This window comes from Neovison vison, chromosome 1, assembly GCF_020171115.1.
Source record: "Neovison vison isolate M4711 chromosome 1, ASM_NN_V1, whole genome shotgun sequence".
Classification (NCBI taxonomy): Eukaryota; Metazoa; Chordata; class Mammalia; order Carnivora; family Mustelidae; genus Neogale; species Neogale vison.
This window is the reverse complement of record NC_058091.1, coordinates 255574808-255829008: the sequence shown is the minus strand read 5'-3', so window position 1 is coordinate 255829008 and position 254201 is coordinate 255574808. Positions and strand designations below refer to the sequence as shown.

The window sequence follows — 254201 nt, the reverse complement described above, 5'->3', positions numbered from 1 at the left end:
GCTCCGGCAAGGGAAAGGCTGTGAGAGCTTGGGCATCACAGAAGTGAGGGGTTTGGAAATTTCGTTGGGGAAAGTGGGTTTCTGGAGGTGAGTTAACTATAGTGCTGTCTGTACGCACCACGAACTGTGAGGAGCTGAGAGACGAATGGGAACCTGTGTATATTGGATATTGAGCCCCTCGTATTCATTCGTTCAGGAAATACTTGTTTTTTAAACTTCCAGCCTCTGCCAGCCTAAGCACTAGGAATCAGCTCCGAGCATTACAAGGAAGGACTCTGTTATCATAGTGCTTAATTCTAGTGGTGGGAAAACAGATACTAGCCAAAAGAGTAGACGCTAAGAAGTACCGCAGCTGGAGACCTGCAGACTCCTAGTGAAGTCTGCCTTCAGCTCTGTGTGAATTTTGTCAGGTCTGTTAGCGCCCGCTAACCCAAAACCACCAGGTACATACTGATTGAACAAGTTGAGTTTATTATCGGTTGCAGTGAGAGGGAATACGCACCAAGAGAAATTAATCATAGGCGTCTCGGTAAGAGTTGTTAGGTGATTTAAGAGAGGGTTTAAGGAAATGAGGCTTTACTCTGGATTAGATACTGTCAGGAAGTGGGGGTAGTCCTATGATTGGGCATCTTAATCATGCCTGGAACAAGGGAACAGTAGATCGAGGCAGAAGCTGTAATTGCTAAAGAAGCAGGAACCCCTCGTCAGCCAGAGTGGGGATGTTTGGTCATTTTTTTATGGTTTGGACAAAGTTCATGTTTTATCTGCGTCCAAATATAATTAAGGAATGACCTTGTTTCTGTCTTGATCTATCCACTGTCAGCGAATGGCCCTATCTGATGTTTATGTCCTGTGAAATTCTGTTCAACAGGAGAGCGCAAGGCCTACCTAACAGGGCCATCTATCATCTAGTAACATTAGAGCCAGGGTAATTGTAACAGACCAGCTTCCAAATATCAGAGGCTGTTTTTCTCCTTCTCTAGTGTTTTGAATTCTCTGCACCTGTAAAGTGAGGGGACTCAGTGACCTAGAAATCTTTCCATTTCTAAGGATCAAGTAATTACAGTAATTTATATGCATGCAGGGCACAGTGTAAGTTCCACACTGGTACAGTTTGAAGTTTCATTGTCTTGATCTGGTACTTTCTACCAAAAGAATTAAAAGAAAAGCAATAGGAAGGAAGAGCACAGAATTGGAAGGTTATTACCACTAACTTGCTGTCTGCATTTCACTAGGCCCCTTCCCCTGTCTGGACCTTAGTTAATAAAACAGGAGTAATACAGGAGTTAGAATAAATGACCTCTGTTTCAGTTATGTGGTGTATCATAATAAGCCACACCCAAGAAATAGTAGCTTAAAATAACAGTGGTTTATTTTTACAATTGTGTGGGTCGACTGAACACAGCTGGGCCCACATAGTTTACGGAGGTTACTCATGAGACTGCAGTCAGCTGGGAGCTCGTCAAAATGGCTTCTCATCCTCTAGGGCCTCTCTTCTTCATTTGGTGTCTTATCATTCATTCAAGCTTCTGCATGGTAACTAGCTTCCAGGAAGACAAGCCCCAATGAGCAAATGATCATCAAGCCTTTGGTCGCACCATACTTGCTAATGTCCCATTGATCAAAGCAAGTTGTACAGCCAAGCCCAGAATCCATGTAGAAAGGGACTATTATGCAGTACAGAGAGTCAAGGTTCATTGAGGACTATTAATGTAACAGCCACCCAAGACTCCTAATGTACCAGGATTTGCCACGGGACCTACCACGTAGGGTTAGGGTAAGAGTCACAAGCTGAATTCCCCGATATGTGTGTTTATCCTACATCATTTTTATTGTTTTAAAATTTGACATTTTTGCATTTTAAAGTTTGAATTTCCATCTTCTCTTGAAAAATTGGACTATCTAGCTTTTTGGCTATGTGTGGTAACAATATGCAGGGGTTAAGTAGCAATGACCTTCTTTCCTTGAAGCATGGCACTATAGAGTTCTGCTGTCACCATTGCTCCCTGTTGTCTTATATCTGCCCGCTCCACTCACTTAATTTTTGTGCCTAACCCACAGAGAGATTTGAGTGTGCAACACTTCGTGTTAGAACTGTAATGGAGATAACTCAAGGCTTTTGTCCTTTTATTAAACTCATATCCCACCGTAAGAGGAAAAAATACTATTGGGTCAAATTCCATGAGCTCAGTGAGATTAAAAAATCATGTATTGATAGAAGCTTTACCCAAGCTATATGAGAGGCAAGCTGAGCCACGGCTTATTACTTATGTTAAACAAGAACTCAGGTTCTCAGGTATTTTAACTGTTTTGGGCTAGAAGCCCGCTGCTGATTAGATTTGGTCATCAGTAAAGGCAGAAGACTTTGAGTCATATTTCCCCCTGGTTTTTCAGATAGCAAGACCTGCTGACAACAAAGTGGTCAGGTCCACAATCCCTTAACTGAAACCCCGGGGTCTGAAACGTATTTAGAATTCAGAATTGCTTAGTTTGTGCAGACAGTATGGTACACAAACTGTATGTATAATGTAACACACTTAATGGAGTCTAGGAGAGCACTTCATAATCAAGTACATTAACTTCTGTGCCTCAGACCATGTGTGTGCCTGTTATCAATTTATAGCGTCTTAGTTCCAAAATCCATTCTTCTTTTACATACTTTGGAATACTGGAGTCCAACTAGGACCCTGTGAACGTTTCTCCTCTGCCAACTGGCACAACATTTAATTTTGTCAGTAGAGAGCCCTAGAACAACACAGGCAAATGAAGGATCTTCTCTTCCTAGTTCTAGTATACTTTTTAGTATACTTACCTTCTTGCTTTTGTGGTATACAGAACCAAATGGTTTGCAGAACCATACCTTCCCTGCAACACACACACACACATGCGCATGCGCACACACACGGGTGGCCAGGACATTCAGAGGGTGGCTTCCCAGTGAATTCAGTGACCCTTCAGTGGGTAGTTTCCTACCTGCCAGCCATAACCTGTAGCACCTTAGCAAATTTCAATCATCCAGTGGCCCATAACTAACCTCTCCCCAGTGAGGTCTGAATCTCAGCCTAGCAGTGGGGGTGGGAGGGCTCTTCCAAGTTTGTTTCTTCCTTGGGTACTCAGTCTCAGTCCTACAGTTAGTGGTTGATCCCAATAATTGCTCTTTCTGTAATTAGCATTATTTTTGCCCCTTAATACTTAATACCCTGTTACTAGTTAATAGTTCTTTCTGCTTTTTGTTTATTTTGTTTTTTAGATTCCACATTTAAATGAAATCGTATGTATTTGTCTTTCTCTGACTTATTTCACTTAGCATAATACCCTCTAAGTCCATCCATGTTGTTCCAAATGGCAAGATCTCATTCTTTGTCATGACTGAGTAATATTCCATTGTATGTGTATACCACATCTTTATCCATTCCTCTATCAATGGAATTGTAAGTTGCTTCCATATTTTGGCTTTTGTTAATGCTACAATGAACACAGCAATTCATGTATCTTTTCAGAAGTACTCTTCCATTTTCTCTGGGTAACTATCCAATAGTGGAGTATTGGATCATATGGTATTTCTATTTTTACTTTTTTGAGGAAACTTGATACTGTTTTCCACAGTGGCTACATCAATTTACATTCCCATCAAGAGTGGAAATAGGTTCCTTTTTCTTAAATCCCCACCAACACTTGTCATTTCTTCTCTTTTTGATACTAGTCATCATTCTGACAAGTATAAGATGACATGTCATTGTGGTTTTGACTTGCATTTCCTTGATGATTAATGATGTTGAGCATCTCTTCATGGATCTCTTAGCCATCTGTATGTCTTCTGTGGAAAAAATGTCTATTCAAATCCTCCACCCATTTTTAATCAATCTTTCTTTTTTTTTGAGTTGCTTATTTCTTTACTTTGGATATTAGCCCCTCGTTGGACATATCATTCGCAAACATCTTCCGCCATTCAGTAGGTTGCCTTTTCATCTTGTTGATGGTTTCCTTTTGATATGCAAAAGCTTTTTATTTTCGTATAGTCCTAATATTGTATTTTTGCTTTTGTTTCCTTTGCCTGAGGAGACATAATCTAGAAAAATGTTGCTAAGGTTGATGTCAAAGAAGGTACTGCCTATATATACTTTCTTCTAGGAGTTTTATGGCTTCAGGGCTCACATTTAGGTCTTTAATCCATTTTGAGTTTATTTTTGTGTATGGTCCAGTTTCATTATTTTGCATGTTGCTGTCCAGTTTTCCTAACACCACTTTTTGGAGACTGTCTTTTCCCCATTGTATAGTCTTGCCTCCTTTGTCATAGATTAATTGACCATGTACGTATGGGCTTTTATCTTGTCTCTCTATTCTGATTCATTGACCTATGTGTCTGTCTTTGTGTCAGTATCATACTGTTTTATTAAAGCTTTGTAATATAAACAACAATTCTTTATATTAAATTTTCCCAAAAGAGTATGGCAGATGTGAGGGTATGTGACTTTAAACTAGATCATGAGGTGTTGTGGCATCTTTCTAGCTTTCTCTTGGATTACTTACTCTGGGGGAAGCAAGCTGCCAAGTCATGAGGACACTCAAGCAGCCCTGTGGAGCTGTCCAGCTGGTAAGGAACTAAGTAAGGCCACCTACCAACAATCAACACTGTCTTGCCAGGCCTGTGAGAGGGCCACCTTAGAAGTGGCCCTCTTGCCCCATTCAGTCCTTCAGATGACAGCAGCCCCATTTGACATCTTGATCCCATGAGAGACCCTAAGCCAGAACCAAAGGTCTATGTTGTTTGTGGATCCCTGACCCATAGAGAGTTAGGAGATAATGGGTATTTGTTATTTTAAGCTGCAACATTTTGAGTTAATTTATTACAGAGCAATAGGTAACCAACAGAGATGCAAAAAGAGAGAGCAAGTGAGCTACTTCAAAGTACTGAACTCAGTGAACTCTCTCTTAACCAAAGCACCATAAACCCTTGGTAGGGCTTTGTGTCTGTCCCTTTCTTATGAATACTATTGAAGGTAAAAAGTAACATTTTGAAATGGTATATTTTGAATGGTTGTGGGTTTTTTTTATTTGACAGAGAGAGATCACAAGTAGGCAGAGAGGCAGGCAGAGAGAGAGAGAGGAGGAAGCAGGCTCCCTGCTGAGCAGAGAGCCCGATACGGGACTCGATCCCAGGACCCTGAGATCATGACTTGAGCCGAAGGCAGCAGCTTAACCCACGGAGCCACCCAGGCGCCTGAATGGGTTTTTTAAATTCAGATACATTATAGAGTGGGGTGGTGCACTGAAACTTTTTTAAGTTTATTTTTTTTTAATTAAGTAATCTCTGCACAGCAGGGGGCACAGACTCAAAACCCCACGATCAAAAGTTGCATGCTCCACCAACTGAGCCACCCAGGCGGCCCCCCCTCCTTATTTTAAAGATTTTTTCTTTTCTTTTCTTTTCTTTTTTTTAATTTTAAGTAATTTCTACATCCAATGTGGGACTGAACTCATGATCCCAAGATGAGAGTCATATGCTCTACTAACTGAGCCAGCCAGGTGCCCTGCTCATTGCCAATAGACATCAAAGAATGCAGTTCTCTTAGAAGAAAATCTTGTGGAACTCTAGAAAAAAGAATGGTGGTAAGAAATATTAAAGGGGTAGGGCGCCTGCGTGGCTCAGTCAGTTAAGCATCTGCCTTCAGCACAGGTTATGATCCTAGGATTCTGGGATCCAGCCCCACATCAAGTTCTCTGCTCAGCGGGAGCCTGCTTCTCCCTCTCCCTGCCACTCCCCCTGCTTGTACTCTTTCTCTCTTTGTCAAATAAAGAAATAATTTTTTTTTTTTTTAAGTATTAAAGGGGTGCCTGGGTAGCACAGTTGGTTAAGCATCTGACTCTTGGTTTTTTCTTAGGTTGTGAGCGCATGATCATGTAATCAAGCCCCACATCATGCTTTACGTTCAGTGTGGAGTCTGCTAAGGATTCTCTCACCCACTCCTCCCTCTGCCTCTCCAGTTCATGCTCTTGCTCGCTCGCTCTCTTTCTAAAATAAATTCAAGAAAAAGAAGTATTAAAAATAGTACCCTGTTTATCCATATGACTGGGCTCCATGTTTTATCCATCTATAGAATCAGAAGCAAGGTAGTTATCATAAAGTACATATTGGCACATTTATTTAAACTGAAAAACATAGCCAACTTTTTCTAACAGTCTTTCTGGATTACTGGTTTGATAGTGTAGACTGGCTTTGTCAATAGATATTAGACAAGTTATATCTTTAGTTTCACAATTTTTAGGAAGAGACACTTAAAGCACATAAACAGAAACATTTCACCAATTAATTTATTGGCAAACATGTATTGGAATTAATATTTGTGTTTTCCCAAGTTTGAAACTTATCAGGTGAAAGAAGATATCCACCTGAGAGAGTTATATTAGTCAAAAGAGAAGAGACTATGCTACAGTAGCAAATTAATCCTTTGCAACCCTGTGTACCGGTCCAAACTCAGTCAGAAAAGCAGAACCACTGAATATATTAAGGGATTTCTTACAAGGAGTTGACCTTATATAATTGTTAAATCTAATTAGGCAATCTCTGTAAGCCTGTTGTCTTCACAGCTGACACTGGATCTGAAGACCTTGGAGCAGGCAGTCAGGAAGGGAAGATGAAAATAAGATGTAGGAAAACAAGCGTAAGCCAAACTGGAGTCCATGAGGGCGGACTGAAACCTGTTAGTTTTTTTGTTTTTTTGTTTTTTTAAGATGTTATTTATTTATTTCACAGACAGAGATCACAAGTCAGACAGAGATCACAAGTAGGCAGAGAGGCAGGCAGAGAGAGAGAGGTGGAGAGGCAGGCTCCCTGCCCAGCAGAGAATCCGATGCGGGGCTTGATCCCAGGACTCTGGGATCATGACCTGAGCCAAAGGCAGGGGCTTTAACCCTCTGAGCCACCCAGGTACCCTGAAACCTGTTAGTTCTTATTGCCTCTAACCTTGGTGATGTCGCTCTCCTGCAGAGGCTAGAGCCGAACCACAGCCCTGGCCCAAGAATCAGAGAAGCTAAAGGAGGCTGTAAGGGAACCTGGGGTGATTGCAGACCCAACCACTCTTCACACCAAGGAGGTAAGAGAGAAGAACAATGACAATGTATATGGGCTATAAAATGACTTCGGTTTTACTTCTTCTACTCTTCAAAGCCCACACAGGAGTCTGTCCTGTGGCCCACTCTAGTCAGAAACACAAAGGAACAAAATTCAAGGAAATGTGGCTCAGCCTAGCCAAGCTGACACATTACTGAGTTTCCCCCCTGGGGACATAATGTCTTAACACACATATTTTATTCATGCAAAGTCCAAAGAGGTCAGCTAACCTTCTATCTTTTAGTTACACCACCTGGAATTCATGGCCTCCCATACTGCTGGGCAGGGGGACAGAAGGGAAGGTCACCAGCTATTAACTGCCTTATCTCAGACGCACATCATTCCTGCTCACTGTTCAGTGGTCAGTACCTAATCACACAGCGCTGAGAAGTTGCAAGGGAGGCCAAACAGTATACTCTTTTCTGTCTGCGTAGAGAAAAGGAAATGAAGTAGTATGTGTAAGTACATAGGATCATTTCTGCTACATGAGTTTAATGAATAATTATTTCATAATTCGTGATAAAGACTTTTAGGTATGCTTTCCCCAAATTGATAAAGTTAATTTCTCCAGGAATGATGTAAAAAATGCTTTGATTAGTCAGGTGATTTCCAGTACTTTGCTCTCAACAAAATTGAATGATGATTGAATTAAGTTTTAATGATAATTTAAAATAATTTTGCTAGGGGCCCCTGGGTGGCTCAGTCATTAAGCATCTGCTTTCAGCTTAGGTCATGATCCCGGGGTCCTAGGATCGCGCCCCTGCATTGGGCTCCCTGCTCAGCAGGAAACCTGCTTCTCCCTCTCCCACTTCCCCTGCTTGTGTTCCTTCTCTCGCTGTTTCTCTCTCTGTCAAATAAATAAAATCTTTAAAAACAAAAAAGAAAAAGAAAAAATATTTAAAAATTAAATAAAATAATTTTGGTAACTGATCACTATGTAAATTTTGACATAATAACTTTGAAGGAATCCAGAGTTGTATAACATTGCTTTTATTCTTCTACAAACAACATTTATTCTTCTACAAACAAGTCTTTTAAGTACTAACATCTATAAATATGTAACCTAAAAATAAATTTGATGCCAAATCATCTTATTCTAGCAATAAGTAATGCTCATGCATGGATGTGCAAACGATTTTTTTAGTTATTGGTTGGTTTAAAGATGTAGTTGTAATACTATTTTGTTTAATCATTATAAAAATGTTCATGTACTTATTGTTTGGCCAACTGCATTTAATAACAATTCCAATGATAATTTAAATGCAGAAAGCTTTTTTGCTAACATTCCAAGCCTGGGATCACCAAAAATAAAAATTATAACACAACATGCAGAAGAGAAGTAGGATAAGGTGAGCAATAAGACTTTCAAGCATAAAATTTTGGGGGGAAATGGACTGGAGATATGAATTCAAGGAGAAAAAAAGGATATAAAATTTCCTCCTATGAGAGAACAGCTTGCTCATGTATATTTAAAAGGTAGTATGAAATGACTATATATTTAAATGTCATTAAGAAAAGTAACAAAGCTTTGTTTTTTTAATTTTTTTTAAAGATTTTATCTATTTATTTGACAGAGAGATCACAAGTAGACAGACAGGCAGAAAGGGGGAAGCAGGCTCCTCGCCAAGCAGAGAGCCTGACATGGGGCTCGATCCCAGGACCCTTAGATCATGACCCAAGCTAAAGGCAGAGGCTTAACCCACTGAGCGACCCAGATGCCCCCAAAGCTTTATTTTTAAAGGTCAGTATTTATTGGGGCGCCTGGATGTCTCAGTCAGTTAACCTGACAGCTTTTGATTTGGCTCAGGTCATAACCTTGGGGTCCTAGAATCAAGCCCCACATTGGGCTCCATACTCAGCAGGGGTCTGCTTGAGGATTCTTTCTCTTTCTCCTCCTTCCTCTGCCCAGGTGAGCTCATTCTCTCTCTAAATAAGTAAATCTTCAAAAACAAATGTCAATATTTATAATACACTGGAAATTATATTCTCAGCTATTTAAATTTATACTGAAAAGTTTTAGACATTTTAAGAAATGAGTAATTACATAGTGTTTCAAAATTCTTTTGGGGTTACAAGAGGAGAAAAAAGTCAACGATCATTGCTCTAGATAACTATGGTGACTGCAGAAAGGGCCTTGGTATCCTCAGTGCCAGACTCTCAAGTCTAGGATCTTGAACAAAACTAGACATTGGCCAAGAAGTCTCTGACATAGGTGTAAAAGAATTGGAATTAGAAAAGATTTCCCTTCAAAAAAAAAAAAAAGATTTCCCTTCAATAATAACGAAGGACATACTGGTTAAAATAACCATCAGGTAGCCAGTCTCTCTGTCCCACCCCCAACTCCTGAGTAGCTCCATGGTGAGCTACCTACTACAGCACTGAAGGCTGTTCACAGTCTAACTCCAGTACAGTTTTCCAGCTTTCTCACTTTTCTTTCTCTCACCTCCTATTTTGGCTCCTCACATTAAAAAAAAAAAAAAAAAAAACAGCTACATTCCTTCATGCTTGCATGTCCCTCTCTCTGGCAGTTCTCGCATCCTAGAGGATGAGATGGGTGCTTGCTAGCAGGGTACAAAACAAGAGGCAATGAGAGACAGGGCAGTGCATAATTCAACTCTAGTGTGAACTTTTTTGCTGGACCCTAACTCGGGCCCTTCTGTAAGGCCCTAAGCAGCTTGGAGGTTCCAAGTATTGAGAAATTTATCCCGAGGAGTATCCTAAATTCTGAGGAAACAGGCCAGCAGAAAACAGGTAAAGAGAGAAGTTATATAGTGATTTCCTGATGAACTAGATTCTAGCTGCTGGAACACAGAATTTATAGGACCGAGATTGCCAGCATTAATCCCAATGAGTTGTGCTTGTGAAAGCAGGTACAGCCTCTCCTGTTGATGGCCTTATCCTATTCCCTCCCACCTGAATGGGAATGTTGTGTGCCTGCTTCTCCCTTTCTTCTCTCTACTGGAGGATCTTTGTAGCCAGTAGTGGCTCAGAATTACCAAACTTGGAGCAAAGTATATGCAACAGGAGCCTTATCTATGTAACCCGATGTAAAAAGGGACTATTTTAGTCTGGAGTTTCTGCTGTGGCCTCAAACCTGAAAACAATAGGTGCCATTTTTTTTTTTTTTTAAGATTTTATTTATTTATTTTACAGAGAGAGGTCACAAGTAGGCAGAGAGGCAGGCAGAGAGAGAGAGGGAAGCAGGCTCCCTGCTAAGCAGAGAGCCCAACGTGGGGCTTGATCCCAGGACACTGGGATCATGACCTGAGCTGAAGACACATGCCCAACAAACTGAGCCACCCAGGCGCCCCAGTAGGTGCCATTTTAATGGAAAGTACTATATGAAGTTTGACAGGCCTGTGAAGAAGGTTGTCCAAAAACCAGTTTTGCCAGCTCCTCAGCCCATCCCCCACTTCGAAGGTGTACCTGTGAGGCTTGTAGACTGATCTGCCAAAATGGAAGAACATTTAGAGAATTAGTCCCTCCAAGTACTCCCCAGATGCACTTCAGGGTGCCTCAGGGACCACTCAGATACCAAAGCATGTCCCTTTGTGTTTGGAGACATGGGCACTAGTTCCTCATTCATGTCTGCAAATGTGAATATGCAGGTAGGCCAAAGGCTGAGTAGGCCTAGCCTGTGGCCACAGAGAGAAAATACCTGTCTCCAGAAACACCTGCTCTTCCAAAATTCCAAGGGGCAAACATGCATGTTTGTGTAGGCCAGCTCCCCCCACCCGCCAACACACACACAAAAACATTGTCTTGAAATTGTCTCTGACCAAGAGGCCATCTGTAGGAGAAAGTGATTCCTACAGGGCTCCCCTGTGAGGTGTACAGCATGGGGGGTAGGAAATTAAGAGGGGAGGAAGGTATCAGGGAGCTAGTCAGAGGAGGTAACTCTCATCTAGAAATAATAGGAAACCCAAAAAGTGCCCCCATGAGAAAAGATAACAGCCTTTGACATGAAACATTTAGGAGATACAGGTACCAGATTATAATGGGACAAGTCAGGACATTTCTCCCCTGCCTTAGGTTGGGTTCCCCAGAAGCAAACCCTGAGATGAGGATACTACATAAGGGGATTTTTAAGAAGTACTCCCAGGAGAAACCCATTAGGGAGTGGGGAACCAAGAAAGGGAAGATAGACTGTCAGGCAGAATCCCATAGAGTGGAGTTTCAGCTTCAGGCTGATCCTGCATGATGTTCTGGGATGTAATTCACTCCCCAGAGTTGGTCCTAACCTGAGCATGGACTCCTGGTCCTACTCCTGGAGGAGTCATTCAGCTTCCAGATACTTGCGCACTGTGTTTCAGGCAAAGCCACATCAATAGGAGTGCGGGGCTTGAGAAAGAGTACATTTGACCCTTGAGCAACAGGGGTTAGGGATGCCAACCCCTTCTGCAGTTAAAAATCCACATATAGCTTTAGACTCTCCAGAAACTGTACTTATAGCCTACTGTTGACCGGAAGCCTTACCAAAAGCAAAAACAGTCAGTGCAGATTTTACATATGTACTGTATACTAGTTCTTAAAAAACAGTCAATGCAGATTTTACATATGTATTGTATACTAGTTCTTAAAAACTTACTCTAACAGTAAGTTAGAGAAAAAATATTCAGAAAATCATAAGGAAGAGAAAATACATTTACAGTACTATACTGTATTGGGAAAAAAATCCATGTATAAGTTAAGTAAACCCATGTAGTTTAAACCTGTGTTGTTCAAGGGTCCGCTGTAATTAATATGCGCCATTAGAAAAGAAAGCGCACAGAATCTGTGGGAGGAGGTTACAGGGATCTGGGTAGAGCACTAACAGTGTCTGCCATAGATCATTCCAAGCACTGCTCAGATCCACTTGTATTTTATAAGGTCCGTCACAGCCTCTGTAAGATAGGATTCATCATAATTTCTAGGGGAAGACTTAGAAGAGGAAGGTTTGAGAGAGCTGCAGCCCCCAAAGCTGCAGTTGGTCCAAGACTGTAGATAATTTGTCATCTTCCTTTCTACATGTTCTAGATCCCCTTTGCCCTTGCTGTAACATATCTGCTGTTTTAGAGGGCTTACCTTTGGGGGTGTCCTAGACCTTCATCCTGAGGGGTCTGAGGCCATGGATACCTATACTTCTATCAAGCTGGCCATTCATGCCTACAACTGGCCTGGGAGTACAAGAGTTCATGAGCTAGTACCACAAACAGAGTATGCATGATCCCCCGTTCCCAGCTGCACTCAGAGGGGATGTGTACAAAGTGCTGCCCTAGCTCTTCATCATAATGATGGATTGCATGGTCTCTTCTACCTGAGTCTTCTGTTTCCATTTTGGTCTTACTTCCCTTCTGCAGTCTCAGTGTATCTATATTAGCTTCCTGTGGCTTTCACAACAAATTGCCACAAACCTGATGGCTTTAAACAGAAATGTATGCCCTCCCAGTTCCAGAGGCCAGAAGTCTGAAATCAGGCTATGAGCAGGACCATACTCCCTCAAAGGCTCTAAGAGCGATTCCTTCCTTTTGTCTTTTTTTCTTGTTCTTTCATGTTTTAATTCTGGTAAAATATGCATAACATAAATTCATCATTTGATGCATTTTTAAGTGTACAGGACAGTGGCATTAAGTACATCATGTTATGTAACCTTCACCACCAACCATCTCAGGAAGTTCTTACGTTTTCCCATACTAAAACTCCATACACATTAAACACTAACTCCTCATTCCCCCTCCCCTAGCCCCTGTCAAGCACCATTCTATTTTCTAGCCCCATGAATTTGACTGCTCAAGATACTTCATGAAGTGGAATCACGAAGGATTTGTTCTTTTGCAAAGGGGTCATTTTACTTAGCCTACTATCTTCGGGTTCATCCATGTTGTAACATGTATCAGAAATCCTTCCTGTTTAAGGCTGAGTTAGCTCTGTTGTGTGTATAGGCCACATGTGGTGTATCCATGCTTCCATTGATTGACACTTGGATTGCTTCTTCCGTCTGGCTCTCATGAATAGTGTGGCTATGAACATAGCTGTACAAAGAACTCTTCAAATCCTTGCTTTCAATTCTTTGGGGCATATACTCAGAAGTGGAATTTCGGGATCATATGGGAATTTATTTTTAATTCTTTTAAGGAACTGCTATACTATTTTCCACAACAGTTGTATCATTTTACATTCCCACCAGCAACTGCACAAGGTTCTAATTTCTCCACATCCTTGCCAACACTTGGAATTTTGTGGGTTTTTTCATTTTTGTTGTTTTGTTATTATTGTTGTTTGTTTTGTTTTTGATAAGAGCTATCCTACCAGGCGTGAAGTGGTAGTCATGGTGGTTTTGATTTGCATTTCCCTTATAATTAGTGATGTTGGACATCACTTCATGTACTCATCAGCTATTGTACATCTTCTTTGCAGGAATGTCTATTCAAGTCCTTTACCCATTTTTTAATCCACTTTTTTTTTTCCTGGCTTTTTGTTGTTGTTATGTTATAGGAATTCTTTATATATTCTAGATTTTAATTTCGTAAAAAACATAATTTGCAGATATTTTCTTCCATTCTGTGGTTACCTTTTCACCCTATTGATAGTTTCCTTTGAGGCATAAAAGATAAAATTTGACATCTTTTTATTGTTGCTGACTATGCTTTTTGGGTCGTATCTAAGAATTATTGCCAAATCCAATGTCATGAAGCTTTCTCCTGTTTTCTTCTAAGAGTTTTATAGTTTTAACTCTTACATTTAAGTCTTTGATCCATTTTGAGTTCGTGTGTGTGTGTGTGTGTGTGTGTGTGTTATAAGGTAAGGCTCCACCTTCATTCTTTTGCCTTTCTTACCTCTTCCAACTTCTCGTACTTCCTGGTATTCCTTGTCTTATGGCCTCATAACCCCAATTTCTGTCTCGATCTTCACATGGCCTTTTTCTCTTTTCTTCTGTGTCTCTCCTCTGTGTCTGTATCTTATAGGGAACCCGTCATTGGCCCGCCCTAACCCATGATGATCTTACCTTGATCTTTAACTTAATTACAGCTACAAAAAGCCTCATTCCAAATAAGATCACATGCGGACATTCTGGGTAGAAATATTGGTGGGGAGCGGTGGGGACTATTCAACCCACTACAGTGTTCACTCTAATTTCCTTTGCCACAAGCAATTTTATTACCAGTTCTTTTGTTTCTCTTCCTTAAAACAATCTTTATCATCCTCTGCCACATCCTACTTAAAGCACTCCACTCAACCCAGCTAGCTAGAACTTTTTACCTATGCCTCTTTTTTATTTTCTTAGCAGTTGCTCTAAGGTCTGCAATATACATCCTTAGCCCTTTACAGTCTACTTAGAATTAATATTTAGCAATTCATCTAAAATGTAGAAAACTTGCAACTATATGGATCTATTTATTCCTTCCAATCTTTTATACCATAAATGTTCTATGTATTATACATGTTACATTATAAATCTTACAAGGCAAAATTTTGCATTAAGTTTTAAATGTTATTATGATTTCAAAGTCAGAGGGAAAAATAGTTTTATATTTACCCAGTTACTTACCATTTATGATGCTCTTTATTCTTTCCTGAATATCCAGTTTTTTTATCTGGTATCATTTCCTTTCTGTCTGAAGAACTTCCTTTAACATTTCTTATAGTGCATCTCTGCTGGCAACAATTTTTCTTTCTTTTTCTTTTTTTCTAAAAATGTCTTCATTTCTGTTTTTCTCCAAGGATATTTTAGTTGGACCTGAAATTCTGGATTGAAAAATTTTTCCTTGCACACTTAATGATGCTCGTTTTCTATCACGTTAGTGTTCTGCGGCTCCTGTAACAAATTATCACAAACTTAGTGGTTTAGGACAACAGAAAGTCATCCTCTCTTTTCCTGTCACAGTTCTTAAGGGCAGAAATCCAAAATCCAGATGTAAGCAGGCCACACTCCCCATAGATGCTCTAGACAAGCATCCTTCCTTGGCTCTTCTGGCTTCTGGTGGCTCCAGGCATTCCTTGGCTTATAGCTAGTAACTCTAGTCTCTGCATCCCTCTTTTTTTTTTTTTTTTAAGATTTTTATTTATTTATTTATTTGACAGACAGATCACAAGTAGGCAGAGAGGCAGGCAGAGAGAAGGCAGCAGGCTCCCCGCTGAGCAGAGAGCCCGATGCAGGACTCGATCCCAAGACCCTGAGATCATGACTTGAGCCGAAGGCAGAGGCTTTAACCCACTGAGCCACCCAGGCACCCTCTGCATCCCTCTTTATGTGCCTTTCTGTTCTTTCTTTTGCCTTCTCCCCCATGCCCTGGTGTTTTTCCTCTAGTCATAAGGACACTTGTCATTGGATTGAGGGCCTACCTGGTTAATCTAGAATGATCTGATCCCCATATCCTTAACTTAATTACTCTGCAAGCACCCTTTTTCCAAATAAATTCATATTCATGAGTTCCAGGGATAAGTATTAGACATATCCTTTTATATAGATATAGATATAGATATATAGACATAGATATAATTGACATGTTAACATATTAGTTTTAAGGATACGACATAATGATTTGGTATTTGCATATATTGCAAAATGATCATCACAAGTCTAGTTAATATCCATCAACCTACATAGTTAATAAAAACTTTTTCTTCTGTTAAGATCTCCCTTAACAACTTTCAGCTATGAAATACTACTAACTATAGCCACCATTCTAAAGACTTTCATTCAAGTACATTATATCCCATGACTTATTTCCTTTTGTAAAAAGATTTATTTATTGCGGGGGAGGGGCAAAGGGCGAGGGAAAGAATTTCAAGCAGACGCCCCGCTGAGCATGGAGCCCATTTATGCAGGGCTCTATTTCATAACCCTGAGACTATGACCCAAGCCGAAAACAAGAGTGGGACCCTTAAACAGCTGAGCCACCCAGGCGCCCCAACTCATTTCTTTTATAATTGTGGGTTTATACTTTTCAACCACCTATACACATTTTGCCTACCCTCATCCCATGCCTCTGGCAACCACCAATCTATTTTCTCTGTATCTATGAGTTTGATTTTTGTTTTTCTGTCTCTATGTTTTTAGATTTCACATACAAGGGAGATGTATGGTATTGGTCTTTGTGTAACTTACTTCATTTAGCTAATACCCTCAAGGTCCATCCATGTTGTTGCAAATGGCATGATTTCCCTCATTTTGATGACTAAATAATATTCTATTGTATTTATACACTACTGAAGGACACTTAGGTTGCTTCCATGTCTTGGTTATTGTAAATAATGCTGCAGTGAACATGGGGTGAATATATCATTTTAAGTTAGTGTTTTCATTTCCTTCAGGCAATGCTGCAGTGAACATGGGGTGAATATATCATTTTAAGTTAGTGTTTTCATTTCCTTCTTATCCAGAAGTGGAATTGCTGGGTCATATAGTAATTCTACTTTAAATTTTTTGAGGATTTTTATACTGTTTGCCATAATGGTTGCAATTTAAACTTCTACCAACAGTGCTTAAGGATTTTTTCTTCATATCCTCACTGACATTTGTTATTTGTTATTTTTTTATAATAGCCAGTCTAACAGGTGAGAAGTGATCTAATTATGGTTTTGATTCACATTCTCCTGATGATTATTGATGTTGACCACCTTTTCATGTTCCTGTTGGCCTTCTGTATGTTGCCTTTGGGAAGATTTCTATTCAAATCCTCTGCCTGTTCTAAACTGAATTTTTTGTTTGTTTGTTTGCTATTGAGTTGTATTAGTTCGTTATATATTTTTGGGTATTAACTTCTTATACGATACATAATTTGCAAATATTTTTTCCCATTTAGTAGGTTACCTTTTCGTTTTATTAATGGTTTCCTTTAGTATGCAAAACCTTTTAGTTTGATGTAGTCCCCCTTGTTTATTTTTGCTTTTATTGCTTTTATTTTTGGAGTCAAATCCAAAAGAAATCATCACAAGACTACTATTAAGGAACTTACCACCTATGTTTTCTTCTAGGAGTTTGATGGTTTCAGGTCATATATTCAAGTCTTTAATTCATTTTGAGTTTTGGGGGGTTTTTTGGATGGTATAAGATAGTGGTTCAGTGTCATTGTTTTGCATGTGGCTGTACCATTTTCCCAGCACAATCTGTTGAAGAGACTGTACTTTTTCCTTTGCATATTCTTATCTCCTTTGTCGAAAGTTAATTGACCGTGTATGTGTGGGTTTATTTCTGGCCTCTGTTCTGTTCCACTGATCTGCAAGTCTGTTTTTATGTCAGTATCATACTGTTTTGATTTCTGTATATATGGTTTGAAATCAGAAAGCATGATGCCTCCAGCTTTGTTCTTTCTCAAGATTGCCTTGGTTATTTGGTATCTTTGGGGTTCCATACAAATTCTGGGATTGTTTTATTTCTATGAAAAGTGCCATTTGAATTTTAATGGAGATTGCATTGAAACTGTAGATTGCTTTGGCTAGGATCGGCATTTTAGCAATATAAATTTTTCCAATCCCTGACCACAGAATAGCTTCCCATTTATTTGTGTCTTCTTCAGTTTCTTTCATCAATGTCTTATAGTTTGCAATGTACAGGCCTTTCGCCAACTTGGTCTAATGTATTCCTAGGTATTTTATTCTTTTTTATACAATTGTAAAGGCAGTTGTGTTCTTAGTTTCTCTGATAGTTCATTATTAGAGTATAGAAATGCAACAAATTTTTGTATATTGATATTGTATTCTCCAACTTCACTTAATTTATTTTTTTTAAGATTTTATTTGTCAGAGACAGAGAGAGAGTATGTGAGGACACGCAGGGGGATTAGCAGGCAGAGGGCAAAGCAAGCTCCCTGCTGAGCAAGGAGCCCAATGTGGGACTCAGGCCCAGGTCCCTGAGATCATGACCAGACCCAAAGGCAGATGCTTAACCAACAGAGCTGCCCAGGCATCCCTACTAAATTTATTACTTCTCAGATTTTGGAGGGGTAGAGCCTTTAGGGTTTTCTATATATGATATCATGTTATCAGCAAATAGTGACTGTTTTATTCTTCCTTGCCAATTTGTATTCCATTTATTTATTTATTTATGCAAGCATGCATGCCTAATTGCTTTAGCTAAAACTTCCAATACTGTGTTGAATGAAACTGGCAATAGTATGCATCTTTGTCTTGTTTCTGATCTTAAAGGAAAAGCTTCAGTTTTTCACCAATGAGTATGATGTTAGCTGTGGCCTTGTCACAAATAAGCTTGATTATGTTGAGGTACATTCCCTCTATATCCACCTTGTTTGGCATTTTTATCATAAAATGTTGAATTTTGTCTCGTGCTTTTTTTGTAGTAGAGATGATCAGATGATTTTTGACCTTCATTTTGTTAATTTAGTATCAAGTTGATTAATTTGCATGTGTTGAAACACCCTTGTAGTCCTGGAATGAATCCCACTTATCATGGTATATGGTTTTTTTAATGGATTTTTGAATTCAGTTTGCTAATATTTTGTTGAGGATTTTGCATCTATATTCATCAGTCATATTGGCATATTATTTTATTTTCTTGTGGCATCTTTGTCTGGTTTTGTTATCAGGTAATGCTAGCCTTATAAAGTAAGTATTCCCTTTTCTTCTCTTTTTTGGAAGAGTTTGAGAAGATTTGGTATTGATTCTTCTTAGAATGTTTGTTAGAATTCACCAATGAAGCCATCTGGTCCTATACTTTTGTTTATTGGAAAGTTTTTGATTACTAATTCCATCACCTTACTCATGATCGGTCTACTTGGATTTTTTATTTCTTCATGATTCAGTCTTATAAAATTGTATGTTTCTAGGAATTTCTCTATTTCTTCTATATTGTCCTGTTTGTTGGCATATAATTGTTCATAAGAGGCTCTTAAGAATCTTTCTATTTCTGTGTTATCAGTAACATCTCCTCTTTCATTTCTGATTTTATTTATTTGACTCTCTTTCTTGGTGTCTAGCTAATGGTTTGTTTTGTTTATCTTTTCCAAGAACTAGCTCATTGTTTCATTGATCTTTTCTGTTGTCTTTTTAGTTTCTATTTCATTTATTACCATTCTATTTGTTGTTATGTTTTTCCTTGCCCTAAGTTTGGGCATCATTTTTTCTTCTTTTTCTAGCTCTTTGAGGTGTAAAGTTGATCATTTATTTGAGATTGTTCTTGTTTCTTGATGTGGGCACTTATCAATATGAACTTCCTTCTTAGAACTGCTTTTGCTGCATCCTGTAAATTTTGGGATGTTGTATTTCCCTATTCATTTGTCTTGAGGTTTTTTGTTTGTTTGTTTAAGATTTGCTTATTTGAGAGTGAGAGAGTACACTTAAGTGGGGAAAGGGGCAGAGGGAGAGAATATCCAGGCAAACTATGCTGAGTATGGAGCCCAATTTGGTGCTCTATCTTACACTCCATGAGGACCTAAGCCAAACCAAGAGTCAGACACTTAACCAACTGAGCCACCGAGGCACCCTATTTTTTTTATTTTCCTTTTGATTTCTTCTTTGATCCATTGGGTTTTTTTAGTAGCATGTTGTTTAATCTCCACATAGTTGTGAATTTTCCAGTTTTATTCTTGTAATTAATTTCTAGTTCTCTACCATTGTGGTTACAAAAGATGCCTGATATGAGTTAGGCCTTCTTAAATTTAATAAGACTTTTTTGTGGACTAACCTGTGATCCGTCCTGGTGAATCTTCCATATGTGCATCAGAAGAACCTGTATTCTGTTGCTTTTGGATCAAACGTTCTATTTATAGTCTGTTAACTCCCTCTAGTCGAAATGTTTTTTTTCAAGGGCAATCATGTTTCCTTACTTATTGATTTTCTTTGTGGATGATCTATCCATTGAGGAAAGTGGGGTGTTATCCCATACCATTATTGTACTCTATCTATTTCTCCCTTCAGGCCTGTTAATATTTCATTTATATATTTAGGTGTTCCTATCCTGGGTGCATAAATATTTATAGTTGTTATATCTTCTTGCTGGATTGACCCATTTATCATTGTGCAGTATATTTGTCTCTTATTGCAGTCTTTGTCTTAAAGTCTTTTTTGTCAGGTATTTGTATAGTTACCCCAGCTGTCTTTTGGTTTCTATTTGCATGGACTATCTTTTTCCATCCTTTCACTTTTAGTCTGTGTCTTTACATCTGAAATTACTCTCTTATAGGCAGCACATTGTTAGGTCTTGTTTTTTTATACATTATACACTTACACATTTTTTTATACATTGATTAGAGAAGTTAATCCTTTTACATTTAAAGTAATTATTGATGGGTATGTACTTATTTTTTTTTTAAGATTTTATTTATTTATTTATTTGACAGAGAGAGATCACAAGTAGGCAGAGAGGCAGGCAGAGAGAGAGAGAGAGAGGAGGAAGCAGGCTCCCTGCTGAGCAGAGAGCCTGATGCGGGACTCAATCCCAGGACGCTGAGATCATGACCTGAGCCGAAGGCAGCGGCTTAACCCACTGAGCCACCCAGGTGCCCTATGTACTTATTTTAATTTTGTTCATTGTTTTTTGGTTATTTTGTAATCCTTCTGTTCCTCTCTTCTCTTACTCTTTTCTTTAGGATTTGGTTTTTTGTTTTGTTTTGGTTTGGTTTTTTTTTTTTTAGATTTTATTTATTTGACAGAGATCACAAGTAGGCAGAGAGGCAGGCAGGGGTGGGGGGGGAAGCAGACTCCCTGCTGAGCAGAGAGCCCTATGTTGAACTCGATCCCAGGACTCTGAGACCGTGATCTGAGCCAAAAGCAGAGGCTTAACCCACTGAGCCACCCAGGCACCCCTATGATTTGGTATTTCTGTAGTGGTACGCATAGATTCCTTTATCTTTTATGTATCTACTTTTCAGTTTTGCTTTGTGGTTATCATGAGGCTTACATAAAACAACTTGTATTTGTAAGAGTCTGGTTTTTTTTGTGTTTTTTTTTTAAAGATTTTATTTATCCATTTGACAGAGAGAGAGATCACAAGTAGGCAGAGAGGCAGGCAGAGAGAGAGGGAAGCAGGCTCCCCACGGAGCAGACAGCCCGATGCGGGGCTTGATCCCAGGACCCTGAGATCATGACCCGAGCCGGAGGCAGAGGCTTTAACCCACTGAGCCATCCAAGCGCTCCTATGATTTGGTATTTCTGTAGTGGTACGCATAGATTCCTTTATCTTTTATGTATCTACTTTTCAGTTTTGCTTCGTGGTTATCATGAGGCTTACATAGAACAACTTGTATTTGTAACAGTCTGTTTTAATTTGATAACAACTTAAGTTTGAACACATTCTAAATCTGCATTTTTACCCCCCTCACCCACCATGTTTTAGCTTTTTTTCCTTTTTAAAAACATTTTTATTTATTTATTTGAGAGAAAGAGACAGATAGCGAGAGGAGAGCAGGAGCTGGGAGGAGTGGAAGAAGCAGGCTCCCCACAGAGCAGGAAGCACAATGCAGGGCTCAGTCCCAGGACCCTGGGATCAAGACCCTTGCTGAAGGTAGATGCTCAACCAACTGAGCGAGCCAGGTGCCCCCATGTTTTAGATTTTTGATGTCACAATGTACATCTTTTTGTCTTGTGTATTTCTTAGGTTATTGTATAGTTATTTTTACTACTTCTGTCTTTTAATTTTCATACTAGCTTTTTTTTTAAGATTTTATTTATTTGTCAAGGAGAGAGAGGGAGAGTGCACATAAGCAGGGAGAGAAGCAGGCAGAGAGAGAAGCAGGCTCCCCACTGAGCAAGGAGCCTGATGTGGGATTTGATCCCAGGACTCTGGGATCATGACCTGAGGCAAAGGCAGACGCTTAACTGAGCTACAGATTGCCAGTATCTACAGGATGCCAAGCATCCCTTATTCTAGCTTTATAAGTGCACAACATACTGCCTTTCAAGATTAGATTTTTCTGAATTTTAATGTATATTTACCTTTACCAGTTAGATTTCTACTTTCATGTTTTCCGATTACCAATTAGTACCCTTTCATTTCAGCTTAAAGAAGTCCCTTTAACATTTCTAGTAAGAGTAAACTCCTTAACTTTTGCTTGTGTTGAAAACTCTCTCTCTCTCTTTAATTCTAAATGATAACATTGCCAGGTAGAGTATTCTTAGCTGGTGTTGTTTTTGTTTTGTTTTGTTTTGTTTTGTTTTTCACATTTTGAATATATCATGCCACTCCCTTCTGGCCTACAAAGTTTCCATTGAAAAATCTTCTGATAACTTTAACAAGTTATTTTTCTCCTGCTGCTTTAAAGACTTCTTCTTGTCTTTAACTTTTGATACTGTAATCATAATGGGTCTTGGTATGGGCCCCTTTGGGTTCATCTTCTTTGAAACATCTTGGGCTTCCTTAACTTTGATGTCTGTTTCATTCCCCAGGTTAGGGAAATTTTCTGTCATTATTTCTTTAAATAAGTTTTCTGCCTCTTTTTCTCTTCTTCTGAAACATCTAAATGTGGATGTTGGGCACTTGGTGTTGTCCTACAAGTCCCTTAGGCTCTCTTTACTTTTTTCCTTTTTTCATTTTTGCTACTTTGGTTGAGTGAGTTCCAGGACCCTATCTTTAAGTTCACTGATCCTTTCTTCTGCTTCATCTAGGCTGTTGTTGAACTTCTCTATTGTATTTTTCATTTCAGTTACTCTATTCTTCAGCTCTTTGACTTTTTTGGTACCTTCTTATTTGTTCATCTGTTCTTCTCGTGAGACTGGTGAACATCTTTATGGCCATGACTTTGAGCTCTTTATCAGGTAAAGCACTTAACCTCTCTTTTATTAACATTTTTTTGAACTTTTATCTTTGTTCATTTGTTTGGAACATATTCATCTCTGTGCCTTTATTTTCCTTGATTCTCTGTATTGGTTTGTATGTATTATATAAAACAGCCACATTTCCCAATCTTCAAGGAAGGGCATCATGTAGGAGATGAAGCTTAACGTTGCCCTAGCTCTTTGTTGTTTCTCAAACTTTTATGATCGTCCTAGCAGCTTACTTTATTTTTAGTGGCTCTCAGTAAGACCTCAGGGAGGATCTCAGTCAGCACCTAGATTCAGACTAATTGAAAGTGAGACCTGTGGGCAGCAGCTTTTAAATATGCAAATAATATAGTTCTGTGGGACTGCCAGCATTAGCCTCACTAGCCATCAGAGCCATATGACCTATAGGTGTTCCCTGGGCAGCAGCTACAAGACTCAGTCCACCAGATGAGTATACAAACTCTTTTCTGGGAGATACTGGCAACCTGTAGCAAAGCAGAAGCAGAGTGCAAAGATGGCATCCACCAGCCTCCATCCCTGGAAAGCATCTCAGTAGGCCCCTAGATGTATGCCAAACCTGAAGCCTGCCTCTCAGCCTGAAACTTCAGGAAAGCAAACAGGCCTTGTTCAGAGAGACTGCTGATGTGTTTCACTCTGCTGTCTGTGCTGTGCCCTGGGGATAGTAGCCAGCCAAGAACTGTCTCTGATTTTTGTAGTCACCTTTCTGGGACCCAAGGAACACAAGCCCTGTTGCCCACCAGATCTAGGGAAACAGGGGACATTAGGGAGTAGCCTCAAATATCAGGCACTGGGCATAAAAACCAGGGTACCAGATATGAGTACAAACTTCTCTCTGCAACATACTGACCTCTTCATAGTGGTAGAAGGAAAGCACAATGATAGTACCTGCCCTCCAAGGTCTCTAGAGAGGATGACATTGAGCTGTTAGTTTGTGTGTTTAATTAGAAGCTTGCCCCACAGGCCACAGCTCTGTGAATATAAGATAATAGGCCTCTTTCACAGAAAGATTGAGCATCTTAGTCTGTTGCCTCTTTACCATGTCTTTGGAGTGGTAAGAACTTTTTTTTTTCCCCCGCTCTATTTTAAAATAGGCTCTACACCCAACATGGGGCTTGAACTCACAACCCTGAGATCAGAGGTCCTGTATTGTACCAACTGAGCCAGCCAGGCACCCCTAGGACCTCTGTTTTTATTTGTTACAGACCTGTACACAAGTATAGCCTGTACACAAGGCTAGTCCCACTAGCCACCAGGGCCAAGTGACCTAGGGATGCCCCCTGAGCAGGAGCTGCAAAAATCAGGGGGCCAAATGAGGGTGCAAACCCTTGTCTGGGAGATACCAGTACATTTGAGCAAGGCAGAGAGCACAAGAATGGTGCCTAGCGGCCTCCATCTTGGGACAGTATTTTAGTAGACTAGATGTGTGTCACATTGGGCTAATGCTTTAAGATAAGCAAATAAGCTTCTTTCACAAAAAGTCCTGGGCACTTTTCAGTTGACTGCCTCTGTGCTGGTCATTAGGGGTGAGTGATTCTGTACACACAGCCCTTAAAGAATTGTTCCTTGTGCCTTACAGTTGTGCCTTGTATTTCTCGTGGACTGAAGCCTTATTAGGTTTCAAAGACAGATGTTTTGGGGCTCCCCGCTCAGGTACAGGTCTTAAAAGTTGGTGTGCCAGAGGTGGAATTCAGACCATTTGCTCCTCAGTGAGAAGCTTGGAGTTTGAGTTCCCTTCTGATTGTGGGGCACCACACAAAGGGTGGGTTTCATGGGTATGTGGTGTCTCAGTCTCTCCTACCTGCTTCTGTGTGAGTTTTCTCTATTTCACCCAATGCACAGGCATTATTCAGCTGGAATGGGTGTTTTTGTTTTCTTTTTGTTTGTTTCTTATTTGTTTTTAAGAGGTAATTGTTCCCATCTGTAGCTGTAGATTCAGTGTGTCTATGGATGGAGGTGAGTTCAGGATCCTTGTACATAATCGACTTGGACTGGAACAGATAGATTTTGAGGGGATTCACAATTCAGCCCTCTCCATCTATCTTCTGGCCTCCATTCTAAGTCAGCAGTCATTCAAGTTGTTCTGCAGTATGTAATTTATCATTTTACTTTGGTGCTTTCAAGGTTTTCTTTTTATTTTTGGTTTCAGCAGTTCGATTATGATGTGCCGGAGTATAGCTTTGTTCCTATTTTTCCTGCTTAAGATCTGCTGACCTTAAATCTATAAATTTGTATTTTTCACCAGATTTGGGGCATTGTCAGTCATTTCTGCAAATAGTTTTTTGGTTCTGTCTTTATCTTCTCCTTCTAGATATTATCCAATAGGTCTCTTGAGTCTCTGTTCATTTTTCCCCCCTTCTTTTTTCTATCTTCTTTAGATGGGGTAATTTCTTTTAGTAACTCGGTCCTCTATCATGTCTGCTTCACTGTTAATCCCATATGGTGAATTTTTTTATTTGGGGTACTGTTTTTTTCAATTCTAGAATTTTTGGGGTTTTTTTGTTTGTTTTTGTTTTTTAATATACATAGCTTCTGTTTTTCTGCTGTGACCTCCTAACTTTTCATTCATTGTGAATCTATTTTCCTGATTCCACTGAGTAAATAGTTATAGTTATTATTATTATATATAATATATAGTTATTATAGTTATTATATATATATAGTTATATAATAAACTCTTTATAAATCCTTATCTGTAAATTTCAAAATCTGGGTCTTCTGAAAATTGGTTCCATAAACTGTCTTCTCTCTGGAAAGCAGGTTACATTTTTTCTGTTTCTTTGTAAGATAATTTTGTACAATATCCTGGGTGTTCAGAAGGTCATGCTGTAGAGACTGGATTCTGTTGTATTTCTCTGAAGAATGGTTTTGGTTTTGTTGTTTTTAAAGAGGCAGATAATTTGGCTTTATTCAAACTGTAAATGTTTATTTCTTGGGCATCAACTCAAATCTCAGTTTAGCTATTTTATTCTTAGCTGGGCTGCTTGTAGTCAGTCCTGTGTGTGCATAGTTCATGAATGAACTTGAGTTTAGGCAATGTTTATACACACAGTCTGGGGTTTCTCCTCTCTCTCTCTCCTTTCTGGAATATCATCCCTTTTCACTTTGCTGCAGCACAGTTGTCCTGAAGTTTGTTTTCTCATTTTTAAGACCAGAGAGACTGAAAATTTTCTTTCCGATTTAGCTGTCTTGCACAGCACCAACTGCACTGTACCCTTGGGCTAAACGCCACAGAAATTAGAAAGTCATTTCCTGCTATTCTCTTCTTTCAAGTTTTAGCTCCCCTCCAGGATATACTTGCCTTTATTTACTCTCTAGTATGTTCTGGTGGCTTTGTTTTTGTTGTCTTTTTGTTTTTGTTTTGCATTCAGTCTCAAGTTTATGGTTGTTACCTGTGGAAATATCAGGTTTACTCATTACTCAGCCATATCACAAGATACCCTAGTTTTATCCTTCTCCATCAGCTCAGTGTACAGAACCTCCTCCAGTGAAGCCATAGGTATCAGCTAAAGTTGAGGCATTAACTCCAAAACCAGAAGACTGTTAAGTCACCCAGTAAATAGTTTGGAGCCAAATTTTCCAAATGCAGACAGTGCTGTCTCTAAAGGCAAAAGAGGACTGCCAAACATGATGCTTCTTTCTTAGTGTTAGAAGTCTCAAGGTGCAGTAGTAATTCCTGGACTCTAATAGGGATGTCATGGCACAACATGCCCCAGATCATTGGGCACTTCAAATGTACCCCAGCAAGATTCTTATCTCCGAACCTCTGGAACACATAGTCTTACCAGGGCATGTAGAGTAGTTGCCACTTCTTACTCATCAGGTCCAGTTAATATTGTATGTCCACATAATAGACCAATGTAATGTTACATGGAAGGTCCATAAAATCAGAGTCCATTGGGCTATGTTTTGACAAAGATCAGGAGAGTTAGTGGGAGAGCCCGGAAGCAAGGCAATGAGTGTATACTATTGACCATCCTGGGTAATGCAAATCGCTTCTGATCTTCCTTTCTGATGCACATTGAAAGAAATCCATTCATTAGATCAACAGCTGCATGCTATATAAGAGAAGCTATGTTGCTTCATTCTAGATTCATGCAGGGCAGTTGCAGTGTGACTTGCTCAGGTAAGTTTGCTATACTCCACTGTCATCTGTGGCTTTCTTACAGACCAGGCTGATAAACTAAGGTGGGATAGAATGGGGGACTATTACCCTCGTATCCCTTATGTTTTTAGGGCTATCACATCATTCCGCCCAGGAGGCGGTATTGTTTGTGAATTATTATCTCAACCAGACTTGGGGTGGAGGGGTGTAGTTCATGAGCTTTCATTTGGCCTTTCGTACTACAGTAGTTCTTATTACATATGTCAAGGAAGTAATGTCAGGGCTCTCCCAGATGCTGAGTATACTCAATCTCAGTATGCATTTGGATACCAAGGAAATGATCACTAGCTGTATGTGTGAAGTTTTGGACCCACTGTAAGAAAGACCTGGGTCAGAACTGCATATATTACCAGGCCTCCAGAATCCCTACTCTAATGATAGGTCTTTGATGTGCTTTAGTTTGGGAACTTTTAATACCCTCCTCAGTACCCTGTCATGATAGTTCCAACATAGTATCTCATTTAATGTGGGCGTCATTTTTTCCAAGTATTGAAATACTATCCCACTATTAGAATCAGCTGCAAGGCCCCTTGTCAGGGTGTTAAATATTGAGTCCTGGAAGAGTATTCCCATATCAACAAACACACCTCTAACCAGACTAATATTCCATTCTACCACCCCAAACCCTATGTCAGCATCATCAAAGGACATTTATAAGCAAGTACTCCTGGTTCTTGCTGATACATAATAGCCTGGTCTTGTAGCTCCTTTGTTGAATAATCCTTTTCCACCCTTAACAGGGGCAGCACTTCCCCCAGACTGGTCATGCTGAGACTTGATCCTAGTTATTGGCCTCGTGCCCAGGTGGGGATGGGGGCTGATCTTGAGGAAGGCAGGTGTTGTACAGGACATCTGCCTTAATTGAGGCCTCTGTGTGGTTTCTGCAGGGAGGGGGCTGCTGTTGTCCTCTAGCACGAAGTGATTCTGGGTACTCTTGCATGCCCACATGTTCAGAGGAATCTAAAGGTTTTATGTTGTCAAGTGCGTCTTCCCAGATATCCTCACCCAAAGTCTGTGGGTCCCACTCACTCCGCATCAAGGGCCTGACTTTAGTGTGGGAGACTTACTAAGGCTGCAAAGTTAGCTACTGCTGGAATTCTGTTCTTAGAATACAGTCCTGTGCGTGGTCTTCCAACATTTTCTTTCCAGATAGAGTAAATGACAGTCTAAAGACTATGTAAAGGAGAAGCTTAAAAAAAAAAAAAAAAAAACTTTCACTTCTTGCCTTAAATTAGTAACTGTCTTGAGTCCATCATTTTCTCTCTTCCATGCATCAGTAGCATCCAGCAGCAAAATACTAATTCCACAGCCCTTTAAATTTTGGTTTTCTCTCTATTACACAAGCTCATGCAACCCCTTTTAGCTCTAGCTGGTTCCAGGTTAACAAAGGTACATATTTTGTTTTTAAGTGATGAAAAAAATTTTTTAAGAAAATTTCCTAAATCCTAGTAATGATGTAGGAAAAGATGTTAGGGTTCAAAGCTGATGGCCAAGAAAGTATTCTTTGGACATCTTTGGTGCAAAAAGGTGGTTTTATTAAAGACAGGGACAATACCTGTGGGCAGAAAGAGCTGCTCAAAGGTACTTACTTTGGTAATAACAGTGCTGTGGCATCCCATGTGCTAACAACATGCATTTCCATCAGTAAAAATGTCCTTACTGCCACCTGGCCAGCAAGTGATCAGATTCCAAAATCTCATCCTTAGAGTCTATTCCCCAGGACCACGACCAGTTTCTGACGTCTTTGGTAGGTTTCTTCAAAAGCAGACTATGAAATGGGAATTTGGGACCAAGAAATCTATTAAGGAAATGCTCCCAGGAAGAACTGGAAGGTGACTAGAAGAAGCAGGATAGGGGAGGAGAAAAGCAAAGCAAGGGGGAGATCTCAAACAAAGTCCATGGAGGGTGGCTTCAGCCTGATCCCATAGGGGAACTTTGGAATATAAATGACACCTCAGAGTTTGTCCTGACTTGTTACAAGGATCCTGGCTTCCATACTCCTGCTCGGATACGCCAGGCAATCTGTAGATATGACCCACCCACCTTACAATGGGTGGGTAGACATAAATTCCCGGGTTCTTCTGACTCTGTGCCTGTAGACACTGTGGTTCCTGAAGTCCCAGAGCAGGCCTCGAAGAGAGTCCCCAGTGTGGATGCTTGGAAGCAAAAGGCACAAAAGCTGGGGGACATGGGGGTAGTAAGTCAAGATCGTAAAGGCGACTTGGGTGGAACAACTGTGTCCATTACAAACTTATTACCTTTCCTTCCCTCCCTAACTCTGTTTTCACTTCTTCAACCCTGGGATAGCTAGATGCAGCCTAGGGTAGGAAGTGGAGAAGAAGAAGAGAGCAAAGTGGCACGAATGACGAAGATGTGGACTATATTGGCATAGTCTCCATTATACTGGGGTAACAAGTAGCCCTGAACTCTCGTCAGCTCGTACAGTAAAGTTCATGTTTTGCCCATGCCTCATGTCCTATGTGAAATGGCAGAGGACTGCACCCCACGTGGTCACCAGGGACTCAGGTTGTTAGAGCATCCACCATCTTCTTCCATCCACCACATCTTGAACACACAGCTCCCCCATTTGTTTTCCTGGGAAGACTGCATTGGCTTTTCAGTGTGCTTTAGCACAGGTGTGACAGTCACATGTCACCACGAAGCACAAGTCACAAAGCCCTGCCTGACTGCATGGGGCCAGGGAGTGGGTGGGATCAAACGGTACAGTTGGTGACTTTCATCCCAGCCATGCCTGTCTTTTTTACTACAAGCTTCTAAGTCTAATTCAAACTTGAGCTGAGTGAGAAAAAGAAATCCAATGAAAAGGTAAAACTGGGTAACTAGTACTAATCAAATAAATTTGGAAAACCTATGAGGTTTTGCCAGAGATTTTTATCACTGAGGCAGAGGGGAAAGGAATAGGTAAATTATGAACGAATAAGGTTCCTAAAAGAAAAAAAAAAAAAAAAAAAACTAAAAATAGCCAAAACGCCTGATTGTTTTATACTGGTTAAGGAGCTTATGTACATTCACAGGCAGGTAAGTTAGTCATTTAAAACTATGTTTCCAAAGAGCTTTTAGTAACATTATTAAATGCTCATGTTATAAGTGAAAAAAAGTCAGGATATAAAACTGTATATGAGAATTCCCATCTCTTACCTGGATTACTGTAAAGACAGTAATTGTTACCCTCCGTAATGTCTCTGGTTCTCCAGTATGTTCCTTACACTGCTAGTCATCTGTCTGCCATATAAAGCTGATATCCTATGTGGCCTTCAGGATAAAATCCAAATTTCTTTTTATGGTGTATATTATATCCGTTTGGTCATGCCTACATCTTCTGCTTGATTTTTCTCAAATACCTACTTCATATCCTATTCTTAAATTTATATTTCCACCCCAGATATTTCCTGAGCTCCAGATGTATAGAGACAAGTGACATCCCTCTTTGGTTGTCTCATAGTCCTCTCAAATTTAATATACGCACAATTAAGCCTTTTTTTTTAAGAACTCTTTAAAATTGAACTTCCGATTCTCTCTCTTCACCACACCAAATCTTGTCCTGTGCCAGTCTTTTCCAACTCAGTAAGCGATACCTCTACTGACTCAGCCAGCAAAGCCAGAAATTCAGGAGCCATCCTTGAGTGTCAACTCCAGCTCATACTTGGTCCCTCCTGGCCTGTGATTCTTCACTGTGACATCATAATTCCGCCTCTCAACTTCTGTTTCTCACTGGCTTGTTCTCTGACTCTACCCCAGTTTACATTACTAAGAGATTCTGATTCAACTTTGCCTCCGCTGGGTTTTCTTCATGTCCTGAAGGAAGTCAACCCATCTTGTTGGTTCTGTTTCACGAGTTTTTTAGCATGTCCCTGCTGTCATGGAATTGGTAAAGAAATGTTTTGCAGAGGTGCCTGGGTGGCTCAGTGGGTTAAGCCTCTGTCTTCAGCTCAGGTCATGATCTCAGGGTCCTGGGATTGAGCCCCACATTGGACTCTTTGCTTGGTGGGGTGCCCGCTTCCCCCTCTCTCTCTGCCTGCCTCTCTGCCTACTTGTGATCTCTCTCCCTGTCAAATTAAAAAAAAAAAGTTTTGCAAACTCTTTCAAAAACTTATTATCCCAAAGTGACAGCTAGAGGTAGGAAAAAAAAGAGCAGCAGACTGATTCGGTGATTGATGGAGGCCTCTGAAATTGTCCACTTTGTGTCTACACACTATTTTACTTCATTTTTTTGTTTTGTCATCTAGACATTGTATTTGTTTCTTTTTCTTTAATAACTGCTTTTTTGAAATACAACTCACCATAAAATTCACCCTTTAAAAGTGTACAAAGAGTGGAGTTTTTTACTATATTAATAGTTGTACAACCATTATCGCTACCTCATTTTGGAATACCTGATTCCTCTTTAAACTTTTGTTTTCACCTCTCTGATGAAAAATTTCAAATTATAGCAGTTTTATACTTGGGGTTAGATTACTCCAGTATCGGGTGTGCTTGTTGGTGTTTCTAATGTCCATTGTTTCTGCTGGTTTCAGTTATAAAATTTGCCTTGTGTGCCCAGTTATTTTTTAGTTGCATGCTAGAGGTTTTATTTGTAAAAACTGTTTCCAGAAATTGTTGAAACCTAAGATGGTATACTCCTCAAGAGAGGATTCACTTTTCCTTCTGCCAGGTGCTTGTGAGCACTAGCAGTCCTGGATTACCCCAGGTCTTTTCAGAGGTTTTGATTATCAGAAGGAGAACTACAAACCCCATGATGCTTGTCAATATCACCTTTACTCTTGTTCATGGGTACCCCTTTGGGGTTCCTACAAAGGGACTAGTTTCACTTGGGTTCCCTCCACTCTGCTTCTATCTGGCTCTGGGCTCTAATCTTCATGCTCTTAGCCATGGAAGGTTGTCAGTTGCTCAGTGTCACATTTCTTTTGCAACTGAAATATATTTGACGTACAACATAATGATTTCATATTTTTTTTAAAGATTTTATTTATTTATAGAGGCAGGCAGAGAGAGGGAGGGAAGCAGGCTCCCTGCTGAGCAGAGAGCCTGCTGCGGGGCTCGATCCCAGGACCCCAGGATCATAATCTCAGCCGAAGGCAGAGGCTTTAACCCACTGAGCCACCCAGGCACCCCTGATTTCATATTTTTATCTATTGTGAAATGATCTCCACATTAAGTCTAGTTAATATCCGGGGTGCCTAGGTGGCTCAGTGGGTTAAAGCCTCTGCCTTCGGCTCAGGTTGTGATCTCAGGGTCCTCGGATCGAGTCCCGCATCAGGCTCTCTGCTCAGCAGGGAGCCTGTTTCCTCCTCTCTCTCTGCCTGCCTCTCTGCCTACTTGTGATCTCTGTCTGTCAAATAAATAAATAAATAATCTTAAAAAAAAAGTCTAGTTAATATCCATCACCATACATAGTGTCAAAAGTTGAGGAAAAATACAGAAGTAAAACGATGAATCACGGAAGTAGTAATGGTTAAAAGCGTACTGTGCAGACACTAGAAAGACAGTTTGCAAGCCAGGAGCACTCAAATCAAAACATGGAATGAGGCTTACAGGTTTATTATTATAAACTAGCTTATGTAGTATAGAAATAGTGACTTTATTCTTCACAGTGATTGGTTATAATATTAGAATTTTCCTAAAGGGAATTATTGGTTACCTCATGGGGGAACAATTTAAGTTTCACTTATGATTTCCAGAGACATAAACTAGAAGAGACCCAGGCCAAGTTTGCCTCCCTTGCCTTGCAAAATAATCTCCAAGACAAGGTCTGGTCTTCATTTATGTGTTTGATTCTAACAATTCCTTTTTAGTTATTTTCTTAGCAAGGTGAGTGTAGCCAACTAGGACAGTGTTACTCTTGATTTACCACTGTTTATGAAGCCGGGCTTAAGAATCACACATTCGTTGTTTCCGATAGTTGAGTTCTCAGGATGGAAGGTCGTGTAGTCACTGTTGCCAGCAGTCAAATCATCATCATACATGTGGGAGGTCAGATCACTTGAGTTCCACAAGTTATCTAATCCTCATGGACATAATTTGAGGGGTGAGTGGCTACCCAAAGACATTCAAAACCCTTGAGAGGATATAGCACACTAGAGAAATTCATATGACTGATAAAGAGATATGATTCTCTAAGGAGAATAATAGCCAAGGATTGAAAAATTCCCCAGTGCAGAGATTCCCAGAAGCCAAGATTTAACCAACTAATCAACTTAAATGGGTTCTAATCAGATTCAGGTTTTACCTTTCTAATTCAATCTACATTTTTTTAGTTATTTTATGTAGGCACAGTAGATGTATTAACTATCATGTATCCTCATGATTGTTTTGGACAGCATGAACATGAGGATGTTTTATTTCAGGGAGCAGAATTACAGATGACGTTACACCTTCACTAGACCTCTATGATGTGAGCAATCAAATAATTTAATAAGAGGCATTTATATGTAAATAAAAGAAAAACAAAGATTAATAGCTCAAATAAATTATAAATTCATTTTTGAGTTTAGACAGCAGCCAGTTGAGAAAATTTCTAGATTTGAGTTTGAAGCTTTTTTTGAAGATAAAATGAGGATGACACTTTAAGGCACATGGATTTTCCTGTTTGCAGTTTGTCTTTGATGATGTCACTGGTCATTGAACTTTCTTGAATGGTGGTCCATACAGCAACAGGAATGAAGATTACCCATACATGATCTACTATGGTGATTTATCTGAGGTTTACCAAACTGAAGTTTACACTACAGTTTTCTAACAAAATACAATTTTTTGTAGTTATCCCATTTTTATCAAAGAGAGCCCGACGCGGGGCTCGATCCCAGGATTCTGGGATCCCAGGATTCTTCGGCCCAAGCCGAAGGCAGAGGCTTTAACCCACTAACCACCCAGGTGCCCCTCTCTGATATATTTTGCTTAGCACTATACTTTCTGCTTCCATCCATGTCATTGCAGATGGCAAGGATTCATCCTTTTTGTGGCTGAATAATATTCCACTGTATATATATAAGATACTTCCTCTTTATCCATTCATCTATTGATGTACATTTGGGCTGCTTCCATAATTTGGCTATTGTAAATAATGCTGCTATAAACATAAGGGTGCATGTATCACTTTCAATTGTGTTTTTGTATTTTGGAAGTAGATACCCAGTGGTACGATTTCTGGATCATAGGGTAGTCCTATTTTTAACTTTTTGACGAACTTCCATACTGTTTTCCATAGTGACTGTATCAGTTTGCATTCCCAGCAAGAGTGCAAGAGGGTTCCTTTTCTCCACATCCTTACTAACACTTGTTGTTCTTATGGGTTTTTTTAAAGTTTTGATTTATTTTCTCATTTAAGTAATCTCTACACCCAACCTGGGGCTCAAACTCAAAACCCCAAGGTCAAGAGTTGCACCCTCTACCGACTGAGCCAGCCAAGTGCCCCATTCTTATGTTGTTTTTCTTAGCCATTCTGACAAGTGTGAGGTGATACATCATTGTAGTTTTGATTTGCACATTTTGATTTGCATTTATAATCAGTTTATTCAGAGACCTATACTTTTGTTTCGTTTCATCTTGGCTTAAGCAGCTTTATGAATGAATCTGCTTTGCACTAGATTTTTAGAAATTCTTATCTAGTTCAGTGTTATGATTTAAAGTTATTAGAAACCTGTATTCTAGAATACTGGTGAGAGTCTTTTCCATGAATCTTTTTGAAGATGAACATCTTTGTCTGTAGTTCATTGTAAATGCTTCCAGAGAAAAATCAAGAGTAAAACAAGATCTATGAATGACAAGACTTCAAAATAGCTTTGGTTAAAGAGCTGGTAAGAGTTTGCCCCCCCGCCAAAAAAGACACAAATGAGAAGCAGATTGTTATCTTCATGATCGATAGTACTGTAAAATAATAACTGGAATTATAACTGATAACATCATACCAGGACATACTACAATTTTAGGAACTTTGTATAATTTCTGGAACAGTTACATTAATAACAGAATCCAGGGACACCTGGGTGGCTTAGTTGGTTAAACATCTGCCTTCAGCTCAGGTCATGATCCCAGGGTCCTGGGATCAAATCCTGTGGAGGGTTCCCTGCTCAGCCAGGAGTCTGCTTCTCTCTCTCCCTCTGCCCCTACCCCCAGCTTGTGCTCTCTCACATGCATACTCCCTCTCTTGTGCTCTCCCCTGCTCTCTATCAAATAAATGCATAAAATTAAAAAAAATACACAAGATCCTTGTTCATAGCAGCTATACATGTAAGAGGGAGGAGTCTTTATAGGACGTACAGGGAGAGTTTTAGACCAGGTAGAAGCCATCTTTGCCTTTAGAGTCCCTAACACAAATCATCTATGGGGACCCCAGTAATTCTACCATGGTGTAAAATCAAGAATCATGGGTTTTTCCCTTTACATACAGCAGGGCAATTTACCAAATAGCTTCAACAAACAAAAACAGAAAGCAAATGTGCACTGTGAACTGGAGAGCCCAGAAACAGATAATGGAGTTCTGATCAAGAGAGATGTATCCTCAAACTCCAGAGTCAGTGAGAAATCATTGAGCCCAACATGGTGTGTGGGTACAACCTGGTTGCTCACCAGACTTGGAGTGATTAGGTAGCTTCTTTGGATTCCACTTCTGACCCCACATAGTGCCAAAAGTTCGGGGAGTGGGGGGAACAGACCTAAAACCAATGAATCCCTGAAGTACCAGTAACAAAAATATATTGTGCTTACACCAAAAAAACAGTTTGCGGGCCAGAGGCTCTCCAGTCAAAGCATGGAAGGAGACTTGGATGTATATTATTACAAAGCAGCTTGTGTAGTGTAGAGGTAGTGACTGGTTGCAATATTAGAATTTTTTTAAATGAAAGGGAATTGATTAGTGATTATCTCATATTAGTTTGGGGATCATTTTAAGTTTCATTTATCATTTTCAGAGGCATAAGCAAGAATTGTCCCATTCAATTTAGCCTCACTTGCCTTCCAAAATAAATTAAACTTTGCCTGTATAACTAAACTAGTTTTGTCTGTCCAGAGAATTTTCAAGTCTGGACTTCATTTGTGTTTGACTTTAACAATAGTTAGGAAAAAAAATATTTCTTATAATAAGGACTTTTAAAAGCTACTCCCTTCACAACTTTCAAATATGCAGTATGGTATTTTTTTTTTTTTTTTAAGATTTCATTTATTTGTCAGAGCAAGAGCGAAATAGAGAGCACAAGCAGGGGAAGTGGCAGGCAGAGGGAGAAGCAGGCTCTCTGCTGAGTAAGGAGGCTGATGTGGGACTCAATCCCAGGACCCTGGGAGCATGACTTGAGCCAAAGGCAAATGCTTAACTGACTGAGCCACCCAGCCATCCTGCAATACAGCATTATTAACTATAGTCTTTGTGCTCTACATTATATCCCCATGACTTTACTTATTTTATAATGGGAAGTTTGTGATTTTCACCACCTTCATCCATTTCACCTACCCGCCCCCATCCCCACCACTGGCAACCACCAATCTGTTCTCTGTATTTATGAGCTTTGGGTTTTGTTTTGTTGTTTTTCTTTTGTATTGTTTAGACTCCACATATAAGTGAGATCATACATTTGTCTTTCCTTTGACTTATTTCACTTAGCATGATGTTCTCAAGGTCTGCCTCATTGCAAACAGCAAGATTTTATTTTGTTATGAATGGGTAGTATTTCATTATGCATATATACACACTCACATACCACATATTCTTTATCCATTCATTCATCCATTGATAGACCCTTAGGTTGTTTTCATATCTTGATTATTGTAAATAATGCTGTAGTGAACATAGTGAGGTATATCTTTTTAAGTTAGTGTTTTCTTTTCCTTTGGATAAATACCTATAAGTGGAATTCCTGAATCGTATGGTAGTATATTTTTAATTTTTAAAGGAACCTCCATATTGTTTTCTACAGTGGCTGTACCAATTTACATTCCCACCAACAGTGCATGAGGGTTCCTTTTTCTCCACATCTTCACCAACACTTGCTGTTTCTTTTCTTTTGATAATAGCCATTCTAACAGTTGTGAGGTGATAACTCATTGTAAGTTTGATTTGCATTTCCCTAATAATTAGTGATATTCATCATATTTTCATATACCTGTTGGCCATCTGGATGTCTTTGAAAAAAATGTCTATTCAGGTCCCCATTTTTTAACCAGATTGTTTTTTGCTGTTGAGTTGTATGAGTTTTTTTTATATATTTTGGATTTTTAACTCTTTATCATATATGATTTGCTAATATTTTTTTCATTCAATAGGTTGCCTTTCATTTTGTTGGTAATTTCCTTTGCTCTACAGAAGGTTTATAGTTTGATGTAATTCCGCGGGTTTATTTTTGCTTTTGTTGCCTTTGCTTTTGGTGTCAGGTCCAAAAAATTGTCACCAAGACCAATGTCAAGAGTTGACTGCCTATGTTTTCCTCTAAAAGTTTAATGGTTTCTGGTCTTACATTCAAGCCTTCTTAACGATTTTGAGTTAATTTCATGTATAAAGTAAGAGAGTGATTCAGTGTCATTCTTCTCCTTGTGACTGTTCAGTTTTTCCAGCATCATTTACTTCAAAGACTGTCCTTTTCCCATTGTTATTCTTGGGTCCTTTGTCATAACTCAATTGACAATGTATGTGTGGGCTCTCTGTTCTGTTCTATTGATCTATATGTCTGTTTTTATGCCAATACCATACTGTTTTGATTGTTTTAGCCTTGTAGTATGGTTAGAAATCAGGAACTGTGATGCCTCCAGCGTTGTTCTTTTTTCTCAAGACTGCTATTGCTATTCAGTCTTTTGTGGTTCCATACAAATTTTAAGGTTCTTGGTTATAGTCCTATAAAAACGGATATTGGAATTTTGATAGGGATTATACTAAATCTGTAGATTGCTTTGGGTAGTGTGGATGTTTTAAAAAATATTCTTCCAGTCCATGAGCATGGAATATCTTTTCCACGTATTTGTGTTATCTTTATTTTCTTTCATCAGTGTCTTATACACTTCAGTGTATGGGTCTTTTACCTCCTTGGTTAAATGTATTCCTAGGTATTTTATTCTTTTTCATACAATTGTAGATAGAATTGTGTTTCTAATTTCTCTTTCAGATAGTTTGTTATTATTGTGTAGAAACGTTTTTATATATTAATTTTTTATCCTGTAACTTCACTGAATTTATTAGGGTTTTTTTTTTTTTAAGATTAATTTATTGGGACACCTAGGTGGCTCAGTCGTTAAGCATCTGCCTTCAGCTTGGGTTGTGATCCCAGGATGCTGGGATCAAGCCCCACATCAGGCTTCTTGCACAGTGGGAGGCCTGCCTTTCCCTCTCCTACTCCCTCTGCTTGTGTTCCCTCTCTTGCTGTGTCTTTTTCTGTCAAATAAATAAAATCTTTTTTAAAAATAAGATTAATTTATTTATTCATTTTTGAGAGCGAGCAGGAGGAGAGGGAGAAGAATCTCAAGCAGACTTTCTGCAGAGCTCTGAGCCTGACACCAGGTTCAGTCTCACCATCCCACAATCATGACCTGAACCAAAATCAAGAATCAGAGGCTTAACCAACTGAGCAACCAGGTGCCCCTTGAATTTATTAGTTCTAATAAGTTTTTTTTTTTTTTGGTGTTATCTTTAGGCTCTTCTACATATAATATCATGTCATCTGCAAATAGTGATCATTTTATTCTTCTTGCCAGTTTGGATGCCTTTTATTGAAATAACTGGCAAGAATGAACATCCTTGTCTTATTCCTGATCTTAAAGGCACTATTAAGTGTGGTACTAGCTGTGGGCTTGTCATATTGTGACCTTTATATGTTGAGGTATGTTCCCTCTTTTTTGAGTTTTTAATCATAAATAATTGTTACATTTTTCTGCATCTACTCAGATGACCATATGATTTTTATCCTTCATTTTGTTAATGTTGTATATCGTGATTGATTTGTGGACATTGCACCATCTTTGCATCTCTAGGATATATTCCACTTGATGGTGGCATATGATCCTTTCCATGTATTGTTGAATTTGGTTTGCTAATGTTTTGTTGAGGATTTTTTCATCTATGTTCATTTGTGATATTGGCCTATAATTTCCTTTTATTGTGGACTCTTCATCTGGTTTTGGTATTAGGGTAATATTTGGCCTCACAACATGAGTTTGGAAGTTTTCCCTCCTCTTCTGTTTTTCAGAAGAGTTTGAGAAGGATTGCTATTAATTCTTAGGATGGGTAAAATTCACCAGTGAAGCCATCTGGTCCTGGACTTTGATTTGTTGGGAGGTTTTTTTTATTACTGTTCAATCTCCTTATTGATTTATTCAGGCTTTCTCTTTCTTCATGATTCAGTCTTCTAAGGTTGTATATTTCTAGGAATTTTTCCTTATAGGTTGTCCAGTTTGATGGTGTTTGTATTTCAAGGGTATCAGTAATGTCTCCTTTTTCATTTTTAATTTTATTTGAACCTTTCTTTTTTTTCTTGGAGTCCAAGCGTAGTTACTGGTTTGCCATTTTTCCCTTTTGAAGCTCTTAGTTTCATTGATCTTTTTTATTCTTTTTTTTAGTTTCTCTTTCGTTTGTTTTTATTCTGATCTTTGTTATATTCTACCCTCTACTAACTGGGCTCTTCTTTTTCTAGTTCCTTGAAATGTCAATTTAGGTCATTTATTTGAGATCTTGTTTCTTGACAGAGGTCTTTATTAGTATGAGCTACCCTCTTTTTTTTTTTTTTCAATTTATTTATTTTCAGAAAAACAGTATTCATTATTTTTTAACCACACCCAGTGCTCCATGCAATCCGTGATGAGCTACCCTCTTTTTTTTTTTTTTTTTTTTTTTTTTGAGCTACCCTCTTAAAACTACTTTTATTACATGCCATAAATTGGGAATGTTGTATTTTCATTAGTGTCAAGGTATTTTTTTTTATTTCTCTTTTGATTTTTTTCTTTGACCCATTGGTTATTCAGTAGCATGTGGTATAATCTCTACCTAGTTGTGGATTTTTAAGTTTTTTAATATATATATTTTTAAATCTTATTTATTTATTTGACAGAGAGAGACACAGAAAGAAGGGGAACACAAGCAGGGGGAGTGGGAGAGGGAGAAGCAGACTTACTGCTAAGCAGGGAGTCCAATGCAGGGCTGGATCCCAGGACTCCGGGATCATGACCTGAGCTGAAGGCAGATACCCAACTACTTGGGGCCCTGTCCAGTTTTCTTCTTGTAATTGATTTCTAGTTCCATACTATTACAGTTGTAAAAGATACTTGATATGATTTCAGTCTCCTTAATTTATTGACTTGTTTTGTGGACTAAACTATGATCTGTCCTGGGGAATGTTCCATGTGTGCTTCAGAAGAATGCAGAGTCTTTTGCTTTTGGATGGAATATTGTGTATATATCAATTAAATCTGTGGTCTAACATGTTATTTAAGGCTGTTTCTTTATTGAGTTTCTCTCTGGATGATCTATCCATTGATGTAAGTGGCACATTAACATCTCCTACTGTTGTTTTGCTATTTCTCTCTTTGGTGTGTTTTTTTTTTTGTTTTTAATTTTGTTTTGTTTCCTTTCTTTTTTTTTTTTTTCTGTTTATTTATGTATAAGGGCAGAGGGAGTGAGAGAGGGAAAGAGAATCTTAAACAGACTCCACGCCCAGTGCAGAGCCCAGTGTGGGGCTCAGTCTCAAAACCTTGAGATCATGGCCTAAGCCAAAATCAAGACTCAGACACTTGACCAGCTGAGTCACCCAGATGTCCCTCCCTTTAGGTATGTTAATATTTACTTTATATGTTTTAGTGCTCCTGTGTTAGGTGCATAAATATTTACAAAAGTTATATCTTTCTGTTGAATTGAGTCCTTTACCGTTATGTAATATCCTTGTCTCTTATTATAATCTTTGTTTTAAAGGATTTTTTTCTTTAAGATTTTATTTATTTGAAAGAGAAAGAGTGAACACAAGCAGGGGGAGGGGCAGAGGGAGAAGCTGACTGCCCACTGAACAGAGAGCCCAACTTGGGGCTTGATCCCAGGATCCTGAGATCATGACCTGAGCTGAAGGCAGGCACTTAACTGACTGAGCTACCCAGGTGCCTCTAAAGTGTGTCTGTATGTGTATGTGTATAAAAGTGTAGCTACCCAATTTTATTTTGGTTTTCATTTGTATGGAACATCTTTTTTTATCCATTTCCTTTCGGTCTATGTCCTTACATATGAAGTGAGTCTTTTCTAGGCACCATGTGGATGGGTTTTATTGTTTTTATCTATTCAGCTACTCTGTCTTTTGATTGGAGAATTTAGTCCTTTTGTACTTAAAGTAGTTATTTATAGGTATGTATCTATTGTCATTTTGTTCATTGTTTCCTGGTTGTTTTACAATTTCTGTCTCTTTCTTTTTCTCTTGGTGTTTCCTTTTGGCTTAATGACTCTATTTAGTGGTATGCTTAGGTTCCTTACTATTTTCTGTGTATCTACTATAGGTATTTGCTTTGTGGTTGCCATGAGACTTACATATTCACATATTCATAACAGTCTGTTTTAAATTGATAACAACTTAAGTTTAAATGCATTTTAAAGCAGTGTGTTTTTACTCTCCCCAGCCTATTTTTTATGTTTTTGTTGTCACAATTTACAGTTATCTTGTGTATCACTTGACTAATTATTGTAGTTATGGTTATTTTTATTGCTTATTCTTTAAACTTCATACTAGTTTTACAATTAATTAATCTACTACCTTTACTATATATTTACTTTTCCAGTGAGATCTATGATTTCATGTTTTCGTGTTACTGATTGGCACCCTTTCTTTTCAGCCTAAAGAGTACATTTAGCATTTCTTCTAGTGTTAGCTTAATGACGATGAATTCCTTTAGCATTGCTCATCTAAAAAAACTAGCTCTCTTTCCATTCTAGATAATAAGTAGAGTGTTTTTGGTTGGAAGTGTTTTAGGTTTGGGGGTTTTTTTTCCCTACACTTTGAATATATCATGCCACTCCCTCTAGTCTACAATGTTTCTGTTGAAAAATCTGCTGATAATCTATTGGGGGTTCCTTTGTGCCTAACAAGTTTTTTTTCTCTTGCTGCTTCTGAGATTCCTCTCCTTATCTTAAACTTCTGACATTTTAATTATAATGTGTCTTGGTGTGGGTCATTTTGAGTTTATCTTTTTTTTTTTTAATTAACACATAATGTATTATTTGCCCCAGGAGTACAGGTCTGTGAATCATCAGGCTTATATATTTCATAGTACTCACCATAGCACATACCCTCCCCAGTGTCCATAACCCAGCCACCCTATCCCTACCTTCTCACCCCCCAGCATCCCTGTTTGTTTCATGAGATTAAGAGTCTCTTATGGTTTATTTCCCTCCCGATCCCATCTTGTTTCATTTTTCCCCTCCCTAACCCCCAAGACCCCCCGCCCTGCCTCTCAAATTCCTCATATCAGAGAGATCGTATGATAATTGTCTTTCTCTGATTGACTTATTTCTCTTAGCATAATACCCTCTAGTTCCATCCATGTCATTGCAAATGGCAAGATTTGGGGGGGATTTTGATGGCTGCCTTGTATTCCATTGTGTGTGTGTATATATATATATACCATATCTTCTTTATCCACTCATCTGTTGATGGATAGCTAGGTTCTGTCCATAGTTTGGCTATTGTGGATATATATGGCAATATAGCCATAGTTTGGCTATATTGGTGCTATAAACATTTGGGTGCACATGCCCCTTCAGATCACTACATTTGTATCTTTCGGGTAAATACCCTGTAGTGCAATTTCTGGGTCATAGGGTAGCTCTATTTTCAACTTTTTGAGGAACCTCCATACAGTTTTGCAGAGTGGCTGCACCAGCTTGCATTCCCACCAACAGTGTAGGGTTCTCCTTTCCCTGCATCCTCACCAACATCTGTCATTTCCTGACTAGTTAATTTTAGCCATTCTGACAGGTGTGAGGTGGTATCTCACTGTGGTTTTGATTTGTATTTCCCTGATGCTGAGTGATGCTGAGCACTTTTTCATGTGTCTCTTGGCCATTTGGATGTCTTCTTTGCAGAAATGTCTGTTCATGTCTTCTGCCAATTTCTTAATTGGATTATTTGTTCTTTGGGTGTTGAGTTTGGTAAGTTCTTTATAGATTTTGGATACTAGCCCTTTATCTGATATATCATTTGCAAATATCTTCTCCCATTCTGTCAGTTATCTTTTGATTTTGTTGACTCTTTCCTTTGCTGTGCAAAAGCTTTTATCTTGATGAAGTCACAGTAGTTCATTTTGGCCTTGCTTCCCTTGCCTTTGGTGAGGTTTCTAGGAAGAAGTTTTTGCAGCTGAGGTCGAAGAGGTTGCTACCTATGTTTTCCTCAAGGATTTTGATGAATTCCTGTCTCACATTGAGGTCTTTCATCCATTTTGAGTCTATTTTTGTGTGTGGTGTAAAGAAATGGTCCAGTTTCATTTTTCTGCATGTGGCTGTCCAATTTTCCCAACACCATTGTTGAAGAGACTGTCTTTTTTCCATTGGACATTCTTTCCTGCTTTGTCAAAGATTAGTTGACCATGGAGTTGAGGGTCTATTTCAGGCTCTCTATTCTGTTCCATTGACCTATGTGCCTGTTTTTGTGCCAGTACCATACTGTCTTGATGATTATAGCTTTGTAATAGAGCTTGAGGTCTGGAATTGTGATGCCACCAACTTTGGTTTTCTTTTTCAACATTCCTCTGGCTATTTGGGGTCTTTTCTGGTTCCATATAAATTTTAGGATTATTTATTCCATTTCTTTAAAAAATTGATGATATTTTGATAGGGATTGCATTAAATGTGTAGATTGCTGTAGGCAGCATAGACATTTTCACAATATTGTTCTTCCAATCCATGAGCATGGAACAGTTTTCCATTTTGTGTCTTCCTCAGTTTCTTTCATGAGTACTTTATAGTTTTCTGAGTACAGATTCTTTGCTTCTTTGGTTAGTGTATTCCTATGTATCTTATGGGTTTTGGTGCAGTTATAAATGGGGTAGACTTCTTAATTTCTCTTTCTTCTGTCTTGCTGTTGGTGTATAGAAATGCAGCTGATTTCCGTGCACTGATTTTATATGCTGACACTTTACTGAATTCCTGTATGAGTTCTAGCAGTTTTGGAGTGGAGTCTTTTGGATTTTCCACATCAAGTATCATATCTTCTACAAAGAGTGAGAGTTTGACTTCTCCTTTGCCGATTCGGATGCCTTTTATTTCTTGTCTGATCGCTGAGGCTAGGACTTTAGTACTATGTTGAATAGTAGTGATGATAGTGGACATCCCTTCCGTGTTCCTGACCCTAGGGGAAAAGCTTCAGTTTTTCCCCACTGAGAATGATATTTGCTGTGGGTTTTTCATAGATGGCTTTGATGATATTCAGGTATGTATTCTCTATCCCCACACTTGAAGAGTTTTGATCGAGAAAAGATGCTGTACTTTGCCAAAAGCTTTTTCAGTATCTACTGAGAGTATCATATGGTTCTTGTTCTTTCTTATATTAATGTATTGTATCACATTCATTGATTTGTGGATGTTGAACCAACCTTGCAGCCCAGGAATAAAGCCCACTTGGTCATGGTGAATAATCCTTTTAATGTACTGTTGGGTCCTGTTGGCTAGTATTTTGGTGAGAATTTTTGCATCTGTGTTCATTTCTAATTCTCCTTTTTGATGGGGCCTTTGTCTGGTTTTGGGATCAAGGTAGTGCTGGCCTCATAAAATGAGACTGGAAGTTTTCCTTCCATTTCTATTTCTTGGAACAGTTTCAGGAGAATAGGTCTTAATTCTTCTTTAAATGTTTGGTAGAATTCCCCTGGCAAGCCATCTGGCCCTGGACTCTTGTTTGTTGGGAGATTTTTTGATGACTGCTTCAATCTCATTACTTTTTATGGGCCTGTTAAGGTTTTCTATTTCTTCCTAGTTCAGTTTTGGTAGTTCCTCTGTCTCTAGGAATGCATCCATTTCTTCCAGATTGTAAAATTTGCTGGTGTATAGTTGCTCATAATATGTTCTTATAATTGTATTTCTATGGTGTCGGTTGTGATCTCTCCTCTTTCATTCATGATTTTATTAACTTGGGTCCTTACTCTTGTCTTTTTGTTAAGTCTGACCAGGGGTTTATCAATCTTTTTTTTTTAAGATTTTATTTATTTATTTGACAGAGAGATCACAAGTAGGCAGAGAACAGACAGTGAGATAGGGGAAAGCAGGCTCCCTGCTGAGCAGAGAGCCCAATGTGGGGCTTAATCCCAGGACCCTGAGACCGTGACCTGAGCCAAAGGCAGAGGCTTAACCCACTGAGCCACCCAGGCACCCCGATAATCATCATTTTGAACTCCAGTTTTGATACCTTACTAATGTCCATATGATTAGGTCCCTAGCCGTCGGTACTGCCTCTTGTTCTTTTTTCTGTGGTGAGTTTTTCCACCTTGTCATTTTATCCAGGTAGGAGTAGATGAATGAGAGAACAAAATACTAAAAGGGTAGCAACAACCCCAGAAAAATATACACTAACCAAATCAGAAGAGACCCTGGATCTAGATGTCTAAAACTGTGGGGAGAAGAAAGGTGGGGAAAAAAAAAAAAAATATATATATATATACACACACACACACACACACACACACACACACACACACACTTGACTTGGGGTGTATTTTGATCTCTTAGAAGAAACTGCCTCCCAAAATTTTAAAGAAAGAAAAATTTATATATATACAAAAATAAGGGTAAACATGATGAAGGCATAGAATATGACTTAAAGATGAAAATTAAGGAAGATTCTAAAAAGGAAATTGATAAGAAGTTGAAAAAAGAAGAAAAAGAGGAAAGAATGTGACAAGTTGGAGACTAGAGCAAAGCCATGTGCTAGATTTAAGGTATATTTTGATCTATTAGGAGAAAGTGTATCCCAAAATTTTAAAGAAAAAAAAACTGCACGTACACAAAAAACAAGATTAAATGCAATGAAGGGATAAAATATGATTATAACAATGAAAATTTAAAAAGATTTCTAAAAAGTATTGGTAAGATAAAATAGTTTAAAAATGTTAAAATAGGAAAGAGGAAAGATTTCTAAAAATAGAATAAGAAAATAAAATTTAAGAAATTAAACTTTGAAAGACTAAAGGATCATGGGGAAAAAGCCATGAATTCTATTTGCTGCAGTCCTCTAGCTCTGGAGTTCCACCGTTCTCATTGATTGTTGACTTGGTCTTGGCTGGATGTTCTTGCTTATCTTCTTGGGGAGGGGCCCGTTGCAGTGAATCTCAAATGTCTTTGCCTGGGGCAGAATTGCACTACCCTTGACATGGGCCAGGCTAAGTAATCTGCTTGGTTTTGTGCTCAGTAGCTTTTGTTCCCTGAATGCTTTCCGTAGAGCTTTGGAGGACGAGGATGAAAATGGCGGCCTCCCAGTCTCCAACTGGGGGAGCCGAGAGCTCCTTCCCTCTCCTCAGTGTGCCCTCAGAGAAAAGCAGTCAATCCCTTCCATCTCCCTGGTCTCAGGTCGCACTCCTAGCTCACCCAGCCTGTGACTGAGCGTTTCTATATCTGGTGCACAGCCCTGTTCGGAGTCTCCAAATCCAGCAGATTCCTGCAGCACGCTCCCATGCTGCTCCTCCCAGAGGAAGAAAGAGGGGGTCTCTCCAGATCTGCCACTTGTGGGGCCCCTGCTTGAAGAGCAGTGGTCCGACTGTGCCTCGGATCACAGTTTGAGGTAATCTCGAATTGAGCACCCATGCCTCGGGTCCTCCTCTGCAGCTGGCATAACTGCTCCGATACCTGGGAGCTCTGCCGCACTCAGACACCCCTGGTCTTTTTGTGACCCCGCGGGTCCTGAGACCACACTGTCCCTGCAAGGGCTCCACCCCAGGCTTAGCCTCTGGTGCAATGTCCCTCAGTGGAGCAGACTTCTAAAAGTTGCAATTTTGTGCTCCCCTGCTCTATCACTTGCCGGTAGCCAGCCCTTCCCCTTGCGATCTGTCTTCCCGTATAGCGCCTGGGATTCACTTCTCCGCACATCCTACCTTCCAGAAAGCAGTCGTTTTTCTGTTCCTAGAATTGCTGCTTTGATATCCTGTTCTCTTTGATATCCTGTTGAGTTTGTAAGTGTTCACAATGGTTTGATAACTACCTAGCTGAACTCCTGGGACCTGATGATATTCAGGTCTCCTCTGCCATCTTGCTCCTCCCTCTTGAGTTTATCTTCTTTGGAACTCTGTGGGCTTCCTGGATCTAGATGTCCATTTCTTTCCCAATATTAGGGAAGTTTTCAGCCTTTATTTCTTCAAGAAAAATCCCTGCCTCTTTTTCTCTTCTCTTTTTGGGAACTCTATAATACAATTCTTAGTCCATATGATATTGTCCTATAAAGCCCTTAAGCTATCTTCACTCCTTAAAATCCTTTTTTCCTTTTTGCTGTTCTGACTGGAGAGTTCCACTGCTCTGTGTTTGAGTTCATTGATCTTTTTTATGCTCCATCTAGTCTGCTGTTGAGCCCCTGTAGTGTATTTTTGAGTTTAATTATTGTATTCTTAAGCTCTGTGACTTCTTATTTGGTACTTTCTTGTATTTTCTTCCCTTTTGTTAAAGTTCTCACTGTGTTTATCCATTCTTCTCCCAAGTTGGGTGAACATCATTCTTCTCCCACATTGAGTGAGCATCTTTATTTCCATTACTTTGGACTCTTCATCAGGTAAATTACTTACACATTTCATTAAGGTTTTTTTTTCTGTTTTATTTTATTCTTTTGTTTAGAACATATTCCTCTGTTTCCTGATTTTGATAGACTCTATGTTAGTTTCTATGTATTAAAGCGAAACAGCCATCTCTTCCAGTCTTAAAGGAGTTGCCTTGTTTAAGAGATGAATATTATTGCTCAGCCTTGTCTAGCCCTTGGTAGTCTGTTGAACTTTTATGATTTTCTAAGCCACCTATCTTATTTTTAAAATAAATCTCCCATTGTTGGGGGTGTGCCAAGTTCTGTCTGCCCTAAAGTAGGGGATCTCAGCACCTAGATTCAGATTGATTGGAAGCCAGACCTTCAGGTAGCAGCTTTTGAGTATGAAAATACATATAATACTGTGAGGCCACAAGTATGAACCCTGCTGGCCACCAGATCAAGTGACCTGGAGGTGTTCCATAGATGGCATTAGCAAAAATCAGGGCTTCAGACAAGTACATATTTTCCTTTCTGGGAGATACTGGAGAACTGGAGCAAGGCAGAGGAGGAGCATAAAGGTGGTGTCCCCAACCTACACTCTTTGAGAGCACCTCCATAGGCTTCTAGATGTGTGTCTCAGGCCAAAGCTCCTGGACAAACATATATACCTCTTTCACAGAAAGACTAAGGGGTGTTTCAGTCTGCTGTCTGTGCAGTAGTGTTCTGGGGGTGGTAGCCTGCCAAGAACTGATTGTTATAGTTCTGAGGGATGCTGGAACACAATCCTCCCTCAGCCCCCAGATTCAGGCAATCAAGAGGCATCCTGTGGGAAGCAGCCCCCAAAACTGGGACACCAGACATGACCAGTCCACTGACTGCATGTGCAAGCTCCCCTTGCAGAGATCCTGGGATTTTGGTCAGCTCCACATCTGTATGCTTTCTAGGATCAGCAAATGCTCTCAGGGTAAAATACCAGAATCATCTCTTTGGCCTTGTGTAATTGCTTCAGTCCTGACTTTGTTAAGTCTTCACTCTCTCATAGATCTCTTGTGCCTTCAAGTAGACATCTTTAATATTTTTGTCCAGTTTCCTTTCCAGTTTGTCCTCGGTTTTAGAGGACTGTTCTGAATTACCTCATCTGCCGTCACTGGAAGTGGAAGTTCTGTTTTGTTTTTATCAACACATGGTTAATCTGACCTAGTCAACACCTCTGATACCACAGTGGGTTAATATACATCTAGTCTGCAGCCTCCAGACTGCCACTGCTCCCCTTTCAGACCCTTGATGGCACAAGGACTCCAGACTGAGTATTTCAGTGTTGCAACATGCTGGGTCCTGGGTGTTTAGGGATCAGCTAAAGTCTTATTCCCTGCCCTTATGGAGCCTGCAGTCTGTCCATTCCTTTCTAAAGCCTCCAAGGTGTATGGGCCATTATTGCCTTCAATGTCAACATTATCTCTGTCCCCAGCTGCTCTGTTGAATCACTGTCATGATTTCAACTGTCCTTCCCCTGAGTAAACTCTTTCCCAGACTTATTACTGTGCTTGGGTTGGAAAGGGTAGGTCTGAGCCCAGGCATGCACGTCTGGCCCTACTCTCTCCAGTCTCATGGCTATAAACCATTCATATGGCAGTCCCTAAATGTGTTTTGGCACATAGCATTTTGTCCTCCTAGACTCAGCGTCACTGCCTCTAGGAGCTCTTGCCTGATTCTCTGAGGTCTATTTCCTCAGCCAGGCAAGTATTTTGAAGGAAATGTCAGTGTTTCATGCATTTCAGCATCTCTAGCTCTTAGTGCATAAGAGATACCAGTTCAGGTGAAATGATCTCATTTCTCAAGTTCCAGGTACCCCTTGAGGCATTATCTTCTTCGCCTATCTCTCCTTTTTCCTGGGAACCCCAGCCACTTTTCTGTCCCTTAATGGAGGCATGGCATTGCACCCCTGCCTCCCAACACACCGAGTTCACAGACCTATGGGATACCCTGACAGTTGACCACCACCTGTTGGTCATTAGGTTTCTAGTACAGTGACAGCTCAGGGCTGCAGAGTAGGGGTTCTTAATTTTAAGGTATTCCATAAAGAATGTAAAACCCTCCTTAGAATATTTTATGATGTACAATATAAAGCACATAGTTTACAAGTGAAAGCAATCATAATGAAATACAGGTATCAAAGTGTTAGAAAACATATATATATTGCTTATAGATGTGATATGTATGTATATATGTGATACACACACCTCAGTCTTAAACAACAGGATCTAGTGATTGGTTTAATAACTACTATTATTCCAAAGTGATAAACAAAATTTTGAGATGTCTCCCCAGCTGTCTGGTGAGATGAAAACCCTGATTTCTCTTGCTGACACTGTCACAGGGACTGCTTATACTACTAGAGTTGGTTGCCTACATCCATACAGATGGGAAGTACGGAGTTTCAGTTGGAGATCAGTCAAACTGAAAAACAAATCTTGTCCCACCTAAGTACAAAGACACTCAATTCTACCCTCTGATTCCTGTTTGATGATAGGAGGTCTCCCTCAGTGGGGTTTCAGAGGCATGGCAGAAAATTGCTTTTTAAATACAGTGCCTCTTACTCAGTGTAACGGGCAGCTGAGAGTAGGAGAGGAGGTATGGTGGAAATAGCACCTCTAGGTCTAAGTTTGAATTTCATAGGCATCATTTACAGTATTGTGAAGTTTGGCCCAGCCTTCCCTTGCTCCGTGTCCATTTCCTCACCTAGAAAATAGGAATGACAAGTTTTTCCTCAGAAGCTGTTAAAAGGATTTAATAAGTTAACGTGAAAAATCCTCAGGGTCAAATGTTTGATGTTACATGAAAGTGTTAATGTTAAAATCTGTAGAACGCCCACATGCACACGACATACGCGTGTGCGCGTGCACACACACACGCATAACTTCTTACAAAACAGAAACCCACCCCAAAGTCTGACTGGCTGTGTGACTCACAGAAGATAGTAAAACCCTTCTCACCTAGCAAATGTGGCTAAGTCTGCCTTGCTGTTTCCACCCCACTCTAAGAGAACAACCACAAATGTAAATAGTCTCTCATCTTGTTATTTTATTAGAAGCATATTTACATTCTTGCAGTTAAACTTTGCAGAGAACATTTTACAAAAGTTTTGTATAAAGTTTTGAAATGACATAAAAATAACTTCTATCCTTTATAAAGGGAAAATATAAGTTAGTTATATTTACTCTGCCAAAAATGGACTGAAAACAAGAAACACTTCCATCTGTCCCTTACAGAGGAAACATTAGCACAGGGCATGAGAAATACTGTGTGGGCATTTTCACTGATGGGCATGCACGCTGGCTCCGTCATGAGGCTGGAGAACCTAACCAGCCCCCGTCCAGAAAGGACAGGGGAGCTATCAGGCCATGGGCAGCACTGAACAGGGAAGCAGCAACTCCCTGAACAAGATTCAAGGAGTCATGTGAATGATAAGCCAGATAAGGGCATGATCAACGACTTCCATCTGAACTATGAAACTGGCATTTCACCTAAATACTCATTCTCACACCCCAGCCTGCAAAAGGCAACACTGTAAACAAAGCCAAAGTCAGCCCTGCCTGACCATTTGCCAGTGCTGACCTTGTGTGGTGGAACTTGGTCAGTGTTCTGTAATTACACTGCTGCTAGTTCATATTTTCCCAGCACCTGTGCACCAAAAGGAATAAAAGGGGACAATGGTTTCCCTTATCTCATATGTGTGAGACCAGAAAACTATCCCATCTGGGTCAAATACTGAAGCAGGCAAGCTGAATGTCCATTAATTTAAGAGGACCCCACCTTCCCACAGCCCCCAGAGCCTCTCCACTGTGTACATAAGCCTTAGGAACCCCGAGTCCCTTCTTGTTGAATGGCTACCCTCCCTCCCCAAGATCCAATTCTAACCGGTGCCAAGAACACTTCGAGAGAATTGCTTTAGAACCAAGCATCAAGCCTTAGACATTTAGGAGTGAAAGAAAAAGTCCTCCCTCGATGTTAGCCACTCCATCACCAGCAAAAAAGTACCCAGACTTAATATAGCATCCACATGATTCCTCAAAACCGCCTTCAGTTTTATTTAAAGCAGGTATAGAAGCCATTCATTTATATTTAAGTTAGAAATCAAAATGAATGAAGTTTTCTTTGTAGAGAAACTGAATGCCTATTTGAGCATTAGGGTTATCTACATCCTCCAGCCTTTGGGACTCAATCTGTAGGAAGCCAGCTGAGTAACCCAAAGGCCCAGGATTCAAATCTGAGGTACGGAAGCTCTGCATCCACTGTGCTGCTAGAGACAGAAAGCATTACACTTCTCCTTGAGGCTTTTTCTTCCTCAACCGAAATCCCGGTGACCACCAGCCTGTGTCTCAAGTGTAAGGCCAGACTCCTCCTGGGAGAGGCAAAGGGAAGCAGCCTCCCCATATCACCTGTAGACTGGATGGGCAGGTGTGAGATAGGAACAGTCTAGACATAGTCTTTTGTGGTGTAGAATTTATCCCTGAATACAGGAGCCTGTGCGGAGGCCAGAGGGAATCACAGACTGGCAGTTCAGCCTGTACCATTTATGCCAGCACCCAGCACACTTCATACCAGTGGCTCCACCTACACATGCTCAGGGGCACAGGCTCAGGCAGTGAATGTGTTTCAGCCCACCTGGCACAAGAGGCCTAGGGCAGAGAGGCAAGCCTAGGTAATGCCAGGGGGCCACATGTGTGTATGTGTGCACATAGGGTCGGGGGCACAAGATGGCACGAAATACCCAAGACCAGCAGAATGAACCGTTCAGGCTCTCCTCCATCCCACTGCTGTAGCTATGGCCTTATCCCAAGAGAAAAGCAAATCGGGGGTTACTGGAAGAATGAGGGCACCCCCTGAGGCAGCTGGCTGCAGGGTGGGCTTCACTAGGAACCGAAAGGGCTGCTTAGAGCCATGGTTCTTGTCTGATACTACAAGAAATGGCTGCAAAGCCAGCAAAAATCACAATATGAACAAACTCATCATAATCAGTGACAGCACTTTGTGTCCACAGAGAGCAAAACCGGTGTTCTGGCAAACAGCAGGGCCTCAAGGCTGCAGAACACCATTTCTCCTGGACTCTGACCCCACTCACTGAAAGCTTGAAGGGATGTAGGGCTCAAAAAGAATATACATTAAGATCATACAACACATAATAAAACCTCGCCCTCCATAAGTGAGCGAGAATTAAGGAGCACGGGGATGGGTCTGTTGGGCACAGCTGGGGTAGCACAGGGCAAGGGGCTGTATTCAAGTTGGCATGGAAGCAAGAGGGAAGGGGGGTCCTGAGTTACTTGTTCACAGAGAATGGGTGGGCCTTGGAGGCCCACCAGCCTGCCATCCACCACCCCAACTGGCTGTTAAGAAGTATCCACAGAGCTGTAGGGGAAGAACTTGGTGGCCTTATTTGGGGTGGTAGGGTTCAGGCATTCTGTCTCCTCATTCATTTTGAAGAACATCTCCTGTTCTCGCTTCTTCTGGTTCAGATCTTCTTCCAGTGCCTAGGACAAAGAGAGGGAAGACAGAGCTCAGTCATATCCCACAGGACACAGGTCTCCTAAATACAGGACCCCCACCAAAGTGGCCTTATCTGGAAATCCCCCATCCCATCCCAGGCCTTTAGTGCATGGTAACTCAGTCTTCCCTCTTTCCTCTCCCAGAGCTGGTCACCCAGCAGATAGCTACCACCTCTTGCTTCGTTCTGCCAGAACCATACAGGAGTTTGCTGTGGGCCAGTGGCTGTAGTTTGTGAAATGCCCTCTCACAAATGTGGTGGGGGAAGGGGGCAGATGCCAATCTTCTGGCAGGAAAGCAGCCAAATGAATGGAGAAAGACCCAAGGTAGAAAATGGACAGATTTTTTAACAGCAGACAGTAGGGAGGTAGGGATGGGGGTTGGTGGGGACAGAGATGCTCAAGTACATAGTGTTCCTAATGAGAGCACTGCCCCACAGAGATCATCCAGGGAGTTATTTTTAAAATACATGTGCCTAAAAAAAAAAATAAATAAATAAAATACATGTGCCTAGCGGTGCCTGGGTGGCTCAGTGGGTTAAAGCCTCTTCTTTCAGCTCAGGTCATGATCCCAGGGTCCTGGGATCGAGCCCCGCATCGGGCTCTCTGCTCAGCAGGGAGCCTGCTTCCTCCTCTCTCTCTCTGCCTGCTTCTCTGCCTACTTGTGATCTCTGTCAAATAAATAAATAAAATCTTTTTAAAAATTAAAAATGAATAAAAATAAAATACATGTGCCTTGGGCACCTGAGTGGCTCAGTCAGTTAAGTGTCTGTCTTCGGCTCAGGTCATGATTCCAGCGTCCTGGGATCGGGTCCCACGTGAGCAGAGAGCCTATTTCTCCCTCATCCACTATCTCTGCTTGTACTCTCTTTCTCCATCAAATCTTCTTTAAAATAAATACACAAGCCTTCACACACACACACCCTGAGATTCTGATTCTGAAAACTTGTGGTAGTTATGGCAGGAGAGAGGTTCTGTGTGTTGCTAAAACACATTAGGTAACTCCAAGCAGAGTGTCTAGCTGACCATTATTACTACAGGAGCGTCCCTGGGACACTTCCAAGTGTATCTAGATAAATTGGATCCTACCAAAAAATGTCTTGAGGGGTCTCCAATAAAAGGCATTCAATTAAAAAGGGAAGCAAAGTGTACTGGAAAGAACATGAGTTAAAGTCATACAAGAATTCAGCTTTCTTATTACCAGCTGTGTGGCCTTCACACGTCACCTTTCTTCCTGTGTAAAATGGCAATATCACTACCTAACTAGCAGGGCTGTTGTGAGAATTAAACTAAAAACTGATGAATCATAGAGTAGTTCTTACATGTCAGCTGCTATGCTAAGTGCATCACATCTTATTCAGTCTTCAGCCTATGAGACAGATACTATTATTTCCATCTTATAGATGGAGAAACTGAAGCTCAGGGAGCTTAGATCACTTTCCCAAGGTTACCCAGCTAGCTAGGGAGCATAGCCAAGACGGGAACCTACCTCTAACTTCAGAGTTAACGCTCTGAAACACTGTGGTCTACCATCTGCAAAGCCGGGCACACACCCGATGCTAAGTAAATGTGGCTTCATTATTAAGCATCTTGCCATCAGCTCAGTTTCCTTATTTTCACCATAGAAGTAACCATGTTCATAGGGTTTGACCAGCCTTCTATTTTGTGTCTTTTTTAAGATTTATTAAATTTGAGAGAAGGAGACAGAATGAGCAGGGGAGGAGGGAAAGGGAGACAAGCAGCAAGGGAACCCGACCTAGGGCTCGATCCCAGGACCCTATGACCAGAGCTGAAATCAAGAGTCAGACACATAACCAACTAAGTCACCCAGGCACCCCTATTATTATATGTCTCTTTTTAAGACTATTCTTTGGATGCCCTGAAATATTCTCAACAAATAATTACCAGATCCCCCCTTATGCTCTTATTCCTTCAATAGTACTAAATTCTAGTGAGTGCCCTGTACTTTTTTTTTTTTTTTTTTTTTTGACAGAGAGATCACAAGCAGGCAGAAAGGCAAGTGGGGGGGGGCGGGAACAGGCTCCCTACTGAGCAGAGAGTCCGATGCGGGGCTCCATCCCAGGACCCTGAGACCATGACCTGAGCTGAAGTCAGAGGCTTTAACCCACTGAGCCACCCAGGCACCCCATGAGTTCTCTGTACTTCTAGGCAAAGATGGACCCTGGATCACAATACCAATCTTTCCAGTCTGTTACAGGATGTCCATGTGAAGGCTGGCAAAGGTATTTAAAGTCACGCTGCATCTCAGACTTGACTGATTTGAAACTTCTGGTAATTCACATAGAATCTTAGCTCAAGTTCTCCTTTGCTGGATGTATTCATATTAAAGTGTTTGTGATAAGCAAACATTATAGATAAGCAAGATAAAAGTAGTACTGTTTAAGCTTTTATAACAAGTTATAAAATCCAGTGCCTGTGGGAGGCAGCCAAGTGAACTGAATGAGTGAAGAGAGCTGGATGTGAGGCATCCACATGTGGTGGGGACTGTGGTGAGGTGACGAGTACACACTCGTCTGAAGAGGGCCGTTTCTTCTTAGCTCCAGCTGATGGCTGTCATGTGGCATGACAAACCCAGTATTGCTAGAGTTGTTTTTTCAAAAAAACTGAAAACTCAGATTTTTATGTAAACTTTCCCTACACAGACATTCCTTGCAGCTATTGTGGGTTTGGTTCCAGACTACCACAATAAAGCAAATATCACAAAAGTAAATCGAATGATTTTTTTTTATTTCCTAGTGCATATAAAAATCATCTTTACCAAAACAAGTTATGTCAATGGCATATTATGGTCTTAAGTGTGCTACAGCGTGGTCTAAAAAAACAATGTATATACCATAATTAAAATGTGCTTTATTGCTAAAAAATGTACTTTATTGCTAAAAAATGCTGTCATCTGAGTTTTTAGCAATCTGTAATGTTTTGCTAGTAATGGCTCCTGACTGAACAAGATGGCTGCTGAAGGTTGGGGTGGCTGCGGCAATCTTTATTACTGAAGTATAATTGACATACGATGTATATATTCCTTCCAGGTGTACGACATGGTGATTTGACAATTCTGTACATCATGCTATGCTCACCATGGTAAGTGTAGTTATTTTTTTTTATTTTTATTATTGAAGTATAGCTCACATACAAGACAGTTTCTTAAAATAAGGCCAACAGTGAAGTCTGCCACAGTGACTGACTCTTCCCTTCCCAAACAATTTCTCCGTAGCATGTGATGCCGTTTGACAGCATTTTACCCACAACAGAATTTCTTTCAAGATTGGAGTTTGTTCTCTCAAACCCTGCCTCTGCCGTATCAACTAACCATGTGGTATTTCTAAATTCTTTCCTGTCATTTTAAGTCTTCACCAGGAGTAGAGTCTATCTTGGGAAACCACTTTCTTTGTTCATCCATAAGAAGTAACTTCTCATCCATTACGTTTTGTCACTAGAGTGCAGCAATTCAGCCACAGCTTCGGGCTCCACTTCTCACTTTTGTGCTGTTTCCACATCTGCAATTACTTCCTCCACTGAAGTCCTGGACCCCTCAAAGTCATCCATGAGGGTTGGAATCAGCTTCTTTCTGAACTCCTGTTCATCTTCATGTTTTCACCTATTCTAATGAATCATCAGTGTACCTAATGGCATCAAGAATGGTGAATCCTTTCCAGAAGGTTTTTGACTTACTTGCCTAGATCCATCAGAGGAATTACTGTCTACGGCAGCTATGACCTCACGAAATGTATTTCTTAAGTAAGGACACTTGAAAGTCAAATTTACTCTTGGCTGCAGAATGGATTTTATGTTAGCAAGCATGAAAACATTAATCTTTTATCATTTTTTTTTAAGATTTTATTTATTTATTTGACAGAGAGAGGGATCACAAGTAGGCAGAGAGGCAGGCAGAGAGAGAGAGGAGGAAGCAGGCTCCCTGCCGAGCAGAGAGCCCGATGCGGGACTCGATCCCAGGACCCCAAGATCATGACCCGAGCCGAAGGCAGCGGCCCAACCCACTGAGCCACCCAGGCGCCCTGAAAACATTAATCTTTAAAAAATAATAACAACAACATCATTAGGGACGCCTGGGTGGCTCAGTCAGTTAAGTGTCTGGACTCTTGGTTTCAGCTCAGGTCATGATCTCAGGGTCATGAGATTGAGCCCCATGTTGAGCTCGGTGCTGGGCATGAAGCCTGCTTAAGATTCTCTCTCTCTCTCCCTTTGCGCCCCCCACCCCTGCTCACATATACTCGTGTGCGCGCTCTCGCTCTCTAAAACAAAAACAAACAAACAAAAAAACCATGTTTACATCTCCATCAGGTGACCAGGTGCATGGCCAATGAGCAGCAGGTCTCAACAGTGAGCTTAAAATAGTAAACCATGTTGTGAACAGATGTGCTGTCATCAAGGCTTTGCTGTTCCATTTCAGGAACACAGAATAGATTAGCGTATTTTTTTTTAAGATTTTATTTATTTATTTGACAGAGAGAGATCACAAGTAGGCAGAGAGGCAGGCAGAGAGAGAGGAAAGGAAGCAGGCTCCCTGCTGAGCAGAGAGCCTGATGCGGGACTCGATCCCAGAACCCTGAGATCATGACCTGAGCCAAAGGCAGCGGCTTAACACACTGAGCCACCCAGGCGCCCCAGCTTAGCGTAATTCTTAAGGGCCCTAGGATCTTTGGAATGGTAAATGAACACTAGCTTCAACTTGAAGTCACCAGCTGCAGTAGCCCCTAACGAGAGTCAGCCTGAAGCTCTGAAGGCAGGCAGTGACTTCTCCTCTCTGGCTATAAACTCTTCTTCTAATAGAAGACTGTTTCATTTGTGTTGAAAATCTGTTACTCAGTGTAGCCACTCATGATGAATTATCTCAGCGACATCTTCTGGAGAACTGGCTGTAGCTTCTACATCGGCATGTGCTGCTTCCCCTTGCACTTTTCTGTTCTGGAGACAGCTCCCTCCATTAAGCCTCATGAACCAACCTCTGCTAAATTCAGACTTTTCTTCTGCAGCTTCTTCACCTCTCAGTCTTCACAGAATTGAATACAGTTAGTTAGGCCCCTGCACTGGATTAGGCCTTGGCTAAAGGGAATTTGTGGCTGGTTTAATCCATAAAAATTTTCTCCATTTCAGCAATAAGGCTGTTTAGCTTTCTTATCATTCATGTATTCACTAGAGTAGCACTTTTAATTTCCTTCAAAACTTTTCCTTTGCATTCACAACTTGACTATAACTGTTTGATGCAAGAGGCCAGATTTTGGCCTCAAATTTAAACACTGCCTTCCTCGTTACGCTTAATCATGTCTAGCTTTTGATTTAAAATGAGAGCCATGCAACTCTTCCTTTCACTTGAACACTGAAAGTCCACTCTATGTAGAGTCATTAATTGGTATAATTTTAGTATTACTGTGTCTCATGGAATGAGGCCTGAGGAGAAAGGGAGAGAGCCAAGGGAATGGGAAGTCAGTGGAGCAGTCTTAAGATATGCAATAGTTGGCCGTCTTTTTTTTTTTTTTAAGTGTATTTTATGATTTATTTTATTGAATAGTTGACACACAATGTTACATTAGTTTCAAGTGTACAACAGTGATTTGGCAAGTCTATACATTATGCTATGCTCAGCACAAGTGTAGCTACCATCTGTCATCATATAATGCTACTCTCATACTCTGACTATGTTCTCAGTGCTTTAACTTTTATCCCTCTGACCTACTCATTCTACAACTGGAAGCTTGTATCTCCCACTCTACCCATTTTTGTCCTTCCCCTCACCCCTCTCCTCTGTGGCAACTATCAGTTTGTTCCCTATACTTACAGGTTTGTTTCTGTTTTCTGTCTACTCTGTTTTGTTTCAATTCACATGTAATTTTATATATATATATATATATATATATATATATATATATATATATATACACACACACACACGTGTGTGTGTGTGTGTGTGTGTGTGTGAAATGTAACCGTATTTGTCTGTGTCTGACTTATTTCACTTAGCATAAGACCTTCACGTCTGAAATGGCAAAGATCTCATTTTCCACAGCTAAGTAATATTCCAGTGTGTGTGTACATCACATTTTCTTTATGCATTCATCTATTGATGAACACTTGGGTTACTTTCCCATCCTGTTGTAAATAATGCTGCAATAAATAGAGGTGCATATATCTTTTCAAATTACTTTTTTGTTTTCTAAATACCCAGTAGTGGAATTATTATATCATGTGGCATTTCTAATTTTTTGAGGAATTTCCATGCTATTTCCCACAATGGCTGCACCAATTTACATTTCCACCAACAGTGCACAAAATCTCCTTTTTCTCTGCAACCATGGCAACACTTGTTATTTCTTGTCTCTTTAATATGAGCCATTCTGACAGGTGCAAGGTGATACCTGCTTATGGTTTTGATTAGCATTTCCCTGATGATTAGTGACGTTGAACATCTTTTCATGTATCTGTTGGTGAAATGTCTATCTTTGGAAAAATGTCTATTCATGTCCTCTGCCCATTTACTATTTGGGGTTTTTGGTGTTTAGTTGTTTAAGCTCTTTATGTATTTTGATATTAACCCCTTATCAGACATATCATTCGCAAATATATTTTCCCATTCAGTAGGTTGCTTTTTCATTTTGTTGATGTTTTTCTTTGCTATGCAAAAAAGCTTTTCAGTTTGGGGTATTTCCGATAGTTTATTTTTGCTTTTGTTTCCCTTGCCTTAGGAGAGATACCTAAGGAAAAAAAAAATAATACTGCTACAGCCTGTGTTAGAGAAATTATTGCCTTTCTAGCTTCTAGGATTTTTATGATTTCAAGGTCTCACATTTAGGACTTTAATCCACTTTGAGTTTATTTTTATGTAAGAAAGTGGTTCATTTTCATTCTTTTGTATGGCTGTCCAGTTTTCCCAGTACCATTTATTGAAGAGAGTGTCTTTTCCCCATTGTATATTCTTGCCTCCTTTGTCATAGATTAATGACCATGTAAGTGTGGGGTTACTTCTGGGCTTTATTATGTTCCAGTAATCTGTGTGTGTGTTTTTATGTCAGTACCATACTGTTTTGGTTATTCCAGCTTTGTAGTGTATGTTGAAATGTGACATTCTGATACCTCCAGTTTTGTTGTTTTTCAAGATGTCTTTGGCTATTTGCGGTCTTTTGTGGTTCCATACAAATTTTAGTATTATTCTAGTTCTGTGAAGAATACTGTTGGTATTTTGATAGGACTGCACTGAATCTGTAGATTGCTTTGAGCAATATGGACATTTTAACAGTGTTAATTCTTCCAATCCATGTGCATGGAATATCTTTCCATTTGTTTTTGTTATCTTCAATTTCTTTCATTAATGTCTCATAGTTTGGTTCATCCCTAGGTATTTTATTCATTGTGGTTCAGTTATAAATGGAATTGCTTTCTTTTTTTTTTTAAGATTTTATTTATTTATTTGATAGAGATCACATGTAGGTAGAGAGGCAGGCAGAGAGAGAGGGGGAAGCAGGCTCCCTGCTGAGCAGAGAGCCCCATGCAGGACTTGATCCCAGGACTCTGGGACCATGACCTGAGCTGAAGGCAGAGACTTTAACCCACTGAGCCACCCAGGTGCCCTGGAATTGCTTTCTTAATTTATCTTTCTGCTACTGTGTTATTAGTATATAAAAGTACAACTGATTTCTGAGTATTAATTTTGTGTCCTGCAGCTTTACTGAATTGATTTAGTACTCCTAATATAGTTTTTTTGGTGGAGTCTTTAGGGTTTTCTATGGATAGTATTGTGTTTTTTGCAAATAGTAACAGTTAAAAAAAAAAAAAGATTAAATACTTCCTTACTAATTTGGATGCCTTTTAAGTCCATTGCTGTGGCTACGATTCTCACTACTATGCTGAATAAAAGTTGTGAAAGTGGGTACATTCTCCTTGTCTTATTCCTGATCTTAGGGGGGAAAATTCTCAGTTTTTTACCACTGAGGATGATGTTAAGCGGTGGCTTTTTCATATAGGACCTTTATTATGTTGAGGTATGTTCCCTCTAAACCCACTCTGTTGAGAGTTTTTATCACAAACAGATGCTGGATTTTGTCAAAGCTTTTTCTGCATCTGCTGAGATCATCATATGACTTTTATCCTTCAATTTGTTGATACGTATCATGTTGACTGATCTTTTTAATGTATTGTTGAGTGTGGTTTGCTAATACTTTGTTCAGAATTTTGTCATCTGTTATTCATCAGGAATATGGCCTGTGGTTTTCTTTTTTTGGATTGTCTTTGCTTTACTATCAGGATTAATTCTGGCCTCCTAGGGTATACTTGGAAGCTTTCTTTGCTCTTCCATTTTTTGGAATAGATTGAGGAAAATAATGTCTTCTTTAAATGTGTGGTAGAATTCACTGTGAATCCCTCTGGCCCTGGGTTTTTGTTGTTGTTGTTGTTGGTAGCTTTTTGCATACCAATTCAATTTCATTCCCAGTAATTGGTCTGTTCAGGTTTTCTAATTATTCCTGATTCAGTTTTAGAAGATTATTTCTAGGAATTTATCCACTTCTTCTAGTTGGCATATAATGTTTTGTACTATTCTCATGTAATCCTTTCTATTTCTGGGGTGCTGGATGTTCTCTTTGATTTCTGATTTTATTTATTTGGGTCCTTTCTCTTTTTTTCTTGCTGAGACTGGCTAAAAGTTTATCCATTCTGTTTAACTCTTCAAAGAAGTGGCTCTTAGTTTTCATTGATTTTTTTTTTCCTGTCGATCTGTTATTCTCAATTTCATTTAAAGCTCTTATGATTATTATTTCCTATCTTCTCTTAACCTTAGGCTTTGTTCTTTTTCTAGCTCTTTTAGATTGTTTATGTGAGATTTTTTTTTGTTTATTGAGATTAGCCAGTATCACTATAAATTTTCCTCTTAGAACTCCAAAGATTTTGAGCCAGTGTGTTTTCATTTTCATTTGTGTCCATTTTTTCCTCTTTCATTTCTTCGTTCACCTATTACTTATTCAGTAATATGGTGTCCAGTTTTCACAACTTCCTGTTTTTTCAATTTTTTTTTTCTTGTGATTAATTTCCAGTCTCATACTCTTGTGGTTGGAAAAGATAATGATATGATTTCAGTCTTCTTAAATTTATTGAGACTTGTTTTGAAGTTCACCATCTTTTGTGGTCAACTTTCATGGCACCCCAAAACAAGTATGATAATAAGATCACTGATCACCATAATAATAATGAAAAGTTCAAAATGTTGCAAGAATTATGAAAATGTGACACAGAGACATGAAGTAAGCAAATGCTATTGGAAAAATGACACTGGTGGATATACTCACCATGGGGTTGCCACAAACCATTAGTTTTGTAGGGGGGACACAATTGTTTGTGAAGTACAATGAAACAGGTTTGCCTGTACTTAATTTAAAGGTTGGCAACTTTCCTTTTTTTTCTTTATTTTATTTTATTTATTTGAGAGAGACCACACCAGCACAAGAGAGAGCAGCAGGTAGAGGAAGATGGACAAGTAGGCTCCTGCTGAGCAGGGAACCCAATGTCAGGGTCGATCCCAGGACCCTGGGATCATGAACCAAGCTGAAGGCAGACACTCAAGCAACTGAGCTACCCAGGCGCCCCAATGTTGGCAAGTTTCAAAAAATTTTTAAATTTCTATATATTGGCCAAACCTAATACCTGTAAGCCAGTTTCAGTTTGTGATCTGTGCTATAGGTATAACAGTTTAGTTATCAAAGCTACCACTTTCTGAGCAGAGAGGTTTAATAACTTGCTCAGGGTTTCACAGAGAGTAATAGGGGAGCCACGACTTTACTTCATGCCTGTCTTACTCCAAAGCCTGTGCTCTGAATCACTGCTCTCCTCTGCCTACCCCATACATTCATCTAAATAACCTGAGGCAGGAATCTGTAATCCTTTTGCTGTAAAGGGCCAGATTATAAATATTTTACACTTTACAGGCTGTGAGGTCTCTGTCACAAATACTCAGCTGCCGTTGTAGTACAAAATCAGCCAGAGACAATATGGAAAATAATGAGCTTGGCTGTGTTCCAATAAAACTTTATTTACAAATACAGATGGTAGGCCAGATTTGGCCCATGGACAATAGTTTACTAACACTCGCTTTAAGGGAAGCAATGTTATGTACATTTTATACCCTAAAAAGCAAGATTGGGAAGGGAAGACTTGTCTGAGGCCATATTCTGTGTTAACTGTCACCCAAGCAACACTTAAATTATTTATGCTACCAGATATTCTGTACTTATTTGAAAGAAGTAAGTCTGAATTTCTCTAAAATTATTGTATAGTGTACAGTCATCTCCCCTGCCCCTGTACAGCTCAAGACTATAAATTATAATGCAAGAGTATAAAAAAATCATATCACTCTGGTTCCGTGTTCCAACAGTAACCCAGGTAGCTAATGACAGACAGTTCTACAGAGAATTCTATAAAATAGGATGCCTGGGTGTCTCAGTTCGTTAAGCATCTGCCTTCAGCTGGGGTCATGATCCCAGAGTCCCAGGATCAAGTCCTGCATCGGGCTCTCTGCTAAGCAGGAAGCTCGCTCTTCCCTCTCCCTCTGCCCCTCCCCCCTGCTTGGGGTCTCCCCCACCTCTCTCTCTCTCAAATAAAATCTTAAAAAATAAAATTAAAAAAGAATTCTGCATAATAGCAGGCCCACAAGCAAAATCCAGTATGGCTGTCCAGACATACACTGTGGTGCCTCCCCTAAACCCAGGTGCCTTGGAAATATGTGGCAGTTGTCAGAGGCAACGTGATCGTTCATTTTCAAACTCTCTCCCAGGACGTGCCAAGGGTATAGAACACCCAGGTAAGAGAACCAAAATGAACATTTATTTCCTGATACCAGAGTCAATGTATGTTAGCAGAAGCATTATTGATTTGAGTTGTCAAGTATCAAAAGTCCCAACAGGCCGTGACTACAGAAAATGATGAACATGGGCCTGCTAAGAGGAAGGTCTGGGACTGTGGCCAGCTTCCAGACAGAAAGCTCCATTAGCACAGGTAGGGGAGCCTCACTTCAAGGATTTCCAGGGCCATCAGGCAGCTGAGGTGGGCAGCTGCCTCTTGTCCAGACCACAGTTAGAACAAGCAGAGCAGATGTGTGATGGCAGAACAAACCTCAGGGCCTCTGGAAACCTGACCAAGGGCAGTTAGGGCAGCTCTCTCCTCAGAGAGGTTGGGAGTGGAAGGAAGGAACTATGTCCTTGGCCTGTACTAGGGGCTGGCTGTGGACTTCATCACACTGTACAATATCCACATCCACTTTATAACTGACCACACCGAGGCCCTGTGATGGTTAATTTTATGTGTCAGCCTTGTATGGCATGGCACCCAGTTGTTTGGTCAAACCCCCAGGGAGATGTCATTGTTAAGGAACTTTTAGATGTGATTAATATTTAACTCTGTAGACTCTGAGTAAAGCAGATTACCCTCCCGAATGTGGGTGGGCCTCATCCAAACAGTCAAAGGCCTTACAACTGAGGTCCCCCTAAGGAAAAAGGAATTCTGCCTGCAGACTGTCCAAGGACTCGGAACTGCAACATCAACTCTTCCCTGAATCTCCAACCTGCCCTGCAGGTTTCAGACTTACCAGCCATCCACAAACCTAGGAGCCAATTTCTTCAAGTAAATCTATAAATCTATATCTTATTTATATCTGTATTCACACTGTAGGCAGACACCTGTGCCTCAGCATGGAGGAGAGCCTACCACCGAGCCCACAAGCCCAGACATGGTTACCTTTTTGCGTGGCCGAAGCTTGTCCCGCCATTCCTTCAGGTTCTGGTTATGGCTCTCATCTAGGGCCTTCAGCTTCTGAGTTTCATGTTCTACCAGGAGGTGACACTTTTCATTCTGGAACAAATTCCAGGCAGAACAGGTAAAAACTCAGAAGGCAGAGGTGCAGAGGGCTAAAACAGACTTCATGCTATAGACATGTTGACATCAGCATTATTCATTTCTTACTTCTTCTCCTTGATTATAATTTTATAGAAACTCTATACCTATTATACACAGATACCAAGAAACGCCTGGAGGAATATTTCAGAATATTCATGTTAATAGTTCTTATTATGTGGTGGGAGCTACAGTAATTTGCATCTTTCTTATTGGTGCTTTTTTGCACTGTTTGAATTCTTCAACATGAACATTTATGTCATTTTTATAAAACTATTAACAATAAATAAAAATAAGTCCCCAAATCCCACCACTAGAGGCACCCACTGCAAAAATTTAGATGTTACTCAGCTCACCCTTATTATACACTTCTGACACCTGCTTCCCCCAACCCTTAATGTTACAATGTAAATATTTCTACAAAGAATTAACATTTTTCTTAATCATTTTCAATGCCTACACAGTATCCCAGTGTGGATTCATCAAATTTAAACACTCCCCTACATCTGGTCACTTAGGTTGCTCTTAATCTTCACTCTTTTATTTATTTATTTTTTAAGGTTTTATTTATTCATTTGATAGAGATCACAAGTAGGCAGAGAGGCAGGTGGGGGGGGTGATGTGGAGCAGGCTCCCTGCTGAGCAGAGAACCCGATGTGGGGCTCCATCCCACAGAACCCTGGGATCATGACCTGAGGCGAAGGCAGAGGCTTTAACCCACTGAGCCACCCAGGCGCCCCTTAATTTTCACTCTTTTAAATAGCACTGTATTGTGTGCTTTGGACTGAATTGTGTCTCCCCAAAATTCATATGTTGAAGCCCAAATCCCCACTGTGATGCTATTTGGAGGTGGCCCTTTAGGGAAAAATTAAGTTTAGCTGAGATCCTAAGGGTGGGCCGTCATGATGGGATTAGTGTCTTAGAAGAGACTAGAGAGGTGGCTTTCTCCTTCTCTGTGCCCTGTAAGGACACAGCAAGAAGCAGGCCATTTGCAAGCCAGGAAGAGAGGCTGAACCCAACCACACCTGGAAGCTGATTTTAGCCTTCCAGGCTGTGAGAAAATAAACTTGTTTAAGCCACCCAGACTGGTATTTTGTTATGGCAGCCAGAGCTAAGATAACTATATATGTAATTTTCTATATCTTATGTCATTTCCTCAGAAGAAATTTTGTGGTAAGGATGAGGGAATGGACCTGACTGACGCATTCCCAACTTTACTGTTCTCTTAGGTAAGTTATCTGCTTCACAAAAGTTACTTAGAATTTCTCACAAGCAAAAGATACAAGTCCCTGTTGATTCCTCACAGAGAATCTAAAGCAAGGGGAAAGCACTTTCATCCAGATACACCAACCCTATTGAGTTGGAAGAGTGAAACCCATTGGGGATTTTTCGTTTTGGGTTTCATTCTCTGGCTTCTGAGGGTTTAAGAAATGTTTAGTTAGAAACAATAATCCTAGAAGTACAGAGTACCTTTGACCTGCCAGGAGCTGGCCCCTGGGATTCTGTATGGGTTCTCTCAGTTAATCCTCCCAGTAACTCCATGAGGCAGGGATGGGGAAAACAGATACAGAAGGTGAGGGGTTTGGCTAAATTTCACAGAGCAATACGTGGCAGGGTCCCTACCTGACAGTCTTCAATGCCTGTCATGTTTTCTCCACGCCTCTCTGCCTCTCCAGAAATTGCCAGATGGGTCTAACAGCCTGAGCAATTTCCTGAAATCAGAGGTTTGAACCTGCCTATTCCTCACGTATGGCAATGCCTGGCTCTACCACAAGGGGGCTCCCGGTACCAGCTCCTGGGGTGGTGCCCCTCAGGCAGGGGGCAAGCTCAGGAGTCCGGAATCTTGAAATGTTCAGGATCTCCCTGGGGAAAGGGGTCACCAGGAGGTTGGCAACACCAGGATCCCGTTCCCTGAGCCTCTTGCCATTAAGGATGATCTGAGCTGTAGGTTTTTGTGTGTGTTCTTTATCAAGTTGAGGAAGTTCTCCCTTTATTCCTAGTTTACTAAGAGTGTTACCATGAATGAGTGTTGGGTTTTGTCAGATGCTTTTTCTATATGATCATGTGACTTTCCTTTAGCCTGTTGATGTTATGGATTACGTTGATTTTTGAACGTTGAACCAGCCTGGGATAAAGCCCACTTACATTCTTTTTAGATTTGTCGCAGTCAATTTGCTAATATTTTGTTGAGGATTTGTGCATCTGTGTTTATGAGAGAGAGTGGTTTGCTGTTTTCTTTGTAATGCCTGGTTTTGGCTTAGGATAATCGGGACACCCAGCAGCATGCAACCGCCAGGCCCCAGGCAAAGCACTTTCAGTTCAGTCATCTCATTTACAAAGCCTCACCCCCATCCTACAAAATAGGAATTCTCTCCCCCAGCCCATACCCACTCTGTGGAGGCAGGAACTCGAGCCTGGGAGGTGATGGGATTTGGCCAACATTACACAGCAGGATGGAAATTGTTTTAGCCCCGGCTTCTCTCAGGAGACTCCTTCCCTGTTTGTAGTTTTTGGTCCCTGAGAGAGGACTTCTTTGAGGGAAACTGAGGCAGTCCAAGAAGAGGGGGCAGGGAGGGCAGTACCTGCAGCTGCTGCAGCTCGCTCATGTTGCTCTCACACTGTGCCATCATGTCCCGCATCTGGTTTTCATGTTTTTGCTGCTGCTGTAGCCGCTCTGACTTCTGCCTTTTCTCCTCTTGCTGGGAGAACTGCCACAGAGAGAGTGAGTGCCTCAGAGGGCCACAGGCCTGGCCGGGCCACTGGGGGTTGGGGGGTACCTCCACCATTTGTTCTAGAACACCCTGTCAGAGGGACTGCTTTGTGCATAACCCAAGTGCCCTACACCGTTCAGGCTCTATCCTCCTCCTGAGCGGAGACCCAGGCTGGTAGGGACACGACACGGTATTGTTGTGACATGGCCACTACACAGGAATCAGAGGAGCCCAGGGCCACCGACCCCATGTCCCCAAGTCACATGGATGATGCACAAGTGGGGTCTCGGTAGATGCTAGAGGAAGGGGTTTACCAGTGGAGGAAGCTGCGGGATCGAAGCACCAGCATCTCAGAGGGAACAGTCCAGCAGAGCAGCTGATGAGGGGGTGACTGGCACGCCTCCTCCACACCCCCACTCTGCAGCTCTCTCTTCCATCCCTCCCAGCCGCATAAGGTGCAGGCCCCCAGCTCCAGCACACCCGCGGAGCCCCACCTGCTTGATCTTCTCGCGCTGCTCCGAGGCGCTGCCCGCGCCGTTGATGTGGAGGCTCTTCTTGTACATGGCCATGCGCGTCTTGCCCTCGCTCCTCTGAATCTTGGGCAGCCGCGCTTTCTCCTGCTGCTGCCGCACCTTCAGCTGCTCCACCATGCGCTGATTGTAGCGCTGCATCTGCTCCCGCTCCTGAGGGGACAGCCGGCCAGGGCCAAGTTCATGGTCACATGTGCTTTGGGCCCTGGGGCAGGGGGCGAGGAGGGGGGCAGTGTGTGCAAGGAGAGGCCCAAGGCTGCCATGCGCTACTCCAGAATCCAGGATCCATGTGGTCCCAAGTACCCAGCAGAGCAAGGCTGGTATCGTTTTACTTCTACTGTTAAATTTCTTAAGTGAGAACAGAAAATGTTGCTTTTTGTAAATGTTTGGGATTTTTACCTTCTAAATGCCTTCTCATATGATCTGTGGTCACATGCCATTAAAGCTAATACCACAGAGCAAAATATACAGACAGGGATGGTTCATCATTCTTGATGGCAGGTGTCAATTAAAAGCACTATTAAATTTGAGTTTTTCCTGGCATTTTTTGGCATGGCTGTCACCTCCTCCAAGGAGCTTCCCCTGACTTCCTAGCCAGGTTGGGCACCCTTATTAGAGCTGCCATAGTCCTGTGCTGACCTCCATCATTGCATTTAGATTAGGAATTGTAATTACCCACTGGCTGTACACCCATAGCTTGGTTTGTCTGTCTCTGTTCCCACTAAGGGGATCAAACCAAGACAGACAATTACACAGAAGTAGAGGGCGCTCTGGCCTCCAGAGCAGGGGCCCTTGCCTGGTCTGAGGGGGTTAAGGAAGGCTTCCTGGCAGAAGTGGTTTAAGTTGATACTTAAAAGCATTCTGAGGGAATGTGTGCAAAAGAGAGTGATGAGGGGGAAATGGAAAAATGAGGGAGAAGGGGAAAAAGTGAAAGACACACCCTAAGGAGTCCGTGAGGGAGCCGCCATCTGCTTCCCTACATGGTTTTCCCTATTCCTAGCGCCTCCACCTGAGGCAGGACATCCCCCAAGAACCTCCTGGGGCCCCACTGCGACCAACACCTGGCTCTTCTTGGGAGCACAGATCATACTCAAGTGGCGCACTGTCACAGCGTGGCCTCACGGCCCTACCCAGTACTTTTGGTGGCAGCCTTGGTGGCCCGCCCATCCAGGGACCTCACCTTCTCATGCTTGCGCACCAGCTCATGCCGCTGGAGAAAGTACTGGTCTTTGAGCTGCTGCTTCACCAGTTGGTGCCTCTCCTGCAGGTGATGCTCCTCCATTTCCCATAGGGCGGCCTCCCGGTCTGTGAAGGAGGAGGCCTGATGAGACACTTATGGCCAGAGCCCCACTGGGCCAGGAGAGTAGTACACCAGGAAGTGACCAGAGTCAGAAGCCAGAGAAACCAGAGACCTAGGCTGGAGCCGCTCTCATTCACTAGGATTTGGGACAGGTAACAAACCTTCTGCAGGCCTCCACTCCTGCTTCTGCCAAATGCGTACAACCACACCACAGAGGGAGAAGTGTTCTCGGGAGACATATTTATGTTCAGTGTTTCTTAACGGGCAGGTGGGAAGGGCTCATGGAGCTTCATGAAGAAGCCAGGACAGCTCTCTGTCGCTATTTTGTCCTTTGGAAAACGTGGGACACCCTCCTTGGCCACTGCACGTCCCTTATATAAACATCATTGAGACAGCAGTATCTGGCATTTTATCACTGGAAGTCTATGATCGGATCCTCTGCTCAGCCACAGGCAGGGCACCGGTGTCAGAGGACCTCAGGCCCCGCGAGACACATAGCGGGCTGCGCTCAACCCATGAAGAATGGTCAGTTTACGTCACTGCATTCCTGTTCTGGGAACACTGGAGCTGCCCATGGTAATCGGAATGGTGATTTGGCTTCTTGACCAAAACCAGAACCACTGTCCCCTAAGGAGGGTGGGTCTTCTCAATATTGTGGGACAAAAAAACAAATGAGGGCAACATCTGTGGCTCCTCAGAACACCAGGGACCCCATTTCGCAGCCCCATCCCCAAGTACTGAGGGGGTCCACACTGCTCGGCTGCATGAGCCATCACAGCGCTTTGTTGTGTCAGTAAGCAAGAGACAGTGTGGGAACCTTGGCCCCATGTTGTTTACTTCTTCACAACAGGCTGCTCTGTTGGCTCAAAAGCCCACAGGCGCCACACTCAAATTTTCACCATCCAACTGTTATACATGCAGCTCAAACAACAGATTTTTGGCCACTGAGAGCCCACTTGCTTTGCACACCCCACAACACCAAACCAAACTAGATGAGATAAAGCTCGGGCAGTAGAAAGACCCTAAGCAGAGCTGCCCTTCAGAGCTCTATCCCAGGACCCCACCCTGCCAAGTGACCCCATCCAGATACAGAAGCCCTCCCTCTGGGAGTGGTCTACACTGGGGTCTCCAGAAGGTCCTGGGCTGTGAGGGATCTGCCGGCATGCAAACCTGTCAGGGTGTCAGGGTGGTTAGGAGCCTGGCTTCAAGAGGAGATCCGTGGTCAAGGCCTACTCTACCACGCATTAGCAGAGCAACCCCAGCCACAGCACAGTCGCTCCGCAAGCCTCCGTTTCCTCATCTACAAGAACACCTTGTTGCATAAGGTGAAGATTTAAGGAGACTGAGCCATGAGGACTGGTACACGGCCTGGCAAAGTAGTCACTCGATACATGATAGCTCTCATACGGGGCTCAATACTGTCCGACCCCCGGTACCCCCGTTCACCCAGTGGACCTATTACAATTTCTACCCGCTCTCCATCGCTTGCTTTCTTTCTTCCTTCCTCGACATCAGGAATAATGTCAAATAGTGTTGGTGACAACTGGTTTCTGTGCCTCAGCCCCAACTTCAGGCAGGCTGTCCCCACATTTCGCCCTGAAGGAATGTCTTTTCTTTTTAGGGTGGAGAAGCACCTTGCAGTTCCTAGCAGAGCCCACTCTCTGGCACCCACCTCGAAGGAGTTCCTGCTTCTTAGTGAGACACTCGCGCTCCTTGTCACAGATCTCCCGCCTGTTGTCAGCAGTGATCTTCTTCATCGCCAGCTCCAAGTCCTCCTTCTGCTTGGCCAGGAAGTCCCGGTCCTGTGTGGGAGAGAGAATAGACCTTTAGCACTGGCTTCGGCACCTCGTCCTCTACTGCTATTACAGAAGATAGGTCATCACAAGCAGCGAAGAAAACATGTGGAAATGTGAGACTTAGAGACACGTCAACCAGTTGTGGCATGTGCACTTTATGTGGACCCTGATTCAAACAAATTGTAAAACAGAAGAATTAATGAGACAATTGGAAATGGAAATAATGATTCAATGCAATAATTACTGAATTATTGTTAAATATTTAAAGTTTTAAGTACATTTATGGTATTGTGGATTTATTTTTTAAAGATACATACTGAGACATTTACAGGTAAAATGATAGGATATGTGGGGTTTGATTCAAATAACACAGAAGGGTGGGGGAGTAAGGGGACATGAGTTCCTAATTCCTGAGATCAGGCAATGAGGGGGTTCCTGTTGCACCTCTTTCTGCCTATGTTTTTAATTTGCCATCATAAAGAATTAAAAAATTAAAATTTAAAAAATTTAGGGAACACATAGGCAGAAACAAAAATGCCCGGGAATCATATCACCCAGGAGTAGTAGCTGGTTTGGGTTTATCTATATAAACATGTTTCTGCAAAAGGACTTAGAGATTTGTATACCCATGTTTGTAACAGCATTATTCACCATAGCTATGGGATGGAAACAATTATCCACAGACAGAAGGGCGCATTAATAAAATGTAGTATAGAAAGACTGGAATATTTCTTGGCCCTGAAAAAGGAGGGAGAGTCTTACGTGTGCTACAACACGGGTGACTCTCAAGGGCCTGCTAAACTGAAGTAAAGCAGGCACAAAAGAACAAATACCATATGTTCCCACATTTAGGAGGTGAGATTTGTGGAGGCAGAAAGAAGAACGGTGGTTGCCAGGGACTGGGGGAGGGTTATCATGGGGTGTTACTACTTCTTTGGTAGCTTCAGTTTCGCCAGATAAAGGGTTCTGGCAAGGGTTGGTGAGGATGGTTGGCACGATGGGGTGAAGGTACTTAATACCACTGAACTGGACGCTAAAAATGCTTTAGATGCTAAATTCTGTTATGTCTGTTTTACTGTAATTTTTTAAAAATGAAAAATACCGTTCCATGTCCTAATGTAATCCTCTATCAAATGAGTTTTAATGGCTGAAAATACTTCATGGCCCAGGTGTACCCTAGCTTATTCACCCAATACTTAATGGGTTGTTTCCTGGTTGTCTCTATTTTAGATGGTGCTGCTCTTCAGCCTCTGGGAGCTGTTTGTAAACCTCTGCGATGATTTATCCTCAGGATTAGTCTTTAGAAACAGAAAATCCAGGCCAACAATGTGCATATTTTTGAGGCTCTTGATACCACTACCAAAATGGCCTCCTTAAAGAGCCAGTCTACTTTCCCTGTGTGGGGATGGGGGCCATCTCCCCCACCCTCCCCAGCCCGGAATTCTTTTTCTGATGATAGCATCAAAGGACAGGCTGTAGGACAGAATGATGGTGTCCTGGAGAAAACACGAAGTCTGGAGACAGACTAAATTTGGGGCCGTGCCCCATATTGCTAATTCCAGAGAGTCACCCCCCTGAGCCTTTGTTTCTTCCTCTGCAAAGGGAAAACCAAACACCACCTGCCCTGGTAAGCCAAGAATGCTACACCAGATAGTATACAAAACATTTTTAAGTGTACGTTTGGGGGCAGAGGAAGGACAATATACAGACTCCATAGTGGGAGAAAAATGAGCACATGGTCTGACAACGGCTACAAAGGAGGCTAGTGAGGCTGGGGCAGAGGGGACTGAGTCAAGCTGGGAGAGGCTGGCCGGACGAGACCCACGGGGCTTTGTAAGCACATAAGGAGGTTGGCCTATCTTATGAACAAAGTGGGAGCCACAGAAGGTTTTCAGGACACAAGACTATAAGGGGAGGGTGACATTATCAGATTTGGAATCTGTGTTGATTGCATTGGCTGGTGGGAGAGAAAACTGTAGGAAAGCAAGAGAGGAAGCAGGGAGACTAGCTGGGAGGCTACTGCAGCAGTTAAGGCAAAAGATGACCCTGGCCAGAAGTCATAGAGATGCAGACAAAGTGGATAGACCCAGAGACAGTCTGGAGCTTTTTTTTTTTTTTAAATCCATGCTTTCAGGAAGTGATAAAGGTTGGAGGAAAAGGAGGTATCAGGAATGACAAGGTTTCTGGCCTGACAGCAGGATGGAAGGCGGTGCCCCCTCAGAATCCAAGAACAGGACCAGGTCCGGGAGATTGTGGGTTTGATGTATGAGACTCCAAAAGATGCTAAGTGGGCTGGTGGATGTACTGGGTTATTCAAGGAGGTAGGACATACACACAACCCTAAGACAAGGCAGGGGGCATGAAACACTTTGGAAGAGGGGGATGTAAAGAGCTGGAATGTCCAGAAATGGGAGCTTACTCCTAGCCGGAGTGAGAGCAGTCAAGGAAGGCTGCATGGGGGAGGTGTTAACAAGGATAGGCTGGATTTAAGCACTCAGAATGAGAGATGGGTATGCAAGGGGCAAGGCATGGGCATAGAGGGGAACTTCATCATTGAGGGTCTCAAACCTGGGACTCTCCAACCCGACTAAGGGGCAAGGACTCACGAGAAGCTGCTTCTTCTGCGCATGTTCCTCCATCTTCTGCTTCATGCTCTCCTTCCGCTGTTGCCTGGGGAGCTTCTCCACCTCGTTCTTCACCTGCATCAAAACAGCAGAGAGTGGCAGGGTCAGGCTCCCTCCTCACATTTCCTAGAAAATAAGTCTTCAACCCCTGAACTCCTGAGGCAGGAAGACCAAAGGTGAGGTTCAGCTTTCTAGACACCGGCCCCCAACCACACTCTCCACCAAGCCCCTCTGACAGGGGTCCCGACAGGCCTACTCCCGTCTGCTGCTGGCTCTGGCTTTAGACTCCCCCAGAGCGAGAGGTGCCGCTTTTGCTACTTGCCGTCCAGCCTCCTTCTGATGGCAGCGCCTCCCTTTCCCTCAGAGGGGTAGCCTTGCTTCACCTTCGTCCAGTACTGTCCCCTCAGAAGCCTTTTTAGACATTTTCTTCATTACCTGCCCCTATGAAATGCTAATCCCACAGATAAACTGTGAATCTGTTAAGCCATTATAATAACTGAAGCTATTTTTAACCCCTCAGGGGTGCGATCTCCCTGGAAAAGACAACACACACTTCAGATACTGGCTCCTCAGTGCCTGAGGTTCAGGGGGGGCTGACAGCGCCTGCCCGGCTCCATCTGGCTCTAGGCTGGACACAGGACGCAGGCTGTCAGTCACCGTACTCCATGCCCTGGCCTTGGGGACTGGTTCAGAGGTGAACACATGACTCTCGCTGGGCCGGTGAGAGCTTTAGGATGTGTGCTAGAACCATCGAAGAAAGCGGCTGTCTATCCTCTGGGGTTGCTAAGCTGGGAGGATGGAGGCCACAGTGGGTCACCCCAGAGGGGCCTGCCTGAGACTAAACTCCGTGCCAGGAAGCAATACCAAAACCTGAAAAGGAAGGATTCCTGGTGACACTTCTGCCCTCCTGGTCAGAAGTCAGTAAGTGTTTTCAAGTCAGCTGGAAATGGGCTTCTGTTTCTTATAACAGAAGAGGGAGAAGAGATTCATAATAGTTCTCTCTAAGGCACCCAGAGTTTTTCACAGAGTTCTGAGGAACCCACATCTTAACAAGTCCCTGACACCCCAAAACTTACTGACAAAGGGCTCTTAGGAGCCGCTGTTAGAAAAATACTGTCCAGGATCAAAAGTACATTCCAGGGGAGGTCTTCTGACCTGATGAGTGTAAGCCAAAGCAGCCTCTCTCTCCTGCTGACTACAATGAAAAACCCTGGGTAAAATACGAAAAACAACTACCCGAGGGCTCTGAAAAATAAACAAAAACAGGTGGCCATTGGAGGAGTCAAAACTTAGAGAAGAGGTTAGAACAGGGGCGAGTCTCCTAATTTTTTAGTTTCCTGGTTTTTTTTCCTTTTGCGCTCCTGGCTTTGCACCAGTCCCAAACCTGCACAGTGGTGTGGTGGGAACAGTGACTCAAACTCCATAAGAAACCTCACGTTCTGGCAGAGAACCGGGAAAAGAGGCTTGGGCAGGTCAGACAGCGTGTGGGAAGAACCCCAGAGAGAAGGCAGCAGAAGGAGGGAAACCCTAATTCTGTGCATGAGCGCACACACATCTCAAGCTCACCTGAGCTGAGCGGTACAAGGCAGACCCAAAGCAGTATAGGAGCCGCCACCCTCAAGGCAAGACAGACCCTGTGCTCTGAGCCTACCAGGATCTGACTGCTAAAACAAAATCATCAACATTATCCAGATTCTAATGAGACCCAGAGTATATAGACCGTAACATTCAAAATGTCAGTGATCAGTAAATGTCAGTAAATCCAAAATGACTCTACATACAAAGAATCAGGAAATTGGACAGAATTTCAAAGAAAAAAATCGTCAAATGCCAATTCCAAGATGACCCAGATATTAGAATTACCAGACAAAAACTTAAAGGCAGCTATTGTAACCGCACTCTGTCAGGTGAAGGTAAACATACCTGAGGTTAATGGAAAGAGAGAATGTTGCCACAGAGAAATACAAACCCTAAAAAAGAGACAAGAGACACCTGGATGGCTCGGTCAGTTAAGCATGTGATGCTTGGTTTCAGCTCGGGTCATGATCTCAGGGTCATGAGATCGAGCCCCACATCGGGCTCTGTGCTCAGTGCAGAGTCTGCTTCTCCATCTCCCTCTGCCCTTCCACCCCCGCACACAGGCACGTGCTCTCCCTTTCTCTGTCTCACATAAATAAAATCTTCAAAAAAGAGGCACACAAAAAACTTAGGACCAAACAATACAGCATCTGACATGAAACACGGAAAGCACTGGGCAGAGCTGGGGTGGAGTGGAGGTGACAGAGGGGCCAGTAAATTTGAAGAGTGAGTAATAAAAATTATACAGCATGAACAAGAGAAAGGATGACAAAGACTAAAGCTTTAGAGACTTACGGGAAAATACCAAAGGTATAACATTTGTGTTTTGGGGATTGCCAAAAGGAAAGGAGAAAAAGACGGGTATAGAAAACATCCATCTCTAATGGCTAAAACCTCCTGGCTTCTGTGACAGTGAACGACATCTTGAGAGCAGGGTTCCTATCTCTCTTGCTCGGTACACAGCACCTAGCACAGTGCCCCGTGTGTGGATAGACCATACAAGAGGTGCTGAGTAGCTCTCATTTGGATAGGAGGTAACTGGGACCCAGGAAAGTTGCTGTCCAAGGCTCAACACAGTTAGTGATCCAGAGCCAAGACTCAGAACCAGGCCAGACTCCCAAGCCTCTGCTCCCTGCACTGGAGCTGGGGGTGTGCTTCATACAGCATCATACCCCAGCCCATTGGCCTGGCTCTCAGCAGGAGGGCCGGGAGCAGGGTAAGGCCAATGAGGTGTCCCCACCGGGCATAAAAGGGAATACCATAACCTTCAGTAATCAAGATAAATTACATTTTAAAATCTCAAAATTCATGTCCCAAATCATGACTATTTTTTTTGAAGACTTCATTTATTTGACAGAGAGCACAAGCAGAGGGAGCAGTAGGCAGATGGACAAGGAAAAGCAGGCTCCCCGCAGAGTGGAAGGCCTGACACAGGACTCGATCCAGGACTCTGGGACCATGACTTGAGCTGAAGGCAGACATCTAACAGAATGAGCACCCCAGGAGCCCCATGAATATCAAAATTGTAAATACAGACAGGATCCTGCCCTATATTGCAGAACTCAAACTCATTACACTTACACTAATCTTGGTCCTATTGGAGGCTGACTTCAAGTAGCTGACATTCTGTTCACCGTGAATATTTTGCAGTTAGTTTTTATTTTAAAACACCACACTAGAATATTATTTGATGAGCAAGGTTTTTGGCGCTCCCTTAAGTTTTGTGCCCACATGTCTCACCCCAGCTGTGGCCCTGCAGTGGCCCGAGGCCTCCTGGATACAACAAATGTCACGCCCACACACTGCGGTCTGGGAGCCGGGCTCTGAGGTCGCCAGCCCCACAGACCACCCTTAGAGGCTGTCTGGACACTGGGAACGGCCCACCAAGTATGCCCCCGCCTGCCGGCGACAGGCTCCACAGAGGGAGGTGTGGGCTGTACTTTGGGACCCAGATGCCTTCCCCAGGGTAGGCTGGGAAATCTGCCTCTCTCCCTTTGTCTCCAGACCATCTGCCTCTTTGCCACCCTCCCCTTCCTCTTCCAGCTGGGAGAGGAAAGAGAAGAAGAGCCACATGGGTCCCAACTAGGGGACTGCCGTCTGGGGAGAAAGAAGGCAGGGCACAGAAGACACACTGTGTTTGCCCCCAGCACCCGCTCCCCCTTCTGCTGAAAGTATCTTAGATCCCCCTGGGCTGCCATGCCTTCCTTCTCCGCTGTTCTCTTTCAGCTGGGGTTGCTAGGCTGGAGGATGTCCAGAAAGCTGCCTGGGAGTCAAGTCAACGCAAGACAGCAAATGGCGGAGAAGTGGCTCTTCACGGGGCAGGTGGGCCCGTGAATCCAGACACATGGACACGAGCTCCCGGAAGCGGGGCTCAGCTGGGGTTCTGATCACTTGCAACCTAGACACCCCCAGCCTCTGCCCAACACATACTCACCTCCTTCTTCATCAGTTTGAGCTGCTCCTGGAACTTGGTATAGTCCCGGTCCTGCTCCAGCCGGATCCGCTTGGCCTCCTCCCGGCGGCGCACCGCATGGTCCTGCTCCATCTTCTCCACTTGCTGCTTCTGCTGACGCTCCAGGTTCTCCAGCTCCGTGTCGAAGAACTTCTTCTTGGCCTAGAAGAAGCAGAAGGAGAAATTTAGCAAAGCCGCTTTATACCCAGGAGAAAGATGGGAATCGAGATGGGGCGAGCCCAGGGCTGATCAGGCCTAGACTTGAATCCCAGCTCAACCACCTCTGCCACGTGACCTGGGACAAGCCACCTAGCCTCTGCGAGTCTCTGTTTCCTTGTGCAAAAGGGAGACCAGACTGTCTACCTTGCAAGGTTCTTGCATGGTGCTTGACAAAGGTCTGTCCCCTTCTGGAGACCCTCCCAAATGATTCAGAGAAGCACTGAGACTTTCATGAGATTCTGTGTTCACATGTCAAAGCCTTGTGAGATCAGGAAATCACATGAACTGGGCTCCCTACTGCCTGTAAGAAAACACGGGACAAGAAGCCCTCTGGGACCCGTCCTTTCTCGAACTCACATTGATCTCCTGTTCGAAACGTTTTTGCATCTGCTCCAGCTGCAGCTCGTGCTTGCTGCTCAACTGAGTCTGGTTCCGATGCTCTTCTTTCTGGAGCAGCCGAAGCTCACGGAGCTCCTGGCGCCTGAGGGGTGAAGAATGTGCAGCTCAGCGACCACAGAACTCACGGCTGGAGAAGCGGAAGGCTGGAGCATGGGACGGGGCAGAGGCATGACTAGAACTCGGGCTGAATTTGACATTTATGGACAGGCAAGACACTAATGATTAATGTATGAGACTACTTACAAATCTATAAGAGAAAAAGGAGGAGCCTACTTTTGTTTATTATTTTTTAAAGATTTTATTTATTTATTTGACAGACAGAGATCACAAGTAGGCAGAGGCAGGCTGAGAGAGAGGGGGAGGCAGGCTCCCCGCTGAGCAGAGAGCCTAATGCAGGGCTCAATCCCAAGACCCTTAGATCATGACCTGAGCCGAAGGCAGAGGCTTAACCCACTGAGCCACCCAGGCGCCCCAAGGAGGAGCCTACTTTTAAAAAGGAACACAAAATATGAATAGACATGAAAGAAAAAACAAAAAAGAATTTTTAAATTACCTAATATGGATATGAGGAGCAAAATGAAAATTCCATTTTCATTAAAAGGCTAGAGGATAGGGCAATTGATACTTTCATAACTTGCTGTATGGACTGATACATTCTGGAGGAGAACTGGTAATAAGTTCATGCCTTTTTCTAAGGTTTTAAGGTTTAAAATTTTTAAAATTTTAAGATTTCTTTTTTAAGATTTTGACAGAGAGAGAGAAAGCATACAAGCAGGGGGAGCAGCAGTGGGAGGGGGAGAAGCAGGCTGTCCACTGAGCGGGGAGCACGAAGCAGGACTCGATCCCAAGACCCTGGGACCATGACCTGAGCCAAAGGCAGATGCTTAACTGAGCCACCCAGGCGCCCCAACCCTCTGTACTCACTTCTATGCCCACAACTGGGGTCATTTTAGAGACCGCCACATGAACAAGGAAGCTCACACTGGGGCTCCGCTTCCTGCCTCTGTAAATGGCACAGATCGTGTCTACCTCTCAGGTTCTTTGAGGCTTAAATACGGGGATGCCTGTTGTGCCCCCTGACAGGCACAACATGGTAACTGGGTGCTAAAACTAAGCTAAGTTTTTACCAACTAAGTGGAAACTGCTGTAGTGATCATGAGAAAGAAGAGGCAAAGGCTGCTGCCCGTTCTCTGGGAAACCAGAGACACTCTCCACAGCCACGTAAAGAAGCTTCCATCTGAGTCTCTGCTCATTGGGCAGTGAGAGAGTTGAGTGTTAATGAAGACACAGAAATCCCGACTCTGAAGAAACTAAGACTCGTATAACCCCTGGCCAAAAAAACGAAGGACTACAAGAGAAGGTGGGCAGCCAAGTTCAAACACTACCTCCCTGCCCCACCTGGGTTCTCACAAGGGAAGGCCGGCCGAGACGGGCTGATGTCCTATAAGGAAGATACCACTGGCACCAGCAATTTTAGGGAAAAAGAGAAAGAACTCTGACCTAGAAGTCTCAGTCTGGGAGAGTGAGTATCTGGTCACACAGTTCGAAAGCCTGTGTGTGACCCAGTTCTCTGGACATCCTAGCATCCATGAAGGCCAGGGGTGGGATGGCGGTGGGGTGGGGGGTGACAGCCAGCCTGGGAACAAAGAGAGCCTGCCACATCCCTGCACAGCCCAGCAGCCTCGCTGGGTGTACAGGACGGTCGGCGCTCTGGACCGGGACCGAGGCCCTCAGACTCTGCAATGTCTCGCCTTTAAACCTGAGCAACACACAGCTCCTCTCCTTAGCAAAAGGGTGGGAGTCTCGGGCCAGGGCCAGCAGGCATCGATTCGGATGGGGTATAGTGGGTCTACAGTTTTATCCCAGGAACCTGAACCGCCCAGAGAGGAGACGATGGGATGGAAATGTAGCCCTTGAGGTCTGAGCCTTAGGAGCACAGGTTGCCTCCAGGTGACCAAGAAAATGGAAGGGGCGGTCATCCTCCAAGAGCAGCCATCCTCCCTCCCACCCTCTATTGTGAGCCTCCCCAGCCCCCATGATTAGAATGCCTGTGCCTGTGTGTGCGTGTGTGTGTGTGTGTGTGTACACATGTGTACATGCAGAAATGCAGAAACACCTTTGATGAAAAGTCAGCCTCTCCTCTCTGCGGTCCCTAGAGGGGAAAGTATCTCCAGAGCATCTAAAACTGCTTCCGAGTGGCTTTGGGACACTTGTTCTGTTTAAAAAGATAAATGTGTTCCATGTTCTAGAAATGTTCTCCAAACTAATGATAAATTTACCCTGCAAAGGCCAGGTCCCAGGGGAGTTCTATGGCTGCAAGGCCTCCCTGATTGCTAAGCCCCCTACCCCTGGCAGCCCCAGGAAGCTTCCGGTCCAGTGGAAGCCTAGTGGAATCGTCAACACACACAGATCTACTTAGAATCGCAGCTCTACCTTCTCACCTGGATGATCCAAGGCAAGTAACTTACCTGCCAAGAAACATTGTTTCCTCATTTACAAAATGGCGGATGGGCACCTGGGTGGCTTAGTTGGTTAAGCATCTGCCTTTGGCTCAGGTCATGATCTCAGGGGGGATCAAGCCCGCACTGGGCTCCCTCCTCAGTGGGGAGTCTTCCCCCTCTCCCTCTGCCCTCCCCACCGCCGCTCATTCTTCTTCTCTCTCTCTCAAGTAAATAAAAACAAACATCTAAAAAAAAAAACAAAAAAAAACCAACAAAATGGGGGAAATGGGGTCTCCCTGAGGAGGGCTTTACCTCCTTCAAAATGCAAAGGTGGCTCCCAGAAGACAGCTTTGCTTCACACTCTCCTCCCCTCACCAGTCTCACTGGTTTTGCCTCCAGGATGTATGCTGAACTGATCCCTTCTTCCCTCTTCCCGGCCCAGCTGGGCTGGACAGGGTCTCGCTGTCACCCTATGTCACTGTTGCCCTCTACAGCCCATACTCCTGCAGCTGCTAGAGCCGTCTTTCAGAAAAGAGACAAGAGCCAGTCACTCTCCAGCTTTTTTACTCTGGCTGTACCTGGGACAAAATCGCACTCCACCCTGGCCCGCAGCCCACATGACTTCTGCCGTCCCGCTCCACACTCCAGCCCTATCCTCTCAGCTTCTTTAGTCTGTGTGCTGCCGAAGCGAGCACTCCTCTCGGCTTCTTAAGCCGCGGTCAGTCCTCAGGCCTTAGCTTTGCAGCGCACTCCATGCTCCCGCCGCCACTCCACTCGGGGTCTCCCACACCCAGAGCAGCCTCCCCCAACCCAGGGGCTACCATATCACCCATTACTTCCTTCACAGCATGTACCACAACAGGGATGACTTTGCGTGTCATGTGTTGGCCCATTACATGTAAGTTCTACAACGGCAACAGCCTCATCTATCTGCATTGCTACCATGTCCCCCAACTTGGTAGATGGATCAATGGATCAGGGAGTGAGTGAGCAGATGAATAGATGGGTGAGTAGATGAACGGGTGGATAGGTGGGTGGGTGGGTGAGTGGATGGATGGGTGGGAGGATGTATGGCTGGGTGGGTGAGTGGATGAGTGAGTGAGTGGAAGGATGGGTGGGTGAGTAGATGGATGGGTGGGTGAGTAGATGGATGGGTGGGTGAGTAAATGGATGGGTGCATGGGTGAGTGGAGAAATGGGTGGGGTGGGTGTGTGGATGAGTGGATAGATGGGTGGATGGGTAGTGAGCAGGTGGATGGATGGGTAGGTGGGTGAGTAGATTGATGGATAGATGGGTGGTGGGTGGATGGATGGGTGGGTGGGTAGGTGGGTGAGTAGATGGATGGAGATGGGTGGGTAGATGAGTGGAGGGATAGGTGGCTGGTGAGTGGATGGATGGGTGGGTGAATGAATGGGTAGATGGGTAACTGGGAGGGTGGGTGGGTGAGTAGATGGATGGATGGATAGATGGGTGGGTAGGTAGGTGGGTGGTGAGTGGATGGATGGAGGGGTGGATGGGAGAGTGGGTGCGTGGTAGGTGAGTAGATGGATGATGGGTAGATGAGTGGGTGGATAGACAGGTAAATGGATGGGTAAGTGGATGAGTGGGTGGATAGACAGGTAAATGGATGGGTAAGTGGATGAGTGGATGGATATGTGGGTAGATGGATGGAGGAGTGGATGGATGTGTGGGTGGACAGATGGTGAGTAGATGAGTGGGTGGACAGAATGGTAAATGATGGGCAGGTGGATGAGTAAACAGATAGGTGAACGGGTAGATGAATGGATGGGGGGACTGGGAGGTGCAAGAGCAAAACCAGTTGCCTTTTGTGTCCTTGATCCCTCACTTCATGCTGCAGAGAGTTCTCTAACCAAAGGAGCCTACAACCCTCCCTTCACACCACACACCCCCATCACCGCCATCAGCGGCCCATCCCAGGCTTGCCTGAGAAACCGCATCTCCTCATCCTTCTTCTCATCCTCGCTGATGATCTTGGAGGTGGTGATGCTCACCTCGACACCGTCCACCACAAACTTGCGTGTCCTCTTGAGGGTTTTATTGTGCAGCCTTGAGTCCTGGAAGGGCCGAATCATTAGGCAAAGGTCAGGATTTCAGCTAAAAATCTGTGGGTGACACAGGGGTGTGGCCCACAGCCTTCTTGGTCCCGTAGCCTCGACATCCAGGTAGGACATAGCTGTCCATCATCCCCTTCTTGCCCCAAGCTTCTGAACTTGGGGTCCTGAATGTCTGAGCTTACCCCTTCGACTCCCCCTGATCTATGCCTTCAAACACTGCCCCCTGGCCCGACACCTGGCTGCCAGCGCTCTCACACAGAGGACGTGGCAACAGAAAGAACCAGGTTCTAATCCTCCCTCCACCGCGCACTGGCCCTGCGACCCTGAGCAAGGCCCTCGTCCTGCCCAAGCCTCAGTTTCCAAAACTTATCAGAGGAAGAAAACAGCAGTACTTACCTCCCAGGGTGGTTACAGAGATACAGTGAGAGAACGCGTGGGGGACATAGCACAGAGCCCAGCTCACGGCAACTGTTCAGTACTTAGTATTTATATCCGACAGTTACGACTGCCGACCACACTCTCTTACCCACAGTGCCAAATCCAAAAAGCCCAGGAAACTGAAGTTCATAACTGATTTGGAAGCCAAACCCAAGCTGACCTGAACTCCACAGGAGGCCACACCCGTCTGGAGCAGCCCCCATGGAATTATTCACCATCTTCACCTTTTCCTGTGACTAATCATGCATTTCAGACACAAGTATTCACAGAGAGCTGCCAGGACTCGGGGTGGGGGTGTCAAATACCCTCTGAAAACTGGTCCCGATTTGGCAGAGAGCCTGTGGGCCTGCCCTAGAGTCAGCACAGCATCTCCCCACTCTGACCTCAACAGGCTTCCAAAGGCCCTTCCTGGAGTAGCCCAGCCCTGGGTTCCCAACTCCGCCCCAAGGGCCGTCCAGCCAGAAAAGAGAGGGAGGCCAGGGCGGCGTACTGCACTCCTTCCCCCCAAGCGGGCTCTGAAGCCCCGCTCCTGCTCAGCAGGACCAGCGCCGGCCCTCGCTCCCTGAGGGCTCAGCTCCCCCCTTCCCCAGGCTTCCAGGGGCCCCAGACACCACGGGCACTGAGCAGCCATGCCCGACTCTGGTCCTCCTATGGTACCCAGCTTGGCGTCCCAGGGCTCAACTCAAGACTACCAGTGAGAGATGGGGAGTGGCGGGGAAGAAGGGAGTCCAGGGCTGCAGCCCTCACACCAGGACTACCGCTGGTCACGGCACCTCCTGCCCTCCCCTCACCCCGCCGAGGTGACAGGCTCCTCATCCCACTGCAGGGTGCTGACGCAGCCCGCGGACTCTTTTCAGAACCGCCGTGTTCCCTGACTCGGTGCCAGTCGGCCAGCAAAGGAATGTTCCTGACACCCTTGAGAACAGGCAGGGGAGACCCTTTTTTTTTTTTTTTTGGTTGGTATTTTTTAAGCAGAGGAGGGACAGGTTACCTGTCTTAAGGCAGGTGATGGGCCCCAATGCCACATGTACATAAGCTGTCTGTGCTCATCCTGGTGACATGTTCAAACTGGGCTTTCCTTCTCCTCCTGAAGCTAATTGTCGTGCTGGCTGCCTGCTCGTCCCTCTTTCACTTCCCTTCATTTAGCAAATATTTTTCAGTCTCTACCGTGTGGTTTCCACCAAGTAAACAATGGGAGAAAAAAACAAAATGCTATGGTATCATCCCTAAAATCACTTGATTGACCAGTGTGGCCTGGTCAAGTGGCCAAGGGTGAGTTCAAGGACCTCCTGAGATTTATCAGTGTGGGTGGGGGAGGGGTCAGCCCTTCCAGAGGGAAAGCAGAATGGCATGTGGGGTTCGGAGCCCATAGTCTTTGGGTCTGGGCAGCTCTCCGCCCCCCACCAAAGCCTCCGTCTGCTTGTCTGTACACGGAGATGATGAAGGGGACTCTGTTTTCTTTTAAGCACGTCACAGAGCTGGCCTCCACGCTGAGCCCTCAAGCTCAGGGGCTACTGTCGTTCACAATGTTACCCACCTCCAGAAAGGCCAACCGAGCCCCAAGAGTGCCTCCAGCCCACTCCCTATACATGACTCAGCCAGTCAGCTGCGGGACCGCATGGCAGACCCCCAAACAAGAAAACTTCCCTCCTTGACTTCTCCCACCCGGGCTTCACCAAACCTGATTTAAACGGACACACAATTTGAAATTTAAACCTGAGCCAACCGCCTGGTTTGACTAAACCCCAGACTGAACTCAGATACTCTGGAGATTACACTAGGAGTTGAGCTCAAAGCTCTTCACAGAAGCACAATCCCTCATGATCCACTTAAAATGGAAGGCAGCCGCTAACTACTTCTAAAACCAAAACTGGGCTGAAGCACATCCTACACACTCCGGCCCCAAACCTGTGGGAGAAGAGGTGGCATTACCTTGAGGGACAGAGAGCCTGTTTCTCTGTTCAGGGACAGGTCAGCTGAGAGAGAGGTGCTGTAGTCCATGCTCTCGGAGGTGGAGAGGCTCCCACAGTCTGAGTCCCTCTTGGATGGGCCAGGGGCGGCCTGGGTGGGGAGCTCCAGACTGCCGTTGGCTAACTTCTCAGTACCCAAGGTCTCCAGGGCACTGCTGTTGGGACGGCTCTGGCTTGCTTTTTGGGACTTGTTGGCTGTTGGACTGAGCTTCACTCCCTGGTCAGCGACTTGCTTCTCCTCAGATACCTGAATTCTGGCATCCATTGACACTGGCCGGGACTTCCGTAAGGGTGCTGGCACCGCCAGGCCATTCTCATTTCCAGGAGCTGCATCTGGGGGGTTGGTGGTTTGGAGGGATCTGTCCCCAGGGGGCTGGCTGGGCCCATTCACATTGTCCTGAGGCTGGCCAGGTGGCAGTGGGGTGAAGGATGATTCTTTGAGAACCTTGTCGGTATTGAGACTCAGCTGACTCACCTCAGAAGAGTCTCGAGTATGGTTCCCCAGAGGCTAGGAAGAAAAACAAGAGTTAAAACCATGCTATTGTATGTCTAAGACAAGAGTCAGAGATGCACCAGGGCAGGAGAGTCAGACACTCACAAGGTGAAGTAGGCCAGGACCAAGGAAGTATTGTTGTTATCCCTCTCCAGTGATCCACAGTCCTCACTAATCCCTACTTTCTACCAACAATAGAATTACTACTTGTTGCGAATTAACTGAATACCTGTTCTTCCTTCTAGAAGCAGAGGCAACTGTGGGCAGCTGGACAGTTCATCCCTTGTCTGAAGTTGGCAGTGGCCACTCTGCTCCAGCTAACTGTGACAATGTAAGATAGACCTTTCAATTTTTTGAGACAAGCTAGAATCTGGATTTTTACCTGACACCACCTGATTTTTAGACAGCAACTAATTCAAGTTTTGGGGTTGTTTGCCTTTTTTTTTTTTTTTAGTTGCATAAAAACCAAACCAAAACCATCCAGGAGCTAGATTCAATCCCTCATCCACGAAGTTTCTAAAGTTTTGCTTTGTTTTGTTTCTTAAACCTTCTGGGGGGGTGGTAAGTACTGGAAACATTGCCATTGTGAAATAGAACACCCACTTCTGTGGATAAAACATAAACACCCAGTGAATGAATATAGTGAGCACCCACACAGCCACCTTCCACGTCAGGGGTGGAACACTGCCCCCCTCAGAGACACCCTGCCTATGTCTGTCTCTACCCTTGACATAATAGTTGTCCTGACGTTGATCTCTAAATTTTATAGGTTAGTTTGCTTGTTTTCAAATAAGATATTGATGGAATCACACCGAAGCTTTCCCTTGGGTCCTAATAGCCACTGGTTTTAACCTTGGATATGGAAGCTTCCAGAAGGAACTCTAAGCCTCCTCCTTATTCAACACCCCTAGAATGATGGTTCAAAAATTCAGATCTGATCCTGTCATCACCACACCAAAGCCCAGCCCTTGTCTGAAACCCTCATTAGCCCCCACTGCCCTCATAACAGGATCAGCCTCCTGCCTGTGGAGAACCAGGCCAGTGTGACTGCTTTCCGTCTCCCTCCCCAACCTTGCTATCTGCTGCATTCTCCAGGAGCCAGGCTCTGGACACACCACCTCCCTCTCCCACCATGGTTTTTCTACACCTGGTGGCCCTACCGCCTATTAGCTCAACCAGACACATCATTCCTCAGACCTCACTTTGCCCATCTCTAAAATGGAGGCCTGGTTCTCCCCTCAGAGTTGCAGAGTGCCCAGCACCCAGTGAGGACTCCATAAAAGGCTACGGCTGCTGCGCAGATTCTGTCCCTCCTCCTCGGTGCTTCCCTTCCTCATCCTGGTAAGGATTCAGGCCAGCCTCTGGCTTCTCCCAGGATTCCATTCAACTCGAGACGGCATTATACTGTCCATTCCCTGACCGACGCGGCCGGCCCCTGCCTCACACACTTCATGGCACCATCTGGACAGCAAGTTTCCCTCCTGGAAGAGGCCCTTCCCAAGTGGCTCAGACCAGGGATCTGAAAGCAACAGCTCACGACAGAATCCAGCCTACAGAAATGTTTTGCTTGGCTTGAATGTTTTTTAAAAATTTAAATTAGCTTTAATTTAAATTTAAATTCAGCCAAGTGCTGAAGCTGCTGATAGGTTACAAATGTGCCAAGACCTGGGGCCCCTGGGCACTCGAGGCAGGGAGATAGGGTCTGGGGTGCCCAGAGCCCTGGCCTGTTGCCTCTGGTCATGCACAGCCTTTATCTGCATTTATCCCACAGGGTGCTGAGCTCACATCTGAGCCACAACAGGAAAAAGGCAGGGAAGCAATGAGTCAGCTACGAACAGTTAAAAATTGGAAGTTCCCATGTGAAAATCTAGATTACAGCTCTTTCTTGAAAACTTACAGAATCTGGCCAACACACCCCCACTGCCTCACTCTGGCCCATGTGCTGACTTACATAACCCGTGGCGTGGGGGGCTAAAATCCCTAAGCTGGGGAGAAACAGGAATCCTTCCTGCGCCCCCACCCAGATTCCCTCCTATACCACCCAAGGCTTGCCGGGATCCCATCCCTCCTCAGTACCCGCTTTCCCAGGGCTTACAGAAGTGGCATCCGTGGAGTCCTCCTCTTCCCCCTCCTCCCGGCCATCCTCGATCTCCTCCATCACTTCGGCCTTGGCCTCGGCCACCAGCTCCCGCAAAGCCTTGTTGCTGGTGACGCTGCTGACGAAGGGATGCTGAGGGGCAAGACACATCTGGATTAGAACCACCTGGGCTGGAGGGTGCAGGAAGGGCAGGCGAAGGCTCAGGGAAGGCCATCTCCCAAGCAGAGAAGGCCAGTGTCATCCCTGAGTGCAAGGTGAACGTGCACTTGGTAAGGGAGACTGGAGGTGGCTCACGAAGTCCTGTGTGTGGTGGAAGAGGCTGAACCCTGGCTCTGCCCCCAGCCGCTGTGCAACACTGAGCATGTCGCTTTCCTCTCTGAGCTGCAGGCTCATCTCCAAAGCGGAGACGATAGTGCCAAACCTACAGGGAGGTCATAAGGGTTAAGCGGGATAATGTATAAGGAAGTGTTAAGCCCAAAGCAGCAGCTCAAGCAATGTTTGGGGGGTTGTCTGTGCATTTGTTTTCTTTTTTAAAAGGTTTTAATATATGGTTTTAAAATATCTACTACAGGGGCACCTGGATGGCTCAGTGGGTTGAATGTCTGACTCTTGATTTCGGCTCAGGCCACAGTCCTGGGGTCCTGAGATCGAGCCCCACATCAGGCTCTGCACTCAGTACAGAGTCTGCTTGTCCCTCTCCCTCTGCTTGCTCCCATTCTCTCTCAAGTAAAGTCTTAAAATAATATATCAACTACATATACTTTATTGAAATGTTACTTATACCAAGTCAAGGTCACAATTTACTAAGTTCAATGACTTTTTCCACCCGTGGTATAACCATGCCCACCTGCAGACACTGAAGATTTCTGTCTCCTTGTCATCAAGCCCACTCCCCACAGCTGCTCAGCTCTGGGAACTAGTTCTGCCCGTTCCCTCATTCCATGTGAACACAATCATACAGTATGCAGCCCTCCGTGGCTGACATGGTAGTTGAGACCATGAAAGTTGCCTCCCTCATTGCATATATTGGTAAACTGGTCCTTTTTCATTCCTGTGCAGTATTCTACCACATGGAGAGGTCACGACCTGTTTATCCATTCTGCTCCTGACACACATTTGTGTCATTTCCTGTTTTGGGCGACTATGAATAAGGCTATGAATGTGTGCCTGTACGTAGGTTTTTAGGAACACATGTATTTGCAAATTCTTAAGGGAGCGTCATGTAAGTTCTACCCTAGGCATTTGCAGAAATGTCACATCTCTACAATAACGACGGCTCTTTCACACGGCTTGCAAAACACCAAAGTACTGAAGGCCTCAGCAGATGTTAAATCAGCACAAGCACCTTCCCTAGCAGAAGTCTGCTTTCGGGAATCTAATCCCCAGCCCCAGGGTGTGGACAAGGATATGAGATGACTAACTGATCACCCAGAGAAAGGGAGGTCATGTGTGTCTTAGGGGAGCAGGGGGCTGTCATTAAGCTGGAGTTTGCTTATTTGAAATTTAAAGGAAGGCTCTGATGACATCTACTGCTTTCACAGTTGGAAAATTAATCCGTGGAGAAACAGCGTCGACGAGATTGCAGGGAAGTACGTACATGATGAAGACGACATTTCCGGCACCTGGTAAACACCTTCACCACTGACAGGTCCATCACGAACCATTTTTATGTGTCTGCTCATTTAGAAGAGTTCATCTGTGGAAGGTCACGAGACCACATCCCCCTTCCCCTCGGGCACCTATCTCTTACCTGAAAGGAATAACCCTCACTCTTTCAAAGAGCCCTAAACCAGCCTGGCCTTCTCTAGTTAGTATGGACTAGTGCAGATTTTAAGAATTTCATTTCTTGGGGCAGCTGGGTGGCTCAGTCAGTTAAGGTCTGACTTTGGCTCAGGTCATGATCACAGAGTCCTGGGATCGAGCCCCATGTTGGGCTCCCTGCTCAGTGGGGAGTCTAGCTTCTCCCTCTGCCTACCGCTCCCCCTGTTGTGCTCTCTCGTTCTCTCTGTGTCAAATAAATAAATAAAATCTTTAAAAAAAAATTTTTTTTTTAATTTCCTTTTGCTCTGTCCCATGGCCCGTTCATTCACGATCTGGGCCCTGGCCACATGTTGAGGCCAGTAATGTGCCAAGCGCCGAGAGAAGGGTGAACAACAGTCTGGGCACGGTCCCTGCCCCTGGGGGCTTGCCGCTGAGTGGAAGAGAATAGGTATGCAACCAAATGACCCACAAGATCATGACAGATGGGGACGCCTGGGTGGCTCAGTCAGTTAAGCATCTGCCTTCGGCTTAGGTCATGATCCTTGGTCCCCTGCTTGGGCTCCCTACGCAGCAGGGAGTTTGCTTATCCCTTTCTCTCTGCCATTCCCCCCAGCTTGTATGCACTCCCTTGCTCTCTAAGAAAAAAATACATAAAATATTAAAAAAAAAAAAGAGAGAGAGATCATGTCAGATCAGGTAATGGGATAGCATGAGGCTGAAACCACATGGGCCTGTCCTGGGCGGTGGAGGCTGCTTCGTCTATGGTCACAGGAGTCTCCCTGAGGCGGCGACATTCGAGCTGGCTGGGAAAAGATCTGGGCACAGAGAGTTCCAGGCAGGGGAGCAGCAGGTGCAAGGGCCCTGAGACCAGACTGAGTCTGGCAGGCTGGAGGCACAGCTAGAAGGCCAGGGTGGCAGGGCTTGTGGGAGACAGAAGAGGGGCCAGAGGAGGAAGCTCAGAGTGGTGCATGCAGGGTCCTAGAGCCATAGTAAGAAGCTGAGACTTTCTTCTCAGAAGTTGCTGGAGGGTGCAGCTGAGAGGTGGTATTACCGGTTACTCTTTAAAGGTGTCCATCTGGGTGCTGTTTGGTTCCAAAAGGTCTTGAGTGGGAAAGCTAATAAGGGCTTACTCGTCATGGGAGGCAGGAGGGTGTCATGGTGAGAGTACTGGCTTTAGAGGAAATCTGTCTGGGATGAAATGCCACTTCCACCACCACCTTGGGCAAGTCACTCAATCTCTCTAAGCCTCAGTTAACCCATCTGTATACTGGGAATAATAGTACAGCTGTTGTAAGCACTACAGTAAGTGCTCCAAGTATGGCAGTCCTCATCACCACCTCCAACACCACCACCACCATCACAGCCACAGTCACCACCAGCAGCACAGTTAGACAAGCCTTCAAGGCACAGGTTGCCCCCCGAGCCATCCCTCCTCCCTCCTGCATGCCCACAGGGCACAGCTTTTTGGAACTGAGGGTGAGAATCAGATCCCGAAGTTTCCCGAGCCTCGCACTGCCCGACCTCACACATGAATCTGAGCAAGGAGCCATGGGACATATCACGGCAGTTGCTGAAGCAGAGGGGGCAGAACTAAAGAAGGCAGGCAGAGGCTTCTGGAAATACCAAGTTTTCACCATGGCATGCTACACATTGACCAACTCAGTGGCTTTCCAGCATGGCCAGGAATCTTGCTTTCTTGGGGCTAGACCATCTGCCCCACTGCCTCCCATGAGCACCCTGGGGTCCTTAGGAAGGGGACAACCCGGGGAAGAATGCCCTTTGCCAGAGGAAAAGGTGAGTGGTGCAGGAACAGTACTGTCTGTGTACACAGTTGAGGCAGAGGGGGCCATACTTGTCCATTCGTGGTGGACCCCCATTCCTAAACCCAGGTTTCCAGTGGGCAGCTGGCCTTTCAAGACCCACCCACTCTCCAAGACACCCTCACATCTGACCGCAGGAGAGCTTGGGCATCATTTCCTCACCCTTCTACTGTATGAGAGAGAAACTGAGACCCAGGCAGAACCTTTTCAGAATCTGACCTTGGGCAAAAAGGTCCGCACATGGATGCTGAAGCCACATGGACCTGCATTCAGCTCCCGGTCCTATTATCTACCTGCCGTGTGTCCTCAAGCAAGTGACTTCACCTCTCTGAGCATCAGTTTTCTTCTACGTAAAATGAGGCTCTTAATAATACCTCCTTGGTGTAAAAATTAATCCTCGGGATCAAACTGTGTCCTCTTGTGCCCTCTCAAGCCCTTGTTGCTTCGGCTAGTTTTGTTTTCAAGCTCTTTTTGCAAGCACATGTCCCCAAACCTCCAGGCCTGCTGCCTCAGTGTTGGAGGCTGGCACGAAGAGGGGTTTGGGGCAGCCTCAGCCGCCTCCACTACTGTTGTGAGCTTGCATCTCATTGGCTAATGTGGTCACATTCTTGTTCCAATTGACCAGGACGAGTCGCCCACCCACTTCAAGAGTTGGAAGTGGACTCTGCTCTATTGTATTTTGGGGACTGGGAAGATCGGCGGGTTGGCTCCACTGAAGAATAATCAGGAAGGGTGAATTATGTCATAGGAGGACAATAATTCCTACCACCAGTGCTGCCTCGTTCACTAGAAAAGTTTCTGCCCTATAACATGAGCTCAGTATATAATGGTTGAATGGATGAATGGAAAGGGGGAGAAGTTGATTCCTGGGAGTCTAGTGTAGTGAAGGGAACACTGGCCTGGGGGTTAGGAGACCACCACAGCTCACAATCTTGGGTTGGAATCCCCAGGCAGGCACGGCTGACAAGGCAGGCCCTCTAGGGGCTGATGAGGCCCAAAACACTGTTTTGTCCACTTCTCTGGAACAGAAAGCACAGACCACCTCCCTCACTGCCTCAGAACCACTAACTCCAGGGATGTGTCCAAAGGAGAGAAGTCCCCAACCCCAAGCCACCGAGGCCCAGGAGAGAGGCAGAACCCTGTTGCCAGGAGGGCCAGGGCCTTCCTGGGCAGGAAGTGTACAGTATGCCTGAGTGGGGACAGGCTGGTCGGGCACACGGGGCCCCAGAAAGATGCTCGGGCACCCCCACAGGAGGCCCAGATCAGAGGGGAACTTAGCTGTCAGCTCTTTCAGGAAGAGGCACAGCTATTCGGTGTCATCTCTGCAGGAAGCCCCAAAAGGCCACTAGACAGGACCCCTCCTGCCATCTACACATACTTCCTTTCCAAGAAGGAGCCTGATTTTCCTTGATGTGCTTAGAAAGCATCAGTCCTGTACTCCGAGGCTGGCTTTAGAAAATGCCTGAAGCCACTTTCAAGGTTCCAGTTGTCAGCATCTGTCCAATGCCCCACTCCCTCCCATCTAATCTTCACACTCTCATTCCTTCTTCCTCTCTTTAATTCATTCAGAGAGGAGGCTTACCAGAGTGGTCAAGACAACAGGCTTCGTAATGACACAACCAGGATGAGAATCCCAGCTCTGTCTCTTACAAGCTGTGTGATCTTGTACAGGCTACCTAACCTCTCTGTGCCTCAGTTTTATCACCTGTTTGATGGAAATGGGAACAGTACCTACATCACAGGGTTATTATACGGATTAAAGGGTTAACATTTGCTAAACATTTAGAATAGTACCTGGCATGGAGCAATGGTTACACTACAGTTATAAAAACATTAATATTTGTTGAGGGCCCTGTACATACCAGACACTGTTCTGGATGCTTGGGACACATCAGTGTACAAAACAAAGACTGCTGTCTTCAGGAAGCAGACATGCTAGAGATCAACAATAAACTTAACAAACAAGTACACCATGGAAAAATCAAAAGTAGGGAAGGGAAAGGAGAACTGAGAATATGTTGGGAGTAGAAGTGGCTGGTTTCCAATTTGAAATAGGGTGGTGGGGGAAGCCCACTGAGAAGAGCAAGGACTTAAAGAAGAGAGTCAACCATGGAGACGTCAGGAAAAAAACATTACAGTCAGTGTAAAGAGCTGTTCAAAGGCCCTGAGGCAGCTGCATGCCCAGAATGGCTGAAATACAGTAAGGAGGCCAGAGTGGCTGGCATTGAGTGAGGGGTTATTATGGGGTGGGCAGATCGTGTAGGACCCTGCAGGTCACCGAGACTCTGGAGTTTAGCTTGAGTGAGAGGGGAGCCATTAAGGGGCTTTGAACCAGGGAGGGACGAGAACTGACTTATGTGTTAAGGTTTCCCTTTGGCTGCTGTGCTGAGAACAGATAGAAGGAGAACAGGGACACCAGCGAGGAGGTAATAATCTAAGCGAAAGTAACGGGGGCAGCTCTGACCTATGGTTGCAATGGAAATGGTGCAAAGTGGTCGGACTCGGGGCACATTCTGAAGGTAGGGACTATAGGACTTCCTGACAGAATGGATATGGAGCACATAAGAAAGATCAGCACCAAGGATGCCTGCAAGGTTTGGGGCCCCAAGGGCCGGGTGGGTGGGTTGCCGCTCCCTGAGATGGGACAGACATCAGTGGAGCATATGTGGGGAAAGCAGAGGGCACTCGGGTGTGGATGTCCACACGGGGGCAGAGAGGAAGGGGCTGGCTGCGGACACCTGGGGCAGGTGGAGCAGTGTGGGCTACAGGGGAAATGTGGCCGTTGCTGCAAACCAGGTGGGACCCTCGAGGTGAGCAAAGACTTGTGGGGAGAGGTGCAGCTGGTGCACTTCCACGGTGATCAGTCGCAGGGAAGAGGAACAGAGGGAGGATGCTACAAAGGAGTGACCAGGGAGAAGGGAAGACACCAGGAATCTATGGGGGACCAAGCGTTGACCGTGGCAAGGGTGAGGATCAACTGTGGCTGCCATGGCTGGGTCCCCAGGAGCAGCCTGGAGCCAGCCGCCGGGTCCAGTGATGTGAGTCACACATGACCCTGACATGAACGGCTGGGACACCTCGTGATAGGCTTACAACCAATTCAACAAGTGTCCCCGGAGCCCCTGAGTGATAGCCACTGTGCTAAAAACACGGCACATACAGAACCTCATTTACCCAGACAATTACACCAAGGGAGCACAACCCACATCTCACAGATGAGGAAACTGAGACACAGAGTGAGAACGACTCCTAGTCCGGGTGGTCAAGCATGACCCCAGAGCCCGGGTCCCTGATCGCTATGTGACAAGGTCCCCCAAATCTCTGTGCAAATGAGGAGATGAATCAGAAACCAGTGTCAACTCACAGCATGAGGTGCTTGAGGAAGCTCCGGAAGCAGGCAGAAACAAGGGGCATGAACAGCTCTGCAGGGGCACTGGGAAGCCAAGATCTGGAGGCCCCAACCTGTCACTCAAAGCCAGATGATCTCAGGCAGGCCATGCTCCCCCTCCCCACCGCCCCCTCTGCCCAGAAATAAAGAGGCACAAAAACAAAGCTGGCAGCAGCCTAAGCCCTGAAAGGCATTTTTTTTGTATCTCAAGGGATCACTCCTTTTTCTGCAACCCTTTCTGTCTTGCACTAAGAATCCCCTGGCAGGACATTGTTTGCAACTATGTAACAAAAATTCCTGTCTCTGGCTGAGGCTCTAGGGCTGCCACGTGGGGACAGAGGACAGCTGGTCTCTTCCTGGTGGAATGTCCTGGATGGCCTAGAGGCCGGATGTAGCAGGCCAGGAGGCGCCTGCTTACAGGAAACAATTGGCCCCAAAAGGCTTGGAGCTCCAGCTTCTGACAGTGATGGCCCGCCCCCTCCTCTGGCTTCCCCACCAAACACTGCCATTCTCAGAATATAAGGCCTCTGATACTCCGGACGTTTGCAATTCAAAGCATCATTCGCTGAGCACAGCCCAGGGAGGTTAAGCTAAGCACTCTATGGTATCTTTGCACTTAACCCTCACAACGACCCTGTTAAAGGAGGGGCATGACCATTATCCCCATTTCAGAGTGAGATCTGAGTCACAGAGATGTGAAGCCAATCTCCCAGGGTCTCACAACCAATATGTGGCAAAGCCAGGATCTGAACCCAGGACTCTCCAGCCAAAGTCCACACCCACTCCATCACTGCGCTGCACATGCCAGAGGGGAGCTGGAACCTGGAATACCAACCAGGGCCCTGTGCCTGGCACACAGTAGGTACTCAGGAGAAGCAGCTGCACACAAACAAAGACTCTGTGCTTGGCGTGGCTGCTTCTTCCTTTCTTCCCAACACATATCAGACACCATGAATCACTGGCGTGGAAGGATCACAGTGGGCAAGGTGTGGAGGGGCAGCCCCTCCCCAGAACCCAGGCCCACTTTCTCCTGTTCTCCCATCAGTGTTGTGTTGACGGCATGGGGATAGCGACTAAAAGGCCTGAGGACAGGAGGACAGGTGGTGTGTGCCACTTTCAAAGCATGAGGCACCAGCCAGGGTAAAGGGCAACTCCCAGCTACCTCCAGTATTTCAAGAAGCTTCAAGGAAACCATCAACCCCTTCTCCACACAAGGGCCAGAGATTCCTCACACAGTAGCCAGAGGGGCCCTGAGAAGTACAGGTCGGATGCTGTGTCCCTTGTCCAACCCTCAGGGGCACCCCACCACACAGAGGGTACAGGGTACACCACACAGAGGGTATAGCTCAAGTCCTGGTCTGGGCTTTCGAGACCCTGCATGACCCCACATGACCCTACGCAGCCTGACCCTTTCTTGCAGAAAAGAGTGAGCACCGCAGCCTGCCTGTCCATCTTTGAAAGGCCAACTGCCCACTGGAAACCTGGGTTCAGGGAGGGGGTCCACCATGAATGGACAACTATGGCCCCCTCTGCCTCAACTGTGTACACAGACAATACTGTTCCCCCTGAGCATGCGCTCTCCTTCTGGAAGCCTGCATCCTGCTGCAAAGCATCTGAGTGAGTATATGGGGGTGGGGTGGGTATGCGTCCTCTTGGGGAGCACACACCCCGAACTTCTCTGATCTCTGCCCTCACCCTTGGCTCCGCGCCCTGACCTCCTCACTCCTCCCAATCATGCTTTGCCTCAGCTGCCCAGCCCCCCCTCGCCTCGCCCCTCAGCCCCCTCTGGGTGTCTGCTCACACAGAGGGCTTCCGTGCCCTCTTCTTATCAGAGAGCCACCCTCGCAGGCCCCACCCTTCTGAGTTGTTTCCTTTCTCCCCGGAGCCCTTGTCTCCCTGCCATGGGCGCTTATCTGCTGTCTGTGCCCCATCTCCCCCCGAAGAACGTAAGTGGTGTGAGGACAAGCTCTGGGGGAGCTGCCTTCATGACGGCCGTCTCAGTCCAAGAGCCCAGGGAATATCAGCTGATTAATGAATGACTCTTCTGGCCATCGCCTGGGTTGGGGAGCAACACACCCAGCTTCCAGGTCATGGGTGAGCTTGCCCATCTTCTGTGTGCAAAAGAAGGGCAGGGCAGAGGGGGCAGGCAGCCACCCCAAGGACAGGGCAGCCACGTACCTCCAGGAGCTGTGCAGCACTGGGCCGGGTCTCCGGGTTCTTATCGAGGGCCGTCTTCAGGAAGTCGCGGAACTCCACAGACCTGGGGGGGTGGGCACAGGTGGTGGCAGTCAGCTCAGAGTAGGGCAAAAACTGAGAAAATTCCCGAGTCACAGACTCTGCTCTCCTGGGAGTCATGTGCTTCCCCGACACAGCCCTCAAAAGACAAAGGGTGCCTTCATGAGCAAAAGCAGCGAAGGCGACAGGGCTTTCGAGATGACCTTCTCATCATAAACATCATTGTACAGATGGGGATATGGACATCAGCGGAGCAGGGATTTGCCCGAGGCCACAGAGCAAAACAGAGAAGCAAGGGGGTTTAAGTCTGAGCCCCCGTTCCCAGCCCAGGGCTTCCCCCAGGCCCGATTAGGCACTTCCTCCCATAGTGGCATCCGCCTTCCTGGCTCACACAGTCTGCGCTGACAGACAGCCCATGTCAGGAGCACAGAGGACAGGAAAAGGAATGGAGGACACAGGTGGCTTAGAAAGGCCAGGAGACCCCCAGGCCTAGCAGGACCAGGAGAACCCTGGCCCTCCACCTGCCCAACCCCACATGTCTCATGTCCCAGGCCCACTGGCCACGCAGCAAATACCCTCAGGCAGGCCTTGCTCCTTACCACTTGGAAGGTGAGAGCAGCGTGGGGGGATCCGACTTGGCAATCTTGAGCAGGACCCGCATGGGGTTGAGCTCATGGTGCGGGGGCTCAATCTGGGCCATCTCAATCAGAGTGATGCCCAGGGACCAGATGTCAGCTTTGTAGTCGTACGGGGTGTCCTTCATGGTCTCACACATCACCACCTCAGGGGCCATCCTGAACCAACCAAGGACAACAGAGGGCTAAGAACCTGGCCTCCCCAGGCACTTCTCAGAGATTCAGGGTCAGGGGCCACCACCAGCCAGTGTCAGAGAGTTGATGGCACTCCCAAATCACGATGTGCATTAGGGTCCATCCTACTGTCTTCCTTACGATGGTCTTCACTTGGAAAGATGCCTTCAGGAAGGGGTCCATGGCCATGTCCGGCTGCAGTTCCCGATGTCTGCCACGAGATGGCAGCAACAATCCAGAACACAGAGTCCTGGGGAAGGGGCGGGTGGAGGCAGAGGGGAGGGTGGCCCGAGACCAACTGGGGGCACAGGTGGGCTGAGAGAATACAACTGCACAGAGAGAAGGGATGGGAGAGAACAGGAGAAAGAGGAATAAAAGGGCAGAGAGAGAGAGAGAGAAAGGGTGAGTAATAAGCAAGCAAGAAAGGAGCTTAACTCCCAAGTGAGAATGCATGTGAAAAACAGAAAGTAATTAGGTATGAAACTGAAAGAGTTTTCATGGTTTTTTTGTGTGTTTGTTTGTTTTTTTAAGTAATAGTTTTGGAAAAGAAGGAAACACAATGGTCTAGAGAAGTCCAGAGAAACTTCACAGGAGGGTAGGAATTGTTCATCCTCACAGTCCCAGCCCAGGGCCTCCCATTCAGTCTGTACTTGTTGAATTAAACAGGAATTGAACCATTCAGGTGTTCTTAATGGAGCATTTTCTATATGTATCTTCCCACTTAATGCTCATAACAACCTGTGAACCCTGATTTCGTAGAGGAGGAAACTGAGGCACAGGGAAGCTAAGCAGCTTGGCCAAGATCACAGCACTCCTGAGGGCTGCCGCCAGGAGCCCTTGCTGCTGTCCTCTCTTCTCTACAGCAGTCCCAGGTCACCTCGGGGAGTCTGAGGTTCGACCTTCAGTCCACCATTCCCATTCCAGAAACTGCAAGACTCACCAGTAAGGCGTTCCTATGAAAGAATCTCGCTTCTGCAGAGTTTTCAGATTCTTGGCAGACACACCAAAGTCAGCTGCAAGACAAAAATCAGACAGAGTATTCATTGGACATTCCTCCACCCACAGCCCTGGGGTGTGAACTCGGAGACAGACGTTCCAAATCAATTAACAGGTACCATTTCCTACATAGCTAAGTTCTGATCATTAAAAACAGACCTACTGATATAAAGATATATAGAGACACGCACCTTCCTTCCTGCTAATGAGTATAAATTGAAGAGCCTTTCAGGAAAGCAGTTGGGCAATAAATCGCAAGAACCTTTCAAGTATCCACACTCTTCTGATCCCGCAATTCCAGATCTAGATAGTTACCCTAATGAAATCATCTTAAACATAAAAACAGTTTGCAGAGTGATGCTCATCGAAGAAGCACTATTGTAATAATGACCAATTTTTTTAAAAAACCTAATTGTTTGACTTTCAGGGAGTGATTTTAATCAGCAATAATTATGCCTTGGATGGTCACTGGCCATCAAAACGTTTCTGCAAAAAGCTGAGAGGGTGATTTTAAAACTTTATATTCAATATATAATATATTCTGTCTTTTCCAAAAGGGATCTAAGCTGGCATATCAAGCAAGTGCGCACGCACACCAAACACATACACACACAGGAAGATGAACCAAGAAATTGAGAGGTAAGAAAGATAAAGGGTAAACAACTGAACAGATTAAGAAAAATGGGATGTGTGGCCACATGGCCGTATTTTATTGGTATTATTGAAGTATTTTTATTCAGTATTTTAACACTGAATTATACGTATTTAATACATGTCAATATTAGGGGTGCTTGAGCAGCTCAGTCGCTTAAGTGTCCAACTCCTGATTTTGGCACAGGTCACGATCTCAGGGTCATGACATCAAGCTCCGTGCTGGGCATGGAGTCCACTTAAGATTCTCTCCCTCCCCTTTACCCCCGCCAAGGCAAAACAAAACAAAACAATCGATAGTAAGCATTTAGTACGTATTTAATATATCAAATTAATATTTAACATGTATTTAAATGTTATAATATTCAACACAATATTAAAATACTGTATTTATATACTTCTTAGGTTAAGTAGGAAAGGGGAGGATGCCAGTTGAACATATGGTATGGTCCCCATGATGCTCCCTCCTCAGAGAAAAGGGCAGAGATCTACGTGAACCAACTTGGAAGAAATATGCCAACTTGCTAAACTGGCTACATACGGATCATGAGACCAGACAAGGTTTCTTCTACTTTTCTCAATTTTTTAAATTTACCATGATGAACACGTACAACTTTCAGGAATGACATAAATAAAATGTATCTTCAAACACACCCAACACTACCAGTCTTCCTTCACATGCTCACTACTACGAGAAGAATCCAATGCCACGAAGAGTAATCTCCAATTCCTGTCTTCAAGGGTAAAGTTTCATTTTTTAAAAAATAGAAATAAGCATATTTAGTGTCATGTTTTCAAAAAACATTCCAACTAATAAGTTAAGATAAACTTTTACGTGGCAGAAAAACAGGTAAGTTTCATCTTGATTAAAAAATAAATTCAGGGGGAGCCAGGTGGCTCAGATGGTTAAGCATCTGCCTTTGGCTCAGGTCATGATCTCCAGTGTCCTGGAATCACACCCTACATGGGGCTACCTGCTCAGCAGGGAGTCTGCTTCTCCTTCTCTTTCTGCCCCCTTACCACACTCATGCATATGCTCTTTGTAATGAACAAATTTTTTAAAAAAATAATTTTAAAATAAATCAGTACAAAAAGTCAGGAGAAGGGCAGGGCACCTGGGTGACTCAGTGGGTTGAGCATCTGACTCTTGGTTTCAGCTCAGTTCATGATCTCAAGGTCATGAGACTGAGCCCATGTAGGGTTCCATGCTCAGCACAGAGTCTGCTTGGGATTCTCTCTCTCTCCCTCCCCCTCCTAGGGTGCTCTCTCTAAAATGAATAAAATCGGGCATCTGGGTGGCTCAGTGGGTTAAAGCCTCTGCCTTCGGCTCAGGTCATGATCCCAGAGTCCTGGGATTGAGCCCCACATCAGGCTCCCTGCGGAGCAGAGAGCCTGCTTCCTCCTCTCTCTCTGCCTGTCTCTCTGCCTACTTGTGATCTCTGTCTGTTAAATAAATAAAAATAAAAATCTTTTTAAAAAATGAATAAAATCTTTAAATAAATAAATAAGAATTCAGAAGGAAGCAACATCTTGAGCAGACTGGTGATGCTTAATGCAAAAAGTTGCCAAGCCACATAATTACCAGCCCCCCAGGAAGCCTCCATCTAGCTAGAAAGGAGCTGGCCGGAAGCACAGATCTAGGACACCGGCTGTTCTGGAGTGCTTGAATCAGACCAACTGGTTCAAACCAGGAAGGAGCACAATGCTAAGAGGGGGGCCTGAATACCAGAGAACCGGTTCGAGTCTTGGCTCTTCTATTTCACTGGTTCATTCACCTGTTCACTGGGGTGCCTTCCAGAGCCAGACATTAGCCAAGAGCGAACCAAGTGAACCAAGGCCTTGCCCTTGGGCAGCTCAAAGTTTAGTGGTGCAAGCAGATAGCCATCAAACACCAGTTAATCTCTATTCCTAACTGTGTAAGAGGGGAGCACAGGGACAGGAGAGTCCACAGTCAGGGAGGTGAGACAGTGCAGGGAGGGAGGGAGGGCTTGGAGGAAACACAACTGAGGGCCTCCACACTGTTCCTTCATTCAACATATATTAATTGAACATCTATTATGTCCAGGCACAGTTCTAAGCACAGAGCTGAACCCAAATCTCCACCCTCATGTGGCTTTTACTCTAGCAATGAAAACAGGCCCTCAACACACCCCCATGTGATTCATGGTGGGGGCAGGGGCAGATGGGTGGCTTTTTTAAACAGGAGGTCAGGATCTGGGGAAAGATATTTCCAGACAGGGATAACAATCTGGTGGAAGGGCCTGGAGGGGCAGGGCAACGTGACTGGAGGGAGGGGAGGCAGAAGCAGTTAAGTTGGAGACAGGCAGGGGTCAGGACAATTAGCAAACCTCCAACCTTCAATATCCCTGTGTGTGACACACGGGTGGTGATACTAGCAGAATTACTTTGCAGGGTCACCATGAGGATTAAAGGACACTCAGAAAGCACTTGGCCCCAAGCCCTGCTCCTGGTAAATGCTCTGGCCATGGGGCAGGTGAGCTGGGAGAATTTTAGGCTGGGGCATAGCTACGGCTCCTGGGAGCCGTCAGGAAAACTGGTCTCTAAGCCCAGTCCCAGCTAACTAGATAGCAGCAGATGACGGGCCCGGGAGGACCATCTGGCCCAGGGAGGGACCAACAGCTGCTATAGAGGGAGGTACAAAACCAGGAAACCCAGACGAGAAACTGGCTCTGTGGCTGACTACCTGGGAGGCCAGGACGAATCACGACCCCTCTGGGTTCCTGGAGAAGAATGGCGGTGCCTGGCTCACCTCCTTCCTACAGGGCCTGGGGCCCACCTTCCCTGCAAACACCAGTAAGCGCTGGCCCTGTCATCCCAGGAAATCTGGAAACAGCAGTGACTGCTTCTCAGACCCAGCATGAGGCTCCCAGGAGGGAGGCAGGAGCTGCCACTCCCCCATCAGGGTCTCCAATCCCTGCCTGAGAAGAAAGAGGAAAAGCAGAAACCACCAACTTTCACAATGACACACAGTTGGTCCCCCAGGCCCCTCCCAGCCAGCCTTTGGGATAGCTGCTACTTCTCCCTTCTGCCACACAAGATCGGGCCCACCCAGGCAGCTCCTCCCTGCAGCAATGGACCTCAGGCTCAGGGAATGCAGTTTGGACAATTCAAAAGGGGTTCCCCCAGGCAGTCTGTTCTAATAAAAATACTCCTCTCTCCTTCTCCCATTTTACAACAAGAATTAGAAACAAGGGCAGCAGGTGGGTGGGGGGTGTTTCGTAAATTATCACATCCATAAGGAAAGGGTCCATTTCTGCCTTGTCCACAGCCACTCCCTCCGCACCACATGGGGCCCATGGAACACTGTTCCCAAATGAACGACCAAATACATGAACTGCCAGACTTTTGCTAGACCACCTTTGAAGTCTAGAAGAAAAGAACACTGGCTTTTAAGAAATATGTTTGACAGAAATTCTCTCTCTAGAAATAGATCCTCCAAGCCAGATGATAACATACATGGAAACTTACAAAAGCATTATTTGAAAGAGTCAAAAAATTGGAAGCTGCCAAGTTGTTGCTAGAGCTCAGCTGGCAAATGGTTAAATGATGGCACAGTTCAGCCATGAGCCATCAGGCAGCCCTTAAAAAGAATGAGGTTGCATGCGTGTGTACTAATGTGGGATGCTATCCCTAGCATGTTGCCCGGAACATGCTGTTGACTAATCGATGCATATGATAGAAGGTAGAGTGTGATGACAGTTGTCTTTTGAAAGAACGACGTATGCACACCGTGCGAGCAGACCTGCACACACAGAAGAGGGGTTGTGAGATTACACGTCAAACTTAATATATTGTCACCAACTCCCCGGAAGGAGGATTTTGGTGAGCACACCAAGGGGGTCTTACATTTTTTTACCTTTAGACACTTTTATTCTTTTTTTTTTTTTTTTTTTTGACAGATAGAGATCACAAGTAGGACAAAGAGGCAGGTAGAGAGAGAGGAGGAAGCAGGCTCCCCGCTGAGCAGAGAGTCCAATGTGGAGCTCAGGATCGTGACCTGAGCCGAAGGCAGAGGCTTTAACCCACTGAGCCACCCAGGCGCCCCGAGACACTTTTATTCTTTAAAATATTTTTGATACGGATGCCTGGGTGGCTCTGTCGTTGAGCCTCTGCCTTCGGCTCGGGTCAAACCCCGCGTCGGGCTCCCTGCTCTTCGAAGAGCCTGCTTCTCCCTCTCTCACTCCTCCTGCTTGTGTTCCCTCTCTCGCTGTCTCTGTCAGACAACTAAATAAAATCTTTAAAAATATATACTTTTTTATAAAGAGTACTACTGCCTTTCTGGTTTAAGAAGATGAAATGCTTGTAGCAAAAGTTCTTCGGGTTTGTGGGTTTTTGTTCTTGCTTTTTGAGTAAAACCCAGTGGGAGCCAGGATGTGGTGAGAGCACCTCGCACTTGCCAGGGGGTGAGCTGCACACGCTGGATGGAAGGCACACTGGCCGCAGCGGAGAGAGGAAACCCTGAAACACGGCACACACCCAGCCAACACTTCTAACAAACACTGCTGTTTACTGAGAAGTGAGCAGGCATACAGTGCTGCACAGATGTCCGCCCGTCACTTCGATCCTCCCCTGCATATCATTTTGTATATCATCAGCCTGCATATCCCTATGCATGTCGTTTACAGCCGTGACCCTTTGGGAGTACATTATTACAGGGAAGATTATTACTCCACCCCCTTTTTTTTTAATAAAACATTTTATTTTATTTTTTTAAATCTTTTAATTTTTTAATAAACATATAATGTATTTTTATCTCCAGGGGTACTGGTCTGAATCACCAGGTTTACACACTGCACAGCACTCACCATAGCACATACCCTCCCCAATGTTTATAACCCCACCCCCCTCTCCCAGCCCCCCTCCCCACCCTTTTTTTTAAGGTAGTTTTGTTTTGTCTTTTTTCGGACACAGAATGAGAGAGAGAGAGAGAAACAGAGATCGAGAGAGCACAAGCAGCAGGCAGAAGAAGAGGGAGAAGCAGACTCCCTGCTAAGCTGGGACCCCCCCACCCACCCACCCAGATGGGGAATCAATCCCAAGACTTCAGGATCATGACCTGAGCAGAAGGCAGATGCTTAACCGACCAAGCCACCCAGGTGCCCTATTATTCCTCTTTGACAGATGAGAAGACTGAGGTTTAGAGACGTTAAGGAACTTGTGAACTGTCACCCAGCTCTAAGGACAGACAGGACGTTGAATCTGTGCTCTTTACCACTGCCTGGTCCTCCGTACACAGAAAAAAACACCGAAAGGGGGCCTACAGGGTGCATTCTCGCAACATCGGGAGTGACTTCTATTTCCTTCACTGTGGGTCTTATTGCAAACTGTCTGTATGACTGTATCTATCTATATACTCACTTATATATAGTTTCTTCCTGTTATCAAGGCAATGCTGCTTATAAAAAATTCAAACATTTACAGATGAGAAAGTCTCCATAATCCTGGTAGATTTAAACATTTATAAGTTTGCTGCATATAGCTCCAGATTTATATAAATAAAAGTGTATGTGTAAATAAAAATACTTTTTAAAAATGAAATCAGATTAAACCTGCTATTTTGCAGCTGTGTTTTGTCCCTTCATGTATACATATACATTTTTGTAAGAGATTACACATTTTCTACAATTTAATTTTCAATAGCTAAAGAAGATTCCATTGTACCATAACTTATTTAATTAATCCTCTACTGGAGTAAATTGGATCATTTCTCATTTCTTACTGTTACAAATATTGCTGCACTAAATATCTGCACATATTTTCCTATACATGTATAAATACCATATTTTACTTTCATAATTAAAAATTACATACATAAGAACAATTATATATTACACACATACACAAGGCTGTGAATTTAGAATATATGCAGATATGTAACAAAATCTCTCATCTGTCCCCTTAACTGTAGACCACCAAAAGAATCCAAGAGGAGCCTTTTCCCAGATAATGTCAAGCTAGTTAAGGGCAAACCACTGTCCAATAAGAGTTCTGTACCCCCCTGCCCTCCTGGACCCTCCACCCCAGGCCAGTGAGTCTGTAGGCCAGCGTGGGTAGGGAAACCCTGGAATTCTAAGTCTGAGAACCTTCTATATGGTCCCCAACCAGGGATGGTACCTATGATCCAAGACCTGTTTGAAAGGGAATTGGGGGGGGTGGTGTGCACCTGGGTGACTCAGTTAAGAGTCTGCCTTGGGCTCAGGTCATGGCTTCAGAGTCCCAGGATCAAGCCTCACATCAACTACCAGCTCAGCAGGGTGTCTGCTTCTCCCTCTCCCTGCCCCCTGCTCACACACATGCTCTCACATGTTCTCTCTCAAGTAAAAAAATAAAATTTAAAAAAAAAAAAAAAAAAGGAAAAGGAATGGGGGCCGTCTGGTCGTCACAATGAAGGGGAGTGCTGCTGCCATATAGTGGGACAGAGCCACCGACACTGCGCCTCCCAAGGCAAAACACTATCTCATCTAAAATGCCAGCAGTGGCCCTGCGGACCAACACAAGCCAGGGTCCTCAAGGGACCCACCGGGGAGCGAAGCGTAGAGAGGGTGTGGGGCCTACTGACACGGAGGTGGGGATGGGAGAAGGCAAAGGCTCCGCTCCCCAGCCCTGGAAGCCCATGGGCCCTCTTCCTCTGGATTACCACGCCAGCTCATTAAGAGGGAGGATGCACCAGGGCTCCCAAGGGACTTCTCTTAATTATCAGAACGGTCTGCCTTCCCAGGAGTGCCATGGAAACGGTCCGTGGCAAGGAGGCGAGAAGATTCTGAGACCAACTGCTTCCTATCTCTGAGCCTCAGTCTCCCCACCTACTAAAGACATCGCATCTCTGGCCAAATAGGAGACTGACCCAACTGCTCGACTTCTCCATTTCTGTGTTCATTTTCTCCTGTTGTTTAAACACTCGTGACCATTACAGAGGCCCCCGTTTTCCCGCTCACCCCTCAGCCCCTCAGCCCCCCAGCCCTCCTGCTTCACTCTCTCCCCTCTCCTACAGAACCCTGTCTTTTTCTGGTATGTTCTCCCTCAGTCACACATTCAGAACTCTGTTCTTGCTTCCAACAGGCCACGTCAATCTAAGTGGATAACAACTTGTTTTTCAGGCCAGTACAAATCTTCTCACCCTCTGGAGAACCATCGACCCACCCCAACCACGCTGCTCCACGGAGAGAAAGAGGGAGCAGCTGGGCAAGGCTTCCATCTTGCTACCCAACCCCGCCTTCCTTCTCAGGGAGCGCCACGAGCTGGGCCAATCAGAGAAGCCCTCCTTACTGGATCACGTTGATTGGTCCAGAGATCTTCACCTACGCCAGGCTAAGCCAATCAGAGTACTACACTGGGATTACGGACTCCAAGACCTAAAATGGTGAGGTTCAGTTGGTCCTGCAGGAGGTGATCCTGAGAAAACTTAAACTAGCCCCTGCCAGAAGCTCTGGAAGGCGGTCCGGTCTGAGAGCCTAACCGACATGCACGGAAGGGCAGACCAGAGAGTCTTTTGTGTTCCAGGGTCCAGCTGCCCTGGATGCCCAGCTGTATTGCTTCACCATCACAGTTCCGTGTATCATACATGCACATTTTCTTGTCTGCCTTAAATCACAGAAGACTGGTTCTTATCACTGGCACCAAGAATCTAAAATAGAGTAATGGTTAAGCACATGGGCTCTGAAGCCAGATGCACTGGTCTGAAGCCTAAATGTGCCTCTTACTGGCTGTATGATTTGGGTTTAAGCTAACATCTTTAAAAAAAAAAAAAAAATGCCAGATATCCCACATCTGTAAAATGTTACGAGTGGTCTTGAGGACTAAGTGAATCTCTATATTATCAAACACTGGCTCAGTTCATGGCAGCCAGAGTGAAAGAACCAGGACACCAGGACGCCGGCAACAACACACAGGAATTCTGGGGTGGGGGTCAAAGTGGGGGTGAAAGGCAGGTAACTGGTCGCTGCCAGGCCCACTTGCCAGGCCTCCTGTGCACCAAGGGGACTTTGGGAATTAGGAACCCTCCAGTAAATAAAACAAAAAGTAATGGCAATGCTGGAAGCTGCTACTGATCTGAGCACCTTCTATATGCCAGGCTCTGTGCAGGGCTTTGTGATTTTTCGGCCAGTCCAGACTTCTGCTGGGGACTTGGAAGACCCCTAAAGTAAAATTCACCTCCCATTTTCAGAGACGCACAGCTGGGGAGAGGAACACAGGTTCTCTGGAGAACAGGGAACATTCTCTCTCATGGCAGCTTCTCTGAGACATTCCTAGGCCCAACATCGCCCACCTCTCTGATGTGCTGGACACCCACAGACACTTTGCATACACTAACTTGTCACACCAACTCTGTGAGCCAGGAACGATTACCACACCCCTGAGTTTGAGAAGTCGAGGCTCCAAAGTCTTAAGTGACTGCCCAAGGTCCTCTAATGCGAAGTGGCAGATTCAGGACAAGAGTGCAGGTCTTCAGACTTCAAAATCCACCCTCCAACTTCATATCCCAACCGTCCCAGGGCAGCAGACTCTCTTCCCTGCTCTCCACACCAGTGCATTCCTACCAGTCATCAGGAACTGCTTCACGTCCACTCAGAGCTAGAACTTGAGCTTTACTTGGCAACTATCAAATGAATCTCAGGGAAGTCTGATACCCGTGCCAGTCCTGTGTACACTCTCCCTAGTGGTCACAGTAGCCCTGTGAGGCGAAACTGCTGTTACACCCATTGCACAGATGAAGAAACTGAGGCTTGGGTATTAAATATGTTTCTCCAGCTCAAAATGGCAGAGCCAGGATTTGAACCAGGCTTGTGTGTGTCTAGAACCCCCGCTTTGCTCAGCTCACCCTGCCGCTTCTTCATTCTATGTCCACTCCAGGGAGCAGCACAGCTACTGTCTCCAACGAGGTGACTCCCTTACTTGGGAGAAAGATCTGCTATCCCTGAGTTATATAAAGACATGGGGCAGGGGGGCTCAGGGGCCCAAGACGGTTCCAAGACACTAGGAAACTGTCACCCTTTCCCCCAGGCCTCCTCCACTGCTCCGTCAGGCTGCACATCCCAGGCCCAAGGGGGACGGGGGATTTTCCAAAACAGAACAACAGGCCTCAGCAGGCCTGCACCCCACCACTCCCAGAGCTCCGCAGAATTGTGTAAATACTCACACTCAACTCTCTCTGAACTTTTTTCCTTTCTGATTGGCTTCCTGGTTTTCTCAACTACATATGCCAAGTCATTTGGAAACCCGATGCACCCATCTGCTTCCATCCCACCCGCTGCTAAGCTCTGAGTGAGATTCTGGAGTCTGCTCAGCATGTCAGCGCCCTCCAGATTTAGGGGGTGTTTAAGGGGGGCATGGAAATGGGAAATGAGCACCCCCAGGGATATCTCAGCCCAAGGCTGCTGGGCCCCTCCCTCCATCCCTGTTCCTGCCAGGGCTTCCCTGCGCTGACTGGCTGCTCCTGACCGGGGTTTGCTGTGTTCTGCCTCCTCCAAGTGATAAGTTCTTGAAGGCTGAGCTGAAGGTTTCCTTTGAATCCTGCAGATTCGAAGGGATTCTCTTCTCTGCCCCCCCATATACTCCCTGAGCCTAAAGGCTAGGCAGTCCCCAACCGGGCCCCTCCCCGGCCACCCACACTCTACCCCTGAAGGAGCCTGTCCGTGGGGGCTGTGGAGTCAGGAAGACCTGAGGCCCAACCCTGCTACTGCTTCTCAGTGGCCTCTTCTGGGCTGGTAGAGTCCCTACCCTCCCCACACCCCTGCCCAATACCCCTGGAGTGCCGACTGAATGAGGTGCCTAGAAAGTGCCTCCTCTAATGGCTGGCACCTAGTGGGGGCTCCATAAACCCAATAAACATGCACTACTTGTATTATCAGTCCCCCAAAATACCCTGTTTCTCATCTCCGTGCCCCTGCCCACCAGGCTTCCTCTTCCTGGTCTCCCCTGTCCAATCTGGTTTACCTGGCAAATACTTATCCACCTTTCATAACTCAGCTCAAACTATCCTCCCCTCAAAGTCTCTTCCAAACCCAAACCTCCAAGCCCAGGTTCTTGGAAGAACAGATCAGCCCTCTCCCTACACTCCCTACCCCAGCACCATCTCCCTCCCCAGCCCTGAGGCTCCTGTCTACCTCCCCACTACCTGAGAACTCTGAAGGAGCAGAAGGACTAGGGTCTCATTCCCCTGCCTGCCCAGCACAGGGCTTGGCACACAGCAGACACTAAAGAAACAATAGTAAATTACAGCTGGGCTTTACAGAGGGCTTTACACATGTACTTTCTTGTAACTGGCCTCCTGACCCTGTGACAGACATTCTATCATCACTCTCATTTACAGATAAGAAAATGGAAAAACAGCATGGTTAAGTGACTTTTCCAAGGTCACAGACCTAGAGGCAGACTTGGGATTTGAACTCTGAACTCTGACTACAGAGTGCATGCTCTTAACCATTCCCGGTGAAAGAATGAACAAGGAGGGAGAACAGCCACATGGATGTGAGCTGAACCCCAGAAGGCACAGACCCTCCATGTATCAGGGTTTCCAGTCTTCGGGACACAGAACAGAGTGCGACCCTCTTATGCCCGAAATGAGAAACTTCTTCATACTGCTGGTTTCAAGACAGAACCAACCATACCCTCTGGACGACAGAGCATTTCTAACAAGCTCCCAGCTAATGCTGATGCTGCTCTTTGGATAGTGGGGGGTGAAAGCAGTGCTTATCAAAGTGTGTCCCCATTATCAGCTGCAAGTGGGAGCTTATTAGAATGCAAGTTCTGGGGTGTCTGGGTAGCTCAGCTGATTAAGCATCCAACTCCTAATGTTGGCTCAGGTCATGATCTCAGGGTCCTGGGGTCGAGCCCTGCATCAGCCTCCTTGAGATTCTTTCTTTCCTCTCCCTCTGCCCAGACTTTGGTCCCAGCTCATAAAGAAGGAAGGAAAGAAATGTTGAAAAAAAAATGCAAGTTCTGGGGTGCCTGGGGGGCTCAGTCAGTGCAGCATCCAACTCTTGGCTTCAGCTCAGGTCATGATCTCATGGGTGGTGGCATGGAGCCTACGACCGGCTCCACCCCCAGCAGGGAGTCTGCTTGAAGATTCTCTCCCTCTGTGTCTCCCCCAACATGTTTTTTTTTTTTTCTCTCTCAAATTGATAAATAAATCTTGAAAGAAGAGGAGAGGGGAGGAAAGGAAGGCAAGTTCTTGGGCCCCACCCCAGACAGAAACCCTGGGTTATACCCAGCAATGTGAGTGTTGGGGCCTCCAAAGCACTAAAATGTACTAAATCTGAGAACCTACCAGCCTTGCATACATTTTGTACGGCCCAGCCCTTCCCTAACCCATCCATCCGCTCCAAGTACACACGGAAGTGAGTGCACTGATGTGGGCCGTACCTGAGAAGTGAGCCAGTGGCCCTAGGAGCAGCCCTGGCTCTGTCCTTGCTTAGCTCTGTGACCCAAGGCAGGTCCCCACCCTATCTGAGCCTCAGAGCCCTCCAAGCAAGGGTGTTGGGAGCTGCCCTCTTGCAGGGGAAGATGTCCTTGATTGTACTGTACCATTCTGTGCCAACCCTCATGCCCATCCTTGTAGTCCTCCCTCACACAGATTCAACACTGGTGCAGTTTGTCATAATTCTTGACAGAATTCAAATGTTCCTCAAAGCCACAAAGGTTCCACTAGAGGAATGACAACAGTGACACTCCGATGTTGGAAGGACAGGGTTGAGGTGCGGGGGCGTGCAGATGAATGAATACTTTAGCTACCAGGAATTACTAGAAAATAGAGTGGAATGCAGTCCAACTGGTAAATAAGAGCGTATCCTCTTCTCTGCCATTAATACCACTGCCAACACCTCTCATACATCCTCCTCCCACTGGCAGAGACGCAGACCTTATCTGGTATGACCACCAGGGCCAACAACTAGATAATGAGATTGGAGGTACTTCCTGGTTTTCCCCTCTAAGCTTTCCTGTACTATGTAAATTTTATTTAATAAACCTTCATTATATCATGGGTCTGTTGCGGCTGCACAAATAAGAGAATTAAGGATGCCGAAAAAAAAAAAAAAATAAAATAAACCTTCATTATTTTTTCATCATACAATAAAAGTCATTACTTAAGGGGCTCCTGGGTGGCTCAGTGGGTTAAGCCGCTGCCTTCAGCTCAGGTCATGATCTCAGGGTCCTGGGATTGAGTCCCGCATCGGGCTCTCTGCTCAGCAGGGAGCCTGCTTCCTCCTCTCTCTCTCTCTACCTGCCTCTCTGCCTACTTGTGATCTCTCTCTGTCAAATAAATAAATAAAATCTTTTTAAAAAAATCATTACTTAAGAAAAAGCATGACAAGCACATTATTTATCAATGCAAGAGGAAACATGAAAAGAGTTAAAAGTGTCATCCCTGGAAATGGATGGGGAAAAGTGGTGGTGGGAGCAAGGAAGCATGTGTGTGTTATTTTGGTAAAAAAAAAAAAAAAAGTATAGGGACGCCTGGGTGGCTCAGTCGGTTAAGCGTCTGCCTTTGGCTTGGGTCATGATCTCAGGGTCCTGGGATGGAGCCCCACATCAGGCTCCCCACTTGGCAGCATGTCGGCTTCTCCCTCTCCCTCCATGACCTCTATCGTTCTCTCTCTCTCTAAGTAAATAAATAAAAATTTTTTTTAAAAAATTTTCTTAAAGTATGAGAAACACAAAACTTCTGACACCTGCTACAACACGGATAAACCCTGAGGAGAGGACGCTGAGTGAAATACACCAGACACCAAAGCACAAATGACTGCACTTACATGAGGTCCCCAGAGCGGTCAAAATCTGACAAAGAAAGCAGAATGAACGCTGCCAGGGGCTGGGGCTTGGGTGGGGCTGAGTGTTTAATGGGGACAGTGTTTCCGTTTAGGATGATGGAAAGTTTCTGGAGATAGATACTGGTGATGGTTCCCCAACAGCGTGAATGTATTTAATGCCCCTGACCTGTGTCCTTCAAAGCTAAGACGATACATTTTATATGTATTTTAAAAAGCTCAAGTCTGATGTACTATTTTCTATTTGTGAATGGAGGCGGGCTCATCCCTCTGTCCATTGCGCTCACTCAAATTCTCTTGATCATTAGCAGGACCAAAAGGGTCAGACCAGCACCTCCCACAGTGTAAGCCAGCCTTGCAAGCCAGCCTCACCAGCGGGATCCCTGTGTGGCAAGGGGCTGTCCTGTGCACTGCAGGACATCAAGTATCACTTGCCCCTACGCACCAGATGCCAAGAGTCTCCCCTGGCCCTAGCTGTAACAAACAAAGATGGCTCTAGACACTGCCAAACATCCCTGGGGGACAAAATCGCTCTCAGTTGAGAACCAGTGGGTTAGACTGAGCCAATGGGAACAGTCTGCGCTCTGTGGTCCAGGGCAGGTAAGACAGCCTGGGCCAGCATGGGAGTGAGGATCTCACACATACTCCCTCCTACCCGCAGAGACCGGGCTGATGACCCCCAGCAGGCACCGTGGGGTCTGCCTTCCCATCCTCACCCACAGACACCCCTTACCCAGCCTGATGTCTCCCTCGAGGGTCATCAGCACATTGCCAGCTTTCAGGTCCCGGTGGATGATCTTCTTGCTGTGCAGAAAGTTGAGGGCTTCTAGCATCTGGCGGCAAACCACCTGAATCTGGGGCTCCGTGAGGCCTCTGTCTAGCTCTGGAAAAAGAGGAGAACCACTGTCAACTCAGCACACACTGCAGGCAGGCTGCATGTCAGGCTCGTGCCAGGTCCAAGAAATACAAAAGCAGCAAGCATCACGGAGCACTGACCGTGTACCAAGTTCACTTCCAAACACTTCCCATGTTACCTATTTTGTCCTCATTGTCACCCTATGGAGCAGGCATGGTCATTACCTCGGTTGACAGATGAAGAAGCCAAGGTTCAGAGAGATCAACACACTTGCTCAAGGTCACATAGGTAGAAATTCACAGATCTCAGATTCAAGCCAGCCAGCCTGCTTCAGAGCTCAGGTTCATCAACGAAACCCTTCCAAGACGCAAGATCCCTTCTGCAACCGGGCAGTGAGGGGAAACTCACTCCGTGTCAGGCTCCATGCTTGGCGCAGGGACACTGAGAGGGGCATGGGAATGGTGAGCCAAGCTCAGAACAGAGTGGGATTTGGATGGGGGCTGGGGACAGGCAGGCTGGGCAGCAAGCCCTTCTGCCTGGGAATGAGCAGGCTCCCTAGAAGAAAGGGCATTCAAGCTGTGTCTTGTAGGAAGAACAGGAGTATGAGAGGCGGAAAGGTGGGGCTAGGGCATTCCAAGTCATTCCAGGCCATTCCAGGTCAAGGAAGCAGCAGAAGCAAAGGCCTGGAGGCTGACACGGGCTGGTATTGAAGAAATGTGTGCTGGCGGCTGGTGGAACTGGGAGGTGAAGGGCTGGTGGGAAGGCTGTCGTCAAGAGCCTCTGTGTGCTGGTCTGGGAGACACACGCACAGCGGCACATCCCAGTGTCCGCTTAGAGACCCTTAGGGCCCTTCTCTGAGTGGGTGGGGGGCACAAAGAGTTTTCCACACAAGGGGCACTGCATGTGCAAAGGATCCTTTTTGACTGAAGGGGAAGGTAAGGGGAAAGTGAATTGAGGTCAGAGGTCGGAAGGGCCTGTGTAGAACCTCAAAGGCTATCTCTGAAGGCTACGCTTTAATTGAAATGCAATGGGCAGTCTAGGGGAGGCTTTCTAAGCAGGCAGAGACAATCTGATCCTTGCAATTAAGAAATTCTCCTTAGCGGGGTTGAGGGAAGAGTTAGCAGTGGAGCAGGAGCAGGCGGGGAGCTCGGCCAAGGGCCGTTGGTCGTCCAGCCAAGGCTTCGGAGAGGAAGCATTCCCCACCCAACGGCTGAGGGAGGTGACAATGACAGAAGGGGCACTGAGTGGGTGGAGAGAGAGGGAGGGCATGAGAAGACTCAAGGTCCACACCCTGAGCTCACTGACCTGCTGGTCATCGTGATTACTTAGTGCTTGTTTCCATCAAGCTACCTGTGCTGAAGTGAGCCTCCACTGCTCTGCCGGTGGTGTCCTCGGGCTGCAGGCTCCAAGGCCAGCCAGCCAGGGCACTGTTGCCAGACCTCCCCCTGACTAAAAGAGCACTCCCCCTTCTGTCCCCTCCCACTACCACATCTGGCCAGAAATCCTCCAGGACAGATCCCGCAGGCTTGGGGAAAATACACCAGACAGGCTGGAGAAGCCAGCAGCATTGCCCTGGGAAGCCTGGCCCCACACCCTACCAAGGGTCCCTCTCTGGGGTCTACATAACCCCTGTCCCTCCCTGTGGCGTCATCCTTAACTCCCATGTCCCCACAAACCATGGACAGACTCAGACCCGTGGGGGGGCCGCATCAGGACCACCCAGTCTGAGCCTGAACAGAGGCGCTGCCCCTTATTAGCTATACGGTTTCTCGAAAGTGCTCCACACATCTGGGCCTTCATCTAATCCGTAAAATGGGATGCTGACAAGCGAGGTAGGCAGGGCTCTAGCCATAAAGCATGGTCACTGCTCAGTACAAAGGACCGTCAGTAAGAGGGAATTACTGTTACGCTGGTCCTGAGATTATGCTAGATTCTCTGCAATTCTTTTAGATGTCTAAATGTGACTTGCTCGTGGCTGATTTCTCTACATAAATGAAATCAGATAAGCACAGTGGTGGGGGGGGGGGTGCTGCTGATGGTGATGGCCCCAGGGTCACCATTCTCTGAGCCTTTAGCAACGGACCAGGCATGGAGCTAGAGACTCGATGCATTCTTTGATTTAATTTTCACAGTGACCCAATACAGTAGGGTAGTAGGCCTTTTTTAAGCCCAGTCTGCTGTGATATAATTCATTGACAGTAAAATTCATTTTTGTTTAGATGTACAATTTTACGAATTTAGACAAACATATCTAATCACGAAACTACCACCAGGATTCAGATACAGAATGTTTCCATCACTCGCCCAAATCTGTGTGTGATCAACACTTCACCCCCATCCCCAGCCCCTGAGCTGTCACTACTTTGATTTCTGTCCCCATTGTCTTGCCTTCTCTAGAATGTCTTATAATTGGAATCATACAGATAAGTTCTTCAGATTAATTTTTGATTACACAGCAATAAATGAATATTTTCTTTCTATTAAAAAAATCTGCAACACTGCAGATGAATCCTACGCCTGTTTGAAACCCCAGCCAGTCCCCCCGACAAACCCTGCTCCTCCAGAGGAGGGCTGAGAGCCAAATGTTTAAGAGCTGGCAAAGTAAGGCCAAGCAGATCAGAGCAAACACTGGGTATTAACTAACTACAGGGGCCATACAGTAACACACTATGCGTATTCTCCTCATCTAGCAAAGGGGCCAGCCCAGCGCCCCACAGCTACCCCGCAGAGGAACCTAGAATGAACCCCAGGTCTCTTGGACCCCAAGCCCAGGATCATCACTCTGTGTGACTCTGCAGTGATGGGGAGATACTAAGGGCAGAAGGTCCCTCTAAGCAGGGCAGGCATCTGTGGGTGAGTCCATTCCTCATCACATAGCTGCAACCAGGGCCGGGTCTCATCTTGTCAGGTCTCCCCATCCCACCTTCTCTTCTTCCACTTGACTTCTAGAATGCTGGTGGCGATGTTCCTTTAACCGCTGCCACCAATAAGGAGAAAACCACCTGGGGCTGGAGCAGTCAGATCTACCAGGAGAACTGAAACAGGGAGCAAGAGAGTAAAAGCGCCTGCAGGCTGAGCCACAGCTCATTCATAATTAGTGGGTCCTGCCCCACTTATGAATGAGGTCAAGGACTTGGTATGTATAAACGCCTCTTCCATCTCTGACATTCTCCCGCAGGCCTCACTGAGCTAAGCTGTACACTTGAAGAGGCCGAAGCTGCTACGCAGCTCCCACTCGCCCTTCTTTTTTAGTATCTGAACACATGGCCACCCAGCAAGAAGACCACATTTCCCAGCCTCTCTTCCAGCTATGTGCTGTTCAGATGTGCCAATGAGATGTAAATGGAAGTGTCATGTGGGGCTTCTGTAACAGCTCTTGTAAAAAGTGGAAATGGGGTGTGTGTTTGTCAAGTTGGCCCACCCTCCCTTCTTCTATCCTGCTGTTTAGAATCCAGATATGATTGCTGGAGCTCCTACAGCCACCTTGTCACCATGAACAGAAAGCTATCATGAGAATGGGACCAACACAGAGAAAAGTGGGGCCAAGAGTTGGAGAAAGAAACGAAGTTCTTCTGAGAACGTTAAACACCCCCCACAACAAAAACAAAATAAACAACAACAAAAGAACTCCTAGATCAACCTATGCCTGAAGCCAGAAACCCTTGAACTTTTTAGTTATATGTGCAAATAAATTCCCCCCCCCACATCTCCCACCTTTTTTCCCCACTAAACCAATTTAAACATTCTTTGATCACCTTATAACAAAGAGTCTCAACTCATACAAGACCACCATTTGTATTTTGTTAAATTCTACCTAGAACAATGAAAATCTTCAAAGGCAGTCTCTGCTGAGAGAAGGAACACCCAAAGGCCATATCATAATTACTCACATCCAGTCACCCACCATCACCACCTCCCCAAGACCCCTGGCAGTGGTAAGGGGCCCTGCAAGGAAGGCCAGCATTTCCATAGCTCTGGGAAGGGCTGCCACAAACCCAGGAGATTCCTGAGAGAACTCGGGGGAAATATAACAAAAGAGTGGCTGAATGGTTCTATGTTATACAGAAAACCTCCCCTCTCCAGAGCCGCCTCACAAGCCTGGGCCTGCCTCTCAATGTTCTGGGGCCCCAGAACCCTGGCCTCTCCTCACTCACTGCCCATCAGGCCAGCAAGACCCAGGCTCCCATCTCAGTCCTGCTATGGGACTCTCAGCCAGCCCCTTAACCCCTCTAAAGTGTCAATCTGGTCAGGAATAAAATAGAAACACTTGGATCCTGTAAACGAAAGGACCCACCAGTCTCTGTCACATGGGGACTATTCACAACTGTTCAAGCTTGTATGGGATATCAAAACCCAGTAACATCCCCATTAAGCTCTTATAATGGGTGGGGAGCCCCATTTTTCAAAGAACCTCCCTCAGGTGTCTCATTTTTACCTCCTAAGGGTGCTGTGGGGTGGGGCACACCCATCTTATGGCCAACAAGGCTTGAGGGGGTGAGTGACCAGCTCAAGGACACAAGGCCTTCTTTTCGAACAGGAAGAGCTGGTTTTCTAATGAGCACCTGCGTTCTCTCCAGGAACCAAGCCCCTGCTTCCAAAAGGGGACCGAGCATAAAGGTACTCAAACAGGCCATGTGACTTGCTGGGGAGAAGGAAATGAAAGACATCAGTCCCAGCCTAGGGCCCCAGAGCCCACCCCAGCACCACTGCACTGGATCAAGGAAGACTCACCCAGCATGATGGCGTCGACGGCTCCCCCAGGACAGAACTCGATCATGATCTGCAGAAGACACAACGCAAAGTAACAATGAGCGGGGCACACAGCCCAGGATCAACCCCAGTCCTGGCAGGATCAGGCAGCACCCAATGCCCTGGCTCGATGGCCTCTCCTCCTCCTGCCCCAGGGCCTGTCCAGTCTATACTCCCCTAATCTGACCCCAACCCACACAGGAGGCTCTATAATCCAGAGCTGTTGCTGAGCATTTTTCTGGAGGAAAAAAAAGTTGCCATGGAAACCCACAGCTACCACAAACAGCATTTGCCACCAGACCTGCCCCCTCCCTGCTCCTCCGTACCCCCCTCCTCCTGTGTCCCCACCTGCCAGCTCCCCACTTCCTAAGCTCCATAACCAGCAGTTTCAGAGGACCCCTCTGCCCACATCCAAGCCAGCTGAGCCCTCATGGAATGCAAGCACCCATCCCTTGCCTCTCCTCCATCTTCTAGAGGCAGGGCCCTCGCTGGCTTGGAACGGCACCTTGAAGACCAGCTCAGTGCAGAAATCCAGGCCCAGAAAGGGGATGGGATTGACCAAGGCCACAGATGATTTAGTGGCAAGTCCTGCACTAGAAAGGTTTCTTAACTCCCCCGGTCATTCATTTATACATGCGTTCCTTCACTCATCACACACCCAGTAGGTAGCAGGCCCCAGAGAACAACCAGACCTAGGCACTCAAGGGCTCCCAGCCCCGCACAGGGGCCACAGAAGGACAAGAAGACTGCAAAGTGCCATTGGTGCCAAGTCAGGGCCCCCTCTCTGGCTCTCTCCCATCCTCGCTCCTTCTCGCTTACCCTGAGCTCCTATCACATGTGCAAAGATGCTGTTTCTTCCTGAGATGATGGAAGCAAGCAGGCGGGGAAGGGCAAGAGCCTCACCAAATACAGCACACATTCCTGAAACCTTCTCCCACTTCCAGGCCCTGGCCCTGCTTGCTCGCAAAGTCCCTCCAAATTCACTTGGCAGAGGCAGGCACCGTGCAGTGGGGCCCGTCATTCTCGCAATGGGAAAAGAAAATCGCAGCCATACCCACTGGGCCAGAGCCGCTCTCCAGCCAGAGGAGGGAGGAGTGGCCTCAGTGTTTCCATAAGTCTCCATCTTGTGGCAGACCTTCCAGAGACTTCCCGGCAATGTAAAATAGGGAGGCAGTGATGGAGGGCTGGACCCAGGTCCCAGGCCACCGTTCGCTAGCTAGGGCTTTGGGCAAGTGACTTCAATGGAGCACATTTTCTCAGCCAGAAGATGCGGCCGCTGATAACATGGCTTTTAACCGGGCCCCACCACTGGGCTATATTTGGGGAATGGGCCACATCTGGATGCAAGAAACCATAGTAGGTCAAGAAGGGGGCCATGGATAGGGACATCTGGGTGGCTTAGTCAGTTAAGCAGCTGCCTTCGGCTCAGGTCATAGTACCAGCGTCCTGGGATCGGGTCTCACATGGGGCTCCTGGCTCAGCGGGGAGCCTGCTTCTCCCTGTGCCTGCCTTTCCCCCTGCTTGTGCTCTCCATAGCTCTCCCTCTCTGACAAATAAATAAAATCTTAAAAAAAAAAAAAAAGAGGGGGTCAGAGACTTTAGGGTACAAGATACTGGGGGTAGCAACATAGGGCGGGGCCTCCAGGAGACAGGCCTGCACTCTGTTGCAGGAGGCTCCACGCCAGGGGAGAGAGCCACGTACGGGACACTGCCAGCTCTCACACCACCTCCTGCCAGGAAGGAAGGATGTGGCCTCTGAGGCGCCCAGGGTGACTCCAGTCATGCCTGGCCAGTACTCCCCAGGAACTTCTAACACTGCAGTGACCCTGGAAAAAAGCCATCAGAGATGATTAATGTCCTACAACCCAGAGCAGTGAGATGAGGTATTTCTTTTTCCCACTCACTCATTCATTCATTCATTCATTCATTTACTGTTTCGTTTCACCAACCACCAACCAACTAGACATGTTCCCAGCGGTCAGGGAACAGACGTGACCCAGACAGAGGCACAGACCTCTTGCAGGACTGCCTCTTGTTCTGCCTTTCAACAATTCTCAGCTCCAGAGGGGGAAAAAAAAAAAAAATCCTACAAACTACTAGAAAAGTCCAGCCCCAGCCATGAAAGGCAATGTGGAAAAGAAGCAAAATGGTCATTAGGCAAAACCACTTACTATCCGAGCAGCCTGTATGATGGGGGGATATGCACCCAAACCCCACCAGAATGACAGGTCATCCAAGCCTTGCTGGGCAACAGGGACCCAGATGGGGTTCAGTCAGTACAAACTGACTTGAGTTAAAATGTCTGGGATTTTTCTGTTCTTTTGTTGGTTTTTGAAACTCCATGAAAGATATCCTCTCTCTTCTCACCCAGAAAAATGCAAACAGGAACATGTGTTTGCATGTAATTCTACTGAATTCTCCAACACTGAAGTTCCCCCGTGCCACCAGCCCAGGCTACCTCCAAACCCAGGTCGGGAGCTCCTACTCTGCCTCTCCAGCCCTTACTACGTGTGCCCTTGGGTAATGACCCCCATCTCTGCAGAATGGGAGGATACTCAGGATCACCCAAGTGACTGGCAAGGACTGGATGAGGTGGTGTTTAGGGCACAGGCCCAACTCCGCCCACACAGTGAACACACCCGCAGTCTCAGGCACTTCCCCTTCTCCAACAGCCTGAAGTTGAAAAGGACAAGATGAACTTGAATTCAAGTCCTGCCTCTTAATTGGCTCTGTGACCCTGATTAAGTGACTGAATCTCCCTGAGCCTCAATTTCATCTGTAAAATGGCACTAACTTCTACCTCCAATGTCAAGGCTGTTGAATGAAATTCTCGACACAAAAGCACAACAACCAAGCCACAGCAACCAACATGCTCTTTCCTGTTGAATCTCCTGCAAACAAAACTACCAGCCAGTGTCACACTCAGACTATGTTACTCAGGTTTCCCACAAATCTATGCCTTCCTAGAACTACAGCCCATCTGCACGCCCACTGTTATCATCAAGAGTCCGTGCAACCGGTGGTCAAACCCGGGCACTTCCTGCCTCTGTTAGTGAAACCTTCCCTTACACAACACCCTTGCACAAGGTCCCTCTGACCAGCCTCTCCAGGGTTCAGCACTAGGAGAGCTTGAGCGTCCTCCCAATCCTTCCTTCTTCCGCAGTTCAAGAGCTCCATGACCCCATGCACTTCCCTTTTGTAATTTTTAAAAATTTATTGACTGATTGACTGACAGATTGATTGACAGATGGCTTTGGCTTCTGAGAAGCTCTGAGCTTATCTTTGGTTTTATTCCCGAGAATAAAGGTATCAGCTTTTGGTTCCATGCCAGGATTAAACCCATGATATTTCACAACTTGCATATGGACCCCAATATAGTGTTTTGATGACCGTCCTGTCCAAGTCTGAAAGAACAGCATTCCTTGGTATTAATCACGTATGTGTTAGAGTGATAGCCCATTAACCTTCGTGTAAACACTGCCTATCCTCTCACATAGAGCAAAATATGGTCTGGGTTTTCTTCCACACACACCCCCCCACCTTTTTTTTTTCCCCATCCTTTTGGCTTGAAAAAATTTCACATCTTAGTGCCTTGATGGGATAAACAAACAAACAAACAAAAAGGTCCCGTTCATAACATAGTTCTTACTAGGTTCCATTATATGGATATTTTCTTTAAAAAAAAAAAAAAAAAGATTTTATTTTTGTTTCTTTGACAGAGAGAGACACAGTGAGGGCAGGAATACAAGCTGGGAGAGTGGGAGAGGGAGAAGCAGGCTTCCCGCCAAGCAAAGAGCCCAACGTAGGGCTCAATCCCAGGACCCAGGTATCATGACCCGACCCGCAGGCAGACATATCTAACAAATGAGCCACTCAGGAGCCCCCCCACCAATTGTATGGATCTTAATGCTCTAGCTTTCAGCTTGTCAGTGGCAAGGCTGCAGGGGACTTCTACAGAACTGCATGGGGTTTGGAGCACCTGGGTGGCTCAGTGGGTTGGGTGTCTGTTTTTGGCTCAGGTCATGATCTTGGGGTCCTGGGACTGAGCCCCACATCAGGATCCCTGCTCACCAGGGAATTTGCTTCTTCCTTCCCTTCTGCCTCTCCATCATGTTCCCCATCCCCCCCACCCTCCCACCCCCACTCATGCATACACACACTCTCTAATAAAATCTTTTTTAAAAAAGAAGAAAGGGGCACCTGGGTGGCTCAGTGAGTTAAAGCCTCTGCCTTCGGCTCAGGTCATGATCCCAGGGTCCTGGGATGGAGCCCCACATCAGGCCCTCTGCTCTGCAGAGAGACTGCTTCCCCCTCTAGCTCTCTCTGCCTTCCTCTCTGCCTACTTGTGATCTCTGCCTGTCAAATAAACAAATAAAATCTTTAAAAATAAATAAAAAGAAGAGGAGGAAGAAGGTGGCGGTGCCTGGGTGGCTCAGTCATTAAGCGCCTGCCTTCGGCTTAGGTTATGATCTGGGAGTCCTGGGATCAAGCCCCACACCGGTTTTCCTGCTCAGCAGGGAGTCTGCTTCTCCCTCTGTCCCTCACCCTGCTCATGTTCTCCCTCTCTCACTCTCTCTCAAATAAATAAAATCTTAATAAAAAAAAAAAAAAAGAAATGTTGGGGTATCTGGGTGGCTCAGGCATTATGCGTCTGCCTTCAGCTCTGGTCATGATCCCAGGGTGCTGGGATCGAGTCCCACATCGGGCTCCCTATCCAGAAGGAAGCCTGCTTCTTCCTCTCCCACTCCCCCTGCTTGTCTTCCCTCTCTCACTGTCTGTCTGTCTGTCTGTCTCTTTCTCTGTCAAATAAATTAATTAAAATCTTAAAAAAAAATACATGGGGTTTAGTTAACAAAATAATCCCAATTAATAAAATAATGACAAATAAAAATAACATAGGCATCTCATGACCTTAAGAAGTCACTAAATATGTGTGCCTAGAAAACAGAATGAAAGCACATATGTCAACACCCAGAGAAGGATTACAGGTGGTCTACACTTGTATGTATGTTCCACATTTTAATCAGCAAATAGGAGTTATAAAAATATTAGAAAGATATTTGTAAATGACATATCAGATAAGGGGCTAGTATCCAAAATCTATAAAGAACTTACCAAACTCAACACCAAAAGAACAAATAATCCAATCAAGAAATGGGCAGAAGACATGAACAGACATTTCTGCAAAGAAGACATCCAGATAGCCAACAGACACATGAAAAAGTGCTCCACATCACTCGGCATCAGGGAAACACAAATCAAAACCACAATGAGATACCACCTCATACCAGTCAGAACAGCTAAAATTAATGAGTCAGGAAATGACAGATGTTGGCGAGGATGTGGAGAAAGGAAAACCCTCCTACACTGTTGGTGGGAATGCAAGCTGGTGCAGGCACTCTGGAAAACAGCATGGAGGTTCCTCAAAAAGTTGAAAATAGAGCTACCCTATGACCCAACAATCACACTACTGGGTATTTACCCTAAAGATATAAATGTAGTGATCCAAAGGGACACGTGCACCCGAATGTTTATAGTGGCAATGTCCACAACAGCCAAACTACGGAAAGAACCTAGATGTCCATCAACAGATGAATGGATAGAGAAGATGTGGTACATATACACAATGGAATACTATGCAGCCATCAAAAGAAATGAAATCTTGCCATTTGCAATGACGTGGATGGAACTAGAGGGTATTCTGCTGAGTGAAATAAGTCAATTGGAGAAAGACAATTATCATATGATCTCCCTGATATGAGGAATTTGAGAGGCAGAGTGGGGGGTTTGGGGGGTAGGAAAGGAAAAAATGAAATAAGATGGGATCAGGAGGGAGATAAACCATAAGAGATTCTTAATCTCAGGAAACAAACTGAGGGTTGCTGAGAGGAGCGGGGTGTGGAGAGGGTGGTTGGATTATGGACATTGGGGAGGGTATATGCTATGGTGAGTGCTGTGAAGTGTGTAAGCCTGATGACTCACAGACCTGTATCCCTGGGGCAAATAATACAATATATGTTAATAAAAATAATTAATAAAAAATATTAGAAATAAACTTTTTTTTTTTTAATGGTAAGAACTGGCCTAAAATAGCCCTTGGCTACAGATGCATCTATTCCACTGCAGGGGGTGGGGGGATCTATGCCTGTCCACAATGAAAGCTCCAGCAGGCCTGTGCTCACTGTGTCAGGATGTAAAGAGGCTTCTCAGGATCAAGGGTTCCTGGGTGCAGAGCTGAAGGCCTCTAAGCCCTCCCCAAGCCCCAATTCCAAAAGCTGCAAGTACCAAGGACCAACTCTTTGAAACCATCAGAAACTCAACCTTCACACTCCCTTGAGAGCAGCAAGCCACTTGGGGCTCAGGGTTTTCTCAGGACCAGGATAAGTGAGGTTTGTGATCAGTTTAATCCATCAATAAGCACCAACCGAGGGTCTTCCAGGAGCTCCACAGTGCTAGGTACAGCAGGGCCATAAAAGTCATATTCAATCAACAAACACTATCTGAGCTCTGTGTATAACAAGCCGAAGGACGGGGGACCCAGGATAAACTAGACAGTTCCCTACCCCAAGACCACAGGCAGAGACAAGTACAGGCACATCGTGACTATGTCACCTAAAATCCTGTGGCCATCCTGGAGGGCCTCCCAGAGAAGAGCTGGTTTTGAAGGGCAAATCTGCCAAATGAAGAAGGACAAAGACATTGCAGGAAGCATACAGCAAGTGCAGAGGCAAAGCAGAGTGGAAGAGTATGAAGGGGGAATCATACAATGTTCCAAGGAGTTCAAATGGATGGGAAGAGAGTGGGTCACAAATGTTACCTGGAACTAGAATTCAAACATCTCCAAATATATGAACTTGACTCTGAAAGCTCTGTGTGTATGTCTGGAGAAAGGTACCAAAGGGTTTTAAAAAGTGGTGTTACAGATAGATTTCTGCTTTAGAGGATCCCCCTGGATACGGTATTTCTAAAGGTTAGAAAAGCAGAGGAACAGTGGATTTGGTGCAAATAGCCAAAAGGGTAAGGTATGAGGGCTTCCCTCCCCCTGCATATGCAGCATTGGTTCCTTCACTTTTGTGAAACAGTCGGGATAGCTGAGTAGGACTCACCCATCCTCAGTGGGGAGAGGAGGCCTAACTCATTCAAGGGAAATTCTTTGCCTCTTGCGCTAAGGGCTGGCCCAGGGCTGGTCTAAGCACAGCCAAGCTAGTGAGCTCTGCTTTGTGGTGTAGGATGCCATGGTATCTCCCTCTGGAGCCAATTAGGAAGCACAAAGCCTTGAAGGTTGTAGGCAGCCATCTTGCAATCATGAGGGAAGCCTATGTTGAAGACACAGCTGATACAAAGAAGAGGGCAGAGAGAATCACAGCACTACTGAGCTGCACTCGAAATCCCCCTCAAGCCTGACCTTCCCCTGTACTTTTGAAATAAAATATGTAAGCCAATTAATTTCTTCCATTGTTTAGGCTAGTTTGAGATTTTCTGTTACTTGTTACCAAAAGCATCTGATCTCACGTTTCACAAGAGATGATGAGGATGAATTAGAGCAAAGAGGAGGATGAGGATGCCATCTCACTGGGCAAGTAAGATTTTCCTAGTAATCTCTAGGTGCTACCAGCTAAAAACACTATGTCAGGAGTCTTCAAACTTTACTGTGCATCAGAATCACTTGGAGAACCTGCTAATACAACAAAAGTCACTGGACCCCACCCCTGGCTGGGGTAGGGTCCAAGAATTTGCATTTCTAACAAACACCCGGGCAAGGGTTGCTGGTCCCCTGACCATACTGTGAGAATCACTGCTCTATGGAAATTGCAAAAAAGAAAGAAGCCTGGACCCTGGGGCCATTTCTCGCCTCCCCCTAGCAGAAACTAATATAAAACGCTGGTAGAGATATCTGGGGAGCAAACTGGCAGGGTTATCATCTCTTTTATCCTCCTTAATAACCTGAACTTCCTCATCAGTGTTCCTTCTTTGTGCCTCTAACCAAAGAGCTAAGGGCTTGGGTAGGATGTAAGAGCATCTTGGTAAACCTTTACCAAATGATGGGTTGAGAAGCCCTGGGTATTTTCAGAGGCTTTAGGGATTTGCATTATTAAAGATCATCAGCAAGAAAAAGTGTTTTCCCGAAAAATAAGTGTATAAAAATATTATATTTGTATAATATATACACTTACATATTTATAAATTATATATTACTATATATAATATATATATTATATATGTACTATATATACTAATATATATATTACTATATATTATATATTATACCCCTAAGTGCACGTCAAGGAGTATATGGGGATTAGTAGAGATCAGGTAGGTAGAATTGACACCAAGATCACAAGCAACAGAAGAAAAAATAGACACAATGGACTTCACCAACAATAAAAGCTTTTGTACATCAGAAGACAGGATCAAGAAAGTGAAAAGACAACCCACAAAGTGGGAAAAATACCTGGAAATCATATATTTTGATTAAAAACCTAGTAACCAGAATATATAAAGAACTCTTACAACTCAACAATGAGAGGACAAATAACACAATTTAAAAATGGACAAAGGATTTGAATAAATGTTTCTCCAAAAAAGAGAAAGAATGGCCAATAAGGATATGAAAAGATGCTCACCATCATTGGTCATTAGGGAAATGCTAATCAAAACTACAATGAGATACCACTTCATAGCTGCTAGGATACCTAGAATTAAAAAGCTGGAGAACAGTAAGTGTTGGCAAGAACATGGACAAACTGGAACCCTCAAACAATGATGGGGAGAATGTAAAATGGGGCAGGTACTTTAGAAAATGGGGTAGCAGTTCCTCATAATGTTAAACACAGTATTACCATATGATCCAGCAATTCCGCTCCCAGATAATACATCCAAGATAATTAAAAACATATGTCCATTTGCCAGACTGACTAAGGAAAAAAAGAGGATTCATATTACTAATATCAGAAATGAGCAGGGACATTACTACTGATTTTATAGAAATAAAAAGGAGATTGTTAAGAGAGTAACTAAGAACAACTGTAGACCCAAGAAACTAGATAAATTGGACAAATTCCTAAAAACACAAAAAACACAAATTCCTGAATCACACAAAAAATAGAGAATCTTTTTTTTTTTAAGTTGTTTTTTTTTTTTTTTTTAAAGATTCTATTTGCTTGACAGACAGAGACCACAGGTAGGCAGAGAGGCAGCCAGAGAGAGGAAGGGAAGCAGGCTCCCCGCTGAGCAGAGAGCCCAATACGGGGCTCGATCCCAGCACCCTGGGATCATGACCCGAGCCGAAGGCAATCGCCTAATGGCCAAGCCACCCAGGTGCCCCCAAAATAGAAAATCTTAATGGGTACTACCTAACTCATTCCAGGAGGTCAGTATGACCCTCTCAAATATCAAAGCCAGACAAACACCTGCAAGAAAATAAAACTACAGATCAATATCCCTGATGAATACTGATGCAAAATCCTTAACAAAGTACTAGCAAATCAAATTCAACAGCATATTAAAGAGATTATACACCATTACACAGTGGGATTTATTCCTGAAAGGACGGTTTAACATACAAAGATCAGTCAATGTAATACACATTAATGGAATGAAAGAGGAAAAAAACATGATCATTTTAATTGACTCTGAAAAAGCATTTGGCAGGGTGCCTGGATGGCTCAGTGGGTTAAGCATCCAGTGCTTGATCTCAGCTGAGGCCTTGATCTCAAGGTCATGAGATCAAGCCCCACATTGGGTTCCATACTGCGCATGGAGCCTACTTTAAAAATAATAATAATAATAAAACAATTAAAATTAAAGAAAAGAAAAAAAAATTGACAAAATTCAACATTCCTTCATAAGAAAACCATTCAAGGGGCGCCTGGGTGGCTCAGTGGGTTAAAGCCTCTGCCTTCAGCTCAGGTCGTGATCCTGGGGTCCTGGGATCAAGCCCCACATCGGGCTCTCTGCTCAGCAGGGAGTCGGCTTCCTCCTCTCTCTCTGCCTGCCTCTCTGCCTACTTGTGATCTCTGTCTGTCAAATGTCAAATAAATAAATAAAATTTAAAAAAAATAAAAATAAAATAACCTGTCTACAACTATTAAAAAAAAAATCTAAAAAAAAAAAAAAAAAAAGAAAACCATTCAACACATATGGAATAGAATAAAACCACCTCGGCACACCTGGGTGGCTCAATGGGTTACGCATCTGCTTTAGGCTTGGGTCATGATCTCAGGGTCCTGGGATGGAGCCCCACGTCAGGCTCCCTGCTCAGCAGGGTGTCTGCTTCTCCCTCTTCCTCTTTCCCAGCTTGTGCTCTTCCTCTCTCAAATAAATAAAATTTTTAAAAAAGAAGAAAACCACTTCAATGTACCAAAGACCATATATGACAGTGAACATAGTGAACATCACACTCAGTGGTGAAATACTGAAAGCTTCTCCTTTAAGATTAGGAACAACACAAGGATGCCCACTTTCTTCACTTCTAGTCAACACAATACCGGAAGTCCTAGCCAGTGCAATTAGGCAAGAAAAAGAAATACAAGCAAGCAAATTGCAAAGGAGGAGTAAAATGATCTCTGTTTACAGATGACATGACCTTGTATGTAGAAAACCCTAAAGATTATGAACACACAAAAAATTGTTACAACCAGTAAAAACAAATTCAGCAAAGTTGCAGGATATAAAACAACACACAAAATTCAGTTGAGTTCCCATACGCAGACAATGAATAATCCAAAAAGGGAATTAAGGAAACAATTCCATTTACAATAGCATCAAAGAGAAGAAAATAACCCAGGAATACTTAGGGGGGAAAAAAAAGAGGGGCGCTTGCATGGCATGGGCAGTTGAGCATCTGACTCTTGGTTTTGGCCCAGGTAGGGATCTTCGGGTTATGAGACGGAGCCCTCCATTGGGCTCCACCCTCAGTGAGAAGTCTGCTTATTTACCCTCTGACCCTCCTGCTTGTGCTTTCTCTCTCTCTCTCACTCTCAAATAAATAAATCCTAAAAAAAAAAAAAAGTATTGGCACAGATGTATAGAAATGGGAACCCTTGTGCATTTCTAGTAGGAATGTGAAATGGTATAGCCATTGTGGAAGAGAGTACAGAGGTTCCTCTAAAAATTAAAAATAGAGGGCACCTGGGTGGCTCAGTGGTTTAAGCCTCTGCCTTCGGCTCAGGTCATGATCTCAGGGTCCTGGAATCAAGCCCCACATCAGGCTCTCTGCTCCATGGGGAGCCTGCCTCCTCCTCTCTCTCTCTGTCTGCCTCTCTGCCTACCTGTGATCTCTGTCTGTCAAATAAATAAATAAATCTTAAAAAAAAAAAAGAATTTAAAAATTAAAAATAGGATTTAAAATATTCAAAATAGAAATCCTTTATGATCTGGCACTTCCACTTCTTGATATATAGCCAAAAGCTGAAAGGAGGATATTCAACAGGTATCTGTCTACCAGTGTTCACAGCAGCACTATTCACAATAGCTAAAAGGTGGAAACAGACCAAACGTCCATCATCAGATGAATGGAAAAACAAAATATGGTATATACATATCATACACACACACACACACACACAATGGAATATCATTCAGCCTTGAAAAAAGGAAATTCTAATACATGAGTGTACATCAAAGACAACATGCTAAGTGAAATAAGCCAGCCACAAAAGCACACACACGATCCCTCTTATGTGAGTTTCCTTGAGCTGTCAAATTCATAAAACAGAGAGCAGAAAGGTGAGTGCTAGGGGATAGGGAGGAGAATGGGAAGTTGGTGTTAATGGTACATAGTTTTGGGGCAGGTGAGTGGCTCAGTTGGCTAAGCATCTGACTCAGCTCAGCTCAGCTCAGCTCAGGTCGTGAGTTCAAGGCCCGCACTGGGGTCCACGCTGGGCATGGAGCCTACAAAATAATTATTAATTAACCAATTTAAAATACCGGTATGAAGACTATACTTTCAGGGATCATTTCTATAGTTTGTTACTAGAGAAGTTTCTCTAGTGTGTACAGCACCCAAAAGTACCAGTATGCCGTTTCAGTTCAGGAAGATGAAAAAGTTCCAGAGATGGATGGCGGGAACGATTGCCCAACTTTGTGACCATACTAATGCCACTGACCTGTACTCTTAAAAATGATTATAATGGCTAACACCTTAAAAAAAAAAAAGGGCGCCTGGGTGGCTCAGTGGGTTAAGCCGCTGCCTTCGGCTCAGGTCATGATCTCAGGGTCCTGGGATCGAGGCCCGCATCGGGCTCTCTGCTCAGCAGGGAGCCTGCTTCCTCCTCTCTCTCTGCCTGCCTCTCTGCCTGCTTGTGATCTCTCTCTGTCAAATAAATAAATAAAACCTTAAAAAAAAAATGATTATAATGGCAAATGTTTTCGGTTTTTTTTTTTTAAGATTTTATTTATTTATGAGACAGAGAGAGTGAGCGAGAAAGTAGATGTTTTCGGGTCTGTAGCCAGACAGTGTCTGTCGCAAGCAGACTGCTTTTGTAGCCGGAAAGCAGCCAGAGGCTCCTGAACAAATGGGCACCGCTGTGTGCCCACAAACCTCCATCTACAAACACAAGGGGCGGCCAGACTTGATGCACAGGCTGTTGTTCATCAGCCTCCTATTCCAGATAAAGAAAACTGAGGCACAGAGAGAGTCAATAACTTGTCCCCAACTACCAAGAGACGAGGCCAGGATTTGAACCAAGCGCTTTGACTAAAGACCTCATAACCTATTCCCTGGGCCCAACTTCCTCCCCAAACAGCTGGGAAGATCTACGATACATCGGACATTTTCTCTGCTGACATCTGAATATCTTTATTAGAAGGTTTCGACTCGACCTGTAAGATAGGAAGTCCCCTCCCACCCTACCCTGGAACCCACGGCAGGTGCAGGCAGAGCAAGGATTTGAACCTGGCCCACGTGCGCCAGGCTGCTCACACAGTTGTCCTCCCTTAGGAAGGCGGCTCTGCCTGAGCTTGGATACAAGCAGCACTTGTAAGAGACGCACTTGCTCTTTCCGGGCCCTCTTGTCAGGAGGCGTTCCCTCACCATCACCGGTCTCCCTCCTCCCCACCCATGAGCTTTGTTTCCCTGGAGACACAAGCCCATACCCGCGCTCAGAGGGTGCCCGATGGTGGACAGCCGGCAGCTGCTGGCTTCTTCTCTGGCTGAAGGCCAAAGGAAACTGGAAACCTGTGTTTGCTCCCCATCAGTTTAGATTAAGCAGCTGTCATGGAACAGCGTAAGGGTCACGGCCTCGTTACATGATCTTGGCGGGTCACATCACCTCTCCCGTCACTCACGCCTTCATTGATTCACTTACCCATGGATTCGTCAGGCACCCATCTACCCTGTCCCTATATTATGTTAGCTCCTTGGGCTATGGCAGTGAAAAACAGCCCCTGTGCTCCCGGAGTTCTCATTCAGAAAACCAAACCTCTGCATCTCGGAGATGAATCCACCTGGCAGGGGGTCTCGGGGAAGGGGGCACCAAACACCACTCAGCTGCACAGCTCAATACAGAAGGTATCACCTCTTTTTCCAGCCTGGGGATGCTCACGGGACCAGCTTCTTCAGAGCTGTGCAAATCAATCAACTCACGACTCCTTAAGACCAATGAAGCCAGAATCAAAAATCTCACCTCTCTACCAGATCTGCCTTTCAGGGCCAAACATCAACAACAAGGTGATTTCTGCCCTCGGAAGTAACACACCAAGAAAACATCAGGTATGCAGCCATTTGACCTACACAGGCTCACTCGGTCCCCTCAACCCCAACAGGCTGAATGCCTGCCAGGTCAGGGACCTGGGGTCAGCCTCATTTTCCCCAGCCATGACATTTCACTGGAATCAAGACCTTATTCCATGCCAGGCCCTGTGCCACATGCTTTGCGTGGATTATCTGAAAACATGACCCAGCACACAGTGAGTCTATGCTCAGTAAGTGTTACCAACTATTATTAGCAGTTAGTGATACTTTATTCCCAATTTTACATATGGGGAAACTGAGGCTCAGAGAGATTAAGGTCTCTCTGATTAAGGGGTTTTTTGTTTTCTTTTTTTAATAAAAGCAAACAAACTAAAACCAGAATAAGAAAAAAAAATTGGATTTTTTTTTTTATGGTGTCAACACTGAATGGAATTAAACCCAGATCTGAGTAAAGAGAAGACAGGGAGGCTGCAGGAGAGGCCCCAACAATCCATACCGGAAAGGGACTGCTGAGTCCACAGAAGCTTTTGTGATGGCACAGCGGGTCCCTTCCCAGCCAGGGAGAACCAGCCATACCTCTCAAGGCTGTGAATGGACGAAATGAGTAGGGGCAGAGCCAGGACCTGAACTGGGACGATCTGGGTGCCAAGTCTGGGCTCTGTTCATCTCCCCAGCTCATGTGCCAGACCTAGTGACCCCATCCCCCTTCTCATGCTTCAAGGAAGAAGCCACAGAAAGCTTGAGTCCCAGCCCCTGGGTGGGTAGGGGAAGGGCCCACTCTCTCTCCAGGCTCCAGCCCTCGCTGGGCCCCACTGGGCCCCAGCGGTCAGCTCACACATACCAAGGGAGCTTGCTCACCAGGAGATAAGGGAGCTGGGATGTCCCAGCCCAGATAAGAAAAAGCTTGGACCACCCAGGGTTTAGACATTAACTTTTACAGCCCAGGCCATAGGGCCAAGCAGCAGGATTGGGGGGCACTACCATAGCCCAGTGGTCCCCGCAGGACAACTGAGGCATGCACAAGCCAGAGATGAGGCATCACCACTCTGCTCTGTGCCTGGGACCCCCTTACCTCCCCAGCCTTCCCTGAAGCCAGTAAAGAGCACTGAGTACACCCAAGGCGCTCAATAAATAAATGCTGGCAACATTCCTGGAACTAAAGTTAAATAAGCCAGAGCCAGGAGGTCTGGACACAGTCCCAGTTCTGCCACTGTCCTTCGGTGGGGCTGGCAGAACCCCTTTCCTGCTCTAGTCCTCAGTTACCACACCTGGAAAAATGAAGCTCTGAACAGCTGTAAGTCATTTGCAACATGGGCATTATAGGGCTCAAGGGGAGGAACTAAAGTCCCTTTATCATGGAATAAGTAGTTTATACCTATAAAAGTCCATCTATATTAGCAAAGCCTCAAGCTCACATATGATCAGTAAGTGTTCACTGGGTACATGAATGAAGGATTATAAGTGAAACATGTCAGTGGCCTTAAGGTGCCCAGAATTCAGGGCAGAACAGCCAAAGGCTGACAAACACAGCAGACACCAGGATTCGGCAAAGCAAGCCGGATGGAAGCTCCCAATTCTGCCCCCTCCCCCACCCCCCCACAGATGGCTGATGGCTGCCATAAGTGAGCACCTAAGGCATACTGGACCGTGCTAAGCATTCCTTTACTGGAAGCAGTTTTACTCATCCTTCTGCAGTTTGGGAAGCTGAGGTTTGATGAGGAAAGGGCTTCCCCAAAGCCGCTAAGCATGTAAGGGACAGAACCAGGACATAAAGCCAGTCTGTCTGACTCCAAGACACAAAGACGGCTGAAGCGTGGAGCCTAGAGCAAGCCCTTTGCCTCTCTGGGCTTCTTTCTTTCTGGGGAAACAGACAGGTACCACAATCATCCAGGCCTCCCAGCCCCTGGGCAGGGGGACACCCCATCAACGCACAAGGCAAAAGGCTTCTGGTTCCTCAACAGAGGTCTATAGAAAGAAGGCCACAGAGCGGCCACCAAACACTAAACAGTCGACACAAAAATGTCTCTAGCTTCTCAGCAGCCTTGTCCCTGTAGGTGGAGTCCCCAAACCTCCGCACCTCTGAGCTCCAAACCAAACAATGTGGCCATTGAGTGGGGCAGCCCACGCCCACAAGGCCTCCCTGGAACGCGGGGCCTCCTTCCTCCACCCCCAGCTGCGCCTGCCACGTCCACAGAAAGCCCGTGGAAAGAACCATGTGAACCGAGTGGCCTCAATGGGCAGGAAGGGCACTCGGAGCACAGTGGATGACCTTGGGGCCTGGGGGGCGGGGGATGGGGCGGGTAGAGGGGCAGTTCTGCCAAGGCAGAGGGGAGAAGCAATGATCTGACAAGCTTCTGAGCCTGTCTAGTACATTCTAGGGCCCCTTGGCCACAATCCCAGAGGTGGGACCGGGTCCTAATATGCTGGCACAAGTCCCTTGGGCGGCTCTGGGGTGCTACCGAGGTGACTGGAATCCGGGAGTGCCTCACCCCTTCTGGTGCTCTCCAGCCCAGAGATCAGGAGCATTGGCTTCAGGACCAAAGTCCCCTCAGCCCAAGTCCAAAGGCTGCTACCGGGTGATGGCAAGCCTCCATTTCCTCATCTAAAAAATGGGGCAACTCATTCCTACCCTGACACGGACTGGGGAGATTAAATGAGATCGCACGTGTAAGAATAACAAACATAGGCCCAGCACTTAGCCAAAACCTAACAGACGACAGTCACGGTCATCATTTGGATAGTCACTGCCATCACCACTATCCTCACCACACCACCTTTCAGGAAAGGCCAAGTTCAGGCTTAGAACCAGACTCTGGGGCAGATGCAAACTGAACGTGCAGTCCCTGGGGAGAGAGACACAGGAAGATGTGTGTCTGCACACACATTTTCCATCCATCTCACCATCTGTCTGCCCAGCTCCCATTCCCAGTTGTGCCAAGACCCTTGCAGAGACAGAGAGGAAGGAGCCAGGGCCATGAACCTGCCCTCTGGGAAGGCAAAGTCATGGAGTGAACAGGGTCACGGGCAATACCTGCCGGGTAGGTGACACCATTTTCAACTAAATCTGTTAAACATCTGTGGCATTTGAGATGGTCCATAGACATGTGCTGGGGGTGGGGTGGGGGGAGGCACCGGAAGGAGGCAGGCAGGGATCCACAAGCCAGGGCATGAATGTTGTGAAGGAATGTTGGCCGCCCCGCTGACTCGGTGAGGTCTCATACCGTCACAGGAGTCTGTGGCTGTGGCAACAGCAGACACAGATAGGAGTAACCATGATGGAGTCTCCCAGACTCTGCAGCAGCTAGAAATGTTCGAGTTCCCCTCATGACAACATGAGCCCGAAGTCTCCTGACAGGGATGGAATGGGAGGGGCACCACTAGGAAGACAGGAGAGCGCCCCACGACCCCCCATACACCCAGGACTGGAATGATCTGTTCCCTTCGGGGCCCAGCAGGGCACAAATGCTACCCAGGACTGGGGTCGGGGGGCACACAGGCAGACAGGGGGGCAGGTGCCCATCTCCGGGAGGCTACACTCAGCCAGCTCCCAGATGCCGTACAGACATACAGGCCCATGGAGCCAGAGCTGCCGACCCTTCCAGCCAAGCCAGGTGCCTGGATTCTTAAATGAAAGATGTCAATTTATAAAGGCTCATGCTATTTCAAAAAATTGGAAAAGCCTCCTCAAAACAGCCTGCGGGCCCGATTTACGCAATTATCTGCCCATCCAGACCTTAAACGATACCTCTGACCTGTTAGCTAAGTGCGTAGCACAGGGCTTCTACTCTCCGCCAGCTGGGACACGCTGGGTTCCTAACTCTGAACAAAGCACTATGAGGCAGTGCCTTCACCCTGTGTCCAAATGAGGAAACTGAGGCTCTGAAGCATGAGAAGACCTGTCCTGGGTCACACAGCAGGAGAGGGGGCTGTCAGATTCCAGCCCAGGTCTGGGTGACCCCAAAGTCCATGCCTGATGGACTGAAGGGATGTGATGGGTACAGGAGGTCTGAGGAGGGGATGACAGCCGGCTGACAGGGTCAGATAGTCAACAAAACCCATGGTGACATGCTTGGGGAATGTGATGGGCAAATCCCTAGACCAGAGTCACCCTGGCTCCTCTGAACGTCACACACCCCCAGGCAGGCTATGCCACCAGCAGGATTCCAGGCAGCCCCAGGTCACTGCCGCCTGTCCACCCACATGCCCAACTACAGGACTGCACCTGTGCCCAGCCAGGGGATGCCAGCAGTGCCAGGAGGACCAGCGAGGCCTGAGGTAGAAGCTGGGTGGACCCCATGGCCACAGGACCCCTTCTCCACCATGCACTGACAAGCAATGTTCTGCCAGACAGTGGGCTCCCCAGGTGGATGGCAGGAGGTCACACATAGCATTCTTTGGACTGTTCCTAGGGGCTCACAGGGCTGGCAACCAAGGAGGAGACAAGGTTTTAGGGCCCAGATGATCTGGTTTGGAACCTGGCTGTGAGTCAAGACAAGTCACTCTCTCTCTCTGACCTTCGGTCTTCACTTCTGTAAAATGGAGGGGACCCCATCTCTAATTTGTGACAGTTCAGCTGTCACAATTAGTACAGACTTGTACTATGACAGTTCAGAGCATCATGAAAGAGCCCAGCTTTTGTGGACTTGTCCTTCTCACCACCCCTCCCCCACTTCTTGATTCCTGCTCTCGCCCAAGAAACTGCAGGCCTCCTGAAAAGAGCCAACTTCGGTGGAAATACCTCAAGATCAACCCTTCCAAGTCCCTCGAGTTGTGGACCAGGAAGCAGGGGCACAGACAGGGGATGGTGCTTGGTTACAGCCACACAGCGACTGGGTCTCAGATCCAGGAAGATCTCAGTATCCTGACATCAGCCTCGCGCTCCTGCCACACTTTCTAGATGTACACAGAGCTGCTAGCCACTTCCTACTACCACCTTCTCTTCACGGCTCTGGCTTCTTTAAGGTCAGATAGGCAATCTCTGTCAGTGACCAACAGTTGCCCTCCTAGCCCAAGGCGACAAGCCACAGAAACCCTGGCCAGTGAAATGTGGTCATAGGGTCATGTGGACAAGTGCGGACAGGGGGCCCCTCCCATCCACACCCTGCTCTGTGACCCTGGGACCTGCACTTCCTCTTTGCAGAATGTTTACTTTCAGACAAAAAGCCACACTCTGAAAAGCCCCCAGTCACTCTTGTGGGGTCACACACACACACACACACACACACGTCGGTACACATGTTCAGGAAGTTCACAGAGCCTTTGCAAGCCTATTTTTAGACTCCCCAGGCCAGGAGACCTGGCTTCAGAGCCCACCAGGCCTGAGGAGCTAACTTGTGGGGCAAAGGAAGCTGCATATATGAAAAAAACGTGCTCTCACACACTTTTCTATAAACACGATCCTCTTGGTTATCCCTACTTTCCTCGGTTTTGATACAGATGTGAGAGAAGAAATGTTTCCTCTCAGTTCTACTTGAAGTTAAACACTGGCACACCGCAATGACAAACAGGCCTCAGCATCAGGAATGCATCAGGGAGTGGTGAGATCTGAGGCTCATCGGAGATCACATCCCTATCTGTGGGGGCCCCTAACACTTGCTGCCATGCAGCCTAGACAGCCATAGCTCTAGAACCTTCAAGGCCAGAATCTGCCAAAATGCAAGCAACAAATTTCTAAAAACGTCTCACATGCCAAACAGAAAGTGTCTGGAGGCCCAGTCTGGTCTGAGGTCATCCATCTGCAACTTACTCCAAGGGCTGACACACAGGTGAGGGGCCGTGGCTCCCAGCCTATCTGCCACGGTCAATACCATCCCACCCCCCAAGAGCAAAAAACTGAATGGTAAAGACCTGTAGTTTTCAATGGGGGTGAGTCTGCAACCACCCCCCTCACCCTGGGGATACGTGGCAACATCTGGAGACGTTTTTGGTTGTCAGACTCAGCAGGGAGGTGGGAAGTTCTATCAGCATCTAGCTGGGTAGAAACAGGGATGTTGCTAAACATTCTAACATCCAGAGCAGCACACCCCCCCACACACACACACAGAGAATGATCCAAACCCTGCTACAGACCAGAGTCCAGGGAGCTACTCTGGGGGCCACCTTGGGAGTGGGGAAGTCTGTACTAATGTGAAGAGGTCCACTTGACAAGTTTCTCTTAGCAAGGCTGAAGCCTGGCAGTGCCCAGGCTGAAGGCTTTGGCAGTCAAAGGGATCGCGTTAGAATTTAACAAATTGGTTTATTTCTGCTTATGGCAAGTGGGTCCTAGTTTTCCATTTAGGGCAGGGAGATGACAGTTTCTTTTTAAACAAGTGTATTTAATTTCTAGAAAGTGAGTCACTTGAAGAAAAGAAAAGGTTAACTATCACAGAGGAAGTGGAATGAATGAGGGGTGGAAGAGGCGACCCAGCAAGGCTATCATATAAATACTATAGAGATTCAGCACTGAGCACAGTTAGCTCAGACCCAGGGAAAACCCAGGGAGACTCCCTGATGGTGCAGACCTTCCACACCAGGAGTCACTGCTCTGATCGGTACTCAGCAAGGGGACTGCTGGGCAAATTAAGTTACTGCAAAACTTTCTGACCAGATGAAACCAGGGGGCACAGGGTCTTCTGAACACGACCTGTACCAGGTCTCCAGGATGGCCAAGCCTGCTGTGTGCACAGGAAGGCCTTTCCTCACTCTGCTGGTGTTGTCACCCACCCTCTTGTTACCCTTCTTACTGGGGGGACATGATCACAGCGATACCTCAGGAAGGTTTGCCACATAAAAGGCAGAGAAGCCAGAACAGAGGGAGATGCGGGAAACTGGTGGTAGAAGGAGGTGGAAGGCACTGAGGGAATGGGAATAAAGGGCTAGGAGTGGAGGGGAGAGAGGGACAATGGCATTAACTAAGCACTATCATCTCCACTTGTGCTAAAGAGACAGAGCCCCAAAGATTAGCTAAGATCCATACTGGCACCGAGAGGACTGGAGCCCATTCCCTCGCTGCAGGGCAGGAAGGGAACACACACTTGGGACAGGCACGGAAGAGGAGCGAAGGGACTCAGACCACCAAACAGACTGATGGCTGAAGAAGGCACTGCCCTGCTTGAAGCCCCCAGGGGTTTCCTGACCCCTACATTAAGATCACAACCCCCACCTTCCCGACTCCTGTCTCCTACCACCCTCACCCAGGCACACTGCCCCTCACTGTCTTTGAACACAGTTTACACACCCTCACTTGCTGTCACCTTGGACCTCCCTCCACTGGCTCCTTCTCAAATGCCACCTCCTCAGAGAGGCATCCCAGACCACACACAGAAGGTGGCTTGTCCTGTCCCCAGGCCTCACCTCCTACTGGCTCAAGTTTGATTTTCCTCCAGTATGAAGCCCAAACACCCCCTTGGCTGGTCAGACCCAGCCTGCCTGCATCAATTTCCGTATCCAGAGGGCCTGAGACAGGGCTTGGCCCGAAGAAGGAATCCAGCAGAGACTTGGTTATATGAATAAATGGAGAATACAGCTAACTGCCAGGACTGCAGGCTTAATTCCCCCAAGATTACCCAGGCTTCTAGAGGCCAGAGCCAGATGTTCTGGGGTGAACAGGTAAAAGATTAAGACAGCGGGGTCTGTGTCCTGTCAGAAAGGCTGAGCCATGGGATGCCGGGGCAGTGCAGTCCCCTGAGTGTCTGACTTTCGGTTTCGTCTCAGGTCACGATCTCAGGGTTGTGAGGTTGCCCCTCCCACTCCTGCACATGCTCTCCCCCTTACTCTCTAGAATCAATCAATCAATCTAAAAAAAAGAAAGAAAGGAAGGAAGGAAGGAAGGAAGGAAGGAAGGAAGGAAGGAAGGAAGGAAGGAAAGGGAAGGGAAGGAAAGGAAGGAAGAGAAAGAGCCTGAACAAGACCTGCAGTCAGGAATGGATCAGAAGGGGCTTCATAGTCATCACCATGTGAAAAGCAGGATTCCAACCACCCTCATCTCCCCTGATTCCACACAAGGAAAAGCTTTAGAGGAGTCAAGATTCCCTCCCTCTTCCCTAGCAGCTACCACTCACTAAGAGAACTGCTTCTTTCAAAAACATGGCCAAAGCTGGCCCTAGGACGTGCTCTGTGGGGTTTCAATCTCCCCAGGACAGGGCGGGCCCCAAACAGCCACAGCAATCTAGAGGGGGACCAGCACGGGCGTCCATTCCTTCCCTTGCACTGGACCAGCCCTAGGCGAGAATGAAAGCAGGGCCCAGTCTCCCAGAGGCGACACCAAGACTGGTAACTGCTGAAATGTGAGTGGTAGAAGGAGAGAGAACAAATGGAACAGAGAGTAAAGGAAAGGAAGATAAATTCCACCTAGAGGTATGGGAAAGTGAAAAGGCCTCACAGAAGCCGTGATGCTCTTGCATCACATCGGAAGGGCGGGCTGGGGGTAGGGTACAAAATGAGCCAATAGCTGGAGGCGCTGCCTCCAATAGCTTAGAAGAACTGGAGAAGAGAACTGGGAAAGCATCCTCGGGAGGCCTGTGTCCTGGGTGTGGAATCTATCCTGGGGAGCTGGGGAAGGGCTTTTTATAAGGCAGTGTAACATGAGTAAGTTCCCTCATCCGAGGTCTTTTCTGCATGTCTGGCCTTGTGACGAATTTGCTGTGTGACCTAGAGTAAATCCCAGACCCTCTCTGGTCTGCAGATGCCTCATCTTCAAATGAGTGGATGGCTGTGTGGTGCCCAACTGTGGCTTTCCGTGGTTTAGTCAACACTCCTGGGGTCTGGCTCCAGTGGTGTGCTAGAGCTAGCCTTCACTGGCTTAGTAAACTGATGGCGACATTTCCAGGAATTTTTGTAAGCCGGCTGTTAAAACACAACCATGATTAAAAATTAAGTTACATAACTTTGTAATTTTTGGAATGGTGTTAAAAACAAAGATGACAAACACTCTAAACTCATCCTTTTCCTCATCATTTTACCACGTTCTACTGTTACCTCTACTCTGGATATTATTTACCTCTACTGCAAACCTCTTTCCAGCTGTCAGTGACATGGTGTTTGTAGCCTGAAATTAACCAAAGTGGGAATGTTTACACCACGGAAATTGGCAGATGCTCTATATCAGGGGTGTTCTCCTTCAGGAAGTAACTGTTAAATATTTCCCATCATCCCACTCACTCCCACTCCCGGATCACCTCTTGAAAAACGGACCCAACCCTTGCAAGACTTTCCCAGAGACCAAAATCTAGCTCAGGGCTGAGGGTGGGGACAGGAGGGATGTTGATGGGGAGGGGTCATTTTAAACCAAAGCAAATTCACAGCCGAGGGGTTCCTACACTCACTCATTTTGGGGCCCTGAGTCTACAACCAGAGCTGCACTGTGGACACTGTCCAATCCAGCACCCACTAACCACACTTGGAATGTGCCTGGTGTAGAACTAACTGTACTTCATTCACTTTTAATTAATTTAAATTTTAAAACTGACACTCAATTCCGTTACTTGGAAACATTTAAGAATGTTGAGACAACTTTGCATCTACTTTGTTAACTGTAAATTTTATGACATCTAAATATAGATTCCTGGTGAAAATTTAGCTGCTGAATTGAGATGTGCTCTCAGTATAGAACACACACTAGAGTTGAAGGCTTAGAATGAAAAAGGTAGTAAAATATCTCATTAATAATTTTTATATTGGGCACCTGGGTGGCTCAGTGGGTTAAGCCTCTGCCTTCGGCTCAGGTCATGATCTCAGGGTCCTGAGACGGAGCCCCGCATCGGGCTCTCTGCTCAGTGGGAAGCCCACTTCCCTTCCTCTCTCTCTGCCTGCCTCTCTGCCTACTTGTGATCTCTCTCTGTCAAATAAATAAATAAAAATCTTTATTAAAAAAATAACAATAATTTTTATATTGCTTACATGTCAAAATAATATTTTGGATACACTAGGAAAAATTGTATTATTTAAACTAACTTCATCTGTTTCTTTCTTTAAAATACAGCTATTAGAAAATTTTACATTACCTATGTGGCTTACGTTACATGTCTACTAGACAGTGTTGGTCTAGAGTATTCTGGGTTGTTTTTCCCCCATTTGCACCATTTGATATTCAAAAGCAGAAGTAGGCTTAAGAAACTACGGCAGGATTTTGCTAAGATTACAAATCCTGGAAGAAAACGAGCTCATCTTGTCAGATTGTAGGTGAGGTGGTTTGGTGAATGTCCACTGACCCAATCAGGGGGAAGGTCTCTCCCTGGATGCCTTGGCTGGGGAAAGGGTTCAGGGCAGCTGGGTGAGAGCTGGTTTCTCATGCCCGAGGCCAAGCCCTGAGAGCAGATCCAGGTCCAGGACGGGTTTTGTCAAAGACACCAGCATGACAAAGACGGCTCCTGGCGCCACACAGGAGGCCTGGATCCAAGACCCATCACGCAGAAGGAAACACCAAGAAGTCAGTACCGCTTCCAACCTTGTATCTCAGAACAAGACTTCTTCCTCCCCTACTTTTGCGCATGCTGTCTCTCTCTTCAAACTGCTCTTCCTTCTCCTGGCCCTCTGGAGAACTCCCACCGCATCCTTCAAGATACAGCTCAAGTGTCCCTTTTGCAGCTTTTGCTGACCCAGTAATGTTCCCATCTCACAACCTTTTCTTACTGCTTTCTGGCTGACCTCAAAGCTTTTACTCTTGCCCCCTCAAACCTGATTTCTTTCTAAAACATAAAATATATCTTCCCTCTGGAAAACTACCACAGAGTCCCCCTTACGTGAAACAGTTCTCAAAGCTTAACGAGCACCAGAGTCGCCTAAAAGGTTCCTTAAGGGGTGCCTGGGTGGCTCAGTGGGTTAAGCCCCTGCCTTCAGCTCAGGTCATGATCTCAGGGTCTTGGGATCGAGCCCCGCATTGGGCTTGCTGCTAACGGGGAGACTGCTTCCTCCTCTCTCTCTGCCTAATGCTCTGCCTACCTGTGATCTCTCTCTGTCAAATAAATTAATAAAATCTTAAAAAAAAAAAAAGTCTCCTTAAAACAGACTGCTGGGCCCCACCCAGAGTTTCTGATTCAGCAAGTCTATCTGGGTTGGGACCTGATACTTAGCATTTCTCACAAGGTCCCAGGGGTCACTGCTGCTGCTGGTCTGAGGGCGCTACTTTGAGAACCACTGATCTAAAAAGTTAAGTGCTGGGAATGCCCAGTTCGCTCAGTCAGTTAAGCTTTTGCCTTCGGCTTAGGTCATGATCCCAGAGTCCTGGGATTGAGCCCAGCACAGGCTCCCAGCTCAGCAGGGGAGTCTGCTTCTCCCTCTCCCTCTTCCCCTGTTCATGTACTTGCTCTCTTTCTCAAACTAATTAAAACTTTATTAAAAAAATAAAATACAATAAATGTTAAATTCAAACTCTTTACCTTGGCATTGGAAGCCCTGCACACAACACGGGCTCTAATTACTTACAGCCCTCGTCTTTCCACATGCTGCCCTTGATCCTAGACCACCCGTTCTCCAAATGCCACAAATTTCACACCTCTGCACCACTGACCATGCTAACCCTTCTACGGGAGACCCTTTCCCCATCCTCCACCTCGTTCCAGCAATTTCTGCCTTGATTTCAAAATGTCTAAAACCCAAATCCTCAAAAATGAGGACATGACAACTTTAAGGGCTACAAAATAACAAACGCAGGCAGTTAAGGGGCAGCTACAGAAGACAGTGGTGACAAATGGTTCCAGCCTCAGCAGCAGCCCTGGGTCAGAAAGCACCAACCTAAAGGCAACTTTGGGTCAGAATATTCTCATGTATCTATTTAAACAACCTCATGACAGTCACAGCCCAGTTACAAACTGTTCTTCTTTTCTATCTGATTTCCAAACCTGTCACTTTGTAGCTGCGTGGCCTTGGGTAGGAACTTACTTAACCTCTTTCTTTCTTACTTTCATCTGTAAAATGGGGAAAAAGCAACTACCTCATAGAATGAAAAGGAAATGACATAATTGCAGTAAAACAGCTTTAAAAGGCCTTGCTCACAGTAAGCCCTCAGTAAATGTTAGCGTGCTTAGTATTATCCTTGGACCCGGGGAAGTCAAGAACTTGGTACTGGGCCACAATCAATACTGGGGACAGACATATAAAAGATGGTTTTCGTAATGAATCCATGATCAGCAGTTCAAGAAAGATTATATGGATGGATAGGAGGATGGATGGACAGGTAAGCAGATAATGTTGGCTGGGTGTGGTATGTGGACAGGTAGATGGGAAAATGCCTGGTAAATATGAAAAGTGGCCCTGTGACACTAGTTCAGCAATGGACACTACAGATGCTTAAAAATATTCCTAAAGAGGTTCACAGACAAGCATACAAAAATTCAAAGAGGTCCATCACAACTTTGTTTCTAACAGAAAAAAAAAGGAAGCAGCGTACATACCTAACAACGGAGAAAGACACAGTCAGAAGATGGAATTCTATCAAATAATCAAATATGGAGATGCAGGTGTTTCCCCCACTCACGTGAAAAGTGGTTCTCAACAGACCTTAAGTAAATGGGGTATCTGGTTGGCTCAGTTGGTAGAGCACACAACTCTTTTTTTTTTTTTTAAAGATTTTATTTATTTATTTGTCAGAGAGAGAGAGAGTGAGAAAGCGAGCACAGGCAGGCAGAGGGAGAAGCAGGCTCCCCGCTGAGCAAGGAGCCCGATGTGGACTCGATCCCAGGACACTGGGAACATGACCTGAGCCGAAGGCAGCTGCTTTACCAACTGAGCCACCCAGGCGTCCCGAGCACACAACTTTTGATCTCAGGGTGGAAAGTTCAAGCCCCATGTTGGGTGTAGAGATTACTTTAAAAAAATAAATAAATAAGGGATGCCTGGGTGGCTCAGCCGATTAAGCAGCTGCCTGCAGCTCGGGTCATGATCCCGGGTCCTTGGTTTGAGTCACACATCGGGCTCCCTGCTCAATAGGGATCCTGCTTCTCCCTCTTCCCTCTGCTCCCTCTGCTTGTGCTCACTCTCTGTCAAATAAATAAATAAAAATATTTCATAAATAAATAAGACTTAAGTAAAAAGAGTTAAAGGTAAAGTTATAAGTATGGGGTCAATTCTTTTTAAAAAACCTGTTGGGGGCGGCTGGGTGGCTCAGTGGGTTAAGCTTCTGCCTTCAGCTCAGGTCATGATCTCAGGGCTCTGGGATCAAGCCCCACATCAGGCTCTCTGCTCAGCAGGGAGTCTGCTTCCCCCACCCTTGCCTGCCTCTCTGCCTACTTGTGATCTCTACCAAATGAATAAATAAATAATTTTTTAAAAATTAAAAAATAAAACTTAGGGCGCCTGGGTGGCTCAGTGGGTTAAGCCGCTGCCTTCGGATCGGGTCATGATCTCAGGGTCCTGGGATCGAGTCCCGCATCGGGCTCTCTGCTCAGCAGGGAGCCTGCTTCCCTCTCTCTCTTTGCCTGCTTCTCTGTCTACTTGTGATTTCTCTCTGTCAAATAAATAAATAAATAATCTTTAAAAAAAAAAACAAACTTAAAAACCTGTGGGTATGAGTATGTTTGTGTATATATATTTTTTAAAAGCCTAGAAAAATATTTTTTAGGTATGGTTATCTCTGGTACAAAAATTTGAATGGTTTTAATCTTCTTTTTCTGTATATTCTCATTTTCCTTTGTTAACTATATATATATATATATAGTTTAATTTCTTAAAAGAGAAAGCTTTTTAAAAAGTAGCTAGATGAATCAGGACAAAGGAAACACGTAGGCACAGGTGTGACCACGACTTAGAGGGCATGTCCTCTCTGTGCCTGGGTCTCCATCCTGCTCAGCACCCCCTGAGATACCTAAAGACCGTAGATGAGGAAGGGTTTGGAATCTGCAGCTGGCAGTCTGGGGGTGGTTTTAAACTCCCAGTGACATCCAGGAGGCGCCCCAAGGAGACACTCAGAGAGGCAAAGGGAAGTTGGTTTCTATCCAGGACTGGAAGGGGAGGCAGAATCCATGGACAGACCACTGGGCGAAATAGGGGGGGTCACATTCTCACTGCCCTCAGACAGTGGCTTCCTCCAGCTCCATCAAATGAGAGGGATCAACTCTGATGGGAGTTTCTAAACTCTCTTTTAGTTTTCTTTTCTTTTTTCCTTTTTTTTTTTTTTTTTTAAGATTTATTTATTTATTTATTTGTCAGAGAGAGCAGGAGCACAGAGAGCTGCAGGCAAAACATGCAGAGCGAGAAGCAGGTTCCCCGCTGAGCAAGGAGCCCGATGTGGGACTCGATCTCAGGACTGTGGTATCATGACCTGAGTCGAAGGTAGATGCCCAACCAACTGAGCCACCCAGGCGTCCCTCCTTTGGTTTTCTTAAATAGCAGGATTCTTTTCACAAATGAAACAACTCAGTTTTCCCCATCAAGCATCAGTGGCTTGTTCCTAAAAATTGGCATCCCGTGCAAACATAAATAAATAAATAAAACCTGGGATAAATAAATAATAAACAAACAAACAAATAAAACAAACCTGAGATAAATACATAATAATAAATTAATAAATAAATAAATCCCCCCCTTTTTTAAGATTTTATTTATTTATTTGAAATAAAAAAATCTTTAAAAAAAAAAAAAAGACTCTCTCTCTTCTTCCCCTGGCCCTCCCTCCCTCATCTCTCCTGTGCTCTTTCTCTAGAAAAAAAAAAAAAAAAAAAGATTTTATTTATTTATTTGACAGACAGAGACACAGCGAGAGCAGGAACACAAGCAGAGGGAGTGGGAAAGGGAGAAGCAGGCTTCCCACTGAGTAGGGAGCCCAATGCGGGGCTCAATCCTAGCACCCTGAAATCATGACCTGAGCTGAAGGCAGACTCTTAACCTACTGAGCCACCGAGGTGCCCCCTCCCCTTATTTTAAAATCACAAAGCACCACTTATCACCTCCTAACTTCCCATTAATTTCCTAAAATGTAACTAAAGAATAGTCACGCTCTCTCTGAACTTCATGAACTACCATGATAGGCAGTCGAGCTTCCAACACCCCCCTGCTGACTACCCAGTCGTGAGTAACCTGGTCACTGTGTGCAGCACCACGGACCTGGACTGGCTCTCCCAGCTACCGCACCCCCGCAGACACCCAGGCCTGCCGCCCCTCGGCTCCCTCTGCAAAACACCTACGTGTGCTTCTGAAGCATGTGCAAAATGCCTACATGTGCAACTGTATCCACAATTCACTCCATACTCATCCTGCACAGTGATTCTGTAACATATGTTGCGCTGAGCTTTGGGAACACAGATACGTTGCTTTACTTAGAAAACACTTGCTGAAAAAGAGTCCAAAGAGACACCTCTGTTCTAGAAGTCTAGGTTTTATAAACTGAGAGGCATTCAGACCAGACAAGGTCCACGGGACAGGTATTGTGTGGGGCGGTTGTGCCCGGGACAGACCCGGGAGCACTGCAGGATTACCCTAGAGAAGCTTGGGGTGATCCTGGATTTGGAAGGTGGGGCTCAAAGCTGCACTGTGCACATCACACTCAGGCTGCTGATGGAGAACAGGGGTTGTTAAGGGACCCCCTTCCTTAGCGCCACCACTGAAAAGAATTCCCCCACACAGCACCCACAGCTAATAACAATGCCACTGTTACAAATAATAAAGCAGCCAACAGTCACCGAACTCTTACACCTGCAAGGCACACTTCTAAACACTGACCATGAATTAAGTTCTTTAATCCCTGTAATAACCATATGAGCTAGGTACCATTATTACCTCCATCTTGCAGTTGGAAAAACTGAGGCAGAGAAGTTAAGAACCTGCCTAGGGCTCTCCAACTTGTAAGGGCCAGCCAGAGTTGGATTTGAGGCCTGGCAGCAAAACTTTAGAGTTCTTTCCTGCTCTAATCCAGTGTCCCCACTCCTCGCAAAAGTGGGGGAGCTCTGCAGCAAGGGAAAGAGAGGCAGGACCTCCAGCCCCTCTGCTTCACCTTCTTCTCACCCCAGCCCTTGCCCTCAAAGCAGACACTGAGAAAGAACAGAAGGCTTCTGAACCAGGCTAGCTTGGCCTACCACACCACAGGGACCCAGAGGGGACAGCAGGTGGCCCTTACCCACAGCTTCCCATCGTAATAGTAGGCTCCCAGGAGCTTGACAATGTAGGGGTGGTCACAGGTGGCCAGGATGTCGATCTCCACGGTGTAGTCCTCCAGCTCCTCCTCACTCTTGGTCTCAATTACCTTGGCGGCAGCCAAAGCACCTGTCTCCTTGTTCTTGGCCTGTAAAGTGGAGACAGAGAAGGTCAATGAGGCCTGCACAGCAACAAACCAAACCCGGGAAGCCATCCTAGAGAGGCCTGTGGAGTGTGCCTGCAGAGGCCAGGGGTCCAGACTGTGGGGGAATATGGAGACCGTGAGGTCAGAGCAGGAGATCCGCTGCTCTTGCCAATGGCCAGGGCGGCTTATTTAGTCAGTGCAGAGGGCATGTGTGAGAGACAATGTTCGACATTTCGTAATCGTGGTTTTTATTTTTATTTTTTTAAGGTTTTACTTATTTGACAGAGACAGGGGAGAGCCCAAGCAGGGGGAGCAGCAGTCAGAGGGAGAGAGATAAGCAGGGAGCCCGATGGGGGCGCTCAATCCCAGGACGCTGAGCTCATGACCTGAACCCAATGCAGACTCTTAACTGACTAAGCCACCCAGGCACCCCAATTATAATTTTTAAAGTACAACATACCCATCCTGTGGCATAAGTAAAAACACAAGAATGGCATAACTCTACAAATACCAACATGGAAAGACTGTTGAGTTGCTCAGTAAGAGATCCCAGTCACTGAACAATAAAGTGATAGGACACCCCCCCTTTTTTTTTTTAAAGATTTTATTAGACAGAGAGAGAGAGAGCACAAGCAGGGGGAGAAGGAGAAGGAGAAGCAGGTTCCCTGCTGAGCAGGAAGCCCATCACAGGACTTGATGCCAGGACCTTGGCATCACAACCTCAGCCAAAGGCAGACGCTTAACCAACTGAGCCACTCAGGCACCCTAAAAACAGTCAATTTTATGTTGTGCATATTTTACCACACTCTTAAGAACTGAGAGCAAGGGAAAAATAACCACATGCAAGCAACTCCAGCCACAAGGAACCGGTGTCAAGGAAAAGGGAGCAGAGCCCATGTGCGCTCAGGAGGCCCCATGAGCCCCAAGGGCTGCAGCTGGGAGCACTCCGCGCTGTGCTGCATGAGGGAGCACACTTTCCTACAACACGGGCCCTGAAAGCCAGCCACTTGTCTGGAGCCTCTGACTCGCCATCTGTGGGACAGCACGGGGCACCAAGCTGCCCTGGACTCCGTGAGCAGCCCAGTCACTCACCACTAAGGACAGCATCGATGCCGCTCGGCTCAGAGAACAACTCTGCAACCTGAGGCACCGCAAATGGTGATGTCCCAGATGCTCCCACACACCTAGCACCTCATGAAGGACAATGGGCCTTCACATTGCCTCCCATGGCACCCAGCACCTCAGTGTCCCCGCTCTACAGGTTCAGAGGCCGGACATGGCTGGAGCTGGGGTTGTGGCACTGGAATTTGAATCTGAGTCCTCTCATTTCTAAGACTCTGTGCACTTTCCACTATTACACTATCATCTCCAGAACTCAGAAGCCTCTAAGACTGGTGCTAACAGACACCTACAGGCGCTCCCAGGCCAGCCCTGCACAGGGCACCCTCCGGGCAAAGACCAAGCTGGGGTGCCTGGGTGGCTCAGTCAGTCAAACAAAGACATAGCACCCTTGCTCCTGGCCTCAAGGTCCCGTTGGAGACCCACCCCTCTACTGCCAGTGACTGGACAGCATGCTCACGGGGGAGGGGAACTAACAGGGGGTGTTGATCCTCACCAGAGAAACTTCCGGAAGGGAGTGATGCCAGGGGACTTTTTTTTTTTTTTAACTCATTTGTAAATTTATTCTCATTTGAAGTATCTGTTTCTGTTAACTGAGCTACAAAGTCCCCAGGCCCCCACGCAGTGACAACAATGGTCTCCCACTGATCAAGGTCACGGAACTACAGTTCAGCACAGGCTAACTCACTCATCTCCTTAATTACCCGACGGTGCCGGTGCTGTGACTGTCTCAGGCGCAGATGAGGAGACGAAAGCAGCGTCCCCAGCAACATGGGAGACAGGGCTGGTCTGGACCCTTGCTGCCAGGTCTGCACTCTTTGGCCGGCCCACCCGTCCCCCTCATGGTCCCTTCCACATGAGGCCCGGGGTGTGGGGGACGGAATTTCACATGGGACCATTCCCTGGGGTCAGTCCAGGTCCTGGAACTCACCTGCTCACTCGCCCTACCAGAGTAGAGTGGGGGCCTCTCCCCTAAACTTGGTTTTAAAGGCTTGTTGAAAACACCTGAGGAATTCATGAATTCAGCCATTGGGTGCTTGTGCTCTTGTGTTCTCTCTCTCTCTCTCTCTCTCACCTGATTGTGTACCTGCCCTTTCATTTCCGGTAATGCTGATTTTTGAGTGTCCCCAAGAGGGCCATCAAAGTACCCTTACACATTGCACAACATGCATGCTCCATCCCTCTAAACACAGAGGAGGAGGGAAGGCCTGCTCGGCTCCTGGAACGAGAAGAAGGTGGGGAGCTCCGCAGGATGGCCAGAGCTGGGGCCAGGTGAACACGCTAACCACCCTGACCATGCTCTCCTGAGCCCCAGCCAGAGCAGCACCGGGGAGAGCTGAGCTGGGCTTGAGCCACCCCCACCCCCAATCATTCACCTTTCGCTCCTGAAAGGCGGTAAAAAGAGGCTGCATGTCACCTCTTCCTGGGTTTCCTCAAAACAGTATTTTCTCCCCCGGAAGTGGGGGAGGCCCAGGCAGGGACTATTTCCCATGAGTGCACAAGACCTTGCCCGCCCCCTGAAAGGTGGCATTGACCACAGGGCTGGGCCCCAGCTGGGCGCCAGTGTCAACACCGAGGGACACCCACTGCCCAGCACCTCACTCAGATTACAGAGAACAGAGCCTGCTAGAAAGGGGTTAGTTGGCAGCGGTCACGGTGCCTAAAGTGACTTGGCCAAAATTAAATTCCTTAAAACCCTGGTTGAGGCAGCAAGCTGCTTACCCCAATGTCAGAAAACGTAATAAGGTTGATGATAAACACAGCTAAAATTGCCTGAGCACTCACTGCGTGCCAGGACAGCCCTTAAATGGAATTTCTCACTTCATCCTCCATCTAGCCCTTGGAGATAAGGATTAGTATTCCCTACTTACAGATGAGAAAACTGAGATTTTGAGAGGCACCATGATAGGCCTTAGGTCACACAGCAAGTAAGGGGGAAAAACAGATTCAAATGCAAGCCCACCTTGCTCAGAGAGCCTAAATCCCAAGTATCTTCTCAACCAGTCCCTCTCAATGAGTACCCTGCTCCATCTCCCGTTGCTAAAGATAAATGAAGACCACAACCAACAACGTGCTTGGCAGCTACTGGGTGCTAAAAGTACCAAAATTTAATCCACCCATAAGCCATTAAGGCAGGTGTTAGCCATTATGCCCATTTCCCAGATTAGCAGACTAAGACTCAAAGGGGTATCAGAACCCACTCAAGATTGTGAGCTGTGGTGATCTCCTAACCCCCAGGTCAGTGTTCCCTTCACTACACTAGACTCCCAGGAATCAACTTCTCCCCCCCTCCATTCATCCATTCAACCATTACATACTGAGCTCATGTTATAGGGCAGAAACTTTTCTAGTGAACGAGGCAGCACTGGTGGTAGGAATCATTGTCCTCCTATGACATAACTCACCCTTCCTGATTTTTCTGCAGTGGACCTAACCCACCGACCTTCCCAGTCCCCAAAATACAATGGAGCAGAGTCCACTTTCAACTCTAGAAGTGGGTAGGTGACTCGTCCTGATCAATCGGAACAAGAATGTGACCACATTAGCCAATGAGATGCAAGCTCACAACAGTAGCGGAGGCAGCTGAGGCTGCCCCAAACCCCGCTTCGTGCCAGCCTCCAACACTGAGGCAGCAGTGTTGGGACATGTGCTTGTAAGCAGAGCTTGAAAACAAAACTAGCAGAAGCAACAAGGGCTAGAGAGGGCAAAAGAGGACACAGTTTGATCCCCAGGATTAATTTTTACACCAAGGAGGTACTATTAAGAGCCTCATTTTTTTTTTAAAGATTTTATTTATTTATTTGACAGACAGAGATCACAAGTAGGCAGAGAGGCAGGCTGAAAGAGAGAGAGGAAGAAGCAGGCTCCCTGCCGAGCAAAGAGCCGGATGTGGGACTCGATCCCAGGACCCTGGGATCATGACCCAAGCCGAAGGCAGAGGCCCAACCCACTGAGCCATCCAGGCGCCCAAGAGCCTCATTTTACATAGAAGAAAACTGATGCTCAGAGAGGTGAAGTCACTTGCTTGAGGACACACAACAGGTAGATAATAGGACCAGGAGTTGAATGCAGGTCCATGGGGCTTCAGCATCCATGTGCAGACCTCTTTGCCCAAGGTCAGATTCTGAAAAGGTTCTGCCTGGGTCTCAGTTTCCCTCTCATACAGTAGAAGGGTGAGGAAATGATGCCCAAGCTCCCTCTGCGGTCAGATGTGAGGGCATCTTGGAGAGTGGGTGGGTCTTGGAAAGCTAGGGGTGGTCCAAGCGGATGGGGCACCTGTGGGAGTTGACAAGCAAGGAGTCCCATAAAGAACAAGTGGCTGCCTGTGGCCTCTGACGTCCATTTCTCCCACTGGCGGAGGCAAGGCTGGGGTCCAGCAAAGGATGGAGGAGCCCCCGCCCAGCCTTCCACTGCTGGCTGGCAGTGACTAACGCCTCAGCCCACACCCTTGACAGCAGGCACACAGTGGCCACTTGTGTTTACTGGCCCGGGCACCTCTGTGGAACAATCTTCCCCCTTGTGAAGCTCTCGGAGCCCAGCCTGGAGGAGGTGGGGACAACTCTCAAAACAGGGAGCCCTGCCCCACCCATGGGGCCCCAGCCAGTCCAGTCAGGGGCTGGGGGCTTCCTAAAAGTCAACTGCAAAGCAGCAGCTGGTGGGGACCACCCCCAGGCCCATCCCTTTCCGTCCCAGCTGCAAGCTGATCACTGTGTGACTCCCTCCTCCTCCAGGGAAGAGCTGGTATCACAGAACTCCGAGATCAGAAAGAACATTAACCACCACTTCTACGCCCCAACTCCCCAGTCTCCTCGCAGATGATGAAACAGAGTTCATACAAGTGAATGCAGTGACCAAGGTCCAATCTGGGACAGTTGCCTTATCCCCCTTGCAGATTCACAACTCTCTTCCTTTGGCAACTGCCTCTCTCTCTTGGTGCAAGGGGATCATAAAAAGCTCAGCCCATCCGGTCCCAGTGCACAGGCCAGACCCAGCCACTCATTGCTGGCCCTCTCAGCCATAGCTAGCGGTTCACACTTGCACAAGTGACCCACGGCAGGCCAAAAGGGTTGTATCTGGGTAGTTCTGAGTTAGTCTGGGGTTTTATGGTTTTTTGCTTAAGTTATCAGGAAAGTGGCTTTTTTTCTTTCTTTGGGGTTGCTAAACAGGTAGAATGAAAGGCTGGAGAGTCTTATAGCCTATGTGGCCAATCCTGAGACCCTGCCTGAGGATGAGGTCCTGACAAAGGAAACAGAGCCCAGAAATGGAGAAGGGCAGATAATGAGGTCTGTGGACACCTGGAGCCAGCTGTTCCTGAAGACCAAGTCTGCCCTTAGACTTCTCAGTTACATGCGCCAATAAACTCCCTTCCGGACTTCTGTCATTTGCCACCAAAGAGTAAGTAAGTTTGTCATCTCTGGGGGTATTTCAGCAGAGAACACATTTCCCTGGAGGCACCTCACCACACAACACACACATGTAACACAGGCCACCTTCAAAAGGGTCACCAAGACCTACCAAGTGAGCTTCACTGAGGCCTCTCAGAGGACCTAACTGACAATCCAGGATACAAAGATCCAAGCAGAAAACACGGTTACTAATGGGCCACAGGCAACAGAAACCAGTGGATTCTTCTGCCAAGAGAGTTTTCCTCCGAAAAAGTAGAGATGTATATTTATTAAATTACCAGAAACGAGGAATAATGGGAACATCTAGCGTGGGTGACAAAACAGGTGGTAAAATGAGTCTGCTCATTACTGATAAAAACAGACTCAATCCTCCAGAGACAAAAATTGGCAATAGGTTTTTAAAGCCTCTTCTCCCTCATCCCTAAGAATTTAAGACCAGGAAACTATTCAAGTAAAGACAACAAAAGAAGGGTATTAAGATCATGTTCACAGGAGTCCATAATGATGGCAAGAAAATGCAAATGACCTAAATGTTCAACAATAAGACAATGGCTAACTCAGTGAGCTATTAAGCAATGCTTTAAAATGGTAAATAAGAAGGCAATACAGTAATGGGAGAAAATAATTAAGCATTTTAATTATTAATTAATTAATAATTAATTGCCAGTCAACAAGGCAGGGTAATAAAAGTATAGCTAAGCTAGATCTTTGGGAACATTCTGGGTATCTACAAATAAGGAGGACCTGAAAACAGAGCATAAGGAATACAACTGGTTTATGAAAATTAATTTCACTCAGTGACATCTGACAATTATCCATAGGGGTCCCAGCAAGGACAGACTGGGGATGGTGCCCAGAAGTAGATGACCTTGTCTTGAATATATCCAGGGATGGGCACCCTCGTCTGTCCAATATGGCAGTGACGGGCCACACGTGGCTGCCACACTGAATAGAGCAGAAACAGTACGTTCCCATCACAGCAGAAAGTTCTAGTTGGCAGCTTTGCATATAAGGCTGCACCTCGCAGAAAATACTTTTTCCCAAAGGTGAGGGAGCATCTAAAACTCACTCCCATGTTCCAGACCCAGCCTCATAAACACGTTGTTTCTTCTAGGAACAAACAAAGGTCTCAAGGGCCAAGAGTGGGTAGAGGCAGCTCAGGTGGTGATCAGTCACTAGCGAGGTCTCCTAGCAACCTGGCTGGGCAGCAGGCGTGAGGGAAGGCTCCCAGCCGGCCTGTCAGATGAGCAGCCTGTGGGGGTCAAAGCCAAAGAATGGAGCAGACAAGGCAAAAGCTTTCTATTTTCCCCAGCCTCTTGATTCCGGATGGCCGTGTCAAATACAGTTCAGGCCCCTGGAACCGAGGAGGGGCTTGGTCTGTGTCCCACAGTATACAGCTGTGGCATCCCTGCCCGAAAACATTTTCTCTTTGGACAGTGAGGTTTGTGACCCATCACAGGAAAGGCTTCGAATTTATTCCCACGGGAGGAAATCTGGCCCTTGGAAGGTCACAGCAGGACCGGCCCCACGCAGGGGAAGGGCCCAACCTAAATGCAAGCAGGGTATTCTGAGGGCAGCAGACATAGAGACAGGATAGGCAGCCAAAGTGGCCTCAGGTTCAGACACCGCTAATGCCCCTGGCTGGCAGGCACGAGTCCATTGAGGAGTGGTGCGCCGAAGCCTAGCCTCCCAGAGGCTCGGGTCTCATGGGCCTCAGGAAGATGGTGGCCTCCCAAGGCCGCCTATGGTCTCTGGAGGGGTAGATAAGCAGCACCTCACCTGTCTCCAGGATGAGTCCATGAGGTATGTAGAAGTACCACTATCTGCTCATGTTAAGAGAAAATGAAGGCCACTGCCCCAGGTCACCCAGCTAGGAAGCACTGTCAGGACTTGACTAGAGCCCAGCTTTTCCCTCAGAAGCCCCTGAAAGGAAATACTCCAGGGTCTCCCACCCAGTTTCCAGGTGTGCCAGTCCTCCTTCCCCAGCTCTCCCCTCACGGCCTTCAACCAGAAACCTTCGTTGGACAAATGTCAACGGCCCCCTGCTGCCTGACACAAAGTGTGGACACCCTGGCCAGGCACGCAGCGCCCTGGTGACTTGGCCCATCTACTTTTCCAGGATCCCACTCCATCCTGTACACACCCCTTGCTGCGGCCCGTGCCCTTCTCTGCCTCCTACTTTCATGCCTTTCCTTCGGCTCTTTCCTCCACCTGGAGCGCCTTCCCCATACTGTGCTTACCCCACAAAGTCTAACTCAACCATAGCCTGTTCCATCTAACTCAACCACAGCCTGTTCCATGAAGTGCTCTCAGAACCCCAGCTCCCCAACTACTAATTCACACCTCACGAGGCCTTTCTCCATAGACCTCCTGGTGCCCCAGTCAACTGTGTTCAAAGATTCTCGAACTTGGCTTTGAGCTCTGAATGGTTAAGCCCATGTCTGATTCATTTTAGTCTACCCCACAGACCCTAACCTGGCCCGAGATAGCCAGTGGGTAGGTGGGAACATGGGAGAGTGGGTGGATGGAAGGGAGTGAGGTATGGAAGGATGGGTCTGTGGAAGGATGGACAGATGGACACACGGCAGAGTGAGTAAGCAGGAGCATGAATGGGTGGATGGGAAAACAGATAGATAGGAGGGAGGAATCAAGTAATGAAAAGTAGGCCTAGGCAGTAAACAATCATTAAGTCTTCTTTTTCCCCCAAAAGGCACTTGAGCCTACCTTGTTGTTGGCTTCCACGAATACCAGACTCTCTCTTTCCCTCAATAATGTAGCTGAGAAAGCTATTTCTACAGGAACCTAACCTACGGCATCTCACCCATGTCCCCATCTTTGTCCAAACTAGAAATGGGCAAATTTCCACGAACTGATTTATGGAATGGAAACAGCACAGGACTTAGGTTCAAATTCCAACTTCATTACTTACCAGCTAAGTGCCTTTTGGGAAGGCAAGAAACCACGCTGTCGTTTTCTGACAGCCATGTGGACAATTCCAGAGACATGGAACCAAGTTTAGAAGCCACCGTGGGTTAATCGTGAGGGAAGGGCTGGGGAAGGAGGACTGGCACACCTGGAAACTGGGTGGGAGCCCCTGGAGTATTTCCTCTCAGGAGCTTCTGAGGGAAAAGCTGGGCCTGTGTCAAGTCCTGACAGCGCTTCCTAGCTGGGTGACCTGGGACAGTGGCCTTCATTCTCTCTTAGTCCTCACGTAGGACTGTGTATTTTTGATTTTCAAAAGCCTAAAAGCATGTTTACCTTGTTCACCAATATATCTGCTATTTTTACGTTCAGGCAGAGTATACATTGGGTTATTTTAAAGTAATGGATGGATGGATTGGTGTGCGTATCTGTGAGCAAACAGAAAGAAGTGATGCCCTCCCTGTAAGGACAGGAAGGAAAGTGATGAGAAGTCCATTTTCCTGTCAACATATTTATATTACTGAATCTCTAGCTGGTCTCTCCTCTCTACCTTGGAGAAGCCAAAGCCTTTGACTGGGCAGGATATACACAGTTAATGAGTCCTGCCAAGTGCAGAGAAAGCACTTCCCTATCAATAATCGCTGGGCCAACTTTCAGCTTGCAACAAATAAGACGGCCAAGTTTCAGAACAAGAAACACTTAAGGATGGCAAAGATTGCCAGGCACAAAGCAGAGGAGTGGCATGGCTTCCAAAGCCAGCCATTTAATACCCTCTCTCTCAGGGAAGTGAAGCCTGGCGAGCCGTCCCGGCACAGCAGGGAAATGCTGATCCTCCAAATCCTTCTGGGCCAGCAAATAAAAAAACCAAGACCCAACAGGATTGGCCCCAAAGATACCACGCCATGGCCTTGACCCAAAACCCAGGCAACCTGTCCCACTTGGCCAGGGATGTGGGAGCCTTCGGATCTCAGCTCTTCAATAGTGATGGGGATCCAACCCCACCTACTGCTGATAAAAGAGAGGTGAGAAGGTGATAGAGGGCCACTGCTCCCACCTCTCCGGAGCTCCCTCTAGCTGGAGGAGGGCCCAGAGAGGAATGGGTGCTGAGTCACGGCAGGAGGGCAGCATGGGGTCAACAGCCTAGAGGAGGGAGAGAAGGAAGAAGCTTCAGCCAGCTCCTCCTCTGCGACCCGCACCACCCACACACCGTACAAGGCTCACCTCTCTCCATCCTGACCACAGCCTTGGGGAACGTGTGCTCTTACCAGCCCCACTTTCCAGGCGGTTCCAAACCTCAGAGGTGAAAACGGCTCTATGTTTTCAATCAACAGTACTTTCCGTGCTGTCTTTTATTATTTTAAAAGCAACACACACTCATGAAAGAGAGTCTTCAAGATATAATATTACAAAGAAGACAAAGCACCCATAATCCCTTGAGTGGACCTAGAAGGTATTCTGCTAAGTGACAGGAGGGAAACAGGAAGAATACCCTATGATTTCACTTAAATGTGGAATCTAAAAAACAAACAAATGAACAAACAAACAGAGTCTTAAATATTGAGAGCTGGTGGTTGCCAGCGGCAGGAGGAATGTGAAATAAAGGGGATTATGAAGTACAAACTTCGGGTGCTGGGGTGCTCAGTCAGTTAAAAGTCTGCCTTCGGCTCGGGTCATGATCTCAGGGTCCTGGGATCGAGTCCCACATCAGGCTCCTTGCTCCTGGGGATTCTCCTTCTCCCTCTCCCTCTGCCTGCCCCTCCTCCCTGCTTATGCTCTCCCCCTCTCTCTGTCAAATAAATAAATAAAATCTTTAAAAAGAAAAAAAAAAGAGGTACAAACGTCCAGTTATCAAATACATAAGTCACAAAGATAAAGATAAAAATACACTAGAGGGAACATGGTCAGGAATACCATAATAACGTTTGGTGACGGATGGTGACCACACCTATCGCCGTGAGCGCGGAGTATCTCACAGGATTACTGAATCGTTACGTGGTACACGTGAGGCATTATGGAGCGCCTCCCGTGTGCAAAGGCAGGGCTGTACCTGCCTTCACACTTCCCAGCTGTGTGACGCCAGGGGACTTATGTGACCTCTCTGTGCCTCCCTCTACACCTTCGTCCAATAAAGATGTTGGTAGTTGCTGCCTCACAGGCTGTGGGGAGCATTCAGTGAGTTAAGGTGCTTTGAACCAAGCGGCCGTAGTGAGCTCCCCAGAAACATGTGCTCAGTGTTCTCTCGCTCGCCGCAAGTACCTGCTTCCCGACTTCATAAAAGTGGGATTAAACTGCACACACCCATCAGGCGTTTCACTGCACAGTAAGTACCCTTCTGCACTGTTGCCAATGACTGTCGTAGTATTTCACTAGAGGTCACAAACAGCCCTTTGGATCACAGAACAGTCTTCCCCAGCAACGCCTCCCAGAGCTACAGGCCGTTTCACTGATCCCCATCTTGCAGAAGAGGAAACTGAGGCAACATCACCTGCCCTGAGTCATACAGTACAGACAACGGGCAAGCCAGGTCTTATGAGGGGAAGGGCGCCACCAAGTGCGGAGCCTCAGAGGCGGGGCTCCAGCCGGGGACATGGGGCGCTCCTCGGGTCTTCTGAGGAGGGCTGTGCTGGCTGCAGGGGATAGTGAGCAGGCAGAGCAGAGACTCGGCACACAGCTGGCTCTGGTTCTGGGATGCAGGCACCAGTCTCCCCTCCTTGGTCAACAGGAGCCAGCAGGAGGTTTCCTGTCACCTCAAAGTGGGGGTGGGGTGGAGGGCACTTGAGGAAGAAGGAGGCTTGAAAACGCGCTGGGCCCAGGACACACAAAAAAGGTAGAAGGACTCTCAAGGCCAACCAGGGAAGCTGGCCAGCTCTGATGGGGTCATTGCCTCAGGGTGACAAAGCCAGCTTTGATGGTGGCAACAGCCTCTGAGGCCAAGAACTGGGCCTGGGCTCCCAGACAAAACAGGCTGGAGCTTTCCAGGAAGGAGGGCAAAGGCAGGCGCGCCCTTCATGGTACAAATGCTGCTCTCCCACCGACCACAGTGGCCTCAGCCACCCCTGGCTGACTGGTCACGGGCAGGCACGGAACAGAGACCATGAACTTGGAGCCTCTTTATCACTGAATCATGTTCATCGTCATAACACAGGGAGAGAGAAATAAGCTCCAGGCTCACCCCCAGGAACCCATCACACCAACTTCTATGCAAGTAGCGGCCTCCAGCATGACAAACATGGGGGTGCCAACCAGGGGCCTCCAGGAACTCTGCATGCCCACCCTCAGGAAGCCAGTCTGGTCCATCACCAGAAAGAATCATCAGCACCATGACAGCCACCTCCCCTTTTCCCTCCATTATGAGCACTGTAGGAAGGTCTGGCCATGACTCAGTCTTCCCAAGTTCTCTCAGGGAAGCACTGTTTTGATCCTTCGTGTTACTGCTCAAGATACTGAGGCTCACAGAGGTGAGATGACTTTCCCAAGGTCACACAGCAAGTAGGCAGGGAGACTAGGAGAAAGCTCAGCACTGATAACCTTGCCTAAGCTCATAATCACAGTGCTGGGCCTGCCCACAGAGGAAGGAAAGTAGGGCTGGCATCTACTCATTCGTTGTTCACTCCTTCAGCAGAAATTAACTAAGCATCTACCATGACATAGGACCCATAAACATAGGACCTTACATCTTTCAGAGAGGAAAGAAAATAAATGAGTAGACACACGAAAGAAACCTAGTCCTGACCAGAGCTCTGAAAGAAATCAGCACAGAGATATCACCTTGGTCAGGGAGGGGTGGTTAGGGCAGCCCTCTCTGAGAGGGGACATGTGAATTGAGATCCAGAGGATGAGCAGGAGCCCTGGCTGTGCAGAGCAGTAGAAGAGTGGGAGGCAGAGAGAACAGCTAGTGCAAAGGTCCTGAGACAGAAAAGGGATATACTTCCTTCAACTCCTCTCAGTGGCCCCATCCCCCCACCCTCCATACAGAAGCTGTCTAGAGTTAACTCTTCAGTCACCAGTATGTGGTTAAACCTCTTGAGTCTTAGGGCCTGAATTCTGGCTCTGTAATTGCCTGTTAATAAGAAAACAAAACAAGCAAGCTATGGGGAAAGGAAGAAAGAAAATGTAGGGAAGGGTAAAGTAGAGAGAAAGGGGAGGATGGAAAAAAGTGAGTGAAGATGAAGGTGAGGGCAGTGGAGGGAGGAAGAAGGGACAGGGAGAAAGGGGAAGGGAGGACGAAGCACCCAGGAGCACCCCAAGCCTTAGGATGCTGTAGCACAAGCCGGGTCACACCCCCCAGAGCTCCAGCAGGAGGCCAGGAGCACCCAGCTTCCCCACCGTGACACTCACCCACTTCCCCTGCCACTTCCTCTGTAAGCTGGAGCCCTGCCTACACCCGTCACCACTTCCTCTGTGTGAGAGGCTCCTGCCACCATCTCGGGGGCTCAGACCCAGCTGAGGCTGAGGCAGGCCTAGGAAGGAGGGCGTAGAAACACCAAGGCCGCAGGGAGACACCACACTGAAGGGACCTGCGTCCTCTCCTCACCCCCTTCATCTTTCCCTCCATACTGTACAAGAGAAAAGCACAGGCTCCTAGCCAGAGACTTCTAGGGTCAAGTGCCAGCCTTGCCATGGAAAAGCTGTGTGAGCCTAAGCAAATCAACCAGTGTACCTCTCTGGGCCTGTTTCATCGGGTATGGAGTGAGGATGCTAGCCTCTGCCTTTCAAGGGGCTAGCAGAAGCATAAATGATGAACACGTAAGAGCAACTTCGCGCTCATTTTGTTCACCTTGGAACCCACAGTGCCTGACACACAGTAGGTGCTCAGTTAATCACTCTAATGGCTAATGCTTATTTGGGCTTTCCCAAGGTCCTGAGCCAAGTGGTTTCCATGGGTTGTTTCACCCTCCAGTCCCCCTATGATGTGGTCCCATTCCCAGTGCCACTTTGTAGCTAAAGACACAGGGGCATGCTTAAGTATTTTTTGCAGGATCCCACAACCCGCAAGAGGCAGAGACAGACTTTGACTCCAGAAACTCATCCAAGTTCCCGTGCCATCTCTAATCCCTGGCAAATAGAGGAGTTTTCCTTCCCTTCTCACCCTCTCTGCTTTCTTGCCGCCTCCTCACGACCATCCCTCTAGAGACCATCTCTCTAGAATCTTCCCTGCTTCCCACCCACGTACAAAATCTTGTTCTTGGGTTGGTTGCCTTCCATCAGTTACTTCTTCTCCCTCGGCTTTGATGGGGACCTGACCACAACTCTGGCCTTCCCTCCTACCCCCACCTGCTGTTGTCACTGGGGTGTGGCCACGCTGTCCTACCCTTCACTCATCAGTGGCCATCCTGGCCTAGGGCAGCCAGGAAATCTGGCTCTGGAATTCCCTCACTCCCCCACTCTGGTGACCCTCCAAAAAGAGTTCCCCGCACAAGGCCGACCTAGTCAGGTCCTGGGGACTCAGGGCAAGCAGGACATTAGCTGAACTCAAAACCATCACAACCAAATTCCTTGGCTTGGCATTCAAGGCCTTCTTGACTTGGCCCCAAATAGTATTCTTGATCTAACCCTGCCCTGGCCAGCCCCTCCAGCCACGCCAAGCTCCCAAGTCCACTGACCACCGGACTCGAGGAGGCAACGGGGATGTACAGAGGGGGTCAGGAGGAGGGCCCAAGGTGGGGGCGAGCAGCAGAGGCCAGATTTGCACCAGGCAGCACAGCGGCCACAGGTCATCTGGGGCACCTGAAACAGGGCTAGTCCAGACCAAGACGTGTCATAAACACAAAACACAAACCCCTTTCAAAGACTTTGTATGGAATTAGAATATTAAATATCTCTTCCAGGGCGCCTGGCCAGCACTACCAGTAGAGCGTGCAACTCCAGATCTTGGGGTTGTGAGTTCAAGCCCCACATTGGGCATAGAGATTACTTAAACACAAAAAAAATTTTTTAATCTGTTTTTTTTAATTCTATATTGATTATTATATGCTGCAAATGATACTTTGGATATATTAGGTTAAATAAAATAAACTATTAAACAGGTGGCCGACAGACACATGAAAAGATGTTCATCATCACTCATCATCAGGGAAATGCAAATCAAAACCACAAAAAGATACCACCTCACACCGGTCAGAATGTCCTGCATCAAATACACAAGAATCAACAAGTGTTGGTGAGGACACGGTGCACACTGCTGGTGAGAATGTAAATCAGTGCAGCCCACTGTGGAGATTGAGTATGGAGGTCCCTCAAGCAATTACAAACAGAGATAGCAGGGTGCCTGAGTGGCTCAGTCGGTTAAGCATCCAACTCTTGATTTCAGCTCAGGTCATGACCTCAGGGTTCGGAGATCGAGCCCCATGATGGGTTTCATGCTCAGCAGCGAGTCCACTTGAGATTCTCTCCCTCTCCCTCTGCCCTGTCCCCCCACCCCCAACCCTGCACGCACTCTCTCTAAATAAATAAATAAATCTTTTTTTTTTTTAAATCGAGAAAAATAGTGATATCACACAACCCAGTATTTCCACTAGTAGGTATTTACCCAAAGAAAGCAAAAACACTCATTCAAAAAGACCTCTGCACCCTAATGTCTACCACAGCATTATTCACAACAGCCCAGATACAGAAGCACTTCACGGGTCCGCTAATCGATGAACGGATAAAGACGCGGTGTTATGTATTACTATTAGCCATAAAAAAGACTGAGATCTGCCATGTGAGACAACATGGATGGGCCTAACGGTATCATGCTAAGTGAAGTCAGTCCGAGAAAGACAAATGCCATGTGATTTCATTTATATGTGGAATCCAGAAAACAAAACAACCAACCAACCAAAAACAGACTCCTGAATACAGAGAATACACTGGTGGTAGCCAGAGGGAAGGGGGGCTTTTATGTGAAATATGAGTTCATAATGCTAGCCAGACCTTCAGATTTGGTTCAGCCACCGGGGGAAGCCACACAAATCAGTGCACAGGCCGTCCCAGCCTCCCAGGCCACTGACTGGCAACCTCAGGCCTCAATACATGACCTCTCTCCCAGGCCAGGCTTCTCTCCAGCTTGCTATCAGAACCCCACCTGCCTGCCTAGTGGCAGCCTTCCCCTTTCCCCAGGAGCCCTGCCTGCGTCCTGCTACAGCTCACTCAACCTGGCAGAACCCTCTCCTCCTCCCCACACCCTGTGCACCCCACAGCAGAGGAGGACGCTGGTCACATGGACCTCCCGGGAGCCAAATGCTGTGTCCTTCATGTGGGGTGAGCACTAGGCTCAGCCCCCACCCTACACATGAGGGAACAGGCTCAGAGACCAGCCACTCGCCTGAGCTCGTACAGCTGCAAAGTGGGACAGCCAGGATTGGGACCCTGGTCCATCTGGCGGCAAGGCCTGAGTCTTTTCACCGTACACTCAGGGACTTGTCACACAGACACGAATTAATCCTCTTTGCCCAACTGAATCAAGCCAGTTTGCTTACAGGAGACAAGAGTGCAGAGCGCGAATAAGTCTGCCCCCCACAGGACATGTGGTGATGCCCGGAGACATTATCAGCTGGCACAGCTAGTGGGGAGGGGGAGGAGGTACCAGCACTGGCGATATTTCTAATGACTAGAAGCTAAGGATACCGCTAACATCGCATCATGTGGGGGTCAGCACCCCCTCCACAAAGAATTCCCACCCAAATGTCAACAGTACCAAGGTGGAGAAGCCCCAGTGTGAGATAAGCTACCTTCACCAGCTGGACCCCAACACCAGACCTTTACTGTTCAGCTGCCTGTACATGCCCACCTATGTTCCTCCTTTTTCCTGAGGCTCTTCCTTCCAGCTGATCTCTTCACTCCGGCAAAAGACATGGTGGACACGACATCCTGTGATGGGAACCGAAACCACCCTCAAGCAATAACGACAGCCAGCACAATGACCCCCCCCAATCAGCTGGAGCCGACCCCCTGACTCACGCCTATGCAGAGAGACCACAGAGAGGCCATGCAGTGATGGACAGTTAACCTTCCCCTCATTCGAATATGAAAATGTCCACCCAAGGAGAGGCACAAGCCTCCAGAACATCACATACCCTGTCTGTATAGGTGTTTTCTGTAAGGTGCGTGCACGACCCTATGCCCGCCTCTACGTACAGTGACAGGGTTCCCTTTCTAAATACTCATCCTAATCCTCGACGAAAGGAACCCATTCACTCTCTCGCCCAGGGACTCTCAGCTTTAGAAGGTAATCCCATGATGTTCTTATTTGCTCCAAGTTTCCCTTGTGTGACAAGTTCACCTGGTGTTGTCTTTATCTGTGACTCACCGAAATGCAAGCTCACACTGGTTGGGTCTCACTATAAACATTATTTCTTTTCTTTGAAGATTTTTGCTCCATCCTAGGACCCCGGGATCATGCTCCAAGTCAAAGGCAGCCGCTTAACCAACTGAGCCTCCCAGGCACCCCTATAAACACTATTTCTTCCTTGTCCCCAGGGAAGCAGCAGTAACCAGCCAGGGCCTTCTCTTTTTGATACCACAAGCATCAACAATAACAAAGTATCTTCCTCTCTTGCCCACTTCCTGAGTGGGGATCAGATGCTAAAGGGATGGTACTTCCTCAGCTCCTTTAGCCCTCCTCGCCCCCGGATTATCCTGTCCTTTTACAGATAAGAGCCTGAAGCTCAGAGTGCAAAGTCCCCAGCTCTGCTTGAAACCCAGATCCTCCTGGGCCCCAAATTCCTTCCCTTAACCACCCCATCCTACTGCCCTGACCAGCAGCTGAAACCAGGAGTGACCATGCACAGCTGTTTTCTGCAGGGTGTGGGGCGGACAACCCCGGGAGTGTCCCCTGGTCTGGGTAACCTTGGGAGGCCAGGGGACCCCACATGCAAGTGAGGGCTGGGGATCTGCTTAGTTGTTGAGTTATCGTCGCCAGGGCTTGCTCTGGAGCCCGCTAGAAACAGTCCTAGTTTTAAATCAGCTGCTGAAGTGGACCCTCCGAGATCGGCAACACTTCCTCCAGGCAAAGCTTCCTCCAGGAAGCTCGGGCCACTGGAGTTTAGGACCAAGCCAGGAACCCACTCACAATAGCACGGACTTCTATTTAAAAACACCAGGCTGAGCGGAAATAAGGTTACTGCCTGGGGGCAGATCTCTTTCCGGAGGAGGAGGAGGAGGAGGCGCAGAGGCCCAGCCCTGGGCAGCCCCAGAGGAAGCAGAAACCCAGGCCTTACAACTGTGGGCAGGAGAGGAGGTGAAAGCAGGGCCTGGGCCAGGAGGAGAGGAAGGCTTGACAGCTGGCTCCCACCTCACTGGACCTCTGCTTTGTCCAAACCAGCGGTATCTAACTGGCACTTGAAGGGTGAAGGTTAACAATGGGTCTCTGGGCTGGAGGGCACCTGAGGCCCCCAAGGAGGGCGGACCCACCCAGGGCCCCAGAGGACTTGCTGATTGGCCCTCGACCAGAATAAGGGGCAAAAGGGAGACCCTACCAACTTCTCTCGATTGCTTTTAAAAATCCACCCTCAGAGAGGCAAAGCCTTCCGTCCTTCTGTAGGAATTCAGTAATTCCCTTCTGAGCGTCGAGCCTAAAACAGGATTTAAAACACAAGAAGAACTTCACTAGCAGACCTGCTCATCAATGAACAGCTGTGCTCTAAGGCTCACTTTGGAGATGCCAATGTTGTCCCAACACCACTGACACATCACAGAACAATTTCATCTAAGCACTGAATTCCCGTCGGCTTGGGTGCAGTTTTGTACACCAGAAACACTAGATGAACATAGAACACTGCGCCCAGCTGAACCGAGCGGCGAAGAAGTGCTCACGACGCACAGGCATGCCCCTCCAACATCTGTCAGGGCCTCATCTGGGGTCCCACTTAGTGCCTGACTTCAGATAACCCTCCTCCCACCAACGCTTCCCCTGCAGCCACGGGTCCCGCCCCCACGGCCACAGCAGCCAACACATTCTCATCCTACAGTGCTGGAGTTTGTGTGATATGATTGTATTTCTTACCTATAAACTTGTGTACAACTGCACCCCCGATTTTTCAGGTTCCTATCTTTTTTTTTTTTCTAGTGGGCTCCTGCTGCAGTTTTTCAGTGCTCTGCCCTTAGCATTGTGTCTTTTTTTTTTTTTTTTAAAGATTTCATTTATTTATTTGACAGAGAGAGATCACAGGCAGGCAGAGAGGCAGGCAGAGAGAGAGGAGGAAGCAGGCTCCCCGCTGAGCAGAGAGCCCGATGCGGGGCTCGATCCCAGGGCTCTGAGATCATGACCCGAGCCGAAGGCAGCGGCTTAACCCACTGAGCCACCCAGGCGCCCCAGCACTGTGTCTTATAAGACAGTGATTCTTACGGTTTTTGTTCAGCATCAAGGTCTTTTGGGGAAGGCATTATTTACATTATGGCTGAACTGACTGCATTATGTAAAATGATTAGTACAGTGCCTGGCACATAAATCACAAGCATTTAATCAACTGTGACTTGTTGGGGGAAAAAAGTCAAAGGCACTTTGAATGGCTTAGTCAGTTATGCTTCCAACTCGGCTTCGGCTTGGGCCGTGATCTTAGGTGGTAGAATGGAGTCCCGCATGGGGCTCCGAGCTCAGCGCACAGTCGGCTGGAGATTCTCCTTCTCCCTCTCCCCCGTCCCTTCCTCCCACGCACAGATTGTCTCTAATAAATTTTTTTTTTAAGTTAAATATCCAATAAGATTAAGACCAAGGCAGCACTGAGCCATCCCAGAAGGTATGCAGGAAGCATTAGAATAATACCGAAAGACATTTTAGGAATGAAAGATGGTATAAAACACTGTAGGTATGTGAGATAACAACCCTGCATTAAAACATTTTTTTCACCATAAAAAAACGATTAAGTCTGTAAGGAAATACAACAACATGTCAAGAGCAATTGATGGGACTTAGGGTGATGTTTTTCCCTTTACCTAAAAAAAACTTTCTTTGTTTACTCCCAATTTTGCAAGACCATACGCCTCTTAACAGCTTAAAGGTAACATAAGATCAAAACCAAAGTAATTTTCAAGAAGCGGAAAAATGGGGCACCTGGCTGGCTCAGTCTGTGAGGCAGGGGACTCCTGGTCTCAGGATTGTGAGTTCAAGCCCCATGTTGGGTGTAGAGATTACTTAAAAATAAAATCTTTAAAAAGGAGAGGAAAAAAAGGCAGAAAAATCATCTCAGCCTGCTAACCCAACTCTTGATGTTAGCTCACTGTGTGCTCAGCATGTGAGTGCCTGCCCTGCTGCTCCAAGAGAAAGCCCGTCCTGCTCAGAGGCAGCTTTGTTCCACTCAATATCAAACCCTTCCACACCTTTCTACCTTGTCTTCAGAATAAAGAGGATTTTTAAGACGCATTCTGAAATGATACAGGACAAGAATTTTGAAACTACATATATATATTGTAACATTTGCTTTGTATTAAGTCATGAGCTAGGAATTATTTTCTTCTGAAATCAATTTGCATGGCATAATGATTAGGTAAGAATGACCTTGACGCCACCCAGAATGAACCCTATCCTCCTCTTTGTCTCCTGAGGCCAACAGTTCACTGGTTCATCAGGGAGAAGAGGAGAAAGGGGACTCCAACTCTGAGCTTCTGCAAGACCTTCATCAGGAAATCTGCAGTTAGAGTCCTGTCCTAAGAAGCACATGACAAATTGAGATTTCTAAGGCTGCGTACACCAGGGAAGTCCTCGGGAAGGACTTCCCCATGCTGGCTGCCAGGAGAACAGAGTGAAGAGATGGTGCTGGCCATCACCCCTCCAGTTCACAGCCAGCCAGCTGCCCAGGAACCGTGTCAACATTTTACGGTCCCAGCCATAAAACCTAGATGGAACTTCTGGCCTTTGCTGCCCCGGTGGCCATGCCAAGGAACAATGAAGTGGAAAGGAGTTATGGTCACTGACAAGTCTTTAGTAAAGCACTACCTTATTCAACTTGAACTTCAAGAGGCTGAGCAAGCAGCTCTTCAGAGGAGGACGCATGGGTGACAGGGATCTTCAATCCACGGTGGGTCTTCCATAGTGGGTAACTGAAGCTCAGAGCCTTAGGTTCTAGTCCCTTCTCTGGGGGCCCCAGTATCCTCGCATATAACATGAGGTTGGGTTGGATGAGCGGGTCACACCCCAAGGCCAGCAGGTGATGTGATACATTGTCCGGGTGTATCAGCCATCACACACAGCTCTCTTGCTCTAGCTCTCCCTTGTCTTAATTATGAGAAAAATCACAGGTTCCGAGGTGATAGCGGGGAGCTGTGCTGCAGCCAACGCACAGCACTGGGAACTAGATTCTCTTAAAAAGGGTCCACTTGGCCTGGGCAACCAGGGGACAAAATAACTTGTGAATCAGATGCACTCCTTTGTATGAGACCTCCAGAATACCAGAGGAGAATACAGGGCTAAGGGAGGCGGAAATGACAAGCGAAACTGACAAGGGGAAATCTTGTCAGTTTACATAAAAGTAAAGTTCTGCATTTAGGCTTAAAAGAAAACAAGGGGCGCCTGAGTGGCTCGGTGTTTTCAGTGACCAACTCTTGGTTTCAGCTCAGGTCATAATCTTGGGTTTCAAGATTCAGCCCTGTTTGGGCTCTGTGCTCAGCACAGTCTCTTTGAGATTCTCTCCCTTCCCCTCTGCCAACTCCCCTTACAGTAACCATCCCCCCCTTCACCTCACACCAATGCTCCCATGCTTGCTCTCTCACTCTCTAAACAAAAGCAAATGAAATGAAGGAAGGAAGGAAGGGAGGGAGGGAGGGAGGGGATGAACCATATGAAGCCAGGATACACTGAAAGAGAACAAGACTACCAGTGAAAGCCAGCCCCTATCGGAGAAAAAGTATCAGTGCAAGACAACAATATGCCCTAAGAACACCAACTGAACCTTCTGGAGAAAGGAAGATGTAGTAAGCTGACCAAGGGTCCAGCTGCCCTTATGATGGTCAGGGCACATCTGGAAGGGCAAGGTGTGTCTGGAGAAGGCAAGATGCCACGCTGGGAAGGGTAGAGAAACTATGCCTCAGATACCTACAGAGCCCTCAAGAAGAGAAGGGCAGCCAATCAAGGCAGCCCAAAAGGCACAGGTGTGAGCGATTACAGAGCCCTGCTTCTCCAACCCCAGGACCTCTGCTCCAGTGGGCGTTCCACCCTGTAACAGGAAATGCGGGCTCAGAAGGGAGATGGTAAGGCAACAAACAGGCACCCCAGGGGTCTGGTTGGCCTCAAAACTGCCTACAGGAGCAGTACTTCTCTAAAGTTACTATGCTTAGCAATCACCTGAGCATCTTGTTAAGATGTAGACTCTAACTTAGCAGGGCTGGGGTGGGACCAGCCATTCCGCATTCCTAATGAGCTCCCAGGTGATGCTAATGCCACTCCTCCAGGGACTACAATTCCCTAACTAGGTTCTAGACCACTTTCAAGATGGAGAGCAAGTCCTGACCACGTGGGCCTAGAGAACAACCACCACCACCACCACCACCACCACCACCACCACCCCCCGCCCCGCCGTGGTCCAGCCTCCTAAAACGGCAATCCTGGGGTCACAGTGGTGGACAAGCTACCGGAGCCCCAAGGAGAGTGGGCCTGTGTCTCAGGAGCGAAGATCCCTCCTGGAGTTACACAGCAGCTCAACATGGGGGATTCTTTCAGTAAAGGTTCCCCGGGGCGGCGGGGGGGGGGGGGTAGGGGAGTGGGGCGGAGGAGATCAGGGAAAGGGTGGAGTCAAGCCCTCTGTGTTTGCGTCCCGAACACCACTCAGCAACTCAGCATTGGTTCACAGGAGCAGCAACCAGACAATGACCCGCTGCAAACGCGTCTAGAATTAATCAGCTCTGCCCCACCCATGCCTCCACAAAAGCTTTCTGCCCCCTTATTCCTCCAGGGAAAGGTGACTGAACACTGGAAAGCTCCCCAGCGGTGACTCACACATACACAATCAAATCCGATCCCCGCAGCGCAATATTCACAGAGCCCTGACCTCCCCCTTCCTCCCGCCCAGCCCGGAGCCCACCTTTCCAAGCCTAACCCCTCACTCTCGAGTCACCCGTTTTCCTGGCTCTGGCCTATTTTCAGGTGTGTCCCCAACTCCACCGATCCCAACCCTTCCAGACTCGGCGAGTTTCTGTCTCCACTCCTTTGCATTCTCACAGCATCTGTGTGGCCTGTCTTAAAAGTATGCCTAGAATCAGTTTTACGGCGGCTGCGTCTTCTCGGACGCCAAGGTCCTATAAGCGCCCCCTTTGTCTCCCCCTGCGGCGCCGAGTGCGGTGCCGGAGGCACAGGAAGTACTCAGGAACGGAGCTAGGGCAGCGGCCGTGCCCAGAGGGGGCGCCCACCACGCAGGGACCAGCCGGGCTGAGTGAGGGTCTCCAGGGCGGAGCGCGGGACCCCGAGTTCAAGACCGGCAGCTCCTCTACATCCTCCCGAGCCGGGGCCAGGGCTGAACCCGACCGGCGTCCCTTCCTTCCGGAGCCGCTCCACGCGCCCAGGGCCACCCATCCCTAGCGCCCTTACCTTGTAAACCTTTCCGAAGGCGCCGTCGCCCAGCTCGCCCACGATCTCCCACACCTCGTTGGGGTCCACGTCCCGGCGGACGTGCTCATATTCGCGGGACTTTCTCTTCTCGAATGTAGACAGGCGCAGGATGCGGCGGAAATTGGCGAAAGCCATGGCTGGGGGCGCGCGAGCCGGGGGGCGAGGTGGCGCCGGCTCCCGCTCGGGCTCGGGCTCGGGCTGTGGCTCCCGCGGCCGCGAGGAGGAGGGGCTGGAGGACGCTGCCGCGCTCGGGGGTTCTCCCCAGACCCGCCCTTCCCCGCAGCCAGACCCGGGTCAAGTGCGCCCCGGGCTGCGCGCGGCGGGAGCACCCGGAACCGCGCAGGCGGCCACGGTCCCCGCCCCCGCTCGGTCGCGTCCCCGGGGCCGCCTCCCCACTGCCCGCCCCGCTAGCGCCGCACTCCCGCCCAGCCAGCTAGCCCCGGGACGCGTTCCCGGGACCTGGCCCCGAGCCCACCCACGGCCGGGCTCCACCTGCCGCTCCCCGGCAGCGCCCGGAGACCCCTTAATTGGCTACGGGCGCTCCGCGGCTCCGCCCGTCGCCGCAGGGCACTCTGGAAACTGTAGTCCCCCGCGCGCCGCGCGTCCGCGAGCCACGGCAGGGCTTTAAGAGAACTTAGGGTATCCCTCGGCAGGACTGGCCCGGGTCTGCGAGGCCAATCGCTCCGCACGGCTCTCTTAAGATCTGTGGGAGCGAGAGGGGACGCAAATTGGCTTTCGCGAACGCCTACTGATTGTCCCCCGAAGGCCAAAAAGCTGAAGGCCATTAATCAATTTATCTGCCCCACCACTACACTGCAATTCCGCTTTGCTCGCGCCTACTTTTCAGGTAGGGGACGCCGGGCGGGCGAAGGCACCCGCCAGCCCCAGGCGGCACATCCTGCTGGAGGATCCGGTGCGGTTTCCTCGGCGTGGTGCTGCCTCCTAGTGCACGAAATGCCGCGCCCCTTGCGGCCGCCGCCAGTCCCCGGAGGCCGGGGCTTCCCGGCTCGTTTCCTGCTTCCAGGGGCTCTCCCGCACCAAGATCCACAACTCGGCCAGCATGAGAGGGCTGGGAGGAAGAGCTCCTTGGGGACTTTTTAATCACGTGCTTTATGATGCATCTTAAAATATGTTTGCATATTAAGTAAAAGCTTTCTTGGTCTTCACTTCCCAATTTAAAACTGAGCTCATTACAGAAGGAAGTGAAGTTTTCTTTGCAAACCATCATCCTTGATCCTGGCTGTTTGACTCACTCCTCCGCAGCTGTGCCAGCTACTGTTCACTCTCTATAGGACAAGTATACTTTTACCTAAATCTACAAGGTGGTTCTGTGAAGATCGCTAAAGGAAATCTCTAAATGGAGTTCAGAGGCTAGAAAGGGGAGCCCATAGCACCCATAGTCAATAACAGGAAAATTGAGGGAGCCTGGATGGCTCAATAGGTTAAGCCTCTGCCTTTGGCTCAAGTCCTGGTCCCAGGGTCCTCGGATCCAGCCCCGCATTGGACTCTGCTCAGCAGGCAACCTGCTTCCCCCTCTCTCTGACTGCCTCTCTGCCTACTCGTGATCTCTCTCTCTCTCTCTCTGTCAAATAAATAAATAAAATCTTTTAAAAAAATAATAGGAAAGTTGTCGATTGCAGACTCCAGCATAAGAATATTCAACAGGAACATCATCAATACAGGGCCCAACAGGGAATGATGCACATTGCAACTTGGGAAGAAATCCACTACTCTGGTAACTCAGCCAGTGGAAAACGATCATCACCCTGAACTCTTGCTTTTCTCCAATAAAGTTTCCTTTAAAACAATTCCTCCCAAATTCCTCCTTCTCCATAAAATAAAGTTTCTCTTTGTTGTTGGACTTGCCTATGGTTTTGTCTTAGCTTGCATGTCCGGAATTGCAGTTTTCTTTTATTCTCATATAAACCCATTTTGCTGATAAAATAAACTAGCTGTTTTATTTTTTAGGTTACATTTCCAAGTAGAGGATGCTGAGGGGTGGGCAGCCTGCAAAGGTTGTTATGGTCACTTCACCTTATAATTAAATGGAATGTCAGTGAATGTCACACTCTGGGAATCCCCACCCCTATGGAGAATGTCAATGTTGAGATGTTTTCACCCCTTCCTGAGCAGTGTGCAAATAAGAAATGTAATTCTAAGTTTGAAAAGCTAACTATAGAACCCTGGTTTGCTGGTGGTGGCCTGCACAGAGGGGCACCCTACTAAAGGTTGCCAGGAGTTCTGGGGAATTCTGGGGCTGAGGGTACAAAGCACTTGAGAGTCAACCCACCTGAGAGGCAAGGAAGTGGGAATTTTTCCTCCAAGCCCCATCTTTCTGTGGCCAAGGGCTGCTCCCTAAAGCAGCACTTCCAGCCTGCTCTGCTGAGGGACAAGAGAACACCCCCAAGTTAAGAGGTGTCCTGAGGCTTTGTACAGCTTCTACTAACAGTCCTTACATTTCTTTCCCTTTTTTTTTTTTTTTTTTTAAGATTTATTTGACAGAGAGAGAGAGATCACAAGTAGGCAGAGGCAGGTAGAGATGGGGGGTGGGGGGGAAAAGGGCTCCCTGCTTAGCAGAGAGCCCGATGCGGCACTTGATCCCAGGACTCTGGGATCATGACCTGAGCCGAAGGCAGAGGCTTTAACCCACTGAGCCACCCAGGTGCCCCAGTCCTTACATTTCTTATTTCTTTTCCTTTCCTATAGCATTTGCTCGGATCTCTAGCTATATGTTAAATAGCAACAATGAAAATGAAAATTCCTGTCTTGGTCCAACATTTAATGGAAAAGGATTTAAAGTTTCTCCTCTAAGTATGATGTTTATGAAAGGATGGTAGCAACTGATCTGTACAAAAAAAAGAAGCCTCCTGATAGTCCTAAAATTTGCTAATAACTTTTTATCATATCAATGTTATATCATCTACTATAAAGTAGAACTGTATAAAATATTTTATGCATTTATCACATAAGTTAATCATAATATTAGCCATATGATTTTTCTCCTCTAGCCTAAAAACATGGTGAATTTCATTGATTAAAATCTTCTTACAGTCCTGGAAAGTAAATATTTTGCCTGGAAAATCTTACATTCAGGATTTTCTTATCTATTCACAAATCAAATGGGCCCATACTTTGTTTGTACTGTCTTTATCTTGTTTTAAAATCAAGGTACTGTTAAAATAAAAAACAAATGCAAACCAGGCTTGAAAATTCCCCAAGCAGACAAAACCATTTTAGTCATACAAACAAAGCTTAATTTAGCTTATTTTGCAAGACTAACTTGACCTAGGTCATTTCTTACATATGCCTCTGGAAATCACAAGCAAAACTTGAACTGTTTCCTAAGGTTGATATAAGGTAACCACTGACCAGTTCCTTATCATTTAAGAGAATTCTAATAATGAATCACTGTGAGAAATAGACAGTCACTGCTTTCTCACTATATAAACTGTTTTTATAACAATATACCCATAAGCCTCATTATAGGTTTCTGTTTGAGTATTTCTGATCTGCAAAATGTCTTCTTGGTGTGTACATAAGCTTTTCTAATTACTACTTAAGTGATTTGCTGGTTTTATTACTATTATTTCTGAACTTTTTTTTTAAGATTTTATTTTTAAGTAATCTTTATAATCAATGTGAGGGTCAAATTCACAACCCCAAGATCAAGAGTCCCATGCTCCACCAACTGAGACAGCCATGTGCCCTTCCTGTCTCACTTTTGATTGCAGTTTTGTGGGGGTTTTTTGTTAGATTTTATTTATTTATTTGCCAGAAAGAGAGAGAGAGAGAGAGCACAAGCATGGGGAGTGGCAGGCAGAGGGAGAAGCAGTTTCCCCGCTGAGCAAGGATCCCAACGTGGAACTTGATCCCAGGACCCTGGGATCATGACCTGAGCCAAAGGCAGACACTTAACCAACTGATCCACCCAGGTGTCCCTTGATTGCAGTTTCTTACTGTGTTTAGACATTGCAAATATCTTTCTGATTTCTCATCCCTCTGTTAACTTTGCAAACAGTGTCTTCTGTTGAGCAAAAATGCATAATACTGATGTAACTGAACTATTTTTTTTTAAAGATTTTTTATTATTTATTTATTTGACAGAGAGAGATCACAAGTAGGCAGAGAGGCAGGCAGAGAGAGAGAGGAGGAAGCAGGCTCCCCGCTGAGCAGAGAGCCCGATGCGGGACTCGATCCCAGGACCCCGAGATCATGACCCGAGCCGAAGGCAGCGGCTTAACCCACTGAGCCACCCGTTTTAATTTTGAAATTTTCAAAAATCAACTTTGAGGCTTAATTTACTATTCAGTAAAAATGCACCCAGTGTCAGCCTACAGTTCACTGAGTTTTGACAAATGTAGATACCCATAAAACCATCACCATAGTCAAGGTACAGAACTTTTCCAACATCCAAGAAACTTCCTTCTGCTTCTTCACAAGTCAATCTCCATTGACACTCCTGGCCTGAGCAACCTCTCATCTGGAATTGGAATTGTCTTTCCTAATTTACCATATAAGTGGAGTCATACAGTATGTGCTCTTTTAAATCTGGCCTCTTTCCATTCAGCATAATATTTGTGGAGATTCATCATGGTGTTGCATATATTTGTGGTCCATTCTTTTGATTACTGGGAGTGTGCATTGTATGGATATACCATAACTTGTGATTCCATTCAGCTGTGAATGGACAATTGAGTCGTTTCCAGTCTTTAGTTTTTAGAAATAAAGCTGCCATGAATATTTGTGTACAAGTCTTTGCATAGACCTATATTTTCATTTTTCTTGGGTACCCCTAAGAGAGCAATTGTCAGATCCTATACTAAGTATACGATTAACTTTATGAGAAATATCCAAGCAGTCTACGGCCATACCACCCTGAACGTGCCCGATCTCGTCCGCTCTCAGAAGCTAAGCAGGGTCGGGCCTGGTTAGTACTTGGATGGGAAAGATATCCAAGCAGTGCCTGGGTGGCTCAGTCAGTTAAGAGTCTGCCTTTGGCTCAGGTCATGATCTCAGGGACCTGAGATCAAGCCCCACACCGGGCTCCCTGCTCAGCAGGGAGTTTGCATCTCCCCCTGCCCCTCCCCTGCTCGTGCATGCTATCTCTCAAATAACTAACTAAATAAAATGTTTTTTAAAAAAGAAAAAGAAACTCTCCAAGTATTTTACACAGTGGTGTTATCACTTTACATTCCCACAAGTGATATTGCTCCAAACACATTATCATCATTAATTCTAGCCATTCTTGTGAGTACATACATACTGACATTTGCCCTCAAGACATTTGCCCAAATCCTGAACTACAGAGCTTAGGGAAGGAAGACAGAAAATACAAAAGAAAGTCAATAGGCTCACAGACTGAAAAGTTAAGCAGAGCCCAGATGTGGTCTCCAAATACAATTTTCCATGAAATGAGACTATGACTCGTTGGGGAAGTGCTTTCTAGATCTAAGACAAGAAATGTCTGTCCTCACATCAATGTCTGTGTCAAGGTTTGAAACAGAATAGAGAATGTGTATAGATGGTAAGTATGCACATATAAAGATGCTCAACGTCATCGTCAGTCATCAGGGAAATATATATAAAAACCACTGAATCAGTTTGGATAGGTTAGGTTATGCTACAATTAAAAAAAAAACCATCTTGGTAGTTTACACAAAGATGGATTTCTTACTGTATAGTAAGCTATAAAGAATGTCACATCTAAGAAAAAAATGGATGATCTACAAAATTATAAATTATCTTGAGCATCTCAGAGAAGTGAGGTCCCAAGACAACCAAGTGACCTGAGTTCTGGAAATCAACAAGCTCCTGCAAGGACAGATAGGGCACAATACCCTGTTCACATGGCAGGATGTGGCTGAAAATGGCGGCCCCCATCCAAGTGGTGGAGAGAAAAGCAACTAAAGTTTTGGCAAAGAGTTAAACGCAAAATGTGGGCTGCCATATCGATGTGGAATAGTTGGAGTGCCCAGGTACAAGGGGTGGTCACACGTGCTCATGAGCTCCTTCCTACAAGTGAGAGACACTGGGGGCAGGGCCGCGGACTGAAGAGTGCCCCTTCTTGCCCATGCGGGAGTAAAGGAGGTGGTTGATGGCCACCAGAGGACGAGTATAAGGACTCCAAGACTTTCCCAGAAGTAGCAAAAGCAACTTCACTCAAAGCAAAAGCTTTGTGCTGTTGAGAGAGGGGAACGAAACCCCTCCCTCCCAGGGCCAACTTCTGAAAGTTGTTATAGCAGCTAGTAGCACTAACCCTAACTGCTACACTGGGAAAATGTTGTTAAATGGAGCAAGTTTTCTTCTCCCTCCCCTCCGTGCCAGTGGATCTTTCCCTTTGTAGCTCTTGGTAAATTCTGAATGCACCTGCAACTAGATTCCTCACACGACATTATTTTTAGTGTTGTATACAGTTAAGATTCGTTTAGGTTTACTCACACATTTTTAATTTCTGGTGCTCTTCTTTCCTTCCTGAATTTCTGTGTTTCCGTATGGGATTATTTTTCTGTGCCTGAAGAACTCCCTTATGGGTGTTATTTTTCACAGTTTTTATGTGTATGGATTTAGTTTGCTAATGTTTTATTTAGAATTATTGCTTTTATGTTCACGAGTGAGAATTTTAACTTGCTTTTCTTATACTGATCTTGCCATGTGTTGATATCAAGATTATGTTAGATACATAAAATGAGTTGGAGAGTTTCCTCTCTTTATGATTCTCTAGAAGAATGATAATGCATGCTGCATATATTTTTTTTCTTTTAAGTAAACTGTATGTCCAACATGGAACTCGAAATCACAACCCTAACATCAAGAATCATACACATTACCAACTGACCCAGCCAGGCACCTCATGTGTTGTACATTTTAAGCTTACAAAATATTTTATGTCAATTATATCTCAATAAACCTGGAAAAAGAATTGTAATATAACTAATTTAAAACATATATTGATTACAAATTGAAATGATAACATTTCAGACATGGGGTTAAATGTTATCAAAATTAATTTCACTTCAGGGCACTTGAGTGGCTCAGGTAAGCATCCTACTCTTGGTTTCAGCTCAAGTCATGATCTCAGGGTCATGAGATTTTGAGATGGAGCCACTCAGTGGGCTCTGTGCTGGGCATGGAGTCTGTTTGGGATTCTCTACCTCTCCTTCTGCCCACTCTCCAACCATGCATGCTCTCCAGACAAACAAATAAATACAATCTTAAAAAATTATAATAATTTTAGTTCTTTCCTTTCTTCTTTTCTTTCTTCTTCTTCTTCCTCCTCTTCTTCTCCTTCTTTTTTTTTTTAAAGATTTTATTTATTTACTTGACAGGGAGAGAGATCACAAATAGGCAGAGAGGCAGGCGGGGGGGGCGGGGAAGCAGGTTCCCCGCTGAGCAGAGAGCCTGATGTGGGGCTTGATCCCAGGACCCTGAGATCATCACCTGAGCCAAAGGCAGAGGCTTAACCCACTGAGCCAGCCAGGTGCCCCTCTCCTTCTCCTTCTTAAGTAGGCTCCACTCTATGGAGCCCAACACCAAGCTTGAACTCACGACCCTGAAATCAAGACTTCAGCTAAAATCAAGAGGCTGACACTTAACTGACTGAACCACCCAGGTAGCCCTTTTTACTTTTTTTTAAAAATGGCTACTAGAAAATTTCAAATAACATATCCAACTCAGATCTGTGGCTCACAGAGTATATTTATCAGACAGAGCTAATTTAGCTCTTTTTTTTTTTTATAAGATTTTATTTTCCAGTAACCTCTACACTCATTGTGGAACCAAACCCACAATCTCGAGATCAACAGTCACGTGCTCTGCCGACTGAGCCAGCCAGGCACCCAGAGAGTTTGTGTATAGTACTCTTATATGTATTTTCATCTCTTCCATATCAATAATTGTTTCTTCCTCATTCTCAATTTAAAAAATCTTTCTTCTTATCACACTTGCCAAAAGTTTATGTTTTTTGGTCTTTTCTTAAAACCAGCTTTCACACTAGCTCTAACTACAAGCTTACAGAAAATACAGGAGACAGAGGGACATGTTAACACATTGGAGATAAAATCTGCAAAAACCAGAATGTTTCCCTCTACACAACAATCTGGATTATTCAACAAATAAATTGCAAGAAAAAGAAAGGAGGAACCTGAAGATATTAAGAAACAGTCTAAATGTAACACTTCAATCTGTTTGGTTTCCTGACTTAAATTACTAACAATTTAAAGAAATAATCAAGGAAATGTGAACGCTGAGTGAATATTTAATGACATTAAGGCATGATGTTGAGTTTTAGGTATAGTAGTGGTAGGTGATTATGTCAAAAGGCTGTTTTAGTACTTTTTTTTTTTAATGATTATCTTTTTTTTTTTTTTTTTTAGATTTTATTTATTTATTTGTCAGAGACAGAGGGAGAGAAAGCGAGCTAGCACAGGCAGACAAAGAGGCAGGCAGAGGCAGAGGGAGAAGCAGGCTCCCTGCCAAGCAAGGAGCCCGATGTGGGACTCGATCCCAGGACCCTGGGATCATGACCTGAGCCGAAGGCAGCTGCTTAACCAACTGAGCCACCCAGGCGTCCCTGTTTTAGTACTTTTTCATATGTTTTTCCATTTTTCTTATTTTCTAACGAATACATTTAGACTATAAATACTCCTCTGACAAGTACTTTGGCCACATAGCACAGGTTTCTATGTGCAAGGAGAGCATGTTCTCACATTCATTTCTAAGTGGTCTGTGATTTCAGTTTAGAACAGGTTATATTGGGCACCTGGGTGGCTCAGTGGGTTGAGCCGCTGCCTTCGGCTCGGGTCATGATCTCAGGGTCCTGGGATCGAGTCCCGCATCGGGCTCTCTGCTCAGCAGGGGGCCTGCTTCCCTTCCCCTCTCTCTGCCTGCCTCTCTGCCTACTGTGATCTCTCTCTGTCAAATAAATAAATATAATGTTAAAAAAAAAGAACTGGTTATATTTTAATAGCAGGGGAATAATGAAGTTAACAAGAGACTGATGGAGCACAAGGTGGCTCAGTCAGTTAAGCGTCTGACTCTTGATTTAGGTTCAGCCCCATATTGGGCCCTGTCCTCAGCAGGGAAATCTGCGTAAGACTCTCTCTCTCCCTCTGCCCCACCCCTGCTCATGCATGTTCCCTCTCTCTCAATAAATCTTAAAAGAAAAAAAAAAAAAAGATAATAAATCCTGACAGCAAGTGCAGAGGACTGGGAGGAAGCAATTTCAGTTTCTGCTTCCATAACATTACATCATAGGGAGGCCTTGGCTCCCAGAACCTCTCTGTGTCCAACATTCTAGTTCCAAGGCAGAATACTCTTCTGTTCCAGGTGGCCAGAACCTTCAGCCTAATGAAGGCAACGATGAAACTGAAGCAAGGATCGTTTCTGTGGTACCTCTATCTGGACAAGCTGTACTGCCTGTTATCCGTGAGGAACGTGAAGGCCTTGCTGGAGTATTTTCACCTTCTTGATGTCCACCGCAACAACACCTTGAATGGTCAGTGTGTCAGCAGGGCTTCCTCTGAGTTGTTACCTGGCTTTTAACTAATGTGCAGGAAAACTCGCAGGACCAGAATATATAATATATATTTTATCTTCTAAATGAAGCAAGAGAAATCACCCACCGAGATTGGAGACCAGGGGCAGTTGAGTGAGAAGGAGAAGGCCACAGGCTCTGGTGGGGACACTTGCTCCCCCTTGGTGATTTGGAGAGCGTGTCACCTTCCTATTTAAGGGTCATTTTCCTCATCCATAAATGAAGCTTCTAATAATAGAGCGTACCTCATGGTTGGAAAAAAAAAATGAAATAAGATAATGTGTGGAAAATGGCTAGCACAGTGTCTACCACATGATAAGAACTGACTGTTAATTATTATTTTAATTATTCCTGGGGGATCCCCATTCAATCATTACCCTGAAGATCCCCCAAAAGATTTCTCATCTATCAAGTGGGAGGTTTGAATCAATAATCTGCAGGATCCCTTCTAATTTTTGGTTATTTGTGACCAAAAAGTGTTGATGATCTTGACCCTACCTTTGAATGCACAAACTAATGGAGGACTAATTAAAATCCTTTGTGCTTCTTTGGTTTTTTTTTTGTTTTGAAGGACTGGATATAAATCAAGTATCCTATCCATTTATTGTGATCTGAAGGAAATAAATGTCTTTTATGAATAAGGTATTTCTTCCATAAAGATTTTTTTTTAAGATTTATTTATTTGAGAGAGAGAAAGAAGTCAAGAAGGAGCAGGGGAGAGATAGAGGGAGAGGGAGAGAGAGACTCTCAAGCCAACTCCCTGCTGAGCATGGAGCCAGACACAGGGTTTGATCACAAGACTCTGATCTGGAGTCAAAACCAAGAGTTGGACACTCAATCGACTGAGCCACCAGGCACCCCTTCCATATTTTTTTTTTAAGATTTTATTTATTTGACAGACAGAGATCACAAGTAGGCAGAGGCAGGCAGAGAGAGAAGAGGGAGCCGTCTCCTGTGGAGCAGAAAGCCCGATCTGGGGCTTGATCCTAGGGCCCTGAGATCATGACCTGAACCGAAGGCAGAGGCTTTAACCCACTGAGTCACCCAGGTGCCCCTTCATAAGGATTTTTTAAGAGCTTATGCAGTCTTCACAAAATGATGAAAAGACACCTTCGTTTTCTCACAGTTTCATGCCTCAGTTTTTCTCTTTACATATCAATTCACACACAATGTCACCAAATCTTTGCAATAGCCCGGACCTAGATAAGGCAACTATAAGGCACCCAGGTGTAAACAGAAAAGCTGGGACAAACCCAGGGCTTCCTGACTCCAAAATCTACACTCCTAGTCTCACCAGAATGTTTGCTGAGAAGTCTGGTCTCCCCAGTAACTAAATCACTCTGCGATGATGCAAAGCCCGAGAGGTGAAGTCATGCTCCTGTCCTCTGCTCACCAGGGGACTGGATAGTGCTGTGAGAGAGTGTAGGCACAGCCTTAAGTTTTGCCTTCAAGGAGGCAGTGACTTAAGGCTTTGGAGATGCATGTGCCAGAGTCCGCTGCTTTAAAAACAGTTTTTGCTAAGTAGCTCCTAAGTCTCACACCGAAACATTTCTCAAGGAGCAACTACACAAAGGTCATATATATAAAGGTGGATATATATAATGTTTTGTTCCCACATGTTCATACCTAGTGGGGCATAAGGAAGGGACATGGAGACCATCAGATGCCCCTCAAATCATGGCATTGTGATGACTGGTTCGCTATCCTCTTAGCTAGATTCAGCTGGGACACCAAACTACATAGTTGTTTTTGCTGTTGTTATTTTAAAATAGATTTTATTTATTTGAAAGAGTGAGTGACGGAGAGAGAGCACAAGCAGGGGAGTGGCAGGCAGAGGGAGAGGCAGCCTCCCCTCTGAGCCAGGAGCTTCATGTGGGGCTTGATCCCAGGACCCCGGGGGCATTACAAAGATGTTTTATGTATTTATTGGAGTCATATTTTACACAGGAGATAGGTCCTGTAACTAGCAGACCAAGGGACATAGCATGTACACAAAGTCACACTTTTCAAAATCTCTATAAAGTTACCATGGGTGATTTGCATATACAATCTGTAAGCCACATACTGGCCTATAAATGTGTCCCCATGCTGCTTTCTTCTATCTTGTACTCCCCGAGACAGATGATCAGTGAGTGGAATTTCTGGCAAAAACCTTCCCTGTTTTTTAAGTCACAGTATTTGTTCTCTGTATGATTGAATACATCTGTATTAATCTGCAAAAGACATGGCTTCACTGTGGAAAGACTATGTCAGGTGGACATCTGAGTCCCAGGTCTGCCACCCCACGTGGGGTCCACCAGCCAGCAGCAGCAACATCATGAGGAGCTTGTGAGAAATGTACACTCAGTCCAGCACCATGTTTCATGAATCAGAGTCTGTATTTTTACAAGATTCTCAAGTGAATGGTCTGCTCCTTATAGTTATAGAAGCACTGTAACAGACCTGTTACGACCTGACGCTTACTATAAAAGGGTGTGATACCACTTTCCCTGCAGTGGTGTCAGGGTCCAGTGAAAGGCGGCAGTGAGGTGTTCCAAGATTGCTCCTTTCCCCCATCGCCAAATGCATGCGCTTCACATAGGCATGAGGAATACTGAAAATTTACAGGAGTGATTTTTAAATTTCTCCGTTTTCATGATCTCGAGTGAAAGACCCAGGTGAGACTCAGCTTCTCCAAGGTGTCTGAAGTCCCCAGTGAGAACTCAGCTCTGTCCGGTATGAGGAGTACCCTGCACCTTTTTTGGTTATGGACACACCTTTGTGGGCTTGGTCACGCACGTGAGCTGGGCTCAAGAATCGAGCCCAATCCACTGTCTCATCCTCCACAGATCTGGGCACAGGGCCTTGTCCAACTCCTTGTCCAGCTCCAGGGCGAGTAAGGTTTGAGGACTTGAAGGCAGAGTGACGAAGAGAGACAGAATGTGTTATTGAGACTGCTCCAGGTCAGCAAGCTTTGGGCATTGCTGCCATTTATGTGGCTCCCTTTTGTTCGGCATCTGGAACAGTCTCAGAATAATCGGTCTCTTCACCTTCCCGCCTTAACAGATGTGCTGTTCTATCACTTCCTTCACCACGTGACTAGCTGGAACCGGACACAGATCATGATTGTGTTTAACATGCTGGACTGGAACGCTATGGGCGAGATCGGTTTTGACCAGTTCTACATGTTGGTCTGCATCTTGCTGGCCCAACAGGCGAGTAACAAGTCAGGATCCAGGGCCAAGGCGGCAGAGCTTAGCTGCCGCCACCATCTTGCAAAACGTAGCAGTGAATTAAGATTGCATCAGAGTTGTCTTCCTTTCACTCAAAACAAGAAGGGAAAAAAATGGGGAGAGAACTACTTGTGGTTTCTAAACGGTCTGTCTATAACCTAGAAATCTTCAGGCCACCCAGCCTCATGCGCCCTGCTGCCCATGTTCAGCCCTCCCGCATCCTCTTTCTGTAGACCTCACCCTACCGCTTCCCTCCTTGGCATGCCCTTCCTTGTCCTTCCTTAAGAGCCACCAGGCATCCCAAGTGCCTCACACTCTCAGTGATCGGTTTTCTTGGAGAACTTTCTAAAGGGGATGGACAATGGAGATGAGAAACTTTCTTCTTTGGATTCCTACCTTTCCTCAGACACACTCACTCCGAATGTGTCTTTATCTACTTCCCTTGTAAAGGAAACTTGTGTTCAGGATCTTATCACCTTACTATATTTCACAAGTAGATTTTCACCGAATGTAAGGAAATGTGTTGTAGAGACAAGGGTTCATTCTAGCACAATTGATCACAACAGGGGGCTTAAGTTCCCCTCAAACGATGTTGAAGAGAAGGACTTGAAACATTGACCATAGAAGCCTTTCAACCCTGAGCTTCTAGGATTTTGCCTTTTGTTTTTAGCCCCCTAGGAAATGGATTAAATACAGTCCAAGGTCACTTTTTAAAATTAATTCTTAAAGAAATTTTTAAAAGATTTTATCTATCCATATAACAGAGAGAGAGAGAGAGAGAGAAAGAAAGCACAAGCAGGGGGAGAGGCAGAGACAGAGGCAGAGGGAGAAGCAAGAGCCCTGCAGAGCAAGAAGCCTGCTGTAGGACTGGATCCTATGACCCCAGGATCATGACCTGAGCCGAAGGCAGATGCTTAACCGACTGAGCCATCCAGGTGTCCAAAGCAGCCCAAGTTTGGAAAGTAGCACCAACACTGTTCCTTGTATAACGTATTTCTCTCAACAGAACCACTTGGAAGAGCAATTTATCTTCCGCCATTCCCGGCCTGTCTTTGAGCTGCTTGACCTGGACGGAGCACTGAGAATTGGTGCAGAAAACTTCCACATGTACAACTTTCTCTTCAATATTAAGAAAGAGGACCTCAGAGAGCTCTACCATGACTTTGACATCACAGGTGACCGTGTAAGTGTGATCTGGCAGCCTCTCTGCCAAAGGCAGAGATAATGTCCTACTCCCTACTGTAGACACGGGTAGGGAAAACCTGTTGAAGTGTGCCATGGCACTGGGATCAGAAAAAAACTGAAGAGATTTATAGGCCTTTGAAGAGAGAGGACTAAGTGTTTTATCATATAGATGGATGCATAATTACAGAAAATTAGTGAAGAAAATTTTGTTTAGAAGTTTAGAGAAGGAAAATATATAGGGCAGGAGTTGATGTTGGGGGAAGGGTTTATAGATTTAAGTAAGTAGAAAGGAAAGTACAGATGGGAACATACATGAGCAAAATCCTAAGAGAGAACAACTCTGGTGAAGACCCTGAATTCTACCTATTTAAAGAGGAAGTCTGTGGGGCACCTGGCTGGCTCAGATGGTAGAACACAGGACTCTTAATCTCAGGGTTATGAGTTCAAGCCTCACACTAGGTATAGAGCCTACTTAAAAAAAATTTTTAATTAAAAAAAAAAAAAAGGAAGTCTATGCTGGGAAATCAAGTGGGAGTTAAGGTTGAAAAAGATGGATCACACTAGATAGACCTTCAGGTGTCACCCTGAAGCATCTAGACCAGTCTAGAAGTAAGAAAGCAGCAGAAGTAAGAAAGTGATCCACGGTCACTTTAGAGTCCACAAAGACTCTCTGTTCCCGGCTCCTAGACTACAATCAGACTATAATTATGCCCTAATTACTAAGCCTCTTCAAGTTTCCAGGTTTTTAAATGGGAAATGATTACAATCCTGCTGTCATCTGAAACAAAGTATCAAATCCTTCCTGAAATAATTTTTCTTTCTTTCCCCCAACAAAAGCGTCTTAATTACAAGGAATTTAAGCTGTTTACTATCTTCACCATGGACAAATACCAGGAGAGGCAGAAAGCAGAGAAAGAGAAAGGGAAAAAGGATCTGCTCAAAAAGAAAAGGCTAAATCACATTAATGTGACCCTCAAACAGTTTTTTGGAACAAATGTATCTGAAAATAGACTGTAAGTAATCACAACTATTAACATATCTAAAAATAAATTTAGAAACTCTAAGTGGATATTTTTACATTGGCTTTTACACATGAAAGTTCCAAATAAGTGCTCTTTGATCAGCAGGTTCTTAACTTGAACTTATTGACCTCATAATAAATACAATGCGAAGTAACCACTTTCTCTGTGGATGTGTCTCAATTCTGCTGCTGCTTTTCAGATCAACACTATTCATAAGTATATCCAAAGAATTACAAACATTGTCTGGAGCTAAACTGCTGAAAGACAGTGATGCCTTCCCACTCTTTTTTTTTTTTTTTTTAAGTATTTCATTTATTTATTTGACAGAGAGAGAGAGAGAGATCACAAGTAGGCAGAGAAGCAGGCAGAGAGAGGGCGGGAAGCAGGCTCCCTACTGAGCAGAGAGCCCCATGCGGGGCTCGATCCCAGGACCCTGAGTTCATGACCTGAGCCAAAGGCAGAGGCTTAACCCACTGAGCCACCCAGTAACCCCGCCTTCCCACTCTTTGTCCCTAGTAATCTAATAAGCTCAGAATCCTGTCTGTTCTCTCAATCATTAAGCTAAAATCACCTGGATGCGAGACACTGGAAATTGGCAAATGGTGAAGCGCCCCTACCTATAAAGGAAACAGACCTTTAGGGATATGGGAGCTGTGTTCTATCTAGGACCTGAATTACAAAGTTAGGTGCTCAAGCAACTGTACAAATCTATTAGGGTAGAATGATTATTACACGTCCTTACATAATTTCAATTTTGTGTAATTAATGCCTTGAATAATTTACAAATGTTTTCAGCCTGGGGCTTGTGAATCCTCCCTCCCTCATTGTACTGTGATAGAAATGGTGATAACTACCCATAGTAAGTGCTTGCTACGGGTTAGGCAGGTGCTTTAACTGCATCAAGTTATTTATACTCATAACCCTGCGAGTCAGGTGTTACCCAGAATTTACAGGTGAAGAAATTTTGGTGAAGAGAAATTAAGAACCTTTCCCAAAACACATGGTGTACCAGTGGTAGAACCGTGATTCAAATTCAAGGTCAAATTCAATGCCTATGCTCCAAGCAAGTGATCTGAGTAATTCACTTCCACTTTAGCAAATTCTCTTTAAGTTTGAAGACAGCATTTTCCTGGCTCAGAAATCCTTTCTGCATGATGCTAAATATCACATCTCTTCCTACCATAAACTTCTGAGGAACAAGTTTGGCAACTAAAGAGGTACAGCTCATTTACTATAAACCAAGAATTTCTTAAGGATCAGTTATGCAACATGACTGACCATAAGGCATTCAGAGCTCAAGAGTTACCTAATCACCCACAAAAATCACTGTCAATGCGCAACAGAAAAGAATACTGCTTATCTAAGATTGTCATTCATAAGTCAAACTTGTTAAGAACAGAAATCATGTTCATTACTGTGAACACTCTGTATTTAAGATACAAAGCACTCAGAACCGTGCTCTGCTCTTCCTCTGATGTGGTGGAAAGTGCACTTGTTCTCTGAGAAGAATATCCTCTGGCAAACAAGTGTGGACACTACTATGCCTACACAGAGTACTGAACTGAGAGACTAGTACTATCTGGCTGGAAAATGACATTTGGAAACCCATCAACCTTTCAAAGGGCCTCGCCATTAAGCTTAACTTGGGATACGTTTCTGCCTCTTTTCTGGAATCCTAGATGGCTTTTGCTGGCATACAGCCTAAGATCTACACATAGTTGTGGGAGGAGAAACTATACCAAGGTCTTAGAAAGGCTTCTCTTTCTCATTTTCCTAGGGCCAGACTCCTGAGATACACAAAAAGGAACCATGGCATATGTGTTTTTTACAGACACAGTCTCTAAAGCAAAAAGATACTGTTCCTCTTATTGCTTCAGAATGGGGCCATGGGGGCAAAGGGAAAGTACAAGATAATAAGTATCACAGGTTATAATTCTGACTACATTTTAAATTAATATTTAAAATAATTTATTCATTTATTTCAACCTAATTTAAAATGAACATCAAATGACCAGTTTCAGGAATGAGTTTCCCCTCCTCCCTGGAAATCATCAGAGTGACTATAAAAGGTATCAGGGTCCAACTCTCAGATTTTAAAAGATCCTTTTAAGCACATTTTCAGGGGTGCCTGACTGGCTCAGTCAGTTGAGCATCCAACTTTGGCTGGGGTCATGAGCTCCAGGTCCTGGGATTGAGCTCCTGTCCTGCACTCAGCAGGTAGTCTGCTTGAGGATTCTTTTTCCCTCCCTCTACCCTTAGGTGTCACCACCCGCCACTCTCTCTCTCTAAAAGAAATGGATAGATTTAAGGGGGGGGAACATTTTTGTAAACTGCGCAGTTCTAGAATAGACTCAGGAAACTGAGCGTTTAGTTCGGATGGGCCCAAACTGAAACTCTATAAAAACTAAAATTCAATAGCATGGATAAAGTGACATTCTTTGGGGACTAGAAGTACAACAAAAACACCAATCTGTTAGTGTCTACTTCAGAACTCTTTTCCTCAATTACAGTATAAGATTTAAAGTTTAAAAAAATGTGCTTGTAGGTATGTGTATAGATGTTTCAATTAAGTTTCATTATTTCAACAGTGAGTTAATCCACTGTGCTCTCAAGGTAGAGCTCAGTTAGACCAAGTACATTTAGGTATTCTTTGGAAGGTGGTAACACTCTATAGCATTACTATGTCATAGTTACATCAGAATGCCTTTGTCAGCAAGGCACGGCCTTGTTCAGGGGCCAAAGCAAGGGCAGAGGAGCTGCACTTGCAGAGGGGGTGACCAGCAGGCTGGGCTGAAGAAAGCACTAGAGTTTCAGGCCTGCACCACAGGACTGGTCACTCCACAGTCTCTATCAGCTATAAAAAGGGAAGAATTTTTGAGGAAGCTAAGCAACGTGAAATCATTTCTTTTCCACTAGTCCTTAGCTCTTATGTATTATCACTTGCCTCATGCCAAAGACCAAGACTAGAAACGGCTAAATCAACTCTGCTGACACCTGCCAAAATGGGCAGTTGCCCACATGAAAAGCCCCCACAGAGACAGAGAACAGAAATCACAGGAGACCAGTTACTGCAAGGGAGGTTATCGGCCACACTCCTCTTTTTTCTTTTCTCTAAGTCTAAATACTAAATCACAATAGCATTTGAGAATTTGAGATGGACACAGGTATATTTGGTAATTTGTTCAATTAATAAGAAAAGACCATTAAAAAAGTATAGTCTTAAAAGCCATCATAAAATAGTGATTTTTCCTCCATCAATGGGAAAAAGACCCATGAAAATTAATTCAATAGGCAGTATCAGGAAAAGTGGGATTAGCTAACTATGTACAAAAACAAAGGAACAAATTAATAAATCTGGGCTGCTATTCTATTCCTTGCACCAAAATAACTCCAGACAATGAAACCATGAAAGAAATACTAAAAAAAATGAGAAAAAATTTTTATAATCTGACTGGGTAAAACCCTCTGAAGAAAACCCTGAAGCCATAAAATACAAATCTGATCAATCCAACCAAGCAAAACTTAAAATTTGCACATGGTGTAAATTATACAAAGGCAAAAACAAATAGTAACACATGATAGAAAATGACTAATTTCCTTAATAAAGAGAGTTCACAAATCAAGAGGAGAAAAGCCAAAGTACACCAGAAATATGAGCAAATACAATTTGCAGGAAAAAAGGCCTAAAACATACATTAAAATGTTAAACTACAAAGAAAATACATGAAGACCATAGGATACAGATTTTCACTTAGATTGTCAAAGAACAAAATGTTGGTTAGGATATATAAGAAAATAAGAGCAATTATATTGCTATAGTATCAAATTGGTAAAATCTGGAGGGTAATTGTGCGTAACTCTTTGACCTAGCAATTCTCTCTTCAGGAGTGCATTCTATAGATGCACATAGACATAATGATGTAGCTATAAAAAAGGACACTTCTCAGCACCATGGTTTACAGTAGCAAAATTGCAAGTAGCCAAATTGACCGAAGTGAAGTCCAAACAACACAAGACTGGTGCAACCATAAGAAGAGGCAGATCCAAGATTCATCATTTTAAAGAGAAATCAAGGTGAATGGTGTATGTATTTATGAAAAAAACAGGGTAGCATGGGTGAATACACTCAATGTACATCAGAACAACGGTTTTCACTGTGTGATTCTGCAGACCAGCTGCAGCAGCACCTGGGACCTCTCAGGAATCCAAATTACTGAGGCCCACTCAGACCTACTAATGTGCAACCCCTGGGAGAAAAGTCTAGCAATCTGTGCTTTCAGATGCCTTCTAGGTAATTCTGATGCATTCTCAAGTTGAGGAACTGCTGGGCTGGAGTATCTTTCAAGATACCCAGAACGTTGGTAACAGTTGTTACATCTGGTGATTGGAGAGAGACTTTTCACTTTGGTATTTTTGGATTTGCCCACATACATATGTATTACCTATTTTAAATAAAAAATTATCAAAACCTGCCACTTTGATCCAAAATGGATAAGAAATGAGCTCAGTGTTTCTAGAAAACTGAGTTATGAGTTCTGATTTATGGCATGAGCCTTAAGAAAAAAACAATAGTCTACTTTAGACCAAGATTTCAATGTGGAGGATAAATCATATCTATAAATAACCATGTGTGGTTTGGCACAGTGAAGCCTAAGTCTGATGAAAATGAACTTGTTATTTATTGAAGTAAGTTCTTAAAAGGAAGAAAAACCTTTTTAGAGGTTTTATTAGAATGAGGCAGTTTACTCTTATATAGAGAGTAACAATTAAAAACCCAGAATAAAGGCCAAGACAAAGAGAAAAATTGAACATTTTTTTTTTAAAAAAGCACAAAAACCCTACATACTAAAATTGTACACATCAAGTATTGGTCCAATCTTCTATCAATCTATTTACATGAAACAGCACCATGGTTTTCTCACCCAGGTTAGTTAAACATGCCCAGAAAATCGTTATGCAAAGTATATGTACCTTTAAAACAAAATTCTTAGAGAGCTCTACACAAACAAAAAAAACCTTCTTAGCTACCATAGATTATTGATGATATCACCCAATTCAACTTAGGAAAAATAGGTTTGAACACTTTTCCAGTTGTCAAACTTTGAGAACTGTTGCTATTCCATGAAGCACACAAGTAACAAACTCTTTGAAGACAGGGGCATTATGTTCAAACACCCTCAAAGCCCCACCTTCAAATATAAAAATACTCCTTTGGAATTACCGTTGCTGTTGTCTCTTGAATTCAGGTTCAATTATCAACAACCCTAAATTGAATATAGCCACAATCTTTAAAATGATTGCATAAAGAAAAGGAAGTAGTTAAAGCTCTCAGAAACAGGGTAGGTTATAATTATAGATATTATATCTAATCAGGCTACAGTAAATTTAATACCATTTTAAACTTTACATTTAAACTAATTAGCAGTTTCATTTTGCCATTAAAATTAATAGGGCTTCACATCCAAATAGGTGTGGAGGTCTGATTATTTCCAACTGAGAGCTGTGTACGTACCTTCTTGCCTCTACTTTGCCATATCACAGTCTCGGGGCTACAGTGATTATGTGATAGTCCCCCTCTTCTTTCTGGAACTAACTTTTCAAAGGCCCCAAATTAAATATAACCCTTAGTAGCTTTTTTCCAATATAGTGCAAGAGAATCAGGTGCTCTCACCAGATTTATCAGTCCTCTCATCTAATCTGCAGATGGCTCTTCATTTGACTTTTTGCTAGGAAAGATGAGACAGGAAAATTGTCATCTACCACAAGTAGAGGTAACAGTGAACTGGAAAGTTAATGTATAAAGCAATGTTTCGTCATTTGGTGTCATTGCTGATGTTTAAGTGATGTCCATACACGTACCAGTAAATTAGGAATTGATACTTTCTCTAAAAGACTGAAAATAGGCACAGTTCTCCCAGGCACAGATACAACTGGTTTTCCTTAAAACCTTCCTGCAAACTGGGAGGAAGAGAAAATGGACTGTATTATCTTATAGTGCGAACATCTGTCCTTGATTCCTTGCATTCCCTGGCCCAGTGCATTTGGGGGCATGCGCTGAAAAGTCCCAAGCAGAGTAGGTAGATCGATGAAGGTATAATATAGTAGTGACCCTCTAAGCCTGGATATAAAAACAGCTTTGTTATACAGACATTTCAAAATATCTACGCAGCAAAGGGACAAGAGAATTTTCAACTGAGTATCAGCTGAAAATCAGAGATCTGACTGCACTGACTAAATTATTGCCTAGTATTCCAGAAGGGTACCTGCCACCAGTGTGCTGGAAGGCACCAAAATTTAGTGTGAATGTAAATAAGGAGCTCAAGATACAGGGATGGGGAAAGCAATACTGAAACACAATTAGCCAGTCTCTACTCCTTTATGGCTAAATATTAATTGAGCAAAGAATTCAGACCAGATAGAAGTGAACCTCAAATACTGCTCTTTTCAGTTTCCATTTTAAAAAGCTCATTTTATAACTGTTATTGATGTTTTTTGGGGAAAAAGAATACATATATATATATATATATATACACACACAAACACACATTTTTATATATATATATATATATATGTATGTATTTTAATCTGTATTCACAAGGTGCTTGGTGCTGTTCTTCATGGACATAACATTCTATTTACAGTCCAAATCATTTAAATACAGTCATTACATTATTGGGTATTTTAAAATAAATGGTTATCTATTTTTTAACTGCCTTTCAAATTAGAAACTAATTACATGAGTCTCAAAGGCTGGCTCTTTGTGTTTTATTAATAATTTTTGTTGGTCTCCATCACAGATGGAAGTTTTCACTGATAATTCCTCAGAACTAAATCCATTCATACGGAATTCAGAGCAGTGAAAATAAATTTCACGCCATAGAGTAGGAAATGACAACGACAACAATAAAAAGGAACGGGCGGAATCTTGGGACCAGCCAATAGGACCAATCAATTCTCAACTGGTGTTGGGTTTTGCAAAGGCTGGCTCATTATAACTTGCACAACATAGTCCTTTGGGATCTTCAGTTCTTCCAACTTCATTTTGTCGGTAAGAGGTCTGCCAGAAAAGAACCATCGCTGGCTACTCGGTTCCACACCTTCTGCTGCATGTAGCCTCCTCTTCATGTGGTATACAGTGTCTGTGCTGCGGACCACAAGTTTGAGGTCTTTGCCTGTGGAAAGGCGCAAACGGAGCTGACATTCATATCCAGAATTAGGCGGTGGCTCAGGAATATCCAGAGTCTCTATGTCGCTCTTTTCCTCTATCATGTTGATTGGTGGTGCCAGGCAGTAGACTGGAAGCTGATATCGGTTGCCCAGTTCATCATAGCACTCTGTGAGTGCACCTTCAGAAACAGAAGATACAAACAGAGCTTCATCGAAATGAATACATTTTTATTTACACTTTGTAAAATGCTCAAACCCCTTGCCAGCTTGCCACTGTAGAGAAAAAAATATTAAGGCCAATCATTGCCAGCTGCTTAGCAATGATCATTGTCAAGGCCCACAACCAATTATTTGAGGGTTTATCTAATTTTACCTTAGCCAGGACACTAGCTCCTTTCCCTCACCTTTTCCAAGTCATTTCATACGACATTCACACTTTCATTAAATGATAAAGAAAAAGAAAGCACAAAAGAATTCAAATTTACTAATATTATTAATGCTTGCACAAATTAAGGGATATTCAAATTGCATTGGGATATCTTTTTAAAGAAATGAGTCAGTAACTTTAACAACCACAAAAAACAGATCCCTAGCTCAATTCACCACAACACAGTGTTCCAGAGCAGTTTCCTTAGTGCCTTGACTTCCTACACACTTGGCCAAAAGTCCTTCGTCCAAAGGGACCACAAACTGGAGATGACAAGCCTACCAGCTGCTCTGGCTCCTGGCTCATAGATGAATCTCATTAGCACAATCACCACAGAAAAGACTGAGGGGTTGTATTTAACCTCAATTAGTCAATCTGTTACAGAGAAGCCATGGGTTAAAAAGGAAGAATAAAAGGGGTATGAAGTTTATAACCAGATAGCTCAGGGAAAAGAAGCATTCATGGCTTAAAAGAAGGTATTAATGGCTGTTGAGTTTTTTGTTGTTGTTGTTTTGTTTTGTTTTTTTATAAAGCATAAACTGCATTATAATCCCCAGGAGTTTCCTTAGGAAGCTTGTAAGCACACTTAATGAATGCTTTCTTACAAGGTTGTTCATATCACGTCCTTTGCTCAACCTGGAACATTAATGTCAGCTGATTGATAAAAAACAAAAACATCTACCATATTCAAAACACTCATATATATAATGAGTATATAGGGTTGGGACAATGAGAAATATTATCAATGAACCAATGAGTTAACAAGCTGAACTTTGTTGTCATTATCAATAGGCTGAAAATACAAAGCACCCAAAATGAGACTGGAACAGTCACCAGTCCAGCATGGCTTCGATCCATCTGTCTTCTAAGTTACATAAGATGGGTTTGGGTCAGAATTCAGTCACCAAGCATAACACACGACTCTCCCCTTTCCTCTGTGTTTAAAGATACCGTACAGCCTCTGTGCTGTTCACTAATTAATCCAAATGCTAGGACATTGCAGAAACAGATATACTTTAAGCACAGTTGTGATCACCAGTAGTTCCCTAATTAGCAAGCATCATGCTAAAGTACCAATGCTATTTATAAATAGGGGTATAGTCAGTTGTACTAACTTCACTATTTATATAGCTTAGTCCTGAGACAAAGAAACCTACATTAGTGTCTGACCCCAACTAGTGTCTTCCAGATGGGCTGGCCACCAGGAGAACCAGGAAAGAGAACGTGCAGAGTTCACTAAAGACCATCACCTCCATTAAGAAAACACCTCAGGTAGATATCCCACTGACCCACTGATAGTATGGTCAGCCTGATAAGTACAAGAGTGACATTCTGGTAATGTTCTGCTAGAAAAACTTTCTTTTAGAGAAGCACCATTCTAAACCATTATCTTTGAAATCTGTAGACCAAGATGAAACTCCGAGCCTTGTTACTAACCAGCTGTGCAACCTTGAGCAATATTCTTTTTAACCTGAAAAACCCTTCTTAATTAGCAAAATGAGACAGAAAACCTCTAAAGTGGTTTCCAGGTTTGCATATTCTTCTTCACCTGCAGTACCATGACAGATATAAAATAACAGGGCTATAAACAAAAGCAGTCAAACTGCAAGCAGAATGATGTCTGGACTGAAAGACAGCTTACATTTGTAGCCTCTCTAGAAAAACTAGAGATGTCAGAAGCAGCTTTTATGAGTGTGCTACAACATGAGTGTATGCCAATCTTGAAACAAACATACAATCTAATAGGTACTTTGGCTCCTGAAGCAGTCTTTCTAAAAAAAAAAATTTCAGTTATCATCTGCCAGTTCATTCATTACTTTCTTTCTTTTTTTTTTTTTTAAAGATAATACCCTAAAGGAAGAGATTTTATTTTTTTAAGTATACTCTACCCACCAACATGGGGCTCACATTCAAGATCCTGAGATCAGTCAGCCAGGCCTCCCTGGAAAGCAGTCTTTTCCCTTCTGTCCTTCAGTCCAGCAAGTTAGAAATTCAGTTTTCAGATCTCAAATGCGTGAGGATAAAAATTCCATGAAAGAGGTGCCAGTAGATGGCATATCTTCTTACTCCAGCTCAGGAAGTGCTCATGCCTATGATTCTGGAAATCAGCTACCCAGACTTCGTATTGCTTGGCCCTCATACTTTAATATTTTGAGAAAACGTAACTTGCATTTTATTTAACATGGAGTTTTCTGGCTTATTTACTCTTTTCCTCACTTCTGTCAAATTATAAGCTGAGTTCTAAACATGCTCTGAATAACTAAATAGAGGAAAAGTCCAGACCATGATGTCAGATAGGATTTAGTTACATTTTTAAGCTATACTTTTATGGGTTACACTCTCCCCAAGTTAAATATCTGGGATCAATTTATTAATAAAAACAAACTTTGTTTACAATATAGCCCACAGTTGACTATTATCCCAGAATTACCTACTCAGAGCAGAATGACTCCTCTGTTGGCCAGACCCTTTTGAACAATATACTCCCAATTCTCCACCATCTACTAGCCCTGTATCTCTTTAGTAAAGACAAAACTGCCCTGCTAATAATGACCTCTAAACACATAACCTCTGTGGGACTTCATGAGGGCCACTCCACATATCCCACAGACTTGCTGCAGGAACATTTACTAAACACCTGGAAGAGTGTAAGCTACATCACTAGCTCTGGGGAGGAAAGGTTACAAGAGAGACATTTTTCTTGATCCCCAGAAACTTCTGAGGTAAGCAGATATGGCATACCCACCAGAGATTTTAAGTACAAATACACTGAAAATCAACCAAATGCTGAGACATCACACAACAGAAGAGTGACTAACACTGGTAGAGCAAAAAAGGAGAAATTCTATGGAAATAGTGTGTTCTGGCCATGACACAGAATAGAAATAAAGGGCATCTCAAGAAATAGCAATAACATGGGAACAAGAATCAATACAAGGTAAATAGGATATAGCAAGTGGTTTTGCTGAGATGAATAGAGAATCGATGATGTGAAACTACCTAGATTGACAGCAATAGTGACAACCTGAGAGAAGGTTCAGGGGTTTAGATTTCCTACTATAGGTGGCTGATACAGTACATGAGTCATTCACCTAACAAATACTGAATGCCTGTTACATGCCAAGCAATGTTCCAGGTGAACAAGACAAAGCCTGGAGATTATTTTACCATTTGCATAAAGGGAGAATGATTGGAATAAAAAATCAGCCAAAATGATTGCCTGACTACAGCAACAGAAATGGATCTGAGACAATCAGACCTAAATGATAGGTTATATGATGGAAAACAAAAAGGAAAGAAGAATCACCTAAACCGGAAATGAGAGTGACAGAGAATTTAGGGTTAGAAGCTTTTTTACTTAGTTTTTAACTGCTTCAGGTTCAGTGAGATACTGTATCAACTCAATTATGAGCAGGTAACTGAAAAAGTGTATCAGGAAAAGGGTAAAAGCAGCTTGTAGAGTAATAATCTCAAACATACAAGTCTGAACATACAAGCAAACATATAAGAGTGCTTACTAGTTCTGGTTCTGAGCACTTCGAATACACTGACATTTGATCCTCACAACAGCCCTTTATGGTCAATCTATTAACACTCATTTTGCACATGAGGAAAGTGAAGCAGAAAGAACTTGTCCAGGGTTACATACAGTAAGTGACAGATGAAATAACTGGGATTCCTGAGGGCTTGGTTCCTGGGTTAGTAATATGGTGAATGGGGAAAAGGAAACAGACATGGGGGGGAAAGGGCACAGGACAAATATTAGAGGGGTGAAAAGCCAAACATGAATCACAGGGAGTAAGAACCCAATGGTCTAGGGATGCCCGGGTGGCTCATTATGTTAAGTGTCTGCCTTCAGCTTAGGTCATGGTCCCAGAGTCCTGGGATGGAGCCCTGCATCAGGCTTCCTCGCTTAGCAGGGAGCTTGCTTCTTGCTCTGCCTGCTCTGCCTGCCACGCCCCCTGCTTGTGCGCTCTCTCTCTGAGAAATAAATAAAATCTTAAAAAAAAAAAGAAGAAGAGTCAGCAGTCTAAATACAGTCCATCAACACATTAAGGACCTGAAAGATGAGGCAAAAGAAAATGGCAACTAAGTTTCAGTCCTGTGAGGCCACCAAATATAGTGACAAAATGGACATATTACTGTCACTGTTTCATCTGCCATATTTGAGAGGAATATGTGAATAACAGGGCATAGTTAGAAGACAGGAGAGTTTTTTTCTAAAAGCCTGTGTGTTCAAACACAAGAGGGAAAGAACCACTTTAAAAGTTGATAATGTAGGGGCACCTGGGTGGCTTAGTTGGTTAAATCTCCAACTGCTCATTTTGGCTCAGGGCTTGATCTCAGGGTGGTGAGACTGAGTCCCACACAGGGCTGCACTAGGTGTGGAGCCTCCTTAAGATTCTTTCTTCTTCTCCCTCTGCACCCCCACCCCCTGCCCTCATGTGCTGTCTTTAAAAATAAAAAAAAAAAGTTGATAATGTACGCATTTTTCTAGGTTTTTTTCTTTTTCTTTCTTTTTTTAAAAAAAATGGTGCTTTTTTTTTTTTTAAGATTTTATTTATTTATTTGACAGAGAGAGATCACAAGTAGGCAGAGAGGCAAGCAGAGAGGAGGAAGCAGGCTCCCTTCTAAGCAGAGAGCCCAATGCAGGACTTGATCCCAGGACCCTGAGATCATGACCTAAGCCGAAGGCAGAGGCTTAACCCACTGAGCCACCCAGGCGACCCTAAGTATTTTCTTTTAAAAAAATTATTTACTTTAGAGAGAGCGCATGCAAACATATGCACAGAGGGGTGAGGTGGGTATGGGGCAGACAGAATCTCAAGCAGACTCCATCCTCAGCACAGAGTAGACAGAGGCTCCATCTCACGACCCCCATATCATGACTTGAGCTGAAATCAAGAGCCTGACGCTTAAACTACTGAGCCACCCAGGAGCCCATAGAAGGTTTTTATTGACTGCCCCCTGGGCATAGAGGGTGTAGTTCATTTAGTAGTTCTGTACTAGCTCTAAAGAAGCTCTAGTCAGGCTTGTTCACACTTGTCACCAAGCAGCCTCTGTGGAAGACATTCTTGTCTTTTTACCCTTCTCCTCACAAACCTATCACAGTCCTAGCAGAGACAGATGGCTACCAAGATAAACAATTGCCAGGGCATCGCCTCCCCAGGTCAGGAAGCCCTAACATCTCCCCATGATAGTAAGAAATCTGCCAAGACTCCACCTTCTGTTCTAATTCCATACATAATTTGCTGAAGTTTTTATTTACCTTCTATCTAGATGACTGCCTCAGATATTCCCTTTTCCTTGGTCAACTTGGTTTTCTATGGCTATTTTTAATTAGGCATCAAAATATTTCACAAGAAAATTATAAAGATAAAACTACCTTATACACCAAAAAATAAGAATAGCTTTATTAAGTGCCAGGAACTCTTTCTCAATCTTTCAGGTTAAAAAAGGATGTTTTTTAAAGCATCCAAAAGCCTCTCCGCTTATCCCTCTATGCTCACTTCTCTAAGACTGCAGTCAGTCTTAAGATTTTTGCCACTTGAGACTTGTATAGCTACATGGACAAATTTGTGAAAGTTAAAAATCAACTTTTACATTATGAAAATTTGGAGAAATGAAATGTTATCTTGTGATGATGGTTTCACAGGTATATACATGCCAAAGCTAATCAAACTGTACACTTTAAAAATATGTGCTGTTGGCATATTTCAGTATACCTCAACAGAGTTGAAAAATTTAATATTTAAAATACACTGGCAATCTGATATAGAAAACTGCCCTTCCAAAATTAATTAAGTGGGTGATGTCCTGGAACTGCAAGGCTTTTGTTATACTGGGTGTCTCTTCCAAAGCTTGTGGAAATACTGTCTTTATTGCTGCCTCTTCTCCCCCCACTCTTTTTTTTTTTTTGACATCTCTTCCCTAACTGACCAGAAGGCACAAACTCTGACTTTTTCAACAAATGTGACCTCCTATGGCAAGGAAAGCCTAAGTACATAATTGAGTTGGACAAAAGCAGTGATATAACAGAAAGACTATAAAAGAACAAAACAGTAGATTAGTCTTATGATTTGGGAAGCCCACTGTCAAGCCTGATGGAGGGACAGAAGACTAGAGAAGCAGTGAATCTGATGCAAGGAGTAGCAGCTTTGGAGTGGATCACACTCAAATTTTAATTTAGACCCTAATTTTGGACATATTCAGTCTGTTTCCTCAAGGACTATAGTATCTACCTCATAAAGTTGTTGCAAGGATTAAACAATAAAACATACGCAAAATTGCCTAATACATATTACAAACCCACTGAAAACAATAAGGTTAGTTCCCTTCTCACATAAGTTTTTTTTTTTTTTTTAAAGATTTTATTTATTCATTTGACAGAGAGCACAAGTAGGGGGAGCAGCAGGCAGAGGCAGAGGGAGAAGGAGGCTCTCCTGCCCAGCAAGGAGCCCAATGAGGGGCTCAATCTCAGGACCCCAAGATCACAACCTGAGTCGATGGCAGACCCTCAACCAAGACACCCAGGGGCCCCCTAAGTTTTAAACCTCAGAAGAAGACTTATGGACGAGAGCTCACCAATACCAATATACAAAGGATCAAACTTATAAAATCTGAGTTCACTGCTTTAGGCCTCATGGGATTATCTATAAACCTGAATCACAGTAATGTCAAAAGGGCCATCACAATTACCTTTCATTAGGATATGAACAGTCTTTCAGGACTAACTAATGACAGTCTCTCTCATGCAAACATTTTGTTGGGAATTATATTAAGCTTATATCGGACAGTCAGGCTTTAAGAGCAGTTTTAGCTCTCATCCTACCAAGGTAGCTTTTAAGACTGTGGTATTCAGAAGCACCAAGTCTACCAGGTCTTACAGCAAGCACAGGTGAAAGGTGATTTAGTTTGTATTGCTCAAGCCACTATGACGGTTAAACAGTAAATTCTTGTGTAGGGGGGTGCCTGGGTGGCTCAGTTGGTTAAGTGTCTGACTTTGGCTCAGGTCTTGATCTCAGGTCCTAGGATCAAGCCCAGTGGGCTCAAGTGGGCTCCATGCCTAGTGGAGAGTCTGCTTCTCCCTCTGCCCCTCCCCCTGCTCATATTTGCACTTCCTCTCTCTCTTAAATAAATAAATAGAATCTTTAAAAAAAAAAAAAAGAGCTTGTAAAGAAGTGCCTGGGTGATGCACTTGGTTAAGTCTCCAACTCTTGGTTTTGGTTCATGTCATGATCTCGTGGGTCATAATGTCATGGGTCCTGAGATCTAGCCCCAAGTCTGCTTAAGATTCTCTCCCTCTGCCCCAACCCCCAACTCACCGGAGTGAGGACTCTCTCTCTCTCAAATAAATCAATCTTTTTTTGGGGGAAAAAAAAGCTTGTGTAACATTTTGTCACATTTCTAAGGGGACAATAATCTTCAGAGATTATGTCCTGACACAAGGACAATCCCACCTCAGCTATTTCAGGGCCTTTGTTGCTTTAACTGGAAAAAAAAAAAAGGTTGGGGGGTTTAGTGACAGCAACAGAAGAGTGGATAAATTGACATTTTACAGCTCCAAATAATTTTTGTTTCTTTGACAGAGAATGGAAACTACTAATTCACATACTAATATACTACTAATTTATGGTTAGTCATTTACCAGATCCTATATAAACGCCGTTTCATTTCTAACACAACAGTCTAGATAAAATCCTCTATCTCCCACGTACGTGTAATATCTTCATGCTTTCATTCCTAAGCCTTATGTTCATAACAAATTTATCAATTAAGTTTATTAAATGACAAATTCTTACAGCGACCTTTATAGGAACAAGAATACATGGTCTGCTTCTTAATGGGCCTCTATCACATTTAAGGGAAACAGAAATGAGGTCTATATATATGCATTTCCTGCCTATCCATGTCTTAGAAAATCTACTTGTTTCTCTTTAGTATTAACAAGTATTTAGGTTTTGTTTTTGTTTCTTAAGATCTTATTTTCAAGTAATCTCTACACCCAACATGGGGCTTGAAACCACAAGATCAAAAGTCGCAGGTTCGGGGTGCCTGAGTGGCTCAGTTGGTTGAGCGTCTGCCTTCAGCCCAAGTCATGATCTTCAGATCCTAGGATCAAGTCCCGCATGGGGCTCTGCACTCAGCATGTAGTCTGCTTGGTCCTCTCCCTTTGCCCCACCCCTTGCTTGCTCTGTCTCTCAAATAAATAAAATCTTAAAAAAAAAAAAAAAAAAAGCAAGAAGTGGAGTCACCAGCTCCACTGACAGGTCAGGTGTCCCAAGTATAGTTTTAGAATATTCTGTACAGTGTGGGAGGGATTAAAAATGGAATTAACCATGAAGATTACTCGTGTATTCCTATAAAAAACAGAAATGAAATGACTTTGTCTTTCAATTGCTTTGTTGTTAAATCCAGTACTTGAATTCAAATCCTAACTCCAATTCCATGACTTAACACTTGGAAAAAGGATGTAACCATTCTGTATTTCAGTTTCCTCATCTATTTATTTACTTATTTATTAAAAATATTTTGAATTTATTTTAGAGAGAGAGAGAGAGAGAGAGAGTCTTAAGCAGACTCTACACTGAGCATGGAGCCCAACTTGGGGGTCAACCCAGGACCCTGAGATCATGACCTGAGCTGAAACCAAGAGTCACACACTTAACTGACTGTGCTACCCAGGCACTCCTCCTTCTCATCCCTTTAAAATAGGGACTATTGTAGGTGATTATTACAGGCATGAGGATTACATAACACCACTTCAAAACATGAATTATGAGTATCTTATTATTCCTAGTTCTTAGTCTAGGTGTTCTTTTCATCATGTTGGCTCCCTAACATAGAATTGCTCTATTTATACTATTTATGAGTGCCTTTTAAAAAAAACTTTAATAAGATTTTTCGAAGTTTATTTTAGAGACTGGGGGAAGAGAGAGTGTGTGTGCAAAAGAAGGGCAAGAGGCAGAGGAAGAGGGAACCCCTAGCAGACTCTACACAGAGCATGAAGCCTGTATGGGGCTCAATCCCACAACCAAGACTTGGGCTGAATTGAAGTCAAGAGTCAGATGCTCAACCAACTGAGCCAGCCAGGCTCCCCTAAGTGCCTTGATTTTTTTTTTTTTTTTAAGATTTTATTTGTCAGAGAGAGAGAGGGAGAGAGAGCGAACACAGGCAGACAGAATGGCAGGCAGAGACAGGGGGAGAAGCAGGCTCCCCGCGGAGCAAGGAGCCCGATGTGGAACTCGATCCCAGGACGCTGGGATCATGACCCGAGCCGAAGGCAGCTGCTTAACCAAGTGAGCCACCCAGGCGTCCCAATGCCTTGATTTTTAAAGACTTAATCACATTACACAAAGTTCAATTTATTCACATTTGATGTATTTTGAGGTAAGACCAGGAAAAAGGAAAACAAAATTCTGGGCAACTCTTTTTCCTTCTATATTTTGAAGGTGATTAAAAAAGTTTTTAAAGAATTACCCTTTCCTACTTTCTATAACCCTAAGCATGAAAAAGAACAAAAGAAATGGACCTTCAAAAGCCTAACTGAAGACCTGGTAATGTTTAGCCACAAGAAATAATAAGACCAAAGTTGTAGTTAAGTCTGTAAAAAAGGGAAAAGTGTTTGAATGGTGAGGAGCTACTCCTAGACAAGAAAGGTTAAGAGGGGAGCGTTTACATTTGAATTGGGAGGGAGATGGAAAACACAGTAATTGCAGATGCTGAAGAAATAAACCACCACCTTCCTAGAAAATTAGAAAGTAGGGAAAGAGGGAATAGCCAATTTTTAAAATCCTTTTTAATCTTCTATATAAGAATTCTAAAAAGCATTAAATCCTCTCATCTTTATGAAACAAGTATTGTTTCTGAACAAGCTTTCACTGAAAATTACTGAATAGTGACTATGGGCCAAACTCTGAAAAACGAAAATAATAACCACCTTTCTTTTCTTTCTTTCTTTTTTTTTTTTTTTAAGATTTTAAGTAATCTCTATACCCAAATTGGGACTTGAACTCACAGCCCTGAGATCAAGAGTCATGCTTTACCTACTGAGCCAGCCAGGTGTCCCCCCCACCTTTAAAAAGAAACAGAAAAGGGTGCCTGGGTGGCTCAGTTGGTTAACCAACTGCCTTCAGCTCAGGTCATGACCCTGGAGTCCCAGGATCCAGTCCCTCATCGGGCCACCTGCTCAGGGGGGAGTCTGCTTCTCCCTGACCCTCTCCCCTCTCATGCTTTTTCTATCTCAAATAAATAAAAGCTTTAAAAATACATACATACATACATTATACATACATAAACACAAACCCTCTGTTTATGCTAACCTGGGTAAACCACTTAATCTGTGACTTAGTTCCATTAGCAAAGTACTGTATTAGGAATGTTTTTAGGATTTTTAGGTAATGGCAAAATAGCAGTCAATTAGAAAAAGGAGATACTCTTTTTAAGAAATTTAGGACCATGAGAAAAAATGTGTAAATCATGAAAAATAAACTGCTTATGGGATTGGGAGACTGTGGAAAAGAGGTACTAGATACCAGAATCATCCAGGGAGATTTTTCCACAATACACTTGTCCACATATATCCTCAATCTGAGTCACAATTTCCAGAGTGAAAATACATTTGCTCATTTAAAATTCCCCGACAGTTGGGACGCCTGGGTGGCTCAGTTGGTTGAGCAGCTGCCTTCGGCTCAGGTCATGATCCCAGAGTCCTGGGATCAAGTCCCACATCGGGCTCCTTGCTCGGCGGGGAGCCTGCTTCTCCCTCTGCCTCTGCCTGCCATTCTGTCTGCCTGTGCTCACTCTCCCTCTCTCTCTCTGATAAATAAATAGAATCTTTGAAAAAAAAAAAAAAAGATTAAAAAAAAAAAAATTCCCCGACAGTTATGATACCATCTTCTAACTCTCTCTATTGCCATTTGAGAATAATGAACTAAAGACATTGCTGATATTAATAAAGAAAGATAATTAGAAAGCAAAGAATTATCTGGTGCTTGGACAAGACAGAAATATAATGAACACGACCTGCAGGCTAGAGTTGAGACAAGAACAGAATTATTCATGGAATCACTATATGAAAAAGAAACAAAGGAGGAAATATGAGGCATGGGCATTGGGTGATGGAAGGTGTTTCGGTTGTTTCTCTGAAAAATAACTCAGGAAATAAGGTAATTATGATTATAAAGAAAAAAGGCCACTGACAAATACATAATTTTTGTGCACATAACACTGGTAATAAATATAATTTAAACCAAAAACAGTACGGTCCTTGCTTACTTTGCATATACAATCTAAAATAACAGGCAAGACCTATACAAATAACATTTACAAAGACATTTCCATATAGTTATCAAACTTTAAGAGATTTTTTATAATATTTATATTGGGAAGATAATATGAATGGGTTGGGATAATAAGATCATAGGAAGGGAAAACAGGATGAGATGAAAACAAGGCAAGACCTGACTGAAGGAAGCTTAGAAAGGAATGTATGCCCTAGGATCTCTTCAGATTGTCAATCTAAGATCAGTTCAATACTTTTATGGGTAACACAGATGTAGATGAAAGAATAGAGATGGGCCTAAACAGGGATGATGCTAAACTATGTCATCAATGCTCTGGTGTCCAATTAATAAATCTGTTACTAATGTTGCTATAGAATCAATACAATCTCAAAATTCAATTAGGCATTTGCCCATGGGCAGAGTCCCCCAAAAGCCAGAGAAAGATGGTATCAGTAGATAATATATCCATAAAAATGATCAAATTGTATTAAAGAATTTGGTACAGGAATTTACCTGCTAATGCCAGAGTTCAAGAAAAGCAGTTCATTCGCACTACTATTTATCACTTTTTGGCCTATGGTTAGAAATTTATATGTGTTAATATCACATTTAATCAGTACAACCACCCTATAACATAGGTAGTTATAGTCCATATTTTATAGATGGCAGCACTGAAGCTTACAGAAAAGAAGTGATTTGCCCAAAGTTGCATAGCCATGAGTAATACAGTAGAGGCAGAAAGGAAGGCTAGGTCTGTCTGATACTAAAGCCTGAGCTAAAGCCTATGCAATATTTTAAATTTAAAATATGAATTATAGGATGTTTAGGGTCTAACACAGCAAAGTGTGTCCAAAGTAAAATTTCAAATATATAACTACACCAAAAAGGTGGAAGACATTGCAGTAACACCACTGATTAGGTCTAGATAAATCATGTAGCTAAATAGCTAAGTTATAAACTCATGGTGAGTTAGAGTACATGAGTGAACACAATTCTAAAGTCCATCCAAAAAATGCTATTAAGGTTCAAATATGAACAAGGGAATTCAATCAAAGGTAGCAATGACAGTAATACCCAGAAAGTTATTATAGAGCTTTGAACAGGAGACATCAATTTGATTTCTTCATGCTAAAGCAGAAAATACTCCTTAAATGTAGGAAGTAGAAACTCATCCTATCAAATTTCCAAGAATAATTCTCTCTAATCTATTGGTTGGTGGGCTGCCAACAACATTACTTTTCTTGGCAGTTCACATAGGTAAGCAAAAACAAGGGACTTAAGTATTTGCCCATACCCAATAAAATATACATATACCCCTGCCTTACATAAAACGGTTACTTTGCCTCCATTAACTTGTAAACAAGGCCATAATTTTTTCTAAATCCTTTATTTATTTATTTATTTGACGGAGAGAGAGAGCGCGAGCAGTGAGAGAGGGAACACAAGCAGGGGGAGTGGGAGAGGGAGAAGCAGGCTTCCTGCTGGGCAAGGAGCCCAATGTGAAGCCTGATCCCAGGACCCTGGGATCATGACCTGAGCCAAAGAAGGCAGATGCTTAATGACTGAGCCACCCAGGTGCCCCAAGGCCATAATTTATAGAACACAATCAGACATTCCTACAGGTAACTATAAATATAAAGTAAGGAAGTCAAAGAAATTCTAAGGTTCCGGATCTCAGGCTTCTAAATTAAGCCAATCACAAATAAATTAATTCTTTCCCACTCCCCACCCCTACTCTCAGCTTGCAAACCTGTACAAACAAACAATAAATACTGCTTTAAAAATATGGGATATAAGCATTAAAAAGAGAAGGATGATAAAAAAAAATTTGTAAAAGAAGTCTCTTTCCTTTATTTATATAAAGGTAGTAGTTGAAGACAAAATATAAAACTAAAAGAGGTAATGGAACAAGGTGAGGTGCACCCCCAATCACACGAGGTAAAGAATTCAAAGACTATCCTTGAAAATCAGCACTAAAGAGTCATACTAAAATGGCATTTAACTACACAGTTTTTCAAATATAGGAGGCATCATTTTCACACCTGTGCAGAAAAAGTCAACTATAAACAGTGGGTACTCAATAAATATTATTAACCCAAACTTTCATAATAAAGAACAGAAAAGCTATGGAATATGAATTTTTTTTTAAGATTTTTATTTATTTATTTGTCAGAGAGAGAGGGAGAGAGAGCAAGCACAGGCAGAGGCAGAGGGAGAAACAGGCTCCCTGCCAAGCAAGGAGCCCGATGTGGGACTCGATCCCAGGACGCTGGGATCATGACCTGAGCCGAAGGCAGCTGCTTAACCAACTGAGCCACCCAGGCGTCCCATGGAATATGTATTTTTGAAAGTTTCTTGAAAGCACAGTTAATTCAGAAAATTAACAGATATTTGGAAAACTGGGAAGGATACTAAGTTAAATATCTTTATTTGAAAAGGAGTTGGGGAGTCTGGCTGGCTCAGTTGGAACAAACATGAGACTCTTGATCTCTGGGTTGTGAGTTCGAGCCTCACATCAGGTGTGGAGTTAGCTAAATAAATAAAACCAAAAAGAAAGAGAGAAGAGAGAGAAGGAGGGAGGGAGGGAGAAAAGGAGTTAAAGGACATAAAGCAGATAATTAAACAGGGAAAAGCAGTGTTCTGAAAATACAGGCAAAGAGAGATATTGAAAAAGAAAAAATGAAGGTATAAAGAAACAGAAAACAATGCAAAGGAATGCAGGTGATTTACACAAGGAGCTAAAGAGACAACTTGGAAAAATATTAATTTGAAAGACTAAAGAGAAAAATTTATAAGTACAATTATCAAAAGAGCAAAGAATATAATATAAAATTAACACTTAAATCTCAGTATACCACGAACAATTTTGAAGTGTTTCTAATCAAGGAGACCAAGCAAGAGGATGTGAATGGGTCCAGCAGACATGTGTCCCTGGAAACACTCAAAACTAATCATGCTCCTTCGAGTCACATTCCTAAGCAAAATAGAGAGAGGTTCTTAATAATGCTTAGTCACAATCATAGAAAACTGTCCTTGAGAACATGTGACTTCTAAGTTTGAGTTTGCTCATTATGCTAAAAATAGGCTTGTTGAGAAAGTACAATGACTAAAGGAAAATCCACTGAGTCTCTATGGCTTCTGAAATCTAAATGTGAGACTTCTCTAGTGCCCACAGGAAATGAGTGCAGTAGAAGCTCTAGAAGATTGGGACAAAGGATGGAGGGCCCTTGATGAAGAACTAGCAAGTTTCTGAGTATGGAAGTTGGAAAATACAGGTAATCAAGTGTTCGCTTTCTTGAGATTAAAAATACTTAAAAAGCATAAAAAATAGTGGGACACCTGGCTGGCTCAATTGATGGAGTATGCAACTCTTGATATTGGGGTTGTGGGTTCAAGCCCCATGTTGGGTGTAGCGCTTACTTAAAAAATGAAAAAATGAAAAACAAACACACAAAGTAAATCTTTCTCCAGCTAAAAGACATACAAAGAAACAACGAGCAATGTTCCTCTTTAAAAAAAAAAAAAAAAATGCACAGCAAGAAAAATGAACTCTTTGCATTTGGTTTCTTGTTATTGGAAAGGAGCTGAGTATGTTCCCTGTTATCCTTGAAAACCACCAAACTTACCATGTGGTAATGTTATGTTTGCACCATCAATGATTGCTTGTGCCAGTTCATGATCATTGCTCTCAAATGCATGTGCAGCAGCCTTCAAGGCATCCCAAATCTCTTTACGGCCTTCAAAAGCTGGTGCGGTGTCCCAAAATTCGTCTCTCTTGCTGCGCAGTTGTCCATCTGTCATGGGATAATCGCTTTTCCATTTGGGTTTCTCCTTTTTCAAAGGTTGGTTACGACCTAAGGCGACTGAGAAGAAAAATAAAAAATTGACATCAAAACCAAAATTTATAAATGATGTATTAAAAGTGATCTGGTCATTCCTCTTTGATTCTTTCCTCAAAATTATAGCTAAAGTCTGCCTAATAATTAATTCTTGCATTCTGAAATTTTCCCTATTTTGGAACTACAAGAGCAAATGGAGACATTAGATGGCTCTATCTAAAAGGTCTAGGGACAACTCTTTTCAACTCCCAATGCCTTCTCCAAAGGATGATTTTAATAATTACTTAGAAAAATAGCATTATGTATTTCGTCAGACAATAATGGCAGGATTTTAAAAAGACAAAGGATGCCATAAAAAAGGTAAGATACTAGGAAAAATCAAGTAACATTAGCTTGAATCTCAGGACTCTGGACATATAAAACCAGAAAGTAGGAACTGAAAAATCCTTAGCAGGGGAAAGAATGCTCTGCAGTGTCCAAAGGAATAGTCAAACCAGCAGCTCCATGAGGAAACCTGATCACAGGAGCACCCACTCTGGACTTCAGTCAAGGAACTGTAAACGCCTCTTTCTAAAACCTACATAGTAGCTAATTTCGAAAAGGGTGAGACAGAAGGTCAGAAATTAGTGCTTCACTCTTCGGAGAAAATAGGACTGAACAGGTGATCCTTCCTACTGGACTATGGGAGAAGTTCTAACCGTAAGAAACAGAAGAACTACAACATCCTACAGTAGTTTCTAGAGAAGTACCTAGAGAAGAAAAAAGGGGGCAGGAGTCCACTCCTCATTTGCTGTAAAAGGCAGCAGAGCTCCTTAAAGAATGCTACATAGTGGTAGGGCTAGAACAAGACTGATGCAGCTTTTTACCCAGATACTTACCTGGCCTATCATCACTGATTCCACACCAATGTAGAGAGCCATTCTTAATCTTATACGGTGCCAGAGACAAGAAATAGTTTGATAGATGCAAAAATCAGTAAAAAGAAAAGTGAAGCTTGATGGGAGTCTTGGGTAAGAGTGGGTGGGAAGTAAATGACAGAGTGGTGGGAAGGAGAGGGTGTGTGTCAAAATTCAATGTTCTATATTTAACTGCAGAAAGAATACTAATTTAAAAGAAATTACTCTCAAAATGGTTTTAAAGAAGCCATGAAATTAACCACTCCCTTACTGGCCCAGAGCCAAATGAAATTTGGGCTATTCATAATAGAAATAAATACAATTACTCCAGTTCCTGGGCAATCTCTATCCCTTACAGAATGCTATGCTGCCAATGACAGAACAAACTAATGCTGCAAAGTGTATCTGGAGTGACAGCTGGATTCGGCCATGCTCTTTCCACCTAATCTGGCCATTTTATCTCAAAGCAGCACACAACAGGTCTCATCCTCTACCTTCAGAGTGGCACACTATGCCACTGCCAGCTATTTTTCCCTTCAAACATCCAGTGTTTTGAATCCCTGTACTTTTTGGCCCTGTAACTTATCCTAGTGAAATGGCAACCAGCTGAATTCTAAAAGGATACGGATAGCAAAGCAGGAAAACTGTCTATTTAATAGCAGAGCTAGAAAGAGGACCCAAGTAACCTTAATTAACAAATATGTGCTGGACATCCACTAAGGGGAACACTACAGATGGGTGTATCAAGTTTAATTCAAATGTGAGAAACATGATCTATACTAATGACTTTCCCTTGTATTTTCTAAATAATAAATAAATGTACATAGCACATTATTCTCTAAAAGGTGTTCAGAATATGTCAGATAATCACAGTCCACCCCCTACTGGTTCTACCAACAAGGCAAAATGAAACGCATGTTTATTTTCTGCTATATTAACCTTTAGATAAGTCAGTAATAGTCTAGGGATGACACTCGATATTAGTTTACTGAACAGGGAGTAGAAGACAAAGCACAATAGGTAAATAACTATTTGAATAGGTATCTATTTAACATTCAAATGAGTACCTATTACACAAAGTTATCTATTCAATATTCAAATAAGATACCTATTTGAATAAAGTTTCAGGTTTTCCTGAGTAGTTCCAGAGAACTGTCTAACCTCAAATATATTAAATGTACCTGAGAGATAACCTGTTCTAATTCTCTAATTGTGAGAGAATCACAAAGCAAAGGCAAAAACAACAAAACCTCTACAATCTCAGTACTTAAACCTAAGAAACTGAAAGAGGCCCTCAGAGGGACCTGACAGAAAAGCAATCTCATAACAAAGGTAGAAAATAGGGGCATCTGGGTAGCTTAGTAGATTAAGTGTCTGACTTTGACTAAGGTCAAGATCTCAGGGTCCTGGGATCAAGCCCTGAGGAGTTGTTGTTGTAGTTGTAGTCGTTGTTGTTGTCTACAATGGTGGGGCTCTGCACTCAGTGAGGAGTCTGCTGCTCCCTTTCCCTCGGACCCTCCCCCTGCTCCTACTCTCTCTCACTCATATAAATGGATAAAATCTTTAAAAAAATAAAGGTAGAAAAATACTTTGGAAAAAGTAAAAGCCCCTTCCTTATGAATATGAGGTAGCTTTATTTTACCTCTCCCACCTACAAAAGGCATAAGAGCAAAGTCCCATAAAAAGGACAGATGATACATTATGCTTAAGAATAATCACTCCAAATCCATCTCAAATCTATATGCTGAAAAGTTCCAAAGTCACTACTTTATGTGGTAGTAAATAAGGCAAAATAAATGTTTGTGACATCAAGCAAGCTTCCTTTTGTGTCTCAGTCTCTACTTTTCTCTTTATCACAAACACACATAACAGATAAAGTCTACTGAACATCCATACTAAAATACTGAAGTGTTTACAACATATTTTAGTGAAACCGCTGAGCAGTGCAGAATTTTCATTAAAAATATGAAATTAAAAGCCTCATTTTAGGGGGTGCCCACGTGGCTCATTCTGAGAATTCTCATTCTGAGAATTTAAAATACAAGTACCTTCCTTATTTTAAAAAGAACTGTTCTATGATTGTCATGCACATCCTATGCATAGGAGTATATTTTCTAGGAATTGGTCACCAAATGTTGTGCTTTGATTTTAGCTGATATAAACCTAAATTTCTGAAAATACCTGGACATAGAAATCAGTCTAGCAGCTAAGAAGCTACGTTTTTTTTTTCCCCCCACCAAGTCAACCATTCTCAGTTATAAAGAAAAAGACAGGGGCGCCTGGGTGGCTCAGTGGATTAAGCCGCTGCCTTCGGCTCAGGTCATGATCTCAGTGTCCTGGGATCGAGCCCCGCATCGGGCTCTTTGCTTGACGGGAGCCTGCTTCTCTCTCTCTCTCTCTGCCTGACTCTCCGCCTGCTTGTGATCTCTCTCTCTGTCAAATAAATAAATAAAATCTTAAAAAAAAAAAAAAAAGACATAAACTATGTGTACTCATTAGATTACATCTTGTGCTCTGAAACTTTCAGGTTTATCTGTTTCATATATCATCTGACTGCTGAAACCAAGAAAGATGCTCAGTACCGTTCATAGCATTATGCTCTAACATAGCATTAAGCTATGCTAAGCATAGCATTATGCTCTAACAATGGATTTAAAGATAGGAAACAGTTTTTATTCCCTAAATTTCAGTTTTTAAATCTTTAAATTGCAGGCAACCAACCACACTAAGTTTTTTTATTCCATGGTTTAACATATAGCAAAAGATTAATAATGAAACGTAATTTTATTATTTCGGAAAATACCCTTCTTTCCCCCATCGATCCAGTTATTTTTCTAAAACTTTTACAAAAATCTCACATCTCAGAAAACTCTTACTCACATTCATCTACTCATTTTAACTGTCCTTAAAAATGGTCAGCACTTAATCCCTTTCTGACAAATAAATAGTTTTAACATGCAGAAAACCCAAGAAAAGTTTGCTTTTCAGATTCAAATATGCAACATAATCTTAGACATTATCTTTTACTCCACAAGTGAATGAATTTGCTAAGAATTCACTTTGACATTTTGATAGGGGCGCCTGGGTGGCTCAGTGGGTTAAGCCGCTGCCTTCGGCTCAGGTCGTGATCTCAGGGTCCTGGGATCGAGTCCCGCATCGGGCTCTCTGCTCATCGGGGAGCCTGCTTCCTTCTCTCTCTCTGCCTGCCTCTCTGCCTGCTTGTGATCTCTCTCTGTCAAATATATAAATAAAATCTTTAAAAAAAAAAAAAAAAAAAAAAAACATGGGGCGCCTGTGTGGCTCAGATGATTGTGTCTGCCTTCAGCTCAGGTCATGATCACAGGGTTCATGTGTTGAGGCCTGTGTTGGGCTCTCTGCTCAGCCAGTAATCTGCTTCTCCCTCTGCCTCTCCCCCTGCCTTGTGTTCTCTCCCTCTCTCTCTCTCTGTCAAATAAATAAAATAAAATCTTAAAAACAAACAAAAAAACCCCACTGATCTCTAAAATGAAGTATGTTTATAGTTATTTTCCTGCTTTTGGTTCTTCTCTTTTGGTTTCCTGCCTTTTGGTTCCCTAATTTAAGATTCAGACTCTTCACATGAATAAAGGAGAACCCATAATGTATAAGTAAGGTATATATCAAGATATGACTCACATAATAATAGCTGTAACAGATTGAAAACGAGAGCATTCCATTTCACTAAGACAACAGCCTAAGGGAATAGACTGAATATTCAAAGAGCTCACCATCAAAGGACAAAATGTTGTTGCACAGAATTCTGAAAATTTGAAAGCAGCAAGGAACAGGATTGGGATAATGTTCCTATATTTAGATTGATTAGAGTATGAAGATCACAAAAATGAAAGGGAAATTTTTGTCACTCCCAAGAGTTATGAATAGATCCCATAGAACTCTTCCACAACAGATGGTGCTGGCCTAAAACTATATTTGTATTTTATTCTCATGTAAATCTAGAATGCACTATACAAACACACACATACTACATATATTCCCTTTACCTAAAGTAACATACTGCCAAAATAAAAATAGGGATATAGGGGCGCCTGGGTGGCTCAGTGGGTTGGGCCGCTGCCTTCGGCTCAGGTCATGATCTCAGTGTCCTGGGATCGAGCCCCACAGGGCTCTCTGCTCGGCAGGGAGCCTGCTTCCTCCTCTCTCTCTGCCTGCCTCTCTGCCTGCTTGTGATCTCTCTCTGTCAAATAAATAAATAAAATCTTAAAAAAAAAAAACCCAGGGATATAGGGATTAAAATGCTTAAACTAAGAGCATCAACATGCTAAAAGTCAAAACCATACCCATAACTTCTCTAAAATCTGAGAATTTAGATGTGGAAGAGATCTTAGATGGTACCAGCTAACCTTACTATTTAACAGGAAGGTAAGGAAGGCCTAACATGGATAAATGACTTGCTCAAGATCAGAAAGAGCCAGGACTATAACCCAGATGACTAGATTAAAAGTCCAGAGCTCTTTTTGCATTATAGCACTCCATGTCTTATTGGGGCTGAGAAATGGGTTTTCTTTTACATATCAAATCAATAACAAGCTTCATTCAAAATAAAGCATGTGTTGTTTTTCTAGTAGCACTCATTCATCTTTCACAGGTTTTGTTAGGACTAACGAAATGTCTCTGATGGGACAAAGGAAAAGCCAATTGAGCAGCACCAGATCCCCAACCTATCTAATCTACCACCTAATTCATTTCTTCAGAGATAACATGCTCACTAAAGAGGAATCCTTTTTTTTTAAATCCAAAGAATTGGACTTAAGATTTTATTTATTTGACACAGAGAGAGACCGCACAATCAAGTGGAGCTGCAGAGGAAGAGGGAGAAGCAGGCTGCCCGCTAAGCAGGGAGCCCAATACAGGGCTCAATCCCAGGACCCTGGTATCATGACCTGAATCGAAGGCAGATGTTTAACTGACTGAGCCACCCAGGTACACAAAGAGGAATCCTATTAACAAGGGAGGAGGTAATGCAGATTTCTGGTCTGTCAGCTTCAGCCTAGAAGTACTCAGCACCTGTAACAGACTAGGCACTAAAGATATGTATGTATACTTATTTAGGTTAAATATACTGTTTTTTATGCTACTATTTTATAAAAAAATAGAAACAAGAACATTGACTATGCTTCCATCCTACAGTTTGTAAAAATTAAGCAGTTAAAATAGAATTTTAAAGACATATATATAATTTCTAATGTTGTCTGAGTTAGCTTTATTGAGGGGGAAAAAATAAACATAATGATTTCCTGGCCTGTTTTTCAGAATATAAATCTAATTACCAATGGCCTGAGCATACAAACAGGCAAGAGGAAAGCCAACCTACAACACTGTATGTGCAAGGATGGACGAATCTCATTAAAAATGTTACACAAGCATGCTTGTTTTGGCAGCACATATACTAAAACTGGAATGATACAGGGATTAGCATGGCCCCTGTGCAAGGATGGCATGCAAATTTGTGAAGCAGTCCATATTTAAAAAGTTACAAAAGCATACAGTTAAATCCAACAAATGCATACAAAAAACCCCAACTTCATTTTGAAGACTGAAATTACACAAAATTGGAACTAAGAATATGGTCACTTAACAGGAGCCCACTGTACCTTCTAAGCAGTATATGAAATTTTCAGACGTTTCATTCTACTGATTTGGGCAATGGTTTTAGATAGAATCACATTCCTTGCATTGCAGGGACCTTTACTTCTGTTAATTTACAGATTGTTCAAGGGATGGGAAGCACACAAAAGGTAAGGATGTCCACCATCCCCACAACTATTTAACCTTGTTTTGAAAATGTTAGCCAGCACAGACAGAACAATCAGAAGTGTGAGAACCAGAAGGGAAGAAGTAAAACCATCTCTAATTGCAGATGATATGATAGTATGACTAGGAAATACAAGAAAGTGCTAAAATTGAATGATTAAAATCAATATGGTAATGGGATATAAAACGGAAGCCTTATATATATAAAATGCCCAGCTAGAAGATTCAATGGAAAAAAAGGTCCCATGTATGACAGTGACCAAAAAAGATATAATACCTGGAATGCAACAAATATTATCAGGATATATTTTTTAAACTCCTAGAAGTCCCAAAAGTAGACTAGACTTTAACAAGATGAAGACCTCTATTGTAGTTAGACATTAACATGTCTAAGTTGCCAATTCTTTCCAAGTGAATATCTACATTTAGCATGTTTCCAATGAAAATAATTAAAAAAACAAACAAACAAATAAACAAAAAAAACCAACTTGGGGCTCCTGGGTGGCTCCGTGGGTTAAGCCTCTGCGTTCAGCTCAGGTCATGATCTCAGGGCCCTGGGATCGAGCCCCAGATCATGCTCTCTGCTCAGCAAGGAGCCTGCACGCCCCCCACCCCCGGCTCCCTCTGCCCACTTCTCTGCCTACTTATGATCTCTCCCTGTCAAATAAATAAATAAAATCTTAAAAAAAAAAAAAAAACTTTCTGGGTGTGCACCTGGGTGGCTCAGTCAATTAAGCATCTGTCTTCAGCTTGGGTCATGATCCAGGTTCCTGGGATTCAGCCCCACATGGGCTCCCTGCTCAATGGAAAGCCTGCTTCTCCCTGTCCCACTCCTCCTGCTGTGTTCCCTCCCACTCTGTCTCAAATAAATAAATTTAAAAAAATTTTAAAAACTAGGGGTGCCTGGGTGGCTCAGTCATTAAGCACCCGCCTTTGGCTCGGGTCATGATCCCAGGGTCCTGGGATTGAGCCCCATGTTGGACTCTCTGCTGGGTGGTAAGCCTGCTTTCCCTCTCCCACTCCCCCTGCTTGTGTTCCTGCTCTCACTGTCTGTCTCTGTCAAATAAATAAATAAAATATTTTAAAAAGTTTTTTAATTAAAAAAAATAAAAAACTTTCTGAAGATGGATGAGTTGATCCTAATATGTAAAAACAAATGGGCAAGAACAGCTAGGAGAATCCTGAAAAAGAAGCACAACAAGGGAGCTGGCCCTACAAATATTAAATACATATTAAATACTACAAATATTAAAACATAAAACCACTAAAAAAAAAACAAAAACAAAAACATAAAACCACTACAGTCAAAAGTGCATAAGGCATATGAACATTTAGAATATAATGAAGTTCAGAAAAAATCCACATATACATGGATATTTAGTATATGAGAGATTTTTATCTTAGACTGTTGAAAAAAATGGGCATCTTAAGTAACAATGTTGGAACTGGATAGTCTCTGGAAAAAAGATAAATTTGGGTCAATACTTTAAACTGTACACCATAATAAATTCTACATGAATGAATCAAAGGTCTAAATGTAAAAACTGAAACAATGTATGCACTACAAGAAAATATAAATTTCTCTGTAATAAAGGAATAGTAAATGCTTTTCCAGAAGCAATAAGAAAAGACTTAATTTTCATGTCGGGGCAGGAGGAGTCAAAATACAAATGACAAGCTTGGAGAGTAACTTACATCATAAGGGGCTAATCTCCCTGGTATACAAAACTAAAAATGGAGAAGACAAAAAGCAGAAACTCTGTAACAGAAAAATGTGAACATCCAGTTCAAAATGGAAAAGGTTAAGTGACATATGAAACAATTTCCAATCTCCCCCATAAGAGAAAAGCAAGTGAAAACTATGCTGGAATTCCCTTTTTTGCTCTTGGGCAACAACTCACGAATCTGACGCTGGTAAGTTGTGGAGAAATAAGATATTCTCTTACATTTGAAGTAGGAGTCTAAGATACCATAGGATTATTATCCAAAGGATTCCCAGTGAAGGGGGAATTTGGCAACATCTAATATAATCACTTATTCATCCATTCACTGAGTCAGCAATCCCAGCTTTAGGATTCTCCTTTCAAGATATACGCCATATAGGGGTGCCTGGGTAGCTCAGTTGTTTAAGCATCAGCCTTTGGCTCAGGTCATGATCCCAGGGCCCTCAAATAGAGCTCCAAGTTGGGCTCTCTGCTCAACCAGAAGTCTGCTTCTCCATCTCCCTTTGCCCCAACCCCCAACTCGCGGTCTCTCTCTCTCTCAAATAAATAAATTAATTTTAAAAAAAAAGATATACTCCATGTAAATATGAAAAGTTATTTCCTGCAGACTTATTTGTATTAAAAGCAATCCAATGGATATATACAGTACAACAATATGATGAAATATAATGCAACTGTAAAGAATAAAGGAGAACTGTGGAAACTCAAATTGGGAGACATTTCCAGAATAATCAAGTCAAATAAATGAGACAGAACAGTACATATATAGTGATACATTTTGTTTAAGGAAATAGGAGAAACAACTACCTCTCTCTATATATTTGGCTTTGTAAAAAACAAAAACAAATGCACACATACTACAAGGATAAACCAGAAATTAATGAAAACAAGTTATCTACAAGGGCTGTGGGATAGAAGAGATAGATGGGAGCAAGACTTCTGAGTATAGCTTTTTATATAGATTTGACTTTTGGAAAGTTGTAAATGTTTTACATATTCAAAACAAAATCAAACAAAAAAAAAAACAAACTCTAACACTAAACACAGAAATAAATGAATGTAAGTATATATCAAATGTTAACATAACCATATAAAGAAAATAATTATTTCAAGTCAGTTTTGAACATGATACTCTGATTATTCATCTTTAGTGGGATAAATTTTAAGCAACAAAAAATCAACTACAAAAGACATCTTTAACCTCACTCAGCAGGTTTAAGTGCTAAGAATTCATGTATAATACTAATTACTATAATTCTACAACACTGGATATTTACTGTAGGATAAAGTAAATAAAGAACTATATTAATATCAATAGGAACTGAATTTTTTAAAAATTTATTTGACAGAAAGAGAGAGCACAAGGAGGCAGAATGGGAGGCAGAGGGAGAGGGAGAAGCAGGCTCCCTGCAGAACAGAGAGCCCGATGTGGGGCTCGATCCCAGGACACTGGGATCATAACCTGAGCCGAAAGCAGATGCTTGACCGGCTGAGCCACCCAGGCACCTCAGGAACTGAAATTTAAGAATATTTTATTTATTTGAGAGAGAGAGCACAAGTGGCAGAGGGGTTGGGGGTGGGGGGACAGAAGGAAAAGAGAAGTAGGGTCCCCTCTAAGCAGGGAGCCTGATGTGGGCTCCATCTCAGGACCCTGAGATCATGACCTGAGCTGAAAAGCAGATGCTTAACCAACTGAGCCACCCAGGCGCCCCAGGAACTGAAATTTTTAATAAAAATAAAAACATATAAAAAATTAGGCTAATTTTGAATTGTACATATCAATATAAACTCATAATTTAAAAAGAGCTTTGCGCAGTGGCAGTATCGTAGCCAATGAGGTTTATCCGAGGCGCGATTATTGCTAATTGAAAAAGTGCTTTATAGCTCTGTTGACTAAAAGGGCTTAGAAATAATAGTAGTAATAAACATACCTCACTCCCAGATTTTAGTTCTAAATACCACACCCATCTAAAAGGTCCTAGGGCATTTGGAGAAATGGCTAGTGCTATGATTAGGCCTGGAAAAATTAAAAGCAAGCTTGGGACATGTAGTTGGCTGAGAAAACAAGAAAGTGCTCGAATGACAAATGAGATCACCTCAAAGGCACAAAGAAGACAGTCTGAAGGAGACAACACCTGCATCAATTTTGGAGCATAAAAAATAATGACTAGAATTGACTTTAATATATTGAATAAGTAAAATTCATGAATCTTTACTACTACTAAAAGGGAAAGATGAGAGAAGAGAAGAAAGGCTCTTTCTTTTTTTTTTTTTCCCAAGATTTTATTTATTTATTTGACAGAGAGAGATCACAAATAGGCAGAGAGGCAGGCAGAGAGAGAGAGGAGGAAGCAGGCTCCCTGCCGGGCAGAGAGTCCAATGCGGGACTCGATCCCAGGACCCTGAGATCATGACCTTAGCTGAAGGCAGCGGCTTAACCCACTGAGCCACCCAGGCACCCAGAAAGGCTCTTTCTTACTGAAGAATGCCAGTAATAAAGGAAGAATGACATGTTTAAAGGAATCATTCTTTACAACCCCAAAATTGATTAGGGTAAGGATCATCAATAGATATATTAAAACATCCTGGGTAACAGAACAAACAAGCCGTCAGAGGATCACAGAGGAAAAATTACACTGTAGATATCTGACACTCATTACTTGAACCAAATAGCTAGACTTAACCTCTTGATGCACTGTAGTATGAAGTATAAAAAACAAAGATGTAATATTCTTACCCAAAATGTTTAATTAAATCTAATTAAGCTTTAAATCTGAACTTCTTACTTATAGGAAATACAAAAGATAAAGGAAAAACCTCAAGGTTGTGAAACTGAGCCCTGAGTGGGGGTGCTCTGCACTCGGCACAGAGTCTGACTGAGAATCTACCTCTACCACTGCCCCTCTCCTGCTCATGCACACACACACTCTTTCTAAAATAAATAAATAAATAAATAAATAAATAAATAAAATCTTTAAAAGAGAGAGAAAAATGTAAATATAGCAAAATGTTAACTACTAAATCTACAAGGGTACACAAGTGTTTATTTTACTACTTTTTTCATCTTTGAATATTTTCACAATAATTTTTTGGCGAAGAAAACCCAAACACTGAGAAGCAATTAAGATTTGAACACATTAGGGGTGCTTGGGTGGCTCAGTGGGCTGAGCCTCTGCCTTCGGCTCGGGTCATGTTCTCAGGACCCTGAGATGGAGCCCCGCATCGGGCTTTCTGCTCTGCGGGGAGCCTGCTTCCCTTTCTCTCTCTCTGCCTGCCTCCCTGCCTACTTGTGATCTCTGTCTGTCAAATAAATAAATAAAATCTTGAAAAAAAAAAACACAATAGGACTTCAAAGTATATGAAGAAAATCTGAACTAAAGGCGAAATAAGACCATCCCACAATTATACTTGGCTATCTCAACATTCTTCAATCAGTAACTAATAGAATAAGAAGACAAAAAAATCAATAATACAGAAGACAGCAAAAACAGGGGCGCCTGGGTGGCTCAGTGGGTTAAGCCTCTGCCTTTGGCTCGGGTCATGATCCCAGGACCCTGGGATCGAGCCCCACATCGGGCTCTCTGCTCAGCGGGGAGCCTGCTTCCCTCTCTCTCTCTCTGCCTGACTCTCCATCTACTTGTGATTTCTCTCTGTCAAATAAATAAATAAAATCTTTAAAAAAAAAAAAAAGAAGACAGCAAAAACATTATTAATCAACTTGACATTAATGACATTGCTAGGACATTCCACCCAACAAGGAAAATATATATATTCATATCAAGGGCACATATACCATTCACGCCAAGATAGGCACTACAAAACCTAAGAGAAGGGGGCGCCTGGGTAGCTCAGTGGATTAAGCCTCTGCCTTCAGCTCAGGTCATGATCTCAGGGTCCTGGGATAGAGCCCTATATCGGGCTCTCTGCTCAGCAGGGAGCCTGCTTCTCCCTCTCTCTGCCTGCCTCTCTCTGCCTACTTGTGATCTCCATCAAATAAATAAACAAAATCTTAAAAAAACCTAAGAAAACAGAAATGACATAAAATGTGCTTTACAATCATAAATGGAATTAAATTAGAAACTGATTACATAAAAGTTATTTGGAAAAATCCTAAAATAATTAGAGATTAAATAATACAAAACATCCAAATAAGTCATGGGTAAAAGAGAAGTCAGAAAATACTTTGAGGGACACATGGGTGGCTCAGTCAGTTAAATGTCTGCCTTTGGGTAAGGTCATGATCCCAGGGTCCTCAGATCAATTCCACATTGGGCTCCTTGCTTAGCAGGGAGTCTGCTTCTCCCTCTGCCTACAGTTTCCCCTGCTTGTATTCTCTGTCAAATAAACCAATAAAATCTTGAAGAAAAAGAAAACTTTTGAGTGGGACACCTGGGTGGCTCAGTTGTTAGGTGTCTGCCTTCAGCCTGGGTCATGATCCCGGGGTCCTCAGATGGAGCCCCGCATCTGGCTCCCTGCTTGGCGTGATGCCAGCTTCTCCCTCTCCCACTCCCCCTGCTTGTGTTCCCTCTCTTGCTGTTTCTCTGTCTGTCAAGTAAATAAATACAATCTAAAAAACAACAACAACAACAAAACTTTGAATGGAATGAAAATGAAAATATATCAAAATTTTAAGATGCTTCCAAAAAGCACTGCTTAGACAAAAATTTATAGCATTAAAATGCTACTATTAGAAAGTCTCAAATCAACCATGTAAGCTTCTACTTTAAAATGCTAAAAGAACAAATTAAACTCAAAGTTTAATAAAGAAAGTAATAAAAAGCAGAAACCAAAGAAATTGAAAACAGAAAAAAGAAAAATTATAACGGCAAAAGCCTTAAAAAAAAAAAAGTCAATGAACTGATAAACTTCTAGCCAGACTGACTAAGAAAAAAAAAAGACAAAAATGCTCAACATCAGGCACCTGGGTGGCTCAGGCAGGATCTCAGAGTCCTCGGATGGAATCCCTACACTGGGCTTCATGCTCAGTGGGGAGTTTGCTTCCCTCTGTCCCTTTGCCCCTCCTCCAACTTGTGCTCTAGCTGTCTCTCAAAAATCTTAAAAAAAAAAAAAAAAAAAAAAAAAAGATTATCAACATCAGGAATGACCAAGGGAACATCACTAAAGATCCAGCAGATTTTCAAGGGATAATAAAGTAACATTCACTGAGGAGAAAAGGGTTAATTAACTTGACTACCTCTGTAGAAGACATTAAGTTTGTCTTTACAAACTTCCCAAAAAAGAAAACTCCAGGCCCAGATGGGATTATTGAATTCTATCAATATAAAGAAGAAATGATGTAATTACTCTTCCTTTCAGAAAACAAAAGAGAACGGAATACTCCCCAATTCAATCTATGGGGCCACAACAGCACCGGTAACAAAATAAGACAAATTAAAAAAAAAAAAAAAAACTACAAACAAGTATGCCTCACAAACATAGATGCTAAGATGAAATAAAGATCTTATCAGGCATATAAAGACTGAAAGAATTTATCACCTGCATACCTGCATCACAGGAAACGTTATACAGTCCTTTAGGCAGAAAGAAAACGGTAACAGATGGAAATATGAATCTATACAAAGGAATGTGGATCACCAAAAATGGTTACGTACATGGATAAATATAAAAGATATTTTAAATTATTATTCAACTCGCCTTACCAAATAATTGAGTGCTATCACCAAGAAAGGCAGAGTAAGGATTTCTGAAAATCTCTACAAATACAATGAGAATATTGTCAAAATAAACTTCAGAACTCTGGCAATTAACCAAAGACCTCTTACAACCTAGGGAGCATGTAGTCTTTCTTATTTAAGAAAAAGTGCTATTTGGGGGCACCAGGGTGGCTCAGTGGGTTAAGCCTCTGCCTTCTGCTCAGGTCATGATCTCAGGGTCCTGGGGTCAAGCCCTGCATCGGGCTCTCTGCTCGGCTGGGAGCCTGCTTCCCCCTCCCTCTCTGCCTGCCTCTGCCTACTTGTGATCTCTCTCTCTGTCAAATAAATAAAATCTTAAAAAAAAAGAAAAAAGAAAAGAAAAAAGTGTTATTCTGGCAAAAACCATGAGTTTTGTGGTATTTTAACATGCCTTTGACTAATCCCCCTTTTCCCACCTCCAAGGTAACCTTGAAAACCAACAAACAGCAATCATAGTAAAAGCCACCAGCATCACAGGCACAAGATGGGTCAGGATCAGAACAGGGTTGGAGCTCTTTAAGAGCCCCACTTGCAGAACAAAACAAAACAAAACAGAAAAAAACCCAAATTGAGAAACCTTTCATTTTTTAGCCTATGTGTAAGTTCTCTAGGAAATACTACTAATAGAGCCTGTCTTTATTTTACCTAACTTACAGTTCTCCCAGAATAAACAGCCTTTTCCTGGGGGCATTTGTCAAAAACAATAAGCAGAAATTGTTTAACACTGCACCTGTAAGAGGTAGTGAAATATTTGGGTCAAGCAAGAAAAACTGTTCAAAGCTGGGGAATGCGATGTCCAGAAAAACTCCACACACTTCTAGGAATCTAAAAGGCTGCACAGGCATAGGACTGTGCATATCTAGAGCTGTGTACATGTTCAGGAAAGACCAAGAATGTGCTAAGGTCTCACTTCTGACACTAAGACTCTGTAACAGCAGGAAGTAAGAGCTAAGGCACAGCAGTAAACCAGATGAATTTTAAAGATGAGTCCCAATATGAACAAAGAGCCATGTAGCAAAGAATGAGAGAGTTACTAGTTCTGCACTTTTAAGGAAATATATCCAATCATTAGCTCACCACTAAGGCAAACTAGCAGAGACTTCAGGGGCCACACCTAATAAAGAACACAAACGTTACAGAATTAGTTCAGTAAAGTCAGTTTAAAACAAAACAAAACAAAACAAAAAAACAGCAACAACAATAACAAACCCTGAAGGAGGAGACTCTGATTTGAAGGGTTGTAAATGTTCAGGTTTTAACCAAAAAGTTAAGTCATGCAAGTATGGCCCACACACAAGGAGGAAGGAAAGCAGATAATAGAAACTCACTGAGAAAGTCCAGACTTCGGACTTACTAGAGTTTAAGTTGCTATCTTAAATATATTCAACGCACTAAAGAAAACCATGTGTAAAGAACTAAAAGAATGAGAACTAAGTCTTGTTTTTTTTTTTAAAGTAGGCTACATACTTAACGTGAGGCTCAAACTCATGACGCTAAGATCAAGAGTCATATGCTCTACTGACTGAGCCATTTAGGCACCCCTGAGAACTCTTAATAAAGAGAGAGAAAGTTGGGGCACCTGGGTGGCTCAGTGGGTTAAAGCCTCTGCCTTCGGCTCAGGCCATGATTCCAAGTTCCTGGGATCAAGCCCCGTGTTGGGCTCTCTGCTCAGCAGGGAGCCTGCTTCCCTTCCTCTCTCTCTCTCTCTGCCTCTCTGTCTACTCATGATCTCCGTCTGTCAAATAAATAAATAAAATCTTAAAAAAAAAGAAAAAGAGAGATAGAAAGTATTATATTTTAAATATGAATATAGTTGAGACACAATGTTACACTAGTTTCAGGTGTACAATAGTGATTCAATATCTCTATTTGTTATGCTATGCTCACCACAAGTGCTACACTGTCATCACAGAATGCTATTACAATATCACTGACTATATTCCACAATATCAACTGAATATATTCCCTTTGCTGTGCCTTTTATTCTTGTGACTTATTCATTCCATAACTGGAAGCCTGTATCTCCCACTTCCGTTTACCCATTTTGCTTCCTCTACCCACCAAGAGACAGAAATTATTTTTAAAATCATGGAGTTGAAAAGTGCAATAACAAATGAAAAATTCACTAGAGAGACTCAATATCATATTTGAGCAGGAAGGAGGAAGAGTCAGTGAACATGAAGAAAAGTCCACTGAGATGATTTAGCCTGAGAAACATTAAAAAAAAAGGAAGGAAAATAAACAAAGCCTCAAGAGTTCTTGACAATGGCAACCAATTAAGATTACCAATATACATACACATAACATGAGTCCTAGAAGGTAGAGAAAAAGTTAGAAGGAGTATTGGGAAAAAAAGTGGCACAAAACTTCTTATATCTGATGAAAAGCATCAATCTACATAGCAAGTAGATCAACAAACTCAGAAATCCCTATCTAGACATATCATAATTAACCTGACAACAACCAAATATAAAGAGATCTTGAAAGAACAGGAAGGAACTCATTACATACAAGACATTCTCAAAAAAGTTCAACAGCGGGCGCCTGGGTGGCTCAGTGGGTTAAGCCGCTGCCTTCGGCTCAGGTCATGATCTCAGGGTCCTGGGATCGAGTCCCACATCGGGCTCCCTGCCGAGCAGAGAGCCTGCTTCCCTCTCTCTCTTTCTCTCTGCCTGCCTCTCCGTCTACTTGTGATCTCTCTCTGTCAAATAAATCAATAAAATCTTTAAAAAAAAAAAAAAAAAGTTCAACAGCTGGGGCGCCTGGGTGGCTCAGTGGGTTGGGCCGCTGCCTTCGGCTAAGGTCATGATCTCAGGGTCCTGGGATCGAGTCCCGCATCGGGCTCTCTGCTCAGCAGGGAGCCTGCTTCCTCCTCTCTCTCTCTGCCTGCCTCTCTGCCTACTTGTAATCTCTCTCTGTCAAATAAATAAATAAAATCTTTAAAAAAAAAAAAAGTTCAACAGCTGATTTCTTAGCAGCAGCCATGAAGGACTGAAGGAAGTCAGATGGCAAATTCAAAATAACGAAGAGTGCGTCAACTAAGAATTCTATACCCAGCAAATGGTACATTTTGAAAATTATGGAGAAAGTAAAACATTCCTAGATAAACAAAAACTGAGAGGATCCGCTGCTAGCAGACTAGCTCTGCAAAAAATACCAAGAAGTTCTTCAGGCTGAAATAAAGTGATACTTGACAGTACTTGAATATACATGAAGAAATATATATTTTTGACTTGAAATTATTTCTCCTATTTGATTTTTTTCTTTTAATTAGGGCCCACAGCCAGCATGAAGCCCAATGGAGGGCTTGAACTCTCGAGCTTGATATCAAGACTTCAGCTAAGATCAAGAGTTGGATATTTAACCAACTGAGTCACCCAGGCACCCCTCCTATCTGATTTAAAAGACAATTGTATAAAGCAATAATTATAAATTTGTGCTGATGAACATACAATATATGAAGTGTATAAAGATGTAATTTATATATCAATAACAGCACAATGAGGGAAGGGAAGGGGTTACATTAGTTTTTATATGCTACTGAAATTAGATTGCTTTCAATTAGAACTAGATTGTTAAAAATTAAGATGTTAATTATAATCTCCAGAGCAACCAACCATAAGAAATTGATTCGAGGGGCGCCTGGGTGGCTCAGTGGGTTAAGCCGCTGCCTTCGGCTCAGGTCATGATCTCAGGGTCCTGGGATCGAGTCCCGCATCGGGCTCTCTGCTCAGCAGGGAGCCTGCTTCCCTCTCTCTCTCTCTCTGCCTGCCTCTCCATCTACTTGTGATTTCTCTCTGTCAAATAAATAAATAAAATCTTTAAAAAAAAAAAAAAGAAATTGATTCGAAAATATACAGTGAAAGAAATGACAAGGGAATTAAAATGATATGCTAGCAAATATCTATTTAACACAAAATAAAGCATTAATAGAAGAAAAAAGAAGACATGTAGCAAAAAAAAAAAAAAAGGAAAATGGCAGGTGTAAATCCTATCTTACTAGTAATAACATGAAATATAAATATTAGATATTCTAATTAAATGCTGAAATTTACAGGGGTGCCTGGCTGGCTCAGTTAACAGAGGATGCAACTCTTGATCTTGGGGTTGTAGGTTCACCCCACATTGGGTACACAGATTACTTAAAATTTCTTTTTTCAATCTTAAAAAAAGATGTTGAATATTACAGAATGGACAAAAAAACTATCACCCAACTATATGCTATCCATAACAGACACTTTAGATTGAAAAACACACAAGTTGAAAGCAAAAAAAATCAAAAAAGATATATCATGCAAACAGTCACCAAAAGAGAGCTGGAGTGGTTTTAACACAAACTTTTTTACTAAAGACAAAGAAGGACATTTTATAATAAAGAGGTCAATCCATCAGGAAGATATAATAATTATAAACATATATGCACTTAACAACAGAGTCCCAGAATATATGAAGGAAATACAGACAGCAGTGAAGGGATCAAGTTTTATAATAGCTAGAAAGCAGAATACTCCATTTTCAATAATGGATAGGATATAGACAGAACATCAATAAAGAAACAGAAGACCTGAACAATACTATAAATGAACTAAACCTTATAGACAGATGTATAGAACATTCTACCTAACAATAGTAAAATAGTAAAATACATGGTTTTCTTAAGTGCACATGGAAATTTGCTAGGATAGACTACTAAGTTAGGCCACAAAACAAGTCTCAATAAACTTAAGACTGAAATCATACAACATATTCTCTGACCAAAATGGAATGAAGATAGAACCCAGTAAGAAGGAAAACTAGAAAAGTCATAAATATATGGAAATTAAACAATACATTCATACCAAATAGATCAAATTAAAAAACCACAAGGAAATGTGAAAAAATAAATGAAAACAAAAACACAAAATACAAAAACTCATGGGATACAGAAAAGCAATGCTCAGAGGGAAAGATCTCAATCAATAACCTAACTATACACTTTAAGGAACTAAAAAAAGAAGAGCAAAGTAAACCCAAAGCTAGCAGAAGGTAGATAATGTAAAGATAAGAACAGAGATAAACAAAATAGAGAACAGAGAAACGAAAGATTCAATAAAGCCAAAAGTTAGTCCTTTGAAAAGATCAACAAAATAAAACTTTTTAGCTCAACTAAGAACAAGAGAGAAGACACAAATAACTAAAATCACAAACAAAAGTACAGTTATTATTACTACCTTACAGAAATAAAAAGGATTATAATACTGGAATACTATAAACAATTAGTTGTACAACAACAAATTAAATAACCTAGGTGAAACAGACAAGTTCCCAGAAACAGATTATCAAAATTGACTTAAGGAGAAAGATGGGCGGCACCTGGCTGACTCAGGCAGTGGATCATACAACTCTTTATCTTGGGTGTAGAGATTGCTGGGAAAAAGAAAAAAAAAAAATCGAAAAACAAGAAAAAGAAAAGGAGGAGGAGGTGGAGGAAGAAGGAGGAAGAAAAACAACAACAACAACATCAACAATAAGAGACCTATAACAAAAGTTGGAATCGGTAATCAAAAACCTCCCAATAGAGAAAAGCCCAAGACCAGAAGCCTTCCCTGGTGAATTCTACTAAACATTTAAAGAATTAACACCAATCCTTTTCAAATGCTTTCAAAAAACAGAAGAGTAGAGAACACTTCCTAACTCATTCTATGAGGCCAGCGTTACCCTAACCAAAGCCAAAGATAACTGCAAAACAAACAAAACAAAACAAAACCCCAAAACAAAAAATAAAACAAAAAAACACCCCCCAAAACAACAGACCAATATGCCTTAAGAGGATAAATGCAGAAACTCTCAACATAATATTAGCAAACTGAATCCAACAGCATATTTAAAAAATGGTAAATACCACACGATCAAGTAGAATTGTCTCAGTAATGCAACTCGTTCAAAATAAGAAAATCCACGTAACTGGGGCACCTGGGTGGCTCAGTCATTAAGCATCTGCCTTGGGCTCACGTCATGCTAGCATGGTCTTGGGATTGAGTCTTGCATGAGCCCAGCATCAACCCTGCATGAACTTTGCATCAGGCTCCCTGCTCAGCAGGAAGCCTGTTTCTCCCTCTCCCACTCCCCCTGCTTCCCTGCTTGTGTTCCCTCTCTCGCTGTCTCTCTGTCATATAAATAAATAAATAAAATCTTTATTTTAAAAAAAAGGAAGATCAATGTAATTAATATGCCACATTAAAGAATGAAGGAAAAAACATGCAATCATCTCTATGAATAAAAAAGAGTTACCTGATAAAACCCATTATTCTTTCACGATAAAAACACTCAAAAAGCGGGGCACCTGGGTGGCTCAGTGGGTTAAGCCATTGCCTTTGGCCCAGGTCATGATCCCAGGGTCTTGGGATCGAGCCCTGCGTCGGGCTCTCTGCTCAGTGGGGAGCCTGCTTCCCCCCCCCCCCCCGCCTGTCTCTCTGCCTACTTGTGATCTCTGTCTGTCAAATAAATAAAATAAAATAAAAATTAAAAAAAAAAAACACTCAAAAAGCTAAGAACAGAAGGGCGCTTCCACAAAATGGTAAAGGATCTTCATAAAAAACCCCACAGCTAACATCATACTCAATAAACACTGAAAGCTTTCTCCCTAATAACAAGGTAAGAACTAAGAAACTCTTACTATTGCTTAAAGAGAGCAGGGAGGGAGATCCTATAGCAGTAACGTTCAATAACTAAAATATACATTCTAGGGTGCCTGGATGGCTAGGTGGGTTAAGCCACTGCCTTTGGCTCAGGTCATGATCCCAGGGTCCTGGGATCTAGCCCCACATCAGTCTCCCTGCTTCTCCCTCTGCCCCTGCTTATGTGCTCTCTCTCACTCTCTCTCAAATATATTTCTAAAAATATATAAACTGATTAATAATTATAAAAGTGACATTTTAAAAAATCGCCATTTGACAACCACTGTAATTATTTGAGGCAACAATTATCAATGGATATGAGAGGTATCTATTGGATAAGAAACAAAATATTTACATAAACTCAAACTTCCTACTAGATACTTATTATTTCCATAGGAAAAATGTTATTAACTTTACAGTGAAGAAACTTAGCTGGAACCGTAACTGATCAAAATTAACTTCACCAATAATGGGAAAACAGACATTTTTCTATTGAATATACAGATTCAACTGTGTATGTGACTCCTGACATCATGCACTGGGAAGGACACAATCTCTGGGGTATTCTTGCCCCAACTACATAATCATGAGGAAGCCAAGCTTGATGAAACATCAGAAAAATTTAAATTAATAAACACCACAAAATAACTGGCCTGTATCTGTATGTTTCAAAATAACAAAATCATGAAAGATTGAAAGGTCTCCAGAAGAGTTCCAGATTAAAGTAGACTAAAGTAGACAACTAAACAAAATGCATGATCCTGGGAGATTTTCTTTGAATATCAGTGAAGATAATGATGAAATTGCCTGAAGTCCAAAGAGCAAATATTAGCATTATATCAATATTAAGGTCCTGGTTTTGATAATTGTATGGTGGTTATATAAGAGAATGTATTTGCTCTTAGGAACTATACACTCACTGAAGTATTTTGGGGTAAAAAGGTTTCCTGTCTGCAACTTATCAAATGGTTGAAGAAAATGTAAGTATTTAAACTTATGTACATATATATAAAGAAAGATTATAAAGCAGATGTGATAAAATGTAACATTTGGGAAAATCTGAATGAAGGGCATAAAGAACTTCCTTCTACCATTTTTGCAACTTTAAGTCTGACATATTTTAAAATAAAGTAAAACAAACAAAAAAGACCTGTGACCTTTTGACAATCCCTTAGGTATAGATTTGGATTTGGGAGAGCAACCATGTTATTAACCAAGATCTCACTAAGGCTGCAAAGACCCAGGGCCTTATAATGGTGCAGGCTGTGTCTGGATGGAATTAGATTTTTTAAGACTCTCCCTGACCACCTCAAAATTCTTCAGGAATTTGCAAGAATATTCCTGTAAGGATTTAGAAGTACCTGCTGGCAATGAGCCCATCACTCTGATTGTAGCATCACAGGTATAGAAAGAAGCAGTCTGCCACAAAATATTGCTTTTTTTCAGAAACAGTACGTCAACAGAGAATGCTACTATGGCCCAGTCACTGTGAAGAGTGCTATCTATATACTGTCCTACTGAATGCTCTCAACGCCAGTATAATCTCTGTCTTAAAATGAGGAAGAAAACTTAAAAGCCAAAATATCTAAGTGGGGAGGAGGAAAAGGGAGATGGCAATAATAAAATAAGTTTAATTGGATTGTTACAAAGATTTAATGGGGTAATATTTCTCAAAGACACAATTAGAACATTGCCAAGCATATATAAAAAAACAATACCTAAATGTCTGTTAAATTAATACAAATAAAAATGTCCCAAAGATCATAATGCTAAATGTTACAGCTGGGCTCAAACTGAGACGGACTCCAAGGTTCATATTCTTAGCCACTAGGCCTTTACTGTCTCATCGCTTTAAGAGTTACTGGATTGTTCAACTTTCACCTACCCTTCCAAAGTAAATCAACATGATAACCAATCTGTCAGGTCACAACGATCTATGACGAAGGTGTGAACCAGCAAGTTGGTTAGGATGGCACAGCAAGTTGGCATGGGTCTCAAGTGCCCAAACTGCACGCTATTTCCCAGACAGCATACACCAGTTACCAAAAACATGTTGATGCCTGTCCCAAGCTGCTGCCAAGAAAAGTACAAAGTGTTTCCTAAGCCACCAGTGATCCGTAAGACTCTATTCAAGGGGGTCTCCATTTTCAATCTGAAAAGTTTCCTTTGCTTGAGAAATTGGCCAAAATGTGGGTAAATGCACTTTACTTGAATTACACTCATTTGCCAAGTCCTTTTCTTTTAATGGGCTTCTAAGTGCAGTCAAAGCCCTCTTACTTTTAACAACAGGTCAGAGTCAAAGAGTATGTTCAACAGACTCATAGAACATAATGGTATTTTGGCTTGTACAAGATTTTGCAACAAAATCTGTAAAGCAGAACTAGGACTCAATCATCAAAATCTCTCTCTCCACCAAGTTATCAGAAAGTGATATTTGATGCAAACAATCAACAGAAACTACTAGAAACTGTACCACCTTGGGGATAGAGTCACGGGAAAAGACAGATCTTTTTTTTTTTTTTTTTTTTAAAGATTTTATTTATTATTTCACAGACTGAGAGAGAGAGAGGGGGAAGCAGGCCCCCCGCCGAGCAGAGAGCCCGATATGGGACTCGATCCCAGGACTCTGAGACCACGACCCGAGTGGAAGGCAGAGGCTTAACCCACTGAACCACCCAGGCGCCCGAAAAGACAGATCTTGAATGTCACTTAATTCTTTAAAATTGCATCTATGGCTATTAACATTACAAAACACCAAGCTTTACTTTTAGCTTATTTAAGTGCACTGTTCTGAAGGAAGTAATGTCATAAGGAATACATACTCTCACAAACTGCACACATAAATGCCTTGGGAAACTTACTCAATTATAGCAAGGTTTTTCCTTTGCTCTAGTTTACATTGCATTTCTTCAGATTAAGTCCCAAGAAGTACATCTCTCACTTCATTGTGGTGACTCTACTAATTCTTAACTTTCAAAACAGAGAGCCAGGTTAATTTTAGAAAAAATACAATAATCTCTCCTGAAATGAAAAGCTAACAATGACATTTCCATTATATCCCAGAACATGATTAAAGTCAAACTCTCGAAGCCTAACTGCTCTAGAAGCATAGCTACAATGACTTCAAAATGCACATTTCTCTTAATGTATGATTTTTGCTTTTTTTATACATATAGTATACAACATGAGTATGAAAGAATGCACACCAAAATGTTTGTTAGGTGGAAGGATAAATGTGATTTACTTTTTCTTAAATATGCTCCTTAACTTTTAAAAAATTTTTTACAGGGCAACTGGGTGGCTCAGTGGGTTAGGCATCTGCCTTTGGCTTGGGTCATGATCCCAGAGTCCTGGGATCGAGCCCTGTGTTAGGCTCCTTGCTCAGAGGGAAGTCTGCTTCTCCCTTTTCCTCTACTGCTCCCCTTGCTTATGCTCTCTCTACCTCTCTCTCTCTGTCAAATGAATGAATACAATCTAAAAAAAAGTTTTTTTAACTTAAAAAAATAAAAATTTTTTTACAAAAATGTTATTTATAAGTTTTTAAAATGACCATAAATATATACAGTAAGAAAAGATTAGTCCTAAATAAGTTCTCACATAAGAGACCATATATAAGAATACACAAAAAATAATAATACATACATAATATATATTTTGTGTATGTCTGTTTTTATATATACTATATATATATAATGAACATGTCACATATAGGAATAAAAAGCTTCAATTACTCTCCTTTCTTAACTAGAAAGCAATCTTACAAATGTTCCAGTCTTAACTTCTGACCGGTTTAGCAATGCTGTAAGTAGCTTTTAGACCACATCAGGAATAAATGCAAAGACATCATTAGTCAACACTTTCCTACTCATTAAAATTGCATAGCATTTCCCCCAAGACTTCAGTACAAAAATAACTTGCCAATGTGTTTGATACTACCTATTATTAAAACAGAATTATTTCTCAATGGAAACTGAATTTTATTCTACATCCTAATTTTCTTTAATCTCCCTCAATGTCTCATCAGAAAATTTCTTTTTCCTCCCTCTTTAATAAATGGTAGAACTTCTCACACTTTTATTATTTAGGCTTTTAGTATTCATGCTTATTCCAAACTGAAAAAACTTATCTTTACCACTGAAATGCACCTTAAAAAAAAGAAATTTATTCTTAAAATGAGGATATTTATTATTCCCATCTTAAAATGCTTAAGGATCAACCATTACAGAAAAAAAAAGTTAAATGTTTTTTAGTCATTTCTTTGCCCTATGCGGTTACATTGTAATTTCAAGTCAGAATCTTCAGTATTGGTATACAGAAAACAAAAATGCAAATACAAGAACCTATTTCCTACCCCATGACAGGTCCAATACAAAAAGACAGTCTCTTTGCTTTCAAGGGTAGCTTCAGTAACAGATAAGCAACTTTCCCCATTCTCTTGTTACAGCTGAAGTATCTCATTCAATGTTCATTCCAGAAGTACTGGGTATCATTTTATTGTTTCTCAAGTTAGCTTTCTTTTTTTTTTTTAAAGATTTTATTTATTTATTTATTTGACAGAGAGAAATCACAAGTAGTTGGAGAGGCAGGCAGAGAGAGAGAGAGGGAAGTAGGCTCCCTGCTGAGCAGAGAGCCCGATGCGGGACTCGATCCCAGGACCCTGAGACCATGACCTGAGCCGAAGGCAGCGGCTTAACCCACTGAGCCACCCAGGCGTCCCTCAAGTTAGCTTTCATTATGTCCTATTTATATGTGGTGGCACACACATCTCAATTTTTCAGTTCAAAATTATGAGATGTTAAAGGACATATAAACTACTCGAGTCATTTAGTAAGAGACAGGCATCCAAAACATCATGCAACCATCACAAACCCAGAGCAGCAAAATCCAAATTCATAGAAGGATGTGTTCAATAGGCCCTATGTGTTAATTTTTGGCAATATGACAATGAATAAAGGCCCAAAAGCTTTTTAATCACCAAGTTAAAATTATTATTCCCAGGGTAACTAAAGTTCAAGGCAGAAATATATTGGTGACTGCCAAAGAACATAAGCTACCACAATGAAACTATATTAGGGGACCAGCATAGGTCCGCCCTCCCAGTTCTGAGCAAGACACATTCAGGAGAGAGATGGTCTCTGTTCCCTTTATCATCTATAAAACCAGAAGGTGGTTCCAAATGTTCATATGTTGACATTTTAAATACAAATACTCGTTCACTTCTGGGTTCCAATCCCCATCCTTTAAGTGCCAGATATAATAATCAGAAAGAACTTTCATGTAATCTCCTTCAACTCACCCCTTGGGGCAATCACCACTTTATGATCTGAGACAGATTTTCTAATACTCTATACTAAGGGTGATTTCAGATCATAGGCCTAGAAAAACTTTATTAAGCTTTCTTCAGATTAGACAAATCTTTCTTTGCTTGTACTTCAAGGACCTTAAGGAAACTTGTTTCCCCACAAGGCTCAACTGCTAAATTCAAGACAAGTTTGCATAAACTGAATTTTAAGCTGAAAACATTCAGTCTCTATTAGGAGGTACAGGTGAAAGTGAAAAAGAGGGGCACAAAAGATGAATGAGATTAACACTTTTTTCCACTTAATCAAATTTTAGATAATTAAGATCTTAATTCAGAATTTCTACCTTGTGAAAAACAATATAATTTCTTGACTAAGATTGAAGACAATTACCCACCTCATTTTTTACTGCTACCATCTCTATTTTGGCCACAAGAGTGAACACAAGGGTCCTTAAGAAACACATTCCATTAACTTTAACTCAACTATGTTTATTGCCACAAAGGAAAAACACACATACTTCTGCTGCAAGGAAAGAAAAGTCAACCCAAACTCTATCATCTGTGGAGATGATACTGAATTAAAAAACAGAAGACGGAGCTTACAGTTTGGGATACTCCTTTTACTCCTTATTCAGATCAAAACTTCTCTGTGCCTGAGGTTACTCCTTTGTGAAACAGCGATATTAACATCATCCTTCCTTAAAGTCAAAGGGTTCTTGTAAGAATCAAGAAAATATGGGGCGCCTGGGTGGCTCAGTGGGTTAAGCCGCTGCCTTCAGCTCAGGTCATGATCTCAGGGTCCTGGGATCGAGCCCCGCATCGGGCTCCTTGCTCAGCGGGGAGCCTGCTTCTCTCTCTGCCTCTGCCTGCTTGTGATCTCTGTCTCTCTCTCTCTCTGTCAAATAAATAAATAAAAACCTTTAAAAAAATATATATATATGAAGATTTTTTTTAAAATAAAAAATTATAACAAAGATTATATATTACAGTTGGGGCTCTTCTCACATATTATTTAATTATATTTGTGAGCCTTAAACACCGAAAAGCCATTATTTTAATGACTTTAAGATCTCATTCAACAAGTATTTCTTATGTAAATCTGTTATTTACATGCCACTCACTAGGCCCTGTTGAGATATTACATACAAGTTTAAGTATGTTACACAGGTATACTCAGTTTGTTGTGTAAATAACATAGCCAGGAAGGTAAATTTTGATAAATAAAAATAGGATGAAAGTATGAAACATAATTGCATTACTAAATATCTTATAACACAAGGCATGTCTTACAAAAGTTACACGTTACAACATTGTACTTGCACAATTAAATGGATTTTCCCCCAAACATAAGCTCCTTATACTTTTTATATAGAAAAGTGTGGTTTGGACCCCCAAAGTACACTTAATCTTTAAATACTTCAAAGATCAGTTTCATCCTACAACTTGTCTCTAGATTTTGCCCTCCTCCAACATCCCCCAAAATGTCTGCTGAAAATAACTCACAAAACAAACAAAAACCCCTAAATTCAGAGCACTCATGGGGGTGCCTTCAATACTCCCCATTAATATAATTTTAGAGGCTGTATGTGAAAACTGAATTTCTGCTGCGTTCAATGTAAGTACAGATTCAGCTCAAGGGCAGCCTAACAATTCTACTGGGCTGAGTGGGCAATAAATATAATTAACTCTTTTCATATGCAAAGCAATTTGACTCATGACTAGGTTTACTAAGGATGACAGAAGAAAATAACACACAAATAAACACAAAATAAGCAGGGAGAACTTAATAAGCAAATTAGATTACTGCCTCCTTTCATCAAATGGGCAAAAAAGAATCTATCCCAGAGTTAATTATTGTGAGGAATCCCTAAAGATAATGGGTTTTAGTACAACTAAGGAATGAGTAAAATAATTTCATTCAAAAATCAAATAAAATAATTAAAACCAAGTGGTAAACTTTTCACTTTCCAAGTGATATAACAGTCACAACTATGTATTCATTGTTTCACTTACTTAGCCCATCAGGAACTATTTAATGCATACATATATGCATCATGAATTATATTACATTCTAAGGATACAATAAGGAAAAAATCAGACATGACCCCACTGACTTCCCAGAGCTTACAATGTGGTGTAATAAACAAGGTGGAAATAAACAAGGAAATAAATAATTTCTAAAAGCAGTTTCTCAACAAAGGGAGGGGGCCACACTATTTTTAAGAACTATAATAAAAAAGCACTTCACAGCAAATATTTATATTCCAAATAAATAGGTCAAAGCCCCTGAAAAGGAAAGAAGCCACGTTCTGCTGACTAGGTGCAAAGCTCTTCCAATGACATTCCTTCTATGTTTCATCTCCATCTAGTCCAGGAATGTTAGATTACAAATATGACAGACACCAGACCTCACCTACTAGCATCTCATCTGATTCTGATTCTTCCTTCATTATCCACAATCATATCTTTCAAACACAAGTTCTCATTTGTCAACCCCTTTTCCGTTAAGCACTATCTCCCTGACCTTTTGAAGTTTAAACATAACACAAGCGTGCCCTAAGTAGGCAAAGAGTTGAAATATTTTGAACTGTAGGCAAAGAGTTGAAATATTTCATGCCCAAGAGAGGAAGGAGAAAAGTGAAGCTGTGTCAGAGGAGTAGGCCTAACAGTGCTAAGGTGCATTTCCAGCTTCAAATGGGCTGAGAGGTAAAGTCCACATCTTAAATAATGAAATAGCTTCACTTACAAAGTGTATTATGAAGCCAAAAGTTGCTCTGGAAGAGAAAGATCACCAGAACACTTGTCCCTACCCTTTTTATTCCTGGCGAAGACAAATCAAACTTCCAAATCTATATAACCAGACTGCAATTAGTAATACGACACAACAGTCATCACCTTATTGATTCCCTTCACTATTTTTTAAGTAAACTCTACGCCCACTGTGGGGCTGGAACTCATGATTCCAAGAGTCACATGCTCTACTGACTTAGCCAGCCAGGTACTCCTACCTTCGCTATTTTTAATATTTTACCTTTCCTTTGTTTGTTTTTCAAGCTTTCTTAGTGTTAAAATTAATTTGGGTAGCATTTTACTTCTCTAAATTGTGTAAACTTAATTAATATTGTATTATTTTTTTCAGTAATTGTTTGAAACTTCAAATATCTAGTACAATGCCCTCAACAATATACCTATTCTCAGAGTAGAGAAAAACTGATTGAAATTATGTGCTAAAAATTTTTTCTAGGACCTAGTCACCTAATTTTTTTTTTAAAGATTTTATTTATTTATTTGAGAAAAAGAGAGAGCATGAGCTGGGGGGAGGGAGTAGAGCAGAGGGAGAGGGAGAAGCAGACTCCCTGCTGAGTGAGGAGCCTGATGTGGGACTTGATCCCAGGACCCTGAGATCATGACCTGAGCTGAAGGCAGACGCCCAACTGACTGAGCCACTGAGGTGTCCCTAATCACCCCATTTTAAAAACTGGTTTCAAAGAACTCAAGGAAACAAAACACCTGATGCTTTAGAGTTCTACAAACAATTCAAATTATATGTAAAATATATAAATATGTATATATTTTAAGACTTTTTTTTTACTTATGGGATAGCCTGGTGGTCGGTTAAGCATCTGCCTTCAGCCTGGGTCATGATCTCGGGGTCCTTGGATCCAGCCCCACATCAAGCTCCCAGCTATAAATCTTTTTTAAGGAAGTTTTTTTCAGAGAGAAAGAGAGAGAGAGCACTGAGCAGAGGGAGCAGCAGAGGGAGGAGAAAGAGACTCCCTAATGCGCAGGGAGCCCAACATGGGGCTCACAGGAAGCTCAATCCCAAGACTCTGAGATCATGAAACCCAAGAGTCAGATGCTTTAACCAACTGAGCCACCCAGATGCCCCATTTGTTATTTTTAAGAATAATAATAAGCACCCACCCATCAAATGTAAAATTTCAAACATACAGGCCATCATGAAACATGTTCATCATGTAACTGTGGACATTAGCCATCATGAAACTGACCATGGAGACAGTGGAATGAAGTTTCTCTTACCATCCCTATGCACATATGAAACTTAGGGAACTTCTTGAAATGTGTCACTGACTGGGAAAACCAGAGCTCTACACAGTGCCTTTTGTTACTACAGGGGCATACATGTCCACTCACGTAACACTAAATCAGTGAACACACTAATACAGCACCTTGCATATCTGGCTCCACTAATTGTCACAATAAGCTCAGGTGCACCTGCTTAGTATATTCTCTCATTACAAAAAGTAACTCAAAAATGCTCAGCAAAAATATAACAAGTCGGGGTGCCTGGGTGGCTCATTCGTTAAGCATCTACCTTAGGCTCAGGTCACAATCCCAGGGTCCTGGGATCAAGTCCCACATTGGGCTCCCTACTCAGCGGGAAGCCTGTTTCTCCCTCTCCCACTTCCCCTTGCTTCTGTTCCCTCTCTTGCTGTGTCTTTGTCAAATAAATAAATCAAATATTTAAAAAAAATTTTTTTTAAACATATAACATAGTTTTTGAGTATAGCTGATAGTGATTTGAACTTCAAAAAAATCTCTTACAGACTTTATAAGACTCTAAATAATTTACTTTTATTTTTTAGCGACTGTACAATCAAAAGAAAATGAAATACTGAGGCTGACACATTTGTGTTCGATGTAAGGTATATCTAAAAAAGCATTCAACTGTTAAAAATGTTTGAATACATTGATCTTATCCAACATGCTCGTTTTATAGTTGAGAAAAAGATCTAAGAAATGAGGAAATCAAGTGACTTACTTATGGTCATAGATGTAGAGAGACAGAGGTGGAATTAGAATTTTCATTACACTACATGGTCCTATTTAACAAAGTTCTTGTTCTAGAATTAAGTAAGGCTTCTATTAGGAGAATTTTACTTTCTCCCAAACACCTTACAAACTTATAGATGTATTTCACACAACTGTTAATTGAGGCTAAGGTATTATGAAGCCTCAAGTATTATGAAGTCTGTACCATGTCCAATGTAGCTTACATTCTGAGAAGGTAAGTCACGTTGAAAAATTACAATGAAAGATTTTTGTAAAAATGGGAGAAAGTGATACAAAGGGTACAAACTTGCAGTTATAAGAATAAGCTCTGAAGACCTAATAATGCACAACATGGTGACTATAGTAACAGGGTATTGTAGCCTTCAATGTTGCTGAGAGTAGATCTTAAGCTTTCTTACCCCACTCCCCAAAAAGTTAACTATGTAAGGTAATGAATGTGTCCATTATCTATCTTGATTTTGATAACAGTTCCATAATGTATATGTATATCAAATCATGACACTGTTAAGTTTAAACATATACAATTATAGAGAACCCAGATATGGACCCTCAAATCTATGGTCAACTAATCTTTGACAAAGCAGGAAAGAATATCCAATGTAAAAAAGATAGTCTCTGCAACAAATGGTGTTGGGAAAATTGGACGGTCACATGCAGAAGAATGAAACTGGACCATTTCCTTACACCATACTCAAATGGATGAAAAATCTGAATGTGAGAGAGGAATCCCATCAAAATCCTAGAGAACAGGCAGCAACCTCTTTGACCTCAGCCGCAACAAGTTCTGGCCAAACATGTCTCCAAAGGCAAGGGAAACAAAGGCAATAATGAACTATTGGGACTTCAAGATACAGAGCTTTGCACAACAAAGGAAACAATCAACAAAACCAAAAGACAACCTACAGAATTGGAGAAGATATTTATAAATGTCCTAACAGGTAAAGGGCTAATGTCCACAAAATTTATAAAGAACTTACAAACTCAAAACTTCCAGAAGAACAAGTAATCCAAGAAATGGTGAGAAGAAATGAAGGGACATTTCTCCAGACATACAAACGGCCAAAAGACACATGAAAAAATGCTCAACAACACTCAGGATCAGGGAAATACAAATCACAACCACAATGAGATACCACCTCACACCAGTCAGAATGGCTAAAATTAACAAGTTAGAAAACAACAGATGTTGGCAAGGATGCAGAGAAAGGGGAACCCTCTTACACTGCTGATGGGAATGCAAGCTGGTACAGCCACTCTGGAATGAGGTTCCTCAAAAAGCTAAAAATAGAGCTACCCTATGACCCAGCAATTGCACTAGTAGGTATTTAACCCAAAGATATAAATGTAGCAATCCGAATGGGCACTTACATCCCATTGTTTATAGCAGCAATACCTACAATAGTCAAACTATGGAAAGATGCCCAATGACAGATGAATGGATAAAGCGATATATATATACAATGGAACTTTACTCAGCCATCAAAAAAATGAAATCTTGCCGTTTGCAACGAAGAGGATGGAACTGGAGGGTATTAGGCTAAGTGAAATAAGTCAATCAGAGAAACAATTATCATGATTTCACTCTTATGGAATTTAAGAAACAAAACAGTAGCATAGAGGAAGGGAGGGAAAGATAAAATAAGAAGAAATCAGAGAGGGAGACAAACCATAAGAGGTTCTTTTTTAAAGATTTTATTTATTCATTTGAGAGACAGAGAGCACGAACAAGGCGAGAGAGGCAGAGGGAGAAGCAGACTCCCTGCTGAGCCAGGAGCCCGATGTGGGGCTTGACCGTGATCTGGAGATCACAACCTGAGCCAAAGACAGTGGCTTAATCATCTGAGCCACTCAAGCGCCTCAAGAGACGCTTAATCATAGGGAACAAACTGAGGGTTGCTGGAGGGAGGGGGGTTGGGGGGTAATGGGGTGATGGTCATTAAGAAGGGCATGTGATATAATGAGCACTGGGTGTAGGCACCCCTCTACAATACTCTTCAAAAAAAAAAAAAAAAAAAACAATCAGGGGCACCTGGGTGGCTCAGTGGGTTAAGGCCTCTGCCTTCGGCTCGGGTCATGATCCCAGGGTCCTGGGATGGAGCCCCACGTCGGGCTCTCTGCTCCGCAGGGAGCCTTCTTCCTCCCCTCTCTCTCTCTGCCTGCCTCTCTGTCTACTTGTGACTTCTCTGTGTCAAATAAATAAAATCTTTAAAAAAAAAAAAATCAGTGTTACAGGGAAGAAAAGAGGAGGAGCTGTTCAAGATGTAAAAAGATTAGAGACAAAAACAAATGCAATGTCTAAATGCTGAATATGTCCTAATTTGGGGGAAAAAAAAAGCTATAAAAGAGGCACCTGTGTGGCTCAGTTGGTTAAGCAACTGCCTTTGGCTCAGGTCATAAGTGGGGAGCTGCTTCTCCCTTTCCTTCCATCTGCTTGTGCTCCCTCTCTCTCAAATAACAAACAAATACAATTTTAAAAAATAGCTATAAATACAAGACATTCTGAGGATAATTGGTAGATTCTGATTAAGGACTAGAGTTAGTAGTGATAATGGTATTTGCATATTGAAGTGTCAGGATGTCTGTACTCTCATTTAAGCAAATATTTATACACACACACACAACTGATGGGTATTCAAAGTTTGTTGTGTTAGAGTCTTTCAATTTTTCAATATGCCTGAAAATTGTCATTAAAAATGTTTAAAAGAAGAATTAGATATAATCTTGACAATGATTTAATCCATTTTCTTCTTTTAACCACGTAAGAAACTGAGCCCAAAGTACCACAGCTAATGCAGGCCTTTTCTCAAGACCTTAAAACTGATGCAGGTCTGTACAATCTTAGCACAAACTCATTCCATGTGGCAGAAAACTAAGACACAAGAGACAAAAACTGATCTGAGACAAACACATACATACAATAAAAAAGTTGTATGTGTGGTTTTTTAAAAAGTAATCTTTACACCCAACGTGGGGCTCGAACTCATGATCCCAAGATCAAGTGCTGGATGTTCTTGCGACCGAGCCAGCCAGGTGCCCCTCATGCATGTAAAAAAAAGTTAAACACATTTCTTACACTTAATATGTGACAATATGATTAAAAACTGCAAAAGAATAAAAATCTGTTAAAGATTGTAAGAACTTAGTACATCAGAATTTTATATAAAATAACCTCAGAATGCAGCATTAAATGGGAAAGTTTGTTAGATGCACCAAAACAAAAACAAAAACAAAAACAAAAAACCACTTAAATAGTATCACCTATACTGTCTCCCAACTTGGTCTATTTTTTTTTTTAAAGATTTTATTTATTTATTTGACAGAGAGAGACCACAAGTAGGCATAGAGGCAGGCAGAGAGAGAGAGAGGAGGAAGCAGGCTCCCCGCCGAGCAGAGAGCCCGATGCGGGACTCGATCCCAGGACCCCAAGATCACGACCCGAGCGGAAGGCAGCGGCCCAACCCACTGAGCCACCCAGGCACCCCGCAACTTGGTCTATTAGTAATGGCAATTCTGCCTTCACAAAATCTGATAACATAACTTAATAACTTCACATTTCACCTACCCCATCCACAAACTTCTTGCCAGTCCCCCCAGATGCCATGTTTTCTCATATTTCTATACAAGTAATTTCCTCTACATACAATTTCCTCTTCTGCTTTTCTTCCAGCTTCTTCTAAGACCAACTACTTATACCACCTCTTCAGTGAAGTTTTCTGACTCTGCTCCCCACTACTCCCTGAATTTCCATATTATTTTTTCATTGTATAGAAGCTTTTAAAACTTTTCCTAATTAAACATGTGATTCCTCCATTAGATTATAATCCACTTGATATCATAGAGCAGGTCTTATTTGTATCTGTTTATAGTTAGCTTCAAGTGCTGGCAATTAGAAATAATGGAGGCTGGCTATTTTTAAAAGTTTCAGGAAGGATCTCACCTAAAAAAGTGTTTGCCCTGAGTTAAAAGTGATAGTTTACCATAAAGCGTAACTGAGTGATCTGAGTCTAGATTCTGCCCCTTTGATATAAAGTCACATAGTCCAAAGCACGGAAACTATCTGAACTGATCCAAATAGGTCTGCTTTTGCTTATACCTAGGAGCCAATTACAGTAAATGCAAAAAATTATTTAAAGGGTTTCCTGTGAGGACTTGATCAGAAAAGTCCAAAAATCATTAACTCATTATTTAGTCAAGTCTTTGACAAATATGTATCAAGACCTCACTCCCACTCAACTAAAATTCACTTAAAATGACTCTGACACATTAAGATTTTTTTTTCTTTAGACATCTAACTTCAACAGAAATTCTACTTCTGAAAACACAGCTATAATGGAACTGCCTAAAAGTTTTATTGACAACATGCAAAAAATGGCATTATAATGCCCAATGTATACTCGGCAATATTTAACCGCTCAGCTCAATATATGGAATATATTCAAAAACAAACTTGATTCTTACTGACTGCAAGTCAAAGTAGCTGATGCAAGGTGAAAACATGCTGATTGTTCTTGGCCAACACACATGCATCTTTAAGTACATACGCGTTAGTAAAGTCTCAACCTATGGTCCTTGAACTACCAGAGAACCATGAGGAGCTTGTTGGTAGCCTAGTATGCCCGATAAGCAGAAGCAGAAAGCTGGGTAGGGATGGTGAGGGGCGGCGGGAAGAATCAGGTGCAATGGTCCACCAAATGAAGATAAACCATTCAGGTGGTCTGCAGTAAGGAAAAATGAAGAGAATCACTAAATCAGCAAATTGATCATCATGTCCAATTAATATGATCATGTTGCTAAATGAAGTCAACATAATGCTTTCTTGAAACAAGAGAAGACGGGGCGCCTAGGTGGCTCAGTGGATTAAAGCCTCTGCCTTTGGCTCAGGTCATGATCTTAGGGTCCTAAGATCGAGCCCCGCATCGGGCTCTCGGCTCAGCTTGCTCTCTCTCTCTCTCTCTCCCTGCCTCTCTGCCTACTTGTGATCTCTGTCAAATAAATAAAATCTTTAAAAAAAAGAAACCAGAGAAGAAAGTGTTTTGGTCAAAAACCACAAGAGAGATTAATTGATTTATTAATATAACAGTACAAGTTCCTTATTATAAGTGATTAACACTCAATACACACTTTTTAAAAAAAGATTTTATTTATTTATTTGACAGAGAAAGAGAGAGAGAGATCACAAGTAGGCAGAGAGGCAGGCAGAGAGAGGAAGGGAAGCAGGCTCCCCAGCCACCCATGATCCCAGGACCCCGAGATCGTGACCTGAGCCGAAGGCAGAGGCTTTAACCCACTGACCCACCCAGGTGTCCCCTCAATAATCATTCTTATCAGAAGGCTCACCTGAGTTTAGTACTACTAGCAAGATGCTGCCAAAGCTTTGCATTTACAGTAAAAAATCAGATAAATTTAAAAATAAAATCCATCTATTAAAATTGAGAGGTGTTAGAGACTAGGGCTATCAAAAAATCAGAAGAATGAAGATCCTCATCATTTCTAATGGCTTAAAGATTTTAAAGATTCTATTCATAGCATACGGTACTAGCAAATGATTTCTAAATACAGTCAGAGATGAAAAAAAGAGTCCGTTTAATATCCATAGCAAGAATCTTTAAAAAATGCCATTCCAACATAAATTCCAAGACAATACTGACTGGGAAGAAACATCAACCCTTTATATGCTAGAAAATTGAGAACAAAAGGGGACTAGCCCAACAGAAGGTAGCTTATTCAGTAGGGGCTACAACATCCCATGTCAATTTTTAATATAAAGTCAAGTGCTTAAATCTCATCCCAAAGAGCATTCTCCATATCTTAGTATCTTCCAACTGTAGCACCCCTGACCTAAATTCAGTTCTCATAACCTACCAAACTTACCTAACCAGAATTCCACTGTATTTCCAACCTATAGCTTCTTGCTGCCTTATTTTCCTTTAGGTCTTTCCCCACAGATCTACTCCTCCTGGTAAAATCAAGCACCTTCTACTTTACATCTAGTAAATGCCTCCTGGGGTGCTTGGGTGACTCAGTTAAGTGTCAGAATTTCGGATTTCAACTCAGGTCATGATCTCAAGGTCATGGGATTGAACCCCACATCGGGATCCCTGCTCATCAAGGAGTCTGCTAGAGTTTCGATCTCTCTCTCTTCCCCACTTTCCCGTTTCTTTCTCTCTCAAGTAAATCCTAAAAAAAAAAAAAAAAAGGAAATACCTCCTATTTCACAGTACATCTCTCTCCAATTGGTATAAAATTTTATGCACTCTGCTTATAAAAGAAAGCCTCAGAGCTACCAACGCTGAAAATATGAAAAAATTTTACTTCCACTGTTACATTTGGGATAAGCACAGACTAAATCTTCAGTCCTCCTCATGCTCAATTCTGCTTCATTTTTAATTATAGACTCAGTCCTAAGAGTAGAAGCATAAGAAAATTCAGTAAACCACCTCGTTAGATGATGTGTAGTATGGAACACTGAAAATACATAAAGAGGAGACAATGATATTCTTGGTGAAGAAAGAAACAAGGTTTTTGTAGAGAAATGTGTTTGTTCTAACATACACTAACCTCAAAAGAGCTACTGGAGGGGTGCATGGGTGGCTCAATGGGTTAAAGCCTCTTGCCTTCACCTCGGGTCATGATCCTGGGGTCCTGGAATCTAGCCCCACATCAGGCTCTCTGCTTGGCGGGGAGTCTGCTTCCCCTTCTCTCTGCCTGCCTCTATGCCTGCTCGTGATCTCTATCAAATAAATAAATAAAATATTAAAAAAAAAAAAGAGCTACTGGAATATTCTGGGGTTGAATGCTCAAGAAGTCTATCTTGAGTTTGGTTGTGATATACTACAGGTAGAATTTCTGCAAACACCACACCAGAATAAGTTAACAAACCAAGTTATTTTCTGAAATTGTAAGAATGGTGTGTTCAAATACAATCAGATCTATAAATTTCAAAGGCAGATGACAGGACTGATTTCCTGTTTCCCAATAATTCAACAAAATTGAGAATACTGACCATCTAGTATGGTCAGGCCCTGATTAGAGGTAATCACCTCATTTCTCCATCTTCTATGAAATTTTGACAACTCAATTCTTAGTACTTTCCTTCCCTCTTTACTTACTTATAAGTAGTCGTTTATTTTTATACCTTCAGTCAACCTCCCCCAGCTGACTCCAAAATCCACATTCATAACCTGAATATCTAGGAGGTCCATACCTAAACTTCTGCACCATCCAACACAAAGTCCCAACTTTGCCTTTACTGAAAGGCAAACTATAGATTGCCCAAGATAGCTCTTTCTTATTCCCCAAAATCTGCCAGGCCATCTCAATATTCCTGGTTATCCAGATTCACAAATACGGGATTATAGATCTTCCTCGACCGATAATAGGTTACATCCCAATACACCCATCATAAATTGAAAACTATAAATTCTAAGTTGAAAATGCATTTAAGGGGTGCCTGGGTGGCTCAGCTGGTTAAGTGTCTGCCTTCCGCTCAGGTCATGATCTCAGAGTCCTGAGATCCAGAACCGCATCGGGATCCCTGCTCAGCAGGGAGTGTTTCTCCCTCTCCTCTTGCTCGCTCTCTCTGTCTCATAAAAAATCTTCAAAAATAACAAAGAAATTACATTTAACACAACTAACCTATAAAACATCAAAGCTTAGCCTAGCCTACCTTAAATATGCACAGAACACTTACATTAGTCTATAGTCAGGCAAAATCATTTAACATAAAGCTTATTTTATACTGAAGTGTCAAATATCATAAAATTTATTGAATGTTATACTGAAAAACAGAATAGTAAGTCTATTGGTTGCTAACCCTTATGACCACATAGCTGACTGGGAGCTGCAGCTTGCTGCCACTGCCTGGCATCACAAGAGAGTCCCATACCACCTATCACCAGCTACAGAGAAGATCTAAATTTAAACCGTGAAGTATGGTTTCTACTGAATGTGTATGTATCCCTTTGTACCATCATAAAATTGTAAGGTGAGCCATTATAAGTCAGGGGACTGTCTGTACTTTATTTTCTTTTATGTATTATTATATCCAATAAATTACCAACTCATGTCATTTTTTTCCTATTGGGTTCCTCCATTTAGTCTCTTTCCACTATAAGCAATCCTGTACCAGTGCTTCTCCAACTTTAATACGCATAGGAACCATTTGAAAATCTTGTTAAAAATGCAGATTCTGATTTATTAGGTCTTGGGTGGGGCCTGAGATTCTGTTCTTCTAACATATTCCCGGGTTCCTGCAAAGCTGCTGGTCCACGGACCATATCTTTGAGTAGCTCAGATCACTACTTTCTTTTATTCCCTCGGGACTTGCACAGTTTATCCTATGGTATATTTATCTGTTTACATAGTGTTTTATAGTTATTTCATGTATGCATATTTTATTATGCTTTCCTAAAAAAGGATTTGGGCATACTCAAGAAATAAGATCATGATTCCTTTTTTTGGAACAAGAGCAACATATTGTGGGTATTCAATGCCTGTTGATTGTAAAATACTTGTGCAGAAAATATAACAATCACCTCTTGATTAAGAAGTTGAAGTAGGTTTATGGATTACTCTCATCAACTTTTTAAAAAGCATTTCATTGCTAATCAACCTTATCCCCATATACAGAAAAGAAACTTAAAACAGCTTTCTATTCATAGTTAAGAAAGCAAATTGTTAGTTAAGTCAGACTGTGAATTATTGGTTTTAGATTTATTCTTTCTCCATCAGTGAAGAATTAAATACATTTAAAACAAAAACTAGAAACCCAGGCAGCAAAAGAAAAAATAAATTGGACTCCATTAAAATTAAAAACTTTTATGTATCAAAGGACATCATCAAGAGAGTGTAAAGACAGGGGAGGAGGGGAGCAGCAGGAGTGGCAGAGGCAGAGGGACAAGCAGACTCTACCAAGGGCAGAGCCAGATGCAGGACTCGATCTCATGACTCTGAAATCATGAGAGTCAGATGCTTAACTGAGTGAGCCACCCAAATGCCCCCTGGGGGGAAAAAAGTAAAAAGACAACCCAAAAATGGGAGAAAATATTTGCAAATCATCCCTGTGATATGGATTTAATGTACAGAATATATAGAGATCTCCCACAACCAACAACAACAACAAAAACCCAAAATAACCCAATTAAAAAATAGCCAAAGGGCTTAAACAGACGTTTCTCCAAAGAAGATAAACAAATGTCCAAGAAGAACATTAAAAGATGCTCAACATTACTAGTCATTAGGGAAATGCAAACCAAAACCACAGTGAGATAGCACTTCATACCAACTACAATGGCTATAATTTTAAAAATGGGAGATTAGTGTGGGTGAACATATGGAGAAACTGAAACACTTGTAATGTTGCTCCTAGAATGTAAAACAATGCAGCTACTGTGGTAAAGTCTGGCAGTTCCTCCAAAAGGTAGACCATTTAACCTAGCAAGAACTACCATATAACCTAGCAATTCCACTCTTAGGTATATTATAACCCAAAGACTCAAAAACAGGGACTCAAACAGCTCTTTGTACACTGAAGTTCATAGCCACTTATAATAAACAAAAAGTAGGAACAGCCCAAATGTCCATCAATAGTAGAATGGATAAACAAAATGTGGTATATACATACAATGGAATATTATTCAGCCATAAAAACAATGAGGTACTGATATTTAATACCACTGGATGAACCCAGACATTATGCTAAGTGAAATAGACCACAAACAAAAGAATAAATATTCTACTATTCCACTTATATGAAATATCTAGACTTGATAAATTCATAGAGACAAAACCTTTAGAAGTTAACAGGGGTTGGGAGAGAGGAGCAGCAGTATTGCTTAATGGATCCAGAGTTTCTGCTGGGAGAGATGAAAAATTTTGGAAATACATAGTGGTGATGGTTGCACACTGAATTATACACTTAATGCCACTGAATTATACACTTAAAAATGGTTAAAACGGCAAATTTTATATGTACTGTATCACAAGCTAAAAAATGAATCTGGAAAAAAAGAGAAACTTTTTAGTACAGCTCTGAGTTCAAGTTTCTGACTATTTGTAAGCTATGTGATGTTAAGCAAGTTATTTAATTTCTCCCAGCTTCAATCCATCCATAAAATAGAGATATTATCCAACTCCCAGAGTTGTTGAAGACTAAATGAGAAAATAATCACTTAGCACAACACTTCTTACATAACAAATACTGGGTAAATGGTAGTTAATATTACTCAAAAACTACCATTAATCAAGTAGGTAGACTATAAGGTTGCTATAAATGAATACCCAAAAAAATTCCATGATATTCTCATGACATTCTGAAATAAAGAAATGAATGCACAGCAGTCAGTTATCCTGCTGTAAACCTGGAAACTTATATGACCACCAAGGGTTAGTCCTCTTGGGATATTACTGAACCTAAGAATAAATGACAAACCCAGAAAGTAAGAACCTACTTTGTACATTATTGTGTTCATTAAAGAGGTGAACAAAATTTAAAAGGAAAAAAAAAAAAAAAAGCTAGTTAGCTCTCTCAACTAATCTCATTTTACTGTTTTCCCCACATATATATATATATATATATAATTTATTTATTTATTTATTTATTTATTTTAAAGATTTTATTTATTTATTTGACAGAGAGAGATCACAAGTAGGCAGAGAGGCAGGCAGAGAGAGAGAGGAGGAAGCAGGCTCCCTACTGAGCAGAGAGCCCGATGCGGGACTCGATCCCAGGACCCTGAGATCATGACCTGAGCCGAAGGCAGCGGCTTAACCCACTGAGCCACCCAGGCGCCCTATTTTTTATTTATTTAAGATTTTATTTATTTATTTGACAGAGACACAGCAAGACAGGGAACAGAAGCAGAGGGAGTGGGAGAGGGAGAAGCAGGCTTCCCACTGAGCAGAGAGACCAATCCCAGCACCCTGGAATAATGACCTGAGCTGAAGACAGAAGCTTAACAACTGAGCCACTCAGATGCCCTGTCATGTATTTGTTTTTAAAATCATGAGATTTAATTCATTAGCCAATGCCATGGACTAACATAAAGCCTTGTCTAAAGGCCCTCAGTTCCAACCCCAGCATCACAGTATCACTATAATAAGGCAGAGAACCACACAGAATATGCTGTTAAAAAATGTTCTAGGATTTCTGAAAATAAATAAATTGGAAAAATAAATAAATTTAAAAAAAATGTTCTAGGAGCATGGAAGCTTGGAGTGAACTGCTAAATAATTGCATATAATGTATATAATATAGTTGTCTTGATGAAAATTAGGCATTTAAAAAACTCAAACTCACAAACAATTCTAGGCAAAGTATACCAGAGGAAAATACTACAAATGATTCCAAAATAACATGTAACACAAATCTTAAAATGTAAATTAAGCAATTTCCGTATCCTAAGGTCTTTTGCAAAAATTTCCCAAATTCCTTTAAAGAAGTAAATCACCAAGTAAGGAAGTTTTTCCTCATGTACCACAACTAACTTGCATACATAAGAGACCTAGATCCAGAGGGAAAGGGAAAGTACAGTATCTCAACCAAAAAGGTTTTTAAAAAAGTCATTTTTTTTTTACTAAGACTAGCTAATCCTCAAGAGTCAAATCAATCTAAAATGGTGAGATTCAATAATACTGTGAATGTAATTAGAAAGGTCATGAAAAGCATCAGAAGACTTTATTTTTACTTCATGTTGATAAAAGAATTTTTCATAACCCAAATATCCTGATTAAAACTATGAACGATTATGTTTGAAAAGCGAATGATCTGTGCCAACACGCTTAGGAAAAATAGTTTTTCTCTTCTCAACAAAAACCTACTAATAAAAGCAAAAACTATTTAATGTGTTAACCTGAAACACTCACCTGAGCTAATTCCTTTAAACCACAATTAACTCTTAACTATCATGACAATAATGACAAATAAAGGCTTCCATAATTAAATTCCAGAAACAATCCTTTTATCCCACACAGCTCCTTCCTCCATCCCAGTTACATCAGGCCCACACTTCCTCTTCAGGAGAAAATAAGGAGGTTTGATAGTTGGTGTTTCTTTTTTCTAAACTTTACTTTGGAAAGGTACAGCACAGCTTAAAGTCTAGAGAACTCAGTTCTCAAGGAAACTGATACTAGGGCTATCTCACTAGACACCACTGGCAATAAATTAGCAGAAGCTAAGACTTCATGCTTTCAAAGACCCATGCTAATAATGCCTGGCTGGTCATAAGTCAGGTTACCAAAGGCTTAACGAAATTGGCTCAAGTTCATTACCAAGAAGGGAAAGATGTTTATTACAAATTTTGAGTGCAAAAAAATCAAATTTAATTGAAACTAAACACTACCTATAGCACGTCCTAATATATTTTGGTACCATTAGTGATCACCTCAATTGCAGGCAGAATCACTGTGACCCCCCCCATCTGACCTCACCACAGAGCTGTTTTAAAATCATACCCTTTTTATCTCCTGCTTTGTTATCACTGAGGATCTCACTGTTAATGCGCCACCAAATAATGCTATGACATGAAATGCACTATTAAATACCATTTGCACATACAAGTTTTTTTCAAGACACACTTCACTGAACTCTTAAACTATCTGCCCAGATTTAATCATACAGGAAACCCACAGATTTTAATGAGGTGGCATGGCAAAATATCATGTAATTCAGGAAATTCATCAGCCAAATGTTAGGTATACACAGTTTATAAGTGGAGCTCAAGTGAGAGGGCAAGCAACTGGTCTAAAGCTAGTATAAGAAAAAGTTGTAGACCCTCTCATCCCCAAACGACTTAGTTTAGGAACTTATAAATACGCCCCACATTCTAAGACATCTAACAGAAGGTTGGAACAAAACCAACACAGTCATCTTTGCTATTCCTAGCTGTTTCTTCTTTCACTAAAACATTCTGCCCTCTCCACAAGCTACAGAGTGGACTCAGGCAACGATCATTTAAGCCAAGGTAGAATTAATTTTCTTATTACACCGCTATACTACAATGCCGACTGAATAAGAAAGCTCGCCTCAGCAAACCATTTACGATAAATCAGAAGTGCGTTCCGTGTTAGAAAACTTTTAAAGTACTGATCCTACGAAGCTAAGTCGGACTCTTGTATTTGTGCTTTTATCCTACACATTTTCCTTTACGTAAGGCGGATAGGAATTTGACTAGCCCACCCCGACAGCAAACTGGCCCAGCACCCGCACGCTGTAGCAAGAAGCCACGTTTTCCTCGGGCGGACTGTTTCCCAACCCCTCCTTAAAATAATGCGTGTGGCCACTTGAGACTTCCCCGGCCAAGCTCCAGAAACTTGCAGGTTTAAATGGCCAAACTGGAACCAACCAGGGCAGCTGTCATCTGAAACTCAGGAAAGCTGAGACCAGCCAACTCTGCTGAACGAGGAAGGGTGCGGAGAGATGTGGCGGGGCCCGTCGGAGGGAATGCATTAGGCTCCCCTCCCCAAGCCCCCCCCCCCATCAATTCGCTTTTCTGCAACCCCAGCGCCGCCATCCTGTTCCTGAATAATTAAACGGGCTGGGGAGGGAGTGAGGTGGCCAAGAAAGGCAGTTTCTGGTCCGAGTTTCCCGAGCCGAGGCGGTGGGGTCTAGAGGCCGAGGGCTACATCCCCGGCATGCGAAGGACTTTCCTCAGGGGCCGGGAGGGCAGGGGGCGACCCCGCGGCCGGCGGGGCGGCCGGAAGCGGAGCGCGGGGAGTGACGTGGAGGAGGGGATGACAAAGGGGCGCGGGGGCCCCGGCCGCGCGGCCCGCGGGCCCGCAGGGGCCGGGACAGGTGGCCGGGCCTGGCCGGGAACAATGGGGGGCCGAGGCTGCCCCCTGGCGCTCACCTACCTCCGGTGCCCTCCGAGTTCTCGTTGAGGCTGCCCGAGGAGTCGTGCTGGGCGCCCACACACCCGCCCATGGGGGCCCCCGGCGCCTCGTCCGCCACCTCCGGGCGCTCGTCCGGCCCGCCGCCGCCTCTGCCTCCTCAGGCGCCGCCGCAGCCACCGAGCCCCGGACAGGCGCGGCGCTTCTCTCGCCCGCCGCGGCCCAGCCTCCGCCCCCCTCGCCGCTCCACCCACCGCCTTGGCTCGGCCCCTTCCTCCGCGCCCACTTCTACCTCAGCCCCCCGGCCGCCCGCCCGGCAGGCCTGGCCCGCGCGCCGCCCTCGCCTCCGGCTCGGCCCCGCCAGGCCAGGGCTGGCCCATCCCGGGCGGGCCACAGCGCCCGCCTCGCCCCCTCACACCTCCGCACACCCAGGCGGCTATCTTAACCACTCTAGCTGCCAGCCCGCCCGGGCCGCCGGCAGCTCCGCCCTCCCCCTCGGCGAACGCAGTACGCAGACCGAGGACTACAGCTCCCAGCAGGCGCCGGGGGCCCCGCAGAGCGTTGTGGGTATGAGAAGTCAACTTCAGGCTAATCTCTCTTGGCAGCCTGAAGCTGAATTCTGAACAAAAGTAGCACTGAACTGTCACTGTGGGACGTGCAAACCTAAAGAATTAAGGGCTCCCCCAAAAAAGGGTCTCGGGC

At 43.8% G+C, this 254201-nt stretch overlaps 3 protein-coding genes, 1 long non-coding RNA gene, 1 other non-coding gene and 2 pseudogenes across 6 annotated transcripts; 5 read left to right on the top strand and 2 right to left on the bottom strand.

Annotated features, from left to right (window-relative positions):
- Window positions 1-50723: 50723 nt before the first annotated feature.
- Window positions 50724-171359, bottom strand: STK10 (serine/threonine kinase 10). Of its 2 annotated transcripts, XM_044229492.1 has the most exons (19): window positions 171110-171359; window positions 148004-148168; window positions 118269-118317; window positions 113415-113564; window positions 99190-99262; window positions 98040-98234; window positions 97384-97465; window positions 88234-88368; window positions 85608-86153; window positions 83107-83237; window positions 78680-78803; window positions 78086-78265; window positions 74056-74148; window positions 71326-71455; window positions 69534-69658; window positions 68318-68506; window positions 67695-67820; window positions 64957-65070; window positions 50724-53190 (listed from the first exon to the last, which is right to left on the bottom strand). In XM_044229492.1, the coding sequence occupies exons 1-19, from the start codon at window positions 171263-171265 to the stop codon at window positions 53050-53052; spliced, it is 2904 nt and encodes a 967-aa protein (XP_044085427.1). In that variant the 5' UTR covers window positions 171266-171359; the 3' UTR covers window positions 50724-53049. The 2 variants fall into 2 exon arrangements, with proteins under 2 accessions (XP_044085427.1, XP_044085436.1); XM_044229501.1 differs by lacking the exons at window positions 148004-148168; window positions 171110-171359 and adding an exon at window positions 118554-118558.
- LOC122892889 lies at window positions 69654-71728 on the top strand. Its single transcript, XR_006381538.1, has 2 exons — window positions 69654-69805; window positions 71275-71728. It is a non-coding gene; the product is annotated as an uncharacterized LOC122892889 (long non-coding RNA).
- LOC122896976 lies at window positions 130222-130297 on the top strand (annotated as a pseudogene).
- A 9116-nt stretch (window positions 171360-180475) lies between the features above and the next one.
- On the top strand, window positions 180476-186199 carry LOC122901846 (EF-hand calcium-binding domain-containing protein 9-like). Its single transcript, XM_044240942.1, has 4 exons — window positions 180476-180623; window positions 183708-183856; window positions 184881-185057; window positions 185897-186199. The coding sequence occupies exons 1-4, from the start codon at window positions 180476-180478 to the stop codon at window positions 186074-186076; spliced, it is 654 nt and encodes a 217-aa protein (XP_044096877.1). The 3' UTR covers window positions 186077-186199.
- A 6632-nt stretch (window positions 186200-192831) lies between these two features.
- On the bottom strand, window positions 192832-253643 carry LOC122892865 (ubiquitin domain-containing protein 2). Its single transcript, XM_044229484.1, has 3 exons — window positions 253524-253643; window positions 208587-208823; window positions 192832-193427 (listed from the first exon to the last, which is right to left on the bottom strand). Exons 1-3 carry the CDS (start codon window positions 253591-253593, stop codon window positions 193030-193032), a joined length of 705 nt encoding a protein of 234 aa, XP_044085419.1. The 5' UTR covers window positions 253594-253643; the 3' UTR covers window positions 192832-193029.
- Window positions 215097-215200, top strand: LOC122897913. Its single transcript, XR_006382719.1, has one exon. It is a non-coding gene; the product is annotated as a U6 spliceosomal RNA (small nuclear RNA).
- On the top strand, window positions 219014-219141 carry LOC122897135 (annotated as a pseudogene).
- Window positions 253644-254201: the final 558 nt, after the last annotated feature.

Excerpts from the sequence above, each read along its gene's own strand:
- STK10 (XM_044229492.1), bottom strand. The coding sequence starts at position 171,265 with ATGGCTTTCGCCAATTTCCGCCGCATCCTGCGCCTGTCTACATTCGAG. Across the intron at positions 148,169-171,109 it reads CCTTCGGAAAGGTTTACAAG|GCCAAGAACAAGGAGACAGG; the intron begins GTAAGGGCGCTA and ends TCCACTTTACAG. Across the intron at positions 67,821-68,317 it reads AGCGCGAGAAGATCAAGCAG|TTCTCCCAGCAAGAGGAGAA; the intron begins GTGGGGCTCCGC and ends TCTCTGTGGCAG.
- LOC122901846 (XM_044240942.1), top strand. The coding sequence starts at position 180,476 with ATGAAGGCAACGATGAAACTGAAGCAAGGATCGTTTCTGTGGTACCTC. Across the intron at positions 180,624-183,707 it reads CCGCAACAACACCTTGAATG|ATGTGCTGTTCTATCACTTC; the intron begins GTCAGTGTGTCA and ends CCGCCTTAACAG. Across the intron at positions 185,058-185,896 it reads TTGACATCACAGGTGACCGT|CGTCTTAATTACAAGGAATT; the intron begins GTAAGTGTGATC and ends CCCCAACAAAAG.
- LOC122892865 (XM_044229484.1), bottom strand. The coding sequence starts at position 253,593 with ATGGGCGGGTGTGTGGGCGCCCAGCACGACTCCTCGGGCAGCCTCAAC. Across the intron at positions 208,824-253,523 it reads GAACTCGGAGGGCACCGGAG|TCGCCTTAGGTCGTAACCAA; the intron begins GTAGGTGAGCGC and ends TTTTCTTCTCAG. Across the intron at positions 193,428-208,586 it reads AAACATAACATTACCACATG|GTGCACTCACAGAGTGCTAT; the intron begins GTAAGTTTGGTG and ends CTGTTTCTGAAG.